This window comes from Pocillopora damicornis, chromosome 8 (assembly GCF_964200805.1).
Source record: "Pocillopora damicornis chromosome 8, jaPocDami1.2, whole genome shotgun sequence".
In the NCBI taxonomy this organism is placed as follows: domain Eukaryota; kingdom Metazoa; phylum Cnidaria; class Anthozoa; order Scleractinia; family Pocilloporidae; genus Pocillopora; species Pocillopora damicornis.
In genome coordinates, this window is record NC_142677.1 from 19,000,814 (window position 1) to 19,282,214 (window position 281,401).

The 281,401-nt window shown below is 38.0% G+C and overlaps 25 protein-coding genes, 10 long non-coding RNA genes and 2 pseudogenes across 54 annotated transcripts; 16 read left to right on the forward strand and 21 right to left on the reverse strand.

Annotated features, from left to right (window-relative positions):
* Positions 1-4,688: 4,688 nt before the first annotated feature.
* Positions 4,689-14,207, reverse strand: LOC113686575 (X-linked retinitis pigmentosa GTPase regulator). Of its 4 annotated transcripts, none has more exons than XM_089180521.1 (13): positions 14,168-14,207; positions 13,920-14,036; positions 13,635-13,727; positions 12,432-12,494; positions 11,728-11,792; positions 10,764-10,854; positions 9,821-9,976; positions 9,062-9,720; positions 8,062-8,224; positions 7,877-7,938; positions 6,984-7,707; positions 6,296-6,432; positions 4,689-5,435 (listed from the first exon to the last, which is right to left on the reverse strand). In XM_089180521.1, the coding sequence occupies exons 1-13, from the start codon at positions 14,193-14,195 to the stop codon at positions 5,241-5,243; spliced, it is 2,553 nt and encodes an 850-aa protein (XP_089036647.1). In that variant the 5' UTR covers positions 14,196-14,207; the 3' UTR covers positions 4,689-5,240. The 4 variants fall into 4 exon arrangements, with proteins under 4 accessions (XP_089036647.1, XP_089036646.1, XP_027060023.2 ...); XM_089180520.1 differs by having other exon boundaries at positions 7,877-7,941; XM_027204222.2 differs by having other exon boundaries at positions 9,821-9,979.
* Positions 14,208-14,280: 73 nt separating this feature from the next.
* On the forward strand, positions 14,281-20,681 carry LOC113686608 (ornithine transcarbamylase, mitochondrial). The gene is made up of 11 exons (XM_027204247.2): positions 14,281-14,475; positions 15,136-15,259; positions 15,662-15,743; positions 15,824-15,911; positions 16,369-16,464; positions 17,460-17,517; positions 17,719-17,841; positions 18,489-18,542; positions 18,628-18,777; positions 19,005-19,142; positions 19,783-20,681. The coding sequence occupies exons 1-11, from the start codon at positions 14,339-14,341 to the stop codon at positions 19,861-19,863; spliced, it is 1,131 nt and encodes a 376-aa protein (XP_027060048.2). The 5' UTR covers positions 14,281-14,338; the 3' UTR covers positions 19,864-20,681.
* A 1,202-nt stretch (positions 20,682-21,883) lies between these two features.
* LOC113686591 (palmitoyltransferase ZDHHC14) lies at positions 21,884-30,312 on the reverse strand. Of its 2 annotated transcripts, XM_089180522.1 has the most exons (11): positions 29,925-30,312; positions 27,486-27,646; positions 26,720-26,875; positions 26,322-26,347; positions 25,824-25,935; positions 25,255-25,309; positions 24,492-24,594; positions 23,875-23,984; positions 23,474-23,561; positions 22,946-23,111; positions 22,757-22,892 (listed from the first exon to the last, which is right to left on the reverse strand). In XM_089180522.1, the coding sequence occupies exons 1-10, from the start codon at positions 30,092-30,094 to the stop codon at positions 22,962-22,964; spliced, it is 1,131 nt and encodes a 376-aa protein (XP_089036648.1). In that variant the 5' UTR covers positions 30,095-30,312; the 3' UTR covers positions 22,757-22,892; positions 22,946-22,961. The 2 variants fall into 2 exon arrangements, with proteins under 2 accessions (XP_027060032.2, XP_089036648.1); XM_027204231.2 differs by having other exon boundaries at positions 21,884-23,111.
* LOC113686514 (transmembrane protein 242) lies at positions 30,313-32,598 on the forward strand. Its single transcript, XM_027204147.2, has 2 exons — positions 30,313-30,636; positions 31,840-32,598. Exons 1-2 carry the CDS (start codon positions 30,343-30,345, stop codon positions 31,999-32,001), a joined length of 456 nt encoding a protein of 151 aa, XP_027059948.2. The 5' UTR covers positions 30,313-30,342; the 3' UTR covers positions 32,002-32,598.
* Positions 32,599-32,780: 182 nt separating this feature from the next.
* On the reverse strand, positions 32,781-37,402 carry LOC113686523 (mitochondrial pyruvate carrier 2). The gene is made up of 5 exons (XM_027204157.2): positions 37,132-37,402; positions 36,065-36,105; positions 35,514-35,598; positions 33,875-33,986; positions 32,781-33,461 (listed from the first exon to the last, which is right to left on the reverse strand). The coding sequence occupies exons 1-5, from the start codon at positions 37,223-37,225 to the stop codon at positions 33,389-33,391; spliced, it is 405 nt and encodes a 134-aa protein (XP_027059958.2). The 5' UTR covers positions 37,226-37,402; the 3' UTR covers positions 32,781-33,388.
* A 6,603-nt stretch (positions 37,403-44,005) lies between these two features.
* On the reverse strand, positions 44,006-45,374 carry LOC149041712 (uncharacterized). The gene is made up of 2 exons (XR_016188910.1): positions 45,116-45,374; positions 44,006-44,291 (listed from the first exon to the last, which is right to left on the reverse strand). It is a non-coding gene; the product is annotated as an uncharacterized LOC149041712 (long non-coding RNA).
* Positions 45,375-53,883: 8,509 nt separating this feature from the next.
* LOC113686533 (uncharacterized) lies at positions 53,884-74,337 on the forward strand. Of its 2 annotated transcripts, none has more exons than XM_027204169.2 (30): positions 53,884-54,151; positions 55,201-55,289; positions 55,852-56,064; positions 56,319-56,530; positions 57,123-57,201; positions 57,324-57,538; positions 58,995-59,038; positions 59,493-59,533; positions 59,941-60,038; positions 61,039-61,117; positions 61,297-61,413; positions 62,096-62,291; positions 62,851-62,943; positions 63,161-63,253; positions 63,771-63,891; positions 64,099-64,194; positions 64,906-64,954; positions 65,459-65,567; positions 65,872-65,938; positions 66,049-66,131; positions 66,855-66,939; positions 67,186-67,267; positions 68,155-68,218; positions 68,431-68,469; positions 68,776-70,628; positions 70,895-70,975; positions 71,570-71,618; positions 71,847-72,026; positions 72,755-72,826; positions 73,462-74,337. In XM_027204169.2, exons 1-30 carry the CDS (start codon positions 54,038-54,040, stop codon positions 73,597-73,599), a joined length of 4,851 nt encoding a protein of 1,616 aa, XP_027059970.2. In that variant the 5' UTR covers positions 53,884-54,037; the 3' UTR covers positions 73,600-74,337. The 2 variants fall into 2 exon arrangements, with proteins under 2 accessions (XP_027059970.2, XP_089036650.1); XM_089180524.1 differs by lacking the exon at positions 53,884-54,151 and adding an exon at positions 54,382-54,514.
* A 10,871-nt stretch (positions 74,338-85,208) lies between these two features.
* On the forward strand, positions 85,209-91,807 carry LOC149041713 (uncharacterized). Its single transcript, XM_089214012.1, has one exon. The coding sequence runs from the start codon at positions 85,504-85,506 to the stop codon at positions 90,982-90,984; it is 5,481 nt and encodes a 1,826-aa protein (XP_089070138.1). The 5' UTR covers positions 85,209-85,503; the 3' UTR covers positions 90,985-91,807.
* A 3,287-nt stretch (positions 91,808-95,094) lies between these two features.
* Positions 95,095-98,047, reverse strand: LOC113686541 (high-affinity lysophosphatidic acid receptor-like). The gene has a single exon (XM_027204180.2). The coding sequence runs from the start codon at positions 97,463-97,465 to the stop codon at positions 96,341-96,343; it is 1,125 nt and encodes a 374-aa protein (XP_027059981.2). The 5' UTR covers positions 97,466-98,047; the 3' UTR covers positions 95,095-96,340.
* Positions 98,048-98,468: 421 nt separating this feature from the next.
* LOC113685908 (uncharacterized) lies at positions 98,469-111,505 on the forward strand. Its single transcript, XM_027203527.2, has 13 exons — positions 98,469-98,710; positions 98,873-98,982; positions 99,773-99,947; positions 101,107-101,241; positions 101,390-101,475; positions 103,949-104,246; positions 104,696-104,792; positions 104,929-106,777; positions 106,976-107,212; positions 107,716-108,499; positions 108,646-108,960; positions 109,490-109,535; positions 109,929-111,505. The coding sequence occupies exons 1-13, from the start codon at positions 98,626-98,628 to the stop codon at positions 109,984-109,986; spliced, it is 4,275 nt and encodes a 1,424-aa protein (XP_027059328.2). The 5' UTR covers positions 98,469-98,625; the 3' UTR covers positions 109,987-111,505.
* A 332-nt stretch (positions 111,506-111,837) lies between these two features.
* On the forward strand, positions 111,838-116,147 carry LOC113686300 (dnaJ homolog subfamily C member 28). Its single transcript, XM_027203941.2, has 3 exons — positions 111,838-112,383; positions 113,571-113,869; positions 114,392-116,147. Exons 1-3 carry the CDS (start codon positions 111,983-111,985, stop codon positions 114,865-114,867), a joined length of 1,176 nt encoding a protein of 391 aa, XP_027059742.2. The 5' UTR covers positions 111,838-111,982; the 3' UTR covers positions 114,868-116,147.
* LOC113686400 (uncharacterized) lies at positions 116,038-120,254 on the forward strand. Its single transcript, XM_027204125.2, has 3 exons — positions 116,038-116,310; positions 116,745-116,866; positions 118,945-120,254. Exons 1-3 carry the CDS (start codon positions 116,304-116,306, stop codon positions 119,356-119,358), a joined length of 543 nt encoding a protein of 180 aa, XP_027059926.2. The 5' UTR covers positions 116,038-116,303; the 3' UTR covers positions 119,359-120,254.
* LOC113686001 (coadhesin) lies at positions 120,091-147,425 on the reverse strand. Of its 11 annotated transcripts, none has more exons than XM_027203763.2 (9): positions 147,193-147,425; positions 133,484-133,555; positions 125,250-125,433; positions 124,547-124,776; positions 124,132-124,314; positions 123,305-123,472; positions 121,539-121,957; positions 120,639-120,804; positions 120,091-120,213 (listed from the first exon to the last, which is right to left on the reverse strand). In XM_027203763.2, coding segments are annotated over exons 2-9 (1,413 nt in total). In that variant the 5' UTR covers positions 133,545-133,555; positions 147,193-147,425; the 3' UTR covers positions 120,091-120,211. The 11 variants fall into 11 exon arrangements, with proteins under 11 accessions (XP_027059564.2, XP_089037070.1, XP_027059498.2 ...); XM_089180944.1 differs by having other exon boundaries at positions 133,484-133,551; positions 147,193-147,410; XM_027203697.2 differs by lacking the exon at positions 147,193-147,425 and adding an exon at positions 135,798-135,920.
* Positions 126,124-132,225, forward strand: LOC149041714 (uncharacterized; annotated as a pseudogene).
* LOC149041715 (uncharacterized) lies at positions 127,838-130,609 on the forward strand. Its single transcript, XM_089180946.1, has 5 exons — positions 127,838-128,124; positions 128,513-128,583; positions 129,097-129,200; positions 129,465-129,574; positions 130,115-130,609. The coding sequence occupies exons 3-5, from the start codon at positions 129,194-129,196 to the stop codon at positions 130,478-130,480; spliced, it is 483 nt and encodes a 160-aa protein (XP_089037072.1). The 5' UTR covers positions 127,838-128,124; positions 128,513-128,583; positions 129,097-129,193; the 3' UTR covers positions 130,481-130,609.
* On the reverse strand, positions 139,109-145,639 carry LOC149041716 (52 kDa repressor of the inhibitor of the protein kinase-like). 3 transcript variants are annotated; one of them, XM_089180936.1, is made up of 3 exons: positions 145,508-145,639; positions 143,966-144,642; positions 139,109-139,390 (listed from the first exon to the last, which is right to left on the reverse strand). In XM_089180936.1, exons 2-3 carry the CDS (start codon positions 144,636-144,638, stop codon positions 139,320-139,322), a joined length of 744 nt encoding a protein of 247 aa, XP_089037062.1. In that variant the 5' UTR covers positions 144,639-144,642; positions 145,508-145,639; the 3' UTR covers positions 139,109-139,319. The 3 variants fall into 3 exon arrangements, with proteins under 3 accessions (XP_089037062.1, XP_089037061.1, XP_089037063.1); XM_089180935.1 differs by lacking the exon at positions 145,508-145,639 and having other exon boundaries at positions 143,966-144,658; XM_089180937.1 differs by lacking the exons at positions 139,109-139,390; positions 145,508-145,639 and adding an exon at positions 139,819-140,385 and having other exon boundaries at positions 143,937-144,656.
* On the forward strand, positions 142,082-143,308 carry LOC149041717 (uncharacterized). Its single transcript, XR_016179334.1, has 2 exons — positions 142,082-142,242; positions 142,575-143,308. It is a non-coding gene; the product is annotated as an uncharacterized LOC149041717 (long non-coding RNA).
* On the reverse strand, positions 144,664-145,777 carry LOC149041718 (52 kDa repressor of the inhibitor of the protein kinase-like). The gene is made up of 2 exons (XM_089180913.1): positions 144,769-145,777; positions 144,664-144,680 (listed from the first exon to the last, which is right to left on the reverse strand). Exons 1-2 carry the CDS (start codon positions 145,775-145,777, stop codon positions 144,664-144,666), a joined length of 1,026 nt encoding a protein of 341 aa, XP_089037039.1.
* A 3,439-nt stretch (positions 147,426-150,864) lies between the features above and the next one.
* LOC113685758 (cyclic GMP-AMP synthase-like receptor 2) lies at positions 150,865-155,626 on the reverse strand. Its single transcript, XM_089214589.1, has 2 exons — positions 155,560-155,626; positions 150,865-153,793 (listed from the first exon to the last, which is right to left on the reverse strand). Exon 2 carries the CDS (start codon positions 153,763-153,765, stop codon positions 151,744-151,746), a length of 2,022 nt encoding a protein of 673 aa, XP_089070715.1. The 5' UTR covers positions 153,766-153,793; positions 155,560-155,626; the 3' UTR covers positions 150,865-151,743.
* A 2,752-nt stretch (positions 155,627-158,378) lies between these two features.
* LOC113686565 (tRNA wybutosine-synthesizing protein 5) lies at positions 158,379-166,443 on the forward strand. Its single transcript, XM_027204205.2, has 10 exons — positions 158,379-159,195; positions 160,146-160,212; positions 160,885-161,007; positions 161,500-161,543; positions 162,409-162,501; positions 163,028-163,195; positions 164,052-164,127; positions 164,276-164,335; positions 164,583-164,654; positions 165,321-166,443. The coding sequence occupies exons 1-10, from the start codon at positions 158,780-158,782 to the stop codon at positions 165,465-165,467; spliced, it is 1,266 nt and encodes a 421-aa protein (XP_027060006.2). The 5' UTR covers positions 158,379-158,779; the 3' UTR covers positions 165,468-166,443.
* Positions 166,444-167,702: 1,259 nt separating this feature from the next.
* On the reverse strand, positions 167,703-169,041 carry LOC149041719 (uncharacterized). Its single transcript, XR_016179335.1, has 3 exons — positions 168,749-169,041; positions 168,418-168,486; positions 167,703-168,111 (listed from the first exon to the last, which is right to left on the reverse strand). It is a non-coding gene; the product is annotated as an uncharacterized LOC149041719 (long non-coding RNA).
* A 15,479-nt stretch (positions 169,042-184,520) lies between these two features.
* LOC149041720 (uncharacterized) lies at positions 184,521-185,798 on the reverse strand. The gene has a single exon (XM_089180914.1). The coding sequence runs from the start codon at positions 185,796-185,798 to the stop codon at positions 184,521-184,523; it is 1,278 nt and encodes a 425-aa protein (XP_089037040.1).
* Positions 185,799-186,322: 524 nt separating this feature from the next.
* Positions 186,323-187,417, reverse strand: LOC149041721 (uncharacterized). Its single transcript, XM_089180916.1, has one exon. The coding sequence runs from the start codon at positions 187,415-187,417 to the stop codon at positions 186,323-186,325; it is 1,095 nt and encodes a 364-aa protein (XP_089037042.1).
* A 113-nt stretch (positions 187,418-187,530) lies between these two features.
* On the reverse strand, positions 187,531-188,517 carry LOC149041722 (uncharacterized). The gene is made up of 3 exons (XR_016179336.1): positions 188,274-188,517; positions 188,037-188,117; positions 187,531-187,679 (listed from the first exon to the last, which is right to left on the reverse strand). It is a non-coding gene; the product is annotated as an uncharacterized LOC149041722 (long non-coding RNA).
* A 2,387-nt stretch (positions 188,518-190,904) lies between these two features.
* LOC149041723 (solute carrier family 67 member A2-like) lies at positions 190,905-191,861 on the forward strand. The gene is made up of 3 exons (XM_089180956.1): positions 190,905-191,071; positions 191,157-191,244; positions 191,706-191,861. Exons 1-3 carry the CDS (start codon positions 190,964-190,966, stop codon positions 191,831-191,833), a joined length of 324 nt encoding a protein of 107 aa, XP_089037082.1. The 5' UTR covers positions 190,905-190,963; the 3' UTR covers positions 191,834-191,861.
* Positions 191,862-194,243: 2,382 nt separating this feature from the next.
* Positions 194,244-194,936, reverse strand: LOC149041724 (uncharacterized). Its single transcript, XR_016179337.1, has 2 exons — positions 194,804-194,936; positions 194,244-194,508 (listed from the first exon to the last, which is right to left on the reverse strand). It is a non-coding gene; the product is annotated as an uncharacterized LOC149041724 (long non-coding RNA).
* A 1,465-nt stretch (positions 194,937-196,401) lies between these two features.
* LOC149041725 (P2X purinoceptor 7-like) lies at positions 196,402-197,722 on the forward strand. The gene is made up of 3 exons (XM_089180957.1): positions 196,402-196,864; positions 197,064-197,190; positions 197,272-197,722. The coding sequence occupies exons 1-3, from the start codon at positions 196,753-196,755 to the stop codon at positions 197,438-197,440; spliced, it is 408 nt and encodes a 135-aa protein (XP_089037083.1). The 5' UTR covers positions 196,402-196,752; the 3' UTR covers positions 197,441-197,722.
* Positions 197,723-206,167: 8,445 nt separating this feature from the next.
* Positions 206,168-206,864, reverse strand: LOC113686559 (uncharacterized). The gene is made up of 2 exons (XR_016179338.1): positions 206,726-206,864; positions 206,168-206,430 (listed from the first exon to the last, which is right to left on the reverse strand). It is a non-coding gene; the product is annotated as an uncharacterized LOC113686559 (long non-coding RNA).
* A 2,749-nt stretch (positions 206,865-209,613) lies between these two features.
* On the reverse strand, positions 209,614-210,650 carry LOC149041726 (uncharacterized). The gene is made up of 2 exons (XR_016179339.1): positions 210,182-210,650; positions 209,614-209,876 (listed from the first exon to the last, which is right to left on the reverse strand). It is a non-coding gene; the product is annotated as an uncharacterized LOC149041726 (long non-coding RNA).
* A 3,225-nt stretch (positions 210,651-213,875) lies between these two features.
* On the reverse strand, positions 213,876-214,885 carry LOC149041727 (uncharacterized). Its single transcript, XM_089180958.1, has 3 exons — positions 214,531-214,885; positions 214,294-214,374; positions 213,876-213,979 (listed from the first exon to the last, which is right to left on the reverse strand). Exons 1-3 carry the CDS (start codon positions 214,741-214,743, stop codon positions 213,908-213,910), a joined length of 366 nt encoding a protein of 121 aa, XP_089037084.1. The 5' UTR covers positions 214,744-214,885; the 3' UTR covers positions 213,876-213,907.
* Positions 214,886-222,741: 7,856 nt separating this feature from the next.
* LOC149041728 (uncharacterized) lies at positions 222,742-225,086 on the reverse strand. Of its 3 annotated transcripts, none has more exons than XR_016179341.1 (4): positions 224,801-225,086; positions 223,629-223,758; positions 223,303-223,371; positions 222,742-223,007 (listed from the first exon to the last, which is right to left on the reverse strand). It is a non-coding gene; the product is annotated as an uncharacterized LOC149041728 (long non-coding RNA). The 3 variants fall into 3 exon arrangements; XR_016179340.1 differs by having other exon boundaries at positions 224,761-225,086; XR_016179342.1 differs by lacking the exon at positions 223,629-223,758 and having other exon boundaries at positions 224,801-224,897.
* Positions 225,087-234,064: 8,978 nt separating this feature from the next.
* On the reverse strand, positions 234,065-235,628 carry LOC149041729 (uncharacterized). Its single transcript, XR_016179343.1, has 3 exons — positions 235,566-235,628; positions 234,630-234,698; positions 234,065-234,334 (listed from the first exon to the last, which is right to left on the reverse strand). It is a non-coding gene; the product is annotated as an uncharacterized LOC149041729 (long non-coding RNA).
* A 3,124-nt stretch (positions 235,629-238,752) lies between these two features.
* Positions 238,753-239,859, reverse strand: LOC149041730 (uncharacterized). Its single transcript, XR_016179344.1, has 3 exons — positions 239,570-239,859; positions 239,342-239,422; positions 238,753-238,986 (listed from the first exon to the last, which is right to left on the reverse strand). It is a non-coding gene; the product is annotated as an uncharacterized LOC149041730 (long non-coding RNA).
* A 732-nt stretch (positions 239,860-240,591) lies between these two features.
* On the forward strand, positions 240,592-241,912 carry LOC149041731 (uncharacterized). The gene is made up of 3 exons (XM_089180959.1): positions 240,592-241,059; positions 241,149-241,280; positions 241,548-241,912. Exons 1-3 carry the CDS (start codon positions 240,807-240,809, stop codon positions 241,739-241,741), a joined length of 579 nt encoding a protein of 192 aa, XP_089037085.1. The 5' UTR covers positions 240,592-240,806; the 3' UTR covers positions 241,742-241,912.
* Positions 241,913-244,977: 3,065 nt separating this feature from the next.
* LOC149041732 (uncharacterized) lies at positions 244,978-246,408 on the forward strand (annotated as a pseudogene).
* A 5,645-nt stretch (positions 246,409-252,053) lies between these two features.
* On the forward strand, positions 252,054-256,488 carry LOC113671894 (solute carrier family 67 member A2). Its single transcript, XM_089180960.1, has 5 exons — positions 252,054-252,228; positions 252,314-252,401; positions 252,862-252,905; positions 253,796-253,925; positions 254,344-256,488. The coding sequence occupies exons 1-5, from the start codon at positions 252,121-252,123 to the stop codon at positions 255,357-255,359; spliced, it is 1,386 nt and encodes a 461-aa protein (XP_089037086.1). The 5' UTR covers positions 252,054-252,120; the 3' UTR covers positions 255,360-256,488.
* Positions 255,733-262,250, reverse strand: LOC113671889 (uncharacterized). Its single transcript, XM_089180961.1, has 12 exons — positions 262,055-262,250; positions 261,372-261,497; positions 261,169-261,226; positions 260,793-260,907; positions 260,324-260,359; positions 260,077-260,154; positions 259,615-259,723; positions 258,845-258,954; positions 258,303-258,340; positions 257,960-258,035; positions 257,085-257,240; positions 255,733-256,563 (listed from the first exon to the last, which is right to left on the reverse strand). The coding sequence occupies exons 1-12, from the start codon at positions 262,119-262,121 to the stop codon at positions 256,498-256,500; spliced, it is 1,035 nt and encodes a 344-aa protein (XP_089037087.1). The 5' UTR covers positions 262,122-262,250; the 3' UTR covers positions 255,733-256,497.
* Between the last annotated feature and the right edge of the window lie 19,151 nt (positions 262,251-281,401).

Below are 281,401 nucleotides of genomic sequence, written 5' to 3' on the forward strand. Positions count from 1 at the left end.
TGGAATATGGAGAGAAAATAGGAAATTCAGAGTGCCATAACTAGTTTCATCCGTAGTAAGTCCGGTTTAAATGCTGGAAAGTTTCCCAGATCACGATGTTTCTTAGGGGAACTCCATGTTCACGCTTTACCGCCGCTCGTGTTTTTCTGATCACGTTTTTTAAGGACATGTTTCAGATGCAGAACCGGAACAGTTGCTGCACCATCCCTTATTCATCGCCCACGACACCGGATTACGGATGTAATATAATATAAAGGCCAGTTTGCCGAGCAGATTTCGTGTATTTTCCCCACACCGGAGCGAAGGAACCTTCAGAGCAACAGTATGGAGAAGGACCAAATGAAAAAGAATAGCATCGTAATCTGTCTGCTAAAGAATTTTTTTGCCTTTAAAAGACACATAAAGGCGGGAAGTGGAGTCAGAAAGGTTGCAGAAAGGCATTCAAATGAAGAAGAAAGTTCCAGTCACCCGCCATCTAATTTTAAGGCAACAAGGCGGATGGGGATTTGTTCTATGATAGAGGAGGAAGACAGACACCATGGGATGGCTCTTTCAGAGTTAAGAAGTCAACTTATTCTGCGCCACACTTTAGAAAAAGTGGGACTGCTGTAAATGGACTCAACTTGGAAGATCTCAAATGTACATTGATCAAATTCAACACATAAGGCGAGATCTATAGGAGTGTTTTGTACCGAGAAGAATTTTAGACTAATAATCGATGTGTGCTCTAATATTAGTTACTGAACTTGACTTAAAGACCTCAATTTTGCTTTTGCATGCTTGGGTCAACGAGCTGTTTGTATTCCAGTACAAAGTTTGTCATGTAATATAATACTCAGCTTTTTAAATCTATTTGTTGGCATTTTCAGTTAACATTGGTCGCAGCACAGTGACTTAAAAGGAACCGTCCTACTTGAATTGTACAATTGATTTCCCAGTTAGTGCCTTCTCTCTTTCTTCACTAATTGCATTGATGTATCAACAAAATAAAATAAAAACTTTGGTCGGTTCAAATGTACTCATTGTATTTGCTGTCGAATACTGAGCCTCTTGCTGCGAACGGCTGGATGAGACGGAGACCAAGGAGACACAAACCTAGTGTCGCTATTATAACTCTTCAACTCCCATCATCGGTTAATTTCTAATTCTGCTCAGAATCGCTCCAGATTCCTTGTAGTTAGTCAAGATAATTTAAAGCTATATCACATCAAAAATGAAAAAAAAAAAAAAAAGAAACCACCTTCAATAACTACAATGTTTGATCATGACGATTGCCATCATATATTTTTTGCACGTAGCTTTTACGGCGGATATCATGCTGAAATTGTGAAGAAAATTTACATGTCAAATACCAAAGATAAACCATCAGAGATAAATGAGCAAACAGACCGGTGAGCGTCAAAAATCATTCGCAAAGATTTACAACGGACAATTCAAAGTTCAACGTAATTTTTCACATCAGTTTTCATCGACTGTTTGGTTAATGTTTATTTTATTTCCTTGACGACAATAGTTTAGTCATTAACGTTGAAAAGAGGTCATCCTCTTTCGGCCCTATTTTTCAAAGGGCCGCAAAACTCCGAAAAAACTCACAAGCTGCCGTCTCAATTTTGTATTCGTATCACGTCCTCAAAAAATATAGGAAGATTGTTTGTCTTATTTATGTTAATTTTATCTTCCATCGTATTTTAGTTTATTACTATTTTCTATTGTTTTATTTTCATTCTATATATCCTCTCCACTTCCTTCATATTATCATAAATGTAATGTATCATTCAGGGTATAGTCATGTTAATCAATCTCTTGGCCTTTCATTTATCACTTCTGCACATGTATTCCTATTGTTTTAGTAATGGAGAAAGGAATCGATAAAAAAAGGGGAAACACTCTTTTTGTGATCATGCAGAACCTCTTCTTCGGGATTTTCTCGCTCCGTTGAGTTTGCCAAGGAAAAGCCCTGGGAATGACCCTATCAATCTTGCTCAACACTAATCTCGTACCCAGATTCTACCGTGTAACTGTAACTGAAATGTAACGGCTTGATCGTGAAAGGTTTGGGCACGAGACTAGGTCTGCACGTCAATTTGCTCAGGACTGGCACATATCAAAATGATTTTCATCATTTACATTTCGAGAATATTTTTAAGCCATTCATTAAGTTATTTGTTGATACCACTTCCTACTTTGAGAGGGATGGGAAAGACACGTACTCCCATCTACTAAGACGTGAATAAGGAAACTTTCAGTTGAAGTAAAACAAAACCTCGATAATCGTTGTATTCTTCTGCTTCAGGTTAGAAATTTGCTGTGTACTATGTATTTATTGATTGAGTGGGAAGGCCGGCGGGAAAGTATTTGGCTCGAGGTCATGACTTACGGAATTAGTATGAAGATAGCATTGACGCCGTCGCTGCCATTGTGTAGGGAAATAAATGGAATACTTTGTTACTATAGGTTTATGCACGGTTGGGGTTAAATTGCGTCCACAGCCCGCATGATGTAAACGTAATCTCGTATTATCAACTGAGTTGATAACGTAAATTAACCACTGTTGAGAGTTTCATAGCTGGCCTATCTACATTAGATCTTCGTAAGAGCGAATGGAAGAATTGTGAGTTGTGTGTGTGTGTTTGTGGTTAGAAAATGGAGCTACGCTATTAGTGGGAACATGGTAACGAGAAAAACAGTAATCGAATAAATTAGTTGAACGAAAATCACTTTTCGTTCGAATAATTTATTCTTGTTTCTCAGCGGGAAGCTATTCTCCATGGAACAAAGAATTGCTGTCGTTGTTGTAATAGATGTATATAAGTAGAAACATATCATATTATCTCTTTGTTTGGAGTAAAAGCAGAATTGAAGGCATTGTAGAGGCCGTTCTAGCGTACGGAAGTGTAATGCAAAAGAGTACGACATCAGAATAGCGTAAAATAAAAAAAAGTCGGATATGCTTACTACAGTCTTGTATTCAGCATCAAAGAAGACATCGAGAAGTTTCCTGGATATGTAAAGAAAATCGCGAAGAAAAGGCCTGGTTCCGTTCTTGAAAAGCAAAAAGGAGGTCTGTCGCCATTCAAAGCCATCTATTCAAAAGCCGTCTCAGGCCACAGTTTCACTATCTGCTTTGCCGCAAGTAAACTAATTAAAGAAAAGATCCACTTTACTCACGTCTTGGGTACCTCAACAAGACTCTTCCAATGGAAACACCGAGGTTTTTCCTTTCAGATTTATCTATGAATCTTGTGACTTACAGCTAGCTTGATTTAGCAAACTGAATCATGCAAAAGAGGCTAGAGCGAACTCAAAGCTTGTGATGTTTTCAAGGTTCAAATTATATCATTGCTTCACCGTTCCGCTTGATCTTTAGATCTTTTTAATATATATATACGTGCTTCGATCCTTCCCAAGTTATTTAAGAAAAGTAAATAGTACAATAGTTGTTAAAATAAACTTATTAGTCGTGTTTTCATCGTTAAGTAGATAAGGAAAAATTAGAAAAGTTGTCTAATGTATGTGGTATGTTAGGGGCGACAAAATAGGTATTCTTAAAAATAGTATAAGAGAGATGGCTGAAAATCCCACAGTTTGTAGTTTGAGGTCTATTACGAAGTTCTTATGACACGCGTCCTGCATACTGTTAGGATCAGCAGTGTCGATAGCGTTATGTTTGTAAATAGATTAAGAGAGATGGTAACTTTTTGAGCTCTGTTAAGTAATAGAGTGGACGTTTTTCGCCTTGTCACGAGTGTGGGACAAGACGAAAAACATCTTTCTCTATTTCTTTACCGAGCTCAAACCTTACCATCTCTCTTAATCTATTTACAAACATGACGCTATCGACATTGCTGATCCTAACAGTATGCAGGACGCGTGTCATAAGAACTTCGTAATAGACCTCAAACTACAAACTGTGGGATTTTCAGCCATTAACACAGTCTGTCTAGTCTGAATATACTTTGGATTACTTTATACATATTAAAAGAAATTATGTCGTTATTTACATATTCCCAAAACATTGCTTTTCTCTCTCTTGCAGTCATCCCAGCTCGAGTGCAGTCACCTGTACAGTCCTCGGCTTTTGCTGTTGTTCCTTTTTTATTTCCTCCGAGCCCAATTCTTCTAAAGAAAACGAGACTGCTTTCTCAAAGTCCATCTTTATCAAACTAACAAGCTTACAGTCGATGCAACCCGCGCGGAAACCTAAAAGCAACGTAAAAGACCATTGCTTATCCCTTCATCCTTCATTTCCAAACTTCCAGGAGCACTGGATGGCACACACTGAAAAAGATCTCGGTATCTTTTTCTGGTTTATAATTTGCCCTCTCGATTAGATACGATGAATTTAGTTCACGTACACAAGTGCACAGGCTCCTTCGGCCGGCGTAGAGGATCGTATGCTCTACTTTGAGCATACGCAGGAGTCGACCAGAAGCCATAAGTCAAGCCATTAAGTCTGAAAACGAGGTTGTACACAACTTCGTTTTAAGGTTTTTCTTATCCCAACGGCTTTTAAAAACTATTGAATAGGTCCGGAGAGGAAAGGAGAAATATGCTATAATTACAGCCGCTATATGGAGAAGTTTATGTAATACTGTGGTACTTAATGTACAGGAAGTGAATCCTAGGTCTAAATGAGTGTCAGAAATTACGTCAGAAGTTTCTGCAGAGATAAAGACAAGGTATCGGAGTAAGACAACTGGAAAATAATTTATTTACCGAACTCTTCATTTCATAAACTGTTTATGTGGTATGTTTTAAAAAAAAATTCAAAAACCTTTTTAAGTTTTAAGGAGTCTTCTTCACTTTGACATCACTTGGTCACTTAACATGATCAGCGTTGAAAAAATTCAGTACATTATCTGGCAATTATGGAAAGTTTGCTAAGTTATTGGAAACATTTCACGGTCTGCAATACCAAATATGCTACAAAACAAAAAATAGGGACAACGTCTGTTACCTCGCCTCTCATAAATCCCCTCATAAAAACGTCTATAAAATAATATAACGTCTCAACAATACGCATTCGAATCTCCAATTTAAGAAGTCACACAGTTTCCAAAGGATCATTCGAAATCGACGTTTCTTTTTTGTATTTCATAGTTGTTGCATGTGTCACGACGTCAAAAGCATTTCATTCCAAGACAAAAGGTATACCGTGGAAATGGTTTAGTAAAGGTGACTACCAAGCAAGCAAGAGTACAAACTGTGGAGTTTCTAATTTAGTAATTTCCCTCTTTCGTTCACAAAAGAATACAAATGCCAGACTTTTTCGCTTTCTTCTTTCCTGCCTCGGCTCCATTTTCCTTTTCGTCCTTCTTACCTTTACCATTTTTCTCATCCTTATCCTTCTCATCTTTGTCATCTTCTTTGTCTTCGTCATTTTCGTTTTCTTCAGCTTGGTCTTCATCTTCATCTTCGTCTTCTTTAGCCCTCTCCTACAAGTACGACCAATAATAAGGTCATCAGTACTCGTGCCGTTAAAAAAAGTTACGCCACGCCTTGTTCCAGCTTAAAAATCAATCGATAAAAATTTCTGACCGCCAAACTAACCGTCAAGGATCCATTACGACCAACCCCTTCCAAAAGGAACTACGTGGAAGTTTTCACAACTGGAAAAGTTCAACTTCTCAGGCTCATTACCTGCATTTCATTTGAACGTCGAATTCTTATCCACCCTTGTTCTTTCTCGGTTTATCAATGCCTCAAATTTTAAGTTTCTCTCAGACTGACAGTAGCTTCTGTTTTTTCTCTTGTTGTTTTTTAAATCTCATTTAGATTTCATGTTGGTCTTTGAATAGACATTTTTTTTCCCGTTTACAAAACTGACTCGAATTTTGTGAAATGGCCATCTTATACGCTTGAAGAAAAATTAAAAGCAAAACAATATTACCCACGTGAACGAGCACGACTAGTGTGTCAAGTAGAAGTAGGTCAAAATCCAATTGACATCGAAAATCTCATGATAGATAAGCTTGCGATTTTCTCAAAATACCACCGTGTTTAAACGCTGTTTCCCTCTCAATCTTCCCCCTACATGGGAAGATTTTCCAGGCTTAGTATCTAACTGTTCTACGTCTTTGTCACGTGAAACGACGCAATCCATGCAACTTTACGCCACTCGTGATTCGCCGCACATGATTTGCCACCCGCGATTCAGACTTCTTGTTGTTTCCAAGGTAAATGAATACTTTTACCAATGAACCATTCATTTTCTCGATTCTACGAGACTAGATTACACCTGGCAACGACTAATCTTGAGAGAAAAAACATAAAGAAAGGCGCAACCAACCCTCACCTTTGCTTTCTTATCCATCTTTTTCTTGTCTTTTTTATTTCCAGATTTCTTTTTATCAAGGTCATCTTCATCTCCTGTCTTTTCTTCTTTACCTTTTTTCTTCTTCTTATCCTCCGTTTTTTCTTTAACCTTTTTACCTGATAAACGGAAAACAAAATGGTGATTTTGGACACAGATCTAAAGGAACAGAACATTTCTCATTTGTCTAAATAATATAAAGAATAAATAAATAATATCTGAGATTTTACGCGGTAAACTCTGAATCAGAGTTAACACTGAGTCAAAAGTATCTCACTTTTGATTGGTAAGAAATGATCCGAGATGACGTAAATGTTTCCTTTATTTTATCTTTCCCGCCCTAAATCTCCTCATTAGAGAGGGCATGGTTAAGACAACTGCAACTGGCCGTTTTCAAGCGAGAGGCGACAGTTTCAAAGCTATTTCCTGTTCTGCACATGATGAAGACCTATGACTTCTTTTTCAGAATTTGTCATTCGTAATCTCTTCCATCTTCAATCTCGTTCCTTTTTGGATTTTTCTTTCTAGTTTGGTCTTTTCTATCTCACCAAACTTGTATTTTCTGGTTTCCATCATACAAAAGGCAAAAAACCGACGTTTTTCACTTAAAATCGTGACGAAGTTCCAATGAGAGAATACTAGCACACTATGACCGAGAAAATATTCTTACCTTTCTTAGTATCTTTATCTTCATCTTGTTCTTTGTCCTCATCATCCTCATCTTCTTCTTCTTCACTTTCCTCTTCAGTCTCTTGTCGTTTATTAGAATCCGCCTTCTTGATTTTCTCTATTGAGTCTATTTTCTTGCCAGACTCTTCCTCCTGTTTCTTATTTTTACTCGGTCCCTCTTGCTCCTCGTCATTCTTATCATCATCGTCATCTTCTTCTTCGTCACTTTCCTCTTCTTCAGAATCTTCTTCTTCCTCTTCTTCTTCTTCTTCTTCCTCTTCCTTCTTTTTATCAACCTTTCCAACTTCAATTTTCTTTCCAACAACTTTAAGTTGTTCACGCTTCTCGGGCTTATTAGCCTCCTCTGTACTTTCCTCGCCCTCTTCGTCACTATCCTCTTCTTCTTCATCAGATTCCTCGTCTTCGCCGTCTTCCTTAGAAGGAGCCTTCTCTTTCTTGTCATCTTTAGCAGCCGTTTCTACTTGCGTCTTTGTTTCTGTCGCTTTCTTTCTGTCGGAGGAATCTTCCTCTTCGCTGCCGCTTTCGTCTTCCTCTAAGTCCTCAGATTCTTCCTCAGCTTTCTTTTTAACATCTTCTTTCTTTTCGTGCTTACGACTCAAAGTTTTGTCAGCCTTTTGCTTATCATGTTGCTCATCTTCATCTTCGCTTTCAGAAATGCCAGACGAGCTTTCCGAGTGGCTTGTCCTTTTAGCTGCTTTACTCGCCTACATAGAGAAACAACATAAATCAACCGCTTACAATAAATTCATCCTCATTAAAAGATTTCATTTCCGAAAGAAACAATTGCACATGTATATCAATACCAATAAGGATATAAAAAAACTAAAAAAAAACCGCAATATCCTTCCGATGCTAACAAGAGTAACCAAATACCTTCGACTCTTTGCTGCCAGATATCTTTTGAATTTTGCCTTCATCTTTTCTCTTCTCCTTTTCTGCTGTTGACGGTTCAAAGAAAGTCCAAGTGAACAGGTTTGATTTAAACAACATCTCATTGCACAACATGGAGACTTAAAACCTTTGATGTGCAGTAAAGTGTCTGATAAACAAAAACCCACCTTCTCTCGATATTTGAGGTAACATAGACATGTCTAGAGGATTAACAGCCATTTTTTCATCTTTGGAAACCTCATTCTTCAAAGCCGGTAATGTTCGTAAAAGAGGAGGTAGGGCGGACTTGTTAATTGGAGGCAGAGAGCCTCCCACTGAGTTACCAAGGCTCTAAACGTTGAAAGAAAAAAAGTTCGTGAGGCCTGTACAGTACACAATAATATATGTGTAAGATCATGATCTTACACTCACATTAACTGCTATGGAAGCCTAAGCCTGTACGGCACTTTCGATCAGTGGACTGAAAAAATTTGCGTGCGAGAAACTCAACCGTTTCCTTAGCAATCACAACAACGCATTGTCGTTCGCCCCGCTCTTTCGCTGACCCTCTGCATCAAAATTTACAGTTTAAACGATTTGTGATGGTAATTCATTTGCACTCAATAAAAAAACAGTCTACAGTAGCAATCGTTAACAAAGTATTCACAAATTGATTATCTTTTGGTCACCCGTATGTATCAGTCAAAACGATACCAGAATCATCGAAAGTGATTGGTTGTGAGAAGCCCGATTTTAAACTCTAATAACTCTAATGGGACACTGTATACATCGTGCTTGTATTTAGATAGTGTAATAGAGCAGACCACGCAACGTCACCCTCATAATTGGAGAGTACACGTCATTCGCGCGCCCTGTTGTAGAATAATTGGTTTCTGTTCTTGTGTAAAGAGTCAAATGTTTTAATTCTAGTTAACAGTAATTTCAAGTATGATGTCCTGACATTTTGCCATTGTTTTGACCACCTGATTACAAAACTTCGTGCCGTCCAGTTATTTCTGTAATCATACTTGCAATTGACGAATCATACTCGCGTTTTGCAATCGACCGAGTTTGCTAATTACTCGTCTGACTACAGACCAAATCGGCCTCCGCACGTTCCTCTCACCATAATGTAATTATATGTCTGATGTTAACAAAGCTTCTTAAATTTTATGATGCACACTTTACCTCTAAGTTCTTCTGCCGACGTTTATTCCTCGCTGCGCCTCCTGCAGGGAAAGTGGCAGCCAGTGACGGTCCATCCACAGCATCTTGAAGACTTTTAGTTGAAGAAATGGAAGATGCAAGAATATCCTTCTCAGCCTCTGCCTCACTATCTGTACCATCACCGTTTTCAGTTGTTTTAACTGCCGCAACAAGTGTATGACACCCTCCACAAGCCACAGTTTTAACCGTAAATTGATCAAATCTAGTCACTTTTTCAAGTTTGAATAGATTGGAGAATGATTCCTCCCCCATGCCAAGTTTTCCGTGTCGTCCGTCTCCACAGGTGTAAAGGTTTCCGTGTTTTGTGACAATTGCAGTATGCGATTCACCACAGGAAACATATCGTACACATATATTTCTAAGAGAAGTCACTTGTTTAGGAGAACTGCACTCTAACAGTGAAGATCCATGACCAAGTTGACCATGGTCTCCTTGTCCAAAGGAATATAATTTTCCATTTTTTGTGACTGCTACAGTGTGATTTCCACCACATGCAACAGAGACAACCTCTTCATTTATACTAAAAAGTTTTTGTAGTTTTGATGTATTGTTAGTTTGTGACTCATCTAATCCTAGCTTGCCACTTTCATTTTCCCCACAAGTGAGCAAAGAACCATCATCTGCAGTTGAAGTAAATTAAATGTTGCCGTTATGTATGAGATAGGTTGATCCTTAGTTACATGTAGATCAACCTTTTACAACTGTTTGGAAATAACTAACCTGTCACAACAGCCATGTGATAATAGCCACAAGCCACTGACACCACTTTTCCTCTTATCTTCACTTTTGTGGGTATTGCACAACTGTCATCATCAATCTCATCACCGTGACCTATTTGTCCTTCACTGTTTGACCCCCAAGAGTACAGTTGCCCTTCTTCTGTAGAGAGGAAAACAATTAAATTTGTCTTTACAAAGTACAAGGTGTTTCCTCTATTACTAAGTCATATCAGGCAGATTGCATCACAAGTTAAAAGACTATATGTGTTTGAAAACACATGCCAGCAATTAAAAAATCAAGTCCCATATCATAACCCATCTGGTCCTGCACATGCAATCCAATAGAAAAACATTAGAGTAGTTACAGCTGATGTGTCTCAGGCCAGATGAGTCAATGTGAGCCTGTCCAGAAAAAGCTGTCTGGCCCTGCTTCACTCACACAGCTTTGTTGCAAAAGCTTAGAGAAAAAGAGGAAAAGAGTCCTGTTTTTTTGATGAACTGTGTTCTGAGTTGGAGAAATGAGGGATAAATTTTAATTACAGAATCCTTTTTGTGTTTGTTCCCCATATGCTCACTTATCAAGTCCAATTTAGGTTGAAACAAACTTTTCCAAATGTTCAACACTTATTGGTCACATGGTAAAATGCTAATTGACTAAGTTTGGTTGGGCTGGATGGGAAAATATTTGGCTCTCATTCATGGCATGCAAACATTGCCAGCCAAATATCTCTGTCTGCCCCTCCCATTCAGTCAATAAGTACACGGTAATTAATAATTTTATGCAATAATTTTGTATAATTTATATAGCAGTCAACAATTTTAATCTTTGTTTGAGAAAATTTGAAATAATCATGTGACAAATGAATTCTTTCCTTATGACAGAATAACAAAAAGACTCTTACACCCCCTTAATGGCAGTGTAGAGAAGAATTTAAAAGTCTTACCAGTAACAGCAGCAGTAAAGTCTGACCCACAGGAAAGCAATGTATACTGCTGGTCAGGTAAAGACTCAATAGCTTTAGGAACTGGAGAACTCTACAAAACAAAACAAACCACAAACTATTTTCTTGCATTACCTGATAATACCTAACTCTAAAAATAATAAGATGTACCTGAATTCCACAAGTGTGCTTACTGGTGCATTTTTATCTTTGATTATAGCTTTGAATCAAAGCAGTTTTTCGTTTTGTTGTTTCAGACTAAAACACAAACTGATTAAATATTTTGGGACCAACAAAAAGGCACAAACAGAAAATCTGCCAAAGTTTTCAGTTATAGTAATAACTGTAACTGCCCCTCTTATAAAGCAACAATGGTATCTATTAACCCCATTACAACAGCTTGTTTCTCTTGCCTTAACTTGCATAGAATGGTCACTTGGTTTGAAAGAGAACTACTCTTACTAATAATTTTATGAAAATTCTCTCGAGTATAGTTAATTCAAGGCTGACATTGCTAAATCAAGAATTTTCAAGAAATCAATGTCACTGATATTAGCCCAATATTTCCCTCCATATTGCGCTTAATTAGTGGAGTTGTTGTGACACTTCTAGGCCACAACTGTCATCTTGGTTTACTGCTTCCCTTGAGTGAAAATCTTTTAAGAATCTAACAATGACATCCTTTTTTTAAGCCAGTTTTGGCTTTTTTTTCAATCCTGTGTCAGCTCTATTCTGTCGAAACGATGTTTTAATTTTTTTAACTTTTTCATTCCTACAGTACCACCACTGATTTAAACATTAAGGTCATGAGTATAATAGAAATCATTGCTGAATGAGGAAGCTCTTGTTTCTCCTCATCAATACCATTAAGAAATGTACAGTAGACATTATGGAGAATATAGATCCTGATTTTTGGGTGTAAATGGTTAAGAGGTCACAAGTAAGAAGCAAGTTCTAGGGCCTTTACCTCACAGTTCCCATGACCTAGTTGTCCATCAACGCCACAACCAAAACTGTAAAGTTTTCCAGATTCTGAATGAAAAAAAATCATTACTTTAGGGTTAAATGAGTAGTAATTAATTTGTATGAGGCAATATGTTCTAGCTAAAGAAGAGAATAATTCTCTTCTTTAGCTAGAACATATTGCCTCATACAAAGTATTATTAATTATTAATGTCACATCATGAGAGTTGAAGGGCTAAGTAGTGAATGTGATATTCTAGTTTTGCTATGATTAGTAAGACAAAATTTGTGCATTCAAGTTTCATTAACATTTTATGTGTAAATGTGCTGTAAACTGTGCACTGTGCACTGTGCACTTACAGAGCAGTACGAAGAGTAACAGTCCTGGACCCAGCTATTTGAAGGACGATTAACTCCAAGGTTAAATTTTAATCTAGGTTTCTTTAATTATTAATCCTTTGTTTAAAGGCTTTTTTCACATAATTTTCTCTAATTTTTAGAGCAACTAGTGATCAAATGCTAGACAAAAAGAAATATACTGAATTTTATCTTAAAACTTTCAAATCTGAGATAAGATTTCACCCTAAGTCTAGATTAGCTGCACCTGGATATGAACAACCTGGCCCTATTGAAAAGGAGTACAACCAAGAAAAATTCACAAGACAATCATGAAATTTCAAAATAGTATGAACAAATGTCTCTCCTGACCAGTTGATACAATTGTGTGATTCCTTCCAGCAGCAACAAGCCTAACCTTTTCTGGTTTCAAGCCTGTAGAGAAAAGTTGGACAGCAATGATATCACTGCCATTTCACCCTTTTTAGCATCCACAAGGGAGATGAGGTCATGAGAGTGATGGTTTCTACATTGGGAGGTCCTTTTTAGAGCAGAGTCTGGGTTTCTTTGTTCTTTTGGCAGAAAAACATTTAAATGATCTTGTGGATCTCTAACCAAAGAAGTATAGGAAGGTAACAGCAAACTTTCAGTACACTAAAAAATTGCTAAGAAGCAAGGTATGATCTTTAACATCCTATCCTAGTGGGAATGCAATACTACAATTGTTGTGTAAACCTCTCTTGCCCGTTAGAAATCAATCTCTCTCTTAATCTAATAAGTCTGCATCCAGCACAAAAGAAAAACAAAAGAAAAATGACCACATAAAAATGGAATGAGATGAGCAAATCCAGCCCCCAAATTTCAAAGTAACTTTTCCCTCTCTATACTCTTCTTTACCTCACACCAGATTGACTAAACTCCAATGGCACCCCAGCCCCCACCCCCCCCCCCCAAAAAAAAGGTACAAATGCAAGATTTAGCAATGAGGTGTAAAATTCAAAAGACAGTAGTAAAGACTTAGATGTGGGAGACCTAAGGAAGGAATATGGTTGGGAGACTTTCACTATTTTTTTGCCTCTTATTATGATAATTTTTTCCTTACACTTAAATAAGAGGATGATGTAACATGTTAAATTCACCATATATAAGAAATTGTTAACAATAAAATGACGGCTAGAAAGTTAAGACAATTATTCTAGAGTATATTTTCAGTATAAAAATAACAAACAAAAAGGAATATTGAATGTGTAGGTGATCAAGGATATTACTGTCATCATAAATGAAAAAACCCGATAAATTATTCATGTCAGAAGTAACTGTAATTAAAACACTTATTAAAATAGGTTACATTTAAGAGGCACAATACGCAAACATACAAATTCAAATAAAAATTGCACGCCGCTTTTCAATAACTCGCATCTCTAAGGAGAACCGGCTTGTTTTCTCGTTATAGCTTTCAATTATGAAACTTAATAATCTCTCCTCCACTTTCGCAATGAGATCAATTTAATTACTCGAACTGTTCTGCAACTGCCACATTTCAAAATTTGTCATCCTTAATGTAATAAAACTTACGTTTGACAAGCTTTGGATTAGGAAACTGTACTGTGCTACCATGACCCAGCTGTCCCCAATCATTGCTTCCAAACGTGTAGAGCTTTCCATTTTCTGCGTAATAAAGTACATTGTTACCTTGAAATCAGTGTTTTCCAGTATTTTAAGGAAAGATTTCTACTTCGATCGCACAGGTTGATCACTGTGTACAGCTTGTCGAATTTTAAACGCAAAAAATTAATATTCTTAGAAACGGAAAAGGTGATAAGAAAGCTTAACGTAGAAAAATATATTGGTCAAGGCTACCTGTAACGACGGCGGAATGCTCGTCTCCACAAGCGAGGTGGATGACTGCATCATCGCGAATCCAAAATTTGTTGTCCAAGAAACGGCTCTTGCCAAACGTAAACACCGCGCCAGAATCTGCAGCAAAGCAACATTTACGATTTAAATGCAAAATGTGACACACCCCTAAATAACGATTTATCAGTTGTACAGCAGTTATGGAAAAGTTTTAACCTAACAACAAAGGGAAACTAAAAAGATAAACAAACCTGGCACATCCTCGTCGTCCGACGCCATCTTGGTTTCTACGAAAAATATCTAGTATCCAATCAGCGTGTTTCATGCGTTACTCCCGCCAAAAAAAATTCGTATAGCTCGGGAACTCTCGCGAGTTTTCGTGACACGTCGGTTTATAAACCCGTCACAAAAACTGAATCAAAATGGCTTCCAATCAATTATTTCGAAGCTGCTTTCGGATTTGTTCCTCTATATCTGGAGCTATGAAAGGAAGAGAACCTTTAAATGGCCATTGCAGAATAATAGCAGCTCTTTCTTCAAAGAGGCACTGTAGTACAAGGTAAAGAGCAATTAGGGATTTTATGTTCCTCTCGTGGTCTATTGTTCCAACCTCACCTTGATGTGATCGATTAAAACATTTTTAATTTATTACAGAATTAAAAATTGTCAGTTCTCTTAATTAGTCGATGAAAAAGAATGTGATTCCTTAACATCTCAGGTTACTATTCTGTCACACTTTCAATCTCTAACTGTATCAAGCTGTACTTTACAAGTTATTTTCAATTAATTATATTAGCCTCTTTTTAGAACAGTGATATAAAGAACAATTGATTTTTGGAATCTCTTTAAAAAAAAAATGCATCTGAAAACTGGCTAGCTCTAAGAGAACTTCTACCGTTTTCCCCTTTGTTGATAAGGGGTTCAGATAAGATATTCAAAGCAAATATTTTGTTGAGATTTTAGGAATAATTAACCCTTTGACTGTCGGGACCTCATAAGTAATTCTCCTTACTGTCTGCCATACAATTCTCATGACGTTAGTTTGGAGAATTTGATATTGGATCTGCTTAAAATCCCCTAAATGATACTTTCTTTATTCATATAGTATTTCTTCTTGATTTTGTATTAATATTGTGAGGAGAAATTCTGTCTTGATCACTCATGGGGTTGATAAAATGTATTGTCTTATAAACACATTGAAGCTTTGAACTCTCCATAGCCATGGGTTTCCATCTGTTGTTGGGAGGAATCTTCTTACTCTGAAAGACTTTACTAGTGATGAGATTGGATATCTTCTGTGGACTGCAGCTGATCTAAAGCAAAGAATTAAAAACGGGAATGAGGTAGGGCTATGATTGTCTTTGCTTTGTATGGCTAATGTTTTATTACTTGGATAGATTCTTTAAAGGCCATGTACCTCTCTGAAAGTCTTGATAATTTGTGGAATCAGAGCCTGCTTGATTTTTCTTTTGAAATGGTTTTGTATTTTTTATAGCTGTTCCTTAATAACATTCCTGGCATGTTTGTATTTTAACTTTTTCAAAACAAGTGAATCTTGACATGCTGATGCAATCCAATAATGCTACTGTTGGTTTCAAGGTAATTGTATATAAAGAACCAAAATCAAGACACTCTCATTTCTCTAATAAACTTTATGTTTACTGAGCAATGATGAAAACACACAGAGCACTGATCAGTTTAGTCCATCGTGAGCACTTCCCCTTTCATTTTTATTTGATCTTCAGACTGTGCGGCTGTTGGAAGGCAAATCAGCTGCTCTTATTTTCCAGAAACGTAGCACACGAACAAGAGTTTCAACAGAAACTGGTATGTTATAGATGGATTTTTCAGCCAGAAGACTGTAATACAGGTTGCAAAGTCCTATTTAACTTTTCTTAAACTTTCAGGTCTTGCCCTTCTTGGAGGACATTCTGTATTTCTCACAGACAGTGATATTCATCTTGGAGTCAATGAATCAGCTATAGACACAGCCAAGTATGTAGAGAAAATCATCAACTAAAATATCATGTTTAATATATTTACTTAACTTAATGATATTTCTTAAGTCCATTTAGCTGTTTTGGGGTCATTTATAAATAACACTGTGACAGTTTTTTTAGTGTATGTTCTCTCTCTTTTAACTTTTTCACCCATGGGAGGGATCTGAAAGGATATTCTCCTAATATTATCAAATACATTTTAAATTGGCGGGTAACAAGAAGAAAAAAAAATATCCACTAAAATTTCCAGAAATAAAATCATGAGAAATGTAAAGGAGATAGTGCAAAAAATTAATTTCATTTATTTTTAACTGCAATGAAATGGCTACAGTTAGTGATACATTGGAATGGTGATGCAATAAACTGGCCTAGAAATAAATACGTCAGGACTACTATTATATGTTTTGTTGTCAGTATTCTATCTTCCTTTTTTAATCATCGGTCATTTACAGGGTTCTTTCAGGATTCTGTGATTTTATCTTGGCAAGGGTATATGAACAGAAGGATCTTGAAGTAATGGCAGAACATGCCACCATCCCAGTTATCAGGTACCTTGATTCAGGGTAATTTGGTATCATCAACTGAGTTGATAAAATAAACTGGCTGCTGTTAAGAGTTACAATTGGAGGATTTATGGGTTTTATGTGTGTGTTTATTTGCTGAAAGTGGAGCTGCGCTATTGGTGGAAATGTAGTAACAAGAAAAAAAAGAATAAATTATTCAAATAAAAAGTGCTTGTTGATACCATGGGGATTAAGAGTGCCAATTTGAAAGATAAATTTTTGTTCTAGGAACTTACCCCCTTTATACCTTGTTGCAGGATCTAATTTTAACAATCTTGTTCCTTACGCCATAGAAGTCAGTTTCTAACCTTTGACTCCATGCAATAAGTGACCAAAACAGAATTTCACCTCACAATAGCGAAACAATCTCAAGCAGAAAAGTGACGAGAATAATGTTTGAAATATCCATTAGGGGATTGTTAGTTGATCCAATACAAAATTCTCTTAACTAAAATCACAGGAATTGTATGGCAGACAGTAGGAAGAGTAACTAATGAGATCTTGGGATTATTAGTTGATCCAGTACAAAATTCTCTCAACTGAAATCACATGAATTGTCCGGCAGACAGTAGGAAGAGTAACTAATGAGATCTTGGGGGTATTAGTTGATCCAGTACAAAATTCTCCCAACTAAAATCACATGAATTGTATGGCAGACACTAGGAAGAATAACTAACAAGATCTTGGAAGTAAAGGGGTTAAAATAATGTACCCAGTATACTTAATTTTTCTGAAGCATCTCAGTAGGTGGAATCCTCAAATCCTCAAATCTGATTGGCTAGCTTTTTACAATACAGACCATGGTCTGGAATTTCCATGCCAATATCATGTGGTTTCTCTGTTCCTCTTATGTTGCCTCCTTTTCTTTTGCTTTCACTCCTCCCACATTCCTTTCCCCTGTTCTCTTTTTCTGATTTTTCTTCCTTAAGTTCTCATATCAATTGAATAGAGTCCAAGGTGTATAAATTTGTTTTTTGCAGTGGTTTATCAGACATGTACCACCCTATACAGATACTTGCAGACCTTTTAACACTACAGGTAATTTTAAGTCATGAATTGTTTTTTTTATGACAACTCTTCCTTGGAGACACACTTCCATCTAAATTAATTGACTGAATTTTCCAGGTTCATTAAAGCCAAAGTAGGCAGTTCACATGTGGTGAAAATGTTATTATGATAGTATTGGTTTTTTTGAAGAGATTCCTGCATTGACTATATCACATTTTTTAAATTTCCAAGGAACATTTTGACAGCCTACATGGCCGCACCATTGCCTGGGTTGGAGATGGGAACAACATCATTCATTCATTTATGATGGCAGCTCCAAAATTTGGAATGCACCTGAATATTGCAACTCCAAAGGTCTAGTTAGCCTCCATAGAGATTTGTGTTCCTTTGCCACTTATAAACATAATCTGTAGCAAGTTGAAGTGAATCCTCTGATCTCAAAGAGGGACAGTTACTTATTTCTCATTACAGTATAACCCCTGATCACCCATTAACCCTTTAACTCCCATGAGTGACTAAGACAGAATTTCTCCTTACAATATCAATACAACATCAAGCAGAAAAGTGGTGAGAATAAGGAAAATATCAGTTCAGGCATTATTAGATGATCCAATACCAAATTCTCCAAACTAACATCACATGAACTGTATAGGAGATAATAAGGAGAATCACTAATGAGATCTTGGGAGTCTGAAAGAAGCTGTTTAGTGTTAAACAAGCTGAAATTGTTTGCATCTCAAATCGGTCGAATCTATTTTTGAGGAGATTGTGAAGTCAAATTTGAGAGTTTTGTTCAGGTAGGGTCTGAAGATGCTTTACCCTCTCCTCTCAAAGAACCTCCAATGTTGGGCATCAACAGTTTTTTGAAAGTCAAATTGCAGCCAGGTTTCATGTCAAGAACAAAGTGTGACCAGTTTATTGCCCCACCAAGTCAAGAGATATTTAAGACACCTTGTTTACCATAGTGTGTTCATTGATACTGTTTTTCTTTTGTATATCAGGGCTATGAGCCAGACAATGAAATCACAAAAGTTTCTCAAAGCTTTGCCCAAGAGGTAGGAATCTGTGGTCTCTCTATGATTGTTGATCATAAAAATACACAGTAATCTTTGATGATGTAGTGCCAATCCTTCTTTTTAGCAAAACACATCCGTGAACTTCACAACAGATCCCAGAGAGGCATGTTCCAATGCAGATGTGATTGTCACTGACACATGGGTCAGTATGGGCCAGGAAGAAGAAAAAGCAGCAAGACTCAAATCTTTTTCAGGCTTCCAAGTTGACACTAAGGTGGGCTCTAATAGTGAATGAGGTTAATGTGAAGTCTTGCATATTTTCTTTTTTGCAGATTGACTGGTAATGTTTTTGCATGTTTGGGGGTGAAGGATTTTGACTGCTTTAGCTGATGGATTCTTTAAACTTATTTTGAAAGTCATTATTTTTTCCACTTTTATAACCTGTAAGGTTACTACAAACTCTGCTTTTGAGCACAAGTTTAAACTTTATTCTTTTGTTAGTTGATGTCTCTTGCCAAGGAAGAGGCTGTTTTCCTCCACTGCCTGCCACGGAAACCTTACGAGGTGAGCGATGAAGTGTTTCTTTCTGACAAGTCATTGGTTTGGCAGGAGGCAGAAAACAGGAAATGGACTATAATGGTAAGTTGGATCAGTTAGTTTGACCGCTGCTTATGGAAGTCTTATTTTCTTGTGATTAAGAACTTTCTTCATTATGTGGAGGTAAATGATGGCCAATAGTGGTCTTATCAGGCCACATATTACATACCTAAAGCCTCTGATTTGTAGTAGGTGTAAGTGCAAAGCCTTTTGCACAAAAATGATTTTAATATTTCCATATAAATGAGAAGAGGGACACATGGTGTGCTGGACACTGTGTCAAGAGGTCAGGGTTCGAGACCTGGTTGAGTCAATGTGTTATGTTCTTGGGCAAATAATTCTACTCTACTCTTAGTGCTTCTCTCCCCCCAGGAATAAAAGAAGGTACCAGCAAATTGTCAGGGAAGCCTGATGAAATGCAGGGGGTAACCTTGCGATGGAATAGCAAGCCCTCTGGGGGGAAGGGTAGCGATGCTCCAAACAGGAGTCATTTTTTTACAAGAAAGGTCAAATGCACTAAGCCTGGTATCAAACTTAAGGGTTTTTGAAACTCTTGAATGATGGAGAGACACTAATGCCTTGTAATGCTGGATTATTGTCAACACCAAATTGAGGATTTTGCTAAATTAGGGGAAATGCATCATAGGTCATTAACTGTGGTTCTTTTGTGTCTCTTCCTTAGGCTGTGATGACATGTCTGATGAATGAGTATACCCCTATTTCTCCTATGCCAACTTTTGGAGGCAGTGATGATGGAGTCTAGGGGATTTTAATCTGTAGCAATGATAATTACCTCTGTCAGAGATAATGAAAGTATATTATTATTATTATTATTATTATTATTATTATTATTAGTTTTTGGTTTGCCTGTTGGTGTATTTTCAACATTTGCCTTCAGTCTTCCTAACCTCCAACAACCATTGGTAAAACAAATTCATAAAGTAAGTTCAAGTGCTTTTTAAACATATGAAAAAATATGTGCTCTATAGTTCACAGTGCTTCTTCAACCTGGATATCTGGTCCATAAAAAAAGGATGTTTCAGTTAGTGATGCTGGTAGGCATTTCCATTTGTGACAAAGGAATATTAGTATATTGGATGTACTCCAATCAGGTGAATGGAAGTACAATGGAAGTACAATTCAATTAAAAGTAACAACATGCATTTTGATTATAACTTACATCTCAAGTAATCAGCTTATGTGGTAGTTACATTTAATTTGGTGTGTTAGATGATACTAAAAGTTTGTTTGTGATTAAGTCACTTTAATGTGTTGTTAGAAACTGCATTATTTTGGATATGAAATCAAATGAATTAATTAATTAATGAGAATGTGCCCCTCCAAAAAAGTGTTACCGTGACAATTCTTTTTTAGTGCAGTGACGTGTTAGGTTGGCAATGCACCTCAACTGATTTTCCAGGAAAGAAGAACCACTTCTCTTCATTTCCTCTTAGCATGAATGGGAAGTGTGAATATACAGACTAAAACAAGGGTTGTGAGATAGACATACAACCATGCAGCATCTGTAGTTAAGATAAATTTTAAGACCAGTACCAGTTAATAAAAGTGTGAAAATAAAAAGCAAGACATTGGTTGTGAGGTGAACATCTGTAATTATGTAGCATTTGATGTGTATTTGAAACCGGTTGAAGACTAGTACCAATATTTCAATTTTATGTAACAATCCAAGTGGTCCTAGTGCTTAGTCAAATCTGTGTTCCCCATTCCATGCTTCACAAATAGTTTTGAGCATCACAAACAGGCTTGTCCCTCTCAGCACTGCATATGTATCCAAGGTTGTGGGCATGTCTGGGGACTTGCTGGAGAGTGATTTTATGTATCAAATGTCCTCTTGGCTGGACAAAAAGAACTAAAGCCAAGATATAGTTTGCATCCACCTGTTATAATTTTGGGAGAAAAAAAAATTGTTTTTAACAGACACCTAGAGAAATAGGATCCTTCAAGGTGAAACTTAACAGAATAAATTTTGCATTGGACCATGGCATGAATTGAACTTCAATTGAAGCCAGTCTCAACATAGATCATGTCATTGGAGTAGCAACTGTGACCATGACTACCTTACAGTAGACCAATAGTAAAAAACTATTATTAGTGGTATTTAAAATAGTTTTCTAGAAGTGTGACATTTGTTGTTAGAGTAGTTACTGAATGAAGGTTACATTTTCACCATATTTAACAGAAAGTGAACAATCTGCACAAATGAGCAGCAAGTGATGTTCTTAAGCAAACCTTCCATGTAAATTAGGCTTTTGTTTCTGCTCTTCATCTGCTTACCTCTTAAAATCCCAAGATCAAATTATAAATTCTTAACACAGCATGCCAAACTGCTCTTATAATTCTAGCTTTGAGAAATTTGGTGTCAAATTAACCCATATCCTCTGGTTCATAATTTCCTTCCCTCTCATTACCTTGTTTGTAAAGGATTCATTTTTTTTTGTGCAGGAAAGTTTGTCTTTAGTCACTCCTAGGAGTGAATTTGTGGACAGCGTTAAGGGAGAATTGTGAGAAATCAGAGTAAGATATATCCCTTAATGTGCCTACTAACCATTAAATATATAATGATTAGTGATAAAAAATTTAAATAATTTCTAAACAGTTAAAAAAAAAGCCCTCACCTTTGTAATTAAAAATCAAAATGCTGACAAAATGGACTTAGGAAGTATTAAATTTCCTTACATATTGCCAATTAAATAATTTTTCCATTGCAGATTGAAGTTTTTAAGTGACCACTTAGATCAACAACAGTAACATACTACCCTCAATTCCAAAACCAAAACTTTAATTATCAAGTACATTTTCAATGTTATTTGTCACATTGTACAATATCTGGAAACCACTGTAAATCAACAGGCCATAACAATACTAAAAAGAGTCACAATTTCCTTCAAATGTGAGACAACCTCCAATCAGTAGTTGTATTTCCTAATGATGTTCCTACTGATTTGAAAAACCTAAAATGATTGATTGCCTGAAATATTCTCAAGTGAGTGTAAACCAAAGCTGTTCAGGGTGTAAAGTTCTTTGAGAACCATGACATTCTTCATTAGTATTTGAATTAGTGCTCAAGACATGTATTTTGATTTCCACTAACAATGAAATGCATAAGATGAAATTCAAGGAAATCACACACTTAGCTGTAAAACAGCATAAAATACTAAGAGCTGGGTACAATTGTGAGATATTGACCACTAAAATTACAAGTTATTGTCAGTGTGGATACCCTTAAAGCTTGATTTACTCTCTGAAATGTAGATGTCAGGCTCATTGTTTGATAATCTTAACTAAAATATACAGCAGGATTGTAAATAAGGGTCAGAGGCAGATGAGCTTTGCCAGTTACTACATGCATGGCTTTGTTGGCTACTCATGCTGTCACATCAATATTCTGCCTAGAAGATATTATGAATCAGTAACTATTGATCTCCACTGCTCTCTGCTTGTCAGACACATTAGGTCACCTCAGAAATCAGAGCAAAACCCTGACTCTGTGATTGTCAAAGGGTATCGTGGCTTGATACATGCAAGGACTCCTACAATAAGTAATAAAATGGGGCTAATGATTTAGTTAGTTGATCATTACTTGAAGTTCATAATGGGTGTACTGCTTTGCTGTAAGTAGTGTCCATTGCTTTTCCTTTGGATAAATGCTCCAGTCTTGTGCTAACCCCTTCTACCGACAAAATGGTACATTACATGGGACCTGTAAAACAACACCCTCGACCCTGAGACAAACACAGATGGAACCTTCAATACTGAAACTTAATTCCATGTTTTAACTGTTGTTACACTGAACAAACGTTAAAACTGTAGATCCATACACATGCAGGTACAGGTTATTGTTCACACACTGCTTAATTTAACAAGTCCCTTTTCACTGTCAGCTTGGAGACTGTCTTGTTCTTGTGCCTTGGGTAATAACTTGTTTTGTTCATCCTCTGCTCTACTGGCATCATGTCTGACACCATTTGTTGAGCCTAATTGTGCGGGGGACTGCAATAGAAAGAAACAGATTATATAACGCATGTACTTGAGAGTTTAGACACGTAGATTATGTACTTCATAGATATCTGAACGACATACTACATTGTTCAGTTGGTCAAAAGGCAATTCTAGCAGATACAAGCCAAAACAAAATTTTAAAAATCACACAAACAAAACTTATGGTTGTGATCCTTCAGCATGATTTGAGTTAGTCAGGCCTTGCCATGACAAAGAAGATTAGGCTACTTAGAAATGCACCACAATGTGACCCTTGGCAATCCAGCCAGGGTTTTGGTTTATCTACACACTGCAGCTGCAGCAGCTCCAATTCAGCTGCAAAGAAGTAAAACAGATTTATCTATATCACTCACCATGGGTGCTGTTGTTGATGTCCTTACTGCCCCATACTTGTCTGATTCAGGAGGTTCAGGGATAATAACACCTCTTCTGTTTATTAAACTATCAAACAAAAGCAGCTGTGAGACTTGACCCAAAAACAACAACAATCCCAACAAAGATGTAAATTACAGCAAGTTGACTGTGTTTGATTCTTATAAAATATGATGCTCTTCTGTGATTTTGGTTTAGAGCAGTTGTCCCTTGGCCATAAGGATCAGAATCCATCAATTACAGTGGTTGAAAACCAGCCCATCACAACAGACATCATGCTCATTGTCATCACTATTAACAATTATATTATAGTCATCATCATTCTCATAATCATAATTATAACCAATATAATTTTTGTGTGAAAGCTGCTGAACCACCGTACCTGGGCTGAAGTGGTCCACAAAGAACTTCAGCACAGTTTTTCAATACTGAGCCCCGACTATAAGGATTGACATTTCCTTGGCCACTTCGTGAGGAAAATGATCCTTTAATCTGTCAAATCAAGGGGAAGAAATAATTATAATTACTAACATAACATAAGCACAATTTAAAAAATCTCACTGTAGGATCTGGACTGTGCTCAAACAGAGCCTGAGTACCACAGGAGACTCTCTTCTGTACTTAGGCAACCTGGCACTAATTTTTCCCATTCCTCTAATCTCCAAGAGTGATTAGCATTGAATTTCTCCATACAACACTATCCCTAAATCACACATTAACCTCACAAGAATAAATGAAATGATCACCAACTAAAGAAACTCTTGATTGTTAAACTCATTCTCCTTGTCAGCACCTCAGAAAATTTATGGAGAACAGTATGGAGATTATGATCATTGATGTTGGGGTCTAAAGGGTTAAAGAAACCCCTTACAATCTGGGCAACCAAGAGTTTTGAGACAAGAAGGTACTCTGTGCTTATTCTATGATAACAAATTTAAAGGTGGGCCATAATAAGGGTTTAATTTTGCACCTGTTTGATATTATTGATGAAGAACTTACATCTTCGTTTGTAGTTTGATTTGAGCCAACCAAATATGAATGAAAACCAGTCAATCCAACTATTGACCAGATTGAAAAAAAGCAAATAATAGCCTCTAAGATAGTGCAAAAAGTTAAGGACCCAATCAGTAATCATGAAAAATGTAACTGTGCAAGTACTGTGTGACATGATCTAATTATATGCTCAGTTATTTTTATCATTTTCTGTTCCTATTGCTTGCTACAACATTTTTTCCCTCAACCTACTAAATACAGTTTCCTGAAAATTTGCTTTGACTCTCTTTATTCAAGTATGTGGGTAGAAGAGTCATTTGAATTCAGTTGAATTAAAGAGTTTACTTGCTTGAGAAACTAGGTACGTCAAAGAATTTCGAGGAAAAAACAGTTAACAGTCAGTCTTCTAATAGGATTATCATATCTTCGAATAGGATTATCCGGATTATCCTAACTTTCCTGACAGGTCACTTTCATTGCAATCCAATCATACTCTTTGGTGCAGAAAAGAACAGTGAGACAGCCATACAGTGGTCACTTTACACTACACCAAATAAATACAGTACAATTCACTAAAACTACCCTACCCTGACACAATGACTTGGCTAGCTATAGCCCCCCCCCCCTTTTCTTTCTCCCAGGTGGCAGCATTTACCACTAAGCTGATACATTTCACATGTAATTTAAAGAACTTAAAATCATATGTTAAGATAGTTTCACTGAGTCATGAGCTTCAGCCTGTGTGTCTGATATTTAATTCAAAGGATATCTAGCAGGAGACTTTTTCATTGCAGAAATAAATGAACTTTCCTCTCCTTGAGATACTGTAAAAGATATAGAGACACTATTCAAGTAACATTCCAATGGATTTACTAGTTTGTAACAACTGTCAATGATAACTTTTGTTGTTAACCAGCAGCTCCTAAAAGGGATGTTTGGGATCTCTGGAGTCTTCTACCCTGCAGGAGCCTAAAGAAGACCAAAATGGCCACAGCAGAGAGAACTTGCTGATAAAAAGGGTTTACCAGTTAAATATTCTTTGCATCTTAAATAGTACACTTCCTATCTGTCCCACTCACACTCCCAAAATGAAATTACCTTATTTTGCCCATCCCAGAAAAAGGAACATCCCTAGTAATTATCACTGGCAATCTATTTTTTTGTACTCAAAGCAGACCTAACATGTTAAGCTGAAACAGTTCTGGTGCATTATGGACCCACAACACATTTGATCTGTTCATGACAATCTAGTAAATATTGAATGTCTCTTGCTGCAATCACATAAAATACCATTAGGAGAATAGGAACAAAGGTGTAAGTAAAAATGGTCCAACTTACACAATGCAAGATGAGTTACAACAAAAGCAAAGAGATAGCAACAGTAGATTGAGAGAGAAACTAGAAACATGAAGAAAAACTTGTAGTTCCTTTTCCCTACACAGTTCCCAACCTAGAAGAAAAATAATAAAAGCAATCCAATCAAAACCAACCAGTAGTTACATTAAAACAAGTTCTAAACATTTCCTAATCATGTTGGGATTTAAAAGCTTTCATACTTCCGCTGGAAACTGGATGCAAACCCATTACTAAAAACTCCCTCCCCCTAAGCTCCTAGCAACTTGCTGGTACCCAATTACACCCCTCAGTGAAGAGAGGCCAAAACATACAATACAGGCAAAAATTTAAAAAAAAATCACCTCCTATAAAATTCTAGAAATTGAGTTATAATGCTTAGAAGGGTTGTGACCAAACAGTGGAATTGAAAAAAAAGGGCAGAAAAATGACCTTGCATTAATGTGTAACCTAAACTCACATGAAAACTAACAAACTACTCACCCATGGACAGTGGTGGTCAAACCGCTCTAAAAAGAAGAAAACATAACATTATGCGGTTTAAACATGTTTATAAACCTAAGAAACAATCAACCAAAGCGTTGCTGTATTTAGAATCATGAAAAATATTATGAAAACTTAAGACCGTAACTGCACACTGGAAGCATAGATGCATTTCAAAAAATGTATCTCCCAGGACCCCACACATCTGGATTGCGGCTACAAGAGAATATTCTCTACATCTGCATTAAAAACATCTTAGGCAATAGGGAAAACTCCCTTAAAAATTCTTTCTTGTACATATAGCTGAAGAATTTTCCAGGGTCTGATGCCAGCTGAAAACCTTGAAAGCCTAAAAAAGATTGCCACAACCAAACCTCCACTGATTGATTTCTACTCACCTACACAGTTGTCACACATACTGCAGTGTGATGCTCTAGGAGGTCTAAATATCTTGCAGGTAAAACAAAATTTAAGTTTAACAGTTTGTCCATTTATTGAGATCTCCTTCACTCTGGGAGGAGGCCTATATGTTTGAGAATCTTGATTTGGAGTTTCTGAAAGAAGAAAAGACAAGCAAAACTATGTCAAGCTGGTTTCAATGAAATTCAATCCAAGATAGGCAAAAATGACTTGAAATTTTCCCAATATGTTCACACATTTGTTCACCCAATCAACCAGGCTTATTTATTTCCTGAGGTTTTCCTAGCTGATCTTTTGAGGTCTTTCCTATGAACTCTATAAATCCACGCAAAATCTAAGATGTATTTTTGTGAAAAAGATCTCCGTATGGAGTCTGATTTTCTCCCTTTACAAGCATCCCAGTTTTGTAACTCACATGAATAAGGAGAGAATGAGACTTCATCTGGGTAACTGAAAATTCTGCTATCAACAACAACAACCAGGCTGAGATCTCAACAATACAGCATGACAGAATATTCCCATATGAATGGATGGCAAAATTTGCTCCACTAACCAGGCAAACTTGATAAACTGGCACATGAGAGGAGAACCTACTGGTAATATTGATGCAAAACTTTCAAGATTTCGTAGAAATGGGAGTACCCCAGTACCTTTCTCCTTCTTAAAACTTAGGCTAATTATGAGCACTCAAGTTGACTATCTTCAGTACAATAGTAATTTGATTGACTTTACTTCTTTTCTCACCTAAAGTTTTTTCAATATAAGCTGCCTCTTCAGTTGATGCTCGAGGTACTATACCAGGATCACTGAAAGCTGTGCGAAGTAGTGTTGACATGACAAAGATAAATAACCATGCTGCAATGAATGGGACAGCTGGAGAAACATGCATATACAAGTAACGAGAGCTGCAAAGTAAAAAGACAAGGGGGAAAGATTCATAAAAATTAATTCAATTCAACTCTACACAGACTAACCTCTGTGAATTACACTAACAAATTATCATACTGGTAACTACTAACAGGAAAACAATTATTTCAATGACAAAAATTTTTCTATTAACCTTTACAACCCCAGAAGTGACTAAGGAGAAAATTTTCATAACATTTCTGATATATTATCAAGTAGAGAGGTGATAAGAAGAGAAAAAGATATCAACTAAAGAATGTTATTTCATTCAACAATCCTGATTTCATATTGTAGAAAATATGTGACTGACAGTAAAAATAATCAGCCCCTGAAAAAGTCATACATATATGTGATTCTTAAATGAACAAAATCAATTGTCATGAAAATAGCTGAACAGATAAGGTACCAGAGGAGCAGGAAACAACAGCATTGACAGACCATAAAACAATTTTCGTAAGTTTAAATGCTCTTCAAACAAGACAGTATTTACAATGACAAACTAAACTCTTACTCTGAAAGAAATCATGCAGACCTACATGTACATGTATATACCAGTAATTGCTTTAAGTCTGCAGTTTCTTTCCAAAAACAATTACCAAATTTGGTCTTAAAAACTGATTTGCACATTGCGGCCAAAGCATAAAATTTATCAAATCACCATAAAAAGAACAAAGTGAAAACATTTCTTTTCTTGTGGTTGTATTCTGGACAAATCCTATTCACTATGAGAAAAAAACTTAGTTTTACTATGCTGCATAATTCAAAATTTCTGTAGTCACAAATATAGCAACAGTGTTGACATATAAGTAGTGTAGATGAATGTATTTGCTTTTGATAAATCCATATCAATCTTTTTACAAACAATCATTTGATTAACAAATTCACCTTCTTGGAAAGAGTTCTTGTGCAAAATGCTACTAGCTATTCCCATTTTAAACTTAAAAAGGTAACATCTGTAATATTTACAATTGTATTGATAACAATAGCACTGCATAGAAAATAAACATTGTCTTACACACAAGCAAAGCTCTGACTTCCACCTCAGAGTTGCATTGGGCAAAAGAAGTCACATGTGGAATACCTTCCCACATATCAATCCCCCTCTAACAAGGTCTATGTACTTGGTAAGCCAAAAGCATTCCTCTTTCACATGCAGTAGAGCATGCAAAATTGGTGATTTTTTTTTTGTTCTTTGAGCAAATGTGTTTTAACCCCAAATGTATTCTTAAAGTCTTAAAACTTGTTTAGTTATGCGGCACTTAGCCTCTTAATGACATTTCACAGAATTCTATTAAATTTTAGAGCATATACATGATGAAGTCTGACACAAGAAAACTAAAATCAGACAACACCCCTACCCGCTACCTCACTGTATTCCCGAACAGTTTTTATTATGAGCCGAGGGTCAGAATGTACATATGATAAATTTACCCTCCATTTATTTTGCAAGACTTTTCATTCCATGCAAATGTGTTTCTGTGGAATAATTCATCAAAAACCACTAAATGTTCCAGCTGTACAGTGAAAAATGGAGATACCATTCAATGCTACCATAAATATGAGCAGATTGCAAAATAGTAGCATCAGATTCATTGCTACAAGACAATTTTGTCTTAACATTTTTGGCTCTATGTGAAATTAGAAATTTAAGTAATTTATAAATCCAACACCAAATACAAAATTATTTCAATCTTCAAAAATTAATAAGATCGTAGGTTATCTTTTTCCAATACACTGTTGCAGCCACAGAGTAACTAAATGGACCTTTGTTTGGTCACAGGGTAATCAGTATAATTTATTTATTGTTCTAAAAATTATGCTCAGAAAATCGCATGCATACAATGTAGACGTTCCGGCTTACATTAGCTAGAGTCGAAAAAGTTTCAAAAAAGAAAATAATTCGATATAGGAAAACCTAAATGGAGGCTGAAATAAAACGCAAGTGATTATGAACAAATGCAAAGCTAATTAGTGGGCAAAGATGCATTATTTACTTCATAGAGCAAACTACAAAACAAGTTGAATACCCTGAATACGGAAAATATTTTGCAAAACAGCTGAGAAAATTAAAATTGTTTGTATATCACTTTAATACACAGGTGTAAAAAATTGTATACAACTGGAAAAACGATCGCTGTCTTGTTTAAGCTGCTGTCTGAGTGATCCACAGCGAAAAGATTTAAAGATTCGTTGTGTTTATATAATTTCCAACTTTTCGTTACATTTGAGAAATGACCTCATGATCGAAGTGAAGGAACGACTCAGCTCCATACTTACTCAAATGCAAAGAAAAGTCCACTGGTTACCACAATAAGCACCACGGTAAAATAAAATACGCCATTATTTCTCGCCATTATAATCCTTCCATCGCAGTAAAACTTGTTTCTCCCTGGAAAAACTTCCCAATTGCGATTTGACATTATGGGTGTGTATTGCTTTACAGTCATGGAGGTTTTTGTCGTTCAGAACCGGCAAGGACAAACGCAGCTTCTCCGCAGGGCAAAATTAGTCATTACCAGCACTAGTCTCCGTGTGCCGAAGTACACGAACAAGCTCAACTGGTAAAATTCCACCTGAAACAACCCATTATTTGCTTGTCTTCATATCCAAGCGGAACGAAATGTCTTCGAGTATCAGGCGCCACACCGAGGATTAGGAGCGCATGCTTAAATGAGCCCGCGATTTAACATTCAAAATGGCGGACGAAAATACTAAGAAAATGCACGAGAACGGCGATTCTCAAAACATGAAAGCGGGTGATGTTTTTGCAGGAGCGTTGTTGTTGACTGGTGTAACTTTTGCGTCGATGGCTAGTGGTTTTGGATATGCTATCGGACAAGCGCGAAGGAGAAGTCCAAGCTCTTTTGACCAACGTCAACAAGAAGGGGCGAAACTAGCCATGAGAGCTCTCGGATGGGGCACTGTCCTTGCCGTCAGTGGGGTTGGTCTTCTAATACTTGGAGTGAAGACTGCTCTTGGTGTTAAGGATGTAAGAATACGTAACACTTCTACGTTTTTTGTTTGTTTGTGTGTGTGTTTGTTTGTTTTTGTTTTGTGGTGTGCGCTGTCCTTAGTGTTTAGTCATGATATAAGTTATTTTCTCAGTTTAGCTTTTCCTAACTTGGAGTTATCGTTTCGTGTCATGTTTTATTGTTTCTTAATTTCGGTCAGGTGCAGTGAGGCTGCAGGTATATGAGGAATGACTCTCCTCGTGACTCAGCAGAGAAAATCACTCTAGTCTATAACTTATCATCACACCTGCACATGATTTTTGTATTCGACAATGTGCAGTGGAAGCAGGGTTACTAAATTTTACTCAGTAGACTGATAGATTTTACTAAATAGACTGAAAGGAAAATTAATTGATCTTGAATATAAAAAGTTTATCCTTCTAAAATATCGATGGCTAGTTTTCAAGATTTAGTAGGATTTTTTGTCAACCTTATAGTGGAGAATTAAGAGAAAAATTTCTGCCTGACCTCTCACAGGCATTAATCTATTGGGGTTGTGTATTTGGTTGTCCATGATTGGTTGAGGGCAGGGAATTAAATAAATATTTACCATGGCCCTATATGGATAAAAAACCGTTAATGTTCAATTATTAGCTTGGTGATTGTGGTTGGAACCCCTTTTTGTCTCCTAGTGAATTCCAACCATCATTTCCTGTAAAGTTCACCATTGCACTTCGATTTCATAAAGGCAATACTGGGAAGGGTGATTCCAAAGGAGCATGTAATCCACCTCTTTGTCAAGAAAAATTGATGATAGCTCATATACATGTGACATCTTTGCTAAAAAGTCACCCCTACTCCTTGTTTCTACCACATTATCCCCAAATTTTTGCTACTTTATCATTGTTTTCATGTGGATATTGTTTGATTTCTGACCCTTTTCTTCACAAGGAGAAAAAGAAACAATAATGATGAGGGTTCTCATGATTTCAGTGTTTTGAGAACTGATACTTTCAAAATAAACTTCACCAGCCCAGTACACCTTGAAAGGGAAGCTTACGTGAGGTGGTAATTGGGTAATCCCACTTGAATATGAATAAGGCTTATTACAATTCTAGTGAAACCACCTAGCATGCCCATAGTGCCAGTGAGATACTGGTGCAAATCTTTCTTCTGCTAAAAAATCCCCCCAGCATCTTTTAAAAGAATATTTCTCAAACTTTAATTTGATTTGTTTATAGGCAAAAGAATTTGGTCTCAAAATGAAGAGTATTTTTCCCACAAAGGATGGAAAGTTGGTTTCATACTTTGAGCCCTGGAGAATTCCAAGAAATAAGGGTAAAGGGAACAGCGAGGAGTGGTGGTCTTCAGAGACTCAAAACACCACAAAAGAGAGAAGATAATTATGCTTGCTGTACATTCTGAAATTAACAACAAACTCCCTCAGGATGACATACTGGCATAGCAACTTTGCTACATGTGTAAAAGAAAGCACAACAAAAAGTGACTTCAGAAGAAACCAAATAACATTGAAACAATGGCAAATAAGACATCAAAAAGAAATTATGTCTATAAAACAATTGTCACTCTGGTCAGGGTTAACATGGTGAAGTCTTTCTGGCCTAATTAGCATCTTGCTTTCCCATAATGAAGGAACTTGGGAGCATTGCTGCTTCTTTTAAGCTGAGATGCTACTTTACTGATAAGCTGAGCTACTGTCCATCACCTTAGCCCCCACTCCATTTATTCTCTGGTTCAAAGAAGCAATGTGTATGCATTTAAAGAGTCATATTCAAAGATCTTGAGACCACACTTAAGACCAGGCTCTTGACACAACCTTTCAACCCATTGTTTTGACTGCTGGGTCACCCCTAGTACCTGTCAATAATTTTCTAGCTTGAAATACAGGACAATAATGACTCCCTGGCAACGAGTGTCAATTGAATATGAATGTTCAAAACTTGTGATCAGTACTGCACAATAAATACTGTGTTTGGAGATTTATTTATATGATCTGTAAACAGAGCCTCATACTCTATAAAAATGATGAACATAAGCAAATCATGAAAAGATGGCATTGTTTCATGGATTGTTTCCACTTCCCAAGCTGTGTTGTTTCTAGCAAAATGACTCAAATATCTCCATATCCAAATGGTGCATATGACTCATCAAAACATAGAAATGATGTAAACAAAACCTTTATTTTTCAATACACAATTTACATTTAATTCATCATTACAACACCTGCATGTATTATTCTATGCCTTGTGAGATACTAAAACCATATGTATAAATATACCATCCTTAAAAGACACTTGCTAATTTTAAATACTAATGATACATATGAGAAACAATTAATTCAATACCTATTACTTGTCTTACTAACTCCAAATTAGAAAAATCCACAGTTGCTGCCCATTTTCATGTCTATTAATATTTTACAATTCAGGCACAGCTACCCCATTGCAACTACCCTGATCTACACAAAATTTGAATGACCAAAAATGCTAAATATTTTCATTGAATAATTTAATTACAAGCTGCTTGAGCAGTAGCATATCTAAATATATATAGATAAAACCTGATTTTCCCTATGAGTTATTACCAGTTGGATTAGAAATGAATTACACTAAAAATTAATGGGTAAAATAGTGATCTGATGTGTAGACTGACGACAAAAACTGACCAACCAAAATGAAAAAATAATTTTTCCCAGGTTAACTCCCAAAGTGAGGCTCAGATTAAGTAAATTCAATATCTACAATGTCCTTATTCCAATCCACCATAACCTCAGTTTGCTTCATGTTCCACACTTGCTTGGATTTCACTTGATTCTTTTGATTTCTCAAGAGTATACCTGTAACTGAAAATATAAGTGAAATATTAATGAATACAATCACACATTCTGATGTGATGACTTCATGCTTTTTCTTGCAAAAAAATTGGTGCTTGACCTCTTTGGGACACAAGTAATTGCATCCTATTGACAAGTACTGTGACAAATGACTTTTTTCTTTAACTACTAAGTCTAAAATAAAATCTCAGGGTTGGGAGAAATTGAGGAAGTTTATCCAAGAAAAGTTTGAAAAAAAAATTTAAGAATTTTAACAGTCTGCTTAGCTTCTATGTGAAGCTGTGTAAACATGGAAACTATTTCTTTTAGAAATAAATATCACATCTGTCAGTGTTTTCACATTTTCAAAAACACACTGAAGACCACTGGGAATACACAGATGGTTGCAGCTATCCTATACAACACAATAAAACAACACATACTATGCTATTCTACAAAGCTGATTTATTCCTGTGATTCCAAGACCAATGTTGACACTAAAGAGCAACCAGTTTTTGGGGATGATTACCAACGAGTACCTTGCCCATATCAATCCTGCAATAATTTAATAATAATAACAACATAAATTAATTACAAACAATGTTAACAGCAAGCTAAAATAAAGTAAAACAAAACACTTACATTTGCCAAATCACCTCCCTGACCTACAGAATTTAGAATTAGAGTTTGATCCTAAAGAAACTAGTAAACATGCCAGATGACTTAACAATTGACTCACTGACCAACTAAAAATCAATTTTTCTACCTAATGCTTGTAATTACACTCCCAGACATACTTAGTTGGGACACTTATCCACAAAAATTTACAAGGTGGTTAATTGCCAATTTTTCTGTGCTACCTCTCAGCACAACATTCAGAGGGACAAGAGAGGCAGTACATGTCCCAACAAATGTGTCTGGGAGTGTGGCTTGTGCAGTTTATGCAGAATTTGAGGTTGCTACATCAGTTTAGTCTACCCAATGTTTTTACCTAGCTTATAAAGTTCATACAGAATTTAACATTGCTATGGTGAACTCATACAATATAACAAACATGCATTCTACATCAATGCGCAACCAAAAATGTAAACTGATTTAAATTTATCCATCCAGAGGAACAAGTATGCTCACTGTTTGGACAATCCTATTCCACTACACAGAATGGAAAAACTGACAAAATACATTTAAACCAAAGGAGACCAAGTTCCCTGCCCTAGAACCTTAACCCTTTAACTCCCACGAGTGACCAAGAGAGGATTTCTCCTTACAGTGTTAATGCAATATAAAGCAGACAGGTGATGAGAATAAATAAGAATAAAGATTAGGAGATTTTTAGTTGATCCAAAGACAAATTCTCCAAACTAACATCATAAGAATTGTGTGGCAGATACTGAGGAGAATATCCTATGAGATCTTAGGAGTGAAAGGGTTAACTCCCAAGATCTCATTCTTATTCTTTCCTCTCCCTGCAACACATATCTTTGTTAATCAGTTTTGAGAATTTGATGTAAGATCAAGACAAAAACTTCTACCAAATAAGTTTGAGTATTCTCGTTACATGTTTGCTGAGTAATGTATAAATATTGTAGGGAGAAGTTACCTGTTAACCCTTTAACTCCCAGAAGTGATTAACAAGTACCTTCTCCCTTTAATACCTCTACCATGTCCAGCAAACAGGTTATGAGAATATTCAAACTTATCTGGTGGAAGTTGTTACCTTGATCTAGAGAGGAATATTAACAATCAGATCTTGGCAGTTTAAGGGTTAATATAACTTACTGTTGCTTTCTTATTCCTGATATCAGAAAGTAAGCATTTTTTCAGAGTTTGTGTTTGCTCCTGATGATGTTAAGTTTAAACTTAAGTTCAAGCTTAAAGCTGGTTTGAATCAGGGCCTATGTAAACAATAATATGACCAAACCACAACACAGCAAAGGCTGCACATTCTCCTCAGTTATTTTAAGACCCTGGGTGCTAGGCCGGTCTGGGGCTTGAACCCTCAACCTCACACACAGCAGTGCAGCGCTGTACAACTTGTGCTAACCAAGTTGGGTTAAATGGGAATGGAATATTTGAACTCACCAGTAGCTGCCAAAGCTGTTGACTGTGATGGACTGAGTCTATCAGCTGGTCTTGCAAGATCAGCAATACCAGCAAATACAAGACCCTTCAACAAAAACAGTGCAACATCTTCAATAGGTGCAATAATTACGTCACTTACATTATTAACTATTTCTCACTGAGAAAAATTATGAATGGTACTATCTTAGCCTTTAACACCATAATATCAGTATGTATATTCTCCATGATGTTTTTGATACATTTACAACAGTTCTGAAAGGAAGGATTTGTTCTACAATCAAGAGCTTCTTTGGTTGGTGATCATTTCCTTTATTCTCATGACCTTAATATTTGATTCAGGGGTGATACTTTTAGGAGAAATTAGATGCTTTTCACTCTTGAGGGCTAAAGGATTAAGAAGACCTCCTTTTGACCTCCAAGTGAGAAAGTCATATCAGAACATGAGAAAGGCATCACTGATCACATGCCTGGTGTATACTTATGTGAGAAGTTTTCAAACTACTGACTGATGAAAACTTGCATAGCATTATATAAATTTTTCATGTTCTTACCCATTTAAAAGCTGGTGCCCAGAAAAAGATAGTTTGTGGCCCTGAAAAAAAAATAGACATATAAATGCAGAATCAATCACATGCCTCTGAAAAAAATTTTGTACTTACAAGAAAATGTACATAATGCTAAAGTTTTAATAACTTTCTAAAGGGCTGTGACTGTTGCAATGGCTAACTAGAACAATTTAGGGGCTACGGATGGTAAAATTTCCGTACAGCCCCATACTATTGTAAAACAAATCTGTTTTCCCAATGGCAATGTATTGTTTTTGTTCTTGTTTTCTCTATCCAAGAACTGAATGCATAATGTAGTATGGGGCTGAGCAGAAATTTTACCTTACACATACCTTACCATAAAAATTAAGAAAAAACTCTAAAATACTTCAAAGCACAATTTTAAGGGTTATGTTACATACTTAACTGAAATACTGATAATTAAAATAACATGAACAGACCTTTGTTTCTCATTGACATGACATTCAAACTGTCTCACTGTACACATGTCTCAGTTTGGATTGACATGTGTTGCAGAGAGGCAGTGCAGGCGAAACCCTCGTGCAAGGAGGGTCCGTTAACCAACCAATGTAACCAACCACTCCGGAAGAAAATAAGTAGTTCCAATTGTCTGGCTTCCTCGACCTCTCTTTCAGCCACTTAATTGGCACGAGATTTTAGAACCCTTGGCATATCGCTTACCATGGAAATTTTTTCGCCTTTAAAAACAGAATTACCGTACTCTTCGTGTGCAGGGTAGCGTCCCGTCATGCTCTGACATGTCTTGCATGTACCGGTTAGTTAAACACTATCGCCCATTTCATGTTTGTACATTTCTGGTTCTGCCATTAAGTACGTATGTGCGGTCCATCCCGAAACAAACAAACGCTTCAATTTGTGGACAAACCAAACTAGTTAATCGATCAGGGATTCTCCTCTATTTAAAATTTATGCCGGTAGCCATATTGACCCCATTTCAAAATACGTGGTCGAAGCGCCAAAGTCCAGACATGTTTACGTCGCCGAAATCAGACGCCATGTAAAATAGCGCAAAATCAAGAGAAAATACTCACCGGCAGGAGCTTTCCAAAACGGAACAAGCTTACGAGGTAATACCGCCTCGATCTGTCCAAGAAAACGACCCCAAACAACTTTAGCAGCACTCATTTCTTCACTAAGAAAATGTACTTCGAAGGAGATTAGTAGGGATTAGATAACCACAACCGGGTGGATTTCCGCGTACAAGAGAATGGGGAATGGGTAACTTCTAACACAAAATATGATTGGTTTCTATTCAAGAGAAATGACTAATTAGAATACTTGTAAGAAAATGCGACAGTAAGCACTGTTTGCATTCAGCGGACACGCATCTACACTTAGGTTACTGTGTAAGCGTCACAGAAAATTACAGCTCATTTCTTATGAGCATACACGACATCACAGATGATATACAAAATGCTTCCCGCGCAAAACATAAATATTAATACTTTTTTGAAGATCAAAACGAAATTCAAAAATTACTTTTTGTGTATCAGCACAAGTCTTTGTTGATTAATCTTACGACTGACGCACTACAAATGCCGCGTCTGATGAGAAGTGAACTAAATTAAAAGAAATATGTGTATAATAAATGCGTCAACACTTGATAGCTTCTTTGAGGAGTGTCCAGGCACGCGTGAGGTCAAGTAAGGGGTACGCGTGCGTAGAATAAAGCGGATGAAGTATAGGAAAAATTAACGCCAGGGGAGTATAGGGGTATTCAGAAGACCTGCATTTAGAACTTCATTGTTTATGTGAGCACCAACCATTGTCACCAAGGAGCGGGGTATCAGTAAAAATTATGAAGGTGTCAGCATTGCATGTGACAATGTATTTCTGTGCCTCTTCGTAAGGGATCTAAGTTTTGTGCCAAAATGAATTTTGGACAGTTTTTTTTTATAGTCAAAGAGGAAATTTAAAATGTTTCTGGTGTGTATCAGTACAGCCGAAATAAATAAATGCGTCTTTATTGATTAATCTAACAGGTAAAAAGTGAACACTGAAGTTAAAAGCCATAAATACATCCAGAGTGGTAAAAAATACGTGATTCCTGGCGTGCAACATTGTCCCAATTTGATACACGCACTTGATACAGGACAGCATATTTGAGAAGTGTCCAAATCGTCATTTTTAACGGCCCCGGAAAACGACGCCGTCCGCCATTACGACGTATGCCAATATTCTTCGCTGACATGATCAGTTCTTTGGATGATTTATTTCCCTTATTACCGACCGGAGACGCTCGATTGCACTCTTAGTCAGACGAACTTCCTCACCCTCCCCCCAAACCGATATTTAAAAACTCTCTACACCGACAATTTATACATATGGTCCAGATGGTCGACTGGTAATCGTGGGCGCGCAACGAGTGCAAGTGAGGTCATCGAGGTAGCGGGTTCGAATCATGCTATAGGAGTTATTCTTAAGCTGGCTTGGGGGCCGAATAATTTCTCCTCGAGTATGATTTGGAGCTGGCGGACAAGGAGTAACTCTCAAACTGGCTTGGGGGCCGAGTAACTCCTCCCCGTGAAAACTCCATTTTGTTTTTGCTGTATTTTCTACTTTTTCTCCTTATCATCATCATTTTTATCTCCCTTTTTCCATTTACTTTATAGCTCTAAGCAATTATCTTTTTGGACCACGGTAATATCATCTTTGCCAAGACCAATGTTTTCAATAATCTTATACGTTGTTTACCATTCGACAGGTGAAGGTCAACATAGCGATCACAATCGTTTAAATTTGGACCAACCATTAATTCACCGACCGAATTCGCTTGTCATCGTTGTACACTTTAATTCCACTTCAACAGGCCTCCATCTGAATGACTTGACGCGACCGAATAATCTCAAAGAAATGGTGATTTAAAGACAAATGACTTGGGTACATTAGACTGGTTTCCTAATAGCAAACCTTAAGTCTCCCAACTTTTTCAACTCCCAAATTTAGTTACCGCAGATCATCACTTGATTTTAGGAAAACCAACTCTACACGTTTATTACGGAACTTCAGGACGCAGTTGACACCTCTTTGCCATTTAAATCCATCCTTGTACACCCAACTGACAGATCTTGGACCACAAAAAAAAAAGCAAAATGCTTATGAAGAGACGCCAAGCTGCTTCTATTCGTGATGGCAAAGATTCTGTTACCTTGAAACTTTTAAAGAACAGGGTCTAGCGTGAGATCAAAGAAGCCAAGTATCACTTCTTTAATCACAAAGTCGCAGACCTTGGAAAAACAGAAATAAAAAAGTAATGGAGGCAAATTGAATCTCAAACCGACCAAGAAATCTAACATGAATGGCTCCACCAAGTTCTGCACACAAAGTGTTGATATCTGGGTGCGTTGGCTTTTGAGCCACTACTATTTTTTATCATACAATTTCGGAACTTGTACAGTTGGTTGCCCTTTTTATATTTCTTTTTTCCGAAATAAGGTATTTTATTTTTCTCTCTTTTCATGTTATAATCATTTAAATCACCATTTATCGTTTTCGTTTTAAATTGTATGTTGTGTGGGTTTGTTTTGTTATTTTTTTTATATCTGAATTATGCATGTTGAGCGACAGTTGCATAGCAAATTAATGCAAGGTAGTTTCAAATCGTTATGCATTAACCTTAAACAGTAGGAGTTAGTGTCTAAATATTTCTATCGACTTCTCCCTTTTTCCCCCGCTGAGCGTAGCTGGAGTTTTTAAAATTAGGTCAGCAATCTGACTCAACCTCTTTCATTATTTTTCACCTTTTAGAATCCTATCCCCGTTAGTATATAGATTTAGCCAAGCTTACGAGAGGAATTCTAGCTAGTTCATTTTCCACCCTTCACTTTAATAACACTCCTCAGCACTGGCTGTAGCCAAGTTTATTACACAGGTACTCGACGGGAGGCCTGAGTTTTAATTTGGGCTTTATTGGTGTGTATCAGTACAGTTGAAAACATTACAAGTCTTTATTCATTAATTTGACAAATGAAGTTCTGTAAAGGGCGCGTCAGGTAAAAAGTGAACACTGAAGTTAGAGTAAAGTCATAAATACGTCCATAGAGGTACAAAATGATTGATTCTCGACGTGCAACATTGTCCCAATTTGATACACGCACTTGATATAGGACAGCATCTTTGAGAGGTGTCCAAATCGTCCTTTATAACGAGTCCCGGCAAACGATGCCGTCCGTCCTTGGTGAAAACGCTTTGATCAGTTCTTTAGTTGATTCATTTCCTTTATTCTTGACCGGAAACGCTTCATTGCACTCTAATTCAGACAAACTTTCTTACCCTCCCCCCCCCCCCCCATCCAACCCGATATTTAAAAACTCTATACAGCGACAATTGCGATGGAGCGGAAACGCTCGATTGCACTCTCAGTCAAACAAACTTCCTCACCCTCTCCCCCAGCCCGGTATTTGAAAACTCTCCATACCGGCAACTTATATTAATTAATGATGCATATTCCAGATGGTCGACTGGCAATCGTGGGCGCGCAACGAGTACAAGAGAGGTCATCGAGGTCGCGGGTTCGAATCACGCTATAGGAGTTATTCTTAATCTGGCTTGGGGGCCGAATAACTTCTCCCCGAGTATGATTTGGAGCTGGCGGACAAGGAGTAACTCTCAAACTGGCTTGGGGGCCGAGTAACTCCTCCCCGTGGAATTTCCATTTTGTTTTTGCTGTCTTTTCTACTTTCTCCCCTCGTTATCACCATCTTTTTTTATCCCTTTTATCCTTTTACTTTATAGTTCTGAGCAATTATCTTTTTGGACCACGGTAATATTTTTCCTAATACGTTTTTGGTACGTGTCGGTTGTTTTTCCTATATCTTTTTCAATAGCCCTGTGCCTTATAAACAAATACTACAGCGATAACCCACAAAGTGGAAGAGCTGCGGAAGGTCACCGATTGCAACAACGCCCATGTTTTCATGCGTCTGAATGACTTGACGCGACTGAATAATGTCATTGAGGAAATGGTGAATTTTTAGACAAGGGACTTAGTAAATTAGACCGGTTTCTTACGAACAAACCTTAAGTCTTCCAACTTTTTTAACTCCCAAATTTGAGCGAAACCAACTTTGACTACAAGTACACCTTCCCAGTGTCGTAAAGTGACGGCTAGAGAGCTTAGGTACAGCGCATGCCGCACGTTTGGGCGTCGGCTAACAATGAAAGACTGGTCAGAGGTCCTCAATACTATTTCATGTCGGGAAATACTCTACAAGTTTATTATGGAACTTCAGGACGCAGTTGACACCTCTCTGCCATTTAAATCTATCCTTGTCCACCCCACTTACAGACCTTGGCGGTTCCTTTTTTTTTGTCCCATTGATATAAAGCTGGAGTTAAAAGGAGGACATAAAGTAAAAGAAATGTGCGATAAAAAACGCGTCTTGTCTGCAGAGATTAAAATGCATGATTTCAGGCGTGTAAAGTTATCCCAATTGAATGCACACATTTGATATAGGATCGCTTCTTTGAGAGGTGTACGAATCGTCGTTTTAAGCGAGCCTCAGCAAACGAGACCGTCCGCTATTACAACAAATGCTAATATTCCTCGTCTACATCACTTCAATCACATTTTGCCTCCACTACTCAACTGTGAACACAAAGCGTTGATATCTGGGTGCGTTGGTTTTTGAGCCACTGCAGTATTTTTTCTCATACAATTTCAGAACTTGTACGGTTGGTTGCCTTTTTGTAATATTTCCTTTTTTCCGAAATAAGATATTTTATTTTTCTCTCTTCATGCTATGATTATTATTTATCATTTAAATCATCATTTAAATTGTATGTTTTTTGCTTTGTTTTGTAATTTTTTGTACAATTTTCCATATCTGAATTATGCACGTTGAGCGACAGTTGCATAGCAAGTTAATGTAAGATAGTTTCAAATCGTCATGCATAAGTAAAGTTAACCTTAAACAGTAGGAGCTAGTGTCTAAATGTTTCTATCGACGTCTCCTCTTTTTCCCCCACTGAGTGTAGCTGGAGTTTCTTTCATTATTTTTCACCTTTTAGAATCCTGACACGTTAATATATAGATTTAGCCAAGCTTACGAGTGGAATTCTAGCTAGTTCATTTTCCACCCTTCACTTTAATAAAACTCCTCAGCACTGGCTGTCGAGAAGTTTATTACACAGGTACTCGACGGGAGGCCTGAGTTTTAATCTGGGCTTTATTGGTGTGTATCAGTACAGTTGAAAACATTACAAGCATTTATTGATTAATTTGACAAATGAAGTTCTGCAAGGGGCGCGTCAGGTAAAAAGTGAACACTGAAGTTAAAGTAAAGTCATAAATACGTCCATAGAGACAAAAAATGCGTGATTCCCGGCGTGCAACATTGCACGCTACATAGGACAGATATAGGACAGCATCTTTGAGAAGTGTCCAAATCGTCCTTTATAACGAGTCCCGGCAAACGATGCGGTCCGCCATTACGATTTATGCTAATATTCCTCGGTGAAAACGCTTTGATCAGTTCTTTAGTTGATTCATTTCCTTTATTCTTGACCGGAAACGCTTCATTGCACTCTAATTCAGACAAACTTTCCTACCCTCCCCCCCCCCCCCCCAACCCGATATTTAAAAACTCTCTGCACCGACAATTGCGATGAAGCGGAAACGCTCAATTGCACTCGCAGTCAAGCAAACTTCCTCACCCTCCCCCCCAGCCCGGTATTTGAAAACTCTCCATACCGACAACTTATATTAATCAATGATGCATATTCCAGATGGTCGACTGGCAATCGTGGGCGCGCAACGAGTACAAGAGAGGTCATCGAGGTCGCGGGTTCGAATCACGCTATAGGAGTTATTCTTAATCTGGCTTGGGGGCCGAATAACTTCTCCCCGAGTATGATTTGGAGCTGGCGGACAAGGAGTAACTCTCAAACTGGCTTGGGGGCCGAGTAACTCCTCCCCGTGGAATTTCCATTTTGTTTTTGCTGTCTTTTCTACTTTCTCCCCTCGTTATCACCATTTTTTAAATCCCTTTTATCCTTTTACTTTATAGTTCTAAGCAGTTATCTTTTTGGACCACGGTAATATTTTTCCTAATACGTTTTTGGTACGTGTCGGTTGTTTTTCCTATATCTTTTTCAATAGCCCTGTGTCTTATATACAAATACTACAGCGATAACTAACAAAGTGGAAGAGCTGCGGAAGGTCACCGAATTCGTAGGCGTGCAACGAGTGCAGGAGAGGTCATCGAGGTCGCTGGTTCGAATCACGCTATAGGAGTTATTCTTAAAGGGCATGTAAACCCAAAAAACGTTCATTTTCTTTTCACATAGATGTTTTGTAAATATATCAAGTACACCAAAGGTACCATTCGTTTATTCTCAAAAGTCCATTTTCACTTTGTAAAAGCTCTTCCAAATTCGAAACATTCGCCATCTTGAATGGCGCCATCTTTCCTGTGACGTCACGGGTGGACTCTCCAAAGTCTCGTTTTATAATCGCGTGAGGCACGAAGGAGTCTTTCGTTGTTTGCTGGTCTCGTCATGATTTTTTTACTTACAGTTTGCTTCAATATATTCAATTTTTTCGTAATGGTGAAGCGTTGCGTCGTCCAGTTTTGTACTGATTCAAACAAAACTGGGCATACAATGCAGATATTTCCAAATGACGCAAATTTGAAGCGACAATTTGTGAAATTTGTTCAAGTGAAAATAGCCGATTTCGTCGAGCCGTTCGAACGTTCTGTTGTTTGTAGCAATCATTTTTCTTCCTGGTACTGTACCGACGATTCAGGCCTCACCAGAAGCAAATTATTCGGAAGTATAAAAACGACCCATACAGTCGGCAGACGACGAGGATTCGGAAGTGGCCGACCGAACTGAGAAAGAAGTTGAGCTCTTCAAAAGTTAGAGGTCAACAGAGAAAGTACAAAATCGATTTACATGAAAACGTTTTGTTAATTAAACAACAATAGCTTTATTGGTTCTCTAAAAACATCTTTTTTCTCATCTAATGAAATATTATGGGGAAGCCAGTTGTTCGGGAGCCAGCGCTGAGCCCGTAAAAGACACTGACATGTCTGAGAGAGAAGAGAACTCGTTGATATCAGTGTGTAATAACGTGATCTGGAATTTTGTCGGTTCGATAAAAAGAATTCTATACAGGATCCCATAATCAACCCTTATGTTCTAGAAGAAAATCCAAGCCAGCCCCACTTGGTGCTTCCTTTGAGAAACCCTGCAGAGAAACAGCAGAAGAATTTGTGTCACGGTTTTTACAGCAGTGAAAATGCATTCAAAGGTCATTAGGACAATATTCATCATTTTGAGTACAACTTAAAAGATCCTGATTTCAGCTTGCAAAACTATCTTTTCAATATTTCAAATCGAAGCAAACACAAACAGGGTTGGATAATTATGAAGGCCACACAAGGAAATGTACATGATACAACTTTTTTATCGATGGAAATGCTTCTGAGATGCAGGATATTGTTTACCGCACAAGATAGCACAGCGACCCTAAAGTGTTTGCCGAGATATCCCCAACACCAACGAACAAGCTATCTGTAGGCAATTTAGCGAAATTTCCTGCCAGGAAAGAAGCGAAAAACAACTAGCTCTAGTACTGTATTATTAAATCAATGGCAGAAACAACTCAAGTAAATCGATCTCAAAATGTAACAAAACAGATGAAACAGAAAATATTTAGCTTAGTCGTTTCCGGTGTGATTATCTGTGCTTTGCTGCTGCCTGTACGCGTACTTGGCCGTCTTCAGCACCCAGAAATCGAGGCAAATTGACTGAAAACCTGGATGCTCAGTGATACAACTTATCTGGGTTTCAGGCCATTTTGCCACAATTGCCCGATTTCCGTACAACAAACACTTTCATGAGTTGTCGGCATTGGTTGACAAGTTCCACACTCGCACCTTTGATAATTTTATAGAAAACACTTTCAGAAGCTCAAGTTAAAAAAAATTCTGTTGCATTCCTTTAGATTGTACCCTCGCCTTATTGCATTTTCATGTTAAATACAAATAAGTCACAAAGTAAATTAAATACCTGTCTGAGTTTCCGAGACGGTCGCATCGCTGTCGACATGTTCTGTACTGTCTTCGTGCGGATCGCTTCGGTGAACCCTACGCGGCTCATATTGTTAAGGACGTGGCTCAGACTCTCCTGAAGATTCTGGATTATCCCCAGCGCTGTCATGTTCTAAGCTTAAGGCATTCGAGTCGCTATCTTCTGAAGAAGCATCTTCCGAACTACCACTACTTACACGAACTCCCACACCAGTTCTACTGGGGAATATGTGTTGCGCAATATTTTGGTTCCACCGCTTACGTCACGACTTCTCGCTATTGTTTTTACCGGAAATGGAATTTCAGTTGAAAATGCCGATTTTCTCCTAAAATAAGTCGAATTGGACAAAACTAATTTCAAATTCGTTTTCTACGCCACTTTTTACATAGTATAAGAAAAACATGTATTTTTGGGTTTACATGCCCTTTAATCTGGCTTGGGGGCCGAATAACTTCTCCCCGAGTATGATTTGGAGCTGGCGGACAAGGAGTAACTCTCAAACTGGCTTGGGGGCCGAGTAACTCCTCCCCGTGAAATTCGCATTTTGTTTTTGCTGTCTTTTCTACTTTTCCCCCTTATTATCATCATTTTAATTTTCTTTTTTCCTTTTCCTTTTCTTTATTTTTCTTATCTAGTATCATTTTGGGCCACGCTAACTTTTTTTAAATAAGGTTTTGGTACTTGTCGGCTTTTTTTCCTATCTCTTTTTCAAGATCCTTGTTGTCTTACATACCAATACTACAGCGATAACTATCAAAGTAGAGGAGCTGCGGAAGGTCGCCGATTGAAACAACACCCATATTTCTATGCGTTACGGAGTCGTGGCTTTCGAGTCAAATCCACGATCCTGCCGTCGCAATTCCTGGCTACAATCTTTTCAGGAAGGATTGCACCTCTGGAGCAGGCGGTGGAGTATGTGTTTGTTTTTTAAAGAATCTATTCCTTGTACTAGATTGGATCGGTGTGATCAGCCTAACTGTGAGTCTATGTGGATTTCTTTAAGGACTCACTCTTTGTCAAGATCAATGTCTTCCATAATATTACACGTTGTTTACCATTCGACAGCTGACGTTCAACCCGAGAACGTGGCTCTTTGCGATCACGTTCGTATAAATTTGGACCAACTATTCGCTTGTTATCGTTGTAAGAGATGTTAATTCCACTTCAACGGGCCTCCGTCTGAATGACTTGAGGCGACCGAATAATCTGAAGCAAAAGGTGTATTTTAAGACAAGAGACTTGGGTACATTAGACTGCTTTCTTAAGAACAAACCTAAAGTCTTCGGACTTTCTCAACTCCCAAATTTAGCTACCAAAGATCATTACGTGATTTTAACGACTTAAACTACGAGTACACCTTCCCAGTCTCGTAAAGTGAAAGTTGGAGACCTAGGTGCATGGTGCACGTTTGGGCTGTGGCTTAAAATGAAAGACTGGTAGCAGGTTCCCAATACTATTTCAAGTTGATAAACTTCTATACGTTTATTACGGACCTTTTGGACGCAGATGACACTTTTTTGGCTATTTCCATCTATATCTTGTGCACCCAGCTGACAGACCTTGGACTACAGAAAAAACAATTTAAAATGCTCATCAAGAGACCTTTTAATGTGGTTTTGGTACATGTTTTGGCACATGTTGAGCGACAGTTGCATACAAATTTATTCTACAGATTTCTAACGAAGTCTCCCTTTTTCTCCCCTTTAATATAGCTGGAGTTTTGAAAAGTAGGCCAGCAATTTGAATCAACTCTTTTTCGCCACTATTTTCCATCCTTACGATCCCATTTACGGAGGAAAAAATCTCACCAAACTCTTCGATTGATGCAAGCACCAGCCTCCTGACTTGAAGGACCGAACAGACCGTGGACTAAATTTATCTTCAGCATTTCAAAGATACACACCAGTGAATGCTGCAAGTGAGGTCATCGAGGTAGCCGGTTTGAATTCCGCCATGAGAGTTTTTCTTAATCAGTGGCTAGGGGGCCGAATAACCTCTCCCCGAGTATGATTTGGAGCTGGCGGATAAGGGGTGACTCTCAACCTTTCAGACTGGTTCCTTGCCAACAAACCTTAGGTTTTCGAACTTTCGTTTCGGCGTCGGCTAACAATAAAAGAGTGGTCAGAGGTCCTCAAAACTATTTCATGTCGGCAAAAATTCTACAAGTATATTACAAAACTTCAGGACGCAGTTGACACCTCTCTGCCATTTAAATCTATCCCCGTACACCTAACTGACAGACCTTGGACCGCAAAATAAAGTATCAAAATGCTTATCAAGACACCTTCCAATGTGGTTGTGGTCCATTTTTTGGCACATGTTGAGCGACAGTTGCATAGAAATTTATCCCAAAGGTTTCTGACGACGTCTCCCTTTTTCGCCCGTTGAATATAGCTGGAATTTTGAAAAGTAGTTCAGCAATTACACCCAACTCCTATCATTTAATCTTTTTTTTAACCGTTTGTTTGTTTGTTTTCTTTGTTTTTTTTTTATTTTTCGTATCCTACTTGTGCATGTTGAGCGACAGTTGCATAGGAAATTAATGCAAGGTAGTTTCAAATTGTCGCGTAAAAGTAATTGGGCTTAAACAATAGGCGTTAGTATCAAAATATTTCTATCCACGTCTCCCTTTTTCCTCCATTGAATATGGCTGGAGTTTTAAAAAGTAGGTGAGCAATTTGACTCAACTCCTTTTACTATTTTCCACTTTTACGATCCAATTTATTGAGGAAAAAATCCCACAATCTCTCCGATTGATGTAAGCACCAGCCTCCTGTTTTGAAGGACCAAACAGACCGTGGACTAAATTAATATCTTCTGTATTTATATGCACTGCTTAAAAGAGAAAACTCCTACTACTCGCTGTAAAATTCGAGTAAAACCCTGGCCAAATTAATTCATGGAATATAGTTAAGCCTAAAAACAGGGGGTTCAAGAAAATTTATTGGCCACCTTTTCACCTCATTGCAACTCCTCAGCACTGGCTGTCGAGGAGTTTAGTACCCAGGCATTCCGCGGGAGACCTGGGTAGAAATTTGGGCTTTGTTATGTTGCAATCAGTCACAAATTGCCGTCGAGGATCCTAAGCGCATGCAGAGGCCAAGTCTGGTCTACGTATGTTGAAGTCCTAAATGTAATAACTGTCCTAAATGTAATAAAGTCCTAAATGTAATAACGTTCGGTCCTAAATGTAATAAGCCTCCTATGCAATCTTTTAACTGCGCTAACATTGAGATGTCAAAGTGACAGCTGTTGCGCCAAAGAATCCTCTGACCAATATTCATGGAATATTGCGGGCTCACTGATATTAATCAGCGTCTTTTTATTTGCTAAAGACGTAGGTTGAGAAACATTGGTTACAAAGCCTTATACTGATACTGATGTGCTTTTGGCATCAAATTGACGGACGCAAAAGCAATGAGAACGTTGACCAATAGCTGTCTTTATATCATTGGCTCAGACTCTTAAGTGTAACAGATTTTAACGATATACTTCTGTCATCAGTGATGAAGTTAACACTTCATGAACCGAATTATAAGGAAAAGGAAGTCCACCGACTTATACCTTAGACAAATTCTGGGCTCGGAAGGGCATTTTTTGTACTGTCTTCCCTTGCCAAATTTGTACGGGTCTGCATAAAATATATTCATATGCGTTATTGACCAAGAGTGAGGTCAAAATGGCTGGATATTAGCCGAGTTCCTTTTTTTTTGCGTTTTTATGGACTGAGACGAAGTCTCGGTCCATAAAAAAGTAGAAAAAAACGAGGCTAATATCCAGTAATCTTGACCATACAAGCTTGGTCAAGAAAGTTTATATTCTCTTGGCTTAATCATTAAAGGATTCATTGTATAGCAAAAGATTTCACTTTGATAAGAATCAAGAATGGCCCGTTTATTTCGAGAGCCGATAGTGAAAGCCAGCTGTGTTTGCAGCACAATAAACTCAGGAGGATCGTTAATTTCTTTTTTTTTTTTTATGTATATGCAAACATTGTCCAAAAGTTACGAACTTTGTAGGTTTTCTTGCGTGGGATCAATACGTGGAATCCCGAGGGGGCGAGGGTGGGCCCATCATGCCCGCTCAGGTAGCCAATCAGAACACAGGATTCACTTCATTTTGCCCGCGTGCGCTGCTAGCTATATGATAAAGTGACTTACAGAGCAAGATATCTACTGACCAATTATATGTTATCCCATTTCACGATCACTGGTCTCGACATGTTGCCTTTTTTCCACGCAAGAGTCAAATTGAACCATTGAGCTACGACATTCAACACATGATGGTCAGTTGACGGTCTAATGAACCATTCATTTTTTTCCTTTAGCCCCTTATGACGGGTTCATCAGTTCCTGAACCGAAATATTGGGAAAAAAATATATTTTAAAGTTGATCTCAAGTTTATATTTCATTTTTTGTCTTCATCTCTTCTCCCCGCCGTGAGGGGAGAAAATGAATAGATATATAGATGAATGAAAAAAGAAAGCTCAACAGTTTCCACTTATAGTCATATGGTACATGAACTGATTACTGAGGTGGAGTAAAGCCATAGAGGGTTAGAAATGCAATACCCTAAGTTCAAAATTGAATAAATCAGGATAGTCATTCTTAAAAATGAACTCAAATGCTTCATTAAAATCAACCGACACTGGATAACATTGATGTGCAAAATTTCAGTAACGCTACTGATAATAATAATTTTCTTTTGGATTAACATGTGACACAGCGAAATCATTCAAACTGCTCTAAAATGGTGCATCACTACTAAAGACTTTAACACGAACGATAACATCAACAAAAGCAAGCTAGTTCATCATCAATTGTAGTCAATGTCTTTTCCAAAAAATTAATAATCTCGTACCAATCTATTCCATCCTATTAAGCTTCCAGCCAAGCACTAGCCCACTTTGGGCTGGAAATGATTTTCTTCAACTCGATCAATAAACCGCTTTATGAACCATGATGTCTAGCAAGTAAAAAGACGCTGATTGATATCAGCGAGCCCGTAATGTGACATGTGTACTGGTCAGCGGTTTTTTTGGCGCAACAGCTGTCACTAACATCTCAGTGTGGATGTCCGCCATAACAACTATGCACTGAAGGAGTTGAACGATTGCATTGGTGGCTTATTACATTTAGGACTAAATGTTATTACATTTAGGAGTTTATTACATTTAGGACCAAATGTTATTACATTTAGGACTTTATTACATTTAGGACAGTTATTACATTTAGGACTTCAACATACGTATGCGTAGCATGAGACAGATTAAAAAAATCATAGCAGTCTGTCGGGGGCGACAATGACTGTTTCATTCAGGTCTGGTCGGATTCCTCAACGCAGCTCTGTCCTTCGCTGTCCATCTGCTGCCACGAACTCCTTTCTGCATCCTACTTCCTCAGGTTTCTTTTTAGTGTCTTTGAATCTCAGCCTTCGTATACTCTGATAGCATTTGCCCTCGCATAACTGTAAATAGAGTAGCTGCTTGGGGAGACGCCGGTGATCCATCCTCTCAACATGACCGAGCCACCTCAGGTTCATGATTAGGATGATCTCCATTGATGGTTGACCAGCTCGATCCAGCACTTCTATGTTGGTTATCTTGTCTTCCCATGATATGTTCATGATAGTTCGTAGGTGTCTCATCATTTATGCGTGAAGTTTCTGTACCTGCGCCTTGTGGACAGTCCAAGTCTCAGCACCGTACAATAGAGATTTCACACGAATAGACACATAAGACAGACAGCATAAGACAGATGAAGTTAAAGTCATAAATACGTCCACAGAAGTATAAATACGTGATTCCTGGCGTGAAAAATTGTCCCAATTCAATGCACGCACTCGAAATAGGACATTTTCTCGGAGAAGTGTCCGAATTATAGTTATTAGGGAGTTTAAGATACGGTCACTACGGACTACGGACTACGTCTGGGCGTGAGAATCCAAGCCACGCGTGGACTGGGCCGACTACGCTAAAAGGGCGCGAAAATTGGAGTGTTGTTTGACGTTAAGATCGTGACAACGACTACGGACTACGGCTGCACTTGGAAAAAAAAAATGTCCTTCGAAGATGCAAGAAACGCCCTTTTAATCGCTTATGCGGATGGTTTTCTGGATGATAAAGAGTTTATTGTTCTTTACGATTATTACCAACCCGTTAATCCTTCATTTCCGTACTGGAATTTTGATCCATTCTGTTTGGATGTGTTCGACTCTTGCGAGTGCGAAGCTCACTTCAGGGTGGCCAAGGATGATATTCCGATGTTATTGAACGCATTGCGGATTCCGGCGAGTTTCAAGTGCCCACAGGGAACAGTTTGCGGTGGCTTAGAAGGACTTTGTTTACTGCTAAAACGACTAGCATACCCATGCCGCTATTTCGATTTAATTAAGATTTTAATTTAAAATTCATAATTTTTCTCAGAAATGACTTTCCTATTAGATTTGTTAAGCTTTGTGTTAATTGAAAGTAAAATTAACATTTTCTCAACAATAAAGCTCAAAACTGGTCAAAAATCGGCAAAAAAATACTTACGTAGTCCTCACTACGCGAATCTCCTCGACTACTCCCCGTAGCCTGCAACCTCACAACGGACTGCGAAACCCACGTGCTATCGAGCATGCGCAGTAAATCTCGAACCAGGTCCTCGCCGTGTATTACCGTAGTCCGTAGTGACCGTATCTTAAACTCCCTAATAACGAGTCCCAGCAAACGCTGCCATCCGCCAAACCTAATACACCGTGAAAAGTCGGTTTATATGGTATTTACGCACCCGTTGATTTGTATCAGAAATCTCACTCGTTCGCTGGACTCACTTGTTTTATTTCCGACACTATTATCTCGTGCTTAAATACCAAACGGGCAGACTTTCCCCTGAAGTATCCTATAAATCAGAAAGGAACAAAACCGCGCGATACTATGACTCAATTCGTCGACTTATGCGCTGATTCCAAGATTAGAAAGGCTGCTATGGCTACGGGTGATAGCAGAATTATTGGCCTTTCCTCTCGTGATTTGGTAGCAGCTGAAGCATGATACCACGGCCAGGGGTTCATGACAAGTCGCTACTGCGATTTGTAAAGCACTGTGATATACGTTATTATTAGGGTATTCGCTTTAAAGAAAAAAGAAGGCTCAAACCACAAAACGAAGACCTTTGCCAAAACCCTTTTTCATGCCACTAAAATCATGATATAGCTCACTATTCTTGGTATTATAAACGTCCACGACACGTTTTGACATGAAGTATCTATCTATGGATTTTGGCGCCTAGCAAAGCGTTTAGACGAAGGTCTTCGTTTTGTAGTTTTATCTCAGCTCATTTATTCTATAAAACGATGATCCTATCAATAAAGTGTATTCTAACGCCTACCAAAGCTTAACGAAGCTCCGACACCTTTCAAAATCGTACGAAAAAAAATTTTTTACGGTGGCCCTAAAACAACTGCTCAGTAAAAGAGATAAGAGTAAAAAAATAGAAAAGACAGCAAAATCAAAATGCGAATTTCACGGGGAGGAGTTACTCGGCCCCCAAGCCAGTTTGAGAGTTACTCCTTGTCCGCAAGCTCCAAATCATACTTGGGGAGAAGTTATTCGGCCCCCAAGCCAGATGAAGAATAACTCCTATAGCGTGATTCGAACCCGCGACCTCGATGACCCCACTTGCACTCGTTGCGCGCCCACGATTACCAGTCGACCATCTTGAATATGCATCATTAAATAGCATAAGTTGTCGGTATGGAGAGTTTTCAAATACCGGGTTGGGGGGGAGGGTGAGAAGGTTTGTCTTACTTAGAGTGCAAGCGTGCGTTTCCGGTCAAGAATAAAGGGAATGAATCATACAAAGAACTGAAAGAAGTGATCTTAACGAGGAATATTAGCATATTTCGTAATGGCGGATGGCATCGATGACCTCTCCTGCACTCGTTGCGCGCCTACGATTACCAGTCGACCATCTGGAAATTGCATAAACTATTAGTATAAATCGTCGCTGTACGCTGTGGAGAGTTTTTAAATACCGGGTTGGGGGGGGGGGGAGGGTGAGGAAGTTTGTCTGACTCAGTGTGCAATCGTGCGTTTCCGGTCAAGAATTAAGGAAAAGGGGAATTATACAAAGAACTGATAGAGGTGATATAAACGAACGATATTAGCATATGTCGCAATGGCTGACTGCTGCGATTACCGGGGCTCGTCAAACATGTCGATTCGGACACTTCTCAAAGAAGTGCGTACATTGGAAAAATGTTACAGGCCAGATATCACGGATTTTTTTACCTCTGATGATGCCTTTATTATTTATACATTTCTTTTACTTTGGCCTTCTTACCAGACGCGGCATTCATTTCTTAGATTAATCAACCAAGATTTGTCATCTTCGCGGCTATGCTGATACACGAAAGGAACATGGCACATTTCCTTTTCGCCAGTAAAACACAACATCCAAAAGACATCCATTTTGGCTCAAAAATTAGTTCTATTACTAAGAGGCAAAAATATACATTATAACTCTGTGAAGCTAGAGGCTTTACTGAGACTTGAAACAGGAAACTGATTTTTGTTTTGCTTATTTTGGTTTTTACTTTTTTATTTCATACAATAATTGACAAAGTTAAGTGGACAGACAAAAACTTCGCAAAATTGTTCGTCGTCCTTTAAGTTATGTAGATGTCCTGTTTTTTTCCTTGACGCTTACACAGCATACTTAGACCTCTTCCGAAGGCCAAATATCGAGCCCAGGGTCATTTTAATTCCTTGCCAGCGGAAGGGCTCGAGGTGGTAATTCACAAAGCGGGAATGTCAGAAGAGGGAATGAATTGCAGCTTGTTTATTATGGAAATTCGCTCCATATGTGACACATGAAGGGCATTTCCACCCGAGATATGAAAGAAATATAATAGTTATGAGACTTTACATTCGTAACAAAGTGAAATACGACCCATCCAATGCTGGAAAGCCGTTAATATTTGTCGAATTCCCAGATCCGCGCGCGTTCACCGTAGGCCAAGTGAAAGAGGTAAGCGTGACAGAGTATCCTTCATGTTGTTTTAATCCAAGTACGAGCCCAAAACAGCTGATTTGAAGTTTGCAAAATTTAATTCGTTGTTGGATCGTTGAGCAAAGTGCCTCGTTACGTTCAGAACCATTTTTATTCTATTCTTATTCAACTATTCAACTATTCAACTATTCTTATTCAATGACATGTAAATAAGTTGCGGGGTATTCTGAAGTTGCTCCTCAATTTGTTGCCCGAGGGTAGTCTCTCTAACGTTGACTGCTAATTCAACCGCCAAGCAATTAGTCCGAAGGCCGATCACGGAATGATCTTGTCCAACATAAGTTGGGTTACCGGCGTAGGTTGCTGATTTGAAATTAGGAGGTAATTAATGTCTTTGCATGACCAGTAATTTGATATTGCACTGAATCGGTAGGTTGTCCTCTCTTTGGAGAGGTAAATTCTGGTAGTATTCTACACCGTTATGCCTTGATCGAAGGAGATTAGACGGGTGGCACCCACTGAGAGGGGGGAGTGGTGGAAGGGTGCTCTTGTGTACTTAAGCTACCAGGACTGTGACATAATGGTGTCAAGAGAAAATTATCTATATTTGACTCTGATTAAACCAGAACCTCAATCAGTTTCCCTTGAAGGTTCTAGTTATGTAGAGTCAGCTATGCTATTGGTAGTCAGCAACTGGTTTGAATGTGGGAGTAACATTAGTTTTTGGGGTTTCATTATCTGATTGAAAGTAGTCCAGAGAAGTAATTTTGTTAATAGAGGTGACTGACATTTTGATAACCTCAGTGTAAGTTGTCATCAGAGTCGTGTGAAGAGTTGTTGTCAGTTGAGTGTTATATGGCTGGTTTGTGTAAACTAATTGGTCTGTTAATCTGCGATGTTGTTGGCTGTGAAACTAATGTAAAGTAGTGTAAACAGGTTGTTATTGTTTGGGATTGTTATCTCTTCTCCTGGATGTACATTGTAGGTACAAATTAAATTTATTTTGCAGAGGTCAGAAATACCTGTGGAGATGATACCATTTCACACTTTTTGTTTCATACTCTCAGGAATTCAAAAAGAAAGCCAGAGCAGCCAGAATAGACTCCTTATACCTCCGTCAAGATGATGGTTCTTATGAGGTTTTAGCAGATGACAGGTAAGATTTTTTCTATTTTAGGTGACTTCAATATTTTGTTGTAGTGGAAAACTACTATGGTCACAAAAGCTTCTGCATAATGGCAACTTGCGAAATAATAGGAAGCAAATTAAAAACAGTTTTCAATGTTATAAAGCACCCTTAGTGTTGTGGATGAATGCTACAGAGATTTTTGATTTGTTACTTTGACAGTGATCATGCAAAATTCCAATCATCATTTATTGACAATTTCTTGACAATATAGAAAACTGCCTGAACAAGATCACATCAGTAATTCTCCTTACTGTCTGCCATACCATTCTTATGCTGTTAGTTTGGAGAATTTGGTATTGGATCTATTTATAATTCCCTAATTGATATTTTTCGTCATTCTCATTACTTGTCTGCTTGATATTGTATTGATATTGTAAGGAGAAATTCCATGTTGGTCACTCATGGGAGTTAAAGGGTTAAGTTATAAGAGTGCAAGGGAACCATAAAGGAAAGCTCTAAGAGGAAACCTTGTGAGTCAATACTGAATTGTCCTATCAGTTTACATGTAAGAAAATTGTTTTTTTAAAAGGACTGTAGGCTTCTACAATATACAAAATAATGCTGTTTTGGAAACAACAAGCAATCCTTTTTGGGCTGCAACAATCTACTACAGACTGCGAGAGGTGGAAAAAGAACATGGCGGTGCAAATCTCACAGATGATCTAAGAGCAAGTAGAGGATTGGAACAGTCTTCCATCCAGAAGTATATGGCCTTAGGGATCCTCTTCAATGGAGGAAACAAGTAAGTCAGAATTTTCTTTTTTTTCAAGAGAGCTTCTCTCATGTTATGCCAAAGTGAGGATGTTGTTCCCTCAGAAATGGTGAATGTATCAAGCTCTTGGTGAAAAATATTAGAGGAAAACAAACTAAATTTTCTGGCAACATTTTAGCTCATATTGCCATCGTCACTTCTTAATTACTCTCTAACAACTTAACTAGACTACTGCACATAACCCTATACATGTAATTAAGTAAGATATTGTGTTTCTCCTTTAGTCGAACACAGCAACAACCTCCATACTTTGAAGAGGTGGATCAGTTATTTGATCACCTTCAAACAGCTGGAAAAAAGCCAGTTCACATGTCACAGCAAACCTTGGCCACATTGCAGCAGCTGAAAGATGAGTATGAACAGAATGATGTCCATGAAAAGGATTCCATTGGCCACTTTGTTCAAAGACAGGCTTTGAAATTAGGACTTGTTTCAAGTAAGACACTAGATCTATAGTGAAAGGTTTGCAAAATTATTGTTAAATAATTCATTGCATGTGAAATACATGGAATGATTCATTAATATCAGTCTGCTTTTCAGTTTTGACTTACTATTAGTATGTTAGATAGTTTCAAGTTATGTAACCCACTGAATTGAATTATGCTTGCATAGCAAGCATGGTATGTTAAGCAACAGGTCCTTCTAGGGGGGTCCAAGTCATGCTCCCCCCTAAAAATAAAGAAATTTGAGTCTCTGGAATGTGATATCCAGCATTTTGAGAAATATTTGAATGACAAACAATGTTTCAGCCAGACACTGTTGTAAGAATTTTAAAAATAGTAATTTTGTATTGCTGACCACAATTCACAAAGTAGGTGGCAAAAAAGGGTCTGACAACTGGAAAGAATCTGCTGTGTGCCACCTTCTATATGTAATAACATCCCTGATTAAAGGCATCCATCTGAGACAGTGCTATGTGTGTGGAAGAAACATAAGAGACACTAACCAAGATAAAATTTAGAAGGTTTCTGCATGGCTGCTTTCAAGTTAGTAAAATGTGTTGTTCTTTTTGTTGTCTTCACTAATAGAAGAATCAATTCAAAATGGTGATGAGTGCAGTGGAAACAATTTAGAAGGAAATGGACAAGTTGTGGGTGCAGTTCAGAGGTAAGTAAAGCTGTAACAGAAACATTTTCTCCATGTGAAAAGGAGGGAAGAAATTCTGTCATGTTACTATTTTGCTAGCATTTGTGTATGTACCTCATTTTTTTTTCATATGATCACAACAGAGGTGGCAGAAATAAGGCTAACAACAGAGGGAGAAGAGCCAATGGGGCAGGAAAGGTGGGAAGAAGAGCTCCACAGAGGCAGCGAATGTGTGGAGACTGTGAAGAAAATGTGGCTACTCTGTTCTGTGCTGACTGTCAGCCATCCCTGGTGCTCTGTGATGACTGTGCAGTTGTGCTTCACAGGGGTGCAACTAGAAGAAACCACCACTTGAAGGGTAAGTTGTCGTTGCTTGGTGTAGTGTGCCTCATGCCATGCATAAAATAATTATTGCAAGCTTAAAAATTCTCTGAAGATCCAATTTTATACCACCCATCCTTTACCATAATGCTTGTTATGGTACAATGCTTTTGGTTATATTTGGAAGAATGCTGCATTTTCATTAGAGTCCTCAGCTTCAGAGTAGTGATCTGATTTCAGGCTGCTTTATATACCACTGTTAAGAATATATGAAAGTCATATATTTGAACTGCGGATAAAGACATGAATGAAAGTGATCCTCGCAGTGATGTGCACTACTTGGGCAGTAGTGAAAATAAGGCCTGAAAAAAATTTCAGGCCTGTACGGGATTTGAACCCATGACCACTGCGATACCGGTGCAGTGCTCTACCAACTGAGCTAACAAGCCAACTGGGAGCTGGTCATGATAGTGGTTCTAAATAAACCCGTGAAGTGATGAATATACGGTTAAGAATATATGAAAGTCATATATTTGAACTGCGGATAAAGACATGAATGAAAGTGATCCTCGCAGTGATGTGCACTACTTGGGCAGTAGTGAAAATAAGGCCTGAAAAAAATTTCAGGCCTGTACGGGATTTGAACTCATGACCTCTGCGATACCGGTGCAGCGCTCTACCAACTGAGCTAACAAGCCAACTGGGAGCTGGTCATGATAGTGGTTCTAAATAAACCCGTGAAGTGATGAATATACGGTTAAGAATATATGAAAGTCATATATTTGAACTGCGGATAAAGACATGAATGAAAGTGATCCTCGCAGTGATGTGCACTACTTGGGCAGTAGTGAAAATAAGGCCTGAAAAAAAATTTCAGGCCTGTACGGGATTTGAACCCATGACCTCTGCGATACCGGTGCAGCGCTCTACCAACTGAGCTAACAAGCCAACTGGGAGCTGGTCATGATAGTGGTTCTAAATAAACCCGTGAAGTGATGAATATACGGTTAAGAATATATGAAAGTCATATATTTGAACTGCGGATAAAGACATGAATGAAAGTGATCCTCACAGTGATGTAAATATATGACTTTCATATATTCTTAACCGTATATTCATCACTTCACGGGTTTATTTAGAACCACTATCATGACCAGCTCCCAGTTGGCTTGTTAGCTCAGTTGGTAGAGCGCTGCACCGGTATCGCAGAGGTCATGGGTTCAAATCCCGTACAGGCCTGAAATTTTTTTCAGGCCTTATTTTCACTACTGCCCAAGTAGTGCACATCACTGCGAGGATCACTTTCATTCATTATATACCACTGTTGTTAATTAAAGCACTCTTGCTTGCCAAAGTTAAGGTTTTCACTTTACATTTCCCCCCAGGCTGATAAGGAAAAAAGTTGTCAACTTGTTCCACTTGTTGTTGATTAGAGCAGCATTTCATGAGTCAGACTACTTGTAGCTATATCTGTGTCATTTTTTTTTTGTTAGATGTAATAGAAGCACCAGCCCCGAGCAAAGGGTATACCCCTAAAGTGAGTGCAATTATTATTTTGAAAGTCATTTTTGCATTGCCTCATAAAATCTTGATAAACTGGACAAGTCTTCTACTTATATTGTGATGGAGTATAGCAGTAAGTTTTTTTCTCTAGACTTTTGCATTGGTCTGAAAATTGCCCATTAGATTTAATTGCTTATTATAACCTCTACCTCTTTCAAACAGTAGGTAGACGACTTTCATTGGGAGATAAGGCATAATAATTATTTGACATTTGCAGGAGATAACTTTTTTAAAGTAGCATATTAAGTTGAACATACTAAATATATAAGGTGCTGAGTGGACTGCACAGATATGTCAACAATAAATTAATGCAATTTGCGAGAGATATAGTGACCAACTGGTTGTATTTTCACATCTGACTGTTTTATTTATTAGTGTAAATAGAAATACGCTCTCATACTCAGAAATAATAATGCTTAATCTTTTAGGCCTACAGAGCACCATTTGCTATGTTGGTTGCATTTCACAGGTATGTGATAATTGTAGCTGTTGAGTAAGAGGTTAAAGAAAGTGTAATTATAACATACATGTAGCTAGTAAATTTGTCTAATCAAATTCAATTGTGCAAGCGTGCTTTATATTCCTATTGTGCAAGCTCGTGACATTAGCAAACAAATCCCTTGAGAAAAACAAATTTTCCATCGGGTTGAAAATGTTAGAAAACAATTGGTTCATGCATCAGCTGTGCATTCGTCGAGATATGAAGCACTTGGGAAGGTTGGAGAGCACTCAAGAAGCTAGAGTTGCTCTTGCATGGCTACGCCTCAAGCAACTCTTACACATCTTTCGTGCTCTCCAAACTTTCTGTGTGCTTCATATCTCAATGAACGCATACTGACGTATGAACCAATTGTTAAATAATGTTTGTCCTGATAGGGCTGCCAATGAAGTTCACAGCAAAATGAGTTTGACTGAAGATGAGTTAAAATCCAGAGCCCAGCCTCTAACAAACACAGATTTGGAGATAAAACAAGGTAAATTTATGTTTTGTCTTAATTAATAACTGACATTACCTATTCCCACTAGCAGTGAATATCTCAGTCTATGATTTTGTAATCTTTTGGAAAGAAACCCTCAAAAAGCCAGAATGAAGATCCAATTGTTTGCCTCACTGTCAGGAACTTGAGAGAATGAACTCAAGGATGTTGGGTTCTGAGGAGATTAAATTTTGTTTTGCTAGACAAGTAAATGGGAAACAGCTTTTGCTCAACAAGGAATGTAGACTTTTCAAGAATAACTGATTAAAATAGTGTTTGCCTTGAATTCTAGCAAAAGAGGTGATATGTATTAGCAATTGAAAGTAGTTCTTAAACCCTTGGAAAAGGGTAAATCTGCAATTTAAAGAATTTTCTGTATTGTAGAAATTACCTTTGTTCTGCTAGTCTCCTCTGGCCTTTAGAGGTCTCAAATTTAAGACTCAGGGCCAGTAATTTAAACAAATTTTAGTCATTGTTTAACAAAGCAATATTATAAGCCATCTTCAGTTTAGCCAAATCATTTATCTGAACATTTGTTTTTGTGAACAGTCTGAAGAGGGCCAAAAGCTAAGAATGGAAGGGCAGTTACTTAATTATATCAACCCTCTTGCAGAGAATCCCTTTGGCCCACTGGTTTCGAAAAACCACAGTCTGAAATAGATCTTGTGTAAACAATAAGGCCCTTAAAGTTTGGAAAATGCCTCAAATTTTTTTTACAGAAATTTGCACAAACCCATTTTTGGTAAAGCTCTGAAAAGGCCAATGTCTTTGTAACCAATGATGTTTGTTAGTATGCAGAGGTAATAACAAGTCAAAAAACAAAGACCTCATCAGTTTAGTGGGTTGTGTCCTCGTGTACCGGTACACAAAGGAACGAAACATTAATGAACTGCATCACAACTCCATGTATGGATATGAAAACAATTGGAATCCCCCCATGTACCGGTACACCAGGAAAGCCCCGTTTAGTGGCTCTTTACTGCTTTCTGATTTTCAGGACGATGGTCAGGCTTTGACTCAATGGAGAGTGCCCTATTGAAGAATGAGCTTGTACAGAAAGAGGCCAGAACACCAAAGTAAATTAACCATTTTTATTTGTAACTATATTTTTGTTAGTTTTTGTCAAGGCCTGATAGGTTCACCACAGTGTGCTTTCTTGGGCTTGTGGTCTCTAGAGGAACTCTGCTATAAACTGCATGTGACCTTATTAACCTCTTTGACTGTCAACTTTGCAAATATACTCTCCAACTTATAGGTATTCTCTCATGGAAAAAGGCCAGCCTCTTGCTGCAAGGTGCTCAGAGTTTGATTATGCTGTTCAGAATCTAAGACAAGCAGCTTCTATTCCAACCATACCAGTAATAGCAGTGAGGTATATGTCTTTTGATGGCGTCTTTGATTTAAGCATAACTTATCTGGTCTGTTGAAACAAACTTTCATTACTGATTTACTTAACAGATTATCAAAAGATAAATTTGGGAGCTGTTGCCTAACATGTAGGTGCAATAGTATGGAGCTATGTAGGTAACCATGGTAACCATGCAATACCAACCACCTTGTGTAGTCTCTCTAAACAAGGTGGTGAAATATCTGCACTGAACACCTAACTGACTTCCGCTATTGCTGGGATTGTTAGCTGTAAGATCCAACAGCTTTTTCAAGTGTGAATGAGAAATGGTCTGGAAAGATTAACCCATGATGATTTATGAAAACAAGCAAAGCTCAATTATGCAAACGTGTGTGCAAGCTCTCGAGGTCTTAGCTGCCACATTGCACAATGCCTGCTTGCATGGAATGGCAGGGCAGCTGTGCCAGTCAGCAAGTCTGGTCTTCATGTTAACTGCCCCCTTTAATTCACACCCTTAGGAAGTGACATTGGATTAATGTGGAGGTTTATGTGAGTTTCTTTGAAGGAGGGCAACAATAATAGAAAGGTCACCAAAAGAATCAAACACACAAACCCCTGGTTAGAAAGATTTGTCAGTAGTGTTTGGTTATGTCAGTGTGTGAACTAGTGAAAAAATTACAGTGTATTAGTTTCCTATCATTTGCAGGCCAGTTTTCAGAAATCGCCAAGTATGCTTGTTAGTTGATAGTGAAGAACCTTTGAGGGAACGCTTTGTCAGAGTGGTGCAACAGCGAGGAATGTCAGCCAAGACCAGAAAACTGCCTGTAGGTGATTTCTTATGGGTCTTACTACCCCCTGGAGTAAATCCTGATACAGTGAGAGACATGCCAGATCAGGAACTGGTATGTAGATATGTGGCAAATTTAATGCTAGAGATCTTTTTGGTTGATATTCATTCTTTGTGTAAAAATGTGACTCACTAACCATGAGCAAGTCTGCTACAGCGTAGTTCTGTCACTGCATGAGTTACCTGCATATTCTTCTGAATTGACATTAGAATGCAGTAACAACAAGTCATTTGGTTATGGTTCAATCATAAGAGGCACGAGTCAGTTGGAAAATCAATCATGTAACAATTTTATAGGTCCATTATAAGTTTTCTGTCTGGCAATGATCATGCAACTGCATGTAGCATCCATTTCTATGTCTTTGAAAAAAGACTTCTCTGTTTCTTACTAAAAATCTTGCAACCTCAAGCTTTCCTGAGTCTTATGATCATAGGCAAATGGAAGAGGGAGGTTGATGACTGAAATCATTCTTGGTTCACATTCTGTGTCAGACTTAGAGTTCTGAAAATGTTAATCGGCTTTCTGAGTTTAAAAATGTAAACCCTTCTGGGCATAAATTATCAACTGAAAGAAATAATTATTGGTTTTGAGGCACTTACATAATTTTCTGCAGGTTCTCCCCATGGTTGTAGAGAGGAAAACATGGGATGACTTGTGGTCCAGTCTTAAGTCCACAAGATTTCTTAACCAAGTCAACAGAATGAAGGTGACCTTAGCACAGATTGGCTAATGTATTTCTTGGACAGAATGTAAGGATGTGTCAAAAAAAAAGTTTTGCAGTTTTGAAAGAAATGTAGCTGGCATTATCAAGAGAAAGCTGTTTTCAACTTTATTGGCTGCTCATTAAAGAGTTCCTTTTTTTCTCTTAATTACTATATTGCATTGATGAATGTCAGGTTTTAAGTTTTATTATTCTCTTTCAGAAATGTGGCTTAGCAAATCTGTTCTATCTTGTGGAGGGTAGCCCTAGGGAACTGAAAGGAAATCCAGGCCCTGAAGTAGCAAGTTTCTTGCAGGTACACATGCCAATAACCTGAGTAGAATATATAAACATAGTGCATGATCATTCAAATTTTTCAATGGACCAGGTTGGATAAAAATATCCTTTATGTAATCTATATTTTTTGGGAGTTGATGTATGTCCCATGATTTCATTTGGAAGTAGGCTCCAGTCTTCGCCTTCAGTATTATGCAGAGTAAAATATATTTTCAAACTGGTAGAGCAATCCTTTTACCTGAGTGTTGAATTTTCAAGAATTCCAAGCAATTTTAGGTGGTAATTTGAGGTACTACAGGCACTAAACTTTATCGCTTACTGCCTGAAAAAGAGAAAACTGCAGCCCACTTAAAATGAGATTTTTCAGTTTGTTATAAATTATTTGAAGCAGCTTCCCTTTGAAAAATTCATTGATGCTTCTGTCACAAGTTGAGAGTGTACTTCATTTTAGGTGTCTTACTGTGGCAACCATATCATGGACACTTTTTCTGTAGGATTGCTCATACTTCTTTTGCTACAATGATTTTACCTTTAAGGATAAACTTGATAGTTTGCTGTTAGAGGAGCAGTTTCTTGTGAATCGTACTGGCTCGTGGATGAAAAGTGTGGAATGGCTCTGCCATTTAACCAACATGACAATAGAATTCCTGCAGTCAGGTATGCAATACAAAACAATGTCTTTTCTTAATGCAGCCTGGTTAAGTTTCATTCATATCTTGGTCAAGTGAAAAAACAAGATGCTTTTGTGATAAGATGTCTCAATAATGATGTTTAATGTTGGAAAATGAGATAATGTTCCCATTTTCAGGGAAAGAAATCAATAAAATATTTTTCTAAGAACCTTTTATGGATCCTATTTTACAGATGGAAGTCCCAAGTTGAAGACATACAGTGAATTTTCAAGAGGAAGAAAATTGCGGAGAAACTCAGCTAACCTTGATGCAGCACCTGTAAATCCAGGTACATGCAGGTTCCCTCTTAAAGCTTATGATTATTTTTCACTAATCAAAAAGGAAAAGAAATTTGAGAAATATGCATACATGTAGAAAAAAGTATTCAAGATGTTTGAAAGGTATTTTAATTAGAAAATGAGTGACTCAGAAAATTTTGTTCTCAGTTAGGAAGACTTTTTCATGAAAAACTCCCTTTTAAATTATAGCAGTGCTTGTCATTTGACCTCATACAAGTTAATAAAACCAACTTATAAATGTGCATGGAATATATATACAGACAATTTGTGAGGGAAGCCAGATGAACTTCTGGTGGTCACCTTGTGGTGGACTGTCATCCTATCTAAGTGGGAGTAATTAATACTCCTGATCACTTCATAAATTGGTCTGGCCCAGTTGTTTGAAAGCCAATTGGCACTAACCCAAGGTTAAATTTTGATCCAGGTTTCTATATTAATTTGTACAAAAGGCTTTTGGGAATAATTTTTGCTATTCTTTTTAGAGCATCCAATAATCGAATTCTAGACAAAAAGGATAATACTAATTTTTTTGTTAAATACACCTTCACATCTGAAATCAGATCTCACTTTAACCCCGGGTTACCTCAATCCAGCTTTGGACAAGAGGACTTAAATTTAAGAATCCAACACTACAACATCTGTATGAGCTAGAAAGAATGTTTTTATTAGGAGATTCATTCATGTTGTCATTTTGTCCATAGTGGCTGCATCTGTCTGGTCAGCATCAGAGTTCACTGACATTATAAGGAGGTAATCACTAAATTACACTTAAGTTAATCTATGTTAATTTGAAATTTGTTATGAAGGTTTAAAGCAGTCACCTGGTTATTGCAACTTGTTTCCTTGCCAGTTTATGGCTTCATTTTTTTTGTAATGTGTGAAGTAAATCAAGATATGAATAAAAGAGCACATTTTAAATGACATTATGACCCCTTTTCCCTTTAATTTGAATTACTATCTGCTGTTAATGTAAAAAATAGTAATGATTTGAGTTGAAATAGGGAAGATGTTGTAGTCATGTAGAATGACCACAGCTGCTTAGTTTTATAAACTTGTACAACCTATGTTTATGTCATCATCGTTACTTCTTTGGAAGTTGATTTGAAATACTACAAGTTACAAAAATCATGAAATTTCAAATTATGAGAATTCCAGGTTGGACTTGGTTGGGACTGTAAAATCCTATAGTCACATAATATTCATATATTCCAACATTTGTTTAATAATTGGTTCATTTTCCTATGTTACATTTAGCCATAGCAATGGTGGGATGGAGCTTCATAGTTTACCTGTCAGTGGTGGAAATGGTTTACAGGAAGAAAGATCTTTGATTGTGATTCAAGGCCTTACTGTTTATAACAAGGTAAGTATTTTCAACCAATGCAATAAAATGAAGAGTATTTGTCAACTAGTAACTGGGAGAAGAGGAAGGAAAAGAGCTGTCGCGTTTGACATGTACCACTTTTCCATGCAAAAAACTTTTTTTTTGTATTGATCAATTTGTCTGTCAAAGTATGGAAGATCAAAGTTATAGTAGAGTATTCCATAAGAACCTTTTCTCTAACTTAGTAAGGACAAGAAGTCACAGGATGTTATTTGTTCAACAGCCATATTAATTTTAACATTTTTATATGAACTGATTCTATCCTCTTGTGGATACAATTTAGCAATGTCACAGGGTACTAGACAAAGCCTTGGCTGATCTTCTGGACAACATGCATCAAACTGCTGAAGGTAATTCCTTTGTTATTCATCTCTTGATCATGTTTTGAGTTTGTAGGCATTATTTTATACTTAAAAGATTGGAATTTCCGATTTCTAAAATTACCATTTTGCTCCCTCAGCTTGCATTCAAAAACATCTTCAAGGTATCACTGACCAGCTTGTTCATGAAGATGTTCCACAGTGGTACATTCTTTGGTTACAGGTTAGCATTCCATAAATAAAATAACAGTATTAAGAATACGTAGTTAACCCCTTCACTCCTAAGAGTGAGTGATCAAGAAGTAGTTTCTCTGAGCCAAATTTTTTACACCATTAGCAAACAGGTAATTAGAGTAATAAAAAATATTAAGAAGGATATTTGTTTTGATTTTGACACCAAATTTTTTCAGAACTAACATTATAATAAATGTGTGGTAGACAGTAAGGTGAATTGCTATTCATATCTTGGGAGTGAAAGGGATAAAATATTTGTTGTAAGTATAATCAAACATCTTGTAAGTAGGCACCCTCTTTACCAGGAAGAGTGTCAGCTTTAAGGTAGATCTTCATTGTTGGGGCATGCATTATACTTGCCTTAGCATGAAGAAAACAATTTTATAGAAACAGTTCATAGATAGCTTGAATGTTGAAAGCTGAAAATGATAGTAATACATCTTACAGGAAATAATTCAAATTTTGCTTTTTATTTGCATTCCTTAACCATTTTACACCCTAACATCAGTATGCACATTCTCCATACTGTCATCTATACATTTCCTAAGATGCTGACATGGAGAATTTGTTTAACAATCAAGGGCTTCTTTAGTTGGTGATCATCTCTGTTATTCTCATGATCTCAAATGAATGATTCAGTGGTATAATTGTCAGGAGAAACTAAATGCTGGTCACTAAGGTAGGATGTAAATTTGCTTTACTGTACATTTAGGTTTTTAAAGGAGCAATAGTGCGAAGAACAGAGACAGCGGAGGAAACAGCAGAAATTTTGAGCAAGTTTTATCAAATGTCAGGAGGTAGGATGAACTGTTAGCAAATGATCAACATGGTGCAATTTGATTGCAGCTTGTTAGAATATAAGGAGTTTTCTTTACTGGTGTGTCTTGATCAATATCACTCTGTTTCCTGAGACAAGAGCCTTCAGGTAACCTGGGAATTTTTTGAGAGATCTAGACCAATGCAAAGCTAACGGTAGGACCTAACACAGGAAATGCAGTAAAGATGATGAAAATAGCCAAAGAGTTTTGACTTATTCATTTCAGGTGTGGCAGATGTGCCCCTGCCTACTCACAATGATATCAATGTTAACAATGGTGCTCAGTTTGGGACTCAACCAGAGGAAAGGTACCAAGTTGACTATCATCAATATGATGGCTAGTTAGTAACAGTGGCTTCATAAGGGAACCACAACAGCTTGCTATAGTTATAATGATGAGGATTGAAAGGTACCAGTGACCACTTTTGAAACTGCTTAAAAACACCTGTCAAGCTTCATACAACTCCCCTTGTAATCACTGCAGAATCATTTAGCCACATCACCAGATGAGTACCAGAAGTATTACTGTATAGCAGACAAAACATCTCAAATTTCAATAATTTAACTTAAAGAGCAAACATTCATATCAGTATGACCATGATGAACAAAACTTCTTTTGTTTCTACAATGTTCTTGTACGTGTACCATGCTTCCAAATTGGGCCAAAAATCTCCCTTTTTGGATATGAACTAGGTTTAACTGATGTCAGTTAAGAACAGTTGCAGTACTCAGTTGGACTCTTTTTACATTACCAAGACTGCTGGATTGAAACACATATATACACATGAATGTACTGTACATTAATTCATCTATTTGAGGAACGTTGACTGTGGATATGTGAAAATCACATATGTGAACATAGAAACAGAAATGAATATGAAAGCGATCTTTGTAGTGATGAACACTTCTTAAGCAGTAGTGAAAATATGGCCTGAGAAAAAAAATCAGGCCTTATTTTCATTACTGTTTAAGAAGTGTCCATTACTGCGAAGATTGCTGTCATATTCATTAAAACACTGACACACAGTTAAGTATACATATATATATATATATATAGAACTTGTTTTCAGAGTATGGTAAGAGTTATTTCTTTTTGTTATTCATCATACAAGAAGCCAATATAGTAGTTTTTCTTTAATACTTTTACAATAGTCCAGTATTTAAAACTTGTTTAAAATTTTTATTCCATTGCTAGTCCACAAGGGGATGAACTTGTGTTTGCTAGTGATTCACAAGAGGAAAATGCAATGATTCGTCAGGTTTGATAGAGATGTTTTCCTTGACGTTTTGTTTAATATGTTTCTTTTTCCTCTTTCTGTGATTTAATTTGAAAGCGATAGACAATTGATAATCACTGTATCACACATGCTCATTTCACTCTCCTACTGTTTTGACCTGCCTGTCATCATTCTTTGTCATTTTTATTTCTTGCTAGATTTTTTTTGTTAATCAAGCTTAGTTGTCTCTGTAGGCTTTGCAAGCATCACAATATCAAAACAAGGTTGATGAGGTGCGTAACATTTACGTTATTGATTTCGAGGTGCTTCTTTGTAGTTTTATCCCTTTATAGCTAAAATAAAATGGGGCTCTAATTTTATTCAGGTTGTTATATAGACAGTATATTGTTTTCAGTAACAAGAGGGTTCAAACTTAGATATCCTTGACTTCACCCTGCTGATGGTCTATACTTTTGTTTTACTTTCTTGTTACCAATTGAAATGAACTCAGACATTTTTATGATTGAAAGGCTACGATTAATTTCTATTTCTCAAATTCACTCTTTTCATGTTGTGTAATGTCTTCGACTCGTTTTCAGATCAGACCACCAGCAGTTCAACCGTTCATTCCTTCCAGTTCAGATGGTGAACTTCAGAAATATTCCCTAGAATCTATGTATGAAAGAGAACAACTGTTGCTGGCTATGAATCTTAGCAAAGTAGAATATGATGCTGAAAGATCTTACAAAGACATCAATCCTGACCAATCTGATAAAATGAGTGAAAGAAGTTTCATATCAGATAAGAACACTCCTAGCAAACCAAGAACTAAGATGGATGTCTTCAAGCCAACATGCACTACTGTTTCTGGTGACAAGGATAACACTGCACATGATGAGCTTGAGAGAGCACTTAAACAAAGTTTGGAAGAGTTTGAAAACCTAAAGAAAATTCAGGAAGAAAAGAGGAAGATGTTGGATGTCGACAGGGACTTGCAGAAAGCTTTGGAACTGAGCAGATTGGAGTATACTCAATCACAGACCAGTAGCACGTGTGACGGACTGAAAGAAAAGCAAATTGATGATGGCAGCTGTTTGTCAGACGGAGATAGAGAGTTACAAAGAGCATTGGAATTTAGTAAGCTGGAGGCTCACGCTGTCAGAAGGGATTATTATATCGGCATAGTGGAAAAAGACTTTAATAGAGAGGAAAAACAATCAAGGGACAGTGAAGGAAAGAACTTTGTGGAAAGTGACCTCCAAAAAGCCTTAGAACTGAGCAAAGTGGAATTTGAACAAGAGAAAACAAAGGTTTCAATGACTTTGAGTGCTGGAGGTCGATCGAAGGAGAAATCCATTTTGGAAAGCAAAGAACCAGAGAGCGAGTCTTTGTCCAGCAACGAGGGTGACGTCGCCAAAGCCTTAGAAGTAAGCAGAAATGATTGTAACAAAGTTGCAGAACACCGAGGTGATGGAGTGTTAGACAAGGAAGAGCAGTACATCACAGAAAAGTGTACTATGAACGACTTACAAGGAGAGAAGGACGTAGAAAAGGTATTGATACAAAGTTTTGATGGAAACAGAGGACATTCCAGTGACAGTGATTTAAACAGGGTCTCAGAGTTGAGCAGAAACGAGTATCCAAAATCCACAAAATCTACTTGGGATGAGAAAGATATACGCACTGATGCTGATGTTGTGGTACAAGGATCAAATGCTGCATTGGTGCAGTCAGGGGAAAGACTTGAGCCTGATCGAAACGCAAAGTGTTCAACACCAATCAAGGAGTGTGTTGCTAATGATGATGTTGTTGCTTCTAGTGTACCCTCAGAATTACTTTCACAACATGATGATCATGGTACTTTTCCTGCACTGGAACACTCCACGCCAGCAGGTAGTGCCAAGTGTTCTGCAATCCTGCTGGACTCTCAGGAATTAGATGATGAGAGTGTGGATGCATTAGAACTTCAGATTAAAGAAGTCTCTGAAACAGAAAAGAAACATTTATGTCCTGTAGAGGAAGAAAGAAGTGTTGATGATGACTATGCATATGCATTAAAACTCCAAAAGGAGCTCAACAGTGATGTAAAAGGCTCTGGTGGCCACGCCAGGAAAAGCAAGACTTCAGTAGCAGCTGCTGAAGTCGAAGATCAACTCAAAATTTATCGAGAGACACAGAAAGAAAAATTTGTCACATGCGCTGGAAGGGGAGATAAATCCTCGCGTGGGCTTGATTTCAGGAGAAATGTGGCTGCAATTGCCTGTGGTAAACCATTGCAAATTGGTGTTGCCAATCCTATAAGTAGATCAGAACTTTCTCAGAAGAAGCAGGATTCACCCAAGGACCTTAGTGATATTTCCTCACCTCGAAAACGAATTCGAAGAGATGGAAAAAACTTAGATTATTCACCCAAAAAACCAGGCTTTCATAGAGAGGATGTGTTTGTCATCAGGTGAGAGGAAAGATCAGAGAAGAGCATTGTGATTCCCGTAATTTTTCTCTGTTTGTTTGTTTGTTTGTATTTTCTTTTTTTTTTGACATGAGCCACCCAATTTCTTACAATTTAAAAGTGTTGAAAAGTATCCAGAAGAGAAAAGTATTCTTTAATGGGTAGTGGGTATTGGTAATTATTTGGTCATAGTTTTTTCACAAGCCCATCAATAACGACTTCAATTTGGGGAAACAAGTAAAGTATGTGTATTTGCGTTGATGTTTTAGGGATGATGATGATGAAGAACCTAAACCAGCTGGTTCAAGTGGCTTTCCTGTTTCTCCAAGGCCATCCCCATCAGGTTCAAGGTACAATAGGTCTTATTGTTCTCGTAGAGACGGTTGAAAGAACAAATTAAAACAAAAACAAAAACAACAAAAACGTGCATTTGATCGTTTTAAAAACCTTGATGCAGAAATATTTCAGGGTTGTCATTAGAAAAAGTAATAAATGTTTGATATGAATTGAGCAGGCGGCTGAATTGAAATATGCTTGCATAGGAAGCATGGCGTATTGCTACACGGGTTCCGGGTCATGCTCCTTGGAGAACTTTGAAATTTGAAAATCACCGGGACGAGATTTCCAACATTCTGGGACTTATTTGAGCAACTTTATTCGGCGAGACATTGAAGTTATTATCATTTAAAAACAAACTTATATTCCGTCTTTGATCACCACTCACTAAGTAGCCGGCGCAGAATGGCCTGACAGCCACCGTATTTGCACCGCCTACCAGCTTCCAGTGATAACCCTGCCTTGTGACTCCCCTTGAAATGCATCTTCAAATCTTGCTAGAATGTGAATTCTTGATTTTTCTTCTTGATACAAGTATGTTTGATTACACCCTAAAGTTAGATATTGTCTTACAAAAACATAGTAGTCAGACTAACTTTCTTTTGCAGCACTTTCGAAAGAGTTCATCCACGTCTTCCCTCTCTTTCAGGTCCTATGGTAAGTGAAATTAATTAAAGTTCGTTGCATTGTCACTGATGTGTGTAAAAAACAAACAAACAAACGAAACAAACAGAACAAAACAAAACAAGCAAAGCAAGAAACGTCATCATCAGTGACAGAGCCAAATTTTATTCATACCACATTGACGTCACATGTGATCTATTACTAAGCAGAAACATGGCAACGAGGAATCTATTCGTCAATTTGAATTAACTTTTTTTTCAGCATTCCCCCTCTCATCATTCACCTTCTGGGCCAAAAGATTTATCTATTATAAATCATGTATCAAGCAGCAGTGATAAGCCAATGGGACCGAAGTGTAGCTCTTGTGGAACAGTTGGACATAACAAGAATTCAAAAGTATGCCCTAATTACTTTTCAGCAGAAGCTGTTCAGCGGAGAGAGGTATGGTACACTCAGCTGATTTAAAGGGGGCAAGTTTATAAAGAAACTGTGGTGTTTCTATGGTCGGAGAGTATAACAGCATAATTAAGTACTATCAACTGAGCTGATAACATAAATTGGCCACCGTAAAGAGTTTAAAAGCTGACGTTTAAAGCGTTAGCCCTTCGTCACAGCCCTTCTCCTAAGGGCTAACGCTCGAAACGTCAGTTTTAAAACTCTTTTCAGCTGATTTAATGTTGATAAGCAGTCTCAATAGACCAGTTCCAAACATTTCATTGTTGTTTAATTGTGTTTGTATGTCTGAAAGCTCAGTTGTGCAATTTTTAAACATGGGCTGAAAAGGTCAAAATATCGATTCTCATTCAATGTCAAGCACTCCCTGATATTGATTTTCCAAACATGTGCATATGTTTGATCATTTTGTGGCCTCCGATTATATTTAGACAAACAGGAATTCAAGGTTTCCATAACGCTTGAAATCCGAGAATCTGATTGTTAGTTCTCCCCTCTCGCTGCTACAAATTTACTTGTAAATAAGTCTTGAGAATTTAGCGGTAGATCAAGATAACAAATTCTACCTAATAAGTTCAGTAATCTCATTACTTGTTTGCAGGATGATAATGCGTGGATATTATCGGGAGAAGCTACGTGTTAATCACTTCTGGGAGTTATAGGGTTAGGGTACTTTTTTAGCGCGATAAGGAGACTTTGATTTGTTATCTTGACAGGAACAATCAAGGAAGAGAAAAGCAAAGAGAGAGGAAGAAGAAAGAGAGTTTAATGATCGCTTGGGTGCATTGGTATGTCGGATTATATCATTCATAAACTGTTCTGAACTTGAACATGAGTATACGGTCTAAAAAACTAAACAGAGCTTGAGCCAAAGCGTCCTTCCTGCTGGAGTTTTTTAGGGTTCCTGGAACATGGGGCAATTAATCTAGAAAACTTAGTATAATAAGTATATCTATCTTATTAGAGGTTTTGGTGTGTAGTACCTTTGAGTATTTTTAGCGAGTTGTGCCGTACTTTGACTCGACCTACGGGCTCGTCAAGAGGTAAACAACGAGTACGACTACTCACTCATACTACACACCAGAACTTCTAATGATGATAACCTCTTTATGTCATATAAATTTCCCATAAGGCAGGAAAAGCGAAGCAAGTGGAGAAGCGTAGCACGCGCAGCCGACCGGTTAAACAGGTTTTTGAGAGTTCAAAATAACCAACCGTCCGAATATCGCGTGATATCTGTACTCAATTCGCGCGTAGTACTCTACTTACTCAACCGAGCAATTTTTGATTGATATAATCTTTGATTTGTAGTATGACATCATTATCCCCTTCAGCTTTCAGATCTTGTCTTCTGTGACAGGGTCTAATAATTTTTCTATCAGCTCTTTTTTGTTTTGTTTTGTTTTATTTTTTATTTTTTCAGGCTGCTCAAAGATTGGCAATAGAGGATCGATCAAGAGCATTAGGTGAACAGCTGGATGAGCTTAGAAGACAGTCGCAAAACATGGCTAACACCCAAAAGATGGTTGAAGATGCAATTAAAAAAAAGAGAAAGCGATAGTAAATTAAAAAAAAAGACATGGAAAAACTAAGTCAAAGGAAACCATTTTTAGAGTGCTACGGAGCTTCTGTTTCCTGAATGTTATAATTACGGTGGTGGTTGTTGTAACAGGTTTATAAGTTAGCATCTGCCACGCTTCAAAATGAGATAATTTTTTCGTGTAATAGTTCATTTGTTGAACTTGGTGGGACATTGTTTTGTTGGTAATATTTTAATGAAATTGTACATAATGTAAGACCCTGAATTCAGAATTGAGGAAGGAAAGTTCAAGTTTGATCTTGGGATATTTCATTGGTTTACATTTATTATGGTTTTTACTTTTAAATAGGATTTGAAAAATATAGATTGAAGAATATTTTTAGATGAAAATTGAAATATTTTATATCCTTGTATAGCGTACACGTATGTAGATGAAGGTAGAAAAATTGCTTTTGAAAAAAACAGCTACTTTGATAACTCACATGCAACTTACCTGTGCAGTACTCATGTAAACGCTTCATACATGTACACTAGAAGAAAAAGGAGGCTAAATTCCTCCAAAAGTAAAATTTGAAAAAGAGACTGTTGAAAATATTAATAACATTTCACTGTAATTTGTTTTATACCTATTTTTGTAACAATCTTTGTTTTATTATTTGGTCATTATATGTTCCTGTTGATGTTGAAGTTTGAGTTGCCGTGTTTTATTCAAGTGCAGCCTTTGTTTTGTTGCAACAATAAATGTTTTATGAGAATAAACTTGAGGGTAGTCTCACTCGCAGGCGTTGTCTGATCTTGCCACGTGCGTTCTCTCCGGTGTTGGGGGAGGGAGCCCGTTGCGGAGGGCCGCCATGTTGTTTATTATATTCAAGATGTTAATAGAAATGACGTCTGTTGGTCCTCATGTGTTTCTGAATGTCGCCCAGTCGTTAAAAAAAACATCAAAGTAATTGCGTAAATGTAGATATCTTTTCAAGAAATCCAAATTAAATTGGGTTTATAAATACGTCCAGTCCCTGCCAAAGATCATTCAACTATAATAATTTTAACATCTCCTGTCCAACCTTACTGACAATTGACGTAAGCAGCATCTACCGATAATTCCCTCTGCAGTCCTTTTAAGACGGTTCTTGGTATCATACGCTTCCTTTATTCTTGACCGGAAACGCTCGATTGCAATCGCAGTCAAACAAACTTCCACACCCTCCCCCATTCTATGATATTTGAAGTAGAGACCAAAGTAGCTTGGCCTTGTGATAGGGCATTTTCCTTGCTCTTTTTCCCTTTCAAACGCCTTGCTGAGAGATTATAATTATTTTCTCTTAAAATCATGCAATCAAAAAGGGTTAAATTCACGAGGAAAGTGTAGAAAGTAATGTTACGTGGTTAAATCATTCTTAGGATTTCCTTTTGATAACACAAGCAAATGTAGGGCGAGCGAAAATTATAGATAACGTGTAAAATTTAAAAATAAATCTTGTTTACACACAACTGTTTCTCTTTTTAGACTTAACTATTTGTTGATCGGTATTTTGATGATACTTTACTGCTTAAAGATATGGGCATTCAGCCTTCTATAAGTGACATTTCCTCGTTATTGACTCATTTTCTCTAACTATTTTTATTTTTTTAACTATGGCGTACAGGAATAGTACGTGAAATTCCAGAGTTAAAAAAGTTGTCTACCCTTGCTTTAGTGGCTTTCTTAATGTTCCTGTGGAATGTGTTTTTCGTGACTCGTCAAGCGATGTCGGCCTAGAGTTTGCATTTACAACACCAGTTTATCCCTTTACCAGTTTTTCCTTCTTTTAGACACCGCTATACACAAATCGAACAATTGCTTGATAAATGGCGTGTAACATTGTGCAAATACACCTGCTTAAAGAGTCTTTGAGAAGTGTCTAAATCGTCGAGTTTAACGAGCCCCGGCAAACGAAATATGCTAATGTTCCTCGTTTAAATCGCTTATATGTGCTCTTTGCATTCTCTATTTCCTTTATTCTTGACCGGAAACTCTCGATTGCACTCTCATTTGGACAAACGTCCTCACCCTCCCCCCCAACTCGGTATTTGAAAACTCTCCATACCGACAGTTGATATTAATTAATGATGCATATTCCAGATGGTCGACTGGTAATCGTGGGCGCGCAACGAGTGCAAGTGAGGTCATCGAGGTCGCGGGTTCGAATCACGCTACAGGAGTTATTCTTAATCTGGCTTGGGGGCCGAATAACTTCTCCCCGAGTATGATTTGGAGCTGGCGGACAAGGAGTAACTCTCAAACTGGCTTGGGGGCCGAGTAACTCCTCCCCGTGGAATTTGCGTTTTGTTTTTGTTGTCTTTTTTATTTTTCCCTCTTTATCATCACTTTATGTCTTGTTTTATTTCCTTTTTCCTACTATTGCTGAGCATTATAATTTTGGGCCGCTGTGATATTTATCGGTCATGGTTTTGGTACGTCTCGGTTGCTTTTTTTCTTTTTTTTATTTGAAATTGGGTGCAATATCTTTATCTCTGTTTATGTTATTATTATTATCATTGTTATCACCAAATAATTTTTTTTTCAAATTTTCACCTCTGATTCATGCTTGTTGAGTCGGACAGTTGCATGGCAATTTTTTCTTAGGCGGTTTGAACAATAGCAGTTAGTGCCAAAAAGTTTCTATCGACCACTCCCCTTTTTTCCCATTATTGAAAGAGAGCAGGGGTTTTGAAAAGTAGGCCAGCAATTTGAGTCAATAACTATTTCTACCTTTACGTTCCCATTTATTGGGGAAAAATCTCACCAAACTCTTGGATCGATGTAAGCACCAGCTTCCTATTGTCAAGGACCAAATAGACCGTGGACTAAATTGATATCATCTGCATTTAGCTGTAATACTTAAAAGAGAAAATTCCTAATACTCACAGTTAAATTCGCGAAGAACCTTCGATAAGCTAACATCTAGATTTAGCTCTAACGGTCTTGGGTCTTCTTTCAGAATAAATTTAAAAACAGCACTGATACAATCCGAGTGCATAGAGCTCAGAAAACTTCTTCATAGTAGTCACAACGCACAAGGGAGACGACCTGTTTTCTTAACAGTGACTACCAAGCACCATCAAGAATCTTTCGACCAATTTTTCTATTAAGACTCTAGAATTATATCTGAAAAAAGTCACAGTATTACACCCTTTTATCTGTTAAATCATTTTATAAAAATTGAATTAGAGACCAAAAAAACTTGGAATTGTGGTAAGTTATATTTGTATCTCTTTTTCCTTTTCAAATGCCTTGATGTGAGATTAAAATATTTCAATCATTAAATGGTATGAAACAAAAAAGGGTTAACTTAAAGGGGAATAAGTGGCAAGTAATGTTAAATAAGTAGTTAAAATCATTCTTATGATTTCCTTTTAATAACAAAAGCAAATGTACGGCGGGCAAAAACATTAGATAACGTGTAAAATTCAAGAATTAATCGTGTGTACACATTTTTTCCTCTTTTTTGACTTGCCTATTTGTTGATCAGTATTTTGATGACACTTTACTCCTTCTTGTGGCGCATGGGCATTCAGCCTTCTATAAATGATATTTCCTGGTTATTTATTTATTTTTTTAATTTTGATTTTTACAGCTATGGCTTACAGGAATACTACACGAAATTCCATAGTTAGAAAGGTTTTCTACCTTTTCTTTGGTGGCGTTCTGTCTACCCCGTGGAATGTATTTTTCGTGACCCGTAAAGCTATATCGGCCTGAGGTTTGCATTTGTAACACCGATTTGTTCTGTTACGGTTTTTCCTTCTTTCAGACACCGTTATACACAAATCGAACGAGAGACCCTTGCTTCTTAACTAGCGTGTAACATTGTGCTTATGCACACACTTGAAGAGTCTTTATGAAGTGTGTGGATCGTCGTGTTCAACGGGCCCCGGCAAACGAGGCTGTCTGCCATTACGAAATATGCTAATATTCCTCGCTTAAATCGCTCCTATCAGTTTTTTGCATTATTTATTTCCTTCAGTCTTTGCCGGAAACGCTCGAGTGCACTCTAAGTCAGACAAACTTCCTCACCCTACCCCCCAGCCCGGTATTTAAAAACTCTCTACACCGACAACTTATGCTATTTAATGATGCATATTCAAGGTGGTCGACTGGTAATCGTGAGCGCGCAACGAGTGCAAGTGAGGTCATCGAGGTCGCGGGTTCGAATCACGCTACAGGAGTTATTCTTAATCTGGCTTAGGGGCCGAATAACTTCTCCCCGAGTATGATTTGGAGCTAGCGGACAAGGAGTAACTCTCAAACTGGCTTGGGGGCCGAGTAACTTCTCCCCGTGGAATTTGCGTTTTGTTTTTGTTGTCTTTTTTATTTTTCCCCTCTTTATCATCATTATTTGATCATCATTATCTATCATCAGAGTTTGGAAAAAAGAGTTTACAATCTGACAAGTCAGGAAGTTTAAGTAGATACACTAAAAGAAGACGTCTATGATCCTCTGCCGAGTTGACCGGAGATGTAATTATTTCAAGTGTACAAATCAAGAACTTCAAGAAGCCATGCACTCGTTCGAATGCAACGATCGCCACTAGCACGAATAAAAATGCATTGATTAGCCAGTCTAACGGTCCTCTACTGTCTTCCACTGCTCAGTTTTTGCAGGTGCAATTATTGGATCTATCACTGGATGCACCTTCCAGATATTTCATGGTGATTTTAGAATCGTTAAGACTAAGAGTAGCGTCAGGAGCCCATGGTAGCGTCCATTTTTTATCGTGAGTGACGAGGAAGATTGACTTTACACCTGCCTCTTTAGTATGGCATACATAAATTAAAGTATATGTGTATATGCTAAATGCGTCCACAGAAGTAAAAATGCGTGATACCTGGTGTGTACCATTGTGCCAATGCACACATCTGATAGCTTGTTTTAGAAGTGTCCGAATTGTGGTATAAGAGTTATTCTTTTAATCTGGCTTGGGGGCCGAGTAACTCCTCCCCGAGAAATCGCATTTTGTTCTCACTGTCTTTTCTTTTTTATCCTTCTTATCATCATCAATTTTTTCCACTCTTTTCCTCCTTTTTTTCTTTTGCTTTCCTTTTTTTCGTTTTGGTTGAGCAGTTTATCTTTTTGAGTTACTTCTCTATTTTTTATGATACGGTTTTGGTATGGGTCGGTTGTTTTTTTTTTCCTGTTGTTTTTTTCTTCCTGTTGTTGTTGTTTTTTTCGAAATTAGTTGTAACTTTTTTTGTCTATTGTTATGGTATTTTTATCGTTCTTAATTTCTTACTCATTAGGCCAAGGTCGCACTATTGAACTTTTTTTGTCTTTTTTGAGCGAAAAATCTGCCAACTAGTAGCGTATAAATTAAGTGCCACCCCAATTTTAAAACCTTGCCAAATTTAAAGGAGCCGATGTCCTGCCTCAAATTCTGAAAGCGTCCAAATTTTGAAACCTCTCGCAAACAATGGTTTTTTTTTTAAAAAACTATTTAGCTATTATCGTGCGCAAGACATGTGTCGATAAAATTTCCTTGTCTATCTGACCCTCAGTTTTCATTTTGAGGGAAACGAGGAATTTGAGCGGCGCTTTTATTCGTTTGTCTGACTCGTACCATGGCAATGGGCTCGGTCACTGGCGGCAAATTGGAGAACAATCGGCTTCAACGAGTACTGCTCCTTCCATTAGAATAATCGAAGCCAGCAAAAGTGGTGAAAGCTTCAACCAAAAGATCGGCAGAAAAAAAAGAAAGCGAAGAACGGTCCCAACCTCGAATCATGACTCCGCCGGACGCAGAGAACTCGGCGACTTCGACCAAGGACGATTTCGAAAGCCAGCTCTATTTAGGCGAAGTCTTCGTCTTCTACGTCTAAAAGCTGACACTAGCCGCATAAAAACCTGCTGATAATGTACCAACAACATAAAAAATTCAGAATAAATTTTAAAACAGTATCAAACAGTCTGAGTGCATAGAGCTCAGAAAACTTCTTCATGGTAGTCACACCGTACAAGGGAGACCACCTGTTTTCGTAACAGTGACTACCAAGTGTCATCAAGAATCTTTCGACCAATTTTTCTATTGAAGACTCTAGAATTATATCTGAAAAAAGTCACAGTATTACACCTTTTTATTTGTTAAATCATTTTATAAAAATTAAATTAGAGACCAAAAAAACTTGAAATTGTGGTAGGTTATGTTTGTTTGTCTTTTTTTCTTTTCAAATGCCTTGATGTGAGATTAAAATAATTCAATCATTAAATGGTATGAAACAAAAAAGGGTTAAATTAAAGGCGAATAAGTAGCAAGTAATGTTAAATAAGTAGTTAAAATCATTCTTATGATTTCCTTTTTCCCTTCTATTTCTGAGCAGTTATATTCTTGGGTCACTCTGATATTTTTCGAATACGGTCTTGGTATTTAATATAATTAGAATGGTTAAATTGATGAGCAAATGCAGAAAGTCATGTAATATCATATAATTTCCTTTTGATAACACAAGCAAATGTAGGGTGAGCTGATAGATCATAATAACGCATAAATTTAGAAACAGATCTTCTATACAGTATTTTGATGACAATTTACTACTTCTTGTGTAGGGCACTCAGCCTATTACAAGCGATATTTTATTTTGAAGATTTCATCAAAAAAACAATTTGAACACCAAAAAGAAGATGGTTAATGACATAAACCTAATTTTTTGTCCACTATATGGAAACAAATGAAATTAACAGCAAAACAATAAAAAGCCTAACTGCGTCCGAACTTGACCTCCATTTGTCAAAGTAACTTTTTCTTAACGCACGCGTGGAAAATGGGGACGAGAACGAACCTTCCACAATTTCCGGTTTTCAGCGCAGTATCCAGGATAGCGATGCCTATATGAGAGGAAATATCTGCTTGAAAAATCCGGAAGGCTACTTCCTGCGAAACGTAAGTCACTAGTTCCACAGCACGGCAAAGGAAACAAGCTGCAAGGTACTCAGGCGATTGACGAAAGTGAGTAAGATTCTCGTTTTTAAGCTGGGTAATTATGCGACTCCAGTATAGTTACACTTCAGAAAACAGTATGGTGGTATTTGTCCCTATATTTCGGTTTCTGGGCCAGAAGTACGAGCGAAGTACGAACGAAGACCCGACATAGTCGGGAACAAGGACACCAAGGAACACACCAAGGAGCACACCAGCCTAAACTTTATGCCACCAATACGTAGAGATGTCCAGTCAGCTTCTCCAAGAAATCTCGCTGTCATTGGCCGGTGGAGATGAATACACCAGAGTCACTGTTTCACCTGGCGGTCCGCTATATTGGTGCTCAAATGACGAAGTTTGGTATATAAAGGCCATCCTCTGTAAAAATGCGATGAGAAAGTTTTTCTCCACAGTTGTGAAGAATCCTGGGCTGCAGCTTAAAGGAAACAGGGCGACCAATCCTTCTGTCAGGAAAACCTGTATTTCAAGGCTCCTTGATGCAGATATTCTGGAAAACTACCCGGCTGGCGCAACTGAGGGAGAGTTTGGAAAAAGAGTTTACAATCTGACAAGTCAGCAAGTTTAAGTAGAGACGCTAAAAAAGGACGCACATGATCCTCAGCCGAGTTGACCGGAGATGTAATTATTTCAAGTGCACAAATCAAGAATTTCAAGAGGCCATGCACGCGTTCGAATGCAACGATCGCCACCAGCACGAATAAAAATGCATTGATTAGCCAGTCTAACGGTCCTCTACTGTCTTCCACCGCTCCAGTTTTTGCAGGTGCAATCATTGGATCTATCATTGGATGCACCTTCCAGATATTTCCTGGTGAAGTTAGAATCGTTAAGACTAAAAAGTAGCATCAGGAGCCCATGGTAGCGTCCATTTTTTATCGTGAGTGACGAGGAAGATTGACTTTACACCTGCCTCTTTAGTATGGCATACATAAAGTAGAGGATATGTGAATATACTAAATGCGTCCACAGAAGTAAAAATGCGTGATACCTGGTGTGTACCATTGTGCCAATGCACACACTTGATAGCTTGTTTGAGAAGAGTCCGAATTGTAGTATAAGAGTTATTCTTTAAATCTGGCTTGGAAGCCGAGTAACTCCTCCCCGAGAAATCGCAGTTTGTTCTCACTGTCTTTTCTTTTTTATCCCCCATATCATCTTCGATTTTTTATACTTTTTCCCCCTTTTTTCTTTTGTTTTCCTTTTTTTTCATTTTGTTGAGCAGTTTATCTTTTTGAGTTACTGCTCTATTTTTTATGATACGGTTTTGGTATGGGTCGGTTGTTTTTTTATACTTTTTTTTTCCGAAATTAGTTGTACCTTTTTTTTGTCTATTGTTATGGTATTGTTATCGTTCTTAATTTCTTACTAAGTAGGCACAAATACTGGAAAGCTTTTGAGCGACGCTTTTATTCGTATGTCTAACTCATACTATGGCAATGGCTCGGTCACTGGCGGCAATTTGGAGAACAATCGGCTTCAACGAGTACTACTCTTTCCATTGGAATTATCGAAGCCAGCAAAAGTGGTGCAAGCTGCAACCAAAAAGATCCGCAGGAAAAAAGAAGGCGAAGTACAATACATGGACCCAACCTCGAGTCATGTCTCAGCCGGACGCAGAGACCTCGGCGACTTCGTCCAAGGACGATTTCGAAAGCCAGCTCTATTTAGGCGAAGTCTTCGTCTTCTACGTCTAAAAGCTGACACTAGCCGCATAAAAACCTGCTGATAATGTACCAACAACATAAAAAATTCAGAATAAATTTTAAAACAGCATCAAACAATCCGAGTGCATAGAGCTCAGAAAACTTCTTCATGGTAGTCACAACGCACAAGGGAGACCACCTGTTTTCGTAACAGTGACTACCAAGCGCCATCAAGAATCTTTCGACCAATTTTCCTATTGAGAATCTAGAATTGTATCTGAAAAAAGTCACAGTATTACACTCTTTTATTTGTTAAATCATTTTATAAAAATTGAATTAGACACCAAAAGAACTTGGAATTGTGGTAAGTTATATTTGTTTGTCTTTTGTCTTCAAATGCCTTGATGTGAGATTAAAATATTTCAATCATTAAATGGTATGAAACAAAAAAAGGGTTAAATTAAAGGGGAATAAGTAGCAAGTAATGTTAAATAAGTAGTTAAAATCATTCTTATGATTTCCTTTTGATAACAAAAGCAAATGTACGGCGGGCAAAAATATTAGATAACGTGTAAATTCAAGAATTAATCGTGTGTACACATTTGTTCCTCTTTTTAGACTTGCCTATTTGTTGATCAGTGTTTTAATGACACTTTACTCCTTCTTGTGGTGCGTGGGCATTCAGCCTTCTATAAATGATATTTCCTAGTTATTTAATAATTTTTTTTAATTTTGACTTTTACAGCTATGGCTTACAGGAATAGTACGTGAAATTCCATAGTTAAAAAGATTTTCTACCTTTTCTTTGGTGGCGTTCTGTCTATCCCGTGATATGTATTTTTCGTGACCCGTAAAGCTTTGTCGGCCTGATGTTTGTATCTATAACACCGGCTTGTTCTATTACGGTTTTTCCTTCTTTCAGACACCGTTATACACAAATCGAACGAGAGTCCCTTGCTTCTTAATTAGCGTGTAACATTGTGCTTATGCACACACCTGAAGGGTCTTTATGAAGTGTGTGGATCGTCGTGTTCAACGAGCCCCGTCAAACGAGGCCGTCTCCCGTTACGAAATATGCTAATATTGCTCGCTTAAATCGTTTCTATCAGTTCTTTGCATTGTTTATTTCCATCAGTCTCTGCCGGAAACGCTCGAGTGCACTCTTAGTCAGACAAACTTCCTCACCCTACCCCCCAGCTCGGTATTTAAAAACTCTCTAGACCGACAACTTATGCTATTTAATGATGCATATTCAAGATGGTCGACTGGTAATCGTGGGCGCGCAACGAGTGCAAGTGAGGTCATCGAGGTCGCGGGTTCGAATCACGCTATAGGAGTTATTCTCTTAATCTGGCTTGGGGGCCGAATAACTTCTCCCCGAGTATGATTTGGAGCTGGCGGACAAGGAGTAACTCTCAAACTGGCTTGGGGGCCGAGTATCTCCTCCCCTTGGAATTTGCGTTTTGTTTTTGTTGTCTTTTTTATTTTCCCCTCATTATCATCATTTTATGTCTTGTTTTATTTCATTTTTCCTACTATTGCTGAGCACTTATAATTTTGGGCCACTGTGATATTTATCAGTCATGGCTCTGGTACGTCTCAGTTGCTTTTTTTCTTTGTTTTATTTGAAATTAGGTGCAATATCTTTCTCTGTGTATGTTATTATCATTATCATTATTATCACCAAATAATTTTTTTTTTTTTTCAAATTTACACATCTGATTCATGCTTGTTGAGTCGGACAGTTGCATGGCAATTTTTCTAAGGTAGTTTGAACAATAGCAATTAGTGCCGAAAAGTTTCTATCGACCATTCCCTTTTTTTTTTTCATTATTGAAAGAGAGCTGGAGTTTTGAAAAGTAGGCCAGCAATTTGAGTCAATACCTTTCACTATTTCTACCTTTATGGTCCCATTAATTGGGGAAAAATCTCACCAAACTCTTGAATTAATGTAAGCACCAGCTTCCTGTTGTCAAGGACCAAATAGATCGTGAACTAAATTGAAAAATAAGTAGTGAAAATCATTCTTATGATTTCCTTTTGATAACAAAAGCAAATGTACGGTGGGCAAAAATATTAGACAACGTGTAAAATTCGGGAATTAATCGTGTGTACACATTTTTTCCTCTTCTTAGACTTGCCTATTTGTTGATCAATATTTTGATGACACTTTACTCCTTCTTGTGGTGCATGGGCATTCAGCCTTCTATAAGTGATATTTCCTGGTTATTTATTTATTTATTTTTAATTTTGACTTTTACAGCTATGGCTTACAGGAATAGTACGTGAAATTCCATAGTTAAAAAGGTTTTCTACCCTTTCTTTGGTGGCGTCCTTTCTATTCCTTGGAATGTATTTTTCGTGACCCGTAAAGCTATGTCGGCCTGAGGTTTGCATTTGTAACACCGATTTGTTCTGTTACGGTTTTTCCTTCTTTCAGACACCGTTATACATAAATCGAACGAGAGACCCTTGTTTCTTAACTAGCGTGTAACATGTGCTTACGCACACACTTGAAGGGTCTTTATGAAGTGTGGGATCGTCGTGTTCAACGAGCAAAAGCCGTCCACCATTACGAAATATGCTAATATTCCTCGCTTAAATCGCTTCTTTCAGTCTTTGCATTATTTATTTCCTTCAGTCTTTGCCGGAAACGCTCGAGTGCACTCTAAGTCAGACAAACTTCCTCACCCTACCCCCAACCCGGTATTTAAAAACTCTCTACATCGACAACTTATGCTATATAATGATGCATATTCAGGATGGTCGACTGGTAATCGTGGGCGCGCAACGAGTGCAAGTGAGGTCATCGAGGTCGCGGGTTCGAATCACGCTATAGGAGTTATTCTTAATCTGGCTTGGGGGCCGAATAAGTTCTCCCCGAGTATGATTTGGAGCTGGCGGACAAGGAGTAACTCTCAAACTGGCTTGGGGGCCGAGTAACTCCTCCCCGTGGAATTTGCGTTTTGTTTTTGTTGTCTTTTTTATTTTTCCCCTCTTTATCATTGTTGAAAACTGGACCGAGAGAGTCACGTGATTTTTGTTTGTTTCTTACCCCCCACAAATTGAACTTTGAACTCTTGATAAAAAAAAACTCTTCAACGAAGGAATGTGAATTAGGAATGCGTGAAAAACTGTCTCGTATATTGTTATTCTTACAGTCTTTACTATTATCTTTAGTTGTCCTGTTGTATCCGTTTTATACATTTGGTGCCGAGACCCGGGAATCGAAAACCGGGATTCTACCGCTCTGAAGAACGTCTTGAATGAAATTGTTGTGAATGCGAGCTGGAAGCACGTGGGTGACATGTCGCAGTCGGGGAAGAAGAAATTGAAGAATCTGAGGAAATTTCGCGACGGTCATCGAAAGTTTGTCGAGAAAACTATCGAAGATGCTAAAGGGTTAATCGCTGAAGGTAATCTCGTCGAAGTGAAAAGGCTGAAATTTCTTCGAACCGCTCTTGAAACGAAGTATTCGGAGCTTCAATCGCTCGACCGCGAAATTGTGGATCTGGTGGATGACGTTGAAGTTATTGATACCGAAGTCTGTGAGAGCTGTGAGCTAATGAGCTCCATTCAGGAGTGTATTGTAGAGTTAGAATCTGTTTTGGAAGCTCAAGAAAGTAAGGGAAAGAGCCAGAAATCCCCCTCCGTGGTGCAACCTGTTCCTCCCGAAAGCGCGGGAACTTCTCAAGGTCACGTTTCGAAAGCCTTCACTCATGCAAAGTTACCCAAGCTTGAGCTGAAGAAATTCCACGGAAATCCCATGCATTGGTATCCTTTCTGGGAATCTTTCGAGTCTGCGGTTCACGAGAACCCAAATCTGTCTTCCGTGGATAAATTCAACTATCTGAAATCACTTCTCACTGGCACTGCACAAAGTTCGGTCGCCGGTCTAGCCCTGACGAGTGCTAACTACGAAAAGGCGGTTGATCTACTGAAACAAAGATTCGGAAATCGGCAGATGGTGATCTCTAGCCACATCGAAGTACTCACCAAACTCCCCAAGGTGGAATCGATTGGTGAAGTTAAGAAACTCCGAAGCTTGTACGACACAGTGGAATCTCATGTTCGTGGATTAGAAGGTATGGAAATCTCTTCCGAGATGTATGGTTGTTTCTTAACACCAATAGTTATGCAGAAATTACCGGAGGAATTTCGAATCGCTATCACTCGCAATCTGGAATCGGAGACATGGAATCTGAAAGATATTTTGGTTGAATTTCACAAGGAACTGCAACTGAGAGAACAATGTCTCGTCAAAAACAAAGAGTTCAGATCCTCAAATCAGAGAGGTGAGTTGCCACTTTCTACATCAGCTTTGTACACTGACAGTTTTAAGGATAAGCAGTCTTCTCGTGTTTGGTGTTCATTTTGCAATCAAAACCATCAGAGTTCTAAGTGTAATGTTGTCACAAGTACTGAATCTAGAAAGGAAGTTCTTAAAAGGAAAGGCAAGTGTTTCCTTTGTCTCAAGCAAGGACATTTGGCACGTAACTGTCAAGCTCATATGAAATGTCTTAAATGTCAAGGAGCTCACCATGTAGCAATTTGCGGTGGTTCTCAATCAACCCTGGGTGGGCAAGATCAAGATAATGTGGCCAGTGTATCTACCAGTATGTATGTGGATCAGTCTAGAGGGTCTGTGTTGTTGCAGACGGCAACCGCTGAAGTTGTGCGTCCAGATAATGACGCTTCTTCCCTAAGTGTTCGCCTGGTATTTGACTCATGCAGTCAGAGATCTTACATAACTAAGAACCTTAAAGACAGACTGAAGTTACCAGTGATTGGTAGAGAGTCACTTCTGATTAAAACCTTTGGTGAGTCTGATGCCAGATTACGAACATGCGAAATTGCTCAAGTGGGTATCAAAACCATGTGTGATGCAATTGTCTACATACAAGCCTATGTGGTACCAGTCATATGTGGCCCCCTGACCCAACAACCCACAGAGCTCGTTCAGTCTAGCTGTGAACATCTGCACGGCCTCTCTTTAGCCGACAGGTGTGGTAGAGGAGATCTGCCTATCAGCATTCTCATTGGTGCTGATCATTATTGGTCATTGGTCGAAGGAACCATAGTGAGAGGTGCACCGTGGGAGCCTGTTGCCCTTGCCACCAAACTAGGATATGTCCTCTCTGGCCCCACCATGATTATGTCTCACAATGACAATGGTAACACAGTGAATCTTACTGCAACCCATGTTCTGAAAGTGGAAGCGATTGTTGTCAATCGGGATGAAATTGCTTTTGAACTTGGAAAATTCTGGGACTATGAATCACTTGGGATTCGAAATGACAGTTTGTCTCTGTATGACAAATTTGTGAGCAAAGTTGAGTTTACAGAGGGAAGATATCAAGTACAGCTACCCTTCAAGGAAGACCATGAGCTGCTTCCAGATAATTTTGCATTGTGCAAGTCAAGGCTAGTTTCACTGCTGAAGCGTCTGAATTTGAAGCCTGAGGTGTTAGAGCACTATGATGACGTCATCCGAGATCAGGAGAAACAGGGAATCGTGGAACCGGTGGAGCAAGGTACTAATAATGGTGTGGGCAAGGTACATTACCTTCCTCATCATGAAGTGATCCGTGTCGACAAGGACACTACTAAACTGCGTATTGTTTATGATGCCAGTGCTCGATCAGGAAGGAACACACGAAGCCTTAATGACTGTCTGTATGCTGGTCCCCCACTGTCTCCTCTCATTTATGACGTCCTCCTGAGGTTCCGGGCTCACAAGGTAGCCCTCATAGGAGACATTGAGAAAGCCTTCTTAAATGTTTCAGTTCACCCAAGAGATCGTGACTATCTTCGTTTCCTGTGGATTGACGATATCACAAGCAGTCGCCCGAAACTCCAAGTGTATCGATTTGCAAGAGTTGCATTTGGTGTCTCCTCAAGTCCCTTCTTATTAAACGCAACAATTCGTCATCATTTATCTTCTGCTGACATTCCCAGAGAGTTTGCTGAGAGAACTCTGAAAAGTTTGTATGTGGATGACTTTGTTAGTGGAGATGATTCCGATAATTCAGTTCTCGAGATGTATGAGAATCTGAAGTCGTCTTTCAAGAATGGAGGCTTCAATATGCGAAAGTGGGTCTCCAACTCCAAAGTCCTGCAGGAAAGAATTGGACAATCTGAAAGTCAGCCTCATCAAGTTTCAAGCAGTTTTGTTAAGGAACACCCGATTCAAGAGGAAGATGAAACCTACTCAAGTTCTCTGTTTGGGACAGCGAAGAACTTCACCACATCAAAACTCAAAGTACTTGGAGTTGGTTGGGACAGGGAGAAAGATTTGTTGCTCTTGGATCTGACCTCTTCACTAGAAACTGACAATGCTTGTCTGGTTACGAAGAGAGCTATTCTTGGTACAACAAGCAAGCTGTATGACCCCTTGGGACTACTGAGTCCAGTCATCATTCCACTGAAGATCATCTTTCAATCTATTTGCAAGACAGGGGTTGGTTGGGATGACCCTGTGGATTCATTTATCCATGAACAGTGGTTAAAGCTTGTTCAAGATGCTAAGAAGGTGGGAGTGGTACAACTGAAGAGACACTACTTCCATGGTTGGTCAAAAGCAGATTTGCAAAGTGTTCAACTCCATGGTTTTGGGGATGCAAGTGAGAAGGCCTATGGAGCAGTTGTGTACTTACGCGTTGAAACAGCCACTGGAACTGTCTTCACCCAGCTTGTGTCATCAAAAACCAGAGTTGCCCCGATGAATGGAGAAACCATACCTCGACTGGAGTTAGTAGGCGCTCTAATTCTGGCCCGATTAGTCAATACGGTGTTGACAGCATTTGACGGAACATTGAAAGTTGATTCTGTACATTGCTGGTTAGATTCTCAAATTGCTCTGTGGTGGATTTGGGGTGTAAGTAGAGAATTCAAGCAATTCATTCAAAACAGAGTGGTTGAGATCCGTCGACTTACAAAGCCAGCTCAGTGGAATTATTGCCCCACGGAATCCAATCCAGCTGACATCTGTTCGCGTGGGTCAATGACCTCGAAATTGATCACCAATCAGTTGTGGTGGGGTGGCCCTGAGTTTCTTAGGGCTGAGAAGGAGCAGTGGCCAAGTCTTAAAATGAACTCTGTTGAAGTCACAAGTAATGATTCAGATCCTCGCCTAGAACTGAAGAAGGGAAGCTGTAACAACAGCAAGAAGCAGCATGACAGTTCAGTTCTTGTGAACATTGCCTCTGGAGAGGCGACTTTAGAAAATCGGCTAAATCTTGATTGCATCATTCCCTTGGAAAAGTTCAGTAGTCTTCAAAGACTGATGCGAGTCACCGCATATGTTTTGCGATTTGTTTCTAATCTCAAGCAAAGTAAAAGGAAGAAGGAATTGATTGATGGAGAAGTAACGCAAGAAGAGATGAATCAAGCAAGAGAACTTTGGATCAAGGAGGTGCAGAGATCCGTCTACAATGACAAGAACTTTGACCAGGTCAAGGTCTCGTTATCACTGTTCACGGATGACAAGGGAATCTTGAGGTGTGGTGGTCGTCTTAAAAATGCCCCGATTCCATATGATGCTCGTTTTCCGATATTCCTTTCAAGATGTTCACGATTCACCTACCTGGTTATCAATGACTGTCACTTCAAGGTTCTTCACAATGGTGTGAGGGATACACTCACAGAACTAAGATCAAGATTCTGGGTGACGAAAGGGAGGCAAACTGTGAAAACTGCGATCGGAAACTGTTCTGTTTGTAAGAAGTTACAGGGGAGAAGCTATACAGTTCCTCCTCCCCCTCCTCTTCCTGAATTTCGATTGAGTGATGAGTTTGCATTTACACGTGTTGGAGTGGACTTCGCAGGGCCCATATATGTCAAGGATGTATTTGCAAAGAAGGGAGATATGAATAAGGTCTACATAGCTTTGTTCACGTGCGCCGCAACCCGAGCTGTTCATCTTGAACTTGTTCCAAATCTAAGTGCAGAGAGTTTTATCAGAGCCCTTGCTCGCTTTAAAGGAAGAAGAGGAATTCCCGTCTTGATTGTCAGTGACAATGGGAAAACTTTTAAGGACTCAAGAGTGCAGGCCCAGTGTCAGCGTGATGGCACACAGTGGAAGTTCAACGTTGAAGCAGCCCCTTGGTGGGGTGGATTTTTTGAACGGCTGGTAAAATCGGTCAAGTTGAGTTTGAAGAAGTGTATACGAAATGCTCGGTTAAACTATGATGAGCTATCTACTGTCCTTGTGGAAGTCGAAGCGGCCTTGAACTCACGACCCTTGACATATGTCTTCGATGAAATGGAGGAACCATTAACACCTTCACACCTGATTGTGGGCCGCAGAATTTTGTCAGTACCATCAAAGAGCTCGTCGGATGAAGTTGGCCAAACCGTGGAGACACTAACAAGAAGAGCAAAATTCTTACAGCGAATTCTGGATCACTTCTGGAATCGATGGCGGTCAGAATATCTCACACAACTTAGAGAATACCATCGCTATTCTAAGAGAGCTAACTCTCTCCGTAAAGTACAAGTGGGAGATATTGTGTGTCTACATGACAATAAGATCCCGAGACAGCTGTGGCGCCTTGGAAAGATCGAACGATTACTTCCTGGACGAGATGGTCGAGTTCGAAGTGCAGTAGTAAGAGTTAAGTCTGGTAATTCACCAACTGCAGAATGGAGACGCCCATTGCAGAGGCTCTATCCTTTGGAAGTGAAGTTGGACACTGAAGCTGCCAATCCTATGCCCCAAGCGGCAAATGTTCCTGTTAGAGTAGTGAGGGACGAGGATGTCCCAGTTGTTGTCGTGAATTCTGATTAAGATAGATTTATTAAGTTGACTTTGTCATGTTATGATTTGTGTTCGTAAGATTAATTGAACTCTGAACTCTGAACTTTGATTGATGATATCAATCAACGCGGGGGAGTGTGTTGAAAACTGGACCGAGAGAGTCACGTGATTTTTGTTTGTTTCTTACCCCCCACAAATTGAACTTTGAACTCTTGATAAAAAAAAACTCTTCAACGAAGGAATGTGAATTAGGAATGCGTGAAAAACTGTCTCGTATATTGTTATTCTTACAGTCTTTACTATTATCTTTAGTTGTCCTGTTGTATCCGTTTTATACAATCATCATTATTTATCATCATTATCTATCATCAGAGTTTGGAAAAAGAGTTTACAATCTGACAAGTCAGGAAGTTTCAGTAGAGACACTTCAAGAAGACGTATATGATGCTCTGCCGAGTTGACCGGAGATGTAATTATTTCAAGGTTACAAATCGTGAATTTCAAGAGGCCATGCACTCGTTCGAATGCAACGATCGCCAGCAGCACGAATAAAATTGCATTGATAAGCCAGTCTAACGGTCCTCCACTGTCTTCCATCGCTCCAGTTTTTGTGCAATGCAATCATTGGATCATTGGTATCATTGAATCATTGGTGCAATCATTGGATCTATCACTGGATGCACCTTCCAGATATTTCCTGGTGATGTTAGAATTGTTAAGACTAAAAAGTAGCATCAGGAGCCCATGGTAGCGTCCATTTTTTATCGTGAGTGACGAGGAAGATTGACTTTACACCTGCCTCTTTAGTATGGCATACATAAATTAGAGGATATGTGAATATACTAAATGCGTCCACAGAAGTAAAAATGCGTGATACCTGGTGTGTACCATTGTGCCAATGCACACACTTGATAGCTTGTTTGAGAAGTGTCCGAATTGTAGTATAAGAGTGATTCTTTTAATCTGGCTTGGGAGCCGAGTAACTCCTCTCCGAGAAATCGCAGTTTGTTCTCACTGTCTTTTCTTTTTTATCCCCCTTATCATCGTCGATTTTTTTCTACTCTTTTCCTCCTTTTTTCTTTTGTTTTCCCTTTTTTTCGTTTTGGTTGAGCAGTTTATCTTTTTGAGTTACTGCTCTATTTTTTATGATACGGTTTTGGTGTGGGTCGGTTGTTTTTTTTTTCCTGTTGTTGTTGTTGTTTTTTTTCGAAATTAGTTGTAACTTTTTTTGTCTATTGTTATGGTATTGTTATCGTTCTTAATTTCTTACTCATTAGGCCTAGGTCGCACTATTGAACTTTTTTTGTCTTTTTTAAGCGAAAAATCTGCCAACTAGTAGCGTATAAATTAAGTGCCACCCCAATTTTAAAACCTTGCCAAATTTAAAGGAGCCGATGTCCTGCCTCGAATTCTGAAAGCGTCCAAATTTTGAAACCTCTCGCAAACAACTTTGTTTTTTTTTTTTTAACCATTTAGCTATTATCGTGCGCAAGACATGTGTCGATAAAATTTCCTTGTCTATCTTACCCTCAGTTTTCGTTTTGAGGGAAACGAGGAATTTGAGCGACGCTTTTATTGGTATGTCTGACTCGTACCATGGCAATGGGCTCGGTCACTGGCGGCAATTTGGAGAACAATCGGCTTCAACGAGTACTACTCCTTCCATTAGAATTATCGAAGCCAGAAAAAGTGGTGCAAGCTGCAACTAAAAAGATCGACAGAAAAAAAGAAAGCGAAGTACGATACATGGTCCCAACCTCGAATCATGACTCCGCCGGACGCAGAGACCTCGGCGACTTCGACCAAGGATGATTTCGAAAGTCAGCTCTATTTAGCCGAAGTCTTCGTCTTCTACGTCTAAAAGCTGACAGTAGCGGCATGAAAACCTGCTGATAATGTACCAATGACAAAAAAAAAACGCTCCGCTATTTTGTTGAGAAAGAAAGGCAAAATTCCACAAACACTGGAAAGCTTTTAAAATAATCATTCGACGCTATCCCTTCTTGCCCAGTAATTCGAGCGGGAAAGTTTTCTTTATCTTTTAATAGCGGGAGATAGGTTTGTGATTGACGTATGTATCAATCAATGAAATTTTGTCAGAGGATACTGGTTTGATGCGACAGCCGCCAAAAATTGGAAATTGCAAAACTTTTACAAATTTTTGGCTCGCGAAAAAATTGGTAAATATTTAACTTCGCTCTAGTGCGACCCGAGCGCGAGGTGATAATGGCGAGATTGATGCAATCATCGACCAATCAGAGCATGCGCATCTCTATAATCACCGCAGTAATCATACTGATAAATAGTATAGTCAACGAAGATTCTTCTTCCAAGAAAAAAGTTTTGTAATTTGGAGACCTCCATCAGCTATTCCCCATCGATTGTATCCTCATTAAAAAAATTGTATGCAATTTCTTTGATGTACCCTAATGATCTTTAGCATATTTAAGTATATTGTGGCCTTGCCAAAACACTAAGAAAAACAAGTAGAATTTTAATTTGTCACAGAAAGTGTTCAAAGGCTGAAGTGAAAAGTTTACATATTTTGAATTTTAAACAATATTTACCATGATAGCTATTGGCCAAATGGCAAAGCTATGAGTTATATAGAAAATTATGTTGATTTTTCAAAAGAGATAATGGACCTCTTGTATAAAAAGGAAGTTGTAACCAAATACATCATTTCCACAACTTTAACAGTGAGAGTTGTAATGAAAACCTCACCTGAACAAACATTTTACCATCAAGCTTACTTTAACACCTGACTTTTCATTGTGTTCCAGTTTTTTTTTTGCACCCTGTGTCTGATGGCTTCTGGACAAAATGAATGTTTCATTTTAATATTTTTTTAAATTTAGTACCTTTAAATACCCTGGTATACTATACAACATTTTTGACATAATATGAGACACTTGCCAAGTGATAGTTTGAATCAAGTGGTTCCCCTTATGTTGTTTTAATAATAACTATTTCCTTTTTTTGGATTGTGGACATTTATTTTCTTTCATCCAGGAAAAAATGGTTTTTATATTTTGAAATGATTTTGTATGAACTATTTCTTCACAACAGTACTAATGCATTAGATTTATGACACCTGCAATACCCCCCAAGCATGAATAATTTTTTTTACATCCTTAGGTAGAACAATAGTCACCCTTTTAAATTTGAAGCCTTTCATGAAGCTTTTTGTCAATATGGCAAAACTGAGAGGTGGCAAATGTTGTAGTCCTTCAACGACCTAAAAATTCACGAATGAAATTTAGACTTACATCCATAGGAGCCTCTATGTAAATTTTGATGAAGGTAGGAACAAACAGTGATCATTAGGTAAATAAACTAACAGTACTGCCCTGATAACTGGGCTTCCTTGCTTCCCCTTCCATTCCCTTATTTCCCAAGGCAGCTTGGGAGACAGATGGCTTATTTGCTGGAGTTCACCCCAGTTTTAGCAACAAGATACAATGAGGATTACTGCTTCTCCATCATTGACCTTGAAATAAAGCCAATCCTTTTAAAACCCTTTACACACTAATATCAGTATGCATATTCTCCATACTGTTCATCATACATATTTTGAGGTGCTGACAAGGAGAATTTGTTTAACAATCAAGGGCTTCTTTGTTGGTGATCATTTCCTTTATTCTTGTGACCTTCATGTGTAATTCAGGGAGATATTGGTGGGAGAAATTAGATGTTAGTCACTCTTAGGGGTTAAAGGGTAAACAGGATCATTCCTGGGTGTAGTTAAAAACCAGGGACCATTTTCTTGAAGGTTCCAGTAACTTGATGGCCTGGTAAGTTGTTCTGCTTTCTTTTAAGACGAAGGTTTCAAAAGATTTAAATATTGTACAAAATGGACTAGTTAGATCAGATCCAGAGTTTTAATTACTAACTGACAAACCATTTAACCTGGCAATTTCTTTATTCAGCCTGGTAATTATGCTAACCTAGACTGATTTCCTTTTCTTTGTCAAACACTTATTCTAAACTTGAGTTTTCAAAAAACTTTACTTCTTAAGCCAGTTTGTTTTCCTTAAAAGGTTGGATTCCTCTATGATATCTCAATCCTTTCAAGGTTAAAATATCAATTAGCTTTTTTAGACCAGTTTTCATTTGCTATGAAAGCAACAACAACTGTTCTTGCACTGTATTCCCTGACTTTATTAATAACATTAGATCTTAATTACTATTATTACATATAATTTACAATTCTATTAATTTAATATCTATTTTAATTCATTGCACTAAGTGGACTTTGGCAAAATGCTAAAAGACAAATTATTTTAACCCCAAAGCCACAAAATGAATCTAGTAAAACTGACATTCGAGGCCTCCCAAGGAGGACAGGACAGTACAACTTGTAGCAAACAACTTCAATTTGTTGGGATGAAAATGACTGATTCACTGATGTAAGATCCATTCTCATAGGAAAGAGGCTGTTCACATTTCTGCAATGTTCCACTTGCAAAATATTGATAGGTAAGTCTGTTAATGTCTGAAACTTAAATATCTTAAATATGTAATTTTTCTAGTAAACCAAATAGGGTTGACTGATAAGCACACCAAATGAAGTATTAAATTGGGTGACTGTAATACTCTTAGAAATACCCAAAACAGGATATTCAACAAGGGATTCTTAGACCGATACATCAAATATAGGGACAGTGAGATTTGAAAAACTCAATAAGATAACAGAAACATTGGGTTATGTTGCTTGTAAGAAACACAGCTATCTAGTCCTTAGAAGCATCATTTAATCTTCTAACTCCCAGGGGTAACCAATAAGTAATTTTCCTATACAATATCCGTAAATTAATCGGCAGAAAGTTGATTAGAAAAGAAAAAATCAATTAGGAGATATAGCATGATTGATTTAAAACCAAATTCTCAAGGGTAAATAGTGGGAAGTATCTAGCATATAGCAAAGAGAACTGATTTTAATATAAATAACATGTCCTGATTTGATCCAATCTGACTCAGAATTTTAACTTAAGGTCTTGAGTACAGAATTATCAATCAATTATCATGGACATGCAACTCTGAAGATTCATCTATTCTTAGTGGTGAAAAATAGGAAAATAGTCAAAAACTGCTGGTTGTCATAGAAGATTTGGTACTCTATTTGAAATAGATAGGGTATTTGAAATCCATAGCAAAAACAAAACCAAATGGAAGGACTTAAATGAAGTAAATGGCTCATTAAGAGTAAGATCTGTATGATGTTTTAAATTTACAACCACATTACCATAAAATAATTACTCTTTATAAATATATTCTTAGGTTCAGTATACTGAAACTCAACCTGCCTCTATCTATTGTAAAAATGTAAGCATTGCTGTGAGTTGTCCTAAAACATCTTAAATATACCTTTGTAAACTAAGTGCTGTTAAAGCACTGATGTTGCAAATTTTTTGTCCACTTCATAAACTACATGTGGTCGTATGCGCCTCATCGTCCGTCCTGGTAAACAGTGTGGAACGTGACACCAAGAAGGCATAATATCCAAGCAGGCTTCTCGAAATTTACTGATGCGAATGTAATAAATTATGGGCTTCAGGGTTGAGTTTAAGTAGGCAATTAATACGACCACCAGATCGGCTGTGTAAGACAATGACTTCTCATATCCTTTAAAAAGCAAATGAAAGCGGATCACAGTGAAAGGAAAACCGCAGATTACGAAGAGAATAAATAGGATTAATATAGTGGTGAAAGCCCTTGTCTTGAAACTGTAGTCGATGTTCATCTTGCCTGGTCGGTGCATTTTAGTCATCACCCCACCAGGTACGGGTGGGTGATTTTGAATGCGTGTCGAGTTCCTTCGAACGGTTCTTAAAATAGACCCGAAGCAATATGTCATTACAAGTAGCGGAACTGAAAATGTTGTGATAAAAAAAAACAGGCCGTATGATAAATCAATGGCGCTTCGGCTAGGCCATTCCAGCGAGCACTGAATTTGACCCACCTCATAACCATATTTACCCCAACCGAAAACGGGAGGTAAAACAACCACAACTGCCAAAATCCAAGAGATAACAATGTACATTTTCGCCTTTCGAGGTGTGAGTGTGTCTTTGCGTTGGACAATTATCATGAAACGGTCCACTGATATCGTCAACAATACGAAGGTCCCTTCTGTCACCAAGAAGCTAAACAAAACGGCATTTATTTGACAAAATATATCGCCAAAAACCCATCTCTGAGCAATCAAGGATACGATAGCAAAAGGCATACACAGCGATGCTGTGAGCACATCGGCCATCGCTAATGTCGCCAATAAAATGTTTATGGCTGATCGCATGGCGGGTTTTTGATAAACGATGTAGCAAACGATCGAATTTCCCAATATACTGACCAAGCACATTAAAATAAATAGCAAACCAAAAGGTATCACACATGCTGTTGAAAATGGCATGAAACTCGAAGGAACTCGACTTGGACTTGAGGTACTGTTTCCACTCGTTAACAATACATTACTGCTCGCGTTGTGTATACGTTCTGTGTCGTTCACCATAACCTGTCAGCGGCAGGTTCTCTGTTTTGACGGCAGTAATCTCTCGGCATCCCACTCTAGCATCGATCAAAAAATCGCCTCTTTGGCACCGTAGAAATTCGCGTGAGAATACGGACCACACAGGTTTTGATCTTCACTTGGCGTTCAATATCTCGATCGTAAGTCAAATTAAAAATACCAGATCGCTGGTTCTTCGTAGCTTGATATTTGTCTTTTTCGCTTATTTAACCGCTGTTAGTGGCAGCTAATTTCCCAACTTCTACTGCGTAATTCTGATATTATTCCAAATAAAACCATGGCTACTGTCCGCAATTTAAGGATCTCCTGTTTAAATAAGAGATGGCAGATGTTCAGATGTATCCTCACAGGATCACCGCTGTCGCCCACGGCAAAATGAACGCTAAGTGTCCTTCCATCTTGTGAGCGAAAATCTACCTCGTCAAAGCTTCAGCATGCAGCTTTTTCTTGACGAGTTTACTTTAAAAACCAAAGTAAATAACTCGAGTTTCGTGCACATGTACGTCCGGTTATAATATTCACGTCCCTCTTAGGCGACTGGAAGCCGCTGTAGCTTTGAGCCCGCAAAATTACAGCGGCAGCATAAAATTTGTTTTTTCATTATGTACCTAGTAATTAATCTGTAACCTCCCAAGTGCAGGGTACAAATTTGAATTTAGATGAGAGTCTTTTCAAGCTGTGCGGTAGCTTTGCCCGGTTTCTATGGACTTTAGTACAATCAGAATGATGAGCTATCGGAAGACTATGATTTATCCCACAATAAATATTTTTGTTTGCTATTCTATCTATCTTTGTCTTCTTTTTCTCTTTCAATCGCTCAGAGAACGCTCTTTTTTTGTGAGAGACACTTAAGAGAATCTTAACTCGTTGGCTGTCACTTATTTGAGTTCCATCTATGAAAACACAATAATAATGTTCATAAGACCGTCCTTTCCCCTCCCACCCCTCCCCCGCCCATCACCACCTGACGCGCGGAAGGTCTGGTGAGCAGTTGTATCAAATTTCATGCAAATTAGCAAGACCTCCTGTCAATACTCCAACTGGCAAGTTTATGGCTCGCATTTTCATGCTTTTATCGAACAAATGAAATGTTCTTGTTGGTAATTGGCTCTTGAGGAACTGAAACTGCTGTTCTCTGTGAGATGCAGTGCCGATTTTGTCGAGAAGACTTCGGTAGCTTAGACCAATTGCAGCTTCACTATTTAGTCTGCACTTCGGCCTATGCAGGTAAAGATTGTCGTGTGAAGCATACTTTTGTAGCTCGTATTACGATGAGTTTAAACTTTGAATGTTTTGGCCTGCGAGAGTGGGGTAACAAGAAATTTCATTAGGAATAAAGCCTTTGAAGACAATGACCCCTCAACTTTCGTTTTATTTACGATTTTACAGATTCTGCCCGCGCTCCAGTTGTTCGTAGAGTGGACAGTGTTGTAGTTCGCTTTTGTTGGGTCAAGTCGAGACCTTGCATCGAGAGAGAAGTTCATCTCATAAGCTCGCTGGTAAGTTTAAAACCCCAAATAGATATTCCTAAGTGTCTACGTAGGAACAGAGATAATTTTGAAACGTACCGTATTAATTTTGTCTATTGTTACGTTTGGTAATCAGATTTAGAAGATATCCGGAAGTTAGAGTTAAGAAATTGATTGTGGTTCGTTTGTTTACCTTTCAAAATGCATTTCATTGTCTTGAGTTTCTGCCTTTAAAGCAACTTTTTATTTAAAATAAGCCATTTTTGTTGCTCTTAAGGCCTTTGGCAATTATTCTTTCTTGTGTTGGTGCGAAAATTTCTCTACTCCTGTCTCTGTACATGTACTAGCTTGATTGTATAGTAACAGCATCTCTCTGCGAATGGCCTTTTGTTTTCTTTCTACTTTCGTTTTCGCCGTTTCAACAATCTTGCTTCAAGTTGTTAGGATGGACTCGTCAAAACAATTTGTTGGTGGTGAGACGTGTCTAACGTAACGAGAAGGTTCTTCATTAAATTTTAATGGTAATGTTTTGTCGTCGCAGAACTGAACAAATGACTTCTTCAAAATGAAACGAGCTTGTTAGAAATGGCAAATGTCTATTGAGTTTGAGGCAAGATAAGTCAAAGCTTGTTTTTGTGATTTTCCATTAACACGTAGTAATTGAATGCATTTACAGTATTGATACAAAAGCTTTGTAATGACTGGCTTTTTTAAGCTAACAGGTTTTATGTACTTGTGGCATGAGCTTCAAAGCGTGAATGAAACGATCAGCCCTTTAAACTGTAACTTAAGTTTTTGGATCAATTTTTCACTACAATAGGCTGGTTCTGTGACTCTGCAACGGAAATTTGGCGAAGGACTGTATGAGTCAGAAACTATTGGGGTCCCAGTTGGAGAACATACCTGTCAGCTTGCTATTGGTGGTGATGTTGTCTCCACAGAACCATTTACAGTGAATGAAGACAGTGATGTTATATTTGTCATACTGAAAGAAGGTAAAATACTGCCACTTAGTTGCTTTCCTTATACCCACTGTTTGGGACTTTGGCATGCTGCACAAAATTAAATGTCCTGGAAGGGTAACCAACTGAAGTCAAAGTTCAAGATATGATGTCATCAAGAGGTCTTAATGAACTCAGTATGGTTATTAATAAATATTGTAATCAGTAAGAATGAGGATTCATACAAGAATACTAATTTGTTAATTGAACATTGTAAAGAATGCCTTTGATTACTGTAATCAGTGACAGGCACTTGCATGACTTTCAAATAGTTAATTAAAAATTTAATGTAATTAAAAAAAGAAGCTAGGCATATTGCTTCCACCCACGCTCTTTTAAATCGTGATGATGGTGGCTTACTAGCTGATGCCTATTTACACCTTGTCAGAAAAAGGGGCAACGAATTAGTGAGCAAATAAAAGGACCTCTAGTTGCAGCCATTAGGTCACCCCTGATAAAGGCAGTAGACAGGAGTGTCAAAACATTGGTTCTATGAATTGTAACTTCTTGGTTACATTCATTAAATCTTTAAACCAGAGTAGCATCAAACCAAGTCTAACCAGAAATTACTTGTCTCTGTTGTAATAAGTAGTACGACCCACCCATCTTGGTTGAATTCATCATGGGATTCGTTTTCTAGGTTCCTCATACAGTTCCAAAGGTAGACCTCAGTAGTGACATCATGATGGGTGCATGGTGTCTGGGTCACGAGGTCTGGGTTAAAGACCTGGTCTGGTCAGTGTGTTATGTTCTTGGGCAAAACACTTTATTCTCACAGTGCATCTCTCCACCCGGGAATGGAAATGGGTACTGGTGAATTTTCAATGAAGCTTGATGAAATGCTTGGAGGGTTGGGGAGGAGGGAATACTGCAATGGACCAGCATCTCATCCAGGAAACTGGGATAAGCTCTTGCTGGGTGGACCACTTGGTTTGAATACAGACCTTACCCTTACCCTTACCCTTACCTCTACCTTTCATCACAATTCACTGTGGCATCCATTTTTTACTCTTTTGGTGGAGAGAGCTGCTGTTAGGGTGGAGTTAATTATTCATTAGAATACTGCACAATGAAATGAAGCCCAAAGGTCTTAAGGCATTAGGCTAGAATGTTTCTTACAGGCTGTACTGATGCAAATGTAACTCTTCTCCAGATCCTCCTCAACATGAATCCAGCATTTATTTTGGTGATCGTGATAGGCGAGCAAGAATCAGCGCTGGTGAAGTAGGCTCTCTTCGATTTGAGAGAGAACCAACAGAAACCCATCACAGACCTCTATATCCACTCGGTAAGAGAAATGCTTTCAGTTACTCCTTGAGTTAGGTTGTGAGTCAACAAAACTCAGTTTCCTTTGCCAAGGTTTGTCATTTTAAAAAAATTCTTTAAATATTTTCATCTGTGGAATGAAATGTCTTTATTGATTTTTTTTGCTGCAGATGTGGAAGCAAGAGAACCAAGAGAAAACACAGATGAGGTTTTAAATGAGATGAGTCCACTTTACAGAGAGTTACTACAACATCAAGTGAGTGCAAAATCATTCACCTTTGCTGAAGACCAGTCTCTATTGATCGAAGTAAACTGCTGCTCTTAAAATATTTATAGGGCTTGTGCTTCTGTTGTGATGATCAATTTGTGTTTGACACTGCTAGTCTGCATGAAATAATGAGAAACCTTAGGTCTGAAACTAATCAAAAATCCTCAAACATTGATAACCACATCATGTCTATGATCTTGATTTTTAGGGTACAACATAAGCTAAATAAGTGATGTAACCTGCCTAAAACACTATTTGCTATTTTTGATTCATGTTCTACAAGTAACTACATTTTAAAACTTCAGAAAAGTGGAAGTCAAAGGATTTCAGAGCCACCTGGCCATTCAACTCCACCCAGGAGTTGTTAATTTACAGGTTCTACCTTTATATTGGCCTTTTCTGTTTATATTTAGACACTTACAAATGAAGACCTTTTCTCTGTCATTGTGCAACAATTCAAAATCTGAAAAAAAAATTTTGTACTTTCTGGCAATGCAGAGTGGAATAAAAACTGTTGTCATGTAATTCAAGGCTTTAGTTAAATCTTAGAATTAAATGATGATTGCTACTGTTGAATCAGAACAGAAGATTGATGATCTCCTATCCAACAAACAGTCTTCAAAATTTATCAAAATAGGTTGTGGGCTCAAAATTTTTTCCTGTTATCATACTATGCATTTTGTTTTGAATAAGTTATGAGAATTGGGTGTAAGATTCAGTTAACAACTTCAACCTGATAAGTTTGAGTATTCTCTGTACCAGTTTGCGAGATGATGTATGGTTATTATAGGGAGTTCAAGTTAAATATCAATCACTTCCAGGGTTAGCCTCATTTGTTTGGTTGGGAATGGTTTTGCTTCAATATGCAAGTTGCTCTAAATATACCAACATTACAATCTAAATCTAACCCTCTTGTGTTTCAATAATCTAAAAAAAACTTTTGTACATGTACTACTTGTGGCAATGGTGAGATTTTTTTATCTTAAACATCTTGTTGATGTGGCTGATTTTTTCAATGTCAATAGCAAAACTATTGATTGAAAATAGTCTTCAAAAGTCTTAGATTTAACCTTTTAACTCCTAGAAGTGATTAACATGCATCTTCTCTGTTATGAATTCATTTATCTTTCAACAAATGGGTAATAAGAATAATCAAATCTATCAGGTGTTAGGTGTTATCTTGATCTTACACCAAAAAATTCAGTTTGGTAGCAGTTGGAGGGGAGAATAAACAATCAGATACTGAGAGTTGAAGGGTTAGTGTTTAGTGGTGTTTTAGTAACAGTTGCTGTACTGAATTGATGTAAATTTTTTGAATTTGTTGTCTTTGTTGTGAGGAAGCATTTTATTTTGACTTCTAATCATTAAATATTCATTAACCATGCTAATTAAGCACCCTGCTCACAGTGAACACAAGAATTACCCTATGGTGTGTTTGTAAACTCTTCCTGCATTCTCAATGATCTGTAATAGCTGTTTTCTTCAGTCTGTAAATTATAACTTTCATGTAGGATGTTATTAGTTGCTCAAAATCAGATGATGACAAAACAAAACAAAAAATAAATTGCTTTCAGTTATGATGTATTTTAGGTAAGTACAACTATGTTGGGTATCTTCTTTAAAATGTAGATCTCCTAAATTATTTTGAAATTATTGTTGTTTTAGTCCAAGTTTTGAAAAAGGTGAGAACTCCAACATACATACATATGTTTCCTATCCCTAAAATTTTAACAACCCTTGTAAAACATCCTCAGACAAGAACTTGTGTTATTTAAAATATTGTGGCCAGTCTCTGATGATTTGTTCTTGTACTGTAACTTATTTTTTCAACCATTTAACATAAAAAAACATTAATTGAAGGTAAGTTTACGTAGAATTAAAAAAGAAAAAATTTAGCATGCATGTTGATGATGTATTTTTCAATTTTAATTTCCAACTGAAGTAGGAATCATAATTATTGCCATTGTAATTAGCTTGTACTACTTGAGATGTGATGTTTACATTGCCTCTGACTGAGTAACTGTGTATCTGCCAATGAGAGGAAAAATGTGTCCTCTCATTAGCAGATACAGATATCAGTGACTTTCTGTGAACATGGTCATGTTGAATTTCTGAACATATTTCTTGAGATAAAATTATTGTGGTGAAGAAGAATTGCCAGAAACCCATGCACTAGTAAACTTGTCGTTTATGTGAAGTTCAGCAATATAAGTTTTAGGTCTTTTAAGAATACACAGTCTACTAACAAAACAGACTTTGGGTAAATTAATGATCTTTATTGAAGAATTTAATGGCTTAGTTATTCAAGTTTATTGCATGCGATGAAATATTGAGGTCTTAAATGTTGACCACACTGTTTTTGAATTTAGTACAATGAGGTAATTGCCTTATAATTATTCTCTGAATAAGTCTCTTTAAATTCCTGTTAATCAAACAATATCACCTTGTTGTTTCTATGCAGCTTAGCCATGGTGAGCCCTCATGGGTCCCTGGAAGTGGTGTTCAGTCACCTGTAATGTCAGAAGTGGACTTCAGTGATCTTGCTGGTCTGAGACATGGCAATGAGCCCTTTTCTCTGACACCTCAGCCAGATTCCACGGAGGAGTTGCGGCCACAGAGTCCAATCCTAGCACGTCCTGTCCCTTTACAGCCAGGACATGAGGTGGAAGGCCATCCAGGAGATGCATCTGATGGAAGTGATGGTGTTCTGTCACATGCTGATGGTGAAGAGGTAGAGGATCAGGATCAGGATCAAAGTGGTAAATTCTTTTGTACTCGCTTACTTTGACATGTATTGGCATCCTCTCTAACTTTCTAGCATGAGCTTTACCGTATTGTACCCAGAATTTTTCCAGCTACTTTATACTTTACCCTATCCAACAGAAGTAGTTACTTGAAGGTAGAGAGGGTAAAACTCCAATTTACTAGAGGTGTCGAAGAACATCTTGGCAGGAATTTTTATCCTGAGCCTTTTAAAAAGTGCTTACTAGAAATTACACATTTCATGGAAGCCATTTGCAACCCAGATTTTACAGACATGTCAAGATAGAATCATTAAGCGTACTATCTAGATAAATTTGAACTACTACTTGCCGTAATTGACGTGTTTAAAGACATTTGTCATTAGGGAGTTGAATTGATAGCCCTTGTTTCCTATTCGTCACACTACAAGATTGACTCTCTTTTATATTTTGGTGATAACTGACAGACAATGAAGCAGAGGAAGTACCGGAAAGTTCTCCAATCCCAAGCAGCCATAGTGAGCATGAAAGTCGAGTATCATCACGAAACAGCCCAGTTAGTAGGTTAGTAACTTTGTCATTGATTTATTTTGATTCACTATTCTATTATACTGCGTTTATTTTTGTTGATAAGTTAAAGGACATTTTAACTTCATGTCTATTTAACTTCCGAAAGCATTTTTGTCATTTGTGTTCACAGTATACCAAGTGAAACAAGTGCAAGAGATGATGCTGTAATAAGTCCCTTGCCAGATGAGACTCTCAGGCATGGAAGCCCACCCCCAATAAGTGGAAATCGATTTGCTGAAGAACACACAAATGATGTTTCACCACACACATCTCCACGGATCACACCAGGCGGAGATCACAATCATACAGAAGAAACGGCTCGTGGATCCTCTGCAGGTCAGACCCCTACTGAAGGTTCTGCTGTGGAACATGCTCATTTCTCTCCCAGGGCTAGTCCCGTGGGCTCTGTTCTAGAGACTGTCGCAGTTCCTGTCACTGATACAAATACATCAAACCGTGCAGAAATGTATAGTGGTCGTGAAACCAACACTCCCCCTCCGAGACAAAGTCCTGCCGGATCAGTACATAGCAGTTCCTTGTTTTCATCTGGTTTACCAACTCCAATTATGTCTCCAAGAGATCGCTGCCAGTCTGCCACCGGTATGCCATCCGCCTCAAGAGGGAACCCTCTCGGATCTATACACGTTCAAACGCAGCTTCCATTAAGACCCCAGAGCCTAGGTGGCTCTGTAAATCTCACTGACATGGTCCCCATCTCATCAGACTTGTTAGTAGCTCTAAACCCTTCATCACAGCAAGAAAGTCCGCGGATACCCATTTCTGGTGCAGAGGGGTCTCAATCCCCTCCAGCCATGAGGCGAAGTCCTGCAGGCTCCATTCATGAATCCAATGTCCAACTGCCAAGGGGATCTGGAGGGGTTGATGATTCCAGCAGACACTCGAGCCGAAGGAATACTCCTGTTCTTTCCGTTCATAGTGGATCTGGAAGAGAAGCTAGCCCTTTGGTAGCTCCACCAAGGACTTTACCTTTGAGTGACGGTGGAAGTGGTAATAGCACACCCCTAGCTCACAGTCCAAGGCAAAGGACATCAGAAGGAGGGAGTCCGACTCAGTTTCTCATTGAGGCGATTTATACACCGGCTGCTGAGTCAGGTACATCGCCATTGCCAACTGGTTCAGCAGTGGCAGCTCCCCTTGTTACGCCATTAGCAAGTTCAATGGGAGACCAAAGAAAAACCAGCACGCCTGTTGTGGAGGATCCAAGACGTAGAACATCAGGAGATGAAAGCACATCGGAACGTATTCCAAAAAGCGATCGCAATCCACCTTTAGTCCCTTATAATGGTGCTGCCTCGATACCGCCTCATTTATTGCCTTCATCAAGTTCTAGGACAAGCCATCGAGAAAGCGAGAATAGTACTCCTGTCCTGGACCGTTCAATTCATAGAACACCAACACCAGGAAGCCAATCGGAATTTTTAGCAGAAACAGCTCGCAGACAAGGTACGCCATCGGTTGTTTCTCGCCATGGATCGATACCTAGCACTCCTCCAGTACTGCCACAAACAAGCCCAAGAGCAAACAACAGAGGCAGCGAGAATAGCACTCCAACAGTTCGCAGCTCAGGGCATAGAAGGTCAGGAGCAAGGAGTCCATCAGAACTTCTCGCAGAGATAGCCTACAGGCGAGGCACACCACCAGTTTCCATGCATGCCTCCCACGGCAGGAGCTCTAGCAGGCAAAGCTCGGCTTCTTCTGTCCACAGTCGACCCAAGCATTCACCTCCTCGTGTCGTTTCTCCCCCATTTCCTCGCGAATCAGCCATTCCAAGCCGTGTAAGTGCGTTCGCCACTGTGGATGGACAGCGCGGACCATCTTTAGCGGGACCACCATCAGAGTTAGAGGCTCTTAGAGCAGAAAGGGACTCGCTCACCAGGGATTTAAGACACAGGACCGCGGACCTCAGACAGGCTCGGTCACAAAATCAGGATCTGGAACAACAGATTTTGAGCATTGAGGTAGGTTTATTTCGGCAGTGCCTTATCTAATTGGGTGCAAAGGAATTTTGGATTGCAGAAAAGAAGTCCCCTACGTGATCTACATTCTGATTTCTGTAGATGGGATACTCATTTGTTGATACTACAGTTCATTTTTTTGTGGAATTTTTCAGTCATAATGTTTAGAAACTTAGTGAACCAGACTATCTTCTTTTTCAGACTGTGGCCAATCTCACCAAACAAGATGGTGAGAAAACACGTGAGCTTGAGCAGACAGTACAGAATCTCAACCGAACCCTCCGCGAAAAAGACGAGGAAATGAGCTCACTTCAAGAGTCCACAAGGACACTGGAGCGAACGAATCAGCAGTTGAAGGAGGAACTGGAGAGTTTGAAGACTGTTAATGAGCTGCAACTTGATGACATCAAAAGAATCAATACAGATCTCGAGAACGAGGTCTGCATACTTTTTGTGTAGTGTATGTCTCTGTAAAATTGCGTGTGGAAGGCATTCCAGCTCTCGGTGCATTTCTGTGATTGTGTAGAGCCTGGATGTCACACGCGGGTAACGTTTTTCATGGGGAAACTTGTCTAATTTTGCTGTTATAAGAGCTTTAAAGAGCTGGCAAGTCCAGATCACTGAAATCAGAGCCCTTTTGGTAAGCAGCTGGTCTCAAGAGAAAAACGTACATGATTATTAATACTAGTATTGGGATTATTAAGGTTGGAGAGCATTTACACTGGTTGATCATTACAAACAAGAAAAATTTGGACTTCAATGGTACAGAACTGTCACTTTCCTTTGTTTAGTTGATATGAAACATCGTAGTGCTATTAAGGCGGGGCAAGAGAGGATAAATTGACCCACTTCATTCTCTCTTGGGCAGGGTTACTTCTTGGTAAGACACCTCAAAGTCATTCGGTTGAATCGCTCAACTCATGCCTGTTTTTATCTTTCAGTTGGCAGCTGCGCGGCGATCTTTAGAATCAAGCAAAGCCAAACGAGGGAGGGAGGAAGGAAAGGTTATAGAGTTGAAAGCACTCAATGATGCGTTTAAGCAGCACGTACAGCGACTCGAAGAAGAAAAAGCAGATCTTCTAGCAAAATTAAAGAAAGCCAAGAGAGAGATTGAAACAATGAAAGCATTGGGTAGCTCAAGACTAGGCAAAGCCAAAAGTGAAACAGACCTGTCCAGAAAATTTGACAAATACATCGCAGTCGATGAGCATCGTTACAGAGATCCACGATCCTCAAGAACGGTTAACTTTGCCACCACTAGTCGCCACTCTTCAGCGCTCGGAAGTACTCGGTTAAGTTCGTGGGATACGAATAACACACGATCGGCCGACATTGAAGTGTCGTCTCCTGTGATAATGAACGGCCACGGTTCACAAAGGCCCGACACTAATCCTTGCTCTTCTTATACGTTTTTCCGGGATACGCTCCCACGCGAGCCATACAGCACTAGGACTACTGTACCAAGGCACCGCATAGGTTCCCTGGGAGAAGAAAGTGACATGTCGGATGATCTAGACCACGGTGTGGGTTACCACACTGCAACCCAATCAAAATGGCGCCCACAAAGCTCTGGTTCTTCAGTCTCGTCTGTTATTTTATGGGACCGTGATTACAGCACAGATGAGTCAAGGTCGCCGAGAGCCAGTGCCTACAACCAAAGTTCGTCTCTCTATCGTGATGATAGAGGTGGTAGACGTAGAGCAAGGCCGCACTCGTATCACGGTGGTAAGTGAATGGGTGATTGTAATCTTTTGTCAAGGAATTTGCACACTTAGAACAAAGACAATGAATAGCACTAAAATTCACTCGTTAGAGTTGCTATCCGATAGGGACATTGGAGGTTTAATTACAGTGTTTGTGTTTTCCATCAGGAACCTTGGACAACCTGCAGAGCAACAAAGGCGAAAGTACTTCTTCAATTCTCCAACGTCATAGCGATGCGTCAAGCTCCTCTACTAATCCAAGATTACTCGCTTCAAATCCTCACCCTCCCACAACCGGCGCTTCTCGATCAAAACTCTTCGCCAAGCCGTTTGCGCCGAGTTCAAGTAAAGATGTCCAACTGGGTATGGAAGTACTGGTGACTAGGTCACGTGGACAGATTGGCCGTGGAGTAGTGAAGTATGTCGGGCTGATACCAGGCCGCAAAGATACATACATCGGAGTGGAACTGGGACCAGGTCAAGGTAAATACATATTGTCATGAGAACACATGAAAATGGGACTTGTTTACTTTTGCCACGAGCGCTTTCTTGTGCACAAATTTCAATTCGTTCATCCGAGATATCTTTCTGACCTGTTTTTCAAGATAGCTATGAACTGGCCGGAAAATGCTCCATTCAAACAGTCGACTCTAAAACCGCGAAAACCTAAAAGATCACGCCTTGTTCATCCCCGAAACCGAACTTAAATTTCTTATATGGGCAATAACGATTTTGAAACGTCTCCTCTGTAATCGGGCTGAAATTTCCCATATAAACTCAATACATTTTTTTCCGTTGATCAGACCTGAACTTGGTTGCAGCACTCTTGTTAAGAGGCCGTTAGTAAATGTGTCTTTTCTCACGAGATTACAGCTAAGATTGGCATTTTACAGACCAATGAAAATTCTAGAAATTTGCCTTACAATGCTCTAGTTTATAATGATAAGATGCTGTTTGTGTATGTGGTGTGTGTATGTTGTCAACTTTTTATCTTCGTTACCATTTTATCTAGAGGGTAAACACGATGGATCTCTTGACGGACAGAGGTTATTTACCTGGTAAGTGCGAATTGAGAGAGTGACTACTCCTGTTTAAGGTCCTCTTTATGTTACATTTTCAATTCTATTCTAATTAATTCACTGCCGAATTTTCTTTCGGGCTCGTTGAACCTCTTACACCCTAACACCAGTGTCCATATTCTTTGCACTGTACTCCATGCATATCATGAGGTGCTTACAAAGAGAATTTGATTAAAAATCAAAGGCTTCTTTGGTTGGCGATCATTTTCGTTATTCTTGTGATTCGAGGTGATATTTTAAGGAGAAGTTAGTAACCAGCTGGGGGTTAAAGGATTAAAACAACTTGTTGGGTTTTTCTTTTACGCTGGTTGAGTTTGGTAAAGCTGCTATGGAGGGAGTTACAATTTTTTTTATCTTTGTTCCTCTCTTCAGTAAACCAAACCAAGGCATCTTCGTCTCCTTCAGCAAAGTAGTCATGTGTTATGGTTAAACGTTACACGAAAAAGCTCCATTTGTTTACTGTGTGTAAGAAAAAGCTCGATTGTGACTTTTGGAAATGAGGCATCCTGCGAAGAACCTTTTTATCAGCAAGGACAATTCCTTACATGATACATTACATATCTACAACAGATTTTTTTCTTCGTGTCCCAAACACAAAACCACGCGATCGGTTGGGTTTTATAGAATTTTTAAGTGTTGTTAAATGTAAACTTTTAGTATTTATTTTCTAAACGGGTGTTTTAAAAACGTCATGTAGTATGAAGACTCCTGAACGCCGAGAGGGCCTTACCCTCTTACTGATGGTTTTTTGTCTAGCCTCCCCGCCCAGCGTTTAGTTTTAAATAAGAACACGCCAATTTCATATAGGAGAAGGCCTCGTGTCTTGGGCTGTATTAAAGAATAAGACACCGAGGGAAGTTATAGGAGGGAACATGAGTTCGTGTTAATGCATCTAACAGGTGACTAACGTAGCTCACAGACTTTCTTGCACGATTGGTAATCAGCGTAGATTGAAATGGGAGGGAAGAAGTGAACAATGAGAGGAGCAAAGAGTCGACCAAACTAGTGAAACAGTTTTATTGGAGGAATCCTGACAGATACGTTTTTAGAAAGCAGGGGAACCTGAAATGGGTGGATTTCTTCGTCAAGTTCCTTCTTTGTGTGTGTTTGCGTCATACATTAGTCAATACTGTATTTACCTTGGAAACCGATGGAAGTTTTTACTTCTGTAGCCAGAAAATCATTTTATCAACTTTCCTTTTACTTGTAGATTGACCCCATCTCAGCATTTATTAGTGACGAGTTTTACAGCGTGTTGACATTTGACCTAACTTTTTAAGATGTTGATAAGTCAATATAGTACATTCGTGGTTTAGCGGTATAATACGTATGTTGTAGGAATCACCTTCAGCTTAACGTGTTTTACTGCTTGTAGACTGTAGGAAGGCTACAGGTGTTTTCCTTTCGTTCTTATTGGTATGGTGTTTTAAACCCAGTATAATCTATACTTAAGCTAAAACGTGTTCAAGTATTTTCACTTGTTTTCGAGTTTTAGAGGGAGCTATCCTTAAAAATCGATAAACCGCTCGCAGCATTTCACTATTTTTGTGTGTTCGCCTTTTTTTTAATTTTTTAAAATTTTTTTTTATCTGTTTGTTCCATGAAAAGATACACGAGCGCAATGAGGAGAACTGTAAGGGGGTTGAAGGTGGGAATAATAACGAGACTTATTGCTCGCCCTCCCCACCCGGGCCCCCAAACTTTTCTCTTACTGGTTGGTGGCTGGTTCTCGGTGTGTTATGTTGTCAAGGTTTTCCATAGTGGTTTTATATCCAAAGCGGACAGGTATTCGTTTTCATGCAAATAATACCTGCTATCTTAACTTGTATAATAGAAAGGTTAAAATTAAGTTCATGATTATAGGTTTGATTGTATTTATTTACCCCAATAATAATAATTCAGTCTAAACTCCCAATTGTAATGATTCATATTAAACCGTGACATTCTGATTCTGCGCCCATACTAAAGGCAGTTGATTGCAAAGAAATGGCAAGTTTTTCCCAGCCTCCAATACCACCCGCTTACGATTCTCTCGTCAGGACCCAGCGTGTAAGAAATTCTGGTTAGTGTGTTTGTTCCATACGTCACTGTTCAGCTCAGGTTATTAAAGGTTAGGTTAGCCTTTGTATCATTTTATAGGAGAACTGCAACCAACAAGAAGACACAAATTGTTCAAATGGGGTGAGTAAGAGTTTACCTTACCGAAATAATTGTGTCACTCGCTAATTTTCATGATGCTCATATGAAGTCCTTTTTTCCCGATCTGTCAAGAAATTTAACAACGATAGTAGGTCAATAGGAAGGAAAAAAATTCGTTCAAAAGGTCGATGACGGCAGGCGCTCTTCGATTGTCAGCGGTTGCGATAATTAAGCAGCTGTATATTATGTAATGGTATGATTATATAACAACCTTCGTAACAACAAAGATGGCTTCCCAAATTCCCGGTAAATTCCACTGCATTTTGTCGCGCATTTATAGAAATAAAACATATGCGATGTTACAAGGCTACTTCTTATTTACCAAAAAATACCGTATGCTATGTACCTGGGAACGGAGCATCAAGGTAAAGGACTGTTATCTTCTTTTGGGAGTAGATTGGAGCGCTACTATAATAGATGTGCGAGAAGCTTATCTGAAGCTCGCCAAATTATATCACCCGGATTGTGGAAGAAACACGGCTGATGCAGCAAAATTTTCAAAAATAGAACATGCTTATAGAGTGGTCATGGATCATGTAACAAGTGCGTCCCAGAAAAGCTCAGAAGTAAGCGATCAAGAGTTCGAGAAGGATATATTTGATATTCATCACACGGCACCACAACATAGGTACTGTCTTCCACCAACTGTTATCAAATTTACAAACAACGAGTGGGTAGATGGAGATCTTTTAGCAGCAGGAGGGGGAAGGTCGCTTATTGTCAGCTCAGCTAAGTTCATGTCTCTGAGACCTTCAAATCATCACCCAACCCTGTTTAAGACAAAATGTTTTTTTTCCACTTCTTTGTCGATATAATCAATATAATTACCACTTTTTTCGTTTAAGACTAGGAAGGGTTGTAGGTTTTGAACTCAGTAGATGTAAGTCGTCCTTTCACGAGCGTGGGTCAAAGAAAACGAATCTGAGCCTCTTTAAAGCATCGCACCTCATACCAGTGGTTCGATTCCCTATGTTGACCGTATGATTTTTGTTTTTCCCACGCTCATGAAAAGACAAGTAGCCTTTTCTTTTTTCCGCTTTGTTTTGTATACGTTTTGAAGTAAAGCTTCATAGGGGGAAATGAAGTCTTTTCAGGGCCAGGTGTCGCTAGATTTGATCTACATTGCACTTATGAATTTTTGTCTTTTATATGAAAGTTTCCGGGGGCAAAAGTCAAAATAATCTGACAAATCTTCAGTCAAGGACCGATTTAATTCAAGAAGTTCCTAACATCTTCTATCTAGCCAAATGGATTGAGAGGTCCACTATGGTTGTTAGCTGGATGTTTTTCTCATTAGTCTTCAGTTCAACTTCAGTGACCTACTTGCAATTAGATGAGTGGTTTGTTTGTAGACAGGACAGTAACATGAGAGTGTCCCCCTCACACCATAATCCTCCAGGTCTCCACTCTTTGCATTGATATTACATTCATCTTGGAGGAAGTTGATCACAATTTTTTAAAAATAAATCAAATTCCTCCACTGGAAAGTAGAACCCAATTTGCCTTGCTTCCAACCAATGGCTTTCATAGCTAAGTTATTAGTTGCACCTAACTAATATCTGGGAGGCACAGGTTTAAATCCTGTCAAAGTCTAAAATTTTTCAGGCTTCTTTCCTGCAATTGCTTAAATTGCAGCTCACCTGCAAGAATCATTTATTTGCTTGATTTTTGACCGCTGGTCAAATGAAATTTATTTCATCAAAAATTATGATCACATTCATCGTCACCCTAAATAAGGCTTTGATGAAATTTTTCTGGTAGTCTCTCACTTGAGTTATTTCACCTTTTCAATTTGATTGTAAAATTGATTTTCAGGCAATACTTAGAATATGAGGGAATTGGATTTGGCTCACCCTCCAAGAGACAGAAGCAGTATCAACAGCACCGTGTGCAGAGAGCTTCAGACAAAGTGATTGATCATAAATATGGGCACTTGGGAGAGCAAGAAACATCCATTGCAGAACCTGAAAAGAGGGCTATAAGAAGATCAAAGCACTCCAAGGTCATCGACAGACTAGTGGAGGACCTCATTCAGGAGGCCATGTCCAAAGGAGAATTTAAAAACCTAGCAGGAAGTGGAAAACCACTTAAGCTTGAGCAGGATGTCTATATTGGTAGGTAACATACCCTTGATTAGATTGGTAACGAGTTGCTTCTATGGATGTTGTGCCAATGTAGTAGATGATTAGACAGCAAAGAAATCTTCTGGTATCAACCCTTGATGAAGGTTGTGTTTATTTGGGGTTGGAATCATGATTCATTCTCAGTCATCTCCACAGCATGACAGCCATTGTTGCTGGTATAAGATTTGAGATATAATGGTCAGGGAGAAAGATTGAGATGGGGACTTCTCCAAACTTCCTTTCCCATCTTTTCTTTCTTTCCCACTTAACCCTTGCCATGTGTTATCCATGTGTTATTAATACAACCTGGCTGGAGTTATTTTAGTTCTAAATAAATTATTTTGCGGGCCTCAAATATTTTATAATATGTAATTGTAATTTTTAGGAAAAGGGGTCATGTCATCGTTTTCTTAATTAATATGTCAGTCAATTATTTATTATCTTCTTGAGTGCCCTTCATTCAATTTAATTACATACACAATTTTTTTTTTTTCATTTACATGATGCTTTCAGATTCAACAACTCGAAGGCTCAATAAAGTATTGATCGATTCAGGATTTGCACCCGAATGGATTGCGCTTGAGAAAGAGATCAGACTTGATATTGAGAGACACAGAGAGAACCTTTTGCAGAAACGAAAGAAACTGGGACCTAGTCCTTTGACTTTACTTTCAACCGATAAGTGGGAGCGTCATCTTAAGGAATTTCACGACAAGTTGCGGGACACTAATAAAAAAATCGATAAATTCAACATGATCGTACCCATTCTAAATAAACAAAAAGTTCACGCAAACTTTCATAAGGAAGTCGATAGAGTCGTCAAGAATTATGGATATGGAATAATGGAATCTAACGTCGGAGATCCTCGCAAAGACGCCGGTGACGAAGAATCTGAAAGTTTTACCTGGAATTTCCTCCAGAAACTTCTGGGAAACTACAAGATCGGGTTTCTGGAAAGATTCACCGAAAGCGAAAAGACGATAAAATAGTTTTAGTCAGAAACCATTTATTTAAATACAATTTTTTGATATTCGACTGTCCGAGGTAGGATGACCCTGCGAGATAGCTGGCATAGAAAGGGAAGGAGAGATGAAAAGTATATTGAGGGCGAAGAGCATGAGAATCATGTTCGTCGCTCTCAGACCCTATCGATTGTGAGTAGCACTTTGTGCCCCCCGCGCGCTCAATATATTTTTTACCGTCTCCTCTCCCTTTACATGCCGACCAAGCGAGCTTTCATTGGGTAGAAACTTTGTTTTATTCCTGTCATCGCTTAGCCTTGTGCGGGAGAACCACGGGCCCATTCCTCTTCAAAAGTTACAGCCACTTTCGTGCCCAGGGTGCCGATGCCCTTCTAAAATGGGAAAAGTAGCCTGGGGATGAGGATGCCTCTAAATCAAAATGAGAGATAATCGAACCGTTTGTCACGTTCGCTAGCTTATCTCTTCTTTGTTCTTTCGTCATACCACTATCATGCCGGTCGGTATTATTTTTTCAATTAACTACTCGATCACAAGAGCAAACTTCATAACGAAATTTGGAATTGGAATAAATATCAAACAATCGCGAATTACTTTTTTTTTAACATGGTTCATTTCTAAAAACAAAAACAAAAAAAGAGAAAGAATATTAAGGCTTGAAAAAGTGCGGTAAACATTTTCCGCGGATCATTTTCGATCATCTGCAGGAAACGTCGAAGACAACACCTGGATTATTTCAATGACTATTCAAAGCTTTCCCACAGTAATCTTACCTTCGGCCAACAAATGCGTTATCGTTAGAATTATCTCCATGGCCTCTAGTGCATGGATTAGCAGATATGAAACGTGGAAAAATAATTAAAAGTTATAACCCAAGTAAGAGCAGTCAATGAAACCGCCAACAAACATTAAAATTTTTTGATATTCATAAAAAGTACTTTACACGATTTTCAAAAAAAGTTCAAATTTTCTCAGGTGTTCTTTTTTCGATGATATCAACTACTGATATCGTCCTTGAAAACGCCACTTATCGCGAGTCGCATTACAAAGAACAGCTTTGAATAATTGCCTGTGTCGCCATCAAAAACCGGAATCAGGAGAAGCCAATCGAAAGCAGAATTTCCCGGGGCATGCTATAAATCAGTTATTCTTTTATATTATTGTTGACACACTTTTCTTTGTAGCGCTAAAATAAGATTACTTACGAGTTGTAGATGAGTTGTCCCATTGGTTCGTAGATAAACGAAAGCCCAGGGCTTCGAGTTATTAAATATGCCACAATTCAGTGATAGATAAGAAGCATTTCATCGTCTCCGCGGCTTTTTGATAGAAATGGCCACTGAAACGTACGCCACATTTAGGTAAATCTTGATGTATTCTTTAGATCGCTCGCATATTTCAGTAGCGATTCCATTCAGTTCTGGTGACAAAAGACTTCTGGGCAAATGTCAGGTATCTAGATCGTTTATGTTCTATAATATTGAATTTTTGAAGCTTCCAGCGTTCCTTTTAGAACAGCCTAGCTCTGATTGATAAATCGAATCATTACATAAACCGAGATGAAGTTTTCTCTAAATTAAATCTTTATCGAGGACAATATTTGTTCGCGGTTTAACAACAGAGGCATTGAAGAGCAGTAAACAAATTTCTGCTAAGAAACTAGAAGTTCAGACTTTCTCTTAAGCCTAAGAAACTTCTTTTACTGAAATTTTGAAAGAGGTTTTCATTTCAGCCGGGTTGTTTTGCCTTTGCGCAAGAAACTAAAATTTAAGGCTGACACACATTACAGCTTCCCAGCCAACAAAGGCATGCCTTTGTTTGACAGCTGGTGCGTGCCCAAGATTCATCTGTCCATACTAAAATCAGAAAATACTCTTCGTTCACAGAAGGCGAAGATACCAAAGGCCAAGATCAGCTAATTACTGGCTCGGTAAAATGGTATAATCTTGCCAAAGGGTTCGGTTTTATTACAAGAGACGATGCGAAAGGAGATGTCTTTGTTCACCAAGTAAGACGCGTACGCAAATCTATTTCAAGAAGTTTGATATGATCGCCGTGTTTTTATGCTGTTGAGAGGATTGTCTGATTTTCTATGTTGCATCAACGACGATATTGGGTATTTTTGCGGTGTACAAGTATTACTCAAAATTTTTGTTTTTGTGTTCTGAAAAGCACTTCCAGTAATCAATTATTCATTGCTTAACGATAATTATTTCTCCGGCTCAAATTTCATCTGACCTGAACAAGGAAAAAAGTGACAGTTATCTATATTTGGTGATTTATTTTGTCGCTGGAATTTGTCACAAAATCAGAAAATATTTTATGCTTAACATATCTTTGTCCAACTCTATTTGGAAACGCGACATTAATTAGAGAACTCGTATTTTCATATTTTCATGTAAAAGCCCTCTAGTTTATTAACGGCCGTTCGTCTGAGGATTCCTGTTTGCTGTTACCAAATATTTCATCTTCACTGAAAATTTTTTGCTTGCATCGACGCTCCATAATTTTTTATATTGATTCATTTTACAAGTTTATCATCAATGATGAAATACTCGCGTTCAATTTTAATTTGGTTATACTTAGTTCTTTCTTTTGTTTTGTCTACTCTTCCCACAATGGCCCCCGGTCGCGCAGTTAATTTAATTTTCAGGTCTATTCATCTCCTAAAGCCGAAGGAACTTGATCTCCGCAAAAGAATTTTTTTTTTCTCAGAAATAGCGTATGAAATTTAAAGCCGGACATTTTCTGTACAGAATGTTTACCCCAAAAAGTATCTTGGGTTATTCTGGCGTGTATTTTTTGAAATACCTTCAAAAATCTCGTCTAATTTCTAACTCTGCAGCTGAAATTTATTAAACCTTAGACAGCTGTAAATATTTCTTACTGTTTGAATATTATTTAACTTTGCGCGTGCATACAGTATGAAGAAAAACAAACAACAGCTTTGTTCTCACTGCATAAATTGCCGATCACTAAAGCTAAGGTTGAAAGAAGCGCGCCATCGATCAAATTTCGCAGAAGAGAGATTGAACCTACTGGGGTTATGAGAATAGGTTTCCCGCAAAAAATAAATGTTTGTTTTTTGGTCCGTTTGTATTTTTGTATTTGTGACCCGAGATGCCGCCAAGATTTCTTTTTTCAGTTATATGATGACTCATTGTTTTTGTTATAAAAAAAATATTTTTGTTTTTCTTTCTGAGGTCGCAAAACTTGAAAGGTTTTTTTGTTTTTATTTGATTTCTTCTCAAGCCTAGCGCCATCCAGTGAAACTAGGCGAAATAAAAGAGTCTGGAAGACAACAACTCCGTCCACCTTTGGTCCAGAATTGACCGCAAATACTGCTTGGTTCCTACTAAATTTTCATTCACTTACACTTACTTAAGCATGACGTATTAAGCGTATTTTACCGGCAATGAGGCAATTTGTGATGTCAGTTTCAAAGGAATGATAATTCTTGTATATATTAACGGTTGATCTCGGACATACTGCGCTAGATGAATTTTAAGATGACGCTTTCACCCTGAAAACGACTCAAAAGTTTCTTGTTCGCACCAGGAAACTGATTAATGTTTTCCGTGCTCACTAAAACGATTACCGTTTGCAAAAAGGATTGAATGCATCCTTGGGAAAACGTAAAGTAATGGTAAGCGATTTCAAAAAAGGTCGGTTTTCAAACTGTTTTTCTCACTTGAACGCAAAGCTGCTGTTTTCAAATACATCCGTAATGAAAGGTGTTTTCGAAGAGTTTCGAATTTGTTGGACAATGATTGACCGTTATCAGCGGAGACGGTGGGCTAGACAGTGGAAAATACAATTGCGTTCTCAAAACATTTATTTATCTGGCGTGGTTTAGACTAGGCTTTAGAGTAAAAATACTCATTTCAGCCAATGAGAAACGAATTAAAAACTATTTTTATTTGTTCGTGGGCAGGCCTGCTTCGTGGGATTAGTTGAGTGCGCTTCTGATACATGTATCTAATGATGTAGCTTTTCATCGATGGTACTACGGCTGTCTACTTTATGGCTAGGGATTTTGTTTTCAACTGTTCATTACTTAACTCTTTGATCTCAATTCATTTTTAGAGCGCCATAAAATCAAAAGGATACCGCAGCCTCGAGGAAGGAGAGAAAGTTCAATTCAAAACAGTCAGTTCAGATAAAGGAACGATTGCTGTTTTTGTGACTTCCCCGGATGGCGGAAACGTTAGAAGCTTGTCACGAAAATGCCGCGTTAAGAAAGGCGCGCGAAAGTACACGAGTCTCTGTTACAACTGCAACATGAATGGACACAGAATGAAAAACTGTCCGTATGCGAGGCGAGTCGAACGAACATGTCACAAATGTGGGTCGCAAAGTCATCTGATAAGAACGTGTCCAAAGCTCCTGGAGCAGCTAACTGAATTACGCTCTGATCAAAGAAGAGAAAGACATAGAATCTTTGATGAAAGGAACTTTTCACCTACTGACTCGGCAAGGCAGCCGCAAGACCACTCATAAGTTTCTTGCAAAATTCTCACCCTTTTCCTCGAGGAAAACGAACCTCACAGTAAACAAGGAGTTGATAGCAACGGGATGTGCATATTTCTTGTGAAATCCAGAGTTTCTGGACAAGACACATGACCGACGTCATAAGAGGGTGCAGTTGAGGGAATCTTATCAGGATCTTTAGAAGTCCTATACATGTGCAAGTCAAATCAAAGAGTAGCAATACTTCTGCATAGTCACTTCATGCAAGAGAAATCGGAATACGCCCTGTTTGAGCGCCACCGGATGAGAGCCACTAGGATCCTGATCCGGTTCTACTACAAGTTGCTCTAAGCGCAGATAAGAGGTCAATCTCGACGACCGTGAAAAAAAATGTGGTTTTTTCAACAGAGTCGATAATATGAATAAACCACCGTAAAGAACTTCTAAGCTGATATTTCGAGCGTTAACCGTTGGTCAGGGCGAATGTAAAGAATTTTGGACATTTTGGCCGTTTCGATAAGGTATATAATGAGGTGGAACACCACAGCGTACTCTGGTGTGACACTAAAGCATTCTTAGGCCCCTAAATATCGGGTCCCTAAATATCAACACTCAAATGTAACGGGCTTAAAAGGCCTTGCCGCAGGCTCCAGAAGTCAGTGTTTTAGCCAAAATGGGTTTTGTGCGGAAAATCAAATGAATAGAGTCTCGAGAAAAAGGGAAATTATGTCCACTTCATCCGAACAAAAATACACCACATACTTTCATTAATTTTGCCGTTTTATTGCCTTTTCCCCGTGTATATGTAGTCTACAAAACTATTTTAATCGGCAAAAACGGATGCTGCTAGTTGGTGACTGTTGGTATGGATAATGCACGATCCCTCTAAAAAAGTAAAGCAGAATAATGATTTTGTGAGAGAGAAAGTTTTTAGAGTGTCATTTTTCTCTTTTAGTGCGTTGAAATAAGATGTCATTTAAAAAAATTGAATGACTCTTAAAAATATACTAATCCAATTATATTTCAGGAGTGGCAAAGGATAAGGAAGGATCTCGACTTTAATCTTTTAGTCTTTGAAATGATGAACAACTTTTTCTGAAAATAACCGATAAATGTTGGTATCTGAGCAACTTCCCGCCCATTATTCCCTTAGTCCAACATTGATCCTAACTCTGTAACTTGTTACTAGTTGCCTGTCGTCGGGTTAGGGGAGAGGTAGGTGCGTAGTAGCTCAGCTGCTGACGTAATCATTACATTATCCCTTTGCACTTAGCGCGAAATTGTTTTTTAGCCTTTGAAGTGTCACTTACATTTCGACTGACAGGAAGAATCGATGATATCTTGCAGTTGGTAGAACAGTTTGTCAAAATCGTGAACTTTGATGACGTTCTCGTCTTTGCCCATAGCGATCGTTTTCAGCTCCTCGACCTTAATATTTTCACCAACACCAACAGCGATAATTTTGACTCCTTTTTCCTGCGAATTAAGAAGAAATCCATATAATAGGGTAGGTCAGTAAATCCTCATGGCCGTGAGGACCCTGTTGGGGTGTTACATCGGCCAGTTTTGTCTTGCAACTTGTTTGCGCCGTTCTGATCAAACCGCACAGCGCACTTTCTAATGAAATCTATTTCCCGGCATCAGACACTAACCCGCGTGGAAAGTGGGAAGAACACGAGAAGAGTTTGTGCATTCCTCGAGTCGAAAGAAGAGTGACTTACAACCTTGTCGAGTGTTTTCCCGCATTCAAAGGGGTTTAGCAACTCGCGTGGCCAATTGCTCTTATCGTTGAATTAACAATTAGACTATGAGCCTCGTATCCCCATCGCTTTATAGCCGATGATTTGGGCGCAGCCCAAATCAACTATAGACACGCATAGAAGTTCAGATTGAATAATCTAATTGTTTCAACTACTTATATATTATTTTGTTTACAACTGCATGCTGTTAGGCCACTCGCTTTACCTAGTGTCCACTGAGTAGATAGCGAATATTGCAGCCAATCAAATAACAGCATTTGCAATAGAACGCTCAGAGTAGATTTATACCAACAGAAAACAGATTGGATGATGACTTCTCACGCAGATTACTCAAAATGACCCAAATCAAGTGAAATTATTCCGAGCCCAACAGCCGAGGAGTTGACAACTCAAATCTTGCTTGGTCATAAATCACACATAGACCTATCAAGAAATATTTAACAAACCAACCTTGAGTGGTGCCAGTACGACATCGTATGGTACACTGTCCTTATTGGTGCGTCCATCTGTTACCAAAACAAGCACATCTGGTGCTTGAGATCGATCTCCACTCTCACTGATAAAGAGCTCATCGTTGGCCTTGATCAGGGCTCTATCGGTGAAGGTTCTTCCTTTGAGCTTGTTCGTTTGGTCTAAAATACTTTTAACGATCACAGGGTCCTGCTTGTCCTCCTCATTAAACTTTATTAGGATCGTAGCGTTGATGTTGTACACCATAAGTCCAAGATGCGTTCCACCGGGATAGATGTTCATGCAATTCACAAGTGCCAGTGCGAAATCCTTGGATTTCTCAAACTCTATCTTTCCCACGCTTTTAGTTGCGTCCAGGATCACTGCGAGATCTAGAGTGCGAGTACATGGGGTGGGACCTGGAAATAAGTCGTAGATATTGCATCAAATAACAGGTTAACCCTTTCGTTCAAGATCTATGGAAAATGGTATTTCTGACGAATGAGTCTGCGAATAAGGCAGAAATAAATATTTTGTCGGCACGAGATACGACAAGGCCTGGGCCTTAGGCCCGAGCATCATGGGTAATGATGCAGTGGTATATAAGGGAAAGTATAGCACGTGGTGTCCATCTAGGCCTCAGAACCAACCGTTCACCTCTGGCTGATGACAAATTTATTTTAGTTTGAAAACATATTTTCTTTAGCTGTGAAGCCTCGTAGGATGGGCTGCCAACTGCTCTGACTTTGGGCCATGGTTCCTACCCAGATTTCCTGTCATGTTTTTTCCTCAAGGGGGTTTTTTCTGGCAGGGTTTTTCTGGCCTCTGTATAACCGTAGTTATGCCCTTGTAAGCGGTTGCCCATCTCTGTTAATCCAGACTTGGTGAAGTTTGCATGTTAGTAATGTATACCTTTTTTTTTAATGTGTAAGGAATTGACTGTATATCAGGATTGTATATGGTATATCAGTTGCGAATATATGAATGTATGCATTCCCCGGACTATATATGCCTCGGGTTGGTTCTCGGCAGGCTCCCCTAAATAAACTTATTTGGTGTACACTACTGTGTTATTTGTTGTGTAGTGGAGACAAAATCATTTTTTTAGTGAGCGGCATCTGCGTTGTACCCCTATTCTAGTGAGAAGGGTTTAGAGTCGCTTCTTAGTCCAGCACAATCCTTACCCATGCTATTCAAATATTCCACTGTAATCAGTATATTATGAACAAAATATTCTGCGCTAGCTCTGTGATGAGTCATTACCCATGATTTATCAGAGTAGAGGCACGGTTGAGGTGCCATAATGACTGTTTTCTCTGCTTTGCCAGACAAGGCAGTCGGTTTTGAAAATGTTTGCGAGATTATTTGGCGGGTTAGAGAATAGAGACCAATAGCATTCTTTGCTGCTCGAATGATAACCTGAACAGAAATAAAGCTTCGAGGAGTCGCTTACTACAAGACAAGTGTGTAATTTTCCCCAATTTACCTCTCTGTTCATTGTTTAAAGCAAATATATTCCATCGACACCTACGCCAGTTCAGTTAAAAATCAGAGAAGACGCCAAAAAAGGTGACGCGAACATCTGTGACACAATTGCCTGCATCTCGTATGCCAAACTGATATTGCTACTACATTAATAAAAATTTTCACCAATAACAGAAAATGCAAGCTATGACCATTAAATACTTCCGATACAGTATCAGGGTCCTAGCCCTCATGAGATATTTTAAACTGCCCTTAAACGGGTCAAGTGGTTTGTTACTCACATGGAAACTCGTTGCATGGCTCAATTTTCTCGTTCGGCCCGACGCAGTCTTTTCCTCCATGTTGAGGTGGAGGATTGGTACAGGTTCGCACCAGTTTCTGCGTGCCACCTCCACATGTCTTGGTGCATTCTGTGTCAGGTTCCCAAGGTGTGTAGCCTCCATCAATAGCTATGTAAGAATTGAATGGTAAGACAATTAGTTGGATACTGAGCTGAATGTCTTACCAAATTTTTTCTTATGTTGAGTTTGGGCTCTCGTGGAGAAAAAGTAAGCGAGTATCGATCCAGATATGATTACTAAGGCATCAAGAACAAGAGAAAAGCAAAGAAAGTTAGCACCAAGCATTATTGTTAGTATTATTATTATTATTATTATAATGATTATTATTAACAATAACAATTATTTTTTAAACGCAGTACACTTTATCAATTGCTGACCCAAAAATAGGAAACATGAAGCACGTTGAGAGCAGATAACTTTAGAGATTGCGACTTCTATAAAGGTTTCAAGAAAAAGAGAATCCCTTTCAATATATTTTAAGACTAAGGGTATTTGGTCTCCTGGAAGTGCTTCATCATTGCTCTGCGAGTATTGCTTGGCGAGATTGACACACTGTGTGTGTTATATCTGGATCCTTTGGGGGATTTACAATAAAGTGAGGAATTGAAACAAGATATATCTTCTTTATTTTTGTGGAGAAACAGAGATCGAACTCGAGGAGAGAAACGACAATTAATCCGAAGTTTTACGCGTCTTGTTCAGCTCAAACAGCGACGGAGAAGGCGTTTTTTAGATTCCACTTAGTAATGATTTTTGTCAAAACTTACGACATTCTGCCAGCTTGCAATCTTGTACCTCCTCCGCTGACCCTTCGCAGCCTTTGCCATCATTTTCTGGTGGCGGATTGGTGCAAGTCCGCTCCCTAACCTGTTTACCAGTTCCACAAGTCTTGTCACACTGAGTCCAGTCTCCCCAATCACTCCATTGTCCATCAGTGGGTGCGCTTGGTTCTAAAATTTCATGAAAAAAATGAAAGAAGTATAATGAAGTTAAATAAGCCGAGATAGAAACGGCTCAGACCTAGAAAGAGGTCATTCATTCGGAAAAATGTAATTTGCTAAAAGAAAAAAATTCAAAAAATTGAAAAATGATGCGGAATGATGTGCAACATTTTAGCGTAAATCAAAAGGTTTTTACGTAAGTGTTCGGGAAGAAGAGTAAAACATGTATCAAAGGAGATACCTTCCTCCAGAACGTAGACGTAATTTGTTTTCTGTTTCCCAACACACTCTTCCTCAGAGTTGATATCGCAGGCTCCGAAATCACTCATAATGCATTTATCATCTTTGGCTGCAGCAAACATCGCATAACGACCTTTGGCATTGTCTCCACTCCAACACTCGCCGTAAAATTGAAGAGCAAACGCATCGTAGCCATTTTCGCGCGCTTTTTCAGCGCACAGGCAAGCAAGACTGAAAATATAGAATGATAACTAAATATCAAGCAGGGTAGATACCATGAACCACATAGTCCATAGCTACCACAGTCAGGATTTAAGCTGTTGAAAGATTTAAAGGAGTAATGATAATGATAATATCGGTATTACTTCGGAAGGATGTAATTGTTCCACTCAAGTGTTGCTTGAGGAACGCTTTCAAATCAATAAAGAATAACACCCCAGTTCAATTTCCTGTCTCCTTACAATATGTATTAGGCTAGAAGGATGCAGTGTTTTTTATTCAAGCCCATGAAAAAAGGAACCTTTTTTCCGCATTTGTGATGGTATGAAGAGAAACTAGATGACTAAGCAAGACAATTGATTATCGTCCCTGCTTAAAGAATAACAAGGGCTGATAGACTATGGAGTGTGCTCATCATTTTCTTTTGCTTGGCTATAACCATAAATCAGTAACACAAAAACATTACAAGACCATCGGACGCGTACTTGTGTAACGACTCCGGATACTTGTTCCAATCTAACTTGGGTGGGATAAAGACCTTGCTCTTTTTATCACGAATGTTGACCATTTGATTCGGGAGGGCCCTTTTACCATCCACCAGATCTCTATAACATCCAACCTTTTTCCAGGTCCTTTTGCAGGTTTTGAAATCCTCGTCTGCATACAAAGCTAGAGACAAGACAAAGAAGACATTCGCGAGAAAACATCTCGGTTACATTGAGAAATGGAATGTGTCTTTTTTTTTTGGACGAATGAGATACACGTCAATTATGGTAAAACTACCAAGTAAACTAGTTGAATATCTTAAAGAAGTTGTGCGTTCGCTAAATAGAGTGTTAGATATGGAGACTACACCTTTTGCTGTTCATTACGAGAAAATGCGTATTCGTTTGTGTGAAAAGGCGAACAATTACGTGAAAATACATTCACTAACGGCAAAAGACGATTATTTGCGCGTGAATCAGATTCAATAACGATTTTTGCATTTTAATCAGCATAACAGTTTTGGGCATTCTTATGCGCCATTCGTCAAACAAAAGAGAAAAATATACTTTCGTTTGCGCTAACATTCAAGTCATTTACACCATCTTGAAATTCGATAGAGACAATACACAAACAATATAGTGCATAAACCATTCATTAACATTTTTATCCCACTGTTTGCAATTCAATAGCATTCCTGGACGGCATTAGTATGAATGAGACAATCATCAATGTACTCGTACAAACAATCAAGTGTTTTTTATATTCAATATGCAAGTAGTGATTTTCAACTGAACACCGATTTTGCCAGAACTTGCATTCAGTAAATTTCGTCCCCTTCATTCGCTTTCTAAAGGTTTTCTGACCGCAGGCAAAATGCCACGAAGAAACCGAATATCACTTGAACACAAAGAGAGAATCGTGAGAGGATTTGAGGACGAGTAGGAAGATTATCTTGTGGTCGCGGACACACTCGGAGTGAACCGACCAACGGCAAGAGGCATTGTGGCGCGCTACATCAGAGAGGGCAGGATCCAGGAAAGACCACGAGGAGGTAGAAACAACGTGCGCGTGGACGAAGAGATGAGAGATTGCCTAGAAGGAATCATAAACGAAAACTGTTTACTCACACTTGCTCGGATAAACAGTGAACTTAGGAGGCGGCTACCACTAAAACCTCAGATCCATGATCGCACCCACTGGGTAAAATGCCAAATTTTAGTGTCATTTAAGTAAAATTAAACAACTATTAAACCCAAAGACAAATTTAAGCCATGTTTACTAAACTTAAACATGACTTAAAAATGTACCTTTGTTTAGGCGAGGTTTAAGCATTCTTAAATGCAAATTAAATCGACATTGAGATTTAAGCTATGTTTAAGTCATTTTAACCGTACTTAAATCCTTTGAAGGATTTAGGGTTACTTTAAACCACCTTAAATCTAACGTTAAACCTATTGGGGAGATTTAAGGTCTAGTTAAAGGAGCCTTAAATACAACATTAAATTTATCATAATATTTATGCCGTGTTTAAGGACCTTAAAAACACATCAAATCTTTTGGTGTACACCAAGTCTACTTTATTGACATAATCTCTCACCAGAACCAGAAACCATACGAGAGCAGCCTCCAGCAACCTTCAATGAATTAATCATAGATTAATATTAATATTATGTATTTAGTAAAGCCACAATATTTCACGCTACTGATTTTATTGCTTTTTCAATTCTTTGGGTAATGAAACTGTGTTTGTTGATTGTGAACAAGAGACTTGATTTCTTGTGTTGGAAACTGTTTCACTAAAGGAAGGTGGTTGCACAGGGAATTTGACTAACCTGAGCAAATAAGGTACATTTCTTCAAAACCATATAATTTTAGTATATACCAAACCAGTGGACAGTGTTTTTTGCATGCTCTGATTGGCTACTCAAACTCAGGATAGTACATGCATGTGCTATCCACTTCCCAGCTTAAGCTGAAGTGTGAAAAACTTTTTTTTGCAGTGTTCTGAAATATAAATTTATAATTCTTTTATCTCACTGGTTTGGTATATACTTCACAGCTCATTAAATATCCACCACCACTAAGGGGAATAATATTTATTGTTAAATATATTAAAAACAACAACGACATGTGAATGTAGATTGATGTTAATAACTGGCTGGTAAAATAATGGCACGGCGTGGAATAGGGCAAACTGCCATGAGTTTTACATTGTCAAGAGTTAAATAAGCTCCAGCAAAAAGACTGTGTATCCTATAAACAGGCAAAAAGTAGCTTGATGCTCTAGGTTCAAAGTTATTTGCGTCCCACACACAAAGGGTATTAAAACTTCCCAAGCATTGGTTTTGCTGAACAAGGAAACCGGGGTTTCTGAGCATGAAGTAAACAGCTCTGAACTGCAAACGTCACCAGACATCTCTAACTGAACGTTGAAAAGCGCGCGTTTGTATCGAGGACGCGGTATGTCTCGTCCCCAGAGTGAGGCCGAGATCGTTATGCGCATGACAAATACCGTATGAACGCCAATCAAATGTCCAAAACTATAATCGCGGGATTTTTGATCTTTCACTGTCGTTCGTTCGAGTTTCGTTTCGTTGCGGGCACGTGTTTGGATTCTTCCTCGATAGGATGATGGCTGCAAACGATCCAGTTCAAGAGAGACAGCTTGTTCTTATGGAAAGAATGAGTAGAAGGATTGATTCGATTCTCGAAGGGCAAAAGAAACTAGAAGATACGAATGCAGTCCTTCGGCAAGAAAATGCAAAGCTGAAGAACCAACTTGCGAGTCTGGAAGGGCAGGCAAAGAAGAAAGGCAACAAACGTTCTAAAAGCTCTCGCAGAGAATCAAATGTTGTGATTCCAAATGACTTAAGGGTAAATATTCTTTAATTACTTTAAGGATATAAATTTTTTCAACTTTAGTACCGTTAAGTTGTGTTTGAGAGTTTCAGTTGCGGTGTATCAGAAACATAAAACGTGTCTTCAAAGACACCGCCATTCCGCCATCACGCGTGTTCTGTGTTAACTTAAAGCACAATATGTGTAGATGTTGGTTCTAGTGCTTATCACAAAGTTGGAACATCCTTGTGCTGAATTCTTGTGCCTATTTTGCAAGCATTTAGCAAAAATACTGTTTACCCAGTTTAAAATTCCACTGTGTACTGTTTACCCAAAAACCCTGCTGACCCTGATTAAAGAAATAAACAAGTTTGTGGTTTGAATTGACTTTTGACATATGATGTTCTTCCATATTGTCTTCCAGAAACGGTTTCGGTTCATCTACAAAAAGATGGTAGAAAAAAAAGTGACACAAGGTTTCATCATTGATGAGGAGTATGTTATTTTTTTACCATACAAAAGATGATGTATTTAAATAGCAAGGCACTAAGAGAGATGGCATGCAAGATATTAGAATTAAAACTTTACCACCAAGAACTAAATATCTCTCTGACCAGCTTCTTCTAAGGGACTGTTAGTTATCTGTTTTGAGGCCAGTGTTTAGAGTCTGGGGCCAGTGTAAAATATTCAAATTGGGAGTAGGAGGTGGTAAACTTTTAGAATCTGTTATTTCAACTATTATGTTGCTGATAGATTAATACATGCAAATTTTTGTTTTGAGAAATCTTTTCCCTCCAGGAACCAGAAATCCTAATGTCAGTTTGAAGGTGTAAAAAGCATGTAGCTTCTGCACTGTACCAGCAGTGATTAGAAAATTGTCCCTCTTGTATAACTGCTTTACTTGAATTATTATTTCCTTTTTTGGCTGAATAATAATAATAATAATATTATTATAACTGCCTCTGGCTATTGTTTAAAACAAAAATAACATTCTCATTTTTATTACAGTCCACAGTCAGAGAGAAACTAGAGTATTTTTACAAAAGTGAAAGAAGTACTGAAAAAAGAGCATGGAGGAGAAAGCTGCCTATGGACTGACTTACAAATGGAAGGTATTACATTACAGGAATCAAGTTTTAATGTTGTGTGCAAGTTAGAACAAGAAACATTTACCTTGTGCAAAATCAAACAAATTTTCTGAAATATGTTGGACAGAAAACTTAAAAACTAAGAGGGAAAACACAATATTACCATCATTAATTCTTTTAATTAATATATATCCATAAGCTGATGTTACATATACACATAGACTTGTCATTGTATTGTAATTTTAGGATATCATGCAGCGATAATAATTATTGTTTTTAACTCAACAGCTCAGTTTTATCGGTACTTCAAAACAACTAAAGAAAGAGAGCAGAGGATAAGAAAAGGGAAAAATGAAGAGCATAAAGAAAAGTGCAAAAGGAGCAGGCGTTTGCTAAATGTAAGGACTAGCTAAGTTGTCTTGCTTTTGCCATGCTAAACCTATATTCAAGAATAAATTTTCAAGATAGTGTGGCTGAAGCATGGCTTCTGAATCAAACGTTTCAATTCAGTTTGACAACAAGTGTTGTTTAATACTGTGGCAAATTTGTGCATGGCATTGTACCACAATACAATGTGGGATAATATACAGCAACAAAAAATGAAACAATGCCATGCACAAATTTGTCATACACTGTAAGTAGGACTGGTATGTTTACAACTGATGTACAAATACACATTAATTAGGAAAGTCAACCTTGCTGGTAGTTAACCAAATAACATGGGTTTGCTTTAATTTAGTACTGTTTTGTAGCATGAATTTTTTTCTGGGAGTTCTATTTATTGCTGATTGTTATTTTCATATTTTATATCTTTTGTGGGATATCATTTTGAGTTAGAAAAGTATTTCTATTTGACAATAAATTATATGTTTCATAGATATAATTTGGTCTGGTTATTAACTAAATAATGACTAAATTGTTGCTTTTTGTTCCATTAGAAACTGGAAAGGCGTCAGTCATCCTATGAGATGCTACAAGCTTCTATGACACCAAAAGAAAAACAGTATTATAGTGAAATCCTTTACATTGATTATATGAGTAGCAAAGAATCAGATTATGAGGAGCAAGAAGATTTCATTACTGGTGAAAAAGAAAAGAAACTGGCAAGATATGTAACCAAGAAGCTATCATGGGAAAGAACAAGCTTGACAAATGCAAAAGCCAGGCTAGACAGAACCTACAAAAATAATTTGACCCCCCATGCCAGGGCAATGGCTAAGCCAAGGAGTGTTGGTGGCATGTTGGAGAGGCCTGCACCTGCTGGCCCACTTTGGGCTGTCAGGCAGATAAACAAAGAGTCGTGATTGAAAAAATACTTAACACTTTTTTTACTTTTTATTCATTTATTTATCATGTATTTAATGGCAAACTGAAGTAATTGTTTTGTTAGAACAAATTATTGTCATCTAGATCACAGGGATAGTTTCTTCCAAGTATTGTTAAATTTATTGACTTATGATGGGGAAAATTTGTTCCTGTCAAGCATAAATAAGCTAGGTATGTGTGACATTTTAACCCTTTAACTCCCAAGGTCTGATTGGTAACTATCCTCTCTAGCTGCTACATATTTCCCAGTAACTTAGTTATGAGAATCTGGTGTGATATCAAGACAAAGACCTATACCTGATAAGTTTGAGAATTCTCATTATCTCTTTGCTGGATAAGTTCAAGATATTTTAGGGAGAAGTTACTTGTTAATCACTCCTGGGAGTTAAAGGGTTAATTACAAATAGGCAGTAGCTTTAAGAATGTGTACCAGTGAATTTAAAATAAAAGAAACTTGAAACATATATTGTTTAGTGTGATATGTGACCTGGTGGGTGGCAGTTTAGTAATGAAACAACAAAACAACAATATTTCACTGATTTCACAAATTTGATTCAAAACTAAAATAAGCAACACATTTTGATCAGATTAATTTGCATTAAATGGTACTTTGACAACATTAAATGTTTGAGCTCTGTTTACTTCAATTAAACAGTACTTAAACATACAGGAATGTTTTGGACACATTTAATGTGCACTTAAACCTGCATTAAGTTTTAGCCTTAAGATAGTATAAGCCAGGTTTAAGTCCAACTTAAATCTAGGTATAAGTGACTTAAACATCAACTTAAACTTATTAAACCTGAGTTTAAGACAGGATTGATCCATGTTTAAGGACACCTAAATATATCTTTTCTCCATGTGACCGTGGCAAGGACATTAGACGGGATGCTTTTCCGAGTGAAACTTGCAAGGCCCCTCCCTGCGGACAGAAACAGACCTGATGTGATGAACAAGCGAGTGCATTACGCCACCTGGTTTATGAACCATGCCGTAGTGCGCCACTGTGTGTTTGTCGACGAATGCGGCTACAACATCTGGACGGCCAGAAGCCACGGTAGAGCGCGGCAGGGAGAGAGGGCGTACTGTCAAGTGTGCGGCCAGCGAGGACAAAACTTGACTGTGACAATGGCAATTTTGCTAATCAATGGACTTGTGTTTTCCTTAGTAGCTCTTGGCGGAATGACTGCTGCGCGTTTCGATAACTTCCTGGCACAGGCGAGGACAAATCTAGATCCCGACGAGGTGATCTTTGTGTATGACGGAGCACCGGCCTACGGAAACCCGGTCATTCCCGCCCCAAACACAGAGCTTAAAATGCTTCCTCCCTACAGTCCTTTCCTAAACATCGTGGACCAGGCAATAAGCTGTCTGAAAGCGGCGATCAAAGGCTGACATCTCGCGTCCGGAAATTCAAAGACGCAAGGATAACAGAGATGAGGCCAGAGCCGGAGGAATCTCACTGGGGGAGTTTCGAACACAACAACTACTTGAAGCTCTGCATAGAAACATTGACACTGTAACCGCGGCTAAAAGTGCGCAATGGTACCGCTTTATGCAGACCTATCTGCCAAAATGTTTGAATAGACAGATTATTGAAGGGTAAACTGAAATTCAAAACAAGATAATTTTGGAATAGGTATTTTTCAATTGGAATTCGATGTTTGAATATTGAAAATAAAAAAAGCTTAATTGTTTGTACAAGCGCATAAATGATTTTCCTATTCATTCACCAATGCCGTCCAGAAATGCTATTGACTTACAAACAGTATGATAAAATGTTAATGTATGGTTTATGCACTATATTGATTATGTATTGTCTCTATCGACTTTCAAGATGGTGTAAATGACTTGAATGTTAGCGTAAATGCAAGTTTTCTCTTTTGTTTGACGAGTGACGCCTAAGAATGCCTAAAATTGTTATTGAATGCTGATTAAAATGCAAAAATCGTAAATGTATCTGATTTAAGTGCAAATGATGGTTTATTTTGTCTCTAATGATTGTATTTCCACGCAATTGTTCGCCCCTTAACGCAAATGAATGCGTATTTTCTCGAAATGAACAGCAAAAGGTGTAATTAAAACCGCCAGTAGGGTCTTATTTCTAAGGAAGCCCATCTCAAGGAATTATGAAAAATCTTGGTATCTGGTCTACCAAGAATAGCGTGTTTTACAGGAATTTTCAAAATCAATAGGAAATGTCTCGTGAGAACAATTTCTGGCACAATGATTTGTTATTTTTACACCCTACTGGGACCTCCCCAGACGAACGTGTTCTAAAAATAAAAAATATGTATTACTTTAGGTATAATGCCTATTAGATATTTTAAATTTATACCACTTGCTACCATTTATCACCCTGTTGCTCAGGACATTTTACGCAAATTGAACTGAGCCTTAGGAATAATAAAGACGGAGTATATGGCACTGCTGTTGGTCAATGAGTTTGTGCAAATAGTGTGCGTCTTGCTTAGCTTTGTTTGAGTGTCTCTTTTGTTTATATTCCTGCCTCATTTCCTGCATTACCTCATTTCGTGAACACGACTATATTCTGTGTCTGCCTTCAGTTAAATCAAAGAATTTAGCTTGGGTAGGGCGATGGAGATTTCATATCATCATTAAGGTAATTAATTCTCTCAGATTAGTACGAAAATACAGCTGTGAATCCCAATTGGAAATACGAGAAATTCTCTATGACGTCCCCGTTTTACTAATGCGTTTATCTCACCAGGCCAAAATTGATCTGCGCTGCTCATCGAACTTTTCATTTCATGATGTTAACTTTGTCGATCTGAATTAGATTGCTATGACAGTCGAAAACACAGCTTCCTCTTTTTTCTTTCCCAAAACGTAAATGACACTGCAAATATGGCACAAAATTCATGTGCTTTAAGTATTTGCTGTAGATAAACGCGGGGAGCAGATACCTCTGAAGGGCAACATGTATTTGATTAGCCTACAAAAGTCCTGGATTTGCTTACCTGATCTCGCACATGCACCCCCAATGAAGCAGAAAAGTATTACAACGTGAATCCTGACCATGATTAAGCTTTCTAGGAGAGAGAAAGTTCTTGTGAATATTTTGAACAAAAGGCTTACACATGAGATTTTTTTTAAGCTATGCAAGTTTACTGAGCAGTGGTGAAAAATTTGAGTAACAGCAGCTTACTTCTTAGAATCTTTAACCTTAAGATCAAATGCTTTCTATCTCGTTTCCATGGGATAGATGTAGCTCCTATTACAATGCCCAACAATTAAGTGTAATTCTAGTTACTACGACAACCTATTTTCATCTTTCAATTATAATCCAAGAAATTTTAGTGGACAATTCATCGGTAAACACGAAGCACACAATAAAAAGCTTGTCCAAATTAACGTATAAATTTGCTATGGAAAGCGACTCCCTCGTCAGAACGAGACGAAAAGGTGTCTATATTTATTTAAATGATCATATCACGGACGTTTTTACAGGTGTATAATTATAAAATTGTCTGGCTCTGACCGCTGACAGGAAGAAGACTTAGCATTATAGACCCATACATCTTTAATCAGTAAGACGAAGTTTGTAAAGCATGAATCCTTGCCAGCCGGAAGTTTCGAAAATTTTCCAAACAATCCCCTCAGGTACATATTGTTTCATAATCAGCAGGATTCCGGGTGGGGGGTAGGATCATGCCTCCTTTTTCCCATAGTTGATATGCAGTTTCTCCAGTGATGTCCAAAAAATAGCTTGGCACGCTAGCCGGTAATAAAAGTTAGGGCTTTTATTTTAAGAGATCTCTTTGTTCCCTTAAGATAAAAAGTCAAGTTCACTTCTTTCTCAAAACCCCAGGAAGACTTCAAAACATGTTAACAGCGGGCGGTGTTGATTCGTTTTTTCCGAAGCAATTACAGGCTTTAACAAAAGACTAACATCCGAAAAAGCCATGAGATTTCGCACCAACTTAGAGAGTGCTCGATGGCAAGGCTTTTTACTCAACACTCACGAATGACGAGTGACGCGCAGTCGCGAAATTAAAATTTCTGGAATCAAACGTAATCTTTTGTTTGCAAATAAGCATTATTAAGAGATTATAAACTTTCTACAATCCCTTAGCATGATATCTTTCTTTGGAAACAGAGGCATGTCTAAACCATGCTTTGTAGTCTCAGTTATTCGGTAAAAGATAGAACAAGATGAACCCAATTTATGACAGATTAGTGTTCATTTTCTTCAGGTAGTAATTCTAGGAGCGATTAGTTCTCTTTCAACTTTTTTCACGTAGCTGAATTTTTTCTGGGCGCTTCATGAAAATGAAGCCGGGGGCAGTGGCAGCGCTAACTTTAACGATCAGCGCTTTAATTTGTGGGCGTGCAGCACTGGCTGTGTAAAATATAATCGAATTCTGCTAATCTCCATCTTTTAAAAACAAGTTGATAAGTCAGGCTGAGAATATCAAGGTTTACGTTTCCTAGCGAACACTAAGTATGTGTTAATTTTTAAAACTTTTTATACGGCACGAAAAGGTGAAGAAGTTCGGCCATCCATAAAATGAAGTGTTGAGACAAAATAGGTTCTTTTCAACAGAGGTATGCCGAAACCGTGAGATTTATTTCTTGGATCGTCGGCGATAGGGTTAAGCCCAACTCATCAGGTCCTGGTAACCTACATTCAATTCTGACTATACAGCAGATTAACACAGAGAATTAGCCTTTATGGAGTAAATCTGTTAAAAATATTTTCCTTTTTTTCTTCATATAGCTGTCGGAAATTTCTACAGACAGTTCAGTTACCTTCGCTTTGGCTGCACGGCTGAATTTCTTCTATGTCTTTTGAAAAGGATGTTCCCTGTTCTTAGGTTTTCGATTCCTAGGTTTCGAGGCTTAACATCATTTCGTTTGCAAATATTCACCCACCCCTACATACACTCCTCAGACAGTTTAAAAGTTTAAAATTGCAGTTTAAAGTTTCTCCCAAGGATACAGCATATGAATTCGCAGAACAGTTTGAGCCACTACCCTAAAACTTTCAAAACTATTAAAAATGACGGAAAAGAGGGGATAATTTCCTATAGGTGCTATGAATCGCACCGTACTATCAATCTAGCCTGAAGACAGCTTTTTTATGCGAGCTATAGAGACAAATTTGATACCTTTTAGTACGCAATAAGGAATTTTTTGCCTCTTTAACACATTGAACTCAAATCATATACCTGAGCGCCGTGACAAGACAGTATCCGTTTGTAAATGCACTCTTTGTTGTCAGATAAATTCAGCCCTAAGGTCCCTCTATGGAATAATAATAAAAAAACTTACCGGCTTTTGTTCGCAGACGTCACAGACACTTTGATTTGTGTGTAAATGAATTGTCGTGCGTCTTCTTTGAACTTTATTGCAAAATGAACAATTAAAATGACTAACGACCGTCAAAAACCAGTCGGCTAATTTAAAACCGCGGAAACTTTGAAGAAATTAAAAACCCTTGATATCGTGCTTACTTTCATTCAAGCGGTCTAGAAAAGATTCATATGAGTTTTTAAACGCAATTAGCGAGTGATCAGTTATCGGAAATGAATTCCATTTTCACACAGTTGAAAATTTCATATTTTTCAGGTTTATTTAAACAAACAACCATGCAGCCACAAATCGACCCATTTTCCTAAACCCTTTACAATGTTTCAATGTGCATGTTACCCAGATTTAAACGTTGAACACTGCCAAAAGGGAAAAAACCTAACCAAAAGCTTTTTATTTTCAAAATTTTATTTTTATTTTGACTTAATGTTGTGCTAAAGTAAACTAAACTCATCGCAATTACGTAGCTCCTCGTTGAAAGCGATAATTTTCAATCAGCCATTAACCTGTAAAAAACAAATACATTTGTTGCGGCAAATTACTATGAAATCATGAAAATGGAAATAATTTTACTTCGCTGATCAAACAAGTACCAAAAATCATTAAAAGAGCAGACAGAATAGACTCGTTAAGCTAACTGCTAATGAAATGAATATTTAACAAATTGATGTTTTTAGGTCTTCATTTCCCACGGCTTAGGTTTCATTGTATTTCTTTGAAGTGTGGTATCATGACAACTTCCATGTCGAAAGACGTCATCAATTTTTTTTAAGTGTTGGCAAAGTGATTTTATAAAGATGTTAAAAGCCATTGAAAATAAATCTTTGTACCACGCCCAGCCCTTGACATCAAGTAAATGGACTGTTGTAAAGAGGGCATGTGTTTAGTCACCATGCATTTTGTCAAATAATTCATCTATACCACTGCGTGCCAATTATACGCGAGGGTGAAAAAGCGAAAGGGAATACGCTCTAGTTCTAAAACTTAATTTCTAGACTTGAATGAAGCTTTTAAATCTCGAGATTGTATGTCATTATATTTCATTCTTTAATTTTCATGTTCTTTAAAATTTAGCCGTAAACAAATAAGAGGTAAAAAACGAAAAATTCATAACGTAGAGATTGATGGCGACCCATTCACTCGCAGAACATGTGCAATATGGCTTAACTTCCTAGTTAGGTTTAGCTAAAGCTTAAGATTATCGCTGTGTTGCATTGTGTCTAGTACATAAACAGAATAAGTAAGTAAGTAAAGTAGTAAGCCTTTATACGGGCCAAAGTGGCCCATGGGGCCGGTGCTTAACTCCGGTTTTCTTAGCATGAAGCGGCTAAGAGTATTGCTACTCCTCCCTGAATGGGATGCTAGTCCATCGCAGGGTTACTCCCAGCATATTTGCTGGTACCCATTTGTACACCTGGGTGAAGAGAAGCACTGTGAGAGTAAAGTGTCTTGCCTAAGAACACAACACATTGACCCCGGCCAGGGCTCGAACCCAGACCACTCGATCCGGAGTCAAGCGCACTAACCATGAGGCCACCGCGCCTCCACTAAACAGAATAAGAAAGATGGTAAAATTTTGAGCTTGGCAAAGAGATGGCGAGGGACGAGTCCCCAAGAGGAATCGAACGGCTCAGGCCTTCAGACTCCTCGCTCCGATACTCTTCCACTGAGCCACAGAGAGTCTATTGTGAGCTTGGCCATTACGACGTCCATTTGTGACACGCAGTCTGCCTAGTGCTAGGATCAGCAATGTCGAAAGCGTCGAATGAGCAAACAGAATAAGAAAGCTGGAACACGTTTTTTTCCTTGTCTAACGCTCGTGAACAAACATAAGCATTAAGTGGTCTGTCTGAAGTTGCTTCAGTACCTGCACCGCCTAGTTACGTTAGATACACGACCAAAATAACATTATCCTTTAAGCTGGTAATAAAATTTGGTATTTCCCAACCTGGGGAATGAAACTTAATGAAACGTTGTCGTGGTTGTCGAGTATTAATTTATAGTGCGTATATTTATTAGTTTGGTCTTAAAGTTAGCTCTAGCCGACAGTTTTTGATTTATTTATATATCTTATTTGAACTGTATATTAAAAGTGGAAGTTAAGATTTAATTAAAAGATGAGGCGTTGGTAGATATAGAATGAAGGAAGGATTGTAAGTTCCTGCATTAATTATGTCTCACTATGTGTGCAGCTCCAGCTGGTTCTTGGAATTATAAAGAATAGAAACCTCTCAGCCTTGTATGGACTTCATGCAACTCTAGTGTGCAATTCTTCAGCTGGATGCTCGATTATTCGTCGGTCTACGAAATGGGTACAAACAGAAAAAGAGCAATATCTAGCTATTAAAAACCGAAAGCGCCTTATGATCATGAGCCAGTAAAGTTAAGCATTGTAAAATCCGGCTAATAACAATCTTTTTTTTATTTTGTGAGAACAAAGCGGACAAACCTGAGCAAAGAAAATATTAAGAAAAACCAGGGTAGTAGAGTCGGATCGTTTTGCATGTAAATGACGTTGAAGAGCGACATAGATCATAACCTACAACAGATGTACTCAAAACTATAACAAAGTTCTCGAATGCGATTGGTTAGCACCAGCTGGATTTATAACCGATCTGTCGTTCAATTCTGTCTGTAATCATACTAGTGATTAACAAATCAGACTTCCGCTTCGTGGTCGTCTGATGAAATACAAGAGAATCATTTGTAGCTCACCTGAAGGGATTACTACTTTACTTAATTGAGAGTGTTTATCCAACCGTCGCCAACCAAGATCAATACTAATAGGCAGCAGGTTAATATTTCATTCAGTACAATAACTGGAAGAACTAAAACATTTCATTTGACAACAATTAAAGAGTCTTTTTGTGACCTGCTGTCTTTGCTGGACCCTTTATCGCTGTAACACGTGTAGTGAAATTTTGATGTATGCGAATCTGTCTTTGCTACACCCAAATACAAATTAAACGGGTGTAGCATTAGCCCTCGAGGCTCTTACCCTTTATTAGATCTGTATACTGTTCAGGGGTGGATCCAGGATTTTGAGTGAGTAGTTTGCACCCGAGGACCCACTCCTGCTAGGGGGGTTCGGGGGCATGCCCCCCCGAGAAAATTTGAAATTTGGAGCTCTCTAAAGGCCATTTCATGCATTTTTAGAAAATTTAATTGCCCCCAAAAGACTAAAAAAGCATGTAATCAAAAAGGCAAAAAACATTTATTTTTCTTGAAAGTACTACAGGAAACACTCTGATCTACAAATATTCCACCTTTAACTACTGTGCAAACCAGTGTATATAGTGTTTTCAGGAAGGCCAAGTCATCACCAAGACTTTTCACACTGGAAAACATCACCTCCCAGTCAGGAAAATCAAGATGTGGAGAAAAAAAAACGAACCAAGTGTTAGTGTTTTTGATAACAAAAGAAAAACAAGCACAATTGATGATATAGTTTAAAGATTGATAATAAAAATCTACTTGCCTTTTTCATCCTTGGGACCACAGGCTTACCATCCATAAAGCCCTTCTCTCTCTCAAATTTCTTCTGTGTTGTGCTCCTATAATGAATGAAATGAATGAAAGCCAGGCTCAATAAATCCAAATGTTTAGCAACACTAAAAACAACATTTCCTGAGCTGGCTTTTATTCATTTCATTTATAGGAGCACAACACAGAAAAGAATTTGAGAGAGAGAGAAGGGCTTTATGGATGGTTAGCCTGTGTTGGGAGCTGGAATTCAAAAAATAAAACAATTATTAGAAAAATATAAATTATAAGAATCATAAAATGATATACAAATTGAAGTAAAATGATAATTTGAAATAATACTAGCCTTTCTTCATCCTTGGGAATTGCTGTGAAGCTGGTTGAGTTCAGTGAAAATGTTTGTTAACCATTTAAGCTTAACATGAAAACCCAATGTCAATGTCAATGGAAAATCATCACAAGTAAAACAAAATAGAAAATAACCTTGAAATGAGTTGAAAAAAGTTATACAGGCACCAGTTTGAGCTTCTGTACTGTTCTCCATCAGTTTAAGGATTATGAGACTTAAAGGCCATAACCCAGACAGAACATAACTCACAAGTACTCTAGAAACAGCTGGTGCAAAAAATTATTACAAAATGTTTGCCATTCTCATTCTCCTAGGATGTAACTCAGCAAATAAATCTATTATACATTCAAGGTCAAAATCCATGTCTCTGTGGGCATGCATCAGTGCCAATCCATTCAGTCTGTCCTGGGTCATTGTATTTCTCAAATAGTTCTTAAGATTCCGAAGGGATGATATGGATCTCTCACAAGATGCAGATGAAATTGGAATTGTGATCAGGACTTTCAGCATGGAATAGATGTTGACATATGCATCTTTGTCAATATCCTTCAGTGTAGCCTCCAAACTGTCAGGAATAATATCTCCTCTGTTATCCCTCCCCTTCCACAATCTCTCCCATAACAAAAGCTCTGCCTGTAATCCTGCATAATTTGGTATGTCCTGTCTGTAATGGTTACAAAATTCCAAAACATTGGCCTTCCAGGCAGGGTCAGTACACTATGAACTGTAGTTTTATGAAAATTCCATGAATTTCATGTGAAAAACCCATGAAGATCATTTCATGGCCCATGAATACTGCAAAATGAAATTTCATGGGGTTATTTTTAGCCATGAATTTTCCATGAATTAGGGGAATTTTTTTCATGACCCATGAATTTCTTCAAAGTCAATTTTTATGACCCATTGATTTGCCATGAAAGTCACCAGAATTAATTTCATGACCCATGAATTTCTTTATATGCCTACTTTCATGACCCATGAATTTCTTCAAAGTCTACTTTCATGACCCATTAGTTTCCCCAGAAAGTCATCAGAATGAATTTCATGCCCATGAATTGCAATCAAACAGCATTTCATGGGCTAACAATTTTTTTGTTTTGGGAGAACAAAATTAATGGGCCATGAATATTTCCTGAAATCTGTTGCCCATGACTGATTTCATTGATGAATCCATAGGCCATTAAAAGTGGTATTAACGAGTTCATCACAGTCACTGATTTATCAACGAGCTGACTTTCATGATCCGTGGAACTGACTTGTTATAAATTTATCCACTGATGGAATTTTGGTGTACAGCGCGAAAACTGTCAAATGAAAATGTCCCTAAACATCTTAAGTGGCCTTTGTTAACGTAAAATGTACAGGACAGGGTCGGCCAGGGTTTTTGGGTATTCGGTATTCAGGGGCGTTTTAAATCGGGTATACGGTATATTGCAGCTCAAATATGGGTATTCAGTATATCACTTTCTTTGAATTTCAGGTATAAAGTATTCAAAGCTTCGATTATTTTTGGGTATATTTGGAGGAATTTGGGGTATTTTGGGGTATTTTGTCGATTTTTTTTCGGGTATATTGGTATTCCACTACCCCCCCTGGCCGACCCTGACAGGAAATCACAAAACAATGACTAAAAACAATGGATCTTCAATTTGCTCCTCTGTTGAGACAAATGGGGCTGGAGGCAATGACCCAGATGTTTGATCCTCACTTTGATTTTTTGGGGCCTTTTTGCCTTCGCCATGCCTGGACGACTTTGTTGAATTTTTTCTGCCTCACTGCTGGCTTTGATTGTTAGCCATGACTCTGGAAACCTGTTCAAGGCCTTCTCTTACATTCTTACGGCTGAGGAATCTTCTAGGGCTTTTCCAGTAAGGCACCTGCAGAGTACAGATGCTTAAGTTGTACAGCAATGGTACGCATTGCATCTACACGAAATGTGGAACAAAACAATGAAAAATCAATCACTTTGTCACCTCAATTTGGAACTTTGAATAGTGTGCAAATGTAACCTGAAAAAAAATGCTATTTTTACCTCGTTCATAGAGTCGCCGGTTAACAGAATCAGGCCATCTTCTCAGTCGGGATGAAACGTTACCTTCATGTATTCATTGAGATCGCCTTCTACAACATCGTTGTTGATTTCGTGATCGCTTTCACAGGAATCACTGTCGATGTCAGCTCTGACTTTCTTGGACTCTGATGTCCTGTCGGTTGTTACTTGCTTCGAATTCCAAATACCGAACAGCTTTTTGTGCTGCTTTATTTTGTAAGATTACAGACGCAGCAACGAAACCTCTTCGGAGTCATTTCGTAACGTCGAACACGATAACCTGTGAGGTCACTATGTGACCGCTGACATATGATGGCTGCGATGACCTAAGGTCACCACGTGAAAGTACACGTGATTTACGAAGAAGTGGCGGTTTTTTTCGTACCTCGAACGGAATTGCATTTCTCGTAGTGTTTGTGTAGCAGTCTCTTTTTTTCCAAATCAACGCAATGGACCGTCTGAAAAGTTTTTTCGAAGAGGTTTCCTCAAGATGAAGTTATCGATATGCATTACAACGTGAAGGGGTAAGTTCAAGCTTGGTCATCTTATTACGCGTAAACATCGGAGCGCGCACGTTAACTATTGATTTAACTTGAAAATTTTTATTCTGTCATCATCTGGCGAAACATCACAAGAGTTTCTATGGAAATACTTACGACCGTTCTTAGGAATAAAAAATACAGTCAAATTCTGAATACGAAATACCTCACCTCACTTCCACAGTGCGTCGCTTAATATCTGACGGCTTCATGTTGAAAAGAACCTGTTTTGGCGAGTTATCCATTTCTAGGTTTACTACGTACATAAGAAAGGCTCTTAGATAACTGATGATGTGCTCCCTTTATTTTGCAAACAGTGAAGAGTGTTGGTCTACAAAACTGATGAAAGGAAATGCAAACTTGCTAAAGCAGCCTATCTTGGTCCAAATGATGATGAAGATGCAAATAGTAATGATAACCGAAAGAAGGATGGCACATTCAGGTGGCCAAAACAGAGAGACACTGACATAGTCAGCCATAGATATATCTTCACACATGCAAGAGTGCAGAAAGTTGGTAATTGTTTTGTTGTTAGTTACCTTGAGAGTATTGATCACAAGTGTAAAACATATCAAGAAATTTACATGAATGCTGTTACATAAATAGACATTATAATAACTGTCCATAACATTTTACACATGATTTTAGACGAAGGAAATGATATTTGAAGTTTAGACAAAAATACATCAAACCAGTGAGTATATTTTCAATAATTTCGTCCAAATATTTTTCACATCAAATTTATTTATAATATACCTTCAAAATAGTTTAAATAAACAGAAATATAGGAGCAGAATCTGTCTCCACAAGGAAAATCAGTGATATTAAAATAGAGCTAAAAATCATTAACATCTTAATTTTATGCAGAAAATTTCATACCAACTTTTTTTATTTAAGAAAGTGTAAACTGAATTATCACAATTTTGGAATCCTAAAGTAATATTTATATACAGCTGGTGAAACAAAATAAACTATCAGAGAATCCAGACTTCTGGTCATGTCTTTCATGTGTGTGTGCTTGTACAACAGGACCAAGAAGTTTCACAGATAGGTTAGTTCTTCAGTGTATAATTTAAGTGATAGTGTATGTATTACAGTTGTGGTGTACTGCAAGCTATACACTGTAGTACAGTCTTTGGTACAAGAAAAGTGAAGAATTTTTAATTCCAAATTCATAGGGTTTCCAAAGAATTTTCATGGTGCTTGCATATTCCTAACAACCCCATGAAAACTAACTGGCAATTAACTTTCATGTGCCATGAAAAAACCATGTAGAGGCCATGAAAATTCAAGGAAAATTTTCATGGTCTATGAATTTTTAACATATTCACAGGATATTCATGGGTCATGATTTGCTGCAACCCATTAAAAACTAGTGAACTTTGACACCATGAAATTTTGGGCTTGAAATTCATGGGTTTCTCAGTACCTTTGAAAAGGCCATGAAATGCCATTTTCATGGGTATTTCATGGCTTCTAGGTCACTTTACTCAATACTTCATGGGTCGTGAATATGGAAATTTTCACAGGTTTTTCATGGGATTTTTCAGGTCTTTTTCATGGCACTGAGACCATGAAAATGTCATTGATTTAACCATGAAAATCCTGTGAAAAATCTGTGAATTTACAATGAATTATTTCACAAGATTTTCATGGGTTTTGAGTTCATAGTGCGTAGCTAGTAAAACAGAGGGAATAATCGAAATACCTTTATAGCAAACAAATACATCATCCTGGAATCTGGTGTTGAGCTGCTGGAGTACATGGTCAAGAAAAACTCTAGTGAGATTGATCTTGAAATACCCCTCAGGAGTTGCAGCAGGAGCATTATTTCTATGCATTTGTCTCTGGGCTATCCTTGGCATTTCTGGCTGGACTGCTACTTGTCTTGCAATGGTCACTGCTTCCTGGTAGAGATTATGTCTGTTATCAATGTCAGTGCTCATGTCTTCAAGGACTGATTTCAAAAGAGCAAGTTCATCTTTAGCTTTTAGAAGATCCATTGCTTTTTGTTGCAGCTTCACTGTGAGTGGTCTAGTTAATCCCAAAATATGTCTGACAATAACAAGAGAAACAATAAAGGAAAAGTTGATTGCATTAATTAAGGACTGAGCATCATGTCTGCTTGTTGGATTCCAGGTTGAGTCTCCAGGGCTGTTTCTGTTAAGTGAGATGTCTTCAAGTGTAGCTGTGACTGGGTAGAGAAGTTCAACTATGCGGTCCATTCCATCAATCCGTTCAATCCATCGTGTGCGGCACACATCAATTAAAACAGTATGGTTTGCCCGAGGCAATAGTTCTCTGATCTTGGCTATTAAATGTTGTTGACGCTTGGGAGAGTTGTTAAAAAAATTAGAAATCTTGCGCACAATATCCATCATGTTCCTGACAATTGGCAAGTGTCTGCTATGCACAAATTAAGCCTGTGGTTCATGCAGTGGACATAGATTGCCTTTTCGTGTTCTGCACTGATCAATGAGGAGGCTCCATTTAGTCTTTCAGCCATATTGCCTGCACCATCATAACACTGCCCACGACAGTCTTCCATTGTCAATCCTAAGTTTGCTACAGCTGCAGTTATAATGTCCTTGATAGCCTCCCCTGTTAATCCCTCCTCACAAATGTAATACCCAATAAATTCTTCTCGGATGGTTTTAGTTGTATCCAGAAATCTTATTACTACAGAAACATTCTCCTTATTTGAAATGTCAGCAGCTTCATCTGCCATAACTGAAAAATACTTACTATTTCTTATTTCCTGTGATAGATCATTCAAAATGTGAGCACCAACAGTTTCTATCATTTCATTCTGAATGGTCTTTGAAATGTATGTGGCATTTCTGGGTGCAGTGTCCAGGTGTTGCTGCAGTGTTTGGTCACCACTGTCTACCCGGAATTCTAGCAATGCCTGGAAATTACCGGTTAGGGCAGCATTAGTGGGATCATCATCTCTCCGCCCCCTGAGTGGGATGTTGTTTTTCCCACAGAAAATAATAGTTTTGAAAAGGGACTTTAGAATCTCCCGATTTCTCGCGATTTGCTGTTGAACTATGTTATTTAACTGCTGGTCAATTGGGACAGCTCCTCTTTGCATCATTCTCTTGAAATCATTCATAGCAGTCATAGAAAAATTGTGAATTTCACAACTTCCTAGCGAGTATTTGGTTAAGCGAGAAGCGGCCGAAGTCCAATTTGTGAGAGGAGACTTCAATAATTTGTCTAACTTATTAGCGTTTCGCCCACACTGAACTCCAAAACAAACACAAGCTAAACAAAATGCTCCATCGAAATATTTGGAGTAAGCTAGCCATGGAAATCTTTTCAGCCAGCCCGAGACAAACTTACGAGATTTTCCATTTTCCATTGACACGGGGAAATCAAAAAGCTCACCTGGTTTCCACACGTTTTCGACGAACTCCAGCTTCTGATGCGGCGAGTAGTTGTGGATCTCGTCGAAAACTAGGCCAATGTCGAAGGGAGAACAATCCTCCCTCCGACAAACAGGATCTCCGCGAGTCATAACACTAGTATTTTTTAAAACGTTTAACAGTAAATTGTTATTCCGTCGTTAACCCCTGAGCAAGTTCAAAAGTACTTGTATTGTAGGAGCAACGAAAGAGACCCGCTGGGGGAGGAACTGCCCATTTTATATTTTGTCAGTAGTTTCCAAGGTAGTTTCCAAACACAACTAGCCAATCAGAAGAGTGTTTTGAGTGAGTTCCGATGACGAAATCTTTGCTAGCCAATCGTGAGGGGTTTTGACTGTGTTCCGCCTGTTATTGTCACCAAATAACAAGGACTTACACCCACCGGTTGCGTAAAGATTGGCTCCACGAACATTTTCCGACGGCTTCCGACGGTTTCCGAGGTGTAATCGAAGCTCGAAAGGCCAGCGCGTGATCCGGAGCGCTCCCGAACGCCCTATGACCGCAATTATAACGAAATTAGTCATTCTAAACGTATTTTCTTTAATAAATAACTGTAAAACAGGAAGATGGTTTATTTCTGGAAGACGTTTAGTGATTTCCACAAAAGTATCAGTAGTTTCCAAAGGGAAATTAGAGTGTTTTCCAAAAGTACTTTTATCAACATTTAACTAGGTCGGAAAAAATTTGAGTGAGTTCCGGAAATCAGGTAAACTACCCTGGATCCAACCCTGCTGTTCATCAAATCTCTATGCTTTTCCTGCTTTTTTACATCGCAACCATAAATATCAGAGGTTTTTTAATAAGTAAGGTTTGTCATAATTTTCCTCTTTTCTTTTATTTCCGAAGTTTTTTTAGGATTCTGCCGTAAAATCAATTTTAACAGAGAAAGGCCAGTAGACCTTTCCATTTAATTACAGCAATAGGAATGAACTTACATATTAATTTATTATCTGTTAGCGAACGAATGAATTCTACATATGTCAAGTTAGTGAAAGATGATTTTACTGAAAACCGCTGAAGCAAGCGACAAAGTGGCATTAATAATCTTTGCGAAGTGATCCTCAATCACAGATTTTCCCAAAGTGTTTGACTGAAAACCCTGCATGTTCGCAACAATAGAAGTAATGATAACCAAATCAAAGCGAGTCGTGCATGCTGAAACAGACTCTGAACCGTGTTTTACTTGTGCATGATTAAAAGCTCTTTGGGGGGCAACAAAACACAGCCAGTTGTTTAATTTGATGAAGGAACATCCAAGACTTTCTTTCAGTGTCAGGGAGTTGATTCACGAATGAAGAACGAAGGCCGCGGTTATGGCGGAAGACACATGGAGGTGTGCTGCAGCTATCAGTACCTCCCTAATACTAATATTGTAAAAGCAGTACACTCTTAAAGTTTGGCAGTCAACTGCTATCGACTTGTGATTAAAACATTCATGCAGGTAAAATGAAAATGTTTTCGGGAATGATCATAGTACGTTCTAAAGAGCAACACAATAAAGCCAAACCTGTAGTTAACACACTTGAGCAGATCAACAAATTTGCAGCGTCACTCAATCCCGAAAGCAAACCGGATTTCCTTTGTCAAAAACCAGGAAAACGTTATCAACAGCTTGTCTTCGGCGAAAGTTCTTGATGTGCCACAAAAAGGTTTTAAACCCAAGATCTGACAAAATTGCTCAACGACTCGAAGGAAAGTAATCAACAAACTCTCAAATAAGCGTGCAAGGAATTTAGCAATTTGGTTCATCATCATATAATTATGTAAATGTCAGGCCGTGATCGGGTCGGCATAATGAGTAACGTCTCTTACTTCTGTTATTCCTTACCGGCAAGAACAGTCCAAATTACTGCTTTCCACAAATTCGTAAACTTACTTCATTCCCTGTAGACATAAAGCAACACCATTCTCTATCCACTTAGTCTTGTTCTGAGCAGCATGCTCTGCCTCATCTCATATTATTTTTATTTCACCGAGCTCAGCCATGACCAACCCATTGCCCAACTAGGTTTTCTTTTTACACGATGGTTTTGAGCGCGGAGTAACCCTTGGGAAACGAGCTCGATTCGTTCTCACACGTGCAACACCCATTGGATTCGGCGACTGCGTTTGATTTCCATGACATAACTCTGGCGACCAGTTTTTCTCCTAAGATTCCTTATCGATAATCTGTTTTGCGACAAGGTTTGACAAATTTTTCGTGGACGCCCACCTTGGAAGGACCTAGGTTTGCATATATCACACTTAATGACACGCTAGCATTCTGTAACGTAAAGTTAGACAGATTTGAATCGGCTGTTACACAGACAGGCCTTAGTGTCAACAACATTAGACTAATTTGACGCCCTTCCAAGTTAAAAGTCGGGGGTGGTGTTAACAACTCTATCTCGTAAAAACTATTCGCCCAAAGAATTGAAAACAAATTCAAATCCTTCGCACCCAGTTAACCATGCGCCTGCCATGCAAACTTATCCTCTTTCCCAGAATTCTTCTCGCCACGGAGAAAGTTTGAAAACTGAAAGAACAATCAAAAGGAAGATGAACCCTGTTTATTTCACCATCATGGAAAGCTTGAGAGCGTTGTTGGCCCGTTCCAACCACTGTATATATTTCATTTTTATTACCCCATGGCTCATATGCGCCTGTAAATCGCGCGTGTGCGTGATTTTCCGTAGTGACGGAGGAGTGCACCTCATATGGATAGAAAACGTAGCAAGAAACAATAACTATTTGTTGTCAAAACTGTTATTAGCGTATTTCCGAATTTTTGGTCAAGAGCTTTGATGGAAAGAAAACATTGTTCGAGGTTGGTCAAGCCTCAACTTATATGCAGCCTGTGATCCATTGACAATTGAAACAGAGTAAGACGTAAAGAGGTTGATGTCGTCTGCTGTAATTGATGCCAAGAGTACAATTTCCTTTTTCGAGCATCGGTAGGTGCTCTGGAGTGGAAATTCTGTCTTCGATTTTGACTTTTTTCAATTCATTTGGTGAATAATTTTAAAAATACCAAGTTTAAAGTTTGAAAATCATGCTTTGAAGTCTTTTGCTATAAAAGAGCGGAATTAACTTAGTGAAATAACTTTAATTTACTTAAATTAACCTAATATTTCCTTGTGTCGTTTCCTTTTCTTAAACATTTTAAGGATAAATTTATGGTTTTAGAGTTCATTCCCGAGTAATTTTAATAGAGAGATAGAGGATCATACTCAGTGAAGGTTCAAAGCATATTGTAATATTGATTGACAGATTACTGGGATACACGACTCCAAGGAGACTACAAACCATTTCGCACCCCAAGTTGGGGTTTAAAGACTTCTGCTCTTGAGCAGAAGACTCCTTGGCAGCGACATTGTACGGTCTTGTCGCTCAATCAGCTCACCTCTTGGTGGAGGAGAAAGCGCGTTGCGTGACGACAACAAACAACGGCTGCGTAGGAGAATACTTACGGAGAGAATTCATTACAAAAACGATTCTAAGGATGAGGCGACATATTACAAACGCTCAGGTGAACACTTTTAACAGGCGATAGTTGATGATTGGAACTAACGGTCCAAAAAGGAATGCCAGTAGAACAAAACTGATAAAAAATTGTTCTACTAGCAATGATTTCAATGATTAAAGCTGGTCGTTACGAATATGAAAATTCTGTCTGCGTGCTCCAACCTTTCTATTTAATGTAACTATGCACACGTTTGACAATCGGTAGATTTTCACGAAATAGAGGAAAGTTTAAATGAAAAACTTTGTAACTGTCACATATCCTAAAGAAAAAATGTCGAATATACTCATGTTAAATTCCAAACAATGGTTGATATTCTCAGCGCATTGCTCTTAATACGCAGATACGTTGACTGGAAGCTGTCTCAAGAAAACCTTTTCGTGATAACCAAAACACGACCAAGCAGCCAAGAAAATTTCTTCACCACATAAACAACGAAAAAAGAAATTTATTTGATACTATCTTAGGAAGTAAAAATTTCTACAAATTCCGTTTATCTTTGTCAGAGGCTTCAAGCTAATTACATCTGGTGTACAAGAATGCTCAGAATCATTTGAAACTCATGCACTGTTTTGAATGATTCTAAAATGCAATTGATATGTAAGAGTTTAAGACACAACCAAACACTTGTTTAAATGCCAATCTCTTCCAATTTTTGTCTCTGATCCGTAGAAGATAACAGCCGGTAATAAAAGTTAAGGTTTTTTTTCAGAGATCCCTTTGTTCTCTAAAGATAAAAAGTCAAGTTCCTTTGTTTCTCAAAACCTTAGGAAGACTTCAAAACATATTGACAGCGGGTGGTGTTGATTCGTTTTTTCCGAAGCAATTACAGGCTTTAACGAAAGACTAACATCCGAAAAAGCCATGAGATTTCGCACCAACTTAGAGTGTGCTCGATGGAAAAGCTTTTTATTCAACACCTGTTTGTATTTCTCGAATGACAAGTGATGCGCAGTCGCGAAATTAAAATTTCTGGAATCAAACGTAATCTTTAGTTTGCAAATACGCATAATTAAGAGACTAAAACTTTCTACAATCCCTTAGCATGATATCACTCTTTGGAAAACCATGCATTGCAGTCTCAGTTATTCGCTAAAAGGTAGAACGAGATGAACCCAATTATGGCAAATTAGTGTTCATTTTCTTCAGGTGGTAATTCTAGGGTGATTAGTTCTCTTTCAACTTTCTCCACGTAGCTGAAACTTTTTTGGGCGCTTCATGAAAATGAAGCCGGAGCGCTAACCTCAACGATCAGTGCTTAAATTTTTGGGCGTGCGGCACTGGCTGGGTAAAACATGATCGAATTCTGCTAATCTCCATCTTTTAAAAACGAGTTGATAGATCAAGCTGAGAAAATCAAGGTTTACATTTCCTAGCAAAAACTTGGTATGTATTTATTTTTAAAACTTTTTATACGGCACGAAAAGGTGAAGAAGTTTGGCCATCCATAAAATGAAGCGCTGAGACAGAATAGGTTGTTTTCAACAGAGGTCTCATAACCATTATTAACAGATAATAAAAGATTATCTCTTGTAGAAAACCAAGCACAATTTAGAGTGTAGACTGGCACAAGAAATGCTGCTGACTCAATAGAACTGGAAGCGCAATGAAATTACACAGGTTCCTATCACCTTAAAAAATTGGTTGTTGATGAGAGAAATTCACTTTAATCCCCTCTTCTATTTTTACCAAATGAATTTAATTCTCCTTGCAACTAAAATTATTTAATAATAAGCTCCTTCTTTTCTTTGGCCGTTGTCTCCGGATACATTAATCAGTCCTGTGTGAAGAACAAAATCACAGATACATTAGGCGGTTCTTGCCTTTAAATACTGTTTAGATGTCCCATTATCATATGTAAACGACTAGGAAAGGAATTCTAGTGCAAAATATCCTTGTGAGATCTATCTTTAGTAGACGGTATACATGGACAAAAAAATCTAATTTTCAAAGAAAGACTCAGTTATCTGGCGCGTTTGCTTACATTTCCTCCCATGGTGGATCAAAAGATTTGGGGCTGCTATAGCAATGTGGCAATAGTTTGGCTCATTACAACTGGTGTCCCACGCAGGGCTCTGTGCGAAAGTAAGATTCAAATATTCAAAATGGCGAATTCTAATGAAATACTGGTAATACTCGATAATAACTGAAATACTGTTCGACGTTCCTTGGTTGTGTAGTTATAACAAAATACATCGTTATTTCAAACTAGGCTTTACATCCTTACTCAGACACTCAATTCCAGGGAGTAATTCAGCGAGGACTCGTATGAGTGTTATCAAAAAAAACTTCAAACATATCAATTCATTTCCCTTGGATTTGCCAAGTTAGATGATATTTCAGTACCTTGAGCGTCCAGTACTTTGAGGCGCTAAAGGAAAATTTCTCAAAGCATTTCATAACTTACGTTGGGAAGGCAATTTTCCACTTTTTCATCAATTCCAAAAATACCCTTCACTCTAGGCTCCTATGGATTTTCAATTTCTGAGCAAAATTTGCACAGACGCCTTGATTCTCGGATTTAAGTGTTTAAGTGTAGTGCATTCGGTAATTCAGTTATTTTAAATTAAAGTTGGTTGCGAAACGTTTTTGGTTAAATGTTTCTGACGGAATAATAATCGAGACAGAAAGTTGCTGATCACGAATGAATCGTTCGTATCCTCGTGAGAGATAAACGCCTGCAAATCTGTAGGAGAGTCTTCCAGGATACGGCTCGGTAGGCGACAGTCTTTGGACGATACTTTGGAGCTTATCAAGCTTTTGCTGAAGAGCTGTTGTATTGTGTAGCAGTGAGTTTAATTTCAGCTGGATTTTCATGTGTTGTAACATTAGACATGGAGCCAAGTAAAAGCGTGGGCACCTTCCGTTGTGTTCACTTTCAAGGATCTGAATGACGTTAAGTATCGGTTTGTCGTGGAGTAAGCATTTATGAAATTTGGTAACTGAAATTCCAATACCTTCTAATGTCTTATTGCTGGAACGTGGAAGCGAATCTGCTTCTCTGATGTACTCCATGGCTGTCGAAAAGGTTCCTTCGGTGTAAGCCTCGAATGCTTCGTGGACTAGTCGGCTCATTTCATCTGCTGTACAAGAAGAGTGATCTGGGGTAGTTCTTGAACCAATTACTCTGGAACTTGGCTCGAGACGACAGATGCAGGAATTCGCCATGTCAGCGATTCTGCAGATATGACGGTCGTGGTCGTATTTGGTAAATATCCTTTCCATCTCTTCCCAGGAAGCTTCTCCCTGCTGACGGCTCTGTGCAAAGTTCTCTGTTACCGAGAATGTAATGACACTGAGCAGTCTTGTCAAGTAGCCATCAATGTATACTTCCAACCCTGTCTGGCGAATACTTTTCAACTTGACCATGGCTAAATTGAGCCACTTCTCACTAGTTGGAATACCCAAATCCTTTTGCAGGAGATTTTCTAGAATCATTTGCAACCGATATGGCATATTCTGAAAAATGGTTACGTACTCAAGAACATTTTCGTCTGTGACTTTATGGACCGGAAAAATGTTACATTTTTCAACGAAAAAGTGAGGGATGTTAGCATCATTCAGGGCTTGGTAAACATCTTTCATCATTTCTATGATAAATTCCGTTGCTTTCTTGGATTTCCATTCCTCAATAGGCGTTTGATCGATCTTCCACAGCATCAGTGTTTTGAGATGATAAGAGCTCAAAAGATTGATATCGTGGAATAGAGCCTTGAAAACATACTTGACAATACCGTACATTTTCCTCATTGGAGATGCCATTTGTTGAAAGCAGGCTATTTCAACCATGGAAAATGAGAGCCGGAACTGCACGTTCTGTTCCTTGGACATTGGGTTTCCAGTTGGAACCAGGAATAGTGGGATATTTTCAACAACTTGTGATTTCCACTCATTTTGAAAACCTACGTCACTTCGGTTTTGACGGTGTATCCAACCCAAGGCTTCCCGTGGCCAACTGACGAGTTTGAGACAAGGAACTCCATCGTACTCATTCATTGCACCCTGTCCAGATATTGAGGGACTGATGGTAGAAGGAAGGACTTCGTTTCTTGTGTAATCTAATCCACAATTTTGTACTACATTCTCTTTAAACTTTCCAGGAATGAGTAAGAATGCATTCTCCGTTTGGTCAAAACTCATGGCCTCGGCGAATATCTTCCCATACATTTCATGACCTTCCAAATACGATTTGTAAGCCTCACTAACGTAAATCCTTCCAAATGAGTTGGACATATCATATTCGTCATCAACGTCTGAGTTTTGCTGAGAACAAGACTTGAAATACATAAAATCTCGGTTACCATTGCAAAAAACCTTAATCCCTACGACCTCAAACATGTAATCGACATCTGTTTGACCACCGATAGGTAAGATTCTTGTCTGTTTTTCAACTCTGCTTCCAGCACGGTGTTGCTTAATCAAAGGTGATAATCTGCTGCCTTTCCAAACTTCATGGTGCATTATCCTAATATTGTCCACTTCTCTCTGCCACAGGTCGAGTTCATCCAGGTATGACTCTAATATGTTATTAACACTGTCTAAATTATCAATAACATTACACTCCAGAATGTTAGACATTTCCCGCTGTGCTATTCTCTTCTAAGTCCTGTCGAAAAATTTGAGAAAAATTTTAATAAATTACACGCGAGATGTTAGATTTTACCAAAGAGCTTTATTTTGTTGTCTGGCAATGGAATCTCCGTTTATTTGGCGGTAAAGGCTATTCTTCTACACCGTATGAGTAAGTTTTTGAATCTTTGTCCTCTCAGTTAGGGCCTGCTTCTAATCTCTGAATAGCAATCACATTTAGTCGAATAGTTTTGCATGGCTTGTTTACCGCTTAATAGTAAAAGCACTACTATCCGAGTTGCTGTCCAATCCTAAGTATCAAAGAGGAATATATCTGTGAGCTATTCCTTTCTGAACGCAGGCACTTCAGATAGCCTGATTCAGTTTTTATGCCCTTATGCCCAGACAGACTAACCGGAACTTATCTTCGAGGTCATTTTCAACGAAGGGTGAGATAATTAAGCGTTGCTACATAACATTAACGCTCGCTTCTCGCGTGACATTTGTCGGAATATTTTATGAGCTTCATAAATCTTCATTTATGAGCTGATTCAGTTTTTATGCCCTTATGCCCAGACAGACTAACCGGAACTTATCTTCGAGGTCATTTTCAACGAAGGGTGAGATAATTGAGCGTTGCTACATAACATTAACGCTCGCTTCTCGCGTGACATTTGTCGGAATATTTTATGAGCTTAAGACTAATAAAGATTTGTAAACCTTACAAGCTGTTTGGATAAAATACAGCGCGATTTCAACACTGTTCGTGTGAGTTATCGCATCAAACTTGTTACCAACTAAGCGTTTGAAATATCGTCCAACAGAAACAGTCCAATCAGTAATTAAATATGATTTATCTTCAGGGATGATGTCCGTGCGAATAGAACGCAAAAGGAAGAGAAAACGCCATCGCTCAAATTTAATACACGCACAATGACAGAGGAATCTCGTTAAATAATACAAGTGGAAAGTGAATACGTGCTTTATTCGATGATCAAATCATAAATAGAATAGGAGACAAAGAAACAGTAAATCGGATCGGATACAAAATCCGCTGTCTCAGTTTCATAACAATACAGTGAAAATTCTAACAGAATAATAGACGATAGTATTTTTAAATTGTTCCATACAGTACATCGTAACATATTACATAAAAATTTTAAAATTCCAACGGTTTCGACCGTAGAAATATCGACAGGTCAGTAATCAATCGCCCCTTAATTAAATGGCCCCAATTCACTTCGTTTCATGTACTAATCATACTTATTCGAGGGTTCGTGATACTCTCGTCTGGCTCTCCTTAGAAGTCGTGAGTTTGCGAGTGCAAAAGGACGCATCACTTAAGTGCGTATAAAGACCTCTAAAACTTCAGTGTACTGAACGAATCACATAACACCGAAACCGCTCAAATAACCTTAAAGCGGTTTCCCTTGTAACGAAAGCCGTCCGCAAAGTTCACATCGGAATGATAAACAACTCTACTTCGGCAGCGCGAACCGGACATGCGACTCAGCGGAATTTGAACCCCAGTCACAAACTTATTTACTCGAAAATAGCTCTTAGCGTTAGCACATGCGAAACACTATAGAGGAATAATATGCTTGGTCAAACGAAAACAAGACAAGATGTAACGATAATCATTTCGAACAGATTCTAGGTAGAAAGAAACCTGTCCTCATTGAACGAAGCACGAGGAATCATGGCTAGTGGCGTTTTCTTACGCGAAAAAAATAGACAGTACATGTTTTTAACGCGGGTGTAAGACACAAGAGTAGACGAAGTCATTAAAAAGAAAAATTTTACCTTTTTCTCCGGTATTGCAGTTTCGCTGATTCAGTGTTCCAAGAAAGAAAAGGAAGCATAGCAATATTAATGATTTACCAGCCACGTGATCTCGACTGTCTGTCAGTTCAGGACGACTGCCTGCAGATCAAGCGCTAACGTCACTAGCGAATATTCATTCGAAAAAGTACCGTGGTGTTTGTGAAATTTTCGGAGCCTTAAATGGACGATTATTTTACCTTATCAATATATATCAGATTTGTACGAAAAATTTAAAATGTCCAAGAAAAGTGTCTTGTGATTGTCACCATCCGTCTCTCTTGGGTCTTTCTAATAGTGCTTTACCAGCGGTGTCCTATTCGCTCAACTTTGATCCCAATGACTCCTTCTTGATCTTTTTCTGATCCAAGTCTACCATCTGCAGCGTTAATTGAAAGGCTTACCTCCTCAGCTTCTACTTGGTGCATTCAAAAGGATCGATTTGCCATTAGTTACCTGAAGATATGCAGATACATACGAGTTACTGCCCTTACCGCGATGTTAGAAGTCTGCCCTACTTTGAAACCGTCCACTGGGAGGTTCGAGGTGCAGGTTATGAAATAATTCTTCGCATTAGGGCAACGATTATTCGAGAGAATACGGTATTTTTCCGACGTTTTCAGGCAAGCGAAAGAGAGCTCGCAGTTATCTACATGTCGCCTGAAATGAAACAACAAAAATGCCAACAACGAAAGAGAATGAAACAAAAAGATGACGTCTGTTTTGTAGATTAGAAATCGAAGAGCGTGTGGATCCCCTAGTTCCTTCCAAAGATCATTAATTTTTTCAGGAGCCCTGTTAGGTCTAATTTGGGTCTAGCAGGTGCATGGCAGCCATCATAGCACCCTTTTCACATCCTGTCCACTATACAGGTAGGGTCTACGTTAGCGTACACGTTGTCTTCTATCTCCCACTACTTAAGATAGTTCCAACTGAATTTTTTCTACGCAAAATTTAATTGGGAAACTCTTGTAAACTGCTGGGAGATCTTTCATACTGAAAAAGCGAAGCTCCAAAGGCACTGCCCTTAGGTAGCCTGCAATCAACAGGTAGTTTGTCCGTAGAATTGCTACGCCAGCTGAGGTTTCTGGGAAATGAGACTAATGAAACCTGTGTTCTTCTCTTTTGGTCGTAAGATAAAAATGCTCACAAAGTCGGTTGACATTATTTTACATTCCATACCATGGATATTGTGACTGTTCAAGGAATGTTGTTATCGGTGGCGAATCCAGGTGAGGAGCGCGGGGGGCCCTTGCCCCCTATGTTATTTTGGGTAAAAAAAAAAAAAAAAAAAAAATCGCAGAAGGAAGGAAAGCCGGCAAGGTTTGGATCCGCCACCGGTTATAACCGGCGGTCTCCAAAGTAGGACCTGATAAATGCGACTCCATTTTCAGGTTTCTTTTTCTTCATTCCTTCAGTGCAGAGGAAAGGACACTGGCGGCGATTTAGAGACATTTCTCAACTATAAAGCTCACGTGACAAAGTAAACCAGAGCCTACAGGGTTTTTGGTCTGCGGATGATCAGTTTTCACATGCTCTGAATTTTGGCGGGCTGCGCAAACGAGGACATTGGAATCATACGAACTGAAACTTATTCTAATCGCACAACATGAGTAAGAAATATTCGGAAAAGTGCACCGAGCTAGGAGTTGCTGTAAAGAAAAAAGAGTCGACAGAGCTCAATTTGACTGAACCGGATCCCTGCTGTAATGATGCTAGGAAGTCAGGCATGGGTCTGAAAGGAGACCATGGCATCCATGTTAAAAGTATGAAGGCGATGGCAGAAGCTAAAGAAGCCGGTAGAACGAACGGAAAAGTATAGGTGGACCACAAAAGGACATTTGCCACTTTCAAAAGGAAAATTATTGACTCATTTGGTGAGACATTCTACTACGACGAGAAAGCGGGGATCGAGTGGAGAGGAGTACAATCCACCAGGTACAAACGGTATCATATTAAAAAATCTATGCGATTTTTAGAGGCGAATATGGTCGAAGACTAAAGGGCAGGTTCCTAAATAAAAGGTTCCTCTTTATTGTAAGCCCATGAAAGGCGGAATCACAGCGAATAAAACTGACAACAAAAATAGTTTGATCGTGTTTGACGTAAATATTTATATCAGTAGAGATCGATAAGATTGAAAAGTAGAGATCACTCTGTTCTATCTAATGATGTAAATTGTAAGCGATGAATAAACGAAGTGTGGCTCGATCAATTTTATGATACCTTAGTGTTTACTTGTGGTATATGGATAGATAGATAGATAGATAGAAAATCTTTATTTACCCACGGACAGGCATCAGCCATAAAAAACATTCAAACATATAAACATGCATCAAATGGATAAGATACTATAAAAACTATACTTAAAGCACACTAAAAGCTCACTAAAGCTGCGCTCCACGAATGCCGTGCCTGAACGTACTTCTTTAATTAAACGCTTAAATAACCCAAGGGACTCTGCTTGTCTTAGGTCACGAGGAAGTCTGTTACAAAGTGTGGCGCCATTGTAGCTAAAGCTATTTTTTGTAATAGTTTGTGCGCGGCAAAGGAACATTAAGCTTATTCTCAGAGTCCCTTAAGTTATACGCAAATTTAGAACATAAATAATCTGGAGCTAAACCGTGCAGAGACTTATGGTATCCGGTATTTCTTCAACCGGCCTCGGTGTGTCTCAAACGTACCATAAATAGTTTTACAGGAAGTAATTAAGTACTTCCTTTTCAGGAAAAAAAAACTTTTCCTTCCCAGGCTTCATTTACTCAAAATTGAACAAAGGAACTAAGAGACGAATGTTTAGAGGGGTTTCTGTTTTTTTTTTTTTTTGCAAAAAACTGCGGAGATCACTCACACGTACTTCGGAAAAGGGCTCTTTGTGTATTTGGCATCTGTTGTATTCTCTCAAACTCTTGTTTTGGTGTCGTAAACGAAAACGGCAGGGTGAGAAGACCTCGATCTTTCATTATTCGTTCCCAGATCGCCAACCGTGTAAATCAAGAAGGAAGTTGTTACCGTAACATTGAGATACACTTTCAGTGTTCTTCGACTCTTCTTTGTCGTCTTTCCCGACTGGTTCACCTTTCCAGGGTAGTCAGGCGACTTTTGATTGCAAAATGTTTTCGCACACGTCGAAGAAACGAATTTAAGCCCACTCCATAAACGAAGAAGTTGATCTAAATGTAACAGTAAGCGGAGCTCGAGTATGACGGGAACACGAACAGAAATCTACTTCGCTATATCGTTTGCGTTTGTCGCCACGTTTAACGCCAGTCAAGGTAATTTAGAGGGACATCTTGAGCCATTATTCTCATACGGCAAGAGGCTCGAGGTGGAAGTTTACGATGGGTTTCCAACAGCGGAAGAATTCTTTAGAAGATTTGTTGATGTTGAAAAACCTGTTCTTCTCCGCGGCGCGGCGCGACTATTTCCAGCCTTTTCTTTATGGAATGACGAGTATTTTCTTTCCTATACCGAAAGTGAGGAACTTTTAGTTACAGTGGAAGTTGACAAAAAAGAGAATCGTTCAGCTCCAGGGGAAGATTTACCATTTGCAGACTTTGTACGCGATATGCACTCTTCAGGGAAATATTTGATAAGTTCAGTCCCTGAATTTTTGAGGTAAGTTCAAGGGCGGAATTCTTATCCTCCAAGGGGTCTTATAATGCACAAGGAGTCCTTACCTCAGATCTTACATTCAATTTTCAATCGAGTTTTGTAGTTAACCTTATAAAACTCCAAGAAGGGATTGACATGTAACGTCTCGCTAGCAAAAATGTCCATCATTATCCAGCAAACAGGTACTAAGAATACTCCAACCCATCAGGTGGATGTTGTTATCTTGATCTAACGCTAAATTCTCGTCACTTATTTACAAAGAAATATTTAGCAGTTGAAGGGGAGAATTGACAATCAGATCTAGGGAGTTAAAGGGCTTATATGAATTGAAATTCTTGTTTGAAGGCAAGATTTATCCCGAATTAGCTACCGTTAAATAATTACATCAGGTTAGGGAATAAGTACTCCCCCTGCCGCCCCTCCCCCCATGGAAAAACCTACCTCCTTCCCTTCCCCTGTTTTTATGAATGGATGATTCCATTGCCAAAGTAGTAAAGGGTGTAATTGCTGTTTGCAATATGCACATTTCCAGTTTAATTTGTAATCTTTCTGTTAACTCACACATTGAGTTTGAAGAGGTTGCTACATGCACCAACTGTACTGACATCAAAACTAAGGATTAGCAGTGTTTTTTTTATTAATAAATGCGTAATTTATGTTGTTGTTGGCTTGTTCTTAATCTAATAAAATGATATTTGAATGCAGTTTGGGAATAATGAAAAACCACTCTCCCCCCTTAAGAGCCCCACCCTTAGACATGTCCCCTTGACTTGACCTTGATCTGAAATAATTGTGTCAAGTACCAATGCCATGAATTACCATATCACAAACCTTGCTTCAGAGGGAAGATTTTTCTTTTTCTCAGAACAGTTTTTGTAACTGTAGAGAATTCCAAACAGGTACCTTTTTTTTCTCTACTGATTGCTTGCTCATTAATTTGTATTTTATGTTAGGAAGGATATACTTTTGCCATTTCCAATAGCTTGTCATGATATTACACAAGGAAACCTTGTTCAAGAAGTAAGTTTATGCTCTTAAACACTGAGCTCTTGTTGTCTTGTTTATAAGGGTATAGTTATATTCCATGAACAGTCTTACATGTTGGCTGTGTTATTATAATAATTTTAGGTTGTCTTAATTTTAATTTATAATAGTTTTAATTTTTACAAAAGATAATACCACTAGTTATTGAAAGGACCTCATTCCAGTAATCATGCTTAATCCCTTTCTTGATTTTTTATGTGGTCTTTACATGTAATTTAGTAATTTCCCAGTAAGTTATTGTGGTTGCGTAACTATGTTGTTGTTTGAAGTGAATTTCAATTCAGTCATGTAAACCCTTAACACCACAACATCAGCATGTGTATTCTCCATATTGTTCTGTATACTTTCCTAGGGTACTGACTAGGAGAATTTGTATAACAACCAAGAACTTCTTTAGTTGGTGATCATTTCCTTTATTAGTGTAATCTTAATGTGTGATTCAGTTGTGTAAAAATGAGATGCCAGTCACTCTTAGGGCCAAATGGATAAACTAGTTTTAGTTGTTTTTTCCTTTGTTCAACAACAATACCATAGTTCTTTTCCAAGGAAAATAAAAACTAAATTATTTTGAAATAATTTGAAACTAAAATCATTTTAAGCATGAAGATATAAACTCCTCTCTGATGGTGACAATTACTCTTTCTGCAGATTTTGTGGTTCAGTAGTGGAGGAACCAAGTCTGTCCTTCACAATGATCATGCAGAAAATATCATGTGTGTGTTTAAGGGAACCAAAGAATTCTTCTTGATAGATAGGGAATATCAGGAGCAGGTAAAATTGTTTTATGTTAAGTTTGCTTCAGGCCTTTCTCTCATCTTTTGGTGTGTGTTGCTGCAAATTACCCCATGATCTGGGTGAAATTTTATTACAAAATACGTTTGGGAGACAGGGTGGCATATTGCATGTACATGGTCAGTTTGCTGAACTTCAAGGTCACAGAGAAGTTGGGGTTCAAGACGTGGCTAGATCAATATGTGTTGTGTTTTTTGGCAAAATGCTTTACTCTCAAAGTGCCTTTCCCCACCCAGAAGTAAAAATGGGCACCTGCAAATTGTCCGGGAAGCCAGATTGAATGCTCACTCCAGGAGGGAGTAGTGATACCCTCAATCAATTCATGCTAAGGAATTTTTACTTGAATCAGCTCTGGCTGGATGGGCCACTTGTTTCAAATACAGACTCTACATTTACATTTTGTACCTTTACTTCTCATTTTAAAATCATACATAATGCTTTTTTAACACTTTTTTGGTGTCTTGTATATAGGTAAATGTGACAGAACGTGGATATTCTGAAGTAGATGTGGACAGGTTTGTATAATGGCTATTTGATAATTACTAGAATAAATGAAGAGATAAATATAAGTATTAGTTTGTATTTATCAATAATTAGAAAAGAAATGCAAAACACATGAACCTCTGTTATGTTATTGATATAGATTTGAGTGCAAAAGAGAAATGGGGGTCAAAAGTGGGAAACTTCAGTTGTATTGATTTCCTGACTGTTTGCAGCTTTCAAGTTATTCTTAGCTTTTGATAGCCTTTCCTTACTTGAGGAACTAGGCCAAGAATTAAGTGACCCTACAAACCTTTCATTGTAGTTTTGAGACCAAATTTTGTGTAGGTTCAGCATCTTCAGATTAATGTAACCCTTTAACTCCCTGATCAAATTTGAAATTCTCCTCACTGTTAACCATATGATTCTTATAAATTATGTTAATTCAGAGAATTTAGTATTGGATCAACTAATTGACCCCAAATTGATATTTTTCTTTATTCTCTTCACTTATCTAGTTGATATTGTATTGATATTGTTAGGAGAAATTCTTTCTTGGTCATTCCTAGAAGTTAAAGGGTTAATGTACACAGCCAAGAGGCCTGGGAGCTGGCCCTCATTACTATCGCTTTGGTACAAGTGTTTCTTGGCTCCCAGCAAAGTATGAGGTCTTGAGAAATGCCATCTGGTGAGAGGTCTGTGAGGGGTCTGGTACTGATGACTATAGTACCAGACCCTCAGCAAACCTCTTCCGACTCGTCTCAAATCTTCCCACAGACAGAAAAACGTGTGTGACCTGCAGTGCTAACATTGAGGACCCTGATCATAGGCTAGTAACCAAGCTACTAAGTAGTGGCTTAATATATCTTTAACCCAATTTGCTGCATTCTTTTTTTTAAGGGTGGACCTGTTCAAGTATCCAGGACTTCACAAAATAGAACATCACTTTGCCTTCATTGAGCCTGGTGATTGCCTCTATGTTCCGTTTCTTTGGTAGGTTCTGTGTTTTTGAAGTTTTACAAATGGTTTTTGTTGTTACCTGGGCTTAGAAGCTGGGCATGATTGCATGTTCTGATCGGCTACCACCACAGGTGGATGGGGTTGAGCCTGCTCTGGTTGTCCACTTTGACCCTTTATACTCTAAAAAAGTGCCTATAGTGGGTTTAGTATCTCTGTGATGGCTCAGCCTGCGCTTGTTGGGCACGAGAGTCTCTTCGCTGAAGAAAAGAACGAGACAAAAACTCGCGCAAAGCGAGCCGGATTGAGGTCTGCAAACGGTCTAGCACTGACGTTAATAGTGCCAGACCCTTAGCAAACCTCTCCGCGACTCGTTTCAAATCATCCCGCGGGCGTAGAACGCGCGTCTTGCTGCGTGCCTGCTTATAGGTTGGTGTGAACTCAGTATCCTTATGACCCAGCTCGAAGGCGAACTTGGGAGGTTTGAGGTTTGAAATCTAAGGGACCATGAATTTTTTCTTTGCCGCAGGCTCATTTCTTTGAATATTACTCTCGTGTGTAGGGTTCATTATGTGCGGTCTTATGACCTCAACATGGCTGTCAACATTTGGTGGAGGCATGGGGTAAAAGTGAACTTCAGAAACTGTGACACAGAACTGGGAACAACCATCGAAGATTTGACTTTTATTGGGTTTGGAGCACTTCACGATGCCCAGGAAAAGTTGATCAGGTTAAAACTGATTGTGTTACTTCGTTGTCTTTTTTTGCTTACCTCGATGCATGATTCCGACCAAAAATAAACGCACTTTCATTGTAACATGCTGAAAGTTACTTGCTTCAGGAAAAATTTAGAGGTAAACTGTGGCGATTACTTATTTCATTTTCTAACCCTTTAACCCCTTACGGTTATGAAACCGAGCCTAAAATGAATGCTGCCACTGTTCAAGTACTCATGGAGGGTAGGAAAAAAATTCTGGTGACTTCAGGGAAGGTCGCGACCTGTCTCAACATCGAAGGCAGTGTAGGAACGATTTTGGCTGCTCTCGTCCGATTTCGAACTTCATTGTCCGTTTTCGGACACTTCGTCCTATTTTGAATGTCTTGGTCTGATTTCGAACCTCATCGTTCATTACTATACACTTTCGTCGGATTTCGTACACTCCTGTCTGATTTCCGACTCTTTGATCCGATTTCTGACGCTGTAGTCTGTTTTTGGCTACTTTTCTTCCAATTTCAGACACTATTGTCTGATTTCGAACGATTTCGTCCGTTTCTGTCTTCTAATATCGAATGCTATCGTCCATTCTTGGACACTTTCATCCGACTTCGGACATTTTGTTCCGATTTTGGTCGTGTTAGTCAGATTTTGGACGGACACTTGGGTCCGTTGTGAACAACGGCAAGCGTGGGAAAAGACATGTAGCTAGTATCACATTTCGCCGAAGCGTATTTTCGTTAATGTAAAAATTAAGATTTCCCCTCATTGAAAACTGAATTTGCGTTGGTTTGACGACAAATGGTAGAAAGCTTTGAAAGTTTTTCCCTTTTTGACCAAATAATGAAACCATCGTTTTTTTCCGCCATAGAAACCGTTTATTCGAGGCAGTTAAGTTACGTGGTGACAACATTTCACTTAAAGGACTTCAAGGGTTCTTTACACAAGTAAGTGATAACGACTAACCTATTAAAGTTTACGATGAAAAAAGTCGTTCTTCCTTAACAGACATCGGTTTCACCGTTGTTAGAGAAGGCTATTACTTCATTACTGAGCGTTCGTTTTCTTTATTTGTATTTTTTTTTTTCACTTCAGCCAGATGTTTTAGGCCATGATGTGCACTGGTCGGAAGAAATGTATAACGTCTTGCAGAAAGTGAGTGATGAGACCCTTTATTCTTCGTTTGAGCCTCTGATTTTATTGTTGTTCTCTCTGAGTTTTCTCCTCACCTAGCGCCGATTGTGTTTCTTCGAGACGGAGGGTTCAAGCGGTCCTCTGAATTAGACACGTCTGCAAAGAAGTTTGTCCTCGTTGTACTTGCCTGTTTGCCTCCTATATCAAGGCGAAGATTCGTTACGAGAAGAACCCCTACTGAAAACTTTCTCTATTATTTTTGCGTAAGCTCTTCAGTGTCTTGGACCGGACACAAGATGATAAGATAACGTCCGACGACCTGAGTCACTTGCATCAAGAGGTTTGCTCTTTTTTTACGTATATGGCTTATGAACGTTAAGCGAGGGGGGAAGAAGTTTTTTACAACGTGAAGAGATAATTTTCTTCTCGTCTTTGACTTATACGTTTATAGCTGGTTATTGGAACTTACGAAAACATTTGGGATGTTCAAATGAATCAGACGTAATCGTCTTGCACGTTAGCCATTCGTCTCAGATGACGAAGGCTCTCGGTTCCAATGGTATGAAGCGATCAGGGCTTATCACTGATTTACCTGGATAAGATGCTGTTGAGTCACACACAGGTTACCCAACTTTAGATTCAGTTGCCCTGCCATATTACCCGCGCTTATTCAGTGTTATTTCCGTCCTGCGGAAGGCGTTGTGAAAGCAAATAGTTTTAGGGTAATGACATGATTTTCAGGAAAACGAAGGCGGGGGGGAGGGGTCAGTCGCTGCTAACAGAGTGATAACAGAGTTAAAGGGGGAGTATAGAAAATTGACGACCAATGATGTGGAATCGTCAGAATACTACATGGCTTTCGGCGGAGAGAATCAGTCGAGGGAAATCAGCTGAGTTGTACTGTGACACAACCAGAATCCTCCGATCACCCCTTCCCTTCTGGCGTTAAATAATGGCCGGTCCCAAAATCTCCCTCGTTACTGACGTAATTTTTGTTTACGTCTAGGATTGGGAACACGTTCGCGTGTTGGTAACTGATTTGACAGATTTATCAATGGCGGAAAACGACATGAGGGATGAAGAGATGATTTCTGAAGCTGAACAATTTGGAGAAGCGATCGAGGATGAATCCGATTTACATACGGAACTATGACAAAAGTAGTTAGTAAAATTTTCAATTCGAACCAGCTCTGAGATTCAGGAAACTTTACTCCCAAACATAGCATTCATATGCTCCACACTGTCCTCTTTACATTCCTGTGGTACTGACAGGGAGAATTTGTTGGACAATCAGGAGCTTCTAAAATCGGCGATCATTTTCTTTGTTCTTTTTTTATTTTAAGATTGATACTGCAAGGAGAGTTAAGAGCCAGGATCTTCTCTTAAGAGTTAAAGGATTAAGAGTAAATTAGGACATAATCAAGAAAAACTAGGTGAATTAATAACTTAAAATAGCTGATGAATGATTGAATGGTAAATGAATGAAAAACTAATTGCACTGATATCTCTATTTAAGACATGATCACTGAAATGTTTAACCCCTTAAACTTTCAGATCTTTATCTGAAAGAAAGATCTTGAAAGTGCCGGAAGTAGCGCCGTCACAGTCCTTAATGTGGTTTTGGGCCGTTTCATTGTTGGTAGAATTGGTGTAGAGGTGGTAATGGTGACATTTGTTGCAGCAACCGGCAATCCTTGTTTTGCTGTAAGGTCGTTAAAAATGTTCTTGACAATGTCAAGGTTAGTGTCAGTGAGATCTTTATCAACTTTTCCATAAAAAGAGGTGTGAATAAAATGCCGCAAAGCTTCTTTTTGGTAGAGATCAAAATCAAAGCAAACAAATCACTGCTCCTTACCTTACAGCAAGCCCAACAAATGTATGAAAAACGTTTCAGTTTCAAAGCATCTTTACTATTTTTAACAAACTGAAATATTCTCACAAATAATTAACCTATATTTTCACCCCATGAACATGACTCTGTTTGTAATACCATAGGGCTACTTTAAACTTGCAGAACTAATCGAAAAAAACTAATATTTTACATATTCAAAACAAATTTTGAGATTTTCACCATAAAAGTAAATAAAATTTCGCATCTAATTGCACAAGTAAAATTTAAATCTAGAGTATCAACTTCTATTTTATTTTAAATAGTGAAAATTAACACAATGTAAAAGCTTGAACACTAGACCTATGCCTTCCTGACAGCCCAAGTTCGGCTTTTCCTGTACTTATATTGTTGATAGCTCATCTGCTTCTCTGGGCTATGACATGGCTCTCGCATGGAGCGTTAAGCTATTGTAATAACCCCGATCCAGTTTCACTTTCAGGTTGGTTAAGCTGTTCCTCTCCCATAGCAGGCTTTTGGTCACGTTCCTTATCAGCTTTCCTTGTGTCTCTTCCGTTATGCAGTCTTTTGTCTCGTCAGAATTAGACTCTTCATTGTTAATATGAAAGTGATCTTGGCAGTAGAACATTACTTGAGCAGTAGTGAAAATAGGGCCTGAAAAAAAATTCAGGCCTGTATGGGATTTGAACCCGTGCAAACCGATCTCTATTATATATAAATATATATATATATATATATATATATATATATATATATATATATATATATATATTTCCGATAAATAAATAAATAAATAAATCTTGATTATGGTCTATCCTTGCGGTATAGTGCTCGATGCGTTCGCAGAGCGTGGTATATCTGAAAGTTGAACAAATCAATAAGACATAACTTTTCTGTGACTCTGAGTTTCACGCGTACGTGATCACCAGACGGGTTCGCGTAAGCGTGAAACTTAGAGTCGCAGAAAAGTTATGTCTTATTGATTTGTCCAACTTTCAGATATATTTCCGATATATATATATTTTAGTTCCCTGCAAATCACGTTGTACCCGAAATGTCTTCCGATCTCATGTTCCTCGACCGTTTTACTGCCAAGATCTCATTTTTAATTCTCCTCCCTGGCAACTACATGCAAAATGTAACTTATTTACATGTAAATTATTTAAAACAATTTAGAGTTAGATCAAGAAAAAAACTTCTGCGTGATAAGTTTGAACATTCTCATTACCTGTTTGCTGGATAATGTATGGATAGTATTAAAAGAAGTTACATGTTTATCACTTCTAGGTGTTATAGGGTTAATTAGCCCGATCTTCTCTTGCCATTTCGATTATCGTTTTCTTCCCTCTCTTTTTTCGATCATCATATTGTCATATGCATGGCAGGAAAATTTGTTGTTATCCCTTTTTCACATCGGAATTATTTTAGCGCGCTTTTATTGGAAAAAGTACTAATCAAAATGTTCGGTTACTCAGCTAAGGTGCGATAAATGGAAAACTATAATAAGTGAAATAACAAAGTTGTCTTGTAAACACTGGATTGTTCCAAGATTCATTTATTTATTCGGTAATTTATTCATTGATCGACTCATCTAATTTTTGGTAACCAATAGCTCTGCTTAAAAATTTTGCAAAGAGACCGATTGTCCGAAAAGTTTGAAGAAACAAAGAAATGTTTATCCATCACATCATCCACAGATTTTATTTTTACACATTGTATCCAATGTATGTTTATCATAAGGACAAAATCTCTTTTGCATTTAAAAAGTTTATTTTTACAGCAACATTCTATATTTCAATTTAATCATTTAATAAAGCAGGCGACCATTGAATTATGGTAAGCTTTGCTGTCTCGATTTGACGTGGTTTCATTTCTGTTGTTCCACTTCGCATCCCAGCTCACGGGCCTGTAAGCAGACGTCTCCTCGATACTTAAGCTCCAGTTTCGTCTAAACAAGAAATAGAAACATAACAGAATAAATAGCATTAGCAGGCTCTCTCCGTAAAACAGGAGCTACAGGAGGGACGTGTGTTTCAGGAAAATCGCCCGCCTCAATCGTTCTGGCCTTTACTCGACTGTAAGAAGAAAAAAGATGACGCCTCTTCTTGAAGGCTACGTAGACCTAGGACATTTGCAATGTAGCTAGTTGCATACAAGTACGAATGCAGCACAGTACCCAAAATGACACAGGCGCCGTTAAAAAAAAAAAAAACTAACTCAAAAAAGTTAGTTACAGGGAAATTTCTGCACTTACCTCTTTCAAGGGTCTGCGGGCGTACATCTTCGAGTACTCTGTTGAATGTTCTCTCTCCTGCATTTTTCTCTAAAATAGGTGAGTTAAAACGCCGTTTACGAGAAGTAATTGAATAATAACGTCAGTTCACACTTAGCTGAAATCGATTATAGTATGGTTTACATCGAAAACTGAACTCATTCAAGAAGAAGAAAAGAAGCAAACAGAACATTCAATGAGATAGGATTAAAGCTTATCAAATAATGACGTGATCAAGGGGCTATCATAACACAATTATGGCAGGTTTTGGAAGGAATTTAAGCAGACGGGATTTTTATGATAACTAGTTTACCAGTCCAGGATTATTGAACATTCCTTCGACCAACACTAAAGAAAAGAGTAATGCCAACATGAAGGTCGCTGCAGTTTTCATCTTGCTTGCACCAGCTTCACTCACTAACTGATAATTTTTCGCTAAACCTCTCGCATATGAAGATATATAGAGGTGTGTCAGTCAAAGTAAGATGTATCCGGCTGTTTAGGAGATATTTGAATGGCTCATTATGGAGAAAATTAATGAATATTTCTGGCAGCAGTAGAACCGTTTCCACTAACGTTCATGACACTACAACGTTATAAATACCTATGTGGCCAGAAAATAATTGCATTTCCCCTTTAAATAAATTATTTTTAATAACTTGCATCGACAATGGTTGCACTTTGAGACCCTTTCAATCCACCGACTAAATTATAATTAATAACGCTATGTGAGGTATCCGCCGCTTTCGCCCCCTGTCGAGTTCGCCCCTTCAAGTTCCCCCCCACCTTATACCGTGTTCGCCCCCACACTTTTCGAGTTCGACCCCCACCAAGTCGAGTTCGCCCCCAGATTGAGTCATGTCTAAATTAGTTGCTATCGAACATTGCAAACAAGTTAGAACCAAGTTTATCTACCGAACATTTCGTGTTCGTTAGATAAACCGAGGTTGGTTTGCATCTTTTCCAGTCTGAATAATAAGTTAAGCAATGTTGTTTTGATTAAGTGTGGTTCTCTTTATCACAAGTTCAGTTTATACAGTTATTTCTGGTATTCCCAGATCCCACGCATAGTATTTAGTTGATTCCGTCAACCCAGTTCCCAAGCAGGTTCCACGCAATTGCCGAAATTCAAAATGGTCGTCGCTGACGTGACATTTGGCACATTCTGCTAGTGCCTTCGTCTCAAATCAACTCATCTGGATATCACTCAATCAAGGGGCGAACTCGACTTGATGGGGTCGAACTCGAAAAGTGTGGGGGCGAACACTGCATAAGGAAGGGGCGAACTCGAAGGGGCGAACTCGATAGGGGGCGAACGCGGTGCAATTCCTATGTGATTTGATTTCATTTGCTTTCTGAGTTCAAATACGGTAACCGCGCTTAAACTTGAGTTTTATTCATAATCATAGAATGAATTCTCTCTAACTCTTTGGTCTTGATTTGCAGTTATTCTCCTAAAAGTCATCGAGGCTGGCATTAGCATCTTTGAATTAACTTCCTACTCCTTCAGGTAATTCCCATATCTTGAGGGCTAAAATTTACAATAGGTTTATCTATCGAAATTCGTGGACACAACAGCCCATGCAAGCGGACCCTATTGTGAGAAATAATGTTTGTATGGAACTTGTCCGTGTAACGTAAGGCTTTTAAACGAGTTTTTTTTTAGTGATAAGAGTGGAAATATTTTTTTTCTCGGAGTGTTTTTGGATGTAGATTTTTCTAATGATGTACCACCCCCCCTAGTGTGTGCATTGTAGTCCAAGCTGCTGGTTCGATTAGACCCCCAAAGGAATATGTTTTTAAAAGGAAACGGTGAATTGTTTTCCTACTCACCGAAATCTTCCTGAGGAAAAACTTAAAAGTTCTTATACATTTTCGTATGACGTGATTACGTAACCCTTTACAATCAAAATCCTGTCCTTGAAGAGTTTTCCTGCATTTCTGTTTCCTCAGTTTATTAGAACATTTTCTGGACAACAAGAAACTTCGCCATAGGCCAAACTAATATACCCCCCTATTCAAATTATCATTCTACAGATTGTAAAACCCCTTAGTGCTTCTTTCTTTGGTTACATTCGGAATCCTGCCGACATCGGTTTACCCTTTTTTTTGGCATGAAATCGACAATAAACGTGCTTAATTTAACATAAACTTTTTATTTATTCGGAAACGAATTCAAAACACTCCTCAAGGCTGTCACCAGCTGGTAGTTCCAACGCAAAAACCTCCTCGAATGATTGAATCCATCATCATAGCGAGAACTGGGGTAAAGCTAGATGCTGATTGAACTGAGAACTCTGTTATTTAGGGAAAGTGCCTTTCGACTGATAACTTGGTTTAATACCTTAAATTTACAGAATTTGAAAAAAAGAAGATTACTTATCTCTTCTGTTCCTATTTACACTCCAGCTCCCTCCAGTACTGCATCTCACGCTGTGCCTGAAGTGTCTTTGGGTCGGCTCTTCCTCCAGTCTTCTTTTAATTTCGAAACTCGTTTTCTTTCCGCTCATTTTCGTTAATTATGATTGTTATTTGGGTGGCGTTTTGTTCTGATTTGAAAATGTTTTTGCATCCTCTTTTGTTTCGACTCATGCTCAACTTATTGTTGGCGCACTTTATTTTTAAAAAGTAGGAATCAAAATTTGTATGTTAAATAGCTTAGTCAAGGTGCAATGAACAGTAAACAATAAAAAAGGCGAAATAACAGAGTTGTCTCTTAAACAGGGTAATTTAGTACTATCAACTGAGTTGATAACGTAAATTGACCACCGTAAAGAGTATTATAGTCCTTTCGTTAGAGCGAAACGTCAGCTTTTTAAAGACTCTTTACGGTGGCCAATTTACGTTGTCAACTCTGTTGACAATACTAAATTACCATGTTATGCTCTCCCACCACAGTTGATTGTTCCAAGATACCTTCATTTTTAAGTAATTGATTCAGATTTTGAGATTTCCACCGTAAAAATAAAGACAATTTTGCATTTATTTAACTTGGAGTATCAATTTCTGTTTTATTTGAAATAGTGAAAATTAGCACAATGTAAAAGCATGAACACGAGGCCTATGCCTGCCCGACAGCTCAAGCGCGGCCTTTCAGGTACATATATACCTACTGAATTTACAATAGGTTTATAAAATTTACAATAGGTTTATATATGGAAATTCGTGGACACAACAGCCCGTGCAAGCGTGAGAAATTTTGTTTGTAGGGAACTTGTTTATGTAACGTTAGGCTTTAAAGCGAGTTTTTTTCGTGACAACAAAATATACGAAAATTAATTTTTTTTTCTCGAATTGTTTTTGAATGTATATTTTTCTAATAATCAACCACCCCCCAGTGTGTGCATTGTAGTCCAAGCTGCTGGTTCGATTAGACCACCAAAGGAATATGTTTTTAAATGGAAACGGTGAACATATTTCCTACCCACCAAAATCGTCCTGGGGAAAAACTTTCTTAAGAACTCCACATTTTCATATGATGTTATCGCGGAGCCCTAAAGAATGAAAAGTCTCAAAATCCTGTCCTCGAAGAGTTTTACTAGCAACTGTTGCTTCAGTTTGTCAGATCATTTTCTGAACAACAAGAGACCTCGCCAAAGGCCAAGCTTAATATCCCTCCCTCCTATTCAAATTATTATTCTTTGGTTAAATTCGGAATCCTCCCGACATCGGTTGACGCTTTTTTGGTATGAAATCGACAATAAACGTGCTTAATTTACCATTTCTAAACTTTTTGTTTATTCGGAAACGAATTCAAAACACTCCCCAAGGTTGTCACCAGCTGGTAGTTCCAACGCAAAAACTCCTAAAATGATTGAATACATGCATCATCATAGCGAGAATTGGGGTAAAGCTAGATGCTAATAAAAAGAACTCTGTGTATTAAGGAAATTGCCTTTCGAACGATATCTTGGTTTAGGGCGTTAAATTTACAGACCCTTGATAAAAAGGAGGTTATTCATCTTTTTTTGTTCCTATTTACACTCCAGCTCCTTCCAGTACTGCATCTCACGCTGTGTCCGAAATGTCTGTGAGTCGGCTCTTCCTCCAGTCTTCTTTTAATTTCGAAATTCATTTTCTTCCCGCTCGATTTTCGTTACATACGGTTGTTATTTGTATGGCATTTTGCTCTGATTTGAAAATGTTTTTGCATCCTCTTTTATGTTCAACTTGATGTTGGTGCGCTCTATTTTTAAAAAGTAAAAGTCAAAATTGGTATGTTCAATTGCTCAGCCAAGCTGCAATGAACAGTAAACAATAAAGTAGGTGAGATAACTAAGCTGTCTCTTAAACAGTGTAATTTAATATTATCAACTGAGTTGATAGCGTAAATTGTCCACCGTAAAGAGTTCTAAAGCTGATGACGTTACGAGCGTTAGCCCTTCGTCGGAGCGAAACGTCAGCTTTACGACTCTTTACGGCGGCCAATTTACGTTATCAACACTGTTGATAATACTATATTACCATGTTATGCTCTCCCACCACCCACCACAACTGGTTGTTCCAAGACTCCAGCTTCATTTTTAGGTATTTGATTCAAAATTTGAGATCTCCACCATAAAATAAAGACAATTTTGCATTTCTTTACATAAGTGAATTTAAATTTGAAGTATCAACTTCTGTTTTATTAAAAATAGTGAAAATTAGCGCTATGTGAAAGTATGAACACTATGCCTATGCCTGCCAACTAGTCCAAGCGCGGCCTTTCAAGTACTGATATTGCTGATAGCCCATCTGCTTCTCTGGGCTATGACATGGCTCTCGCATGAGGTGCTAAGTTATTGTAATAACCCCGATCCAGTTTCACTTTCAGGTTGGTTAAGCTGTTCCTCCCTCATAGCTGGCTTTGGTCACGATCCTTATCAGTTTTTCTTGTGCCTCTTCCGTTATGCAGTCTTCTGTCCCGTCAGAATTAGACTCTTCATTGTGAATATGAAAGCGATATTCGCAGTTATGAACACTACTTGAGCAGTAGTGAAAATAAGGCCTGAAAAAAATTAAATATATGTATACATATTTCCGATAGACAAATAAATCTTGATTTTAGTCTATCCTTGCGGTAAAGCGCTCAATGCGTTCGCAGAGCGTGGTATATCTGAAAGTTGGACAAATCAATAAGACACGATAAAACTTTTCTGTGACTCTGAGTTTCACGCTTACGCGATCATCAGACAGATTCGCGTAAGCGTGAAACTCAGAGTCACAGTTATAGGGTTAATTAGCCCAGCCTTCTCTCTCCATTTCCATTATCGTTTTCTTCCCTCTTTTTTCGATCATTATATTGTCATATGCATAGCATGGAAAATTTGTTGTCATCCTTTTATTTTGGCGCGCTTTAATTAGAAAAAGTACCAATCAAAATTTTCGGTTACTCAGCTAAGGTGCGACAAATGGTAAACTATAATAAGTGAAATAACAAAGTTGTCTTGTAAATACTGGATTGTTCCAAGATTCATTTATTTATTCGGTAATTCATTTATTGATTGCTTCATCTAATTTTTGGTAACCAATAGCTCTGGTTAAAAATCTTGCAAAGAGACTGAATGTCCGAAAAGTTTGAAGAAACAAAGAAATGTTTATCCATTACATCATCCACAGATTTTATTTTTACACATTGTAACCAATGTATGTTAATCATAAGGACACAATTTTTTTTGGATTTAAAAAGTTTATTTTTAACAGTAACAATCTATATTTCAATTTAATGATTTAATAAAGGCGACCGTTGAATTATTCTGTTATTCCTCTTTGCATCCCAGCTCAAGGGCCTGTAAGCAGATGTCTCTTCGGTACTTAAGCTCCAGTTTTGTCTAAACAAGAAATACAAACATGACAGAATAATTAGAATTAGCGGGCTCTCTCTGTGAAACAGGAGCAATAGGAAGGGTGCGTGTTTCAGGAAAAATCGCCCGCCTCAGTCGTACTGGCCTTCACTCGCCTGTAAGAAGAAAAAAGATGACGCCTCGTCTTGAAGGCTAAGTAGACCTAAGAAATTTACATGTAGCTCGTTGCATACAAGTACGAATGCAGCACAGTACTTAAAATGACACAGGAGCCGCTTAAAAGAAAATAAAACCAACTCAAAAAAGTTGTCAGCTACAGGGAGATTTCTGCACTAACCTCTTTCAAGCGTCTGCGAATGCTCTCTCTTCTGCATTTTCCCCTAAAAATAGTTAAGTTGAAACGCCGTTTACGAGAGGTAATTGAATAATAAGTCAGTTCATACCTAACTGAAATCGATGATAGTATGGTTTACATCGAAAACTGAACTCTTTCATGAGGAAGAAAAAAGAAGCAAATAGAACATTTAATGAGAGAGGATTTAAATTAACAAAATACTGAAGTGATCAAGGGGCGATCATAAAAACGATTATGGCAGGTTTTGGACGAAATTAAGCACACGGGATTTCTGTGATAACTAATTTAACTTGTGAATGTTTGTTCGAAACATTCCTTCGACCAACACTAAAGAAATGAGTAATACCAACATCGAGGTCGTTGCAGTTTTCATCTTGCTTGTACCAGCTTCACCCACCAACTGATAATTTTTGGCAAAACTTCTCGCATATGAAGATATATAGAGGTGCGTCAGTCAAAGTAAGATGTATTCGGCTGTTTAGGAGATATCTTTATTTGGCTCATAGGGGTGAAAATTAATAATTTTTTTCCTGCAGCAGTAGAACCGTTTCTTTTTACGTTCATGACACCACAACTTAATAAATATTGCTAAATAGTACTAGTATTCTAATATTATAAAAATACCTATGTGGCCAAAAAATGACTGCATTTCCTTTTTAAAAGAAATTGTTTTATTTAACAATTGGTTCATACGTCAGCGTGCGTTCATCGAGATATGAAGCACGCGGGAAGTTTCCAGTGGAGAGCACGAAAGATGCGTAAGAGTTGCTCGAGGCGTAACCGAGAGCAATTCTAGCTTCTTGAGTGCTTTGCTCTACCAACTGAGCTAACAAGCCAACTGGGAGCTGGTCACCATGTTGGTTTCAAGTAAACCCGTGAAGTGGCGAATAAACGAACGTGAATATATGAAAGTCATATATTTGAACTGCGGTTAAAGACGTGGATATGAAAACGATCTTCCGGTACAGGCCTGAATTTTTTTCAGGCCTTGTTTTCACTACTGCTCAAGTGGTGTTCATGACTGCAAAGATCGCTTTCATATTTCCTCGTAACTTATCTAAAACAATTTAGAAAAAAACTTCTGCGCGATAAGTTTGAACATTCTCATTACCTGTTTGCTAGATAATGTATGAGCAGTATTGGAAGAAGTTACATGTTAATCACTTCTAGGTGTTATAGGGTTAATTGGCCCCAGCCTTCTCTCTCCATTTCGATTATCGTTTTTCTTCCCTCTCTTTTTTCGATCATCATATTGTCATATGTATGGCATGAAAAGTTTTTGTTATCCTTTTTTCACATCGGAATTATTTTAGCGCGCTTTCGTTGGAAAAAGTACCAATCAAAACTGTTTGGTTACTCAGCTATGGTGCGGTAAATGGTAAACTATAATAAGTGAAATAACAAAGTTGTCCCGTAAACACTCGATTTTTTCAGGATTAATTTATTTATTCGGTATTTTATTAATTGATTGGGGTTCAACTACTTTTTGGTAGCCAATAGATGTGGTTTAAAACCTTGTAAAGAGACTGATTGTCCGCAAAGTTTGAAGAAACAAAGAAATGTCTATCCATCACATCATCCACAGATTTTATTTTCACACATTTTAACCAATATATGTTTATCATAAGGACACAATCTCTTTTGGATTTAAAAAGTTTACTTTACAACAACAATCTATATTTCAATTTAATGATTTCATAAAGCAGGCGACCGTTAAATTATGAGAAGCTTTGCTGTCTTGAGTTGACGTGGTTTCATTTTTTTTGTTCCACTTCGCATCCCAGCTCACGGGCCTGTAAGCAGATGTCACTTCGGTACTGGAGCTCCAGTTTTGTCTAAACAAGCAATAGAAATATAGCAGAATAAACAAAATTAGCGGGCTCTCTTCGTGAGACACGAGCGATTGGAGGAGCGCGTGTTTCAGAAAAATCGCCCGCCCCAATCGTACTGGCTACGCTTGCCTGTAAAACGAAAAAAGATGACGCCTCTTCTGAAGGCTACGGAGTCGTAGGACATCTAAAACATTTGCAATGTAGCTCGTTGTATACAAGTACGAATGCACCACAGTACCCAAAATGGAGAAAATCACGCTTGGAAAAAAAAATTGTTGTTAGCTACAGATTTCTGCACTTACCTCTTTCAAGAGTCTGCGGTCGTTCCTCATCGATATTCCTTTTGCATTTTCCCCCGCTTTCTTCAGCTTGTTTCCCAAAAAATGATTTGGTCAAAACGACGATTACGAGAAATAATTGAATATAAAAGTCAGTTTACTCTTAACTGAAATCGATGATAGTATGGTTTACATCGAAAACTGAACTCATTCAAGAGGAAGAAAAAAAAAGCAAACAGAACATTCAATGAGAGAGGATTAAAACTTAAAAAATAATGAAGTGATCAAGGGGCGATAATAAAACAATTACGGTAGGTTTTGGAAGAAATTTAAGCAGACGGGATCTCTATGATGACTAATTTACCCGTGAAGTAACAAGAGTAAACGGTAGCATTCCTTCGACCAACACTAAAGAAAGGAGAAGTGTAAACATCGAAATCGCTGCAGTTTTCATCTTGCTTGTACCAGCTTCACTCTCCAACTGATAATTTTTCGCAAACCTTCTCGCATATGGAGATATATAGAGGTGCGTCAGTCAAAGTAAGATGTATCCGGCTGTTTAGGAGATCTTTATTTAGCTCGTAGTGGAGAAAATTAATGAATTTTTCCGGCGGCAGTAGAACTGTTTCCTTTTACGTTCATGACACTACAACGTAATAAATATTACTAAATTGTACTAGTATTTTAATATTATTAAAATACCTACTTGGCCGGAAAATTATTGCATTTTCCTTTTAAAGAAATTGTTTTTAATAACTTGCATCAACAATGGTAGCACTTTGAGGCTCTTTGAATCTACCGACTAAATATTAATTAACAAGGCTATTTGATCTAATTTTAATTGTTTTCTGAGTTCAAATACGGTCACCGCGCTTAAATTTGAATTCATAATCATGGAACGAATTCTCTCTAACTTTTACATCTTGATTCTCAGTTATTCTCCTAAAAGTCATTGAGGCTCGCATCAGCATCTTTGAATTAACTTCCTACTCCTTCAGGTAATTCCTATGTAACGAGAGCCAAATTTTATAATAGGTTTATCTATGGAAATTCGTGGACACGGTAGCCCATGCAAGCGGACCCTAGTGTGAGAAATTTTGTTTGTATGGAACTTGTCCGTGTAACGTTAGGCTTTATAATATAATTCAAATAGTACGCGCGCTCTGATCGGCCATAAAACCATTTTACATGAGCGTATGTAAACACGGTTTTCGTTCCTCTTTCTTTCGTGTTCCCCCAACCTCCCGCGTGTTTACATCAGGCTATGTAAACATGGAAACCATTTTACATTTCTTCATTAAAGCGAGTTTTTTTTAAGTGACAACAAAAGATGTGTGTTTTTGGATGTAGATTTTTCTAATGATGTACCACCCCCCAGTGTGTGCATTGTAGTCCAAGCAGCTGGTTCGATTAGACCCCCAAAGGAATATGTTCTAAAAGGAAACGGTGAATTGTTTTCCTACTCACCAAAATCTTCCTCAGGAAAAACTTTCTGAAGAACTCCTATACATTTTCGTATGATGTGATTACGTAACCCTTTAAAATCACAATCCTGTCCTCGAAGGGTTTTTCTAACAATTGTTTTCTCAGTTTATCAGGCCATTTTCTGGACAACAAGAAACTTCGCCAGAGGCCAAACTAATATACCCCCTATTTTCTATTCAAATTATCATTTTACAGATTGTGAAACCCACAGGGCTTCTTCTTTGGTCAAATTCGGAATCCTGCCGACATCGGTTGACCCTTTTTTGGCATGAAATCGACAATAAACGTGCTTGATTTAACATTTGTAAACTTATTATTTATTCGGAAACGAATTCAAAACACTCCCCAAGGTTGTCACCAGCTGGTAGTTCTAACGCAAAAACTCTTGGAATGATTGAATCCATAATCATAGCGAGAATTGGGGTAAAGCTAGATGCTAATAAAAAGAACTCTGTGAATTAAGGAAATTGCCTTTCAAACGATAACTTGGTTTAGCACCCAGCTTTAATTTACAGACTTTGAAAAAAAAAAGATTAATTGACGGAACAAAGAAATATATTTCCATCATTTCATCCGCCGATTTTATCATGAGGACACAAACTCTTTTGGATTCAAACAGTTGATTTTTACAACAAACATTCTACAATTCAATTTAACTATTTATGAAAGCGAACGTAAATTCGTAGTTATGCTGCTCATGCTGTCTTCTTTTCTACGAATTCAGTTCTGTTGTTCCACTTCACATCCCCTCACGGGCCTGTAAGCAGATGTCTCTCCGGATCTGAACCTCCTTCTGTAACTAGACAAGCAATATAAAGAGTTGTTTTCCCGCTTTTCCTCGAGCACTTTTAAGATTAACGTTTGCTTAAAGAAGGAAATTTCGCGAGCTACAAGGCTGATAATTCCTGTTTGTTCAGTTTGTTATTCTTTGGCTAGTTTTGCATATCACAAGTTGATATCATGTTCTCGTCAACTATCGGGATTTTGTTTAATTTTTGGTGATAAATGATGGTTTTTGTGTGCTGGACACCATTATCTTATCAGAATTTTTTTATTCATGCAAAGGGGAGAATTTTCGACTGGTTGACTAGGCGTGTGACATGAAATTTTGTGATAATTTCGTGCGTGGACCAATGATTTTTTTTGTTCCGTGTGAACAAATTTATAGGATGCAGTTTCTTCTGGGAACATTTTCAGTTGGGTTTTCCTTTTTTTTTTATCCGGAAACAAATATGGCTACTGCAAGTGAACCCGCGTGAGTTTCATTCACTGAATCATGTAACGAATTCTTGTAAACGCTGATCTTGATTCTCAGATGTTCTTAAGCTTGTAATATACTACGTGAGGTTTAAACTTATCACTTGAAGCTTCTTACCTTCTCACATCCTGAGGGCTCAAATTGTTCGATAGGTTTATCTTGTATATGGAATTTCGCATAAGCACGTTTTGCAGCTCTGTTGGTTTAACCTATAAACACAACCGATCAAGTGGACCCAATTACGGGAAGTGATATTTACATAGAACTTGTCTGTGTAACCGTAAGAATTCCCCGCCCCCCATCCCCGTCCACCCACCCCCCCCCCCCCAATTCTCCGCCTCCCACCTGGTGGTGATGACGTGTTCTTTACTGTTTATGCATAAAAGTTAAATTTTGTTCCTTGAAGAGTTTGTAAAAACAGATTACTCTACTGATAGAGCATCACCAATATATGTGCAACACAGTCCAAGCAGCTGGTTCGATCAGTCCTCTAAGAAGAGTTTGTTTACCTTTTATTTCTCAGATTAAGATAACAACTCCGAAGGGCACCTGAATGTCTACAGTGTTTGACTGAACAGAAATAGATATCTTTTTATCACATCATCCCTGAAGCGAATTTTCACTCAGATGAGTGAAAAATGCACTCGACCGCCGACATCATTTTAACACATCGTACTGACAATGTAAATTCGCCACAAGAACACAGCCTTTATTGAATTCAAGCAGTATATTTTTACATTAAACTGTCTAAATTTCGACGGAATCATTTTAATATTAAAGGTAAATATTTTGTTTTATTAAGCTGTATTATCTTGCGCTATTGAGGTATTGAATTGGGGTACGCGCATGTTATTCTGTATGTTTCCTCGGAACAACACCGGAGAAAGAGCAGTATGAAAATCCCGGTCGCTGCGGTTTCCTTCTTGCTAACAACACCTCCACCTATAAACTTATGATTTTTCATAGTAATTTTCATAGGTACTTGGGGGCAGTTGATGCAAGATGTATCCGGCTGTTTAAGAGCTCTTTAACGAATTTTCGTTCAGCTCCTCTTAAGAACATTAATTAATCACCCGGCCCAGACAGAAGAAAAACCATTAGGTTGAGTTATAGATAAGAAAGGAAACTGTCCCAGTGGACCCAGTTACGAGATCGGATATTTGCATGGTTTTTTTTTTGTGTAACCTTTTATTAATGACTTATTTCAGTGAGAACAAAATGTAGGATGCCTTCTGAATATAAATGAGAATTGAATTCTTTCCATACAAAGATAGCTAATTTTAACAGTAAAGCACAAGCCGATGGCTATATGTGTATCGCAGTTCAAGCAGCTGGTTCGATACGCCTCTCAGCAAAATGCATTTCGCTTCATTCATTCGTAAAGGTTGCTTCCTTAGCTTATCTAGAGCTGACTAGTACTTTCGGCAATTGTTCAGTTTGAGTAAAGAGCAATTTAGAGGAAACCGGATCCTTCGACAACTACATCAGCCATCATAGAGCATGACGCGTATTGCTTTCCCAATCCTTGACCAAGCATTGAACCATGAATTTACGGAGGGGGTGGGGGAGCCGAGAGACTGACAGATAACTATACGATACCAAAACAGAGGCTTTTTGTACTTCGTATATATGAATATAATATATACACAGCTGTTTTTAAAAGCGTCTTAATTTGAAAATATAAATTAAATATATATATACCTTTTCTTTACTCATCAAAGAGGTGTTGACAGAATGAATTAAAGGGAAGTTTTCAAAAGGAGAGTACAATAGCTGCTGTCAAAATTTCCCAAAGTCTTTGTTTCCCCTTCGCTCGATATTTTTAATCGCTTCAAGCGTCCATTTGTTTGGATGTATTGTATAGAACAAGTTATCATATTAATAAGGGTGAAAAAATGGGAGTACGATTCAACTGTGGTCAAGTAGACAAGGGTTCCAGCTAAATAGGTATATATATACACATATATTTTTTTGTGAAATTCTTGTGATTTGCTTGAGATTACAGTTTCTAACGGCTTCTTACGCATAAAGTACTATGTATTTCGAGAATAAACAAAAAGCATACTCCGCCGTTATTGTTCCACGTTGCCTCAGCGAAGTCATGAAGTACTGCCTACTGGTCTAGCTTTGTTCTTGTTTTGTGACTTTGCCGGCTTGGACACCGTATAATATTCCTCAGTTCAAATACTTTTTTATGTAGCCACGAGGTTGCAGCTTTGAGTTTACAAGCGACAGATTTTCTTTCGACATGACTCAACTGACTCGAGAAATAATAGTTCAGGTGATAAACGACAAACGTTGTTCAAAAAATTCGATATTGAAGAATTTCAGGTCAATGACGTCGACGGCACGACGCAAAGGCCGGTATAAGGCAACGTTCATGAACAGGGACTCTCAGAGGATAACAAATTAAAAGGGATGTTGTTTCTTTGATGTGAAATAAACATGCATCTTTCATCACCTTCTTGACGAGAAACAAAATATATATCCATTCTTCTTGTCCAGTTAAAAATTATTGGATAAATAGATTAGGAGCTGTGTTGGTGCGACATCTTTTAACAGTCTTCGGCCATTGCATCAATATTCGTTGGAGCCATATCAGTGTACTACAGTCCAGTTGAAGTCATATGGGAGGGGGGGGGGGTTTGAAATTACCTTTAGACACTGTTTGGCTACATCTGTCCGTTACTAGCGAATATCGGCCCATCACCTACCTATATTGGTCTATCATGGCACAACAATATCAGATAACGATTCAACATTGCACTTGCTTCACGTTAGTCATGTTTACATCGTCTGGCTTTCGTGGACCTATCTTAGTGGGAAGTCATAGTCCAATGATGATAAAATCATCTTGAAAAAAATTTTAACCATCTTGAATAATCTTTAGTTATGAATTGTTCAGATTCCTACAAACTATCTTTAACCCTCAACCAGTAACTTCATCATCATAATGTGCATGTGGACCTTGAAATTTCTTCGGAAAAATATGAGATAATAACTCAAAGTTATTTTTACTTTTCAAACATAAAACACATCTGAAATTTCTTCCAGTTCTTGAGAGAATGGATGGTAAAATATTTAGGAAGAACCCCATTGTTTGTAACTCATCGAAAGTAAAAAAATGAATTAAACTTAGACCTGAAGCACATTATGTCCTTCTTTTTTTTTAACATGCGCTGCTTATTAATGGAGCTGTGTAATTCCATGTGGTCTCTTCATTGGAGGCCGGACTGAAAAGTAGCTCAAATTGATAGACCCTTGGGAATGAGTAGATTAATTATTAAATCATCTGATTTGTTCTAGTAATTTACATTCCAACTCCCTCCGAATATTGCAACTTACGCTGTGCCCGAAATGTCCTCGGATGTGATGCGATCTTTTTACCATTCTGATTCACGCTTTCTTCCCTAGTTTTTTTTAAGTTTTCATCCTTAAGTTTTTTATGCGTGGAATTTTGTGCCGACTTGAAATGTTTTGTCATGCTATTTTGACATTTGGCGCACTGTAATTGTAAAAAATACCGGTCAAAACAGATGCATTCAGTAAATTAGTTAAATTGCAAAGTTGTCTCGAAAAATCTCGATTGTTCTAGGATTCATGGACTCATTACTTGTGTAGATTTTTTTCGTTTTTCACTCGCCTATTTCTGACTAGCAGTATACGTAGCTCTTGTTTAAGTGAAGTATTCAGTAACCTAAATGTCTCACAAGTTTGTATTTCCCCTCACATCATCCCTGTAATGCTTCTATACTCAGATGATGGGAAAAAGCGCCGGTCCGCCGATATCATTTTAATACATAGCAAAAACCAATGTATATTGTCCATTTTGGAACGCAGCCTTTATTGAATTCAAGCGGTATGTTTTACAGTACATAGTCTATACATTTCGTCTGAATCATTTATTACTAAAAGCGAACATTTAATTGGAAAATTAAACGAGACTTACCTGTAAGTTGAAGTTTGATTGAAATTCTATCCGTCACCAAGCACTGAGGGATTACGTGAGATAGCATTGCGCCTGCGCGAACTCAGTTTTTAAAGCACTTGCCATGTGTGCAGGGGAAAGAAAACCCTAACCAGCAAAATGGGAGGGCCTTAAAAGGGAGGGCACGTAATCCCTCAGTGCTTGGTGACGGATAGAATTTCAATCAAACTTCAACTTACAGGTAAGTCTGGTTTAATTTTCCAATTCTATTCCGTCACCGCACTGAGGGCTCACGTGAGACTTCAAAGCCCACTGCACACATGAACAGAGTAATGACCAACCAAGCAAGTCATATGGGTCAAAAACAGTTTATTAACTTTACTCTTGTAACAAAACGTTAGAAAAGCTATCTGTGTTGATAACAGGCTTGCTATAAAACTTTGCAAAAGTGTCAGATGAGCTCCATCCTGCAACTGATAAGATGTGCTCTAATGGTACAGATTTCAACAAAGCCTTAAATGTTGCGGCAGCCCTAGTACTGTGGGGCTTGAAAAGGTTTACATCAATTCCTGACTTTTGCATTACAGCTTTGACCCATCTACTGATGGTGTCCCGGGAAACTGGTTTAAATGGCTTGTAATGACTAATAAACAATTGTTGTGCACCTCCACGTAGAGAAGAGGTACGATTAAGATATGCCTTCAAGGTAGTGACAACACAAATGTTAGGGTTGTCCGGGTAAGCTTCAAACTTAACAACAGTGGGTTTCGACCCTGGCTTAGACTGTTTAATAGGCCTGGAGATAATAAAAGTCACAGAAGTTTCTGAAACAACCGTGTCCTCCAAAGACAAGTAGTGAATTGTCTGCCCCTGTTGAGCTGATACTAATGACATTAAAGTGACTAATTTTAAAGTCAGATCCTTTAGTGAGCAGTCTGTAATAGAGATTGTCTTAAGATAGTTCAGAACCTTGCTCACATCCCATGTCTCAGTATATCTTGGGTTGGAGGGTCTTGCTTCGTAAACTCCTTTTAAGAACCTCTTAACACTCTCTTGTGCTCCAAAAGTCATCCCGTCCACAGGCTTTAAGACACTGGATAGAGCAGACCTTGCAGTGTTAATACCACTGTAACCGATGCCTGACTCAAATAGCTCCACTAAAAAATCTAGTGCCTGGGGGACAGTGGCAGAAACTGGATCAATCTGTTTTTTATGACAATATGTAGTCCATCTTTTGATGTAAGATGAATACTGCTTTGTAGTTCCTTTCCTCCAGGACTGTAAGATGATGGAGGTTGCCTTTTGAGAAATTCCTTGTGTCTCATAGGACTGCCGGACAATCTGCATGCAATCAGAACCATTTTCCTGAATAGGGGGTGGACTTCTTGTGGCATCCCCGGCATTTGTAAGGCAGTTCGTTGTTGTGGTAACACTCTTGGAGCAGCCACTAACATGCGAAGAAGTTTGGGATACCAACTCTGGGTTGGCCACATTGGAACTATCATCAATCCCTCTGCACAATCGGTTTGTATTTTATGTAGGCATCTTGCAATTAAACTGAAAGGAGGGAAAGCATAGAACAAGTGTTTATCCCATGTTACAGAAAATGCATCAATAAAGGCTGCCCCTGGGTCAGGTTTCCAGGATACATAGCATGGAACCTGATGATTTAGTCTGGATGCAAAGAGGTCTATGGAGGGCTCCCCCCAGATATCTGTGATCTGTTGGAAAATATCAGATCTTATCATCCATTCCTTGTTGTCTGAGAAAACGCGTGATTCCCGATCTGCCTCAACATTTTTGGTCCCTGGGATATGAGCAGCTGTTAACCATATTTGTTTTTCTATGCACCACTGCCAAATATCTTTAGCAATAGTGTGACATTCCCTAGAATGTACACCTCCCATAGCATTAACATAGTTCACAATTGTAGAGTTATCAGAGTAAATCTTAACGTGAATGCCTTGCTCATTTTTGCAAAATGCCTTAAGTCCAAAAATTGCAGCTAACAGCTCCAGACAATTAATGTGATATTTTGCTTCTTCCTCTGACCATCTACCCCCTATTTTCTCTGTCTCTTTGACAGCTCCCCATCCTTTAGTTGATGCATCGGTGTAAATTATTACATCAACCTTTGAATTAGGCAATAATATGGGGTAGTTATTTGTCTGTATGTTATCATACCACCACTTTATCTCTGAAAAGCTTTCTTGGGATAATCTCATTTGAGCATTATAATTGCCATAGTTTTGTCTTAAGGCTGTAGTTTTATCCCTCTCAAGTTGTCTATAATACAGTGGTCCATATAAGATTCCAGGAAAACTTGACACTAAAAGCCCTATAAAGCTAGCTAGTTCCTGGATTGGGAGCTCAACAAGCTCCATCATTTTCTTGCATCTTTCCCTTATGCGCTGGATTTTTTCCTGTGTTAAGGAGACAGTCATATTAACTGAATCCAAGACAAATCCCAGAAATGTAAGGACTTGAACTGGCTGTAAGACCGACTTATCAGGATGTAGGATAAAACCCAATGTTGAAAATAAGTCACAGGTATCATTAATATTGGCTTGGCAGTCCTCCACGCTCTCCCCGTGTAAATAGAGTCATCAATATAGCCTACATTTAGGTGACCCTTCTGGCGCAGCGTAGCATACACTGGCTTAAGGATTTTTGTGAAGAGTCGGGTGCACAAGCCAGACCATTTGGTAGACATGTAAACTGAAACAATCTACCTTTCCAGCAAAACCTCAGATATTTTTGATCATCTTTGTGAATTGGCACTGAGTAGTATGTGTCACGCAGGTCTACTGAGGCCATATAACAGTTTGGAGTCATAAGCCTTATTGCCGATTGTAAGGTATCCATCTTAAAATGTTGATACTCCACATGTTCATTCAAATTCTTCAAATTTAGAATTAATCTAAACCCTCCATCTTTCTTAGGGCGTATGAATATAGTAGAAATATATTCACCAGGGCAATGTGTGGTTTCTTGAGCGTCCGCGGCTATGTGCGTAAGAGTTGTGCCTGTGATAATCAGGCTTGTTCGTTGATCGACCACTGTGTGTGGAGACTTTCTTTCCCACTCGATTGACCTCGGTCAATTCTTTCACTTGTTTCGGGAGATCATTGCCAAACAATTGGTCAGTGATCGGAACCGACGAGGAGCAAAGATGTTTGTATTCCTCGTGTAAATCCGGTTTAATAAACTCCCTTCGTCTTTGATTGAGTTCACTGTTTCCATTAGGGAACAATGTAAGTGCATCTGTTGACTTTTGAAGAAGGTCGTTTCCCGCTGGGAGTGACGACAAGTGCTCAAGGAGTTTGTCGATCATATTTGTCAACGCGCACATTCCTTTGAAGAAGGATGTCTGCACCTTTTGCAGTCTAACATCTTGGGACCGGACTGTTGGAGTAAGGTGGTCCCATACTGGTTGATTAACTCGTACTTTTGTCAAGAATTCACAGTTCTCTGGTCTGTGATACTTGTTCAACTTTTCCTGAAGTTTCTCTTCAGGCAGCCCTTCTTTGAGCATGGCATTCACTACATTCGCCAGCTCTGTGTTTACACTTGGGCCTGTCTCCTCTTTCTTCAGCTCTTGTTTCAAGCTGTTAAGTACCTCAAATTTTCCTTCATTAGAAGGCATATTTTGAGCCCCGGTTGAGTCAGCCAGCTTTGTCACAGCTTCTTCTAAGCTCGTAGTTTTGTCATGTCGCTTCTTCTTCGTGGGGGGCTCTTCGCTGACCTCGTGGTCATTCTCGGCAGATTTTGCCTCCTGTTCTTCCTCCGTGTCAACATATTGTATTTCAAAGTCTGACTGAAACTGTTTGAACGACTCAGCAATAGTCTTGGATAAATCTTGAGACATCTGGGTGAAACCCTGTCTCAGCGTAGCGGCCAGCTCTTGTAAACCATGTGAGTCAGTTTTGGCGCCATCGGTGCCATCACCTCTTTCGATGATTCTAACATTTGCTTCAATGTGTTCGCTTCTAGGGCCACTACTTTTCCTTTTTAAGTTGTCTTTCTCGCCCTTAAGCTCAGATTTATCCGAGGTCTCGGGCATTTTTTGCGAATTATCGCTTAAAACTAAAATTCTCAGCGTGTTGAAAAAACAAACGTCCGTTCGCTCCAAAGGCGGCAACACACTGAGTTCGCGCAGGCGCAATGCTATCTCACGTGAGCCCTCAGTGCGGTGACGGAATAGAATTATAGTAAGCTGTCTTATCTTGAGTTTCATGGATTGGTGGTTTCGCCTAATCCATCTGACATCCTAGCTCACGGGCCTGTAAGCAGAAGTCTCTCCGGAATTTCAGCTCCATCTGTATCTGAAAAAGCAAAGCATACAGAACAAAGATTTGTTTCGACCGGAAAAGGCTGACGTGACAAAAAAAATCAAACAAAAAGTTTACCTGTGCCCTTTTACTCATACCCAATAGTTTAGCTGGACTTAGCATAGTACATTTTTGCGGTGGTGGTCTTTAATCCATCAAAATTAAAGCCTGGACGAATAGAACGACAAAAGATTGTGCTGCTAAAGCGAAAACAAGATTGACTTATTGCTGGAAATTAGAAAAGTTTTGGCGTTGATTCGAAACACAAGCATATGCTGCTCGTTGCGTGCAACGCCTGTTCGTTTAGTACCAAGAAGAGAGACTGAATCAGAGACGGTTTTGTTTACTTACCTCTTTCAACCGTCTGCGGTTGTTCAGCGTCAAGATTTCTGAATTTTCACGTTCTTGGTGCTTTCTCTTCAGCCTCTTTGCCTGTAAATAGTTTCATTAAAAAGGCTTTTAACAGAAGTAACTGGTTTACACCACCGAACTTTAACTCAAAGTAACAAGTAAGTGAGTAGTCAGTTCCCGATTAATGGATAATTTTGGCACGTTTTGGAAGAAGTCAAAGAAACATTTGGAACATACTTTTCTTTGAATTTCCCCTGCTTTTTGCACCGTGTTGGGTACCATCCCTTCGACTAACATCGAAGAAAGAAGCAGTATCAAAATCCAGGTTGCTGCGGTTCCCATCTCTTCAAACACTACCTCCACCTATGAACTGATACTTTTCCACAGCAATTCTCGTATATATAACGGCTACAATTGGGATCAGAAACATTATACTGGAAAATTCGAGCATTATAATTTTGAGCCTCTTCTCTGAAAACATATCATTACGCCCAAAGTTATGCTCGTGATTTTACATAATTTACCACGTAATAACTCAATCTAAGGGCGTTTAAGAGCCTTCCAACCCCCCTTTCCTTTTTGCCTCCCGTGATGGTGAAACTTAGGTGACAGGTGAAACTTACCGGTAATAAGAGGTTTCCTTCAATTCCACAGGTAGCCCAAGCTCACGTCTCGAGAAAAAACCAACGATTAATTCATGAAAGCGTCACGTTTTGTGTGACTCGGTGTAAAGTTTATAAGGAATAGTATGAGAAGCGAAGTAGGTCGATTTATAACGATAAATATTTCGAAATACGAACAATTTACACGTAAAATCAATAAAACTTACTCACACCCTGAGTGTTCGTTGTAGTTTCTGGCGATTTCTGCCGTTTTAAGCTTGTTTTACCATCGCTTTTGTTATTGTTAAAAGACGAAGTAACAGGAATAACAGCGATGGTAAAGCAAGCTTAAAACGGCAGAAGTTTATCGTTGTAAATGGACTATATTTCGTTCCCCATACTAGTCCTCATAAGGTGTTGAAATTTTCAACAGTTCCTCTCGTAACTTAACACCGAGTCACACAACGCGTGACGTTGGCTTTTTCTAGAGACGTAAGCTTGGGCTACCTGTGCCACCTCAAGCAAAACATTTCATTCGACCAAATTCTCAGACTGCGCATATTTACGAATGAAAGGTGTCAGTCTTTTAAAGAAATTGTGGTGCTGCGTCGGTGTTGAATGAAATGATAGCGTGGGGTTTAAGAGTGCCGAGAGAAAATTGTGCGTTAATATCTAAAGAATAATCTGGCCAATTTTCACGAAAATCCAACAAATCTACACACCTCATTAATTCATTTAAGTAGAAGTAGCTTGCGTATAACCATGGTTGGGAACTTGCGACTCATGCAATGCTGCTCTTATCTCAAAAGCCACCCTTACGGAAAATCTCTGAGAGATCTACATTGATGGTAAACATCCAACTTCGAAAAATAATAAACGCATGCATAGTCTACTAAAACATATTAACAAAAATATATTAACGTCCTTGAATAAGTTCAGAACTAAAATATGCCCAATTTCTTTCGAACATCAATGCAATTGTTACTTATGTAGATATAAGTTAATGTACTGTATAAAATCTACGATTTTATTTTTATTCATATTTTCTGTTTTTTTTTGTTTTTGTTCTTTCTCGGAGAAATTAGCTATACAGCTACTCTTGTAAATCCGAGGTGAAATAAAGGTGATGTGATGTGATGTGATGGTATCCAGGCAAAATTCATGAAATTTAGCCTTCCAACACACATCTGCATTGTAACGCAATGATCTTTATTACCAAGATTTTCTTCCGCATCTGATTAGTTTTTAGCCTCGGAGCGAAAATACCTCAGAAAGCATTTGATGTGACCGCTAGTTTTTTCGACTGATTGAAATTAACGTTATGCGGCAGTGAATTCCACAAGTTTTCTTTTGTCAGAGAAGCACGGGACTGTTTTAGTCCGCTTAATTCTGAACGATCCATGCCATTCACCAAGTTTTACGTAAGATAATTGAATTTTATCACGGTACTTGGTTTACACCGGATCATAAACGGTCGAAGCGATTCACAATCAGTTAGGTTTGTGCCTGAACTCGATAAATTTCGATAAATGTTCACTTGGAAGGTGACTTTTTTGAAAGCAAAGATGCTTACTATAAACTGTAACATAGCCTCTCTATGGTTTTATACGCGGATACTACTCCAACATGGTTTCGTGTTCAGGACGAATAATTAGCCTAGTGCTGAGGGCGGTGACTTAATTTACATCTCGATGTTAGCATAACGTTCCTTTTCAATGCCATTTTGTTACCCGTGAAAGCGGAAACTAAGACTGACGTGATTTTACTTCAGGTGCGCACAGTTCTCCAGAAGACGAACGAACGACTCAGTTTTGAAGTAACCCCCTTCCCCAAAGACATAATAAGTCTTGGATACCAAACAGCTAAAAAATATGGTGATTTATGTCCCTTTTTTCAAATCGTGCCAAAAATCATGCTAGCACCATCTATAACTGGTAAAAGGATACGAAAGTATCGAAAAGTCAGTTCTTTGTCGTAAAAGAATACGAAAGTATCGAAAAGTCAGTTCTTTGTTGTGAAATTTGCGTGACGAGTCGAAAATGAGATGGCGTTGAGGGACATGAATTTAGCTACCTACACGTATTTACACTTCAGGGACTTGAATCCTTAAATCAACCCCGACTGGTGATGTTTTCCGCGAGTTCACTCGAAAAGAGATCTTGCGTTATCGTCATCACGTTACGTTATTGGTGGTCAAATCTTTGCGTGACGAGTTAGTAGTCTGATCACGTGGAAGGACAAAGCAATCAAAACGCGCCCAGTCCTCAGACGACTAATTTAAGGTTTATTTTGTTTCTGTGGGAAAGATAATCAAACAAATTCAACATGCATGGTGTTCTCGGTTCGAAGTGGCCAAAGATGACTATATCTTCATTTATGAAGATGAAGGCGGGAACCGCGCTGATCTACTGTTTGTACTGCGTAGGATTTTTGGTATGCTTCCTCAGACTTGTTGAAATGAGTATACATCAAACATTGCTCAAGAGACCAGAGATTGTTTCCGTCTTTTGTCTAACAGGATTTATTTGCTGTAAGCTGCTTCCTACCTCTATTGACTCACAGAGCCAGAGAGCTTGGGGCATCACCGTCACTTGTCGGAGTTATCGGTAAGTGAATCTGCTAACAAGAACACTGCGAAACATAAATAAATTTGCTCGACCTGGAAACTCGCCAGTTCATTGACTAATTACACCTGTTTATTCGATGTTTTACTTTATCCCACATTACAAAAACCTCAAGTGCTTCCTCTCGATGGGAAGTTAACCTTGTTCATTTTTTTGGTATATTCATATATGCTTTTGTTTTTGTTTCTCATAAAATGAGTATTTCACATCATCGTTGTTCTTGTCTGACAAGTTGTCCAGAAAAATATCTCGTGCAAACAAAAGAACAAGTTGAACATAGACAAAAGATTCCTATTCTTTCTATGATTTTTTGGTTACGGTTACTGTCTTGAAAGTACAAACTGAAGACTTAGAAGTGTGGAAAAAATGTATTTTAAAAAGCTGGTAAGGCTTCAGATTTTTTATATTCACAAGTTTTTTATTTATTTTATATTATGTCACAGGGTCCATATATGGTGGCCTTCAATTCTTTTCCAGTCCTGTCATGGTAAGAGGTCTGGCTATATGCATGCCAGTCACACCACACTGTTTGAGATTTCTTCACATGATAGTTAATTTTGGAGAGGTCTAAATGACCAGTACGTGTAGAAATCTAGAGAATCTAATTGTTTATATAATATGTCTACTAGCCATCAAAAATAAGCAACAAGAAAGGCTCATGTTTTCATTTTATTTTGTTTTATACAATGTCACACTGGTGGGCTACTCACTTCAATCACCAATTATTACAGAATCCATAGCACGCAGCATGCAGCCAATCAGATCGCAGGATTTTTGATATCATCCCTGTGGGGGGTGGAGGGTGTAATATGGTTAATTTTTGCTGAGTATGTGCCTCTGGCCTCTCAGAACCCCTACCCTGTCGGTTTTAGTTTATTCTGTGGCCAATTATAGACCTTATCATGGTCACTTTTGACAAATGTAATCTCCATGATTCTAACTTAGTTTCATTGTAGTCTAATGCTGAGAATGTCAACCAACTGAGCTAACAAGCCAACTGGGTGCTGGTCATCATGTTGGTTCCAAATAAACCCGTGAATTGGCGAATAAACGACTGTGAGTATATGAAAGTTATATATTTGAACTGCGTATAAGACGTGAATATGAAAACGATCTTCCCATACAGGACTGAATTTTTTCAGGCCTTATTTTCGCCACTGCTCAAGTGGTGTTTATTACTGCAGAGATCGCTGTCATATTCACGTCTTTATCTGCAGTTCAAATATAAGACTTTCATATATTTACAGTCGTTTATTTAAATATAGTAGAGAATACTAATGAATTTTTTTGGCAGCAGTAAAATCGTTTCCTTTTACGTTCCTATCACTACAACGTAGTAAATACCAATGTGGCTAAAACGTTTCTGCTTTTTTTTTCTTTTAAAGAAATTCTATCTACTAGCTTCCATCGTGAATGATGTCACTTTGAGACGTTTTGGACCTTTCGACGGAATGATAATTGACAACGCCATGTGATCTGTTTTCAGTTGTTTCTGGTTACCAATAGTGTCACTGCTTTTAAACCCAGGTTTTGTCCACAATTATGTAACGAATTATATTGAACTCTTTTATCCTGATTTTCAGTTACACTTCTAAAAGTCTTTGAGGTTCGCATTAACATCTTTGAATTAGCTCCTTACTCCTTCAGGTAATTCCCATATCTTGAGGGCTAAAAGTTACAACCGGTTTATCTGTGGAAATTCATGGAGTTTGCAGCTGGTGCGATCAGGTCCTCAAGGAATATGTTTTCAAAAGTAAACGGGGAATTTCTTTCCCCCTCTCGTATAAAAATTTCTGAGGAAATACTTCCTTAGAGCTCCTCTAAATTTTTTTTTTGTGTTTGCTGAGGTAGAGGAAAAGATTTTCTAACCAACGTTTTCTTGCTAATCAGCTAATTTTCTGGACAACGGGAGACTTGTGTGAGAGAGTCTTGACTTAAATTGCCATCCACTGCCCTGCTAAGTGAAATTTGCTTCGGGAAAGTTTTTTCATACCGAACTGGAAGGTGTAACTGTTGCAGTTTTAAGTATAATGTTTCTCGCGGGTTACGGTAAATATCCGGTACTATTGGCTACCTACACTTCGGTAGATCGTTATTAAAAAGTAACTTAACTTTACAAAGCCTTGAAGATGAAGTGATTTTCATGAAACCGATCTCTATTGTTCCAAGATATAATTTGGTTCCCTGTAAATCACGTTATGCCCGAAATGTCTTCGGATCTCTTGTTCCTCAACCCTTCTACTATCAAGATCTCATTTTCAATCCTCCCCTCTGGCAGCTGAATTTTTCCTTGTAACTTATTTCCGTAAAATAAGTTAGTGTTAGATCAAGAAAAAAAAACTTCTACGTGATAAGTTTGAGCGCTCTCAATATCTGGATAGTACTGATAGAAGTTACGTGCTAATCACTCTGGGAATAAAAAAGTGTTAATTAGCCCAGTTTTCTTCCCTCTCTTTTCCGATTATCATATTGTTATGTGCATGGCATGAAAATATTTTGCTATCCTCTTTTCACATCGAAATTATTTTAACGCGCTTTGATTGGAAAAATCATCAGACAGATTCGCGTAAGCGTGAAACTCAGAGTCACAGTTATGGCGTTAATTAGCCCAGCCTTCTCTCTCTATTTCGATTATCGTTTTCTTCCCTCTTTTTTCGATCATCATATTGTCATATGCATTGCATGGAAAATTTGTTGTCATCCTTTTTCACATCGGAATTATTTTAGCGCGCTTTAATTAGAAAAAGTACCAATCAAAATGTTCGGTTACTCAGCTATGGTGCGATAAATGGTAAACTTTAATAAGTAAAATAGCCAAGTTATCTCGTAAACACTCGATTGTTCCAAGGTTCATTCATTTATTCGGTAGTTAATTCACTGACTGGTGCAACTACTTTTTGGTAGCCAATAGATCTGGTTTAAAATCCTGCAAAGAGACTGATTGTCTGAAAAGTTTGAAGAAACAAAGAAATGTCTATCCATTGTATCATCCACAGATTTTATTTTTACAGATTGTAACCGATGTATGTTTATCAGAAGGACACAATCTCTTATGGATTTAAAAAGTTTATTTTTGCAGCAAGTTTTATATTCCAATTAAATTATTTAATAAAGCAGGCGACCGTTAAATTATGGTAAGCTTTGCTGTCTTGAGTTGACGTGGTTTCATTTCTGTTGCTCCACTCCACATCCCAGCTCACGGGCCTGTAAGCAGATTTCTCTTCGGTACTTGAGCTCCAGTGTTGTCTAAACAAGCAATATAAACATAAAAGAATGAATAGAATTAGCGGGCTCTCTCCGTGAAACAGGAGCGACAGGAGGGGCGCGTGTTTCAGGAAAATCTCCCGCCCTAATCCTACTCGCCTTTACTCGTCTGTAAGAAGAAAAAAAGATGACGCCTCTTCTTGACTCTTAAGATATTTGAAATGTAGCTCGTTGCATATAAGTACGAATGCACCACAGTACCCAAAATTACACAGACCACGCTTAAAAATAACCAACTCAAAAAAGTTGTTCGCTACTGGGAGATTTCTGCACTAACCTCTTTCAAGCGTCTGCGGGCGTTCATCTTCGAGTATTCTGCTGGATTTTCTCTCTTCCCTAAAAATAGTGGAGTGAAAACGCCGTTTACGAGAAGTAATTGAATAATAACGTCAGTTGATACCTAGCTGAAATCGATGATAGTATGGTTTACATCAAAAACTGAACTCATTCAAGAAGAAGAAAAAAGAAGCAAACAGAACACTCAATGAGATAGGATTAAAGCTTATCAAATAATGACGTGATCAAGGGGCTATCATAAAACAATTATGGTAGGTTTTGGTTTAAGCACACGGGATCTCTATGATAACTAGTTTACCGCCGGGTATTGCGGGAGCAATTCCTTCGACCAACACTAAAGAAAGGAGTACTGCCAACATCCAAGTCGCTACAGTTTTCATCTTGCTTGTACCAGCTTCACTCGCCAACTGATAATTTTTCGCAAAACTTCTCGCATATGAAGATATATAGAGGTGCGTCAGTCAAAGTAAGATGTATCCGGCTGTTTAGGAGATCTTTATTTAGCTCATAGGGGAGAAAATTAATGAATTTTTCCGGGGGCATTAGAACCGTTTCCTTTTACGTTCATGACACTACAACGTAATAAATATTATTAAATAGTACTGGTATTTTAACATTATTGAAATACCTATTTGGACAGAAAATGATTGCATTTCCCTTTTAAAGAAATTGTTTTATAATAACTTGTATCGACAATGGTAGCACCCTGAGACCCTTTGAATTTACCGACTAAATATTAATTAACAACGCTATGTGATCTAATTTCAGTTGTTTTTTTAGTTCAAATACGGTCGCTCGTTCTCTTAAACTCTTCGATCTTGGTTCCCAGTAATACTTCTAAAAGTCATTGATAGGTAATTCCTACATATCGAATTTACAATAGGTTTATAAAATTTTAAATAGGTTTATCTATAGAAATTCGTAGACACAACAGCCTATTCAAGTACCCTACAGTGAGAAATTATGTCTGTATGGAACGTGTTTGTGTAACAAAATATACGAAAATTAATTGTTTTTCTCAGAGTGTTTTTGGATGTAAATTTTTCAAATGATGTACCACCCCCCAGCGTGTGCATTGTAGTCCAAGCAGCTGGTTCAATTAGACCCCAAAAGGTTTTTTTTGTTTTTTTAAAGAAAACGGTAAATTTTTCCTACTAACCGTAAACTTCCGTAGGAAAACCTTTCTTAAGAACTCCTACACATTTTCGTATGATGTGAGTACGTAACCCTTTACAATCAAAAGCCTGTCCTCAAAGAGTTTTTCTAACAACTCTTTCATCAGTTTATCAGACCATTTTCTTCACAACAAGAAACTTCACCAGAGGCCCAGCTTAACATACTTTCCCCCTCCACCCTTTCCAAATTATCATTTTGCAGATTGTAAAACCCACAGTGCTTCTTTCTTTGGTTAAATTCGGAATCCTGCCGACATCGGTTGAACCTTTTTTGGCATGAAATCGACAATAAACGTGCTTAATTTAACATTTCTACACTTTTTATTTATTCGGAAGCGAATTCAAAAAAATTCCTTAAAGGAGAACTGAAGCCAAAAATTGAGTTAATTTCTTTCGATAGCCAAAGCGACGAAATTCTCGATTTCAGGCGTTATTTGTGCTAAATGTGTTTTAGCTTGAAGAAATATTTCTTTAAAGTTTGTATTTTCGCGCTGTTTCGGCTTTCAAACCGTGGGCACCAATTTTAAATCAGCGGTCTTCCAAATGAGCCTGTGACGTATGTTATGGGGATCACTTTAGGACGTGTTATCGTTCGACTAAATTTTAATACAAATTGCTTCTTCGTCGACCCTTCGTCATGAGCGGAATAGAACCATTTCAGTTCTAACCAGTATATCAGCCTGGAGAAGAACCACCTCAGGAAGAGAGTGTAGAACAGGAGGTAGAAGCCCACGAAGAAGACACTACTTCGAGGATGGGAAACACCGAATGGTGTTTGTGCGGCGCTTGTGCGCTTATGCCGGTGGCAAATGAATGTTACTGCAGCCAAGAACTAGAGGAGCTTAATCAAAAGTTCGACAATTCAGGTTTGTACTTATTATGTGATTATTCTCGCGAGTATTTTGTTTGAAGCGGCCGCTTCTTTGCTAAGAGTGACAAAAAGTGGACAATTGCAAACTCGGTCTTAGTTGTAATTACAATTACAAGGTCTGATGGGTGAAAATTATTGAAACAGCGAGGGAAAGAAAATGTTAAGACTTTTTTCTTCTTTTTGGGTATTGATAGGTGTTAGATGTATAACAGAACATCCGAAATTTGGCATTGTATGCTTGGACACGGATGTTTTGAGCACGGCATTGGTTGCAATCCACAATGCGCGGCTCAATCCAATTCCCGACCCTATCGTCAACAGGTAAACTGTCTTTTTCTTTCTTATTTTGTACGCGTAATTAAGTCAATCGCTTTTGAGACTTTATATCCTCTTGTTCTCTAGAACTTGGCGTTTGGCAGCCTACAGACAATTTACTTGGTGGGCACATGGGATATTAGGAAAAAACCGGCGGAGAATCGTGCCAGTATGCGTCGTCACGGCCATACGTAAAACATTTCCTGAAGAGAGTGGTAATTACGTGGGGTTTCGAGAAGCAGATCTGGAACTTTGAACTTTATCCGTAATGCCCTTTAATAATGATTAGTAACATATCCTTTGCGTGTATAACATCAGAGGCTGTTATTTCCTTATATTACGGTTTCTTTCTAAAATTTGCGCGAAATATACAATTACTTATCGAGGATATGAATCACTAACACATTTCTGCATAGTGATTCAGTCAAAAGCCATGCAGAGCCAAACTAATGTCATCCCTACTGCAGTTATTAAATTATCCACATTGCCAGGGATAGCTGCGTGGCCTGAATGAAATAAACCTCAAACCTAACTTTGATTGCTTTTTGTTACGATGATTGCTTTCATTTTCATTTGATTATGTTATTAACAAAGTTGTTGTATTTAATTATTCGAAAATCTCGATGTATGATTAGCAATGAAATCTGCTTTAGGAGGCCGGGGTTTGATGGCAATGTTTTCAGGAATGTGTGGTGCTGTGACTGTTGCACTCCTCTCTTGTGGTTTTAAGCATTTTCTCTCTACGATAGCATTAAGCATTGGCTTGAGATGATAATTGGTTGTCTTCTCAGGTATGGGCTTTGCCACCCATTCTTTTGTATTTTTCGGCAACACTACCTTGTATTGCAGCTCCCCTTGGTTGGCACCCCTGGATACAGTGGCTTGTTGCCTACCAGTGTTGGCTTTGTGGTCTAGGGCTGCCGACTGAGTTCGAGCAACCATGCCATTATAAGAGAAGTGCTGCCGTTTGGGTGCATATTTGGTCTGCACACTATGGTACACCTCTAAATTGCCAGTATGACAACATAGTGTTAGTTGCTGAATGTCCTTCAACAGATTTTTATCGAATACAACCTCCTTCAATGCATTATGAGCAGAGGAGCCAGGCCTAAGCCACCTTTTAGTTCTTGCGATAGCCGGAGGGATTGGTTGGTGGGCACATTCCTCATACAGGTCAGCTGAATCCCAGGAGTGGATATTGGCAGTGTGATAGACAATGAATATCCACTTCTCTCTCAACATCTCCTTGTCTCCTCCACATGTTTTGGCACACCACCAAAGGTGGTTTGAGATGGATCTGATCCAGAGAGAGAGATCAGCACATTCTTTCTTCTTTGATGATCAACTTCAGGGAAATTTCTTTTTATGTCAGCCCTAATGCCCACATGACGGTCAGTTGCAACAACCATAATTTTCCCCCTTTTTTCATAGATGTTTTCCATACAGCGTTTAAAACCCTCTCTTTCCATGTCACCAGCTGATAGTTCCAACGCAAAACACTCTTGGAATGATTGAATCCATCATCACAGCCAGAATTGGGGTAAAGCTAGATGCTAATAAAAAGAAATCTGTGAATTGAGGAAGTTGCCTTTTGACTGATAACTTGGTTTAGTACCTTAAATTTACAGAATTAAAAATAAAATTACTTATCTCTTCTGTTCCCATTTACACTCCAGCTCCTTCCAGTGCTGTATCTCACGCTGTGCCCGAAACGTCTTTGGGTCGGCTCTTCCTTCAGTCTAATTTCGAAACTCGTTTTCTTCCCGCTCGATTCTCGTTGATCATGATTGTTATTTGTGTGGCATTTTGTTCTGATTTGAAAATGTTTTTGCATCCTCTTTTGTTCTGACTTATGCGCAACATAATGTTGGCGCACTTTATTTTTAAAAAGTAATAATCAAAATTGGTATGTTCAATAGCTCAGCCAAGATGCAATGAACAGTAAACAATCAAACAGGCGAAATTTGAATTGAAAATGTAAATTGACTACCGTAAAGAGTTTTAAAGTTGACATTTCGAGTGTTAGCCCTTTGTCAGAGCGAAACGTCAGGCTTAGAACTCTTTTACGGTGGCCAATTTACGTTATCAACTCTGTTGATAATACTAAATTACCATGTTATACTCTCCCACCGCAGTTAATTGTTCCAAGATTCCTTCATTTTAAGGTAATTGATTTACTGATTTATTCATTTATATTTTTGTAGCCAAAATATCGCAAATAAACTGATGTCCGCAATGTTTGACGAAACAAAGAAGTACATTTCCATCATTTCATCCGCCGATTTTATTTTTACACACTGTAACCAATATGTGCTGATCATCAGGAAACAAACTCTTTTGGATTCAAACAGTTTATTTTTACAACAAACATTCTACAATTCAATTTAACTATTTATGAAAGCGAACGTTAATTCGTAGTTATGCTGCCTATGCTGTCTTCTTTTCTACGAATTCAGTTCTGTTGTTCTATTTCACATCCCCCCATGGGCTTGTAAGCAGATGTCTCCCCGGATCTGAACCTCCTTCTTGTATCTGAACAAGCAATATAAAGGGTTGTTTTCCCGCATTTCCTCAAGCACTTTAAAGTTCAATGATATTAACGTTTGCTAAAAGAAGGAAATTTCGCGAGCTATAAGGCTGATAATTCCTGTTTGTTCAGTTTGTTATTCCTTGCTTAGTTTTGTATATCACAAGTTGATATCATGTTCTCGTCCACCATCGTGATTTTGTAATTTTTGGTGATAAATAATGGTTTTTGTGTGCTGGACACCGATATAATATCAGAATTTTTTCATTCATGCAAAGGGGAGAATTCTCATGAAATTTTGTCATAGTTTCGTGCATGGACCAATGATTTTTTTGTTCCATGTGACAGGGAAGGTCGTCTCTCATTTGTACATATGCTCAAAACGACCTTGAAAACTTCATTATAAAAGTACTAGAAATGCAGTTCAACACGTTTATGCTAAAGAATTTAGTCAATATTATGCTTAAAATTATGCCGGTATGAACAATTGACATAACACGTAATCGGATGTTTAAGAGCCCGTTTTTGATCTTTATATAATGCAGCCCATCTGAACATACTGAAGAGCGTTGATTTTTTTTCTCAGACAGCATTTAAATCATTCCCTTTTACCTTAATGTCTCTACAACCTCTGGAACGTACTAGTATGGCCGGCAGAACGGTATCGCTCTATTTCGTCCTTTTTAAAAATGATACTTAATCACAATACAAAGGGAAAAATTACCAAGTTTTGATTGGCTAAGATAGAGATAATTTTTATTTAACCCGGTATTTGTCCCAAAATTATTTAACTGTTTATCATCTTTCTGCTGCGTTTTTTTTTCATTCCACTATCGCGATAATGAAGCCATCGAAAAGATGTCGTCCTGCACGCATGAAAAGCCGCCATGTCAAATGGCTCACTAAATCAGCTTTTAAAACATGGAATGAGCGAGAGGCAACTCTGAGGATAAGGAAAGAAAACGAGTCCATATATGTACATTGAATTTCTTTCCATGCAAACGTTTCATAGTATGGTCATAGATAATTCTAATGATAGAGCACTATCAAATGACGATCGTCTACTATTCGTTTTATGAGAACCTTCTTTTAAGAATGTGTAGACTGCGATTAATTAGCCGAGAATTTTAAGAGCATACTAAGAATGTACCTTGGCTGAGATTCAATTAAGAAAGTCTTTATTTTGTTAATTTTTTTGGTTGTTGTTGTTTTTGTCTTTTTTTTTTTTGCGAGAATTATAAATAAATGTAAAATAAATGTAAAACATGCGGTCTAACAGGACAATTACCTAAAACACAAATTTTAATATTAACAATGCGGTTTTCTAACTGCGCGATACACTGAATAACAACTCAGTTTGTCGTCGATACTATACCAAGCTTCCTAACGGTGAAGCCGTGAAAGAAATACAGAGTTCTACCTTTTTTTCGCGGCTCCCTTACCTTCATGTTTACCACGCTCGCCAAAAACCGCCAGGATAGTAGCTTAACTAGGCCCTTACAGATTGTGCTAGTAAAAGTAGCATATCATATCCTGCCAGTAATGGTCTATTTTTTTCAAAATAATGCTCAAAATTATCTCGTTTTTGAAAACTTGAAAAAGGAAAAAAAATCAAAGAATATTTATGCTAAACTCGCACCTATAGAACTTGATCTAGAGATGACCATAGTTGGGAACTTGCGACTCATGCAATGCTGCTCTTATCTCTGAAAAGCCACGCTTACGGAAAATCACTGAGAGATCTACATTGATGGTAAACATCCAACTTCGAAAAATAATAAACACATGCATAGTCTACTAAAACATATTAACAAAAATATATTAACGTCCTTGAATAAGTTCAGAACTAAAATATGCCAAATTTCTTTCGACCATCAATGTAATTGTTACTTATGTAGATATTAGTTAATGTACTGCATATAGAATACGATTTTATTTTTATTCATATTTTCCGTTCTTTTTTTTTGCTCTTTCTCGGAGAAATTAGTTATACAGCTATTCTTGTAAATCCGAGGTGAACTAAAGGTGATATGATGTGATGTGATAGTATCCAGGCAAAATTCATAAAATTTAGCCTTCCAACACGCATCTGCATTGTAACGCAATGATCTTTATAAGCAAGATTTTCTTCCGCATCTTATTAGTTTTTAGCCTCGGAGCGAAAATACCTCAGAAAGCATTTGATGTGACCGCTAGTTTTTTAGACTGATTGAAATTAACGTTATGCGGCGGTGAATTCCACAAGTTTTCTTTTTTCAGAGAAGCACAGGACTGTTTTCGTCCGCTTAATTCTGAACGATCCATGCCAGTCACAAAGTTTTAAGTAAGATAATTGAATTTTATCACAGTTCTTGGTTTACACCGGATCATAAACAATCGAAGCGATTCACAATCAGTTAGGTTTGTGCCTGAACTCGATAAATTTCGATAAAAGTGCACTTGGAAGGTGACTTTTTTTAAAGCAAAGATGCTTACTATAAACTGTAACATAGCCTCTCTATGGTTTTACGCGCGGATACTACTCCAACATGGTTTCGTGTTCAGGACGAATAATTACCCTAGTGCTGAGAACGGTGACTTAATTTACATCTCGATGTTAGCATAACGTTCCTTTTCAACGCCATTTTGTTACCCGTGAAAGCGGAAACTAAGACTGACGTGATTTTACTTCAGGTGCGCACAGTTCTCCAGACGACGAACGAACGACTCAGTATTGAAGTAACCCCCTTCCCCAAAGACATAACCAGTCTTGGAGACCAAACAGCTAAAAGTATGGTGATTATGCCAGCAGTGCTATTTTTTATGTCCGTGTTTTCAAATCATGCTAGCACCAACTATAACTGGTAAAAGGAAACGAAAGTATCGAAAAGTCAGTTCTTTTTTGTGAAATTTGCGTGACGAGTCGAAAATGAGATGGCGTTGAGGGACATGAATTTAGCTACCTACACGTATTTACACTTTAGGGACTTGAATATTTAAATCAACCCCGACTGGTGATGTTTTCCGCGAGTTCACTCGGAAAGAGATCTTGCGTTATCGTCATCACGTTACGTTATTGGTGGTCAAATCTTTGCGTGACGAGTTAGTAGTCTGATCACGTGGAAGGACAAAGCAATCAAAACGCGCCCAGTCCTCAGACGACTAATTTAAGGTTTATTTTGTTTCTGTGGGAAAGATAATCAAACAAATTCAACATGCATGGTGTTCTCGGTTCGAAGTGGCCAAAGATGACTATATCTTCATTTATGAAGATGAAAGAGGGAACCGCGCTGATTTACTGTTTGTACTGCGTAGGATTTTTGGTATGCTTCCTCAGACTTGTTGAAATGAGTATACATTGCTCAAGAGACCAGAGATTGTTTCCGTCTTTTGTCTAACAGGATTTATTTGCTGTAAGCTGCTTCCTACCTCTATTGACTCACAGAGCCAGAGAGCTTGGGGCATCACCGTCACTTGTCGGAGTTATCGGTAAGTGGATCTGCTAACAAGAACACTGCGAAACATAAATAAATTTGCTCTACCTGGAAACTCGCCAGTTCATTGACTAATTACACCTGTTTATTCGATGTTTTACTTTATCCCACATTACAAAAACCTCAAGTGCTTCCTCTCGATGGGAAGTTAACCTTGTTCATCTTTTTGTATATTCATATATGCTTTTGTTTTTGTTTCTCATAAAATGAGTATTTCACATCATCGTTGTTCTTGTCTGACAAGTTGTAAAGAAAAATATCTCGTGCAAAGAAAAGAACAAGTTGAACATAGACAAAAGATTCCTTTTCTTTCTAAGATTTTTTGGTTATGGTTACTGTCTTGAAAGTACAAACTGAAGACTTAGAAGTGTGGAAAAAAAATGTATTTTAAAAAGCTGGTAAGGCTTCAGATTTTTTATATTCATAAGTTCTTGTTTTATGTTATATTATGTCACAGGGTCCATATATGGTGGCCTTCAAATCTTTTCCAGTCCTGTCATGGTAAGAGGTCTGGCTATATGCATGCTAGTCACACCACACTGTTTGAGATTTCTTCACATGATAGTTAATTTTGGAGAGGTCTAAATGACCAGTACGTGTAGAAATCTAGAGAATCTAATTGTTTATATAATATGTCAACTAGCCATAAAAATAAGCAACAAGAAAGGCTCATGTTTTCATTTTATTTTGTTCTATACAATGTCACACTGGTGGGCTACTCACTTCAATCACCAATTATTACAGAATCCATAGCACACAGCATGAAGCCAATCAGATCGCAGGATTTTTGATATCATCCCTGTGGGGGGTGGAGGGTGTAATATGGTTAATTTTTGCTGAGTATGTGCCTCTGGCCTCTCAGAACCCCTACCCTGTCGGTTTTAGTTTATTCTATGGCCAATTATAGACCTTATCATGGTAACTTTTTACAAATGTAATTTCCATGATTCTGACTTAGTTTCATTGGAGTCTAATGCTGAGAATGTCAACCAACTGAGCTAACAAGCCAACTGGGTGCTGGTCATCATGTTGGTTCCAAATAAACCCATAAAGTGGCGAATAAACGACTGTGAGTGTATGAAAGTTATATATTTGAACTGCGTATAAGACGTGAATATGAAAACGATCTTCCCGTACAGGACTGAATTTTTTCAGGCCTTGTTTTCACTACTGCTCAAGTGGTGTTTATTACTGCGGAGATCGCTTTCATATTCACGTCTTTATCTGCAGTTCAAATATAAGACTTTCATATATTCACAGTCGTTTATCTAAATATAGTAGAGAATACTAATGAATTTTTTTGGCAGCAGTAAAATCGTTTCCTTTTACTTTCCTATCACTACAACGTAGTAAATACCAATGTGGCTAAAACGTTTCTGCTTTTTTTTTTCTTTTAAAGAAATTCTATTTACTAGCTTCCATCGTGAATGATGTCACTTTGAGACGTTTTGGACCTTTCGACGGAATGATAATTGACAACGCCATGTGATCTGTTTTCAGTTGTTTCTGGTTACCAATACTGTCACTGCTTTTAAACCCAGGTTTTGTCCACAATCATACAACGAATTATATTGAACTCTTTTATCTTGATTTTCAGTTATACTTCTAAAAGTCTTTGAGGTTCGCATTAAAATCTTTGAATTAGCTTCTTACTCCTTCAGGTAATTCCCATATCTTGAGGGCTAAAAGTTACAACCGGTTTATCTGTGGAAATTCATGGAGTTTGCAGCTGGTGCGATCAGGCCCTCAAAAGTAAACGGGGAATTTCTTTCCCCCTCTCGTATAAAAATTTCTGAGGAAATACTTCCTTAGAGCTCCTCTAAATTTTTTTTATGTGTTTGCCGAGGTAGAGGAAAAGATTTTCTAACCAATGTTTTCTTGCTAATCAGCTAATTTTCTGGACAACGGGAGACTTGTGTGAGAGAGTCTTGACTTAAATTGCCATCCACTGCCCTGCTAAGTGAAATTTGCTTCGGGAAAGTTTTTTCGTACCGAACTGGAAGGTGTAACTGTTGCAGTTTTAAGTATAATGTTTCTCGCGGGCTACGGTAAATATCCGGTACTATTAGCTACTTACACTTCGGTAGATCGTTATTAAAAAGTAACTTAACTTTACAAAGCCTTGAAGATGAAGTGATTTTCATGAAACCGATCTCTATTGTTCCAAGATATAATTTGGTTCCCTGTAAATCACGTTATGCCCGAAATGTCTTCGGATCTCTTGTTCCTCAACCCTTCTACTATCAAGATCTCGTTTTTAATCCTCCCCTCTGGCAGCTGAATTTTTCCTTGTAACTTATCTCCGTAAAATAAGTTAGTGTTAGATCAAGAAAAAAAAACTTCTACGTGATAAGTTTGAGCGCTCTCAATATCTGGATAGTACTGATAGAAGTTACATGCTAATCACTCTGGGAATAAAAAAGTGTTAATTAGCCCAGTTTTCTTCCCTCTCTTTTCCGATTATCATATTGTCATGTGCATGGCATGAAAATATTTTGCTATCCTCTTTTCACATCGAAATTATTTTAGCGCGCTTTGATTGGAAAAATCATCAGACAGATTCGCGTAAGCGTGAAACTCAGAGTCACAGTTATGGCGTTAATTAGCCCAGCCTTCTCTCTCTATTTCGATTATCGTTTTCTTCCCTCTTTTTTCGATCATTATATTGTCATATGCATTGCATGGAAAATTTGTTGTCATCCTTTTTTACATCGGAATTATTTTAGCGCGCTTTAATTAGAAAAAGTACCGATCAAAATGTTCGGTTACTCAGCTATGGTGCGATAAATGGTAAACTTTAATAAGTGAAATAGCAAAGTTATCTCGTAAACACTCGATTGTTCCAAGGTTCATTCATTTATTCGGTAATTAATTCATTGACTGGTGCAACTACTTTTTGGTAGCCAATAGATCTGGTTTAAAATCTTGCAAAGAGACTGATTGTCTGAAAAGTTTGAAGAAACAAAGAAATGTCTATCCATTGTATCATCCACAGATTTTATTTTCACACATTGTAACCGATGTATGTTTATCATAAGGACACAATCTCTTATGAATTTAAAAAGTTTATTTTTGCAGCAACGTTTTATATTTCAATTAAATCATTTAATAAAGCAGGCGACCGTTAAATTATGGTAAGCTTTGCTGTCTTGAGTTGACGTGGTTTCATTTCTGTTGCTCCACTCCACATCCCAGCTCACGGGCCTGTAAGCAGATTTCTCTTCGGTACTTGAGCTCCAGTGTTGTCTAAACAAGCAATATAAACATAAAAGAATGAATAGAATTAGCGGGCTCTCTCCGTGAAACAGGATCGACAGGAGGGGCGCGTGTTTCAGTAAAATCTCCCGCCCTAATCCTACTCGCCTTCACTCGTCTGTAAGAAGAAAAAAAGATGACGCCTCTTCTTGACTCTTAAGATATTGGCAATGTAGCTCGTTGCATATAAGTACGAATGTACCACAGTACCCAAAATGACACAGGCCACGCTTAAAAATAACCAACTCAAAATAGTTGTTCGCTACTGGGAGATTTCTGCACTAACCTCTTTCAAGCGTCTGCGGGCGTTCATCTTCGAGTATTCTGCTGGATTTTCTCTCTCCTGCAACTTTCCCTAAAAATAGTGGAGTGAAAACGCCGTTTACGAGAAGTAATTGAATAATAACGTCAGTTGATACCTAGCTGAAATCGATGATAGTATGGTTTACATCGAAAACTGAATTCATTCAAGAAGAAGAAAAAAGAAGCAAACAGATTATTAAATGAGAGAGGATTAAAAATAATGAAGTGATCAAGGGGCGATCATAAAAACAATTATGGCAGGTTTTGGAAGAAATTAAGCACACGGGATTTCTGTGATAACTAATTTAACTTGTGAATGTTTGTTCGAAACATTCCTTCGACCAACACTAAAGAAAGGAGTAATACCAACATCGAGGTCGTTGCAGTTTTCATCTTGCTTGTACCAGCTTCACTCACCAACTGATAATTTTTGGCAAAACTTCTCGCATATGAAGATATATAGAGGTGCGTCAGTCAAAGTAAGATGTATTCGGCTGTTTAGGAGATATCTTTATTTAGCTCATAGGGGAGAAAATTAATAATTTTTTTCCGGCAGCAGTAGAACCGTTTCCTTTTACTTTCATGACACCAAAACTTAATAAATATTGCTAAATAGTACTAGTATTTTAAAATTATAAAAATACCAAAAAATGACGGCATTTCCTTTTTAAAAGAAATTGTTTTATTTAACATACGTCAGCGTGCGTTCATCGAGATATGAAGCACGCGGGAAGTTTCCAGTGGAGAGCACGAAAGATGCGTAAGAGTTGCTCGAGGCGTAACCGAGAGCAATTCTAGCTTCTTGAGTGCTTTGCTCTACCAACTGAGCTAACAAGCCAACTGGGAGCTGGTCACCATGTTGGTTTCAAGTAAACCCGTGAAGTGGCGAATAAACGAACGTGAATATATGAAAGTCATATATTTGAACTGCGGTTAAAGACGTGAATATGAAAACGATCTTCCGGTACAGGCCTGAATTTTTTTCAGGCCTTATTTTTTCTGCTGCTCAGGTGGTGTTCATGACTGCAAAGATCGCTTTCATATTTACGTCTTTATCTGCAGTTCAAATATATGACTTTCATATATTTACAGTCGTTTATTTAAATATAGTAGAGAATATTAATGCATCTTTTTGGCAGCAATAAAATCCTTTCCTTTTACGTTCCTATCACTACAATGTAATAAATACCAATGTGGCCAGAATGTTTCTACTTTTTTCTTTTAAAGAAATTCTATTTACTAGCTTCCATCGTGAATGATGTCACTTTGAGACCTTTTGGACCTTTCGACGGAATAATAATTGACAACGCCATTTGATCTGTTTTCAGTTGTTTCTGGTTACCAATACTGTCACTGCTTGTAAACCCGAGTTTTGTCCACAATCATATAACGAATTGTATTTTACTCTTCTATCTTGACTCTCAATTATACTTCTAAAAGTCTTTGAGGTTCGCATTAGCATCTTTGAACTAGCTTAATTTACGACTACTCCTTCAGGAAATTCCCTATCTTGAGGGCTAAAAGTTACAGCCGGTTTATCTATGGAAATTCGTGGATACAACAGCCTAAGTGGACTCAGCTATGAGTAGTGATGTTTGCATGAAACTTTCCTATGTAACGTTAGGCTTTAAAGTGAGTTATTTTTGGTGAGAACAAAGTGTATGACGCCTACTGAGTATATACGAAAATTAAGTTCTTTTCCTCGAAACATTTTTGGATGTAGATTATTCAAATGATAGAGCACCCTCCAATGTGCATCGCAGTTCAAGCAGCTGGTGCGATCAGGCCCTCAGGGAATATATTTTCAAAAGCAAACGGGGAATTTCTTTCCCACTCTCCTATAAAAACTTCTGAGGAAATACTTCTTTAAAACTCCTCTAAATTTTCTTATGTGTTTGCTGAAGTAGAGGAAGAGTTTTTCTAACCACTGTTTTCTTGCTTATCACGTAATTTTCTGAACAACGGGAGACTTGTATGGGAGAGACTTGACTTAAATTGTCATCCGCTGCCTTACTAAGTGAAAGTTGCTCCGGGAAAGTTTTTTCAAATCGAAATAGAAAGTGTAACTGATGGCAGTTTTAATTGTAATGGTTCTCCCGGGTTACGATAGCATCATACACCACTAGCCACCTACACTTTGGTGGATCGTTATTAAATAGTACCTTGACTTTACAAACCCTTGAAGCTGAAGTAATTAATCATAATACCGATCTCTATTATTCCAAAATATAATTTAGTTCCCTGCAAATCACGTTATGCCCGAAATGTCTTCGGATCTCTTGTTCCTCAACCCTTTTACTACCAAGATGTCATTTTTAGTTCTCCTGTCTGACAGCTACATATTTCCTCGTAACTTATCTAAAACAATTTAGAAAAAAACTTCCGCGCGATAAGTTTGAACATTCTCATTACCTGTTTGCTAGATAATGTATGAGCAGTATTGGAAGAAGTTACTTGTTAATCACTTCTAGGTGTTATAGGGTTAATTGGCCCCAGCCTTCTCTTGCCATTTCGATTATCGTTTTTCTTCCCCCTCTTTTTTCGATCATCATATTGTCATATGTATGGCATGAAAAGTTTTTGTTATCCTTTTTTCACATCGGAATTATTTTAGCGCGCTTTCGTTGGAAAAAGTACTAATCAAAACTGTTTGGTTACTCAGCTATGGTGCGGTAAATGGTAAACTATAATAAGTGAAATAACAAAGTTGTCCCGTAAACACTCGATTTTTTCAGGATTAATTTATTTATTCGGTATTTTATTAATTGATTGGGGTTCAACTACTTTTTGGTAGCCAATAGATGTGGTTTAAAACCTTGTAAAGAGACTGACTGTCCGCAAAGTTTGAAGAAACAAAGAAATGTCTATCCATCACATCATCCACAGATTTTATTTTCACACATTGTAACCGATGTATGTTTATCATAAGACACAATCTCTTTTGGATTTAAAAAGTTTATTTTACAACAACAATCTATCTTCAATTTAATGATTTAATAAAGCAGGCGAACGTTAAATTATGTTAAGCTTTGCTGTCTTGAGTTCACGTGGTTTCATTTCTGTTGTTCCACTTCGCATCCCAGCTCACGGGCCTGTAAGCAGATGTCTCTTTGGTACTGAAGCTCCAGTGTTGTCTAAACAAGAAATAGAAACATAACAGAATAAACAAAATTAGCGGACTCTCTTCGTGAGACACGAGCGCTTCTAGGAGCGCGTGTTTCGGAAAAGTCGCCCGCCCCAATCTTACTGGCCTTCGCTTGCCTGTAAGACGAAAAAAGATGACGCCTCTTCTGAAGGCTAAACAGTCGTAGGACATCTAAAACATTTACAATGTAGCTCGTTGCATACAAGTACGAATGCACCACAGTACCCAAAATGGAGAAAACCACGCTTGAAAAAAAACTAAAAATAGTTGTTAGCTACAGATTTCTGCACTAACCTCTTCCAAGTGTCTGCGGTCGTTCCTCATCAATATTTCTTTTGCCTTTTTCCTTGCATACTTCGGCTTGTTTCCCAAGAAATGATTTAGTCGAAACGTCGTTTACGAGAAGTAATTGAATATAAAAGAAAGTTTACACTTAACTGAAATCGATGATAGTATGGTTTACATCGAAAACTGAACTCATTCAAGAAGAAGAAAAAAGAAGCAAACACAACATTCAATGAGAGAGGATTAAAATTTAAAAATAATGAAGTGATCAAGGGGCGATCAAAAAACAATTATAGCAGGTTTTGGAAGAAATTTAAGCATACGGTATTTCTATAATAACTAATTTACCGCTGAAGTAACAAAAGGATTGTTAAACATTCCTTCGACCAACACTATATAAAGGAGTAATACCAACATCGAGGTCACTGCAGTTTTCATCTTGCTTGTACCAGCTTCACTCACAAACTGATAATTTTTCGCAAAACTTCTCGCATATGAAGATATATAGAGGTGCGTCAGTCAAGGTAAGATGTATCCGGCTGTTTAGGAGATCTTTATTTAGCTCATAGGGGAGAAAATTAATGAGTTTTCCGGCAGCAGTAGAACTGTTTCCTTTAACGTTCATGACACCACAACGTAATAAATATTACTAAATAGTACTAGTATTTTAATATTATTAAAATACCTATTTGGCCAGAAAATGATTGCATTTCCCTTTTAAAGAAATTGTTTTATAATAACTTGTATCGACAATAGCAGCACCCTGAGACCCTTTGAATTTACCGACTAAATATTAACTAACAGCGCTTATCGGAAACAATGTTGGCTACTGAACCCGACCGCCGACATCATTTTGACACATCGTACTGACAATGTAAATTCGCCACAAGAACATAGCCTTTATTGAATTCAAGCAGTATATTTTTACATTAAACTGTCTAAATTTCGACGGAATCATTTTAATATTAAAGGTAAATATTTTGTTTTATTAAGCTGTATTATCTTGCGCTATTGAGGTATTGAATTGGGGTGCGCGCATGTTATTCTGCATGTTTCCTCTGAACAACACCGAAGAAAGAGCAGTATGAAAATCCCGGTCGCTGCGGTTTCTTTCTTGCTAACAACACCTCCACCTATAAACTTATGATTTTTCACAGTAATTTTCATAGGTACTTGGGGGCAGTTGATGCAAGATGTATCCGGCTGTTTAAGAGCTCTTTAACGAATTTTCGTTCAGCTCCTCTTAAGAACATTAATTAATCACCCGGCCCAGACAGAAGAAAAACCATTAGGTTGAGTTATCGATAAGAAAGAAAACTGTCCCAGTGGACCCAGTTACGAGATTGGATATTTGCATGGTTTTTTTTTTGTGTAACCTTTTACTAATGACTTATTTCAATGAGAACAAAATGTAGGATGCCTTCTGAATATAAATGAGAATTGAATTCTTTCCATACAAAGATAGCTAATTTTAACAGTAAAGCACAAGCCGATGGCTATATGTATATCGCAGTTCAAGCAGCTGGTTCGATTCGCCTCTCAGCAAAATGCATTTCGCTTCATTCATTCGTAAAGGTTGCTTCCTTAGCTTATCTAGAGCTGACTAGTACTTTCGGCAAGTGTTCAGTTTGAGTAAAGAGCAAATTAGAGGAAACCGGATCCTTCGACAACTACATCAGCCATCATAGAGCATGACGCGTATTGCTTTCCCAATCCTTGACCAAGCATTGAACCATGAATTTACGGAGGGGGTGGGGGAGCCGAGAGACTGACAGATAACTATACGATACCAAAACAGAGGCTTTTTGTACTTCGTATATATGAGTATAATATATACACAGCTGTTTTTAAAAGCGTCTTAATTTGAAAATATAAATTAAATATATATATACCTTTTCTTTTCTCATCAAAGATGTGTTGACAGAATGAATTTAGGGGAAGTTTTCAAAAGGAGAGTACAATAGCTGCTGTCAAAATTTCCCAAAGTCTTTGTTTCCCCTTCGCTCGATATTTTCAATCGCTTCAAGCGTCCATTTGTTTGGATGTATTGTATAGAACAAGTTATCAAATTAATGAGGGTAAAAAAAAGGGAGTACGATTCAACTGTGGTCAAGTAGACAAGAGTTCCAGCTAAATACGTGTATATATACACATATATTTTTTTGCGAAATTCTTGTGATTTGCTTGAGATTACAGTTTCTAACGGCTTCTTACGCATAAAGTACTATGTATTTCGAGAATAAACAGAAAGCGTACTCCGCCGTTATTGTTCCACGTTGCCTCAGCGAAGTCATGAAGTACTGCCTACTTGTCTAGCTTTGTTCTTGTTTTGTGACTTTGCCGGCTTGGACACCGTATAATATTCCTCAGTTAAAATACTTTTTTTTTTATCTAGCCACGAGGTTGCAGCTTTGAGTTTACAAGCGACAGATTTTCTTTCGACATGACTCAACTGACTCGAGAAATAATAGTTCGGGTGATAAACGACAAACGTTGTTCAAAAAATTCGATATTGAAGAATTTCCGGTTATTGACGTCGACGGCACGACGCAAAGGCCGGTGTAAAAGAACGTTCATGAACAGGGACTCTCAGAGGATAACAAATTAAAAGAGATGTTGTTCCTTTGATGTAAAATAAACATGCATCTTTCATCACCTTCTTGACGAGAAACAAAATATATATATATATATTCTTCTTGTCCAGTTAAAAATTATTGGATAAATAGATTAGGAGCTGTGTTGGTGCGACATCTTTTAACAGTCTTCGGCCATTGCATCAATGTTCGTTGGAGCCATATCAGTGTACTACAGTCCAGTTGAAGTCATATGGGAGGGGGGGGGTTTGAAATTACCTTTAGACACTGTTTGGCTACATCTGTCCGTTACTAGCGAATATCGGCCTATCACCTACCCATATTGGCCTATCATGGCACAACAATATCAGATAACGATTCAACATTGCACTTGCTTCACGTTAGTCATGTTTACATCGTCTGGCTTTCGTGGACCTATCTTAGTGGGAAGTCATAGTCCAATAATGATAAGATCATCTTGAAAAAAATTTTAATCATCTTGAATAATCTTTAGTTATGAATTGTTCAGATTCCTACAAACTATCTTTAACCCTCAACCAGTAACTTCATCATCATAATGTGCATGTGGACCTTGAAATTTCTTCGGAAAAATATGAGATAATAACTCAATTATTCTTACTTTTCAAACATAAAATACATCTGAAATTTCTTCCAGTTCTTATGAGAATGGATGGTAAAATATTTAGGAAGAACCCCATTGTTTGTAACTCATCGAAAGTAAAAAAATGAATTAAACTTAGACCTGAAGCACATTATGTCCTTCTTTTTTTTTTAACATGTGCTGCTTATTAATGGAGCTGTGTATTCCATGTGGTCTCTTCATTGGAGGCCGGGCTGAAAAGTACTTCAAATTGATAGACCCTTGGGAATGAGTAGATTAATTATTAAATCATCTGATTTGTACTAGTAATTTACAATCCAACTCCCTCCGAATATTGCAACTTACGCTGTGCCCGAAATGTCTTCGGATGTGATGTGATCTTTTTACCATTCTGATTCACGCCTTCTTCCCTAGTTTTTTTTGGGTTTTCATCCTTAAGTTTTTTATGCGCGGAATTTTGTGCCGACTTGAAATGTTTTGTCATGCTATTTTGACATTTGGCGCACTTTTATCTTGAGTTTCATGGATTGGTGGTTTCGCTTAATCCATCTGACATCCTAGCTCACGGGCCTGTGAGCAGAAGTCTCTCCGAAATTTCAGCTCCATCTGTATCTGAAAAAGCAAAGCATACCGAACAAAGATTTGTTTCGGCCGGAAAAGGCTGACGTGACAAAAAAAAAAAATCAAACAAAAAGTTTACCTGTGCCCTTTTACTCATACCCAATAGTTTAGCTGGACTTAGCATAGTACATTTTTGCGGTGGTGGTCTTTAATCCATCAAAATAAGACCCCGGACGAATAGAACGACAAAAGATTGTGCTGCTAAAGCGAAAACAAGATTGACTAATTGCTGGAAATTAGAAAAGTTTTGGCGTTGAAGAGAGACTGGATCAGAGACTGAATCAGAGACGGTTTTGTTTACTTACCTCTTTCAACCGTCTGCGGTTGTTCAGCGTCAAGATTTCTGAATTTTCACGTTCTTGGTGCTTTCTCTTCAGCCTCTTTGCCTGTAAATAGTTTCATTAAAAAGGCTTTTATCAGAAGTAACTGGTTCATACCACCGAACTTTAACTCAAAGTAACAAGTAAGTAAGTAGTCAGTTCCCGATTAATGGATAATTTTGGCACGTTTTGGAAGAAGTCAAAGAAACATTTGGAACATACTTTTCTTTGAATTTCCCCTGCTTTTCCCACCGTGTTGGATATCATCCCTTCGACCAACATCGAAGAAAGAAGCAGTATCAAAATCCAGGTTGCTGCGGTTCCCATCTTGCAAACACTACCTCCACCTATGAACTGATACTTTTCCACAGCAATTCTTGAATATATAACGGCTACAATTGGGATCAGAAATATTTTACTGGAAAATTCGAGCATTATAATTTTGAGCCTCTTCCCTGAAAACGTATCATTACGCCCAAAGTTATACTCACGATTTTACATAATGTTCCACGTAATAACTCAATCTAAGGGCGTTTAAGAGCCTTCCAACCCCCCTTTCCTTTTTGCCTCCCGTGATGGTGAAACTTAGGTGACAGGTGAAACTTACCGGTGATAAGAGGTTTTCTCCAATTCCACAGGCAGTCCAAGCTCACGTACGTCTCAAGAAAAAGTCAACGATTAATTCATGAAAGCGTCACGCGTTGTGTGACTCGGTGTAAAGTTTATAAGGAATAGTATGGGAAGCGAAGTATGGTCGATTTACAACGATAAATATTTCGAAATACGAACAATTTACACGTAAAATCAATAAAACTTACTCGCATCCTGAGTGTTCGTTGTAATTTCCGGCGATTTCTGCCGTTTTAAGCTTGTTTTACCATCGCTTTTGTTATTGTTAAAAGACGAAGTAACAGGAATAACAGCGATGGTAAAGCAAGCTTAAAACGGCAGAAATTTATCGTTGCAAATCTACCATATTTCGTTCCCCAAACTAATCCTTATAAGGTGTTCAAATTTTCAACGGTTCCTCTCGTAACTTCACACCGAGTCACACAACGCGTGACGTTGGCTTTTTCTAGAGACGTGAGCTTGGGCTACCTTTGCCACCTCAAGAAAAACATTTCATTCGACCAAATTCTCAGGCTACGCATATTTACGAATGAAAGGTGTCAATCTTTTAAAGAAATTGTGGTGCTGCGTCGGTGTTGAATGAAATGATAGCGTGGGGATTAAGAGTGCCGAGAGAAAATTGTGCGTTAATATCTAAAGAACAATCTGGCCAATTTTCACGAAAATCCAACAAATCTACACACCTCATTAATTAATGTAAGTAGAAGTAACTTATGTAAAAAAAAAAACCTCGAGTTTTTAGGGACCGGTCATTATTTATCGCCTGGGGGGGGTCGGAGTATTTTTGTTGTCACATCGGAGCATTTACCTGATCCCCCCGTAGAGTATCTAGTTTTTTAGAGATCCCCCCTTATCGGTAGTGGAAAGTTTCATGATCCCCCCCCCTTTTCTCCCAGCCACCGCCAAATAACTTTTTGAATATGCAAGTGATATTTTAATAGTGGTACTTACGTCTCATGGACCTTGAACCACAACGGTAAATATTTGCTCGTCAGATACGAACTGAATTGTCGAGGAAGTGCCAATCTCAGGCTGTTCATCCAAATCCACGAAAACATAGTCATCGTCGCTCTCTGCCTCTCCACTTTCGGATTCTTCATCCTCGGATTCCACGTCATCTTCATCACTCGACAGTTCTTCTGTTATCACAGTCTCTTTATTCTGTCGGTAATAGTGACATCGAATGGCCTTCACTTTGTCAAGTTTCCGACCACAGTCGTCAAACCATGCTTGTTGAGATACAGGTCTAGTTCTCTTACCCGCAACTTTTCAACTTTGCCACCCTCGATGAGGTTATCCCATTGAAAGTCCTTGTACGTTCGTTCGGCCTCTTGCCTTCTTCGCTCCTGAGCTGCTCTTGTTCTGATGTCCTTTCGGATCTCAATATCCTTCAAATGATTAACATATGCAATGACGTGCTTCTCTTCCACATTATATTGTGAGCAGAAGCTCTTCATGGTATCCTGATCGTTTCTGATACTGTCAGAATGTTCCTCGTACAGATCTTTAATACATTTTCTTGGAAGGTAATCATCTGGTGTCCTGCCCGTCGATTCCGTCTGATAGATATCCATGCAATCATCCGGGGTCCCGGCGCGACCTAAAATTCCTTTTTTTTTTGGTCTGATCCCCCCCATTATGCTTGTCAATTACGGCTGATCCCCCCTAAAGGTCTTCAAAAAACCATGTGATCCCCCCCTAAATACTCCGACCCCCCCCAGGCGATAAATAATGACCGGTCCCTTAGCCTCCAGAAAAATTTCCGGTTTTGCACCGTATTCAAGCGCGTGTTATTACGGTCACATTGCCAACCAATGAAAGGGAACATTGAACTCCCTTGGCAAGTCTCGTGCCAAAGAGGTCCATCGTAATTCCAGGGAAGGTCATCTCTCATTTGTGCATATGCTGAAAACGACCTTGAAAACTTCATTATAAAAGTACTAGAAATGCGCAGTTCAACACGTTTATGCTAAAGAATTTTAGTCAATATTATGCTTAAAATTATGCCGGCATGAACAATTGACATGACATGTAATCGGATGTTTAAGAGCCCTTTTTTGATCCTTATATAATGCAGTCCATCTGAACATACTGAAGAGCGTTGATTTTTTTTTTTCAGACTGCATTAAAATCATTCCCTCTTACCTTAATCAGTCTCGATAACCTCTGGAACGTACTATTATGGCCGGCAGAACGTTATCGCTCTATTTCGTCCTTTTTAAAAATGATACTTAATCACAATACAGAGGGAAAAATTACCAAGTTTTGATTGGCTAAGATAGAGATAATTTTTTTTAACACGGTATTTTTCCCAAAATTATTTAACTGTTTATCGTCTTTCTGCTGCGTTTTTTTTTTCATTCCACTATCGCGATAATGACGCCATCGAAAAGATGTAGTCCTGCACGCACGAAAAGCCGCCACGTCAAATGGTTCACTAAATCAGCTTTTAAAACATGGAATGAGCGAGAGGCAGCTCTGAGGATAAGAAAGAAAACGAGTGCATATATGAAAATTGGATTTCTTTCCATGCAAAGGTTTCATAGTATGGTCATAGATAATTCGAATGATAGAGCACTATCAAATGACGATCATCTACTATTCGTTTTATGAGAACCTTCTTTTAAGAATGTGTAGGCTGCGATTAATTAGCCGAAAATTTTAAGAGCATACTAAGAATGTACCTTGGCTGAGATTCAATTAAGAAAGTCTTTATTTTGTTAATTTTTTTGGTTGTTGTTGTTTTTGTCTTTTTTTTTGCGAGAATTATAAATAAATGTAAAATAAATGTAAAACATGCGGTCTAACAGGACAATTACCTAAAACGCAAATTTTAATATTAACAACGCGGTTTTCTAACTGCGCGATACACTGAATAATAACTCAGTTTGTCGTCGATACTATACCAAGCTTCCTAACGGTGAAGCCGTGAAAGAAATACAGAGTTCTACCTTTTTTTCGCGGCTCCCTTACCTTCATGTTTACCACGCTCGCCAAAAACCGCCGGCATAGTAGCTTAACTAGGCCCTTACAGATTGTGCTAGTAAAAGTAGCATATCATATCCTGCCAGCACTGGTCTATTTTTTTCCAAATAATGCTCAAAATTATCTCGTTTTTGAAAACTTGAAAAAGGAAATAAAATCAAAGAATATCTATGCTAAACTCGTGCATATAGAACTTGATCTAGAGATGACCATGGTTGGGAACTTGCGACTCATGCAATGCTGCTCTTATCTCAAAAGCCACCCTTACGGTAAATCTCTGAGAGATCTACATTAATAGTAAACATCCAACTTCGAAAAATAATAAACGCATGCATAGTCTACTAAAACATATTAACAAAAATATCTGAACGTCTTTGAATAAGTTCAGAACTAAAATATGCCAAATTTCTTTCGACCATCGATGCAATTGTTACTTATGTAGATATTAGTTAATGTACTGCATGTAGAATACGATTTTATTTTTATTCATATTTTCCGTTTTTTTTTTTGTTCTTTCTCGGGGAAATTAGCTATACAACTATTCTTGTAAATCCGAGGTGAAATAAAGGTAATATGATGTGATGTGATAGTATCCAGGCAAAATTCATAAAATTTAGCCTTCCAACACGCATCTGCATTGTAACGCAATGATCTTTATTAGCAAGATTTTCTTCCGCATCTGATTAGTTTTTTTAGCCTCAGAGCGAAAATACCTCAGAAAGCATTTGATGTGACCGCTAGTTTTTTAGACTGATTGAAATTAACGTTATGCGGCGGTGAATTCCACAAGTTTTCTTTTTTCAGAGAAGCACAGGACTGTTTTCGTCCGCTTAATTCTGAACGATCCATGCCAGTCACAAAGTTTTAAGTAAGATAATTGAATTTTATCACAGTTCTTGGTTTACACTGGATCATAAACAATCGAAGCGATTCACAATCAGTTAGGTTTGTGCCTGAACTCGATAAATTTCGATAAAAGTTCACTTGGAAGGTGACTTTTTTAAAGCAAAGATGCTTACTATAAACTGTAACATAGCCTCTCTATGGTTTTACGCGCGGACACTACTCCAACATGGTTTCGTGTTCAGGACGAATGAATTACCCTAGTGCTGAAAGCGGTGACTTAATTTACATCTCCATGTTAGCATGACGTTCCTTTTCAATGCCATTTTGTTACCCGTGAAAGCGGAAACTAAGACTGACGTGATTTTACTTCAGGTGCGCACAGTTGTCCAGAAGACGAACGAACGACTCAGTATTGAAGTAACCCCCTTCCCCAAAGACATAACCAGTCTTGGAGACCAAACAGCTAAAAATATGGTGATTATGCCAGCAGTGCTATTTTTTATGTCCGTTTATTCAAATCATGCTAGCACCAACTATAACTGGTAAAAGGAAACGAAAGTATCGAAAAGTCAGTTCTTTGTTGTGAAATTTGCGTGACGAGTCGAAAATGAGATGGCGTTGAGGGACATGAATTTAGCTACCTACACGTATTTACACCAGGGACTTGAATCTTTAAATCAACCCTGACTGGTGATGTTTTCCGCGAGTTCACTCGGAAAGAGACCTTGCGTTATCGTCATCACGTTACGGCCAAATCTTTGCGTGACGAGTTAGTAGTCTGATCACGTGGAAGGACAAACCAATCAAAACGCGCCCAGTCCTCAGACGACTGATTTAAGGTTTATTTTGTTTCTGTGAAAAAGATAATCAAACAAATTCAACATGCATGGTGTTCTCGGTTCGAAGTGGCCAAAGATGACTATAGCTTCATTTATGAAGATGAAGGAGGGAACTGCACTGATCTAGATCAGTAGATCTACTGTGTGTACTGGGTAGGATTTTTGGTATGCTTCCTCAGACTTGTTGAAATGAGTATACATCAAACATTGATCAAGAGACCAGAGATTGTTTCCGTCTTTTGTCTAACAGGATTTATTTGCTGTAAGCTGCTTCCTACCTCTATTGACTCACAGAGCCAGAGAGCTTGGGGCATCACCGTCACTTGTCGGAGTTATCGGTGAGTGGATCTCCTAACAAGAACAGTGCGAATCATAAATAAATTTGCTCTACCTGGAAACTCGCCAGTTCATTGACTAATTACACCTGTTTATTCGATGTTTTACTTTATCCCACATTACAAAAACCTCAAGTGCTTCCTCTCGATGGGAAGTTAACCTTGTTCATTTTTTTGTATATTCATATATGCTTTTGTTTTTGTTTCTCATAAAATGAGTATTTCACATCATTGTTGTTCTTGTCTGACAAGTTGTCCAGAAAAATATCTCGTGCAAACAAAAGAACAAGTTGAACATAGACAAAATATTCCTTTTCTTTCTAAGATTTTTTGGTTATGGTTACTGTCTTGAAAGTACAAACTGAAGACTTAGAAGTGTGGAAAAAAATGTATTTTAAAAAGCTGGTAAGGCTTCAGATTTTTTATATTCATAAGTTTTTGTTTTATGTTATATTATGTCACAGGGTCCATATATGGTGGCCTTCAATTCTTTTCCAGTCCTGTCATGGTAAGAGGCCTGGCTATATGCATGCTAGTCACACCACACTGTTTGAGGTTTCTTCACATGATAGTTGATTTTGGAGAGGTCTAAATGACCAGTACGTGTAGAAATCTAGAGAATCTAATTGTTTATATAATATGTCAACTAGTCATAAAAAATAAGCAACAAGAAAGGCTCATGTTTTCATTTTATTTTGTTCTATACAATGTCACACTGGTGGGCTACTCACTTCAATCACCAATTATTACAGAATCCATAGCACACAGCATGAAGCCAATCAGATCGCAGGATTTTTGATATCATCCCTGTGGGGGGTGGTGGGTGTAATATGGTTAATTTTTGCTGAGTATGTGCCTCTGGCCTCTCAGAACCCCTACCCTGTCGGTTTTAGTTTATTCTGTGGCCAATTTAATATAGACCCTATCATGGTCACTTTTGACAAATGTAATTTCCATGATTTTAACTTAGTTTCATTGGAGTCTAATGCTGAGAATGTCAACCAACTGAGCTAACAAGCCAACTGGGTGCTGGTCATCATGTTGGTTCCAAATAAACCCATAAAGTGGCGAATAAACGACTGTGAGTATATGAAAGTTATATATTTGAACTGCATATGAGAAGTGAATATGAAAACGATCTTCCCATACAGGACTGAATTTTTTCAGGCCTTATTTTCGCTACAGATCAAGTGGTGTTTATTACTGCGGAGATCGCTGTCATATTCACGTCTTTATCTGCAGTTCAAATATAAGACTTTCATATATTTACAGTCGTTTATCTAAATATAGTAGAGGATACTAATGAATTTTTTTGGCAGCAATAAAATCGTTTCCTTTTACGTTCCTATCACTACAACGAAGTAAATACCAATGTGGCTAAAACGTTTCTGCTTTTTTTTTCTTTTAAAGAAATTCTATTTACTAGCTTCCATCGTGAATGATGTCACTTTGAGACGTTTTGGACCTTTCGACGGAATGATAATTGACAACGCCATGTGATCTGTTTTCAGTTGTTTCTGGTTACCAATACTGTCACTGCTTTTAAACCCAGGTTTTGTCCACAATCATATAACGAATTATATTGAACTCTTTTATCTTGATTTTCAGTTATACTTCTAAAAGTCTTTGAGGTTCGCATTAACATCTTTGAATTAGCTTCTTACTCCTTCAGGTAATTCCCATATCTTGAGGGCTAAAAGTTACAACCGGTTTATCTGTGGAAATTGGTGGAGTTTGCAGCTGGTGCGATCAGGTCCTCAAGGAATATGTTTTCAAAAGTAAACGGGGAATTTCTTCCCGCTCTCGTATAAAAATTTCTGAGGAAATGCTTCCTTAGAGCTCCTCTAAATTTTTTTATGTGTTTGCTGAGGTAGAGGAAAAGATTTTCTAACCACTGTTTTCTTGCTAATCAGCTAATTTTCTGGACAACGGGAGACTTTTGTGGGAGAGTCTTGACTTAAATTGCCATCGCTGCCCTGCTAAGTGAAAGTTGCTTCGGGAAAGTTTTTTCATACCGAACTGGAAGGTGTAACTGTTGCAGTTTTAAGTATAATGTTTCTCGCGGGTTACGGTAAATATCCGGTACCATTAGCTACTTGCACTTCGGTGGATCGTTATTAGAAAGTAACTTAACTTTACAAACCCTTGAAGATGAAGTGATTTTCATGAAACCGATCTCTATTGTTCCAAGATATAATTTGGTCCCCTGTAAATCACGTTATGCCCGAAATATCTTCGGATCTCTTGTTCCTCAACCCTTCTACTATCAAGATCTCATTTTTAATTCTCCCCCCTGGCAGCTAAATTTTTCCTTGTAACTTATTTCCGTAAAATAAGTTAGTGTTAGAAAAAACTTCTTCGTGATAAGTTTGAGCATTCTCAATGTCTGGATAGTACTGATAGAAGTTACATGATAATCACTCTGGGAATAAAAAAAGTGTTAATTAGCCCAGTTTTCTTCCCTCTCTTTTCCGATTATCATATTGTCATGTGCATGGCATGAAAATATTTTGCTATCCTTTTTTCACATCGGAATTATTTTAGCGCGCTTTAATTAGAAAAAGTACCAATCAAAATGTTCGGTTACTCAGCTATGGTGCGATAAATGGTAAACTATAATAAGTGAAATAGCAAAGTTGTCTCGTAAACACTCGATTGTTCCAAGGTTCATTCATTTATTCGGTAATTAATTCATTGACTGGTTCAACTACTTTTTGGTAGCCAATAGATCTGGTTTAAAATCTTGCAAAGAGACTGATTGTCTGAAAAGTTTGAAGAAACAAAGAAATGTCTATCCATTGTATCATCCACAGATTTTATTTTTACACATTGTAACCGATGTATGTTTATCATAAGGACACAATCTCTTATGAATTTAAAAAGTTTATTTTTGCAGCAGCGTTTTATATTCCAATTAAATTATTTAATAAAGCAGGCGACCGTTGAATTATGGTAAGCTTTGCTGTCTTAAGTTGACGTGGTTTCATTTCTGTTGCTCCACTCCACATCTTAGCTCACGGGCCTGTAAGCAGATTTCTCTTCGGTACTTGAGCTCCAGTGTTGTCTAAACAAGCAATATAAACATAAAAGAATGAATAGAATTAGCGGGCTCTCTCCGTGAAACAGGAGCGACAGGAGGGGCGCGTGTTTCAGGAAAATCTCCCGCCCTAATCCTACTCGCCTTCACTCGTCAGTAAGAAGAAAAAAAGATGACGCGTCTTCTTGACTCTTAAGATATTTGCAATGTAGCTCGTTGCATATAAGTACGAATGCACCACAGTACCCAAAATGACACAGGCCACGCTTAAAAATAACCAACTCAAAAAAGTTGCTCGCTACAGGGAGATTTCTGCACTAACCTCTTTCAAGCGTCTGCGGGCGTTCATCTTCGAGTATTCTGCTGGATTTTCTCTCTCCTGCGGTTTTCCCTAAAAATAGTGGAGTGAAAACGCCGTTTACGAGAAGTAATTGAATAATAACGTCAGTTGATACCTAGCTGAAATCGATGATAGTATGGTTTACATCGAAAACTGAACTCATTCATGAAGAAGAAAAAAGAAGCAAACAGAATATTAAATGAGATAGGATTAAAAATAATGAAGTGATCAAGGGGCGATCATAAAACAGTTATGGCAGGTTTTGGAAAAAATTTAAGCACACGGGATCTCTATGATAACTAATTTACCGTATTTTTTGTTTGTGAGAACATTCCTTCGACCAACACTAAAGAAAGGAGTACTGCCAACATCCAAATCGCTACAGTTTTCATCTTGTTTGTACCAGCCTCACTCACCAACTGATAATTTTTCGCAAAACTTCTCGCATATGAAGATATATAGAGGTGCGTCAGTCAAGGTAAGATGCATCCGGCTGTTTAGGAGATATCTTTATTTAGCTCTTAGGGGAGAAAATTAATGAATTTTCCGGCAACAGTAGAACCGTTTCCCTTTACGTTCATGACACTACAACGTAATAAATATTGCTAAATAGTACTAGTATTTTACTATTATTAAAATACCTACTTGGACGGAAAATTATTGCATTTTCCTTTTAAAGAAATTGTTTTTAATAACTTGCATCAACAATGGTAGCACTTTGAGACCCTTTGAATCCACCGACTAAATATTAATTAACAAGGCTATTTGATCTAATTTCAGTTGTTTTCTGAGTTCAAATACGGTCGCCGCGCTTAAATTTGAGTTTTATTCATAATCATTGAGCGAATTCTCTCTAACTCTTTGGTCTTGATTCTCAGTTATTCTCCTAAAAGTCATCGAGGCTCGCATCAGCATCTTTAAATTAACTTCCTACTCCTTCAGGTAATTCCCATATCTTGAGGGCTTTACAATAGGTTTATCTATGGAAATTCGTAGACACAACAGCCCATGCAAGCGGACCCGATTGTGAGAAATTATGTTTGTATGGAACTTGTCTGTGTAACGTTAGGCTTTAAAACTAGTTTTTTTTAGTGACAACAATGAAAATGTTTTTTTTCTCGGAGTGTTTTTGGATGTAGATTTTTCAAATGATAGACCCCCCCAGTGTGTGCATTGTAGTCCAAGCTGCTGGTTCGATTAGACTCTCCAATGAATATGTTTACAAAAGGAAACGGTGAATTGTTTTCCTTATCACCGAAATCTTCCTGAAGAAAAACTTTCGTAAGAATTCCTATGCATTTTCGCATGATGCGATTCCGTAACCCTTTACAATCACAATACTGTTCTCAAAAAGTTTTTCTAACAACTGTTTCCTCAGTTTATCAGGCCATTTTCTGGACAACAAGAAACTTCGCCATAGGCCAAAATAATATGCCCCACCTCCTATTCAAATTATCATTTTACAGATTGTAAAACCCACAGTGCTTCTTTCTTTGGTCAAATTCGGAATCCTGCCGACATCGGTTGACCCTTTTTTTTTCGGCATGAAATCGACAATAAACGTGCTTAATTTAACATTTCTAAACTTTTTATTTATTCGGAAACGAATTCAAAACACTCCTCAAGGTTGTCACCAGCTGGTAGTTCCAACGCAAAAACTCTTAGAATGATTGAATCCATCATCATAACGAGAATTGGGTTATGAGGTAAAGCTACATGCTAATAAAAAGAACTCTGTGAATTAAGGCTATTGCCTTTCAAACGATAACTTGGTTTAGTACCTTAGAGCTACATACTTTGAAAAAAAGAAGATTACTTATCTCTTTTGTTCCTATTTACACTCCAGCTCCTTCCGGTATTGTATCTCACGCTGTGTCTGAAATGTCTTTGGGTCGGCTCTTCCTCCAGTCTTCTTTTTATTTCGAAACTCGTTTTCTTCCCGCTCATTTCCGTTTATGGAAATTATGTATAAACATTAAATTTTGTTCCTTGAAGAGTTTGTAAAAACAGATTAATCTACTGATAGAGCATCACCAATATGTATGCAACACAGTCCAAGCAGCTGATTCGATCAGTCCCCTAAGAAGAGTTTGTGAGAACACAGCCTTTATTGAATTCAAGCAGTATATTTTTTTACATTAAACTATCTACATTTCGACGGAATCATTTTAATATTAAAGGTGAATGTTTTGTTTTATTAAGCCGTGTTATCTTGCGTTATTGAGGTATTGAATAAGGGTACGCGCATGTTATTCTGCATGTTTCCTCTGCACAACACCGAAGAAGGAGCAGTATGAAAATCCCGGTCGCTGCGGTTTCCTTCTTGCTAACAACACCTCCACCTATAAACTAATGATTTTCCATAGTAATTTTCATTGGTATTTGAGGGGGTAGTTGATGCAAGGTGTATCCGACTGTTTAAGAGCTCTTTAACGAATTTCATTCAGCTCATCTTAAGAACATTAATTAATTACTCAATAAGCAGTAAAACCATTATGTTGAGTTATGGATAAGAAACAAAACTGTCCCAGTGGAACCAATTACGAGATCGCATATTTGCTTGGTTTTTTTGGTGTAACCTTTTATTAGTGACTTATTTCAGTGAGAACAAAATGTAGGATACCTTCTAAATATATATGAGAATTGAATTTTTTCCATACAAAGATAACTAATTTCAACTGTAAAGCACAAGCCGATGGCTATATGTGTATCGTAGTCCAAGCAGCTGGTTCGATAAATCCCTCAGCAAAATGCATTTCACTTCATTCATTCATAAAGTTTGCTTCTTTAGCTTATCTAAAGCTGACTAGTACTTTCGGCAATTGTTTAGTTTGAGTTAAAAGCCAATTAGAGGAAATCAGATCCCTCGACAACTACATCAGCCATCATAGAGCATGAAGCGTATTGCTTTCCCAATTCCAGACCAAGCATTGAACCATGAATTTACGAAGGGGGTGGGGGAGCCGAGAGACTGACAGATAACCATACGATACCAAAACAGAGGCTTTTTATACTTCCTATATATAAATATAAATATATGTACACATCCGTTTTTAAGAACATCTTAATTTGAGAATATATATAAAATATATATACCTTTTCTTTTCTCATCAAGGAGGTGTTGACAGAATGAATTAAGGGGGAGTTTTCAAAAGGAGAGTACAACAGCTGCTGTCAAAATTTCCCAAAGTCTTTGTTTCGCTCGATTTTTTCAATCGCTTCAAGTGTCCATTTGTTTGGATGTATTGTAAAGAACAAATTATTATTATAAAATTAATGAGGGTAAAAAAATGGGAGTACGATTCAATTGCAACTGTAGTCAAGTAGACAAGTTTCCAGCTAAATGCGTGTATGATTGCATAGATTATGAACTAATAATCTTTACTCGTTTCTTGTTCGAAATAATTTGACGGTGAACGTCATGGCGGAAAACGTTGTAGCTTGGAAATTTCACAATGGCTATGTTGCACATTTCAATTATGACGAAAACAAAACAACAGTTTAAGAAAAGCGACTGTCAGTAGTAAACTCTTTCAGATGTACACATGCACCGAACAGTTTCCATTCTAAGTCGATCTTTTTAGCCATTTCTCGGTGAGATGATATTCATACCGTCGGACCGTACTTTTTCACAGTTATGTTTGACTTTTACGGCTATAATCAAGACACCAAAGATAGCGCTGAATATAACTAACAGTTAAAATATGTATACAAATATATATTTTTGCGAAATTCTTGTGATTTGCTTGAGATTACAGTTTCTAACGGCTTCTTACGCATAAAGTACCATGTATTTCGAGAATAAACAGAAAGCATACTCCGCCGTTATTGTTCCACGTTGCCTCAACGAAGTCATGAAGTACTGCCTACTTGTCTAGCTTTGTTCTTGTTTTGTGACTTTGCTGGCTTGGACACCGTATAATATTCCTCAGTTAAAGTACTTTTTTATGTAGCCACGAGGTTGCAGCTTTGAGTTTACAAGCGACAGATTTTCTTTCGACATGACTCAACTGACTCGAGAAATAATAGTTCGGGTGATAAACGACAAACGTTCAAAAAATTCGATATTGAAGAATTTCCGGTCATTGACGTCGACGGCACGACGCAAAGGCCGGTGTAAGAGAACGTTCATAAACAGGGACTCTCAGAGGATAACAAATTAAAGAGATGTTGTTCCTTTGATGTGAAATAAACATGCATGCATCTTTCATCACCTTCTTGACGAGAAACAAAATATATATATATATATATTCTTGTCCAGTTAAAAATTATTGGATAAATAGATTAGGAGCTGTGTTGGTGCGACATCTTTTAACAGTCTTCGGCCATGGCATCAATGTTCGTTGGAGCCATATCAGTGTACTACAGTCCAGTTGAAGTCATACGGGAGGGGGGGGGGGGGGGTTTGAAATTACCTTTAGACACTGTTTGGCTACATCTGTCCGTTACTAGCGAATATCGGCCTATCGCCTACCCATATTGGCCTATCATGGCACAACAATATCAGATAACGATTCAACATTGCACTTGCTTCACGTTAGTCATGTTTACATCGTCTGGCTTTCGTGGACATATCTTAGTGGGAATTCATAGTCCAATAATGATAAAATCATCTTGAAAAAAATTTTAACCATCTTGAATAATCTTTAGTTATGAATTGTTCAGATTCCTACAAACTATCTTTAACCCTCAACCAGTAACTTCATCATCATAATGTGCATGTGGACCTTTGAATTTTCCTCTGAAAAATATGAGATAATAACTCAAAGTTATTTTTACTTTTCAAACATAAAACACATCTGAAATTTCTTCCAGTTCTTAAGAGAATGGATGATAAAATATTTAGGAAGAACCCCATTGTTTGTAACTCATCGAAAGTAAAAAAATGAATTAAACTTAGACCTGAAGCAGATTATGTCCTTCTTTTTTTTAACATGTGCTGCTTATTAATGGAGCTGTGTATTCCATGTGGTCTCTTCATTGGAGGCCGGGCTGAAAAGTACTTCAAATTGATAGACCCTTGGGAATGAGTAGATTAATTATTAAATCATCTGATTTGTTCTAGTAATTTACATTCCAACTCCCTCCAATACTGCAATTTACGCTGTGCCCGAAATGTCTTCGGATGTGGTGCAATCTTTTTACCATTCTGATTCACGTCAGTCTTCCTTAGTTTTTTGGGGGTTTTCATCCCTGAGTGTTTTATGCGTGGAATTTTGTACCGACTTGAAATGTTTTGTCCTGCTATTTTGACATCGCAATTAAAACAAAATACCAGTCAAAACAGATGCATTCAGTAATTCAGTTAATTGCAAAGTTGTCTCGAAAAATCTCGATTGTTCTAGGATTCATGGACTCATTGCTTGTATAGATTTTTTTCGTTTTTCACTCGCCTATTTCTAACTAGCAGTGCACGTAGCTCTTGTTTAAGTAAAGTATTCGGTAACCTGAATGTCTCACAAGTTTGTATTTCCCCTCACATCATCCCTGTAATGCTTCTTTACTCAGATGATTGGAAAAAGCGCCGGTCCGCCGATATCATTTTAATCATATCAAACTCATGGGGTACAAATAGTCTTAACATGAATGCAGTGACCACGCCCACTTCAACACCCCACTCAAATCGAGTGTAATTTTCGAATGTTTTACCATCGTGCGGACTCTCTACGGAAAAAGCTCTCAATGTACCTCTGAAATATTAAACTATAATATTGTGGCTTTCTATTTCGCTAATTTTCTAACTTGAAGGTAAAGTTTTTCCCTCGTCATTTTTACCTTTTCTCAGAGCGGTTGCGTGAAATTAACAAGGCGTTTTTTATCAAAACACAACCGAGCGAAGGGTCTCGGGCGATATCTCTTTTTCACCGTTTCACGATGACTCTTTCTTCTTAATGTTTTTGGAAATGTGACAGATTCTTCTCGTTTGTGCGGTGCAATACACGATGTAAACGAAACATGCAAATCGAGATCCCGGACGAGAGTCCGCGAAGAACATGAACACTCTGCGAGTGTTCATGTTCTTCAGAGTGCGAATACTCTGGGACGAGTATTATTACACTATTCTTTTTATGAGAACCTTCTTTTAAGAATGTTTAGGCTGCGATTAACCAAAATTTTAAGGACATACTAAGAATATAACTTGGCTGAGATTCAATTAAGAAAGTTTTTATTTTGCTAACTTTTTTTTTTTGTTTTTTTGTTTTTTTTTGCGAGAATTATAAATAGATATAAAAAAATGTGAAACATGCGGTCTAACAGGAAAATTAACTAAAACACAAATTTTAATATTGACAATGCGGTTTTCTAATTGTGCGATACACTGAATAACAACTCAGTTTGTCGTCGATACTATACCAAGCTTCCTAACGGTGAAGCCGTGAAAGAAATACAGGGTTCTACTTTTTTTTTTCGCGGCCCCTCTATCTTCAAGTTTACCACGTACGCCAAAAACCGCCGGCTACGTAGCTTGATTAGGCCCTTATAGATTGTGCTAGTAAAAGTAGCATATCATATCCCGCCGGTAATGGTCTATTTTTTTCAAAATAATGCTCAAAATTATCTCGTTTTTGAAAACTTGAAAAAGGAAATAAAATCAAAGAATATCTATGCTAAACTCGTGCATATAGAACTTGATCTAGAGATGACCATGGTTGGGAAATTGCGACTCATGCAATGCTGCTCTTATCTCAAAAGCCACCTTTACGGAAAATCTCTGAGAGATCTACATTAATGGTAAACATCCAACTTCGAAAAATAATAAACGCATGCATAATCTGCTAAAACATATTAACAAAAATATCTTAACGTCCTTGAATAAGTTCAGAACTAAAATATGCCCAATTTCTTTCGAACATCAATGCAATTGTTACTTATGTAGATATTAGTTAATGTACTGTATAAAATCTACGATTTTGTTTTTATTCATATTTTCTGTTTTTTTTTTTGTTCTTTCTCGGAGAAATTAGCTATACAGCTACTCTTGTAAATCCGAGGTGAAATAAAGGTGATGTGATGTGATGTGATGGTATCCAGGCAAAATTCATAAAATTTAGCCTTCCAACACACATCTGCATTGTAACACAATGATCTTTATTACCAAGATTTTCTTCCGCATCTGATTAGTTTTTAGCCTCGGAGCGAAAATACCTCAGAAAGCATTTGATGTGACCACTAGTTTTTTCGACTGATTGAAATTAACGTTATGCGGCAGTGAATTCCACAAGTTTTCTTTTGTCAGAGAAGCACAGGATTGTTTTCGTCCGCTTAATTCTGAACGATCCATGCCATTCACCAAGTTTTACCTAAGATAATTGAATTTTATCACGGTTCTTGGTTTACGCCGGATCACAAACGGTCGAAGCGATTCACAATTTTAGGTTTGTGCCTGAACTCGATAAATTTCGATAAATGTTCACTTGGAAGGTGACTTTTTTAAAGCAAAGATGCTTACTATAAACTGTAACATAGCCTCTCTATGGTTTTATTCGCGGATACTACTCCAACATGGTTTCGTGTTCAGGACGAATAATTACCCTAGTGCTGAGAGCGGTGACTTAATTTACATCTCGATGTTAGCATAACGTTCCTTTTCAACACCATTTTGTTACCCGTGAAAGCGGAAACTAAGACTGACGTGATTTTACTTCAGGTACGCACAGTTCTCCAGAAGACGAACGAACGACTCAGTTTTGAAGTAACCCCCTTCCCCAAAGACATAATCAGTCTTGGAGACCAAACAGCTAAAAAATATGGTGATTATGCCAGCAGTGCTATTTTTTATGTCCCTTTTTTCAAATCGTGCCAAAAATCATGCTAGCACCATCTATAACTGCTAAAAGGATACGAAAGTATCGAAAAGTCAGTTCTTTGTCGTAAAAGAATACGAAAGTATCGAAAAGTCAGTTCTTTGTTGTGAAATTTGCGTGGCGAGTCCAAAATGAGATGGCGTCGAGGGACATGAACTTAGCTACCTACACGTATTTACACTTCAGGGACTTGAATCCTTAAATCAACCCCGACTGGTGATGTTTTCCGGGAGTTCACTCGAAAAGAGATCTTGCGTTATCGTCATCACGTTACGTTATTGGTGGTCAAATCTTTGCGTGACGAGTTAGTAGTCTGATCACGTGGAAGGACAAACCAATCAAAACGCGCCCAGTCCTCAGACGACTAATTTAAGGTTTATTTTGTTTCTGCGCGAAAGATAATCAAACAAATTCAACATGCATGGTGTTCTCGGTTCGAAGTGGCCAAAGATGACTATATCTTCATTTATGAAGATGAAGGAGGGAACCGCGCTGATTTACTGAGTGTACTGCGTAGGATTTTTGGTATGCTTCCTCAGACTTGTTGAAATGAGTATACATCAAACATTGATCAAGAGACCAGAGATTGTTTCCGTCTTTTGTCTAACAGGATTTATTTGCTGTAAGCTGCTTCCTACCTCTATTGACTTACAGAGCCAGAGAGCTTGGGGCATCACCGTCACTTGTCGGAGTTATCTGTGAGTGGATCTGCTAACAAGAACACTGCGAAACATAAATATGTTTGCTCGACCTGGAAACTCGCCAGTTCATTGACTAATTACACCTGTTTATTCGATGTTTTACTATATCCTACTTAAAAAAAACCTCAGGTGCTTCTTCTCGATGGGAAGTTAACCTTGTTTATTTTTTTTGTATTCATATACGCTTTTGTTTTTGTTTCTCTAAATGAGTGTTTCACATCATCGTTGTTCTTGTTTTACAAATTGTCCAGAAAATATGTCTTACAAACAAAAGAACATGTTAAACAGAGACAAAAGATTCCTATCTTTTCTGTGAACTTTTTGTCATGGTTACTGTCTTGAAAGTACAAACTGAAGACTTGTGGAAAAATGTATTTTAAAAAGCTGGTAAGGCTTTAGATTTTTTATATTCATAAGTTTTTGTTTTATGTTATATTATGTCACAGGGTCCATATATGGTGGCCTTCAATTCTTTTCCAGTCCTGTCATGGTAAGAGGTCTGGCTATATGCATGCCAGTCACACCACACTGTTTGAGATTTCTTCACATGATAATTGATTTTGGTGAGGTCTAAATGACCAGTACGTGTAGAAATCTAGAGAATCTAATTGTTTACATAATATATCTACTAGCCATCAACACTAAGCAACAAGAAAGGCTTATGTTTTCATTTTATTTTGTTTTATACAATGTCACACTGGTGGGCTACTCACTTCAATCACCAATTATTACAGAATCCATAGCACGCAGCATGAAGCCAATCAGATCGCAGGATTTTGGATATCATCCCTGTGGGGATGGGGGGTGTAATATGGTTAATTTTTGCTGAGTATGTGCCTCTGGCCTCTCAGAACCCCTACCCTGTCGGTTTTAGTTTATTCTGTGGCCAATTATAGACCCTATCATGGTCACTTTTGACAAATGTAATTTCCATGATTTTAACTTAGTTTCATTGGAGTCTAATGCTGAGAATGTCGACCAACTGAGCTAACAAGCCAACTGGGTGCTGGTCATCATGTTGGTTCCAAATAAACCCGTGAAGTGGCGAATAAACGACTGTGAGTATATGAAAGTTATATATTTGAACTGCATATGAGAAGTGAATATGAAAACGATCTTCCCATACAGGACTGAATTTTTTCAGGCCTTATTTTCACTACTGCTCAAGTGGTGTTCATTACTGCGGAGATCGCTTTCATATTCATGTCTTTATCTGCAGTTCAAATATATTACTTTCATATATTCACAGTCGTTTATTTAAATATAGTAGAGAATACTAATGAATTTTTTTGGCAGCAATAAAATCGTTTCCTTTCACGTTCCTATCACTACAACGTAGTAAATACCAAGAACGTTTGAAAGAAGCTAGAACGTTTCTGCTTTTTTTTTCTTTTAAAGAAATTCTATTTACTAGCTTCCATCGTGAATGGTGTCACTTTGAGACCTTTTGGACCTTTCGACGGAATGATTATTGACAACGCCATGTGACCTCAACCCTTCTTCTATCAAGATCTCATTTTTAATCCTTCCCTCTGGCAGCTAAATTTTTCCTCGTAACTTATTTCCGTAAAATAAGTTAGTGTTAGATCAAGAAAAAAAAACTTCTACGTGATAAGTTTGAGCACTCTCAATGTCTGGATAGTACTGATAGAAGTTACATGCTAATCACTCTGGGAATAAAAAAGTGTTGATTAGCCCAGTTTTCTTCCCTCTCTTTTCCGATTATCATATTGTCATGTGCATGGCATGAAAATATTTTGCTATCCTCTTTTCACATCGAAATTATTTTAGCGCGCTTTGATTGGAAAAATCATCAGACAGATTCGCGTAAGCGTGAAACTCAGAGTCACAGTTATAGGGTTCATTAGCCCAGCCTTCTCTCTCAATTTCGATTATCGTTTTCTTCCCTCTTTTTTCGATCATCATATTGTCATATGCATTGCATGGAAAATTTGTTGTCATCCTTTTTCACATCGGAATTATTTTAGCGCGCTTTAATTAGAAAAAGTACCAATCAAAATGTTCGGTTACTCAGCTATGGTGCGATAAATGGTAAACTTTAATAAGTGAAATAGCAAAGTTGTCTCGTAAACACTCGATTGTTCCAAGGTTCATTCATTTATTCGGTAGTTAATTCATTGACTGGTGCAACTACTTTTTGGTAGCCAATAGATCTGGTTTAAAATCCTGCAAAGAGACTGATTGTCTGAAAAGTTTGAAGAAACAAAGAAATGTCTATCCATTGTATCATCCACAGATTTTATTTTTACACATTGTAACCGATGTATGTTTATCATAAGGACACAATCTCTTATGGATTTAAAAAGTTTATTTTTGCAGCAGCGTTTTATATTTCAATTAAATTATTTAATAAAGCAGGCGACCGTTAAATTATGGTAAGCTTTGCTGTCTTGAGTTGACGTGGTTTCATTTCTGTTGCTCCACTCCACATCCCAGCTCACGGGCCTGTAAGCAGATTTCTCTTCGGTACTTGAGCTCCAGTGTTGTCTAAACAAGCAATATAAACATAAAAGAATGAATAGAATTAGCGGGCTCTCTCCGTGAAACAGGAGCGACAAGAGGGGCGCGTGTTTCAGGAAAATCTCACGCCCTAATCCTACTCGCCTTCACTCGTCTGTAAGAAGAAAAAAAGATGACGCCTCTTCTTGACTCTTAAGATATTTGCAATGTAGCTCGTTGCATATAAGTACGAATGTACCACAGTACCCAAAATGACACAGGCCACACTTAAAAATAACCAACTCAAAAAAGTTGTTCGCTACTGGGAGATTTCTGCACTAACCTCTTTCAAGCGCCTGCGGGCGTTCATCTTCGAGTATTCTGCTGGATTTTCTCTCTCCTGCAACTTTCCCTAAAAATAGTGGAGTGAAAACGCCGTTTACGAGAAGTAATTGAATAATAACGTCAGTTGATACCTAGCTGAAATCGATGATAGTATGGTTTACATCGAAAACTGAACTCATTCAAGAAGAAGAAAAAAGAAGCAAACAGAACATTCAATGAGGTAGGATTAAAACTTATCAAATAATGAAGTGATCCAGGGGCTATCATAAAACAATTATGGTAGGTTTTGGTTTAAGCACACGGGATCTCTATGATAACTAGTTTACCGCCGGGTATTGCGGGAGCAATTCCTTCGACCAACACTAAAGAAAGGAGTACTGCCAACATCCAAGTCGCTACAGTTTTCATCTTGCTTGTACCAGCTTCACTCGCCAACTGATAATTTTTCGCAAAACTTCTCGCATATGAAGATATATAGAGGTGTGTCAGTCAAAGTAAGATGTATCCGGCTGTTTAGGAGATCTTTATTTAGCTCATAGGGTAGAAAATTAATGAATTTTTCCGGCGGCATTAGAACCGTTTCCTTTTACGTTCATGACACCACAACGTAATAAATATTACTAAACAGTACTAGTATTTTAATATTATTAAAATACCTATTTGGCCAGAAAATGATTGCATTTCCCTTTTAAAGAAATTGTTTTATAATAACTTGTATCGACAATGGCAGCACCCTGAGACCCTTTGAATTTACCGACTAAATATTAACTAACAACGCTTATCGGAAACAATGTTGGCTACTGCAAGTGAACCCGCGTGAGTTTCATTCACAATCATATAACGAATTCTCGTAAACGCTGATCTTGATTCTCAGATGTTCTTAAGCTTGTAATATACTACGTGAAGTTTAAACTTATCACTCGAAGCTTCTTACCTTCTCACATCCTGAGGGCTCAAATTGTTCGATAGGTTTATCTTGTATATGGAATTTCGCATAAGCACGTTTTGTAGCTCTGTTGGTTTAACCTATAAACACAACCGATCAATTGGACCCAATTACGGGAAGTGATATTTACGTAGAACTTGTCTGTGTAACCGTATGAATTCCCCGCCCCCCATCCCTCGATTTTTTCAATCGCCTCAAGCATCCATTTGTTTGGATGTATTGTATAGAACAAATTATTATTATCAAATTAATGAGGGTACAAAAATGGGAGTACGATTCAACTGTGGTCAAGTAGACAAGTTTCCAGCTAAATACGTGTATGATTGAATAGATCATGAACTAATAATCTTTACTCGTTTCTTGTTCGAAATAATTTAACGCACGGTGAACGACATGGTGGAAAACGTAGTAGCTTGGAAATTTCACAATGGCTATTTTGCATATTTCAATTATAACGAAAACAAAACAACAAAATAAGAAAAGCGACGGTCAGTAGTAAACTCTTTCAGATGTGCACATGCACCGAAAAGTTTTCAGTCTAAGTCGATCGTTCTAGCCATTTCTCGGCGAGATGACATTCATACCGTCGGACCTACTTTTTCACAGTTATGTTTGACTTTTACGGCTATAATCAAGACACCAAAGATAGCGCTGAATATAACTAACAGTTAAAATATGAAAGTGGAAATGTGATCATCGCAGTAAATTTTCCAATTTAAGCAATTGGAAAGAAGAAGCCTGAAAAAAAATCAGGGCTTCAACGGGATTCGAACCCGTGACCTCCGCGATACCGGTGCGATGCTCTACCAACTGAGCTATAAAGCCACACATTGGGAGCGAGGTCAATTTATTGAGTTCATATCTTCCCGTGCAGTGAAATGATGTGGAGTTTATATGAAATAATTCATATTTGTACTGCGGTTGTAGATGAAAGTGGAAATGTGATCATCGCAGTAAATTTTCCAATTTAAGCAATTGGAAAGAAGAAGCCTGAAAAAAATCAGGGCTTCAACGGGATTCGAACCCGTGACCTCCGCGATACCGGTGCGATGCTCTACCAACTGAGCTATAAAGCCACACATTGGGAGCGAGGTCAATTTAGTGAGTTCATATCTTCCCGTGCAGTGAAATGATGTGGAGTTTATATGAAATAATTCATATTTGTACTGCGGTTGTAGATGAAAGTGGAAATGTGATCATCGCAGTAAATTTTCCAATTTAAGCAATTGGAAAGAAGAAGCCTGAAAAAAAATCAGGGCTTCAACGGGATTCGAACCCGTGACCTCCGCGATACCGGTGCGATGCTCTACCAACTGAGCTATGAAGCCACACATTGGGAGCGAGGTCAATTTATTGAGTTCATATCTTCCCGTGCAGTGAAATGATGTGGAGTTTATATGAAATAATTCATATTTGTACTGCGGTTGTAGATGAAAGTGGAAATGTGATCATCGCAGTAAATTTTCCAATTTAAGCAATTGGAAAGAAGAAGCCTGAAAAAAATCAGGGCTTCAACGGGATTCGAACCCGTGACCTCCGCGATACCGGTGCGATGCTCTACCAACTGAGCTATGAAGCCTATGAAGTTAAAATATGTATACAAATATATATTTTTGTGAAATTCTTGTGATTTGCTTGAGATTACAGTTTCTAACGGCTTCTTACGCATAAAGTACCATGTATTTCGAAGCATACTCCGCCGTTATTGTTCCACGTTGCCTCAACGAAGTCATGAAGTACTGCCTACTTGTCTAGCTTTGTTCTTGTTTTGTGACTTTGCCGGCTTGGACACCGTATAATATTCCTCAGTTAAAGTCCTTTTTTATGTAGCCACGAGGTTGCAGCTTTGAGTTTACAAGCGACAGATTTTCTTTCGACATGACTCAACTGACTCGAGAAATAATAGTTCGGGTGATAAACGACAAACGTTCAAAAAATTCGATATTGAAGAATTTCCGGTTATTGACGTCGACGGTACGACGCAAAGGCTGGTGTAAGAGACTCTCAGGGATAACAGATTAAAAGAGATGTTGTTCCTTTGATGTGAAATAAACATGCATCTTTCATCACCTTGATGAGAAAACAAAATATATATATATATATATATATATATATATATATATATATATATATATATATATATATTTATATATGTTCTTTTTGTGCGGTAAAAAAATATTGGACGAATAGATTAGGAGCTGTGTTGGCGCGACATCTTTTAACAGTCTTCGGCTCATATTGTTGCATCAATGTTCGTTGGAGCCATATCAGTGTACTAAAGTCCAGTTGAAGTCATATGGGGAAGGTGAGGGGTGAAATTACCTTTAGACATTGTTTGGCTACATCTTTCCGTTACTAGCGAATATCGTCAGACCCATATTGGCCTATTATGGCACAACAATATCAGACAACGATTCAACATTGCACTTGCTTCACGTTAGTCATGTTTACATCGTCTGGCTTTCGTGGACCTATCTTAGTGGGAATTCATAGTCCAATAATGATAAAATCATCTTGAAAAAAATTTTAATCATCTTGAATAATCTTTAGTTATGAATTGTTCAGATTCCTACAAACTATCTTCAACCCTCAACCAGTAATTTCATCATCATTACGTGGGCCTTTGAATTTTCCTCGGAAAAATATGAGATAATAACTCAAAGTTGATTTTACTTTTCAAACATAAAACACATCTGAAATTTCTACCTGTCCTTAAGAGAATGGCTAGTAAAATCTTTAAGAAGAATCCCATTGTTTGTAACTCATCGAAAGTAAAAAAATGAATTAAATTTTGACCTGAAGCACATTATGCCCTTATTCTTTTTAGCATGTGCTGCTTATTAATGGAGCTGTGTATTCCATGTGGTCTCTTCATTGGAGGCCGGGCTGAAAAGTACTTCAAATTGATAGACCCTTGAAAATGAGTAGATTAATTATTAAATCATCTGATTTGTTCTAGTAATTTACATTCCAACTCCCTCCGATACTGCAACTTACGCAGTGCCCGAAATGTCTTCGGATTCGGATTTTACCATTCTGATTCAGGTTTTCTTCCCTAGTTTTTTTGGGTTTTCATACCTGAGTGTTTTATGCGTGGAATAATGCTTTTAAACTCAAATGATGGGAATTAAAAACGCCGGTCCGCCGATATCGTTTTAACACATAGCAAAAACCATTTATTTATTGTCCATATAGGAACACAGCCTTTATTTAATTCAAGCAGTATGTTTTTACAGTACACAGTCTATACATTTCGTCTGATTCATGTATTAGTAAAGGCGAATATTTAGTTATAGTAAGCTGTCTCATCTTGAGTTTCATGGATTGGTGGATTCGCTTAGTCCATCTGATATCCCAGCTCACGGGCCTGTGAGCAGAAGTCTCTCCGGAATTTCAGCTCCATCTGTATCTGAAAAAGCAAAGCATACCGAACAAAGATTTGTTTCGATCGGAAAAGGCTGACGTGACAAAAAAAGTCAAACAAAAAAGTTTACCTGCGCCTTTTTTTACTCATACCCAGTAGCTGGCCTTAGCATAGTACATTTTTACAGTGGTGGTCTTTAATCCATCAAAATTAAAGCCTGGACGAGTAGATTGACAAACGATTGTGCTGCTATAGCGAAAACAAGATTGACTAATTACAGGAAATTAGAAAAGTTTTGGCGTTGATTCGAAACACAAGCATATGCTGCTCGTTGCGTGCAACGCCTGTTCGTTTAGTACCAAGAAGAGAGACTGAATCAGAGACGGTTTTGTTTACTTACCTCTTTCAACCGTCTGCGGTTGTTCAGCGTCAAGATTTCTGAATTTTCACGTTCTTGGTGCTTTCTCTTCAGCCTCTTTGCCTGTAAATAGTTTCATTAAAAAGGCTTTTAACAGAAGTAACTGGTTTACACCACCGAACTTTAACTCAAAGTAACAAGTAAGTGAGTAGTCAGTTCCCGATGAATGGATAATTTTGGCACGTTTTGGAAGAAGTCAAAGAAACATACTTTTCTTTGAATTTCCCCTTTTTTTTCCTTCGTGTTGAGTATCATCCCTTCGACCAACATCGAAGAAAGAAGCAGTATCAAAATCCAGGTTGCTGCGGTTCCCATCTTTTAAAACACTACCTCCACCTATGAACTGATACTTTTCCACAGCAATTCTTGAATATATAACGGCTACAATTAGGATCAGAAACATTATACTGGAAAATTCGAGCATTTTAATTTTGAGCCTCTTCCCTGAAAACATATCATTACGCCCAAAGTTATACTCATGATTTTACATAATGTTCCATGTAAGAGGGTCTGGATGGGGTTTAGTGTCAAGTGTTATTTGGCCGTTTTTTTTAATGTTTAGTGTTAAAATGGGTAAAATTTTAATGTTAAGCGTTTAAAAAAAGTTTAGTGTTAAGTGTTAAAAGGTATTAGAACAGCGATTTCACTCAATAAAGGTCAATAAAAGTTTTACAGAGAAAGCAATAATATTAGAAAAAAGGACTAAGATTTGTTCAAACTTAGCTCTTATGATAAAGGCGTGCAAACTAGAAACAAAAGGAGAAGAGTCTGCGCAGAACTAACCGAACTGGTCAGCATGCATACTTTGTACTCATGCGCATAAGTTCTGTAGACATTCTGTGGTCAGCGGTTTTTCAGCAGACTTCTGCATGCAAAATGGCCGCCTCGTTCGCATCGGCGGGAATTGCGGAAGTATTGATCAGCTTTTATAGATGTGGCGAGGAAGATGCTTTTGAGAGACATCGAAGTAGAATTCCAATCGGTATAGACCAAAGAAATCTAACGGACGCCAGGAAGCATATGATCAACTTTCTTGGTATTTCGCAAATGGCTACGTCGCTGGGTATGGGAAATTTCGAGCTGAAACTGTAGCGGCTGGCCAGGAGTGCTTACGGGAAAACGAAGAATTTACGTATCCTTACGCAACAACAGTGGGAGATGGAAGTGCCACTCCTTGTTTCTGACGAAACTCAAAGTGAACTCAATAGTAAGTAGACAACTGATCTGTCGAATTCATAAAGTGCAGGAAAAAGTTTTGAACTAATGATAAATATAACCACAACATATGTATTAGAAAATTGGGGGTTACAAATTATCCTTATTCGATCTTAGAAAAGGATAATTACTTTGAAGGTTATAAGTATGAAATACTAAAGTAAAATTTCCTCTTTTTCATCTTTTTTAAGTACATGTGGTACAGAAAATAATTAATTGGTCAGACAAGAAAATGGCGCTTGTACCGGGTGTGAAGCAAACTCCTAAAGAACCTCTTGGTACTTCAACAAGTTCTTCAGAAGATAAAGATCCAGAAATTGCCATCATAGACAATGAGCCTGGAGCATCAGATTCTGCGAGAAATAGAAGTAGGAAAAGAAGACAAGAATGTCAGGAAGATAAAGAACTAGTTCAAAATATTTTGCGAGACAATAAAGTTGTGAGAAATGTGCGTCAGAGGCATGAATTAGATGAGCTTCAAGCAGGTAAATTTTAATGAAATAGGTGGTTTTTGAATTTCTACTTTTACTTGTACTTTTACCTTTACTTATGTGTTTACTTTTATCTCGCTTAGACTTAGGGAAGCTTGCTGGAAGCTCAGCTCTTAATGAGGTGAAATTTACTTGTGGAGTCTGCAAGAAACCGTATTTTATCAGTACTAAGTCCAGCAGAACCACCCAAGGGAAGGTCAATTACTTCAAAATCAGTAAGTTTAAACAAATATTTTTAATTTACTAATATCATTACTGCAGATCACATGTTTCAGTACTCACAATAAGAAAAAATAATAATTCCGAGTGTATTTAGGTGATAGTAACTCTGGTCTTTTGTATTCAGCTGATCTCCTAAAAGACTAATGAATGTTTATAATTAAGTTGAACTTCCCTTATCACTTTTTCAATAATCCCCATGGTGGAGAAATGTAAACCTAGGAATACACTATTCACCTTTGCTAAAAATTTGTCCTTTGTAGCACATTTCAATAAGTGCCAAAGAAATTACGAGAAAGCACAGCGTTTAGTGAAACACAACCACACCCTGGACAGCCTTTGGAAAAAAGGAAATTGTGAACGACTTTCTTCAGCATCAAGCAGCAATTCCATGTCACAAGATGAGCAGGAGGACTTTACTGGTGCTGATGCCATAGAAACAGGCTCTGACAAGTAAAAACCTTACTGAAGAATATATTGTTGTATAAAAGAACTTTTTTTGGATGAAAATCTAGATTATTATAGAACTCATGCATAGACATGTCATTACCATGTACCAATAGATAATATTTGTTGTACCCACAAAGATTGTTTAGCTTTTTCCATAGATCTCAAAACCAATGTCTTTGACCAGCATTTGTAGTACTGCTGATAGAGTCTTAATGCATAGTTTTTGTTGATATTTTGAACCTAATGAAATAAAGCAGTTTATGTTTTTCAAATTGATGTTTGCACGTGTGTTTCATGTGTAAGAAGAAAATCATATTTTGCCAAAATATAATTGCATGGCAGTTAGCAAATAGTGGAACTACTAAAAACAATTGGCATTTGTATCATGATACCAAAAATCCATTACAAAGCTTAATATCTGGAGCATTCTCCATTGCTTGTAGTGTCCCAATGTTATATATGTTCTTCTTTGTTCCCCTTTTGAAATTCCTGATACTGGCTGATACTGTGAACACAATGAACAATGACCAGAAATGAATCTATATGTTGCGAAAACTATAATACATGTATGTGATAATTTCCTTATACAGTGATAGTGTTTACCAAAACGAAGATTTGGAAGAATCCGCAGACTTGTCTCAAAGCCATGATGAGACTGTCAGTTCATGTATTGAATCATGGGATGAAGAAACACATTGTGCTTTTGATGAAGCTGGCTATGTTGACCAGAAAGATTCAACACAGGATCCGGAGGGTCATGTGATAAGCGATGCGAACGTGGATGATGACTTGACATGTTTTAACTTGTGAGTGTTTATGTAACTAGAAAGATGGAGGACAGATGGTCCATTTGTGTTTGATCTTGTAGTTTCTATTGGCTCCAACTCTAAGCTTGCGAGTTTTGTTGAGGTTGCTTACGTAATGGGGAAATGTTGTTGCACTATAATTTATGAGAATTGACAAATTGTTAGCATTGGTCTGTGTGTGGTCTTTGCGCATTTAGACGTTTGTGTACGTTTATTCTTCTAGGTGTGTGGAGAATGCCCATCCAGTTGCTATTAAACTCAACCAACTTCTTGAGAAAGGAAAGATCCCGGAAGACTGTCTCTACTACAAATTTATTGACAACACTACATCTTTCGCTCTAGTTGATCCTAAGTCTGCTTCAGATTTCACATGGGACCGAGATGTGTGCGAGTTTTTTGACACTATCAAGTATCTCGGAGGTAGTCGGACACGAAATTTTGTGAGAGGGCCTGGTTTCTTTGGAACTGGGAGAGGGGGACTGAAAGAATTCAACACATTTTCTGATTTCAATCTTTGCGGTCCGTCAACAAATTTGTCAAAACGCTTTCAAGCTGGTTATACTACAGCCAGTGGGGTGATAAAACCGCATCTATTGTCCTTGTATTCCTTTGCCTTCAATCGACAAGCTGATTTGCCAGCGCTTGTTTCTACAGACAAGTTGAACGTTATACCATTGTTACAAGCTATTGATGGAACTGCATTAAAACCTGGCCTAGAATATGATTCACTTCAGAAAATGGTGGTTGGGCTAACAACTCAAATAGACCAAAATAATTTCAGCAGCAACTCCATTTCTGATCCTGAGGAAATAAAAAAAAAGCTCTTAACAAGCGTCGAAGTGGTCGTAGGTACATCACTGGACAACGGCTCATCAATTCCAGTTGGTGTGTACTATCGCCCCAAATCAGTAACTGGTGAAGAAATCCTCAAATCTATACAAGACACAGCTAAGACCTTGCAAACTTGCCAAATGTGTTTGAAGCTCCAGGCGTCTGTAAGTCAAATTGTATCAAATGACATGCCCTCTTGCTTTAGCAGCTGTGATGAGTGTCTTAAGCTCAAATCTGTTTGCTCAGCCTGTAAACAAAATGGCCAGGTCTCACACATTCCTTCCTTAAGGGCTTGTAACCGGTGTTTAGAAAAAGGACTAAAGTGTAACAGGTTTCTTGCTGCAACGGTAATTACCGATTGTGAAGAGTGTAACAAGAAGGCGTTGTCAAATCTACACTCTATGGCCGAAGATGGTACATTACCTATTGAACTTTCGCTTCTTGTCGCCCTGCCAGATGTGGTTCATCTTGGCAAGAGTATGAAATGCAGCTGGGCCAACTGGTTCATTGATCTTGAGGGCGCGAAGAGTAGTCTAGTTCTAATTCGAACACTCCGCGATTCTGCTGGCCCTGATGTACGTAAGAAGTTACGAAAAATGCTGACCCTGGACTGCGTAAGGAATAAAGATCGGATGGCTGTAGAACCTATCGTGCGCCTTACTAGAACCTCGGTACTAGAGGTACTGAGAGGAATAAGTTTGGTCGTCCACACAATAGTTCCAGAAAAGTATCGCTTTTGAAAATCCAATCAGAGTGGGATATGCAAAAGACCCATTGCGATTGAAAGTGGGGCTCAAGGAAAAGTGCTTGTGTTGGACTATGACTTCGAATCTCAAGAGGCTCGTCTCGTGGAATTACGTTTGCATCAACCAGTTGATGTTCACGTTCGGAAAGAGACATTCAAGGATGCAAGGGACCTTTGTTTTACCAGTGGTATAGTTTTCGTTTCTAAAAGAGGATCTGGGGCAATCCGTGTTATTGACTTGGAAGGCAAAGTACGTTTAAAGCCGGAGGGCCTGAAATCGCGAGCAGAACTACTTTCACAGCTGAGTCGTTTTAGTTTATCACAGGATGGCACAGTGCCAATTCTTCGGAAGCGACTCGCGACACATTTAAAAGCTTTAGCTGCACAAGTTAAGAACCCAGAAATCATCCAGCTTAACACGCCTTTAGTAAAACCAACGTCAATTTGTGTGGCGAGTACAGACATCCTTTTGTGTGCGGATGACGAGCACCAAAGGATTATTCAGTTGGAAGTAAGCTGCAATGGAGTTGCTGTCGTTGGTACTAGCATGCGAGAAATACATTATCCCGATGGCGTTTCCAGTATTGAATCTGAAAGTGGAAATGTGATCATCGCAGTAAATTTCCACTTTCATCTACAACCGCAGTACAAATATGAATTATTTCATATAAACTCCACAGTATTGAATCTCTTTGTGTGTGGAGAGGGTCCGCATACTTGGCTGCATCTGGTAATGCAGGTGGGTTATACGATTGTGACCTGGCAAATTCAAACGTCAAACAGCTCCTGCAGAATTCGTCCGATTCGTGCAGTGAAATCAAGAGGCTGTGTCATTATGGCGACGTAATGTGTTCACTGACATCGTAGATAGGAAAGTCAAGACCTTCGATCCGAAAACCTCAACTGTTAAAACATTGATGGGCACTGGAAAAGAAGGAACTAATGATGGAACTGGTGAAACCTGTACCTTTGCGCAAGTCCACGGAATATGCAGTTTCCAGAATACTATATTGGTGTCGGACGTAGCTGCTGGAACGGTAAAAATAGTTTCACCGCTTACTGGGACAGTGTCCTTTCTTCAAGCCCTTGGGAAGCTGTACGACAGTTTTGGAATTGGTGCTCATACCGTAGACGCAGTATCACTATCCCTTCAAGATGCTGTGAACAATGTTTCATCAGTGAACGAATATATTAAAAGCACAGTTGCTACAGTTAAACAGCACTACAACATGAAAGAAGCAGCAGCAACAAATGGTCCCCAAGGAACTGTGTCAAAGAAAACTCAAGTCTCGTTAGAACTCCTTGAACAAGGTATGGCACGACTGCAAAATAACTTGAAGAACATAAATGAGGATTATGTTGGTGACGTTGACCTCCGTACATTACTGACCACTATAGTTGAATACACCTTCATGCAGTCTCCTACTTCAAAAACGAGACTTTTACAGCTTTACAGTATGCTCGAGACTTTGGAACAATTGCAAAAGAATCATTAAAAAGAACAACAAAATGGAGTGCCAAATACTTTACACATGACAAATCGTTTTATCCAGTTCCAACATCTAGTATGGAGTTGGCAGATGTTGAAGTGATGAAGTCTCCAACAGCTGCAAGGATAGATCCTCTAATTGAAGTAGCGATGAAGGAGTTGGTGGATAAATTTCGTCCCGTGAGGCAGAGAACAGTGCGCAGTGAAATCACAAAAGACAAAGCCGGAGCTCTCCCACCAGCAGTGTATTACACTCAACCTCCTCATACCAAAGTAATGTTCCACAACGACCCAACTGTTGAAGGAGAAGTAATGGAACAAATTACTCCGCATATCATAGATGACGATGGGGACTCGCACACACCCAGTATCACGTTTGTGGACGATAGCACTATTGAAATAGTTGCTGTTGTTGAAGTGCCAGATCAAGAGGATGAATACGACACCGACTCAGGCACCGATGTGGATGATGACGATCACGACTCCTACCCCCACACAACAACACTCACCAGGTCCGGGCGCGCCATTCGCGCTCATTTTCGCCTTGACTTGTAGAGTTTGCACTATCGGGTCTGCGCATATACATTACCTTGTGATGAATCTGTGACCAAGAGTTAATTGCACAACAACCCGTAAATAGCGCCACCTTGGACCCTGGAAAGCAAACGATGAAGAGGTAGACCTAAAGAGACTTGGAGACAAACCGTAAAGAAGGAAAGGGGGAGTTTAGATTCAAGGCTTGCTTGCTGCTAATACATGTGCTAAGAAACAAGAGGATGGCTAGTGAGGATGCAACAGCCTTTTCCCGGTAGGTAAAAGGAGCATGATGATGATTAAATAAACAAATTGTTGAAATGAAAGTTTGCGAAAGTGTGATAACGACAGAGGAAAATTTTAATTGTTAAGCATAATGTACCCTTCTGCAGAGAAATAGTCTCCAATGATTTTCCATGATAGAGACATAAACAATGAACAACACAAAATTGCAATCAAAATGACACAGTATGTAAATCAATTGTAGCTGATTCCATATTGAATGCCCGCGTTTATCGTTATCAGTATCTGGCGCATTTTTTAGCCGTTTCTGGTTACATTTGTATCAATTTTAGTGTTTCAGAGAATTTTTTAGTGTTAGATGTTAAACAGCCCAAAATTTTAATGTTTGATGTTATAGAAGGTAAAATTTTAGTGTTTAGTGTTTTCGAGATACCCCCATCCAGACCCTCATGTAATAACTCAATCTAAGGGCGTTTAAGAGCCTTCCAACCTCCATTTCCTTTTTGCCTCACGTGATGGTGAAACTTAGGTGACAGGTGAAACTTACCGGTGATAAGAGGTTTCCTTCAATTCCACAGGTAGCCCAAGCTCACGTCTCGAGAAAAAGCCCACGATTAATTCATGAAAGCGTCACGCTTTGTGTGACTCGGTGTAAAGTTTATAAGGAATAGTATGAGAAGCGAAGTAGGTCGATTTATAACGATAAATATTTCGAAATACGAACAATTTACACGTAAAATCAATAAAACTTACTCACATCATGAGTGTTCGTTGTAGTTTCTGGCGATTTCTGCCATTTTAAGCTTGTTTTACCATCGCTTTTGTTATTGTTAAAAGACGAAGTAACAGGAATTACAGCGATGGTAAAGCAAGCTTAAAACGGCAAAAATTTATCGTTGTAAATGGACTATATTTCGTTCCCCATACTAGTCCTTATAAGGTGTTGAAATTTTCAACAGTTCCTCTCGTAACTTAACACCGAGTCACACAACGCGTGACGTTGGCTTTTTCTGGAGACGTGAGCTTGGGCTACCTGTGCCATCTCAAGCAAAACATTTCATTCGACCAAATTCTCAGACTGCGCATATTTACGAATGAAAGGTGTCATTCTTTTAAAGAAATTGTGGTGCTGCGTCGGTGTTGAATGAAATGATAGCGTGGGGATTAAGAGTGCCGAGAGAAAATTGTGCGTCATATCAAACTCATGGGGTACAAATAGTCTTAACATGAATGCGGTGACCACGCCCACTTCAACACCCCACTCAAATCGAGTGTAATTTTCGAATGTTTTACCATCGTGCGGATTCTCTACGGAAAAAGCACTCAATGTACCTCTGAAATATTAAACTATAATATTGTGGCTTTCTATTTCGCTAATTTTCTAACTTGAAGGTAAAGTTTTTCCCTCGTCATTTTTATCTTTTCTCCGAGCGGTTGCGTGAAATTAACAAGGCGGTTTTGATCAAAACACGACCGAGCGAAGGGTCTCGGGCGATATCTCTTTTACGCAGGCGCAAATTAAAAATGTACTGCCAGAATCAAAAAGAGGAACAAATTTCCTTTGTTTTGATATGTAAAGTGTCGAACAAAAAGCAGATTTACCCTCGTCAAATGGCGTTTCAAAACAGCTGTTTTGTAAGCGTGAAAGCAGTAGGACAGGGATCGGGAAACTCAGAAAGCGCTTCGGGAATTAATCTGTCATCGTTTATTTACGAGATAAACAAGTAAGATTTGTGAAGTTCGTTGAATTATGAAGTCTAAATAAATGCCTTTTTTAATCTTGTTTGCTGGATTTTTCGTAAACTTCTCTTATTAATTTTTCGTTTCAGCTTACTAATCTATACTATTTCAAAGCAATGTAAAGACGAAGACGGAGAACCATGAGTCGTTCCTTTCAACAATCGTAAACAAAGTGTTTGAGCAATCAGATGTACGAGGTGTAATAATCAATAGCGGCATATCAGAAGTCTTCAGAAAGAAAGTATTCTGTCTTCAGAAAGCTGTCAAGAAAGCTAGTAATCGTGGCGGAAGGTAACTAAATGCACTTCTTAGCAAGTTGGAAACAGGCCCTCGGTATCGATTTAATATCATATCGATCTCAATATCATACAGTTTTGTATCTTTCTTCCGTGGATTCGCCTTTCTAACGAGGGTGTATGTTGAGTATTCATTGCAAAATCGCTTTGTTTTTTTTATTTCCCTCTTTGGCCTGTCCACCATTTTGAAAATTCGTAACGGAGAGCATGTGGGGTTAGTGGTTGCGTACACCTGGAACCGAGAAAAACAAATGTTCGTCGCACTGGGGAAAGAGTTTGATATGAATATCTAAAGAACAATCTGGCCAATTTTCACGAAAATCCAACAAATCTACACACCTCATTAATTCATTTAAGTAGAAGTAACTTGCGCAAAAACAAACCTCGAGTTTTTAGCCTCCAGAAAAATTCCCGGTTTTTCATCGTATTCAGTCGTGTGTTATTACGGTCACATTACCAACCAATGATAGGCAACATTGAACTCCCTTGGCAAGTCTCGTGACAAAGAGGTCCATCGCAATTCCAGGGAAGGTCATCTCGTGCCCTCACCAGGAAAAACGAGTGGGTTGAACGAAGTCCAAAACATACATTGGGAAAGGGAAAATTTTCACTTCATCAAAATCTTCTGCCTTCGATTTCCTTGGCCCGAGCTATCTTTTAGATTCACCATAAAGCAACTTTCCTTTTTCACCGTTTCACGATGACTCTTTCTTCTCAATGTTTTTGGAAATGTGACAGCTTCTTCTCATTTGTGCGGTGCAATACACGATGTAAACGAAACATGCAAATCGAGATCCCGGACGAGAGTCCGCGAAGAACATGAACACTCTGCTGGGGACGAGTATTATTACACTTTTCACTATTCGGTACCAGCTACCGTAAAACACACTTTCAGTGCTCTCTCGCATTCTACGGAAGAATTTGTATTGATTTCTCAACTAGAGACCGAAAAAACCCAAATTTTGAAAATTTTGACCAGATTTTGCTGACAGTAATTTTAAACCAAGTTATCGACACAAATTTACAATTACCTCTCATTTGTGCATATGCTGAAAACGACCTTGAAAACTTCATTATAAAAGTACTAGAAATGCAGTTCAACGCGTTTATGCTAAAGAATTTTAGTCAATATTATGCTTAAAGTTATGCCGGCATGAACAATTGACATGACATGTAATCGGATGTTTAAGAGCCCTTTTTTGATCCATATATAATGCAGCCCATCTGAACATACTGAAGAGCGTTGATTTTTTTTCTCAGACAGCATTAAAATCATTCCCTTTTACCTTAATGTCTCGACAACCTCTGGAACGTACTAGTATGGCCGGCAGAACGGTATCGCTCTATTTCGTCCTTTTTAAAAATGATACTTGATCACAACACAGAGGGAAAAATTACCAAGTTTTGATTGGCCAAGACAGAGATAATTTTTCTTTAACCCGGTATTTGTCCCAAAATTATTTAACTGTTTATCGTCTTTCTGCTACGTTTTTTTTTCATTCCACTATCGCGATAATGAAGCCATCGAAAAGATGTCGTCCTGCACGCACGAAAAGCCGCCATGTCAAATGGCTCACTAAATCAGCTTTTAAAACATGGAATGAGCGAGAGGCAACTCTGAGGATAAGGAAAGAAAACGAGTGCATATATGAAAATTGAATTTCTTTCCATGCAAAGGTTTCATAGTATGGTCATAGATAATTCTTATGATAGAGCACTATCAAATGACGATCGTCTACTATTCGTTTTATGAGAACCTTCTTTTAAGAATGTGTAGGCTGCGATTAATTAGCCGAAAATTTTAAGAGCATACTAAGAATATACCTTGGCTGAGATTCAATTAAGAAAGTCTTTATTTTGCTAATTTTTTTGGTTGTTGTTGTTTTTGTCTTTTTTTTTTTGCGAGAATTATAAATAAATGTAAAAGAAATGTAAAACATGCGGTCTAACAGGACAATTAACTAAAACACAAATTTTAATTTTAACAATGCGGTTTTCTAACTGTGCGATACACTGAATAACAACTCAGTTTGTCGTCGATACTATACCAAGCTTCCTAACGGTGAATCCGTGAAAGAAATACAGAGTTCTACTTTTTTTTCGCGGCTCCTTTATCTTCATGTTTACCACGCTCGTCAAAAACCGCCGGCTTAGTAGCTTAACTAAGCCCCTAGAGATTGTGCTAGTAAAAGTAGCATATCATATCCTGCCAGCACTGGTCTATTTTTTTCCAAATTATGCTAAAAATTATCTCGTTTTTGAAAACTTGAAAAAGGAAATAAAATCAAAGAATATCTATGCTAAACTCGCACCTATAGAATTTGATGACCATGGTTGGGAACTTGCGACTCATGTAATGCTGCTCTTATCTCTGAAAAGCCACGCTTATGGAAAATCACTGATAGATCTACATTAATGGTAAACATCCAACTTCGAAAAATAATAAACGCATGCATAGTCTACTAAAACATATTAACAAAAATATCTTAACGTCCTTGAATAAGTTCAGAACTAAAATATGCCAAATTTCTTTCGAACATCAATGGCACGCATCTGCATTGTAACGCAATGATCTTTATTAGCAAGATTTTCTTCCGCATCTGATTAGTTTTTAGCCTCGGAGCGAAAATACCTCAGAAAGCATTTGATGTGACCGCTAGTTTTTTCGACTGATTGAAATTAACGTTATGCGGCGGTGAATTCCACAAGTTTTCTTTTGTCAGAGAAGCACAGGACTGTTTTCGTCCACTTAATTCTGAACGACCATGCCAGTCACAAAGTTTTACGTAAGATAATTGAATTTTATCACAGTTCTTGGTTTACACCGGATCATAAACAATCGAAGCGATTCACAATCAGTTAGGTTTGTGCCTGAACTCGATAAATTTCGATAAAAGTGTACTTGGAAGGTGACTTTTTTTAAAGCAAAGATGCTTACTATAAACTGTAACAAAGCCTCTCTATGGTTTTACGCGCGGATACTACTCCAACATGGTTTCGTGTTCAGGACGAATAATTACCCTAGTGCTGAGAGCGGTGACTTAATTTACATCTCCATGTTAGCATAACGTTCCTTTTCAATGCCATTTTGTTACCCGTGAAAGAGGAAACTAAGACTAACATGATTTTACTTCAGGTGCGCACAGTTCTCCAGAAGACGAACGAACGACTCAGTATTGAAGTAACCCCCTTCCCCAAAGACATAACCAGTCTTGGAGACCAAACAGCTAAAATATGGTGATTACGCCAGAAGTGCTATTTTTTTATGTCCGTTTTTTCAAATCATGCCAAAAATCATGCTAGCACCATCTATAACTGGTAAAAGGTTACGAAAGTATCGAAAAGTAAGTTCTTTGTCGTAAAAGGATACCGGAAAAGTCAGTTCTTTGTTGTGAAATTTGCGTGACGAGTCGAAAATGAGATGGCGTTGAGGGACATGAACTTAGCTACCTACACGTATTTACACTTTAGGGACTTGAATCTTTAAATCAACCCCGACTGGTGATGTTTTCCGCGAGTTCACTCGAAAAGAGATCTTGCGTTATCGTCATCACGTTACGTTAATGGTGGTCAAATCTTTGCGTGACGAGTTAGTAGTCTGATCACGTGGAAGGACAAACCAATCAAAACGCGCCCAGTCCTCAGACGACTTATTTAAGGTTTATTTTGTTTCTGTGGGAAAGATAATCAAACAAATTCAACATGCACGGTGTTCTTGGTTGGAAGTGGCCAAAGATGACTATATCTTCATTTTTGAAGATGAAGGAGGGAACTGCGCTGATATACTGTTTGTACTGCGTAGGATTTTTGGTATGCTTCCTCAGACTTGTTGAAATGAGTATACATCAAACATTGATCAAGAGACCAGAGATTGTTTCCGTCTTTTGTCTAACAGGATTTATTTGCTGTAAGCTGCTTCCTACCGCTATTGACTCACAGAGCCAGAGAGCTTGGGGCATCACCGTCACTTGTCGGAGTTATCGGTGAGTGGATCTGCTAACAACAACACTGCGAAACATAAATAAATTTGCTCTACCTGGAAACTCGCCAGTTCATTGAGTAATTACACCTGTTTATTCGATGTTTTACTTTATCCCACATTACAAAAACCTCAAGTGCTTCCTCTCGATGGGAAGTTAACCTTGTTCATTTTTTTGTATATTCATATATGCTTTTGTTTTTGTTTCTCATAAAATGAGTATTTCACATCATCGTTGTTCTTGTCTGACAAGTTGTCCAGAAAAATATCTCGTGCAAACAAAAGAACAAGTTGAACATAGACAAAAGATTCCTATTCTTTCTATGATTTTTGGTTATGGTTACTGTCTTGAAAGTACAAACTGAAGACTTAGAAGTGTGGAAAAAAATGTATTTTAAAAAGCTGGTGAGGCTTCAGATTTTTTATATTCACAAGTTTTTGATTTATGTCATATTATGTCACAGGGTCCATATATGGTGGCCTTCAATTCTTTTCCAGTCCTGTCATGGTAAGAGGTCTGGCTATATGCATGCTAGTCACACCACACTGTTTGAGATTTCTTCACATGATAGTTGATTTTGGAGAGGTCTAAATGACCAGTGTAGAAATCTAGAGAATCTAATTGTTTACATAATATATCTACTAGCCATCAACACTAAGCAACAAGAAAGGCTCATGTTTTCATTTTATTTTGTTTTTACAATGTCACACTGGTAGGCTACTCACTTTAATCACCAATTATTACAGAATCTATAGCATGCAGCGTGAAGCCAATGAGATTGCAGAATTTTTTTTATATCATCCCTGTGGGGGGCAGGGGGGGGGGTGTAATATGGTTAAGTTTTGCTGAGTATGTGCCTCTAGCCTCTCAGAACCCCTAACTAGTCTGTTTTAGTTTATTCTGTGGCCAATTATAGACTCCACCACAGTCACTTTTCAGCGAATGTAATTTTCATGAATTTAACTTAGTCACATGGGAGTCTAATCCTGAGAATGTCTATCATAAGTAACAGTGACTGATGTTTCAAAGTGAAGTCATCATCACACTCTCCTGTGAAGATGACTTCAGCTACGAGACCAGCTAAGGGATGTATAAAAATAAATTTCAACTTACAACTTCTCAGGACTACCCTTGACTGGATGATTAGATTAGATAATCAAATGTTACCCCTGAGTTCAAACCTTTTGTGATAGATCACAAGTTGATTTACACTAATATGGAATATATCAAGGTGTGCTCCTATTTTCTCAGTGTGCACAAGCTTAAATATCTAGTTTAATTATAATTAATACCATATGATACAAAATAAAATGAATGACTTTGAATTAGCTCTGAATTATTTTGAACTCGAAGTTAATATATATTTCTGTTCCATTTTATTTTATATATATTTTTAGGGCAAACTGAGTGATGTATTTGGAAGAAAAAATCTTCTTCTGATTAGCCTCTTTGGTGCGGCTGTAGGTTATATTCTAACAGGAATTCCAACAACATTACTTTTTCTAGCACTCAGCAGAGTTCCAGTAGGTGAGATGCTTTTTTTTTTTCTGAATAGTAAGTACCTGAATGAGACCTCCTATCTTGTGTTTGTCAATTTTCACCTAAGCGCATGGAGCTCCTGCAGAGAAAAGTTGGTTAAAACCCTTTGACTCCCAGAGGTGATTAACATGAAACTTCTCTTAACAATATCCTCATATTATCCAGCAAATGGGTCATGAGAACACTCAAACTTATCAGGTAGAAGTTGTTATCTTGATCTAACACCAACTTCTTATAACTAGTTTACAAGGAAATGTGTAGCAGCTGGATGGGAGAATTAGCACCATGATCTTGGGAGACAAGGATCATAGTATTTTAGTGTATGGTAATATGTGCATGATTGGGTCTTTTCTGTTTTGCTACCAATTTATTTTAAGATGGACAGTCATGTATTGTTTCTTTTCAGGGATTTTCAAGCACAGTCAAAGTATTGCAAAGACATATCTTTCAGATGTTTCACCCTCTATAGATCACCCTAAAGTGTTTGGAAACTTCAATGCATTTTCTAGTCTTGGTTTTGTCATTGGTCCATTGATCGGCGGACATTTAGCCATGCAGTCAAATGGTTTCTCCAGGGTGACCACTTTAACTGGATTCATTTTCTTGATCAATTTTTTCTTTGTGTGGTTTTTTGCGACACCAGTTGAACAAGTGAAGAAGCAGTCTTTTACAAGGAAAGAACATGATGCATTCCTTGCTAAAGACAATACAGCAAACAACACAATAGATAACCACACAGAGGAAGAACTGGATATAAAAGAACTGAGGGATAGAAAAGCACTCAGTGAAAGAGCAGGCTCCTCCACATCCCATGGAACAAGTTTATACAAAATTTCTTCAATAGGTTCCTCACTGGATTTGATAGTAATTCGTTTCGTGATGGGATTTTCAATGCTAGTCTTCCGCAGCAACTTCACATCCATGCTAGAGTTTCACTTTAACACCAGTCCAAAAACCAATGGCTATATTATGTCTTACAATGGTCTAGTGGGTGGTTTTTCTGGAATTCTAGTGGGAAAGATAGCAAAATTCTACAATCACAATGATGCAAAGATGCAACTTCATTTCTCCCTACTTCTCATGGCATCACTTCTTGGCATAACATTCTCACCCAACATATTGTTCATTCCAGTCTTCATTACACCACTGGCTATCTCAAGTGCAGTTTGCCGTGTCTGCACGACTAATCTCACTTTCCATAGGGGCAGTGAGGATGAGAAAGGGGTCATGTTAGGGATAGGGAACTCATTACTGTCATTTGCACGAATGATTTCTCCTGCTTTAGGTGGGTTTGTTCAGGAGGTAAGTGTGTACGGGCCTGGTAGCATTGGTGCTCTTATAGCTGGCGTGGGTGTTGTTATCATGATACTTTTCCCACTTGATAGGCCCAGAGTGAACAAAAAGGAGAAAAAAGACCAGTGAGAAATACATTTAGCACTATGCTTTTGATTCCATCCATGTTACAAAGAGCCCTTTCACAATCTTCTATGTCATTATCAGGTATAAAAGCATATTGTTTTTAAAAAGAATGAAACCCTTGCACTGATTATCCATTGGCAGAGGGTAGACATGGGTTGAGAATGGTTAAGAATGGGAAGGATTAATTTAAGTTTATTGATATCATATAATAATAATAAATAATTGTTCTTGAACATGAGAAATATAAGCTTCGAATAGAGTTGTGTTGAAATTAATTGTAACCCTTAACTCCCATGAGTGACCAAGAAAGACTTTCTCCTTACAATATCAACACATTATCGCGCAGGCAAGTCATGAGGATAAAGAAAAATGTCAATTTGGTTTTCAAATCTTTATTTCATAAAGGAAAATACATGATGTATTGATATTTCAAAGTTGAAACAACTCTAAATTTATTTCACTGAAAATTTCTCTCAAATTAATTAATATGTAACCCTACAGGCAAAGTTATTGGTTGTTCCTTGAGAGTATTTCCACTGTACATTTGAAAGTATTAATCTCTTAAATTGTATGTTTTTTATAATATTTGTACCCAATCTCTGAGAGGTATTAGCCTCTGCTGGCAAGATCAGTCAGTGGTAATTATTTTTAATTTCTGTTTAAATGTAGATTTTCTTTTTGAACAATGTTCCATTTTGCTGAAAATGCTTGCAGATAACATACATGTATCAAGTACTTGTCCAGAACACATACATGTAACATGTAATCCAATCTATTTCAGTTCAAAGGCAAGCCATGACACTTGAAACCATAGTTATGTACAGCTTAAAATTCTCTCAACAGTATTTTATATTGGACAAAATATTTAATAACATAGAATTATTTACTAGAGAAAATAACATCCTGTAAAACAAAATGTTGGATCTAATGCATAATGCATAAATCACCAAATAAAAATACACTTAAGAGTTAACTTTCACATGTAAGTTCTCAGCAACACAGGTTGTTTTCATCTAAGCAATTATATGGGATGTAAACTAAAGAATGTATCAGAGGTATTAATGGATATTTTGTCATGTAAGAGTGTATGTCTTAGAAAAGTATTTTAAATTACAATCTACTGCAAGTCTTGTGATGGTGGTCATCTTTGTAGTAGAGAAGGTGGAGAGTGTATTTTCACTTTTTCATCCCATGAGCAGTCAGCAAGCTAAAGGATGGGAGAAAAATCAGAGGAAAACCTACATTCATTGATCATGACTGGTATTTTTTTCCATAGTTAAAACTGTTCACAAGGCCATTTTTAACCTTTAACCCCTAAGAGTTCCTGCCATCAAATTTCTCCTTACAGTATCCCCCCTGAAGTAAACATTAAGGTTATGAGAACTGAGGAATGATCACCAACTTATTAAAATAAGTAGCTCTTGATTTGTTACCAAATTCTCCTTGTCAGCACCTTAGGAAATGTATAGAGAACAGTATGGAGAATATGCATACTGATATTAAGGTGTAAAGGGTTAAAAAAAAACCCTAATTTCAAAGTTAAGTCAAGTTAAACACCTGCCAATCATACAAACTCACATGAAAAGCTCATATGCTTTTGATAATAATCATGATTAAAAAAAAAATGCTTACAGATCATTAATTCTTTAACTCAACCTTGGACTTTGGTAAATTAAGTGATCTACTCATCATTGATCAGTCAAAATATTTCTTTCTGTAAAAAATTACCTGTCCAGGAAGATGAAGATTGAAGTCTAATCCCAGAACAAATTCAGTGTGGTGTTCTATAGTCTCTAATGGACATGTTCCATTGCTAATATTCCATGTTCGAACTGTAAAGTCATAGGAGCAAGATGCCAATAAGGCACCGTAGTGGGGAGAGCACTGGTGAGAAATAATGGATGAGATGATAACTTTCTGTAATCAACCCTGACTATAACTGACTTCTTGATGTGAAAACATATGTTTAGAATATGTTCATACACCTGTACATGTAAGTGTGCACATCAGTAAAGCCCACTGATAAGTGAATAGCCTCTTCTTTTACATGTATGTCATTCTATGTGTATCATCTTCACTTAAGCTACTGTTTGTAGCAGGTTTTTTTTAAGTGACAATCAGCTCTCTATACACAGGAGGGACTCAGGGGGCCTCTCTGTCACGTAGCTCCAATTAACAGAGTACTGTCCTTGATTGGAAATAGCTACAGTGTATGAAAATGACAAATAATCAATTTGAAAAGAAATCAGACCATAAAAATCAAGTGTCACCAAAAAAGTTCAGTATTTGGTTCAGAGAAAAATGCAGAACCCTCCATCCCAATATGAAGCTAAAAATAATCAAAACTTAAAAAAAACACTACAAGGGTTTGCATTATTGCTGGGGAAAATTACACACTAGAGAATAAAAACACTGCACAACAGCTGAACACAGGTCACCAACTTGGTCACCTTCCTCAATATTTAGAAACTGAAATGTTTTCCCCTCACCATGGTGGCTACACTGGTTAGGGATAGAATCACTGTTTTAAAAAATAAGGGAGTTGCATTAAGGCCAACAATGCCTTTCCCCTCCCAGGAAACTGGTTTTAAAGCGGTTCCTACCTTAATTCGTCTTACTGCATACTGGTGACCTTCAAGAGTAAACACAGGGGCTGTTGTGTTTCTAAGATCCCAACCTCTATTATAAGTTGGAAGAAAATCACACCAAACCAACCATTAGAAATGTAACTGCAGGGTGTACATGTATGTATATCTAGCTTTTACTTATTAATGTTCTACTTACTAGAAAAAAAAAAGCTATTTTTTTGAAACAATATGAATAGACTAACTTTATTAGATGTCTTGTGATTCAAACTATGCTGTTTCCTAGACATATACTGTATATCCAACATGTGCAAAAGATTACTATAGATACCTATATTGCTTATAAATAACATTCTGGTACCTGATTTTTGTATCCACTGATCCTGTTACCACTAAATTCTACATAAGATACAAAAATGTTAGACAATTAAGTGAAATGTTCCTTTCTGTATTATTTAGTCTTAATACCAACAGATGTACAACCACAATTAATCATTATCATATGTTAAATTTGAATAAGGTTACATGACTGTACTTTTTCCCATAATAACTGAAATAAATTCTAGAAAACAGCTGTTTATATGTTCTTGAATTGAGGAAAAAGAACACATGCATGAGATGTTAGTCATTTCAAAGACAGATGCACCCACCATTTCTTCTTTCATTTGGCTCCAGTGATTGAGAGCATGGAAATTAGGCTAACTTTTTCATGCACATATCACCAGAACAACAGTTGCACCAGAGATTATACACACAAACCCTTCCCAATAACCTCACTGCTGCCATGTCTTTGGAATACAGTGTACATTTAAGTTAAGTTCTGCCTTGCCCCTAACAGTTTCCATTCACAATACAGTACACGTGTGTCTGCAGTTCATTTAAGGCATCAATCCAGACCCTTACCACATCATATTTGGCCCAGTCACAAGTGAGGACCTCCCCATCATGAGCCTGTATGGTCTGTTGAGCATGTGGAGGGGCTGATATGTCCCATATCCTGAGGGTGTTGTCTCCTACAATTTCAATAATGACTGACATGTATTATAAATGTAGTGGACATGAATCAAATTTATTGATGATATCAATGGTGGTCTTCTTTTTGTTAATTCTAAAGTGCTTTTCTTGGTGTAATTATGTTGTCATATACAAACTCTTGCCAACAGAGGTTAAAGTTTCTGTAGACTTTTTTCTACTCTACTTCATCCTATCACTTCTTATTGCCTGTAATTAATTCTAAATTCATGACTCCAGTAACTGCTCTGTAACAATTAATGTAAGCCCTCTTCATTTCAAGAGTGACTTGTTGGTAACTAATTCCTCTTTTTTAACAGACAGACAAATAATGGGAAAAGCAAAAAAACACAATTGAGAGGATATCGTTTGATTTGACCCTTTAACTCCCACAAGTGACCAAGATACAAGTTCCAATTAGTAAAATATCGGGCAGATAAGTGACGTTGATAAAGAAAAATATCAATAAGGGGATTTTTAGTTGATCCAATACCAAATTATCCAAACTAACATCATAAAAACTGTATTGCAGACAGTAAGGAGAATTAACAATGAGATTTTGGCAGTGAAAGGATTAAAACCTCTCTAAATTCTCTGCCTGAATTACCATTATAAGCAATGATTGTGAGGAAGGAGAACCAACAGTGAGATGTTTAAGTAACCTGATACAGAAGCAAATGTCCTTGAAACATGTGGAGACCACACTGCACTGTATACTACATGCTGATGATCAGCAAATGTAGCTAGAGATTGAGCTCCATTTGGATCCCACTGAGAAAGATAGATACAGCATAAAATAAGTATGTTACAATATTCAATATTGTTGGTTTTTTTTTTAATACCATAATATGGTACACATTTGCATCATAACTGCACTTATTAATCCTACCCGTCATGCTTGTAATTTGACAGTTTAATAGTACATGCACAGTCGATACATCATCTTGTGTTACTGGACAGTACACATCATGTGAATGTGCTGTTATTGTTCTATATTCTCGTGAAAATTTATAACAAATGGCTTCTCTGTTTCTTTTAGTTTTGATTAATTTTGATTAATGTGACAGTTTAAAGTACTGTTGAAATATCATCCCTGTGTTACTGGACAGTAAACCAATACTTACCAGTTTTATGCTGTGATCCCAAGATGCACTTAAAAATTGATCAAGTTGTCTATTACAGCTCCAGTCAACACCATACACCTTAAGAAGTATAGATACGAGAAGTAAACTTATTTTCTTGTTACACTGTTGTATTAAAACATAATCAAGAAAAACATGTAGCATTAACCATTATTATATTCAACCCTATGCAAAACAGCTATATTTTCACTGTAATTTGAGTCTGATTATTTTAATCAATGCCTCCCACCTCTGCACTGTGCTCTTTGCAGACCTTTATAGGACCCTAAACAAAACACGAGGAATTAATTTTCAACTGCTTTACTCAGCGCATCATCACATTGTACATGTGAAACACAACCCAGTTCTCTTCTCTAAAACACAAGCCAATAACCCTTTACACCCTAACATCAGTATGCATATTCTCCATACTGTTCTTCATACATTTCCAAAGAGGCTGACGAGGAGAATTTGTTTCACAATCAAGAGCTACTTTGATTGGTGATCATCTCCTCTATTCTTATAACATGTTTGATTCAGGGGTGGTATTGTAAGGAGAAATTAGATTTTAGTTACTCTTAGGGGATATGGGGCTAAGTCCTAAGCTATCCTAATTGGCTTGCAGAACCATAGGATGTCTACACCATCAAGCTAACCCAACTTATTTTAATGCACCACAACTCAGTTTTCCAAATGGTCTGTTAGCTTCCAAAATTTACCTTTGGGTTTTTGAGATCCCACATCTGTATTGAACCATCTCCACTTGCAGCAATACTAAAATCCTGATTGTGCTCACTCCATGAACAATCAAAAAGACTCTCTCCCCACTCCCATCTATCAAAAGAAATTGTATTGTCTTTTAGTCCTCTCAAGTTCCTCGTTTCTGAGAGTGGATCATTATTCTTGTGTTTTTTTTTAAAATTTGCATCAGACCTAAAGGTTTTTTTTTCTCTATGATCAGTACAAATGTATAAAACTCCTGAAATCATGAAAGAAATAATACAAAATTCTATTGATTACCCGGCAATTTCGTTCTAAGGTTAGGATGTTGCCAAAATTGAAAGGAAAAAAAATCAAGTTTAAGCTTTGCCACACCTGCCGATCACTTGAATTCCACTGGGAAGGATGTCCAGTACAAATAGTGTTCCACCACCTCGCATATGATAAAAAGTAATTTTTATAGAAAATCAATGATAAATGAAACATACATGAGCGTAAATTCCTGAAGAGAGATTTTACTTCCAACGTGTAACATTAATACTTCACATTGTTTGGAATGTATCAAAGATTTCATTTACCTGCTATTCCATAATGTTGTGAAGTTGCACAAAGGAATCTGTGACCAAAGTATGGTGAAAACTTAACTGCATATCCATGACGTCCACGAGTGTGAAATGTCACAGCCATGACTGGACAAAAAGAATCTTAAATAGAGATGAAATTACATGGTGTATATTAAACCCTAAATATATTCATTTCAGTGATCGAATAAAACTATTGATGAAAAGTGAGTTTTAAATTCACAGTTGTGTGTGAACTATTATGCCTAATCTAAGGACACCCCATCTAGAGCTAAATACACTGTGTAAGCGTCACGGAACAATTACGCGACATTTGCAATCAGCATATATGATGGATAAAGCGTCAGACATTATTTACCGCGCAAGATGTTTATGTTCTTGGTAAGAGGAATATACATGTTTCTATTGAGATAGAAATATATCGAGATCTTGGGAATCTCACATACATGTATTAACGATGGTATGATTTCTAGGCGAAAAGGAAAAGGAAATGCGAAATATTCCTTTCGTGTATCATGACAGCCGCGAAAATTATAAATGCTTTTCTTGCATAATTCATCAAATGAATGCCATTTCCGGTGAAGAAATGAACCCTGTCTGGCAAAAAGTGATCTTATTATGATAAAGGTGATCTTATTATATTAAAAATGTCTGTCCGCAGAGGTAAAAATGCATCATACCTGGCGCGTAACATTGTCCTGATGTACACACTTGATAGCTTCTTCGAGAACTGTCCGAAGACGCCATTCGCCATTACTACATATGCTTAGGTTCCTTTACATGACTCATTTTCTTTATTCTTGATTGGAAACGCTCGATTGCACTCTAAGTAAGACAAACCTCCTCACCCTACCCCCAACCCGATATTTGAAAACTCTCCATACCGACAAATGATATTATTTAATGATTTTTTTTTTTTTAATAGTATCTCTTTATTGCGCCGTACTCTCCAAAGGGAGATGTTAGTCTACTTACAATAAAGTTCAATAATACAATATGAATAACATAAAACGATAACTTTACCATATCCGAATACAATACCTTGATTGAAAAGCTATTACTGCTAAATTACATTTGTGCATTGAGACTTTGATACATTAAATGAGGAACTATAACAAAAGTGAAGAAAAGAAAAAGAACGTAAGGAGTATTGTTTGAAGTGTTTTGGTGAGAGTTTCACTGTTGGCAGGTGTACCACTAAGTTTTTTATTTATTTACTTTTTTATTATTTAAATTTTGTTTTTATTTTATTTTGTATTTTTTAAAGAGAGTTGAGATATTTTAACCGCATTTGTCAGGAGCTAGTTATTGACGGTATTTTCAATTAATTTTTTTCTTCATTCACCATGAGACACAAATCGGACGAGAGCCAATGCACGCAATTGATTACTTCAAGCGTCGTGTTTAACGAGCCCCAGCGAACAAGGCCGTCCGCCATTACGACATATGCTAATATTCCTCGTTGATATCGCTTCTTTCGGTTCTTTGTATGATTCATTTCCTTTATTCTAGACCGGAAACGCTCGATTGCACCCTCATTTGGACAAACTTCCTCACCCTCCCCCCCCATCCCGGTATTTGAAAACTCTCCATACCGACAACTTATATTATTTAATGATGCATATTCCAGATGGTCGACTGGTAATCGTGGGCGCGCAACGAGAGCAAGTGAGATCATCGAGGTCGCGGGTTCGAATCACGCTATAGGAGTTATTCTTAATCTGGCTTGGGGGCCGAATAACTTCTCCCCGAGTATGATTTGGAACTGGCGGACAAGGAGTAACTCTCAAACTGGCTTGGGGACCGAGTAACTCCTCCCCGTGGAATTTGCATTTTGATTTTGCTGTCTTTTCGCTTTTTCCCCTCTTTTTATCATCATCATTTTTATCCTTTTTTCATCACGTTCTCTCTTTGTTTTTTGAGCAGTTATCTTTTAGGGCCACAAAGTATTCTTCAGTGATATGGTTTTGGTACGAGTTAGATGCTTTTTTTTTCGCTCTCTTTTTCCTTTCTTTTTCTCGAAATTACATATATTATATTTTAATGTTATTATTATTGTTATTATTATTTTGGCTTCTTACCGACCAAGTGCGATTGCGGTACTTTGGAATATTGGCCCAGGTCGTGGCAATTCGGACCGACCGCAGCGAGGTCTGCACAAAAACGACAGTACGGTTCGAGTAAGCGAGTTTAGTTAGTAGTTTATTAAAGTTATTTAATCCTGGAAAAACATGTTGTTCCTCGCATCAGAAATTATGGAGCAAGAAAATGGTGCTGAGGAAATTAATTCACACTTAAAGAAGCAGCCGTAAAGTCAATCCGCTCACCACTTTCGATAGCAAATGAACGCTTTTTTTGGTTGTTCTTAACGATTTTCACATCACCATCAAACATTTGGAAGGTGAAGGATCCAGTTATAGATCGAAGTTTGCACCTGCAAAAACTGGAGCAGTGGAAGTAGATGAAGTAGAGGGCCGTTCATGACTGGCAATTGCTGCAGTCGAGCGAGTGGCTACTTGTTTTTGACTTTGCACACTTGAGATAATTTCATCTCTGGATTCAGAACGGTCAACTCTGCTGAGGATCCTAGATATTCTCTTTTGGTGTTTATAACTTGCTGATTGCATGTAAGATTGTAAACTCTCCAACTTCTCAGTTGGGCCACAAAGTTTTCCAGAATATCTGCATCGAAGAGCCTTGAAATACAGGTTTTCCTGGCGGAATGATTGGTTACTCTTTTTCCTTCAAGCTGAAGCCCAGCATTCTTCGCTTTTATGGAGAGAGACTTTCTAATCTCATTTTTACCGAGGGGTGCCTTCCTCATTTGAGAGCCGATTATGGCGGACCGCCAAGTAAAACGGTGATTCTGGCGTATTGAGGCATTTCCACTGGCCGATGACTGCAAGATTTCTTTTAGAAATTGCCTGAGTAACTCACCGACGAGAGATATTTATGCAACTTCGGAAAACACAAGTGATATTAAGCCTTAATTTTATTCGGCCCCAAATGATTACCTAAACCAACTGAACAAGATGAATGCTGCGTCTGGCAAAAAGTAAACTTATTGTAAAAGAAATGTCTGTGTAATAAATGCGTCCACAGAGGTAAAAATGCGTTATATCTGGCGTGTAACATTGCACCAATGCAAACACTTCTTAGCGTCTTCGAGAAGTGTTGGAAGCTTCGTGTTTAGCACGCCCCGGCAAACGATGCCATCCGCCATTACGAAATATGCTAATATTCTACGCTAAGATCGCTTCTTTTAGTTCTATGTATGATTCATTCCCTTTATTCTTGACCGGAAACGCACGATTGCACTCTATGTAAGACAAACTTCCTCACCCTACCCCCCAGCCCGGTATTTAAAAACTCTCCATACCGATAATTGATATTATGTAATGATGCATATTTCAGATGGTCGACTGGTAATCGTGGGCGCGCAACGAGTGCAAGTGAGGTCATCGAGGTCGCGGGTTCGAATCACGCTATAGGGGTTATTCTTAATCTGGCTTGGGGGCCGAATAACTTCTCCCCGAGTATGATTTGGAGCTGGCGGACAAGGAGCAACTCTCAAACTGGCTTGGGGGCCGAGTAACTCCTCCCCGTGGATTTGCATTTTGTTTCTGCTGTCTTTTCCATTTTTCCTCTTTTTATCATCAGTTTATGCTCTGTTTTTTTCCTCTTTTTTTCTGAGCAGTTGTATTTTCGAGAACGGTTTTGGCACGTGTCGGTTGCAGTTTTCCTTTTTTTCGAAATCAGGTGCAACATCTTTTTCTCTGTTTATGTCATTATTATTATTATTACCACTTATTCATTTTTTTTAATTATCTGATTTCTGCATTTCGGTTGGGGTCAGTTGCAAACCAGTGTATTCTAAGGTAGCTTTAAGTTGTCGCCCATAAGTAATTAAGCTTAAACAATAGGAGTTAGTGTCAAAATATCTCCATAGCTGGAGTTTTGAAAAAAAGGTCCCCAATTTGAATCAACACCTTTCACCATGTACAACCTTTACGGTCCCTTTTATTAGGGAAATAATCTCACCGATTGATGTAAGCACCAGTCCTGTTGTCAGGGACCAAACAGACCGTGGACTTAATTGATATCTTCTACATTTAGCTGCAATGCTAAAAGAGAAAACGCCCACTACTCGCCGTGAAATTCGAGAAAAACCCTCGCTAAGTTAACATGTAGATTTAGCTCTGACAGTTAGCATTAATTTTAAAACAGCATCAAGCAATCCGAGTGCATGGAGCTCAGAAAACCTCTTCATCAGTAGTCGCATCGCACAAGGGAGACCACCTGTTTTTTGTAATGACTGCCAAGCGCCATCAAGAGTTTTCAACCAATTTTTCCACTAAAGACTCTAGAATTATTTTTGAAAAAAGTCACAGTATTACACCCTATTATTTGTTAAAGCATTTTATAATAATTGAATCAGAGACCAAAGTAAGTTGGCATTGTGGTAAGGTGTATTTGTTTTTCTTTTTCCTTTTCAAATGCCTTTATGTGAGATTATAATTATTCAATCATTAAATGATATTGAAAAAAGGGTTAAATTGACAGGGAAAATGTAGAAAATGATGTTAAGTAGCTAAAATGTGATGTACTTTTAATAACACAAGCAAACTTAGGGTAGGCAAAAATAGTGGACAATAAATCTTGTGTAAACAAATGATCCAGTTCTTAAACTTGTCTTTTTGTTGATCAGTATTTTGATGACACTTTACACCTTCTTGTGGTGCATGGGCATTCGGCCTTCTACAAGTGATATTTCCTCGTTATTTATTTATTTTCTTTTGTTTTGATTTTTACAACTATGGCTTACAGGAATAGTAGGTGAAACTCTAGAGTTAAAAAAGTTTTCTACCTTTTCTTTGTTAGCATTCTTTCTATTCTGCGGAATGCATTTTTCGTGGCTCCTCAAGCTTTTGTCGTCCTGGAGTTTGTATTTGCCACACCAGTTTGTTACGTTGCGAATTTTCTTTATTCACCGTTATACACAAATCGAACGAGAGCCAATGCAGGCAATTGATAACTTCTTTGAGAAGTGTTCGAATCGTCGTGTTTAACGAGCCACAGCGAACGAGGCCGTCCGCCATTACCACATATGCTAATATTCGTCGTTGATATCGCTTCTTTCGGCTCTTTGTATGATTCATTTCCTCTATTCTCGACCGGAAACGCTCGATTGCACCCTCATTTGGACAAACTTCCTCACCCTCCCCCCCAGCCCGGTATTTGAAAACTCTCCATACCGACAATTGATATTAATTAATGATGCATATTCCAGATGGTCGACTGGTAATCATGGGCGCGCAACGAGTGCAAGTGAGGTCATCGAGGTCGCGGGTTCGAATCACGCTATAGGAGTTATTCTTAATCTGGCTTGGGGGCCGAATAACTTCTCCCCGAGTATGATTTGGAGCTGGCGGACAAGGAGCAACTCTCAAACTGGCTTGGGGGCCGAGTAACTCCTCCCCGTGGAATTCGCATTATTTTATGTCGTGTTTTTTACCTTGTTTTCATTCCTTTATGAGCGGTCATTTTTTTTGGACTATTGTGATATTTTCGGATACGGTTTTGGTACGTCCCAGTTGCTTTTTTCCCTTTTTTTAGAAATTAAGTCTAATATCTTTATCTCTGTTTATTTTATTATTATTATTGAAGCCAGTTATTCTTTTTTTTTCAAAGTTTTACATCTTATTTAAGCATGTTGAGCGACGTTGCATAGTATATTATTCTATGGTAATTTCAAATTGTTGCCACCCATACTTACGTCCCATCTACTTGGGAAAAAATCCCACCAAGTTCTCCGATAAATGTAAGCATCAGCCTCTTAATGTCAAGGAGCAAACTGACCGTGGACTTAATTAATGTCTTTTGCATTTAGCTGCAATACTTAAAAGAGAAAATTCCTTATATTCGCCGTGAAATTAGAGTTCAGAAAACTTCTTCATGGTAGTCACATCGCTCAAGGGAGAAAACCTCTTTTTGTAATGACTACCAAGCGCTATCAAGAATTTTCGATCAATTGTTCCGTTGAAGACTCCAGAATTATTTCTTAAAAAAGTCACAGTATTACACCTTTGTATTTGTTAAAGTTTTTTATGCTAGTTGAGACCAAAGTAACTTGGCATTGTGGTAAGGTGTATTTGTTTTTCTTGTTCCTTTTCAATACATCTGTGTGAGATTACAATTATTCAGTCATTAAATGGAATAAAATGGAAAGGGTGTTAAACGAACGGGGAAAATTGATGTAGAAAGAAATGATAAGTAGCTAAATTATACTTATGATTTCCTTTTGATAACAAGCAAAGGTAGGGTGAGAAACAATTATAGGTAACATGTAAAATTTAAAGATAAATCTTGTGTACACCGGCAACTATGGCTTATAGGAATGGTACGTGAAATCCAGAGTTAAAAAGTTTTCGAACTTTTCTTTGAAGGCGTTCTTCCTAATCCGCAGAATGTATTTTTCGTGACTCGCAGAGCGTTTGTCGGCCTGAAGTTTGCATTTATAACACCAGTTTCCAACGTGGTCAAACATCGTTAAGGGATAAGTACTTTTGCTAGTTCAAAGCTGTGTCCCCAAGACGAAAGACACGGACATCGTTTGTTCCCTCGCTCAATTTCGTTTCTGCGCCGCAGACAAATCCATGATCCGGAAGGGATCCCTCCAGCCCTTGCCATTTACTTGTAAGCTAGCTTGCCTAAACGAACCCGAATCACTGCATTTTATTTTTTCTTTACGAGTTCTCCCTTTTTTTATACACTGTTTTACACACTTCGAACAAGAGTCTCTTATGAAGAAGCAGTAACTCTCATTACGAGATGAAAGAAGGAACCTCTGTTGAACAACATTGAAGAACATGAACGGAAGATTTCAGTTACAGACATGTGGTGATTGAGGCGCCAATTTCTGAAGACGACCAAGTTGTGACTCTGCTTTGAAGTTCATGAAGAAGTTCGCCACTTTTTTCACTACCATCCGGAAAATCGAGAAAGGAGTTGAGTCAAATTGCTGATCGACTTTTCAAAACTCCAGCTCTATTTCAAAAGTAGAAAAGAAGGGAGACACCGAGAGAAACCTTTTTGACACTACCTCATATTGTTCAAGCTTAATTACTTATGGGCGAAATATGAAACAACCTAAGAAAACATTGTCATGTAATTTCAGATGTGAAAATTTGAAAAAAAAAAAAATAAGTGGTAATAATAACATAAACAGAGAGAAAGATATTATACCTAATTCCAAATAAAAAAAAAAGAAAAAAAAAGGGGAAAAAAAGGCAACAGACACGTACCAAAACCGTATCCGAAAAATATCACAGTGGTCCAAAAGTATAACTACTCATAAAAGAAGGAAAAACAAAAAAAAAAAAGACATAACATGATGATAATCAGGGAAAAAATAGAGAAGACAGCAAAATCAAAATGCTCCCTTAGTATGATTTGGAACTGGTTGATAAGGAGTAACTCTCAAACTGGCTTAGGGGCCGAGTAACTCCTCCCCGCATTTTGTTATTACTGTCTTTTTCATTTTTTCCTTACTATCATCACTTTATGTCCTTTTTTTTTTCCTTTTCTCCGTTCTTTTATGAGTAGTCGGTTTTTTTTAGACTATTGTGATATTTTCGGATACGGTTTTGGTACGTCTCGGTTGCTTTTGTTCCCTTTTTTTTAGAAATTAGGTCTAATATCTTTATCTCTGTTTATATCATTACTATTACAGCCAGTTATTCATTGTTTTCTAAAGTTTTACATGTGATTTAAGCATGTTGAGCGACAGTTGCATAGCATATTATTCTATGGTATTTTCAAATTGTCGCCCAAAAGAAATTGACTCTGCGCCTTTCACAATTTGCCACCCATACTGTCCCATCTACTTGGGAAAAAATCCCACCAAGCTCTCCGATTGATATAAGCACCAGTCTCTTGTTGTCAAGGAGCAAACAGACCGTGGACTAAATTGATGTCTTTTGTATTTAGGTGCAATACTTAAAGAGAAAATTCCTAATACTCGCCGTGAAATTCGAGTTCAGAAAACTTCTTCATGGTAGTCACATCGCGCAAAGGAGACGACCTGTTTTTGTAATGACTACCAAGAGCTATCAAGAATTTTCGACCAATTTTTCCGTTGAAGACTCCAGAATTATTTCTGAAAAAAGATAGTATTACACCCTTTTATTTGTTAAAGTTTTTTTATACTAATTGAGACCAAAGTAACTTGGCATTGTGGTAAGGTACATTTGCTTTTCTTTTTCCTTTTCAAAACATCTACGTGAGATTATAATTATTCAATCATTAAATGGAATCAAATAAAAAGGTTGTTAAACGAATGGGGAAATGAAGAAAGAAATGTTAAGTAGCTAAATAATACTCATGAAGGTAGGGTGAGAAAAAAATTATAGATAACGTGTAAAATTTAAAGATAAATCTTGTGTACACCAGCAACTATGGCTTCCAGGAATGGTACGTGAAATCCAGAGTTTAAAAGTTTTCGAAACTTTTCTTTGGAGGTGTTCTTCCTAAACCGTAGAATGTATTTTTCGTGACTCGCAGAGCGCTTGTCGGCTTGAAGCTTGCATTTATGACACCAGTTTCCAACATGGTCAAACATCGTTCAGGGATAAGTACTTTTGCTAATTCAAAGCTGTGTCCCCAAGACGAAAGACAGGTGTAATATCTTTCTCTCTCTGTTTGTTTATCTCATTATTATTATCATTTTTTTTATTTATTTATTTTTTTTTGGGTTTTTACAGTTTTTACAAGTACGCAAGATACATCACAAATTTCTACATGCATAAATTTACATTACACTACTCTATTACACAAAGAAAAATACCACTACACTGGACTACGAGAATAAAGGAAAAGAAAAAAAAATTATTATTATTACCACTTATTAATTTTTTTACTTATCTAATTTCTGTATTTCGGTTGGGGTCAGTTGCATACCAGTGTACTCTAAGGTATCTTTAAATTGTCGCCCATAAGTAATTAAGCTTGAACAATGAGAGTTAGTGTCAAAATGTTTCTATCGACGTCTCTCTCTCTTTTTCCCCACTGATTGTAGCTAAAGTTTTAAAAATAAGATCCGCAATTTGAATCAACACCTTTCACTATTTACAACTTTTACGGTCCCTTTTATTGAGGAAATAATCTTACCGATTGATGTAAGCGCCAGTCCTGTTGTCAAGGATCAAACAGACCGTGGACTAAATTGATATCTTCTCGAGCTGCAATGCTAAAAGAGAAAATTCCAAATACTCGAGAAAAACCCTCGCTCAGTTAACAAGTAGATTTAGCTCTGACAATCTTAAGTCTTCTCTTAGCATTAATTTTAAAACAGCATCAAACAATCCGAGTGCATGGAGCTCAGAAAACTTCTTCATCAGTAGTCGCATCGCACAAGGGAGACCACCTGTTTTTTGTAAGGACTACCAAGCGCCATCAAGAGTTTTCGACCAATTTTTCCATTGAAGACTCTAGAATTATTTCTGAAAAAGTCACAGTATTACACCCTTTTATTTGTTGAAGCGTTTTATAATAATTGAATCAAAGACCAAAGTAACTTAGCATTGTGGTAAGGTGTATTTGTGTCCTTTTTTGCGTTTATGTGAGATTATAATTATTCAATCATTAAATGATATTGAAAAAGGGTTAAATTGACAGGGAAAATGTAGAAAATGATGTTAAGAAGCTAAATTACACTTGTGATGTACTTTTAATAATACAACAAAACGTAGGGGAGCAAAAATAGAAGATAATAAATATTAAATAAATCTTATGTACACAACTGTTCCAATTCTTAAACTTGCCTATTTGTTGATCAGTATTTTGATGACACTTTACACCTTCTTGTGGTGCATGGGCATTCGGCCTTCTAAAAGTGACATTTCCTCGTTATTTATTTATTTTCTGTTATTTTGATTTTTACAACTATGGCTTACAGCAAAAGTACGTGAAACTCTAGAGTTAAAAAAAGTTTTCTACCATTTCTCTGTTAGTGTTCTTTCTATTTCGCGAAATGCATTATTCGTGCCTCGTGAAGCTTTTGTCGTCCTGGAGTTTGTATTTGCAACACCAGTTTGTTACGTTTCGAATTTTCTTCATTCACCATTAGACACAAATCGGACAAGAGCCAATGCACGCAATTGATAACTTCAAGCGTCGTGTTTAACGAGCCCCAGCGAACAAGGCCGTCCGCCATTACGACATATGCTAATATTCCTCGTTGATATCGCTTCTTTCGGTTCTTTGTATGATTCATTTCCTTTATTCTAGACCGGAAACGCTCGATTGCACCCTCATTTGGACAAACTTCCTCACCCTCCCCCCCAGCCCGGTATTTGAAAACTCTCCATACCGACAACTTATATTAATTAATGATGCATATTCCAGATGGTCGACTGGTAATCGTGGGCGCGCAACAAGTGCAAGTGAGGTCATCTTGGTCGCGGGTTCGAATCACGCTATAGGAGTTATTCTTAATCTGGCTTGGGGGCCGAATAACTTCTCCCCGAGTATGATTTGGTGCTGGCGGACAAGGAGCAACTCTCAAACTGGCTTGGGGGCCGAGTAACTCCTCCCCGTGGAATTCGCATTTTGATTTTGATGTCTTTTCATCATGTTTATCCTTTCTGATTTTTTTCTCTTTTTGTGAGTAGTTATCTTTTAGGGCCATTAACTATTTTTCAGTGATATGGTTTTGGTACGTGTATATTGCATTTTCCCTCCTCTTCTTCCTTTCATTTTCTCGAAATTAGATGTAATATACAGATGTAATATATATTTATATTTTTTTTTCTGTTTTAATGTTATTTTCATTTTTCTAATTATTTTAACTTCTTACTGATTGTGGCAATATGGACCGAACGCTGCGAGGTCTGCACAAAAACGATAGTACGGCTCAAGTAGGCGAGTTTAGTAAGTTGTTTTTTTAAAAAATATTTGTGGCATTCGAACCAAAATTATTAATTTATCTCGTAAAAAGGCACTTTCCCTCACTTGAATTCAAAGTAACATTTTATTGATGACGCGAGCACCTCAGAAAGACCTAGCAAGAATTCAACAAAGGTTTGTGACGGAATTTGTCGAAAATCCCAGCAGCTACTGGTTGTTTGTTTTTTTTTTGCCGAATAATTTTGTCGATCTTAGAAAAATATATATGTTTCTTGCGTCAGTGATTATGGAACAAGAAAATGCTGCTGTGGAAATTAATTGAAAACTAAAAAAGTAGCTGTATAGTCAATCGTCCTCATCACTCTCGATAACAAATAGACTCTTGTTTCTATTATTCTTAAGGATTTTTACATCACCATGAAATATCTGGAAGGTGGATCCAGTGATAGATGTACGTCTGCACCTGCAAAACCCGGAGCGGTGGAAGACAGTAGAGGGCCGTTCATGACTGGCTAATCAATGCACTTCCATTACATTGCTGGAGGCGATTGCTGCAGTCGAGTGAGTGGCTACTTGATATTCTTGATTTTGCACACTTGAAATACTTTCATCTCTGAATTCAGAACGGTCAACTCCGCTCAGGATCACAGACAGTTTTTTTGGTGTTTCTAATTTGCTGATTGGATATAAGATTGTAAAATCCGGCTCCTTGTAAACTCTTTCTCGCTTGGGCCACAAAGTTTTTCAGAATATCTGCATCGAGGAGCCTTGAAATACAGGTTTTCCTGGCAGAATGATTGGTTACCCTTTTTCCTTCAAGCTGAAGCCCAGCATTCTTCGCTTTTATGGAGAGAGACTTTCTAATCATCATTTTTACCGAGGGGTGCCTTCCTCATTTGACAGCCTATTATGGCGGACCGCCAAGTAAAACGGTGACTCTGGAGTATTCAGGCATCTCCACTGGCCGATGACTGCAAGATTTCTTGTAGAAATTGCCTGAGTAACTCACCTACGAGGGATATTTATGCAACTTCGGAAAACACAAATGGTATTAATCCATAATTTTATTCGGCCCCAAATGATTACCTAAGCTAATTGAACAAGATGAATGCCGTGTCTGGCAAAAAGTAAACTTATTGTGAAAGAAATGTCTAAGTAATAAATGCGTCCACAGAGGTAAAAATGCGTTATATCTGGCGTGTAACATTGTACCAATGCAAACACTTATTAGCTTCTTCGAGAATTGTCGGAAGCTTCGTGTTTAACAACCCCCGGCAAATGATGCCATCCGCCATTACGAAATATGCTAATATTCTACGTAAAGATCGCTTCTTTCAGTTCTATGCATGATTCATGATTCATGTATGATTCATTGTATTCATTCATGACCGGAAACGCACGATTGCACTCTAAGCAAGACAAACTTTCTCACCCTCCCCCCCAGCCCGGTATTTGAAAACTCTCCATACCGACAATTGATATTAATTAATGATGCATATTCCAGATGGTCGACTGGTAATCGTGGGCGCGCAACGAGAGCAAGTGAGGTCATCGAGGTCGCGGGTTCGAATCACGCTATAGGAGTTATTCTTAATCTGGCTTGGGGGCCGAATAACTTCTCCCCGAGTATGATTTGGAGCTGGCGGACAAGGAGTAACTCTCAAACTGGCTTGGGGGCCGAGTAACTCCTCCCCTTGGATTTGCATTTTGTTTCTGATGTCTTTTCCATTTTTTTCTTTTCATCATCATTTTATGCCCTGTTTTTTTCCTCTTTTTTTCTGAGCAGTTGTCTTTTCGAGAAAAGTTTTGGTACGTGTCGGTTGCATTTTTCCTTTTTTTTTCGAAATCAGGTGTAACATCTTTTTCTCTGTTTATGTCATTATTATTATTATTACCACTTATTGTTTTTAATTATCTGATTTCTGCATTTCGGTTGGGGTCAGTTGCATACAAGTGTATCCTAAGGTAGCTTTAAGTTGTCGCCCATAAGTAATTAAGCTTGAACAATAGGAGTTAGTGTCAAAATATTTCCATCGTCTTCCTTTTTTTTCCCCATTGAATGTAGCTGGAGTTTTGAAAAAAAAGATCCCCAATTTGTATCAACACCTTTCATCATTTACAACCTTTACGGTCCCTTTTATTAGGGAAATAATCTCACCGATTGATGTAAGCACCAGCTTCCTGTTGTCAAGGACCAAACAGACCGTGGACTTAATTGATATCTTCCACATTTAGCTGCAATGCTAAAAGAGAAAACTCCTAATACTCGCCATGAAATTCGAGATAAACCCTCGCTAAGTTAGCATGTAGATTTAGCTCTGACAGTCTTAAGTCTTCTCTTAGCATTAATTTGAAAACAGCATCAAACAATCCGAGTGCATGGAGCTCAGAAAACTTCTTCATCAATAGTCGCATCGCACAAGGGAGACCAACTGTTTTTTGTAATGACTGCAATCGCCATCAAGAATTTTCGACCAATTTTTCCACTAAAGACTCTAGAAATATCTCTGAAAAAAGTCACAGTATTGCACCCTTTTATTTGTTAAAGCATTTTATAATAATTGAATCAGAGACCAAGTAAGTTGGCTTTGTGGTAAGGTGTATTTGTCAGTTTGTTTTTCTTTTTCCTTTTCAAATGCCTTTATGTAAGATTATAATTATTTAATCATTAAATGATATTGAAAAAAGGGTTAAATTGACGGGCAAAATGTAGAAAATGATGTTAAGTAGCTAAATTATACTTATGATTTACTTGTAATAACACAAGCAAACTTAGGGTATGCAAAAATAGTGGACAATAAATCTTAAATAAATCTTGCGTACACAACTGCTCTTGTTCTTAAACTTGCCCATCAATGAAAGATGACACTTTACACCTTCTTGTGATGCATGGGCATTCGGCCTTCTACAAGTGATATTTCCTCGTTATTTATTTATTTTCTTTTATTTTGACTTTTACAACTATGGCTTACAGCAAAAGTACGTGAAATTCTAGAGTTAAAAAAGCTTTCTACCTTTTCTTTATTAGCGTTCTTTCTATTCCGCGGAATGCATTTTTCGTGACTCGTGAAGCTTTTGTTGTCCTGGAGTTTGTATTTGCCACACCAGTTTGTTACGTTACGAATATTCCTTTATTCACCTTTATACACAAATCGAACGAGAGCCAATGCACACAACTGATAACTTCTTTTAGCTTCTTCGAGAAGTGTCGGAAGCTTCGTGTTTAACAACCCCCGGCAAATGATGCCATCCGCTATTACGAAATATGCTAATATTTTACGTTAAGATCGCTTCTTTCGGTTCTTTGTATGATTCATTCCCTTTATTCTTGACCAGAAACGCACGACTGCACTCTAAGTAAGACAAACTTCCTCACCCTACCCCCCAGCCCGGTATTTGAAAACTCTCCATACCGACAATTGATATTAAGTAATGATGCATATTCAAGATGGTCGACTGGTAATCGTGGGCGCGCAACGAGTACAGGAGAGGTCATCGAGGTCGCGGGTTCGAATCACGCTATAGGAGTTATTCTTAATCTGGCTTGGGAGCCGAATAACTTCTCCCCGAGTATGATTTGGAGCTGGCGAACATGGAGTAACTCTCAAACTGGCTTGGGGGCCGAGTAACTCCTCCCCGTGGAATTTGCTATTTGATTTTGATTTCTTACCATGTTTATCCTTTCTGATTTTTTTCTATTTTTGTGAGCAGTTATTCTAATTATTTTAACTTCTTACTGGTCGTGACAATATAGACCGAACGCTGCGAGGTCTGCACAAAAACGACAGCACGGCTCAAGTAGGCGAGTTTCGTAAGTTGTTTTTTTTTAAAAAATACTTATGGCATTCAAACCAAAATTATTAATTTATCTCTTAAAAAGCACTTTCCCCACTTAAATTCAAAGGGACATGTTATTGATGACGCGAGCACCTCAGAAAGACCGAGCAAGAATTCAACAAAGGTTTGTGACGGAATTTGTCGAAAATCACAGCAGCTACTGGTTTTTTCTTTTTCAAATATGCCAAAGAATTTTGTCGATCTTAGAAATAAATATATGTTTCTCGCGTCAGTAATTATGGAGCCAGAAAATGCTGCTGTGGAAATGAATTCAAACCTAAAAAAGTAGCTGTAAAGTCAGTCGTCCTCATCACTCTCGATAACAAATGGACGCTTGTTTCTATTATTCTTAAGAATTTTTACATCACCATGAAATACCTGGAAGGTGGATCCAGTGATAGATTTACGTTTGCACCTGCAAAACCTGGAGCGGTAGAAGACAGTAGAGGCCCGTTTATGACTGGCTAATCAATGTATTTCCATGACATTGCTGGTGGCGATTGCTGCAGTCGAGTGAGTGGCTATAGCTACTTGATATTCTTGATTTTGCACAATTGAAATACTTTCATCTCTGGATTCAGAACGGTCAACTCTGCTGAGGATCATAGACCTTCTCTTTTGGTGTTTATAACTTGCTGATTGGATATAAGATTGTAAAATCCGGCTCCTTGTAAACTCTTTCTTGGTTGAGCCACCAAGTTGTTCAGAATATCTGCATCGAGGAGCCTTGAAATACAGGTTTTCCTGGCAAGAATGATTGGTTACCCTTTTTCCTTCAAGCTGAAGCCCAGCATTCTTCGCTATTATGGAGAGAGACTTTCTAATCTCATTCTTGCCAAGGGGTGCCTTCCTCATTTGAGAGCTAATTATGGCGGACCGCCAAGTAAAACGGTGACTCTGGCGTATTCAGTCATCTCCAATGGCCGATGACTGCAAGATTTCTTGTAGAAATTACCCGAGTAACTCACCGACGAGGGATATTTATGCAACTTCGGAAAAGACAAGTGAAATTAATCCTTAATTTTATTCGGTCCCAAATGATTACCTAAACTAATTGAACAAGAAATGTCTGTGTAATAAATGTGTCCAAAGAGGTAAAAATGCGTTATATCTGGCGTGTAACACTGTACCAATGCAAACACTTATTAGCTTCTTCGAGAAGTGTCGGAAGCTTTGTGTTGACCCCCGGCAAATGATACCATCCGCCATTACGAAATATGCCAATATTCTACGTTAAGATCGCTTCTTTCAGTTCTTTGTATGATTCATTCCCTTTCTTCTTGACCGGAAACGCACGATTGCACTCTAAGTAAGACAAACTTCCTCACCATACCCCCCAGCCCGGTATTTGAAAACTCTCCATACCGACAATTGATATTAAGTAATGATGCATATTCCAGATGGTCGACTGGTAATCGTGGGCGCGCAACGAGTGCAAGTGAGGTCATCGAGGTCGCGGGTTCGAATCACGCTATAGGAGTTATTCTTAATCTGGCTTGGGGGCCGAATAACTTCTCCCCGAGTATGATTTGGAGCTGGCGAACAAGGAGTAACTCTCAAACTGGCTTGGGGGCCGAGTAACTCCTCCCCTTGGATTTGCATTTTGTTTCTGATGTCTTTTCAATTTTTCCTCTTTTTATCATCATTTTATGCCCTGTTTTTTCCTCTTTTTTTTTTTTGAGCAGTTGTATTTTCGAGAACGGTTTTGGTACGTGTCGGTTGCATTTTCCCTTTTTTTCGAAATCAGGTGTAACATCTTTTTCTCTGTTTATGTCATTATTATTATTACCACTTATTATTATTATTTTTTAATCATCTGATTTCTGCATTTCGGTTGGGGTCAGTTGCAAACCAGTGTATTCTAAGGTAGCTTTAATTTGTCGCCCATAAGTAATTAAGCTTGAACAATAGGAGTTAGTGTCAAAATATTTGTATTGACGTCTCCTTTTTTTCCCCCATTGACTGTAGCTGGAGTTTTAAAAATAAGATCCGCAATTTAAATCAACATCTTTCACTTTTTACAACCTTTTCGGTCCCTTTTATTGGGGAAATAATCTCACTGATTGATGTAAGCACCAGTCCTGTTGTCAAGGACCAAACAGACTGTGGACTTAATTGATATCTTCTACATTTAGCTGCAATGCTAAAAGAGAAAACTCCTAATACTCGCCGTGAAATTCGAGAAAAACCCCCGCTAAGTTAACATGTAGATTAAGCTCTGACAGTCTTAAGTCTTCTCTTAGCATTAATTTGAAAACAGCATCAAACAATCCGAGTGCATCATTTGCCGGGGGTTGTTAAACACGAAGCTTCCGACACTTCTCGAAGAAGCTAAGAAGTGTTTGCATTGGTACAGTGTTACACGCCAGATATGACGCATTTTTACCTCTGTGGACGCATTTATTACACAGACATTTTTTTTACAATAAGTTTACTTTTAGCCAGACGCGGCATTCATCTTGTTCAATTAGTTTAGGTAATCATTTGGGACCGAATAAAATTAAGGATTAATATCACTTGTGTTTTCAGAAGTTGCATAAATTGCCCTCGTAGGTGAATTACTCAGGCAATTTCTACAAGAAATCTTGTAGTCATCGGCCAGTGGAGATGCCTGAATAAACCAGAGTCACTGTTTTACTTGGCGGTCCACCATAATCGACTCTCAAATGAGGACGTTTGGTATATGAAGCACCGCTGAGATTATAGAAAGTCTCTCTCCATGAAAGCGAAGAATGCTGGGCTTTAGCTTGAAGGGAAAAGGGTAACTAATCATTCTGGTATGAAAACCTGTATTTCAAGGCTCCTCGATGCAGATATTCTGGAAAACTTTGAGGCCCAACCAAGAAAGAGTTTACCAGGAACCGAATTTTACAATCTTACATGCAAGCAGCAAATTATAAACACAAAAAGAGAATGTCTATGATCCTCAGCAGAGTAGACTGTTCTGAATCCAGAGATGAAATTATCTCAAGCGTGCAAAATCAAAAATTTCAAGAAGCCACTCGCTCGATTACACCATGCCAATTACCACCACCACGAATGGAAACTCATTTATTAGCCAGTCATGAACAACAGTTCTAACAGGCCTTTACTTCATCTACGGGACTCTACTTCCACCGCTCCAGTTTTTGCAGGTGCAAACTTAGATCTATAAATGGATCCACCACCTTCCAAATGTTTCATGGTGATGAGAAAATCGTTAAGAACAACCAAAAAAAAGCGTTCATTTGCTATAGAAAGTGGTGAGCGGATTGACTTTACGGCTGTCTCTTTAAGTTTGAATTAATTTCCTCAGCACCATTTTCTTGCTCCATAATTTCTGATGCAAGGAACAACAAGTTTTTCCAGGATCGACAAAACTCTTTGGAAAATTTAAAAAACAACCAATGCAATAAAAAATTTTAATAATCTACCTATTAAACTCGCTTACTCGAACCATACTGTCGTTTTTGTGGAGACCTCGCTGCGATCGGTCCGAATTACCACGACCTGGGGCCAATATTTCTAAGTACCGCACTCGCACTCAGTCGGTAAGAAGTTAAAATAATAATGACAATAATAATAATAACATTAAATTGCAAAAAATTTATTATTTGTTATTATTATTGTTATTATTATTTGAACTTCTTACTGACCGACATACGCTAATTTATATTACATCTAATTTCGAGAAAAAGAAAGGAAAAAGAAAGGGAAAAAAGAAAGGAAAAAGAAAGGGAAAAAAGAAACAAAGACGTACGAAAACCATATCACTGAAGAATGCTTAGTGGCCCTAAAAAAATAACTGCTCAGAAAACAAAGAAAAAGATAAAAAAGAAAAAGAAAAAGACAGCAAAATCAAAATGCGAATTCCACGGGGAGGAGTTACTCGGCCTCCAAGCCAGTTTGAGAGTTACTCCTTGTCCGCAAGCTCCAAATCATACTCGGGGAGAAGTTATTCGGCCCCCAAGCCAGATTAAGAATAACTCCTATAGCGTGATTCGAACCCGCGACCTCGATGACCTCACTTGCTCTCGTTGCGCGCCCACGATTACCAGTCGACCATCTGGAATATGCATCATTAAATAATATAAGTTGTCGGTATGGAGAGTTTTCAAATACCGGGCTGGGGGGGAGGGTGAGGAAGTTTGTCCATATGAGAGTGCAATCGAGCGTTTTCGGTCAAGAATAAAGGAAATGAATCACACATAGAACTGAAAGAAGCGATATCAACGAGGAATATTAGCATATGTGATAATGGCGGACGGCCTCGCTCGCTGGGGCTCGTTAAACACAACGATTCGGACACTTCTCAAAGAAGTTATCAATTGTGTGCATTGGCTCTCGTTCGATTTTTGTATAACGGTGAATAAAAGAAAATTCGTAACGTAACAAACTGGTGTGGCAAATGCAAACTCCAGGACGCCAAAAGCTTCACGAGTCACTGAAAATGCATTTCGCGAAATAGAAAGAACGCCAACAAAGAAAAGGTAGAAAACTTTTTTAACTCTAGAGTTTCACCTACTATTCCTGTAAGCCATAGTTGTAAAAATCAAAACAAAAGAAAATTAAAAAAAACCAGGAAATATCACTTGTAGAAGGCCGAATGCCCATGCACCACAAGAAGGTGTAAAGTGTCATCAAAATACTGATCAACAAATAGGCAAGTTTAAGAACTGGAACAGTTGTGTACACAATATTTATTTAAGATCTATTGTCCACTATTTTTGCTCACCCTACGTTTGCTTGTGTTATTAAAAGTAAATCATAAGTATAATTTATTTACTTAACATCATTTTCTACATTTTCCCCTTCAATTTAACCCTTTTTTCAATATCATTTAATGATTGAATAATTATAATCTCACATAAAGGCATTTGAAAAGGAAAAACAAAAACAAATACACCTTATCACAATGCGAAGTTACTTTGGTCTCTGATTCGATTATTATCAAACTCTTTAACAAATAAAAGGGTGCAATACTGTCTCTTTTTTCGGAAATAATTCTAGAGTCTTCAGTGGAAACATTGGTCGAAAACTCTTGATGGCGCTGAGCGGTCATTACAAAAACAGGTGGTCTCCCTTGTGCGATGCGACTACTGATGAAAACGTTTTCTGAGCTCCATGCACTGGGATTGTTTGATGCTGTTTTAAAATTAATGCTAAGAGAAGACTTAAGACTGTCAGAGCTAAATCTACATGTTAACTTAGCGAAGGTTTTTCTCGAGTTTCACGGCGAGTATTAGGAGTTTTCTCTTTTAGCATTGCAGCTAAATGTGGAAGATATCAATTGAGTCCATGGTCTT

Excerpts from the sequence above, each read along its gene's own strand:
- LOC149041716 (XM_089180937.1), bottom strand. The coding sequence starts at position 144,638 with ATGATGGATATTGTGCGCAAGATTTCTAATTTTTTTAACAACTCTCCC. Across the intron at positions 140,386-143,936 it reads TTATTCCCTCTGTTTTACTA|TGTACTGACCCTGCCTGGAA; the intron begins GCTACGCACTAT and ends TACAGTTCATAG.
- LOC113671889 (XM_089180961.1), bottom strand. The coding sequence starts at position 262,121 with ATGGCGTCTTCGGACAGTTCTCGAAGAAGCTATCAAGTGTGTACATCA. Across the intron at positions 261,498-262,054 it reads AGGACAATGTTACGCGCCAG|ATTCTTTTTGTCCAGTCATG; the intron begins GTATGATGCATT and ends TCTCTATTTAAG. Across the intron at positions 260,360-260,792 it reads GGGATCTCAAAAACCCAAAG|GGTCCTATAAAGGTCTGCAA; the intron begins GTAAATTTTGGA and ends TGTTTTGTTTAG.
- LOC149041720 (XM_089180914.1), bottom strand. The coding sequence starts at position 185,798 with ATGACTGTCTCCTTAACACAGGAAAAAATCCAGCGCATAAGGGAAAGA.
- LOC113686523 (XM_027204157.2), bottom strand. The coding sequence starts at position 37,225 with ATGAGTGCTGCTAAAGTTGTTTGGGGTCGTTTTCTTGGACAGATCGAG. Across the intron at positions 35,599-36,064 it reads GGGCACCAGCTTTTAAATGG|GGTCTTGTATTTGCTGGTAT; the intron begins GTAAGAACATGA and ends TTTTTGTTGAAG. Across the intron at positions 33,987-35,513 it reads AACAGCTTTGGCAGCTACTG|GATTGATATGGGCAAGGTAC; the intron begins GTGAGTTCAAAT and ends AAATTATTGCAG.
- LOC113685908 (XM_027203527.2), top strand. The coding sequence starts at position 98,626 with ATGCAGTGCCGATTTTGTCGAGAAGACTTCGGTAGCTTAGACCAATTG. Across the intron at positions 104,793-104,928 it reads CGAAACAGCCCAGTTAGTAG|TATACCAAGTGAAACAAGTG; the intron begins GTTAGTAACTTT and ends TTGTGTTCACAG. Across the intron at positions 108,961-109,489 it reads GGAACTGGGACCAGGTCAAG|AGGGTAAACACGATGGATCT; the intron begins GTAAATACATAT and ends CATTTTATCTAG.
- LOC113686300 (XM_027203941.2), top strand. The coding sequence starts at position 111,983 with ATGGCTTCCCAAATTCCCGGTAAATTCCACTGCATTTTGTCGCGCATT. Across the intron at positions 112,384-113,570 it reads CACACGGCACCACAACATAG|GCAATACTTAGAATATGAGG; the intron begins GTACTGTCTTCC and ends ATTGATTTTCAG. Across the intron at positions 113,870-114,391 it reads TGAGCAGGATGTCTATATTG|ATTCAACAACTCGAAGGCTC; the intron begins GTAGGTAACATA and ends TGATGCTTTCAG.
- LOC149041721 (XM_089180916.1), bottom strand. The coding sequence starts at position 187,417 with ATGCCCGAGACCTCGGATAAATCTGAGCTTAAGGGCGAGAAAGACAAC.
- LOC149041727 (XM_089180958.1), bottom strand. The coding sequence starts at position 214,743 with ATGCTCGAATTTTCCAGTAAAATATTTCTGATCCCAATTGTAGCCGTT. Across the intron at positions 214,375-214,530 it reads CAGGGGAAATTCAAAGAAAA|GCAAAGAGGCTGAAGAGAAA; the intron begins GTATGTTCCAAA and ends AACTATTTACAG. Across the intron at positions 213,980-214,293 it reads ACCGCAGACGGTTGAAAGAG|ATACAGATGGAGCTGAAATT; the intron begins GTAAGTAAACAA and ends TTGCTTTTTCAG.
- LOC113686608 (XM_027204247.2), top strand. The coding sequence starts at position 14,339 with ATGGCTTCCAATCAATTATTTCGAAGCTGCTTTCGGATTTGTTCCTCT. Across the intron at positions 14,476-15,135 it reads AAGAGGCACTGTAGTACAAG|CCATGGGTTTCCATCTGTTG; the intron begins GTAAAGAGCAAT and ends AACTCTCCATAG. Across the intron at positions 15,912-16,368 it reads TCAGCTATAGACACAGCCAA|GGTTCTTTCAGGATTCTGTG; the intron begins GTATGTAGAGAA and ends GGTCATTTACAG.
- LOC113686001 (XM_089180938.1), bottom strand. The coding sequence starts at position 133,544 with ATGGTCAGGATTCACGTTGTAATACTTTTCTGCTTCATTGGGGGTGCA. Across the intron at positions 125,434-133,483 it reads GGGTGCATGTGCGAGATCAG|CTTTGTATGCAGACGAGGAT; the intron begins GTAAGCAAATCC and ends TCTTGTCTCTAG. Across the intron at positions 123,473-124,131 it reads TTGCAAGCTGGCAGAATGTC|CTATTGATGGAGGCTACACA; the intron begins GTAAGTTTTGAC and ends ATTCTTACATAG.
- LOC113685758 (XM_089214589.1), bottom strand. The coding sequence starts at position 153,765 with ATGTCTAACATTCTGGAGTGTAATGTTATTGATAATTTAGACAGTGTT.
- LOC113671894 (XM_089180960.1), top strand. The coding sequence starts at position 252,121 with ATGCACGGTGTTCTTGGTTGGAAGTGGCCAAAGATGACTATATCTTCA. Across the intron at positions 252,402-252,861 it reads GTCACTTGTCGGAGTTATCG|GGTCCATATATGGTGGCCTT; the intron begins GTGAGTGGATCT and ends ATTATGTCACAG. Across the intron at positions 253,926-254,343 it reads ACTCAGCAGAGTTCCAGTAG|GGATTTTCAAGCACAGTCAA; the intron begins GTGAGATGCTTT and ends GTTTCTTTTCAG.
- LOC113686533 (XM_027204169.2), top strand. The coding sequence starts at position 54,038 with ATGAGACTTTACATTCGTAACAAAGTGAAATACGACCCATCCAATGCT. Across the intron at positions 62,944-63,160 it reads ACCAAGTCAACAGAATGAAG|AAATGTGGCTTAGCAAATCT; the intron begins GTGACCTTAGCA and ends ATTCTCTTTCAG. Across the intron at positions 64,955-65,458 it reads TTCACTGACATTATAAGGAG|CCATAGCAATGGTGGGATGG; the intron begins GTAATCACTAAA and ends TGTTACATTTAG.
- LOC113686400 (XM_027204125.2), top strand. Across the intron at positions 116,867-118,944 it reads GAGATGTCTTTGTTCACCAA|AGCGCCATAAAATCAAAAGG; the intron begins GTAAGACGCGTA and ends ATTCATTTTTAG.
- LOC149041723 (XM_089180956.1), top strand. The coding sequence starts at position 190,964 with ATGCATGGTGTTCTCGGTTCGAAGTGGCCAAAGATGACTATATCTTCA. Across the intron at positions 191,072-191,156 it reads TGTACTGCGTAGGATTTTTG|GATTTATTTGCTGTAAGCTG; the intron begins GTATGCTTCCTC and ends TTTGTCTAACAG. Across the intron at positions 191,245-191,705 it reads GTCACTTGTCGGAGTTATCG|GGTCCATATATGGTGGCCTT; the intron begins GTAAGTGAATCT and ends ATTATGTCACAG.
- LOC113686575 (XM_027204215.2), bottom strand. The coding sequence starts at position 14,195 with ATGGCGTCGGACGACGAGGATGTGCCAG. Across the intron at positions 14,037-14,167 it reads GGACGACGAGGATGTGCCAG|ATTCTGGCGCGGTGTTTACG; the intron begins GTTTGTTTATCT and ends GCTTTGCTGCAG. Across the intron at positions 10,855-11,727 it reads TAGGTCATGGGAACTGTGAG|AGTTCTCCAGTTCCTAAAGC; the intron begins GTAAAGGCCCTA and ends TTTGTTTTGTAG.
- LOC113686541 (XM_027204180.2), bottom strand. The coding sequence starts at position 97,465 with ATGGTGAACGACACAGAACGTATACACAACGCGAGCAGTAATGTATTG.
- LOC113686514 (XM_027204147.2), top strand. The coding sequence starts at position 30,343 with ATGGCGGACGAAAATACTAAGAAAATGCACGAGAACGGCGATTCTCAA. Across the intron at positions 30,637-31,839 it reads CTGCTCTTGGTGTTAAGGAT|GCAAAAGAATTTGGTCTCAA; the intron begins GTAAGAATACGT and ends ATTTGTTTATAG.
- LOC149041718 (XM_089180913.1), bottom strand. The coding sequence starts at position 145,777 with ATGACTCGCGGAGATCCTGTTTGTCGGAGGGAGGATTGTTCTCCCTTC.
- LOC113686565 (XM_027204205.2), top strand. The coding sequence starts at position 158,780 with ATGACGGGAACACGAACAGAAATCTACTTCGCTATATCGTTTGCGTTT. Across the intron at positions 162,502-163,027 it reads CTCTATGTTCCGTTTCTTTG|GGTTCATTATGTGCGGTCTT; the intron begins GTAGGTTCTGTG and ends TCTCGTGTGTAG. Across the intron at positions 164,128-164,275 it reads TTCAAGGGTTCTTTACACAA|CCAGATGTTTTAGGCCATGA; the intron begins GTAAGTGATAAC and ends TTTTCACTTCAG.
- LOC149041725 (XM_089180957.1), top strand. The coding sequence starts at position 196,753 with ATGGGAAACACCGAATGGTGTTTGTGCGGCGCTTGTGCGCTTATGCCG. Across the intron at positions 196,865-197,063 it reads TCAAAAGTTCGACAATTCAG|GTGTTAGATGTATAACAGAA; the intron begins GTTTGTACTTAT and ends GGGTATTGATAG. Across the intron at positions 197,191-197,271 it reads CCCGACCCTATCGTCAACAG|AACTTGGCGTTTGGCAGCCT; the intron begins GTAAACTGTCTT and ends CTTGTTCTCTAG.
- LOC149041713 (XM_089214012.1), top strand. The coding sequence starts at position 85,504 with ATGTCGCAGTCGGGGAAGAAGAAATTGAAGAATCTGAGGAAATTTCGC.
- LOC149041731 (XM_089180959.1), top strand. The coding sequence starts at position 240,807 with ATGGCGCTTGTACCGGGTGTGAAGCAAACTCCTAAAGAACCTCTTGGT. Across the intron at positions 241,060-241,148 it reads ATTAGATGAGCTTCAAGCAG|ACTTAGGGAAGCTTGCTGGA; the intron begins GTAAATTTTAAT and ends TATCTCGCTTAG. Across the intron at positions 241,281-241,547 it reads GGTCAATTACTTCAAAATCA|CACATTTCAATAAGTGCCAA; the intron begins GTAAGTTTAAAC and ends TGTCCTTTGTAG.
- LOC113686591 (XM_027204231.2), bottom strand. The coding sequence starts at position 30,094 with ATGACTGTAAAGCAATACACACCCATAATGTCAAATCGCAATTGGGAA. Across the intron at positions 27,647-29,924 it reads GGACTTTTCTTTGCATTTGA|CTCTCGTTACTTGTATATGC; the intron begins GTAAGTATGGAG and ends TTTACTTTGCAG. Across the intron at positions 26,876-27,485 it reads TTATATTGAAAAAACTTTAG|AAACTCCAAATCAAGATTCT; the intron begins GTGAGAAAAGAA and ends TTCTTCTTTCAG.
- LOC149041715 (XM_089180946.1), top strand. Across the intron at positions 129,575-130,114 it reads GGAGCAGGCGTTTGCTAAAT|AAACTGGAAAGGCGTCAGTC; the intron begins GTAAGGACTAGC and ends TTGTTCCATTAG.